This window comes from Ambystoma mexicanum, chromosome 3p, assembly GCF_040938575.1.
Source record: "Ambystoma mexicanum isolate Mex_15411 chromosome 3p, UKY_AmexF1_1, whole genome shotgun sequence".
Classification (NCBI taxonomy): Eukaryota; Metazoa; Chordata; class Amphibia; order Caudata; family Ambystomatidae; genus Ambystoma; species Ambystoma mexicanum.
In genome coordinates, this window is record NC_090925.1 from 874,473,745 (window position 1) to 874,762,102 (window position 288,358).

A 288,358-nucleotide genomic window follows, 5' to 3' on the forward strand; every position below is an offset into this window, starting at 1 on the left:
AGCGAAGTGGGGAGTAGAAGAAGAGAAACTATGAACAGTAGGAAAAAAGGTCAAAGTAGGATACATGAGAGGTGAAGGAGAGCAGAAAGATATGTAGAGAGAGATACAGAAAGGGGATGAGGAGAAAATCGGGAGATTACGTGGAAAGTTGGCAGGAAAAGGAAAAACAGGAATGGGGTAAGAAACAAGGAACATCTGAGAAGGTTGTAATACATGGGGTTAAGTAGAAAGCAAGCAAGGAGAGATAACACTCAAGTGAAGGGATGAAATGAGAAAGAGAGAAGGGAAAAAAGGGCAGAAGACAACACATAATTTATGCACAAGCAACTTGAGAGGAGGAAGGAGGCTGAAAGAGAGGAAACAGGAAAAAGATGGCTGGAAGCCCAGAGGTGAGTTGAAGGTAGCCTGGTTGTCATGGGAGAAGGAGAAAGCATAAAAGTAGGAAAAGGATTTAGGAGATGTTTTGTCCTCATTATAACCCTGACAGTAAACCCGTCAGAGTACCCACAATAGGCTATTACCGTTTCCCGCACACGTCCGGTGGCACTGCTGCCGGATTACCAGTGCTGGTGTAAATACCCATTCATGGAGTCCCATATCAGTGCTGGTAATGACAGTGTTTTTTGTTGGTAGGGTGCCTGCCTTACACCTCTAGCTTTTAGCTGCAGGTAACTCAGGTATCCCACCGGCAAACCCATAGTCAGACAGCCCGTTAAAGTGCCAGTATTCAAGAATACCAGCACTTTAACACCAGACCGGCCAACTCAGAGTGAGGCCCAAAGACCAGGGAACAAAGAGGTGCCCAGATGTACCATGTGGACAGGTCACTTGTCAATCCAGTGCTGTTGGAGAATGTGGCAGCCACCAGCACCCAGCGCCTGTGCACTACCATATCTAGGCCTACAGAGGTCTGATGCTGCCTTAAACAGATGTGGAATTGTGATCAGCAATCCAGGGCCCCTCGAGAAACTGTCACATGGAAGAGGACCTTTGGGAGACCAACTTGCTTACCGGGAAATCACTGAGCGACCAGAGAATGAAGACAACAAAAACCTATTTGGGACAGTGAAACATCAGAGATTGACTAACGTTCATGTGCCCACCAAGAAGTGAAACCCAAGGACTGGAATGACAGACTATGCTCCTTAAGCAAACTTGGATTTCTCATCTTGAGTTTCGTTTATTATTCCCTATTCTTATATCCAGTCCTAGACCCTGGAATACTTTTGTTGTAAAATGAATCCTTCTGAAACTAAACTTTTAGATACTTCATTTGTTTATTTATCCCTCAGTTATGATGACAGAAAACATCTATCTATCCCTGTGATCATCTCATCAATTCATGGCATGGCATCGGCATCAAAGTGGGATATCTTATTCACTATCCCAAAGTCAACATAGAAACAATAAATGGCAGGTAGCATTAGGGTCAACAAAATGGCAGACACCTAATTACTATGTGAGGATTTGATGACCTCAAGGTCCAGCATCTTTTGAACATCTTCGTGAACTTCTCATCATCAGGACTCTGGAAAGTGATACAGTTAAAGTCAGATCACCTTTTCAGGTGGAGTGGCAATCTGGTGTAAGCAGTCCTTCACTCTTGATGGCTTGTTTGAGAAAACATCTCAGAAATAATCTCGAAACTCTAGGCACATGTGTTGACATGGTCTTAGTGCCTCCAGGATCATAATCTGCGAGGTGATTTGAAGAGAAACCTTAGGAGATTTACAGTTGGCAGTGGCCATAGCAACTAACTCACCCAGATCCTTCCAGGTCTTTAACCATTTCACCTTGCAGGAAACTTGTTTTCAGAGGTCAAAAATTGCACCAAAGCCTATCGCCCAACTTTGAAGTTGAGTTGACACACCTGTCAATAATATACACACTTCTGATCATCCTGAACATGACAAAAAGTGTGGCTTACCAGATTGTACACCAGTGTCAACCATTGCATTGTCATTTGGGTGAACTGGGCAGCAGGGCTTACGGCTGTGTCTTCTTTGTTCGACCAGGTTTCTTTGAGCATGCACTGAATGCCTTGTGTCTCTATTCCATAGACAAACTCAAAGGGGGAGAATTTGGTAGAAGTCTTCGAAGTCTTCTACACCATGAAAAAGGCCCATACGATTGGGGCATTCCAGTGTTTTCCATCTTCATCAGCTAGCTCCCCTAGTACGCTTTTTAGGTTTTCCTTAAAGCATTCGAATAAATCATCCATTTGGGTTGGTAGATAGAGGTGCAGAGTGCTTGAATATTGAAAAGGGACGTGGTATGCTCCCTGAGGCAAGAAATTAAGGTTGAGTTAGGATCTTCTTCAGAACTGCTACTTGGGGAAAAGAGCAGTACCAAGTGTGTTGGGTGGTGCTCTTTATAGAGGAAAGGCCCCAGGCTAGTGTGTTGGGTAGTATACAACCACCAGTTCCCTGCTTTAAATGTTACGAGGAGACTCATGAATTCCATCCCCAACTGGGAAAATACAACCTCAATAATCGGTGGTGGCTGAAGATGGATCTCGCCTATATCGCCCTTTAGGTCTTCAGGCAGCTCTCATAGTATTATTTAATATGGAGGAAGATCCCCAACCCAAAGAACCTGTTTCCTATATGGCCATAATTTTTATCAATGCCTTGGTGGTCCTTATGGGGGTGACACCTGTACCTCCCTTAATGCCTCGAAGCTCCCTCCCTATTCACCCACCTCTTAAACCCATCAACCCAATTAACTAACCCTGATCTCTACACCCAATTCCCTAACATCCTCAGCTCCTTTTCCTTCTCAGCTCTTGGCAGCAGGACTCTCTTGTTCCCTCTGGACAGGGATCTTCTCCTACAAACTTTCGAGTCAGCATTAATGCTGCCATGGGTAACAACCCACAGTGCCATATTCCGCTGTGCCCAGTTGGTGAGGGATTCAGTCAGGTCACTGCTATGCAATAGGCACAATTCAGGAATATTTTATTGCAAGGCTTTGGGGAAAGTCTGCCTGCAATCCCGGATTCCTTAAAAAATTGTTAGTTTTGAAACACCATCCTACCTGTCCTACCTAGAAGAGTCAAATCAGGGGCAGTGGGATCTGATCTATATAGTCACGATGAAAGCACTGTTGGAAGAGTTGGATGGAGAACCTGATTGCGCTCCGCCTAAGATCATCCGGCCTAAAGAACGGCCAATAAGTAATTGTGATAGTGGCCGGGTAATTGCTTCTAGTAGTGCACCCTCCGTAGGTTTCACTAGTTGCTCCTTAGCCCAAAAAGATGGTGTGGTAAGATTAGGTGAGATTAATAGACCTGCACAGGTGTCTGGTGGAAGCTGCCATAATCGTGAGTGTGGGAAACAATGGTTCATTGAAAATAAACACCACTCTCCCTTCCTGATCCAGGAATATGTTTTGGACCCTAACAACTCCATTGTACTGACATGGAAGCATTGAAGCACTCACGCACATTAGAAACTAATTTTCCTCAGTCCTACCCTGTCTCTCTGATCTTTGCTTAAATTCACTTTGACAGTAAACAATCACTCACAGACACTGGATTGTTGAGTGTTCTTGTACTTCTTTCTTTTTCTTGGGACCTTTTCAAGTCTTTTGTGGCTTATATAGTCCTTCAGCTGATGCAAAAGGTATTTCCCCCACTGGATGATACTATATGTAATCAAGTCTCTGACCCTATCCTACCCAATGTTCACTTTCTTCCTGCTTCACTTTACTTCTACCCTTACTCCTATCACTGCCTTCTCAGGCAATGTCCTCCCAGCAACTACCTCCATTGACTCCTTGCTCCTGCACCATTTAGCTTGTCCTCCACAATACAGTTAATTCAACCACCTCGCCTCTCCTCATCCCTGCTCTTTGTATCCTCTGCTTGCTCCATTTCTCTCTCTCTGAATCTGTTTCTCTTTCTCTGCCCAAGTCTTACGTTCACCTCTGCTTCACATGCTTCTACCAGCTATTTTCTACTCTCCTCTGTTCTGAGTTCCTCCTCTGCTCCCATTGTTAGCATACACACTCTTCTTTCTGCCTCCTTTCACCATGCTCCCTTTCTGTCTCCCTGTTTGCCTCCATTCTCCACACTTCCCAATCATACTCCTCCATCCTCCTCCTTTCTCCACTCTCCCCTCGATGTCTTCTACTCTGCCACACACCCTTAGTCCAAACACCTCCTCTATAATCTTAACTCCCTCACTGTTCTGCCTCACCTGTCTGCATTTATTTACCCTTAGCGCAGGCTACAAAATGCCACAAAATGTCTAATTTTGTATGGGCCTTCCAGTGTGATTAAATATGCCCGGACATTGAGAGTAAGGCATGCAGACCGCATTTTTGACAGCTGAACATAATGGGGCAACCGTCTGCCTAGTGGCTCGACCACCCAATTCTTTTTCATCTTCATCCCTCATTTTCGACACAGGCCACAGACTGAGGCCAGTGTTACCAGCCAATGGAATGGGATGCTCTCTTTCCCAACAAGTTTTGGTATGGTTTTGATTTCTATGTCACATGGTATCGTGAAGTTTAGAAAGCGAGGCAATGCTCACATACTTGAATCGCCAAGCAAAGCAACTTCCTTCGGCCAAGATTTGCAGTGAGAAGACTGCGGTTTACAGTCTGCCGTCCGCCTGAGATTGTCCACTGCATCGTTTTACTCTTGTTCTTTCAGATTTCAGAACTGTTCTTATCTTGCTAAGGTTGTTCCTGTGAAGCATTGTGGTGCAGGCAGACATGGATAGGGATGGAGTAGGGTTCCAGGGGGTTTCAGCACTCCCTCTGGGAGCGTTCTACATGGAAGGGGTGGTGCTCGCTAGCATTTATGGTCACCTCAGCACCATCCCCTAGCGTTGGACACAGGACTTCCTCACAGGGTGCCCATTGAGGACCAAGGGATTCTGAATCCCCTCATCAGGTTTGGTGCTATCATATGATGTCATGTGGTTCAATCAGGGCCTGGTTAGGCCCTGGGCAAGGAAGGCTCAATCTGGCTGAGCAAGGCCAGTAGAGAGGTGACTCTTCCTGCATGCCACCAGATGGAAAGGTCAGTGCCCTGCTCAGGCTAATGATGTGGAAAGAGAAGAAGGACCCTCATTGGAGATCTAGGAATTTTTCATTCCTTCACAGCACAGTGCCCTTACATGGTCTTATGCATCTCAAAAAGTGCGTAACCAATGACCATGCTACCGGCAGGATATACCAAAGCCGGTATGGTAAGGGCTCCTTTGGGTTACATCGGTGTTAGCATGCCCTAAGAAGCAAACACCAATCCATATTCCCAGACAGCCAGTCCACATTCAATGAGAGCCTTAATAAAGCACTTGTGGCAGGTGGAATTCTTAAGGTGGTCAAGGGGAGACTTTATGATCAGTCAGAGGTCCCAAAAAGGAATTGCAGACATTATTAGAGCCGATATTCAAAGAGGTTCTGCTGAATAACCCATGGCGCTGCGTAGCAAGTATTGCTGGGCTAGAGCAGGAGAGAGACATGTTGAGAATCTGTGTGGCTTTGGTAGCTGACAGCCAACAGCAAACACATCATTTTCACTTGTTTTTCTCATTGGGCTAATATTCCATTATCCAAACACATTCACACATTTTCTGTGAACAATATGCAGTTTATTTACCAGAGGGGGAAAGACAGATGACTAGAGGGCAGGAAAGTGGGTAAGCTGCTCTGCTAGAGAGTAGGCTCGAAGGTGGGAAAGATTTTGGGCTAGATGCGACTGTTGCATTCTGGTTGAAACAGCAGTGACCTAAGCTGTGGTGAGACTGATATTGTGAATTTTCTTAACTCTTATGACATACCCCAACTATCACTTGATCAATTGGCGAGGCTTGAAGAAGAAATTACTGTGACACTAAGACATACATTTGCCTATTTCAAAACTTACTGGGGTTAAGTCGCCGGGTATGGATGGCCTTCTAGCCGAATTTTACAAGTTCCTTCCAGAGTCGGCTATACAACTCTTGTGTGATGTTTACAAGGAGGCCTTTGATTCAGGTTTCTTACCTGGGACGATGCATAATGCGTTAATAACTGTCCTAAAGAAAAAAGACAAATGTCCGACCAAGTGTGAAAACTACAGGCCGAACAGCTTGCTTAATTGTGATTGTAAAAGACTTAAGAAAATACTGGCAATGAGGCTGGAGCAGGTGATTGCAGCTCTGATTCACAAAAACCAAGTCGGATGTGTTGCAGGTACGGCTGTGGCTATATGCGCCGTCTGCTGCTGTCTATTGAACATGTCTATTGAACATGGTCATAGGCAGAGAGTAGCCACTGCTGCAATTTCCTTAGATGCCGAGAAGACGTTTGATCGGTTGGAGTGGGCCTTCTTGTTCTCTTGCCTGAAGAGGATGCGCTTTGGTGATAAGTACAAGCAGTGGGTACATCTTCTGTACAATTGCCCAGCAGCTAGTGTGCTCACGAATGGTCTAATTTCTGATGCATTTACACTCCACAGTGGCATGAGACAGGGTTGTCCCCTCTCTCTGCTATTGTTTATCCTGTCTATGGAACCATCGGCACTCAGCCTGAGAGCGGATGTGAACCTTAGGCCGATAATTGGTAGCGACCGTGACAATTTGATTTGGTTGTACGCTGACGATCTCTTGATCGCACTCCAAGATCCAGTTAGTGGCATTCCCCACTGACATTCAAGAATTCTCAACTGTATCTGGCTATAAAATCAATTGGAGCAAGACGGAGATTCTGCCACTTAATAATCTATGTCTACATGGTGCATGTGCACGTTTTCAATTCAGGTGATGCTGTGATCGTATCAAGTATTTGGGTATCTGGATTGGTGCAGATGTGGTGAGATTGCCTGCATTGAACTTTGGGATGCTCATCCAAAAATTACAGTCTGACATAGACAGGTGGGGCCTCTTACATTTGTCCATGTGGGTAAAAAGTAATTGCATTAAAATGAACTTGGCTCCCGGGTGAACTATCTTCTGTCTATGTTGCCTATCAAGGTTCCTGGTCATGTTTCCAAAACACTAGACAAACTTATGCAACAGTTTATTTGGAGCGGGAAGCCATCCAGATTGGCTATATGGAAATTACAACTCCCGTTGAAAAAAGGTGGGATGAATTTACCCAAGGTCCGTGAATACCATCTCTCATTTTCGACCCGTCATCTTTGTAAACTTCTTGTTCCAAATGAGGAATGCCCACAGTGTGTGAAATGGGAATGTGGCGCGATATCCCAGTTGGAACCCAGAGCTCTGCTGACTTCAAAGAAGGTTAACTAGAAGGGAGCGAATCCTTTGACTGGATTTCTGCAAGAATGTTGGTGTGACATCTCAAAGCGCATGGAGGCCCACCCCTACCTGCGTATAGATGCCTCCATTTGGCTGAATCCAGCCCTAAAAAGCCAAGGGAACGTTTTTTTCTGGCCGGAGTGGTTCCTGGCAGGAATAAAGTACCTACGTGATCTCATTGATGGAGGAAGTTGGATCCCGTACGCACAGCTGTGCCGGACTTATCATATGGCTGGTTGTTCATTCTTTGAGTACAGCAAATTGAAAGGTATTGTCACTGCTAGTCTTATTGGTGATAATTTATTGGAACCAAATTCTGCCTGGTCTATGTTGCAGTTATGTGGAAGTGCAGCTCATCCTGCTGCCACGATGTACGGATTCCTGAAATCTTTCAGGAAGGAAGATTTGATGCTGCCAGTTATCTGGGGAGAGGAGTTAGGAGTTGTTGGCGGTGCTGTTGTGAAAATACCCGATTGGTAAGTCTAGATTGGGGTCTTAGAGCATTGCAAACGAAATTGCTATTTAGGTCCTATTGGACACCAGTTCGGTTGTTTAAGAGACATCTCATGGACAATGAACTCTGTTGGAAGTGTAGGGGTGCTAGAGGTTCCCTTAGTCATCTGATATGGTTTTGTCCTAAAACAAAGAAGTTCTGGGAGTGCATATGTGAGAGGTTGGGCCTGGTTTTGAGTTGTACGATTCCCCTCTCTGCTTCCTTACTGATTCTTGGGGATATTTCAAAGGTTGATGATACCTCCTTTGGGCAGGTGACTTGGATACTCCGTGCCAGTATGATCGCCAAGAGGATGATATTGAAATTATGGAAATCAAGCAGCTCCCTTAACATTGATGAATGGGTGGATGAACTATTGACTGTTTCATCTTATGAAAAGGCAATTTACAAGAATGCGGATGATGTTGAGAAATTCAGGGACATTTGGAACGGGTTCCTGAAGGTCTACAGTTGAATTTCAGTCTCTGTAACTGGAACATGCTCTTGCTGTGTTCATTAATGCATGTACCTTTTTTTTTGATTCTACATTGCTGGATTCATTTGCTAACAAATTGTTTCCTGGTTTTCTGTCCTTTCTGGGTTTCTGACTTCCTTTCTTAACTTTTTTCTACTCTACCTGGCTTGTCTATTTTTCTCATTTGCTGATTTGGTTTTATATTTATTGTTCATTATTTGCTTAGGAACTGTGTTGATCGCTTATGACGTTTGTATTCTGTAATGTTGGAATAAAAATGTTAAATCCGAAATAGCAGTAGGATGTCCCTCTCCCTAGAAAAGAAGGATATCACAAAATGGGTAGGAATGAAAATTCAAAAATTCAAAAACCAACTAAGGGTAAGGAACATTTTTTTACAGCAAAGCATGGAGAGGAAGGAGTGCGGCGACTGGTGCCTCATAGCTCTGTCCGGAAGCGTAATGGGCACCCTGCCATCTGCCTCTCATAGTCTTCATCAAAGCTCTCGTTCTGGGCTACAGTGAAGTGTTTCTTCCAGTCCCCAGCAATCCCTGTGAAGAGAGAAATAAATTAATATGATTCAGAATCATGGAATTTCACCAGAAATGGGCAATGCATATTTCTCCCAGTCCCAGTTCTGAAGGGACCTATGGCCATGTAATTGCGACGCTAGTTTGGGGACCTCTAGTCTCAGCACAGGCCCCGGCAGGCACAGTTGTAGTCTGCCCAACCGGAATGGGTGCCTGTACGTTGCTACCGGCACCCTTCATTTCGGACCGGCAGAATTGTAATGAAGTCTCATTAAAAAAAAATGTCACAATATGTTTTTAAGTTCAATTTCAAGAATGGCTCTATTTTCAGCAAAAAGCCATAAAAGCATACAAAAAAATACAACAGATAGCTTTCACAGTTTAGGTTAAAAAAAAGCATGACATGATTTAAGAGTGCAGTAATTTCAGGGAAACCCTGCCTTTAAAACGTCAGAAAACAATTTGACATACTTTGTGCAAAAATTCAGTTCCAACAAAGTAATAAATACATAAACAGTAATTATTTCATATATACTAAACCCCCCCAATAAATACCCTATAAAAATCGCTATTTTAGGGAAGTTTTCCAAAAACAAACACCAAGATTGGGAGAGTACAGTAGTAACCCATTTTAATATGGCGGGAATAGACTCGCAGCCCCAGATCACAAACGTTTCAAGCACCATGGTGACTTTATAAGGAGGGGTCAAGCATCAAATCCAATGACAGTACAAATTTTAAATCTACATAGTCATGCCCGATAATTTGCGATATTCCTTAAGAAGCCCTCTGCCGATAACTTCCTCCCTGGCAAACTACCGGCCAATCTCTATCACTCCTTTCCTGGGCAAACTCCACACTGAATCTGTTGGTTGTCTCCATGACCACCAGTCTGGCTTCAGAGCAGCCATTTGTATGGAAACTGCTCCCTTGAACACCTGTGAAGACTTGCTCTCTAATCTCAAATCTAACCTTTCTTTTTTCCTCATTCTTCTTTATCAATCCTCTGCCTTCGATACGGTCAACCACGCCATCCTGATAAATTGTCTCCGTGACAAGCTGGGCATCACGGGTTAGGCCCTAGCCTGGTTGACCTCCTTTATTTCCCTCAAGCCCTTCCTCTTTTCTTCTGCGTTCGCTCCCCCTCTCCCCTGCTGATCTGTTCTCTCTTGGCACTGTGCACCTGGCCACCCTCTGTCCTTCGGGCCCAGGTACCTGCTCACCCTGCCACTCTCCCGCACTGCCTCCAGGCCACCCCTTGCACTGGGGTCTGTATCTGTACCCATACAGCCCCCCCTTTTTCTTCCTGCACTTATCAGACCTACCCTGCCTGCTGCCTTAAACCTAGCACTTGCAAATTGCTGGCTGCATTACCACTGTTTGTTGCCTTTATTATTTATTATTGTTATTTATCTGTTTCTCCTCTGCTTCGCACTTTTCACTTCTCCCTCCTTCCATGAACTTTTCCCCTCCCCCTCTTCCATGCACGTGCGCGTTCTCAATGTCACTGGGCCTAGTAAGATCGCTGTTTTGTTCTGCCCTGTTCCCCTCCCTTGCCTTGTCGCGCTCTGAAACACTTGTGTACGAGCGCAATAGAAATAAAATATCAATCAATCAATCAATTCTCTCTGATCAACCCTCCCAGGTCCAACTTGAGTCTTTCTCTCCACCAGCTCTGTCTCTACATGTGATGTTCCAACCTCTCACCCGGGCTCTTCATCTATTGTTTGGCTCCTCTGGCCCACCTCATCTCTACTTTCTCTTCTACTTTCAATGTTATGCAGATGACACTCAGCTCTCCATTCAGGGTCCCCTCAGCCTCCTCTGCTCTCTCGCTCATTCCTGATTGTCTATTCACGGTTCAGGAATGGTGTACCTACAACGATCTCCGCCTTAATGCCAGTAAGACTGAGATCCTTATCATTGGGACCCCTGCTCCACACTTCCCTTTTTCACTATGGCCGCCCACCCTGGGCCCTCTACCCGCACCTTACTGCTGGGCAAAAAAACCTTGGTGTCATCTTCGACTACACCCTCTCCTTCTCTCCCCACATCTGACATCTCTGAGAAGTCCCACTACCAGCTGCACCTCCTCAGAGGTATTCTCCCTTTTCTTAGTTTCCCCCAGAAGCTCACTGACTCCAGAGCCCTGGTTCCCTCTAGTTTGGACTACTGCAACAGCCTCTTTCTAAATATTCCTGCCTCTACTCTTCTCCCTTTGCATCTAATCCAGAACAGGACTGCAGGACTTGTGCTTGGCCTCAAGTCCAGGGAGCGTATCTCTCCAGCTCTGAAATCTCTCCACTGGCTCCCAGAGGATGCAATGATCAAGTTCAAGACCCTCTGCATTGTCCACAAGGCTTTCCCCAGCCAGGAACCACACTAAATCCAACTCTCTCTTCCTAAGCATCTTACATCTCGAGCCTTCTGCTCATCCACCTCCAACTCTCTAAGGGTCAGACGCTTCTCCAGGCAGAGAGTGGGGGGTAGATCTCTGTCTTTGGCTGGGGCCTCCCTCTGGAACAGCCTCCCTCACACTTGAGCAGGACCACCTTACGTTACGGAAGCAACTCAAGACCTTCCTCTTTGCTTCTGATTTCTCTCTCTCTCCCCCCTGTTGCTGCTCCTGTCTGCTGTGCTAACTGGTTACCTGGCCATCCTCTGAACCTCACAGGCACCAGGCTCCTGCATGACCAATAGCCCCTTGCACTACCTCTGGGGCTTCCAGGCACTTAGGGACTGTATATGCAACGCTAGAGTTCAATGCCTCTCTGAACTTACTTGAGCCTCCACCCTTACTGCACTTACCACACTTTTTGCCACTGCACTCCCCCCGCTGAAACTTCTCCTCTTCCTTCTCCCTCGCACTTGCATGATCTGAATGACACAAGGCCTTGTAAAATCGTTTGTTTGTCCTCCCTTTGTCTCCCCTTCCGTGTCTTGTCACACCTAGAAATACTTGTGTATAGGCGGGTTATAAATTACTTATCATATCATATCACACAATAGGGATTAGCGGTGCCTTAGCAAAACTTTACAGCATCCGCCACTGAACGTACACCCTCACTTTGTAATAGTGGTTTCAAGCACCGTAATCTCATCTGTTTCAATGGTTCACACAAGAATAAAAAGTGTACAATTGTCTCTTCTCCCCCTTACACAAGGAACAGAGACCATCCCCACCATGTTTCCACGATTTGGTGAAAGCAGCAATATTTAATGTCTGCATCCTAAAGCTAATGAACAATGCACACACATATGATATCTTCAAATAATCCAAGTAATGTTCCTGGCCAAATTCTGATTTCTATGCTAGATAATTCGATCCCAATTTTAGCATATCAGTCGCGTCCACCATTTTACTCCTGAATAGGGCAATTTCGTTATCCTTTAACCTGGATTTATCAGCCTTCCCAATGGATTTTGGGTCCAACCATAATGCTGCTTCATTGAGGCTAAAGAACACCCATTTCACATGGACAAACAAGGGGATGCTATTGCCTCCTACTAAACCCGTGCATGTATCATTGCGTCACAATATTTCTCTGGGCAATCTGTACTCCATAGCCTTAGCCAATAAAGTACAGGGTGAAATGCCATCTAGTCTTCAATCGGGGACACATCCATTTCCAAATGCAACAGTGCATTGGGGGTGCCTACAGGTAGCTGAAGGATTTGCTATAGGTGTTTATTTACCATGGCAGTTAAAGTTGTTGAGTTGGCATGTACACAGAGTTCCGCACCGTAAAAGACATCCAGGGATCGCTTGTTTGCGGTACAATTCTACTGCTGCAGCAATTGCCCCCCTGACATGCCTTGTATGGAACATTCTATAGGCCCTAGCATATTTCCCCAAAGTGGAGTCCATTTGTATGAAATTTGATTCCCAAGTAATCAATAAACTCGACCTGTTTCAGTCTTTCCCCTCCACTCTACTCATTAGCCTACACAGGGTTTTGCAAACCTGGGGCCTGAAAACAAGAGTCTTTGGGCCTCATTACACGGAAGGCGGTAAGGGTTAACGGTCACCGGTAATGATACCGGTGACCGTTAACCCTTACCGCCTTACTACGAGGTCCCTTTGCGGGTTGTTACTTTAATGCCTGCTTTTTAGCAGGCGTTAAAAACCAACCCGCAAAGGGACCAGGGTGCTAATTGCGGTACCGTAATTGGCACCTTCCCCATTATGCCCTATGGGGAAAAAATGGGAATGGGGAAGGGAAATGGGGGAAGGGGGAATTACTGCCCCGCCAACCTTGGAATAGGGCGGGAATTCCCCTTTCCTCCAAGGCAGTGCCGGTATTTTACCGGCATGGACCAAGGTGCTAATAGCACCTTGGTCCACCGCCTACCGTGTAATGAGACCCTTTGTTTTATTAATATTCAGACTCACATTTTCAGGAAAAGAAATATCCAAGATTAGTTTCAGTATTCCAGGGTGTAGTTGCTAGCAGCACAGGGCCATCTGCATACAGGAGTGCAGGGTAATTGTCTGCCCCCATTCTAGGACAGTCCATGCACTCCTGCATCAACGACACAATAATCTCCTCCATATAAAAGGAAAACAACAATGGGGCTAATAAGCCGCGTTGTCTCACCCTCTGCAGTACTGGAAAAGAATCAGTAACCTCCCCAGCCAGACCATATTATACGGCTGCTCTTCATTATTACTATACAATGGGCCTCATTACAAGTATCTCGGTAAGGCAACAATGGCGCCGGTATCGCTACCGGCAGCATTGCTACCGTACCGTCATACTAAGAGTTCCGCTCGTGGGTGCCCTTGAAGCCACCAGGTCTGACCTGGTCGCCGTAGCGGCACCAGCGAGCAGAACATGATGGTAGCACCGGTACTGTTATTAACGGTACCGGTGCTACCACCCTCCCTATTCCCATTGAGCCCTATGGGGCTCAAATGGAAAATGGGATGTACCGGGCCCGGCACCCGCGAAAAGGGAAATTACCGGGTGCAAGTTTGGAGGTAGCCTTGCCGGTTATTATCCATTAAATGACAATTCATTTCCAGTTTAAGTTTATGGATAAAAGTCAGTGATCACTGGACTGTATATTCAATACGTCAAAGCCATCTACCTTTCACGAGTCCTTAGCCATTATCAGTATGTCATCTATTCTATTACTGAGCTGCCATTTACCCCCGAAAATGTATGATGAGCAGGCTGATCTGATCTTTTTTTCCAATTATATTGATTGTACATGTTGTTTACTTTCATGTTGGAACGCTAAAATAGTTATTGTTACTACAATGGTGCACTGTAAGGAAAAATGGACTGCACTTATTTCAACAATGCCATTGATTTCAACAGAGATGATGTGCACCAGTTTTAAATGTGGTAGTATAGTACTAATTTCAACAGTGACACTAATTTCAACAATGTCACCAGTCTTAAATGATGCTAACATGAAGCATGTGCTATACTAGTACTGATGTGTGGCATTGAGGGTAACCCAAAGGGAGTTCGCTTTAGGGGCTTCGGGCATGAACATATTCATATTTCAGCATGTGCATAGCTTGCCTGGACAGCTTTGCCTGTAAGGGTTTGATTCAGTAAAAGCAGAAAAACTGAGAATTAAAGGGTCAGCAGCCGGCTTTGCGCACTAAGTAGATGACAGGCCTTGGGAGTGAACATAGCATTGTCCAGAAGTGGAGGAAGAAAGGATGGCATTTTCTTCCGACCACAGGAAGATATGGGTGCAGCTTGCCAAAAGTCAGAAGAGGTGAGATGGTGCTACAAGACTCTTGAATATTCCCAAAGGGTCTGTCACATGTTTAATGACACACAAAGGCTAGGGAAGGAAATGACATCGCCTGGGAGGTGGATAGAAATGCCCAGCATCTATAGGTCCTGGGCTGGGTTTTGAAAGAAGAGGTATAAGCAACTGCAAGCCAGGGGGCAGGGCTCTTTGACCTACTGCTGAATCCATGATGGGCTGCTGCCTGTTGACGATTCCACAAAGCTTGTGGGCCGATGAAATTTACAAGGGTTACTTTTGACCTAGGCTTTCCGCATACGTCTGTGGCCTGGTTTTCCTGCCCTGTCCATCGCATTTAAACGAACAAGGTTCAGATTCCACAAGATCTGATTGAGAAAAATAGAAACTGGGGCTGCGTCTTTCGAATTTTGAAAGGCGTTCTTTGCTTGTGAGGGCCAAGCTGTAACTGTGTCATGGGAGCCTAAGGCATGTTGTCATGCCTTGCTGGGCTTTGAAGGTTGCTGTGAGAGGGACTGTTATCTTTGTGCCCATACCGCAGAATGATCTGGGATCTCAAGCCAGAAGGTGGGGCTGCTGTCGACTAGTGCTAAGACAGATGCTGAGATTACAGGCAGGCCGTCGGAGCTGGGGTCGGAAAGGGTCTCAAGTAAAGTTGCAAGTGAGTATTAATTGGGATTGGAAAATATTAGGAATTTCTTGAAAATGGTGATTCTGGCAAGGCCAGACTGACCTAAAAGGCAATTCCCTTTTTCTTCATGGTACCTGGAGAGCAAAGGAGCTGCCTGGGTCTAAATTGACTATGGGAATAATTCAGCTATGAAGAAAATCCATTATCTCTAATCTCAGAATAACCTGACTCTTAGTTAGATGGGTAGATATGGCAAATGAAGGGGTGTCTCAATTTCATCCCCAAACTACTAATAGTATACAAGGGAGAATTGGTAAGGTATGATTTCTGTAGTAGATACACTATTAATGAATACTAAATAGCTTTTAGAACCCAAAGAAAACCGTCAGTGTGAAATTGCATGTTCTGTTTTTTTCTCACCACAAAATGCATGTTTGAAGTGATGTCCTGCTGATGATTTTGAAATATGTTATACATGTAAATGTCTCATTTGGCCTCATTACAACCACGCCGGTCCGGTAACAACCGGCACCGTTGTTAGCGGACCGACATAGTACGACTCTGCGGGCAGGCACCTTCCAGCCCGCCAGGGTCAGAACTGGCGGGCGGAACGGCGCCAGCCCGCAGAGTTTCACGGAAGCACCAGCACTGTTATTAACGTTGCCTGTACTTCCGTGGTCCCCATTCCCATTGAGTTCAGTGGGAATATGGATTAACATTTACCAGCGCCTGACTTCCCGGAGCGCCGGGGTCGTAATCCCCCTGTGTTTCTGCCAAGCCAGGTGCTGGTAAATATTGAAAGTCCGACAGCAACCCGCCAGTAGCACCAGCAGGGTTACCGCCGGACTTGTAATGAGACCCGTTGGGCCTCATTACGACCGAGGCGGAACTGGTTAACGGGCTCTGCTAAAGGAGGCGGACCCGTTAAACCCGTTCCACCTCATTACAAGCTCCCCTCGCGGGACCCGGTGAGTAACGCCTGGTCAAACCAGGCGTCCTTACCGGGTCCCGCGAGGGGAAGAGGGAGCAAACAACGGGCTGCTCGTAATCGGCCCGTTCTTTGCACCCTCTCCCATTCCCATTGAGCCCTATGGGGGCTCAGATGGGAATGGGGAAGGTCCGGGCCCGGGTTCCTGGAGGGAGGAATTACCGGGCCCTCCGAACTCAGAATGTCCCGGTAATTCCCCATTCTGGGAACCCGGACCCAATTTCGGCGGCAGCCATGCCGCCAATAGCGGTATGGCTACTGCCGAAGTCGTATTGAGGCCCATTGTGTTGAAGATGTGCATATATAGATGAGAAATTATAAGTATGTGTAGCAGTCTGTTATTGTGTGGCCTGGTCAATTTGTAAAATATAGTGTGGTATGATATGGTAGGATCTAATAATACCCAAAGTCAACTGTATAGCAGACCCTTGCAGGCATTGGGGCATAGAGTAGATTTAACCCTGCTACAATGATATATGGCAATCAGGGCCAAGATATGTAGATAGGTTCATTGAAAATGGAAATCAGCAAAGGAAGCAGTATTAATAAAATGGGAAACATAATGTAACATATAGCCCTCACTCCTATGTTCAAGCCTCCCCACAGGGAGATCCTACACAGAGGGCACCATTCCACGCTCCCCACCTCATCCTGTAATCGGAGTTCAGGGGAGACACTAAGAGGAATCAGTTTCCTGAAAGAAACCAAAATAGGTCCGGCCAATATAAATCCAACCAGTACCGGCCTACAATTCAGAGGGATGATTTTAGGGATCTGGATAGATTCCAGTTCTTAGAACCACAAATGAAAATATTAGCTAAGCAGATAGCAAAGTGAAAATGTTATCTTAGCAGATAGAAAGACTGTGCAGAGGGCCACAACAGCAACTGAGTGAGAATGCAGAGCATAAGAGTGACATTGCACAAGGCAGTAACAAATGAATAATCAGCCCGGCTTCCCACACTGAAGGCACCAATGAAACAGAATTGGCTGAACAAATTGAACTGCTTAGTGATTAAAAATTAAGAAAACAACCAAATGATGATAACATAGGAAATAAAAACACAGACAAGAAAGGAGTGTGGTTTAATCTAGAACCAAGCCAAACTATTCAGGTGTGTAAAAATAAGGAAGAGGAACGGAGAAATGCACAGGAGGATCCTAAAGAGCAAAGGATCAAAAGACGATCTAAAAAGAACATACCACATGAAAAAGAAGGGGCACCTATTTCTGAGCAATTTAAAGCCAGTGACAAAGTGGGCCATTATGGGGTTAACGGTGCACTGAATGCATTAGCATAGATGAAAGAGAAGTGAATGAAATGATAGGTGAAAACAAAAAAACAGGTGATAGGTTTTCATTGCCAGATAATTCTAATAGTAGACATATTTCCACAGAAATGAAAATTCCCAAAAGGGCATTTGCAGGTGATTTCCCAGAGGAGTATTTCAAGCCACAGATGTTCCAAGAGGTGGGATTGACAGGCATGGTACTAGAGTCAGGTGAGTTTCAAACACAAAATAGTTGTGCACCAGAGTGGAGGTAAGTGAAAGAGATCAAAATGATGTGGAGAGAGCAAAGAAGGGTTGGGATGAGAACTCAAGAGGCCCCACTATTCAAGGGGGCCAATCATTGGCAAAGCTGTGAATGCATTTTCAGGACAGAAAAATAAACAGAGAAATTGAAAAAGAGATGGTCAAAAAGGGGGGTAAAATGTCATTCCAAATGCCCCTTTGTTTGGCAAAAAGCCGGACAGGCCAAGAGAAAATAAGCCCTAAGATTAGCAACAACTCACATTTCCTATGTATACTTGAGGAATGTGAAGACAGATATTATGCCCCTGCTACAATTGAAGAACAATGCAATGTGTTTGCAATGGTGGATACAGGCGCACAGGCAATTGTGATGTCAAGCAAACTGTTGGAGAGCATAAATGGAGACTCCCACAAGACATGTTGAAATTGAGACAGATTGAAGGCCCTGTGCACAATTTCAATGGGGAAGAAATACCAGTGGTAGGTGCTACTGAAGTTGACATCAAGGTAGGGAACCATAGACTGAGGCCAGAGGTGGTGGACACGCACATTGAGGAGGCCCCATTCCTATTAGGGACAAATTGTCTAATTGATGAGCTAAATGGATTACTGTGGTCTTTGGCCAAGGAGCCGCAGAAACCTCAAAAGGTGGTTAGCCAGGTTAGCAATACAAAATAATGTCACACCGTTGACAGGTTAGAGAGAGCAGTGGAGGTACATCTTCAAAATGGCTGTGATATCACAAGGGCGGTGGTAACAGCAAATCCCCTTTTCCATGGAGTCCCATAGGACTCAGTGGAAATGGGGACTTGGAAGCACTGTTGCTAACAGTGCCGGTGCTTCCGTGACGACCATGCCCGTAGCAGCCTGAAAACACGGCAGGTCAGGCCTGCTGGGGGATTTGATGCCCCTACCAGCATTGTTGTAGTATGGCGGTCCATAAAGGGTGCCTTGTTTCCTGACCGCCATATTCGGAATGAAGGCCATTATACACACAATGAGTATGGTTTTAGATTTCTTGAATCAGAATGTTTGGTCTAGACTGGGTGGGACAGCATCTGAATTTCAGGATAGAAGACAAGCCTGCCATTGTGCGAAAATAATGCCATATTTAGTTGAGCTTCAAGTGAAGAAGGATGTTACCATTCCCTCATTCACAAGGTAATTCACAATGGCATTGAAGTACAGGAAGGGACACAAATTGAAGGAGCCCTTTGCATTTGTGTGGCTCAATGAATCCAAGAGACAGCAGGTGCTAGAATGTGTATATACACCCTTAGTGAAAGTTGGGGAGGGTCCCATCTGAATACTGGTGAATATCAAAGTAGGTCAGGACATTTACTTGGAAGAGGGTACACCATACTACACTGCAGATGTAAACAACTCAGTGATTGGGAATATTCCTGAAAGCTATGTTACCTTAGAGGGAGAACTTTAGATTCTAAACCAAAGGGGATTTTAAGAATTCAGTCAGTTTATCCTTATGAGCCCATTGGAGTCATATTTGACTCCTCTCTTTCCTTCCTCCTCCACATTCAGGACATTGCCAAGAAGTCCAACTTTCAAATCTCCCTTCTTAAAGGAATTCTCCCTTTTGTCACTTTCTCCCAGAAGCTCAATGTTACCAGAGCTCTGGCTCTCTCTAGGCTAGACTATTGCATTAGCCTTCTCTTGAATCTACCTTCTTCCTCTCTACGACTCCTCCAGATAATCCAGAATAGGGCTGCAAGACTTATCCTTGGCCTCAGGCCCAGGGACTGATCCCTCCTGCCCTAAAATCTCTCCAATGGCAACCCGGTTGCTGCAAGGATCAAGTTCAAATCCCTCTGCATCATCCCCAAGGCTGTCTGTGGCCAGAGAGCACACTATCTGCAACTTGCTCTTACTAAATACTCTCCGTCTAGACCTCTACGTTCCTCTGGTACTAACTCTATGTGTGTCAGGCATTTTGCTGAACAGAGGGCCGGAGGCCAATCTCTTTCCTCAGCTGGCTCCCTCTTACGGAACAGCCTCCCCCTTCCTCTTCATCTTGAGCTGGACATCCTTAAATTTCCGGAAGCTCCTCAAGACTGTGATTGGTGGCCAGGGCCCTTATGTGTCCTTTGGGGCCCTGGCTTCCCACACCCAATCGCCATCAGCCTCCATCTACACACAGCACTTAATGGCCTGAGCCACTGTAGGCCTGCACCTACCCATGTATTTAATATTTATTTTTATGTTCTACAGATGATAGCTACCTAGCACTTACTACTCTGGGCACTTGCACCTGCTGCTCACTCACGAGCACGGGCACCCCAGCACTTACCCTCCCTCCTCATTCCCCCTCCTGTCTCTGCACTTGCACGCTCTGAATGCTCACAAGGCCTAGTAAGTTCATCTATATCTTCCAGTGTATACATTGGGCCTCATTCCGAGTGGGGCGGTAAGGGATAACGGGAACCGGTAAGGAGACCGGTGCCAGTAAGCCCTTACCGCCCTAATACGAGTTCCCTTAGTGGGTCCCTCCTTTAACGCCTGGTCTGACCAGGCGTTATGGACGGGACCTGTTAAGGGAAATCAGAGCCAATAACGGTACCGCAAATTGCTGTACCGTTATAAGCTACTTCCCCCTTCCCATTGAGCCCTATGGGGGCTCAAATGGGAATGGGGAATGTTTTTTTCAATGGGGACTTACCAGTCCTGCAAAGGTCGGACTACACCGGTAAGTCCCCATTGAACGAGACCGGTGCCAGTACTGTTATTGGAGGCAGTCATTGCGCAAATAGCGCCATGACTACCTCCAATCTCGGAATGAGGCCCATTGTTTCCTAGCCTATGTTCCATCCCTGTTGCCTTGTGGATGCTTTGAAACACAATTTATTTGTTGTATAAGCTGCTAACAAATGCCCTATAAATAAATGAATAAATAAAGGATGTGATTTGTTGTTATCAGGATGATTGCATGGTATTTCAGGTGGATGAAAATGAGATAGAGGAAAAGCAGAAAATTGAGGTGGAGACTGACTTGCCAAGGTACTTGAGGGTGGCATCTTTCCAAAGTGATACTGCATGCATTTAGAAGAAAGCAAAGCAATTCCTCCTTTGGAGGATTAACCAGTTTTTTGTAAAATGGTAGAGGAGAAAATCTGGGCCACAGATATCTGCACCAATGAAGAAGAGAAAGACTAATTGGCAAAAATATTCATTGAGTTCAAGAAGGTATTTATTAAGGATGCCTGTGATTGTGGGCATACTGATATCCATGTTGCCACACTGCCAGAAGCCTATAGTAGGGAACCTGTATTTGTGGTACATATAAGCTACCCTTGGCCTGTTTAGAGTCTTTGGCGGAATAAGTTAAAATCTGGAGTCCAGAGGAATCATTAGACCCATCCATAGTACCTCCAACACACCCATATTAGGTGTGTTGAAGCCTAATGGTCAATGGTGGTTGTGTGCAGATTTGAGAGCACTGAATAGGAGATTGCCTGTGTCAAGGTGGCTCTCCCATTTATTGACCAAGGCCTTGCACAAATCCAAGGGACACATGTTTGTACTACCTTAGATCTAACAGAGTATTGGTGTGTGGGGACTCAATATGCTTGGAATCATACTCCCTTTGGCTTTATCAATAGTGAATGTGAGTTCAGGAGATTTCTGAATAAAGCACTCCAAGATGCAGCAGAGAGGGGAACTGTGTTCTATGTGGATGATGTCCTGCTCAAAAATAAGGATATACAAAGCAATTTCAGTAGGTTAGACATGTGCTCAGTCAGTTGAAAAAGGAAGAGACAAAAGTATCATAGCAGAAGGTGAAGTGGTGTAGAAAAAGGGTGAATTTCTTGGGACATGAAGTTACAGAGCAAGGGTTAAACCCACAAAAGATAAAGGTTGAAGCCATCCAGAAGTTAAAAGATCTCACGAATCTGAAGAGCTTAAAGAGTTTGTTAGTGAAGACAAATTACAATAGGAAATTCATTGAATAATGCACAGAAATCACACAACCATTGACTAAATTACTGAAGCACAGGGTGCCCTGGAAATGGGGACAGGAACAATGTGAAGCCGTAGGTAAATTGAAAGATTGTATAATAAACGCCCCATATTTGGCTTATCCAAAGAAGGACCAAGATTTCTTTCTGGAGATAGGGTTCACAAATCAGTGTATGTCAGTGGTCTTGTATCAAAAGAATGATTAAAATAACAAAAACATTGCATATGCTAGCAAAGCATTGTCACAGATGGAAACAAAGTTTATTGAATGTGAAAAGGCAATGATGACTTCAGTATGGGCACTACACCATTTCTGCCCAATTATTCAAGGAGAACGGGGGATTGTTGAAACTAATCATCAGCCCCTGCAATTCTTGCAGCATAAAAAGATCAGATATGGGAACCTAGCCCAGTCAAGAATTACATCATGGACATTGGCCTTAGCTCAGGGGCTGGCAAACGTACGTATCTGTGTTGCTGTAGATGCAACAGATGCTACAGAATTATACACAAATGTGTCTGAATTTGAACAATCACCACACAAGGCCTTCGAGGAAAAAGGGTGCATGAATCTCCCAACTGTGTACGTGGATGGGTGTGCATTACATGCGGGGGCCATCCTGAAACAGAATTGCTGGCAGGAATAGGGAATGTGTGGGTCAAATGTGAAGGTATCCCATGAGTATGCATGAGAATTGGTCTCAAAAGTAGAGAAGTGGCAGGATTGGCTGCAATTTACAAAGCGATATCCACAGAGGTAGAAAACAAATTGAAAGATTATGCCAAAAATTGATCTGATTATGCCCGGAATAGTTTTGTAGAACACATACTGGGGTGGAAGCTGAGAGGAATGGTCACATGTAACAAAAAAACACTGAAACATGGGAAACTAATTCAGGCCATCGACTTACCCTTGGCCTCAGGCCCAGGGACTGATCCCTCCTGCCCTAAAATCTCTCCAATGGCAACCCGGTTGCTGCAAGGATCAAGTTCAAATCCCTCTGCATCATCCCCAAGGCTGTCTGTGGCCAGAGACCACACTATCTGCAACTTGCGCTTACTAAATACACTCCCTCTAGACCTCTACATTCCTCTGTTACTAACTCTATGTGTGTCAGGCATTTTGCTGAACAGAGGGCCGGAGGCCGATCTCTTTCCTCAGCTGGCTCCCTCTTACGGAACAGTCTCCCCCTTCCTCTTCATCTTGAGCTGGACATCCTTAAATGCATGGGAAACTAATTCAGGCCATCGACAATTTTTTTTCAGTGAATGAGATAAAAATACACTGGAGGAAGATACAAGGGCACTCCAGAATACTAGGGGATGGTAGGGAAGGGGATAAAAAAAGCAGATCAATTAGCCAATATTGGAGCAGTGATGGGGGAAATTATTTCTGAGTACTTGCTTAGTGAGATCCAAGTGGATGTAATAACACATTCCAAAGCTCAGGGAGCAAATTATCAACAAGTGGTGTTGTAGAGTTTTGACACGCCTGATCAGGATTTGGTCAAGGCACAAAAAAAGATGCAATCATAGGTTTATTGTGCAGTCATCTCTTAGGTTTGGATAGAAATCCTTTAACAGAGGAGGACTGCAAAGGAAGAGAAGCTGCTTGAGGCTGCTAAGGAATAAACAGAGATTTCAAATATGAGATGGGCTGTTGGTCTGAGAATCCATTTCAGGTCATACCGGTGGTCCCTACGCCATTTCAAGGTTTAATGTTACATCATGCCCTTGATGCAATAACAGCGGGACTTAGAAGTTTGCAGAAGACATTGGAAATATTGAAAGAATATGCCTATTGAGCACATATGTCCCAAGATGTGGAGTTTTATATGCAGGGGTGTTTGTTGTGTGCACAGTTTCAGCCTTCCTCTCCAGCACATACCATTAATGAAAAGAGGTCTGACAGTTCCCTGGTCAGATGTGCAAATAGATTTCATTGGCCCAGTCCAAAGGTCATCAATTGGAAACAAATATATGCTAACAATTACCTGTTTAATATCTAAATGGTTGGAATGCATACCAGCACCTGACTGTAGTGCACAAATGACTGCTATTTTGTTAGCAAATCACATATTTTCTAGGTTTGGTTAACCTCAGAGAATAGAATCAGAACATGGATGCTATTTTAGCAGTACTGATGGCCATTACGGCAACACCATTGAGGTTTACAAATCTCAGTCCACATGAAATCATAACAGGCAGGAAAGTAGTACTTCCCCAAAAATGTTTGTACAGAACCAATGAGTAAGTCCTAGTAAATGCACACACAATTGATGAATATGTGGAAGAATTGAGAAAGCATTTGCAGCATACATTTGCACAGCAAAATTAATTTGGAAAGTGCAGCTGATGGTGTGAAATCATATTATGTCATCTGTTCATCTGTTTGGGAATATGAAGTAGGTGATTCGGTGTACTAATTTAATTTAATTTTGTAAAAGGCAAAAATAAAAATGCAAAATGAATGGCATCCTGGCGTGCCCCATTCAAAACGGTGTACAAGGTTTCGCCTGTTGTGTACAGAATAATGACCAATAAAGGTGATCTGGCTGTGGAACAATTTGTTGATGTGAACCAGATCAAGCTATTGCACCCATAACACAAGGTTGAGAGGATAGAGCAATCTGGAGAACCCATTAAGGAGTGAGAGGTGTAACCATTACATTGAAATCAGGGTAAGTCAGTAAATGGCAGTAAGGTAAGTAACTCACACAAGGAATGAAAGTATTCATTGGAGCAGGTAAGTAGGTGTGTTGTATGTGGTGCGCCTGAGGTGTGAATGGGAAGTGAAAATGGGTACTAAAATAAAAATATTCCCATCTAAACTGTATGGCAGACAGCTGGAAAGCAGGGGTTGTCCTAAAGGAAAAAAAAAAATTATCACTTGGTACTTAACCTGTCCGTCTCTATCCTTTGGTTTAAATTCTCTAACACATTTCCTTCATCAGCATTCCATGGAGCCAGATGTCCATGGAGGAGGCCTCAGCACAGAGAAAGGTGGAGTCCATGGGACCAGAAGGGGGGGGGAGGAAAGAGACCTGTGGGTGAATGAGGAAATACAAATGACAACACGGCAGCCCATGCGATGTGGGAGGAAACATCGCACCATTTTATTTGAAAGAAATGTGCTTACGATATGCATCTTAACCTTGACATGTGCTACGCTAGCAAGTAGACAAGTTTTGATAGAGCCAGGGCCAGCGTCAGGAATTGTTGTGGACGAGGCCTCTGGTTTCATTTTGAAAAACAGGAGATTGTTGTATCAGAACATTTATACCAGTGTAAATCCGGAATTAATCCTAGATTTTTGTTTAATGTCTCTGAGGTTTAATCTGCCCAAGTGAAAGAGTGGGTGCAAATGGAGAAGGGTTTCAAAGAGCGGTAAGAGAGATCCTGTTACAGTTGGAAAAGACTTTTATGAATTTGTCCCATTCTAAAAAGAAGACAGGACGAAGAATGGCTAGTTATCTGATTGCAGCAATTGTTGTGATAATAATCGGGGCCATTGTTGGGATAACTGTGTCAAGGGCCAATGCAGTGTCAGTGAAAATATTGAATGACAAAGTCTGAGAGTTAGGGCAAGAGTTGAAAATAATTCAACAGAGGCTGGACAAAATGAAGTTTGAACAGAAAGAGGTGGTACAGTCCATTAAGCAAACCATCCTGACCATTAATGAGCAATCAGCAGTGCTTGATCATAGTATTAATATCATGGTTAAACATGATAGGGTAATGGAAGACATATTGAATGTGGTGAATGCAGTGGAAAGTGTTTTAACATAGTTCCTGCGGGAGGTTCAGAGTGTGGTATCTCAGCTGGTACAGGGTCACATTCCTTTGTATTTCGTGTCATCTGATATCATCCATCAAATCATGGCTCGGATTACACAAAGAGAGGTAGACACAATTGAAGAGAAAATTGCATTTGAAATGAGATTGCAATTCTCCTGTATATAGATGTGGAGTGGATTGAGATAGCTTTTCTGTTGAGTATTCCGTATATATCACTCCAGAATTAATTTATCAGACTAAGTTGGTGCATAATGTGTGCTTCTGGCAGAGTGACAAGTATTTCAAAATTGTAAATCCTGAAATGGTGGCTATTGAAACCTGGGAGTTCGATTTTTATAGCTCACCCCAAAAGTAGATACCTGTGTGAAATTCAAAGATCAAAACTACATACGTCCTGGGAAACCATTTGTACCTGATGCAGCAATTGCAATTTGTGGGTTGCAGGCATATCATGACTTTGCTGAAGGGTGTGTATAAATGATCCAAAGCCTGAGGAGTTAGCATATGCCAAATTGATTAAGCATAGGTGGCTGAGCACTACTTACGCGACAAATGTTACCATTACCCATCTTATCATAGTTCATTTACAATACAACGCTTTTAATATGTTGGTTCCCAAAGATACTGTGGTGACAGTCGCAGGATTAATTTTGTTTCATGTTGATGGGGACTTGTGGGAAGGCAGAGTGGAAAATATTGAACTGTTCCGAAGAAATAGGTTTCCCATAGATCCTGAAATTGAGTATTTACTGAAGCACAAAAATGTGCAAACAATCAAACTGAATATCTGTAAAAAAAAATCACAATTTTTAGGGGAGTTCTCTTAAGGTCCACTTGAGGTAAGACTTCATAAAAGGATCCCAATGGTATACAGGTCCCCAACTCTTAGTATCAGTCTGCACTACTCATGGAACCTTGGTAGAGTGGCAGAGCAATCACGCTTATCATAAGAGAAAGGTGTGAACTGTAGGTAAGTACACTGAACCCAGTTAGTAAAGCAGATCAAAGAAACACTTATAAATGTACATTAAAATATAGATTTATTATATTTACACAAGGAATGTTCTTAAAATGCATAGATAATTAAACTAACACACATAGAAATACTTTTGGATACTTTGCAAAGGCCACTGCTCAGTTGTTTATTTCTCGGGGCTACAATTGTTACTGAGTTTGACACTAATGACAGTTCTACCGTATTATCGGTAATAACACACACTCGCGCACACACAAAGATGTACAATAATTGTATTTAGTTATCAAAGCCACATAAGATAACGTTTTTTTGGAAGGAAAACAGTTGGTTAGTCAAATAGTAGCAGAGCTTAAGGTTCTACAGGTGGTTTCTTCACCCGCTAAGGCGTTTAAAGTCCAAATCTCGATCCTACCTAAAAGGCAGTACGGAGAGGGCTCAAAGTCTTACGTAGTAGCAGAATAGCAAATGTTCCTGTGGATACTTTCAGTCTCTAGGTAAGGATGCTAGAAGAATAACTCAAAGGTGGAGACCGTGTTAACGCGCTCACAAAACAGACACTAACAGCAGCTTGGGTTAGATGTAAGAGTAGACACCCCAGACACCTCTATGTGCACTCCAATGCTCTGGAGTGACTTCTTGGATTAAAGTAAGCAATACCCTTTCTCCCCACAGTACCTTAGGTTAGAAGAAATGTTTGTGGCTGGATTCTCCTCGATGTGGCAGCGCTGGGTGTCCGGTTAAAGTACCGAAATCAAAAGGATCGAATGCCAAAGGTGAGAGTCAATTTGACCTAAAACAAAAGGGTCAATTTTTTTTTTTTTGGGTTTCCGTTTTGGAAAAGTGGTCATTCAATCCTTTGCATTCGAAACTTTGACCTAGAACCGCAGCGCTGAACCTGAACTCCGGATTCTTTGGTCTGGGGTTGCAAGGCAGAAAAATGGATGGGATCTCTCAGCAGCAGCCTCGAGGGAGGACCTCTGGTACAGATTGTTTCAGCTTCTCTGGTCAGTGTACGGTTTTGGCACCTTTTCTGCAGCACCAGCAAAGGGCACAATTCGCCCCGGTCAATCTTCGTTGATTCCTGGAGTCCGGCACTGTGGTGTGGGAGCGTAGATGAGTTAGATTGCGTCTCTGGAGGTTCACCTGGATCTCAGCAAAGACTTGGATGGATTTAGCCTTGGCAAGATGATGCACTGCGATGGGGTCGGAGGTCTCCTGGTATTTGCAGTCTGCATCTCTGGAAAGTCACAGGACCTCAGAAGATGGCTCAGATTGTAGTTTGTTTTAGGACTGAGTGTTACCACTAGTCAAAGAGGAGTCGTTGTCCCCTTCTGAGTTCCTCTGTTACATAGAAAATGGGTTCAGGACAGCAGTGGGCACTTCACGGTGTTGCAAAGGGTCTACAGGCGTTTCCGGGCATCTTTTTCTTTGGTTACTTCAGTTTTCAGTAGTTGACTTGCTTTTCACCTCAGGAACCACACCTTTTATTCAGTTTCAGTGCACACACTCCCCTAAACTCTCTCTCAGCAGTTTACGGAAAGGGGCAGCTGGCTGTCCAATCAGGGCAGCCAGCCCCCCAGTGAGAGCTGGTTCCATTCTGGCACTCACGCAGACAAAGACCAGGGGAGTGAAAACTCCTCCCCCACTTCCTGCCTGCCTAGAGACACTGGAGCCTAGGCAGGGACACCCAAGGGTTCCTGCCAAAGGCAAAACACACACACAGACCTCCTCCTCCTCCTGGAATGGTAGAAGAAGGGATAACAAAGAACAACCACAATAGAAATGGCAAAAAAAGAAAGAAGCCACCAAGTTACTACTGTCACGCTCATCTGATTCCCACAGAGGCGCAGGTCTGGCTTCGAGTGCTGATGCTTCTTCAGTGGTGAAGCGCAGGACTCTGAAGATGGACTGCAAGGGCCCCTCTACTCTGGTCTTTTCTGGCTCGCAGGAATATTCCCCTGTGCGTGAAAAGGGAGTATTACCTAACGATGGAATAATGCTCAAGCCTCCCACTCCCTTCCAGCCCTCTACGATACCCTTCCACGATTCCCCGTGAAGTCTCACCTTAGGGTCTGGAAGGATGAGTTCTCCATCCTGCTTCTGATGCAGGGGCGCTTTGAAACCCAGTTACTTCACTGGATTGAGGTTTGATGGGAGTTCAAAATAAGCTTGACTATTCAGGTGAGGCGCTGTAAGAGTTCTGTTGCAAGTTCAAAAGTTCAAGCTTAATAATAATGTTCATTGTCTTATTGCAGCAAGCGCTAATGCTTATGTCTTTTTTCCCCTTAGGGGCCGGGGTTCGGAATGCCGGAGATATGGCGCCGACCCGAAGTGAAACGTGCAGTTCCAGTAAATGACAGGTAAGTTCTGGATGAGCGTTCAGGTAATGTCTTTGCATTCGCTCATTCAATGTCCTTGTCTTTTTTCCCCATAGGGGCCGGGGTCCGGAATGCCAGGAAGCGGCAGGACCCGAAATGAAATGGGAATAACCCAACAGGTAAGTCTTAGAAGGAAACTGAGCCTTTCCTATTCCCTTCCTTCTCTCACCTTGTTTCTTGTCTTTTTCTCTCTAGGCTCTGAGAAGTGGGTGCGGATCCGGATGATCGCTGCTGAAGATGGAGGCACCCAGGAAAGGTGAGTGAAATGCAGCGCTGCAGCGATCGAAGCGAAATGCTTTTAAAATGATGTTTTCCCTTTCAGGATCGTCGGTGTGATGTCTCCGTGATGCAACTTTAGCTGGTAAGGTCTTCTTTCTCCCCAATTCTCTCTTATCTCCCTTTGCAGGTGACCCAGGATGCTGACAGGCGTGGCTGAAGTCCAGGTGCAGGAGCTGACACGGTGAGCGTCCAGCTGCGAGGAGCAGAACAACGCGAAGCGTGAGTTGCTGATCGGGCGTGGTTTAAATAGCTTTGGAAGAAGTTCCAGGTATGTATCCTTCCACCGATCAGGTATGTATCCTTCCCCGACCACACCCAGGTGGAAAGTAGTCCCACAGGTAAAGTAGTTCCATTCAGGCCTCAAGAGGGCCTGGATGTAGCAGCATGGTCTGCATCAGGTAAGTGCACATTAAAACACTTGAACACATGTCGAGCTTTATGAGCCTGGCGCCTAAGGCGCCAGGACAGGGGTCTAACATGAGCCTGGCGCCTAAGGCGCCAGGACTGTGTCCAAAGGGCCCCAGCTTGGGCCCGCTGTCACTTCCGTGGGGGGAATGATGCCTGCCTCTGGGGTTGCTGGGTCGGACCTGGCTCCTTGGAGGTAGGCATCATGACAGTACCCCCCCTCAAGGCCCCTCCCAAGGTTGTTCCCTCCGGGGGTTTTGGCTTGTTCGGAAATCTCCGGTGGAACCTTTGTATTAATCGAGGTGCGTGAACATGGTTACTAGGCTCCCACGATCTCTCCTGAGGTCCATATCCCTTCCAGTCAACAAGATAGAAGAGTTTTGACTTTAACACCTTGGAGTCTAAAATGTCTTTAACTTCGAATTCTAATTCCCCTTCAATTTGAACTGGGTCTGGAGGCTTGGACAGTCGGGTCCCAGGTTGTACTGGCTTCAAAAGTGATGCATGAAAAACTGGATGAATACGCATGTTAGACGGTAAATCCAGTTTAAAGGCCACGGGATTGATTAAAGCCTTGATGGGATAAGGTCCTATGAATCTGGGATTGAAGGTTCGCGAGCCCTTGAGGGGTAAATGTTTCGTTGCTAGCCATACCTGGTCTCCTACTTGGTAAGGAGGAGTTTTACTTCGGTGCAAATCAGCGTTTTCTTTATACTTTTTCTTGGCTTGCTGTAAATGAGTTGCAGCTTCTTTGAAGGCTCGGGTTATTGTGGAATGCAGATGATTTACTGCGGGCATTTCCAGGGTCAGAGGTGGGTCTAGGTCAGAGGTCCGAGGATGGTGACCATACAAAGTATAAAAAGGAGTTTGTCCGGTTCCAGAATGCACTGAATTGTTGTATGCATATTCTGCGATCCAAAGGATGTCTTTCCAATTTGACTCGGATTGGTGTAACATGCACCGAAGATATTGCTCGTGAGTCTGATTGGTTCTCTCGGTTTGTCCGTCGGTCTGGGGGTGGTGGCTGGTGGATAACCGCACATCTATTTGTGCTAGTTGGCAACACTTCTTCCAAAAATGGGAGATAAATTGACTTCCACGATCCGAGACTAATATGGAAGGGAAACCATGTATGCGAAATATATTCTCCAGAAATTCCTTGGCCAAGGTGGAAGCTGAAGGCAAGCCATTTAAAGGGATAATGTGGGCCAGTTTGGAGAATAGATCCACAATTACAAGGATAGTGTTGTAACCAGCACAAGGAGGCAGGTCAGTTATAAAGTCCATTGACAAGGTGTGCCATGGTGCCGGTGGAATATCCAAGGGTTGAAGTAGGCCGGCTGGCCTTTTCTTTTGACCCTTGTTTTGGGCGCAAATTCCGCAAGACAATACAAAAGACTTTATGTCTTTTCTCCAAGAAGGCCACCAGAAGTGGCGTTTGATTTTTTCCTCCGTTTTAGCGATACCAGGGTGTCCTTCCATTAATGATTCATGATGATGGGCAATAACAAGTTCTTGCAATTCTTTACTTGGCAGAAACAACCGCTCCTGGAAGTAGGGTAAATCATCCTTAACGGTGTAAAGAGGACCCTTTTGACTCCATTCCAGTAAGGCTGAAGAGTCTAGAAGTTGTTTTACTTGCGTTTGGATGTCCTCAATAGTTTGCAATGAAGTTAGGCCTAATATTCTTTGTTCAGGTATGATTGGCACAGGTTCTAAACTCGAATTGGGTTCTTCCATGCCAATCCGGGATAAGGCGTCCGCTTTACCATTCTTGCAGCCAGGGCGATAGGTAATTACCAAATCAAATTCCGCAAAGAATAGAGCCCATCGGAGTTGTCGTGAAGATTGAGTTTTGGCCGTCTTTAAATACTGTAAATTTCTGTGGTCCGTAATTACGGTGATGGTGTGTCTTGCCCCGAGAAGGTAGTGACGCCAAGCCTTGAAAGCAGATTTAATAGCCAGTAACTCTTTGTCGGTAATTGCGTAGTTGATTTCAGGAGGAGAAAACTTCCTGGACCAAAAGGCCACAGGGTGTAGTTGGTTAGTTTCTGGGTCTCTTTGCGACAGGACAGCTCCCTGGGCCGAACTGGATGCGTCGGTTTCCACAATGTAAGGGAGATCTGGGTGCGAGTGCTTCAATACAGGTGCAGAGGTGAATTTGGTTTTCAGGTCCTGAAAGGTTTGTTCGGCCTCAAGAGTCCATTCAAAGCGTTTGTTTTTCTTTAGGAGAGCTGTGATGGGTTGGACTGTTCGGGAAAATTCCGGGATGAATCTTCGATAGAAATTGGCGAAGCCGAGCATGCTCTGAACTCCCTTCACCGAGCTAGGAGATGGCCATTTGAGGATGGCGTCCACCTTTCGCGAGTCCATTCGGACTCCTTGAGGTGTCAGGATGAATCCGAGAAACTCAACTTCTGTGGTATGAAAAACGCATTTTTCGAGCTTTGCAAATAGTCTGTGCTGGCGCAATTTCTCAAGAACTGCCCTAACATGTTTTCTGTGATCGGATTCTGAAGAAGAGTACACCAAGATGTCATCAATATAAACAATGACACAGACATCGATAAGTTCCCGAAGAACATCATTCATAAAGTACTGAAAGGCGGCAGGTGCATTGCACAAACCGAAGGGCATCACCTGATATTCGAAGAGCCCAAATTTGGTGCGGAATGCAGTCTTCCATTCGTCGCCTTCTTTTATACGCACCAGGTGATAAGCTCCTCGGAGATCTAACTTGGTGTACACACAAGCGTCTTTCACCTGGTCGATAAGCTCAGGGATCAGGGGCAGAGGATAACGATTTTTAATCGTTATTTGATTTAGGGCGCGATAGTCTATACATGTTCTAAAGTCGCCCTCTTTTTTCGGCACGAAGAACAGAGCTGAGGAGACAGGAGACTTGGACGGGCGAATAAAACCATTGGCTAGGTACTGATCTAAATACTGACGCAGATGCAGGTTCTCAGGTTCCGTAAGAGCATAAATCCTACTAAGAGGTAGTTGAGCATTGGGTACCAGATTGATTTGACAATCATAAGACCGATGGGGAGGTAACGTGTTAGCCTGTTCCTTCTGAAAAATGTCTTGGAATTCTTGGTATTCTGACGGTAGCTGTACAGGGGTGGAAGTTGCTTAGGCTAGACCCATAACTGGATTTCTTGGATAACAAGTTGGTTCACAATCAGGAAAACTTATCTTCTTTGCTCGCCAGTCAATTCTGGGATTATGTGTTTCTAACCAAGGAATTCCAAGGATTACTTGAAATTGTGGGGCCTTGATCACATCAAACACAATTGCTTCCCGATGTCCATCCTGACCCACCAGTGTCACTTCAACAGTGGAATGCGTTACAGGCCCTGAGGCTATTTCGGTTCCATCTACTGTAGTAATGACATCTTGGGTTACTTTCGGGCGGAGAGGGAGCTTAATCCTAGAAACCAATTCACGGTCTATGTAATTTCCAATAGCTCCACTGTCGATGTACGCATTTATGGCATGCAACTGCTGAGGCTGTTTTGGGTCCACGAGCACCATTGGCATGACAAAATGCGAGGTCAAAGAGTTTGTTTTCAAGCTCGGCAAGCGGACCCCACCGCTTGTCGGGGTAGGTCGTTTCCCGAATCAGGTGTCAATAAATCGTTATCAGTGGCTCCAACCACCTTCTTAGGTGGTTTAACCGGACAATATCGAAGAAAGTGACCGGAAGTCCCGCAATACAGACAAAGTTGCATTTGCCGCCTTCTCTCTCATTCCTTCTGCATTAATGGTCCTTTAACACCGCCGATTTGCATACGTTCGGATACGTCGGGACTCTTTGAGTTAGCGTGGGTTTTGATCGGTACTCGGGTTTCGTACTTGAACCGATCTGCTTTTCTATTTTGAAGTCTGTGATCAAGTTGAACCACCAAGTCTACGTAGTCTGCGCAGACCTGGGGTAGATTTACAATCTGAGCTAGAACATCCTTAAGCTCTCCGCGCAGGCCTCGATGAAACAATGTGATCCTTTTGTTTTCTGGCCATCCAGTTTCCACAACCAGTCTATTAAAGGTGGCAATGTAGGACAGGAGATCCTGATTACCTTGTCGTAAGGATAGCAGTTCGTTATCAAGGGCCTGTCCTTGAGAGTGTCGAGCAAACAATCTTTCCATGCTGGCCTGGAAGCCCTGAAAATTCTGGAGAATGGGATCATCCTGATTGACCAATGGAATAGACCAATCGGCAGCACTGCCACTGAGGTAAGATAGGATAAAGGCTACCTTGGTCTGGTCGTTGGGGAAGGCCCCGGGTCTGCATAGAAAGTGTAAACGACATTGGTTCATAAAGACGGCATATTTCTTGGGATCCCCCGCAAAACGTTCAGGCGGGGCCAAAGGCATGTGTCCAGGTAGATTGATTTGAACCGGGTTATTCAAACCCATTGATGTGGAAGTACCTCCGGAATTAGGTAAAGGAGTGTGCCCTGCCTGGGCCTGCAATAACCTTTTGGCCAGGTCATCTGTTCTTTCCTTTGATAGGATCAGTTCCCTTTTGAGAGCGTTAGTCTCCTGGCGGGCTGAGTGCACTTCTGCCCGTAATTCCCCCAAAAGCTAGGCCAGCTGATCTGTCTCGGAAGTCTCCATAGCGCCCGGGTGGGAAATTGTGGGTAGGCTTCGCGTTCTGTCACGCTCACCTGATTCCCACAGAGGCGCAGGTCTGGCTTCGAGTGCTGATGCTTCTTCAGTGGTGAAGCGCAGGACTCTGAAGATGGACTGGAATGGCCCCTCTACTCTGGTCTTTTCTAGCTCGCAGGAATATTCCCCGGTGCGTGAAAAGGGAGTATTACCTACTGATGGAATAATGCTCAAGCCTCCCACTTCCTTCCAGCCCTCCACGATACCCTTCCACGATTCCCCGTGATGTCTCACCTTAGGGTCTGGAAGGATGAGTTCTCCATCCTGCTTCTGATGCAGGGGCGCGTTGAAACCCAGTTACTTCACTGGATTGAGGTTTGATGGGAGTTCAAAATAAGCTTGACTATTCAGGTGAGGCGCTGTAAGAGTTCTGTTGCAAGTTCAAAAGTTCAAGCTTAATAATAATGTTCATTGTCTTATTGCAGCAAGCGCTAATGCTTATGTCTTTTTTCCCCTTAGGGGCCGGGGTTCGGAATGCCGGAGATATGGCGCCGACCCGAAGTGAAACGTGCAGTTCCAGTAAATGACAGGTAAGTTCTGGATGAGCGTTCAGGTAATGTCTTTGCATTCGCTCATTCAATGTCCTTGTCTTTTTTCCCCATAGGGGCCGGGGTCCGGAATGCCAGTAAGCGGCAGGACCCGAAATGAAATGGCAATAACCCAACAGGTAAGTCTTAGAAGGAAACTGAGCCTTTCCTATTCCCTTCCTTCTCTCACCTTGTTTTCTTGTCTTTTTCTCTCTAGGCTCTGAGAAGTGGGTGCGGATCCGGATGATCGCTGCTGAAGATGGAGGCGCCCAGGAAAGGTGAGTGAAATGCAGCGCTGCAGCGATCAAAGCGAAATGCTTTTAAAATGATGTCTTCCCTTTCAGGATCGTCGGTGTGATGTCTCCGTGATGCAGCTTTAGCTGGTAAGGTCTTCTTTCTCTCCAATTCTCTCTTATCTCCCTTTGCAGGCGACCCAGGATGCTGACAGGCGTGGCTGAAGTCCAGATGCAGGAGCTGACACGGTGAGCGTCCAGCTGCGAGGAGCAGAACAACGCGAAGCGTGAGTTGCTGATCGGGCGTGGTTTAAATAGCTTTGGAAGAAGTTCCAGGTATGTATCCTTCCACCGATCAGGTATGTATCCTTCCCCGACCACACCCAGGTGGAAAGTAGTCCCACAGGTAAAGTAGTTCCATTCAGGCCTCAAGAGGGCCTGGATGTAGCAGCATGGTCTGCATCAGGTAAGTGCACCTTAAAACACTTGAACACATGTCTAGCTTTATGAGCCTGGCGCCTAAGGCGCCAGGACAGGGGTCTAACATGAGCCTGGCGCCTAAGGCGCCAGGTCTGTGTCCAAAGGGCCCCAGCTTGGGCCCGCTGTCACTTCCGTGGGGGGAATGATGCCTGCCTCTGGGGTTGCTGGGTCGGACCTGGCTCCTTGGAGGTAGGCATCATGACAACTACATAGGTGACCCTATTGTGCACAACCCGAACTGTGAATACAGTCTGCAGTAAAACAAAATAGCACAATAGTTGGTAGAACACATCTGCCCCACCAGCCATAACCAGAAGGTTGTCTAAGTGACTAAAACGTCACAGCAGCAGATGGAATGCGGATACTAAGTATCCCCTTGGCACTCCACATAAGGTGGTGTGTGCCAATCTCTCAAAATATAAAGTTGTAGGAGAGATATAAAATATCTCTCTATGCTTATAAACAGTAGAAAGTGAGGATAAAGAAAGACTCTCAAAGGAGAACACAAAGGGTTCCCAGCAACACTTCCCATAAGGAGCTGTGTGCTGCAAAAGTAAAATACCGATGCCTTAAAAGAGATATGGGGGAAAGTAGACTCCATAGAAAAAGTAAAAAACAGACAGAGTTCAAAAAGGTAGAGCCCATAAGATTGAATGAGTGTAGAAAGGCTCCCCTCATTCAGGAGATAAAGAAAAGTCCAGAAGTCCAGCAAAAAGTGTGGGAGTCACACTAGGAGAGGGGACGAAGCAACCAATGATAAATCTCCCTACAGTGGCTTGACAGACAGAGATGTTTACACAGGGGGAACTTGGAGGGATAAGGGTTTGGTGATCATAGGTGTCTCTATAGCATCCATCTTTTTGTGATTGATAGTGTTTACAATCAGGATGCACCTCATTTATTTTTCCTTGTTGGCTGTTGAAAGAGGAAAGATTCAATTGAGTGGAGTACATGTTTTTTAAGCATGAAGATTTGTTTTCGGCGGAGTGCCCATGTTTGTTCAGTGCTCTCTGGAGAAAAAGGAGATATTCTAAATACATTCTAAAGAGTTTATAATGTTTCTCTTTCTTTTCTTTCACTATAATTCTTTCTGTCCTGCCTTTAACCAATGGACAATCGTTGCTAACTGACTTTAACCTGTATAAAAAAGAAAAAGAGTAATTTGCTGACACTTCAATGTTATGCAAAATACATACTCACATTGGTGCATGAAGATCACATGGTTTGATAATGTTTAGCTAGGATTCGTGCTTCTGCAAAGGCCTTCGTTTAATCGGGCCTCTACAGGAGAAGGGGGAGATTGAAGAGAAAAATGGAGTGCACTGTTTTCAATATTGACACTGATTTCAACAGAGATGGCGTGCAGCAGTTTTAACTGTGGTGGTTTATTACTAATTTCAACAATGGCACACATTTCAACAATGCCACCAGTGTCAAATGATGCTGACACTGCAGCACGTGCTATACTAGTACTGATGTGTGGCATTGAGAGTAAACCAAAGGGGGTTCACTTTGGGGGCTTTAGGCATTATGTATTAATATTTCAGCATGTGCATGGCCATTTCCCATCATCTCCACAATTTACTTTTTGCCCATAATTCACAAATAATTTACAGATTTGCCTTCCTGTCGACCCATCATAAACAGCATTGGATCCTTCACAGAACGCATACCAGAATATATTGATCAACAACTTCAACCATTAGCAGTTTCATTATCCTCCTACATCAGAGACACCAAACACATCATTCAACAATTAGACACCATTCATTGGGAATCTGACTACTGGCTTGTCACTATGGATGTTTCGGCACTATATACTAGCATTCTCCACACTAAAGGATTACAAACAACGGATTATTTTTTGAAAACGAGATCCATCTCTTATTATGAACAGAACAATATGATCCTGGAGATGCTTTATTTCACTCTGAGCAATAATATATTTGTCTTCAATAAACAATTGTACAAGCAGACCCAAAGAACCACCATGGGTGCCAAGTTCGCCCCATCATATACCAACCTTTACATGGGGCAATACGAACTTGAGCACGCATGGCGGTATCCATCATTCACAGAACATAATAATGTCATTTTCTGGGCACGATACATTGACGATATTGTCATGATTTGGAAAGGTAGCACAACACAACTTCAAAACTATTTCTACTACCTAAATGACAATACTTAAAATCTGAAACTACTCAATTCAGCCAAACATCTATGAATATTCTGGACATCAAACTTTATATACAAGACAATTGGACGACCATCCCACCATTACCTGACAAACTCAGCCCATCACATTTTCAATACAGCAAACTACAATCTACAATACCAGAATCTATGTGGCTGAAACCACCATTACGAGGCAATTACTAGTGTGGCCACTGCCAGGTCTGAAAATATTCTGATAATGCTAAAAAGACTATCTGTTGCCCAATGGTAAGAATGTCAACATAAAGCAATTGATCAATTTTAATAGCACACATGTAGGGCCTCATTACGAGGTTGGAGGTAGCCATGGTGCTATTAGCATCATGGCCCCCTTTACCGCATTCCGGGTCCAGGTTGTCGGAATAGGGACTTACCGGGTCATTCCAACCTTGGAGGACCCAGTAAGTCCCCATTCTGAAAACCATTCCCCATTGCCATTTGAGCCCCCATAGGGCTCAATGGGAATGGGGAAGGAGCTAATAACGGGCCCACAAATAGCGGGCCCGTTATTACCTCCATGGTCCCTTAGCGGCTCCCGGTATGGGCAGCTGGTAAAACCAGCCAGCCTTAGTGGAACCCGCTAAGGGACATCAGAATACAGAGGTAAGGGGTTACCGGCGCCGGCATCCTTACCAGTGCCGGTAACCCCTTTCCTCCAACCTCATAATGAGGCCCATAGTCTACGGAATCAAATGCGCATGCAACCTATTATATACAGGCAGCACCATAAGACAACTCAAAATAAGGATTGGAGAACATATCAGAGCGATCAACAACCAAGACACAAGATCACCATTAGCTGTCCACTTCCAGGCCAATCACCAAGCGCAACATCTTAATTAATTCAAATTCTTTGGAATTCAAAAAATCAGCCCCCCATGTGACGGGGTAATTTGCAACAAATCCTGCGCAAACAGGAAGCCAAATGGATCTGTACCATGGACACGTGCCATTCTGGCCTCAATTCTGACCAAGAACTACATAATTTCCTATAAAAGTCACAGTATTTACCATTTCTTTTTGTTATCTCATTAATGTTCTCCAATCTGACTGTACGCTCCACCTTCTCTCTATAGTAGTGTGATTTAATGTTACGATACCTATCTCATAGGAGTTACTGCATTAATTGAAGTTCAGCATTCCTCATTATTGCAGGTACGTGTTTTGGCAAATACAAACATTTCTTTTAACCATCATATTTCATTAGATGCTTGTATTCACCAAGACAAACCAAGTTCAAGGGGCACATACACAGCAATATATCATCCTATACTCATTTGGGTAATGCTCAAACCGATAAAAGCTTTACCGCCAAGTATGCCATCCTATTCCAAAATGGCGTCTGTACGCACACGCGTGACGCCATCGCGCACATTCACTCGATGACATCATCGCATAGTATATATGACGGCCATTCGTCATCATTCTATCATCGAAATCGTACCATCCAGAACTACGTTTCGAGTTCCACATCCTTAATCCTAAGGTAAGCGCACCATGGAGGTCTATTTCTTACTAATATGATCCTTATTAGGATATCCTTTGACTTAACACACAGTGATTTTGACCCCACATAGACTCCATTCTTTATGAGACTTGTTATATGGTTTATTGCAGGACATTTACATTGAATGCTTCCACATATCTTCAGTTCCATTTCCTCCAAGCGATATTTTGTAAGTATTACTGCCCACATGAATATTTGCTTTATAACATGTATGTAGAAACTGTGGCCCTACAACATTGTTTTGTCTTGGCTTTTAGGTTTTCAATAGATTAATCTAATGTGAACTTTACCAACACTGAGTTGAATGAGCAATGAACTAACCATGTCACTGTAAGAACTGCACCTCCTGAAGAACCGCTTGACATTAGAAGCGGGGAAACACGTGTCAAGGTCCAGAGCTCCAATCATTCTAACCTACTCAGGGTACTTTTCGCAAGGAGAACATCATGCTTGGTATTTTTGAATTCAAGGCAATCCAACAATATCAGCGAATTTAACTGAATACAATTTTCCTTTTCGACTCTCACTTTTAAGTGGTCTAGACATTCATACCTTATTTAGGAGAACACCACCCTTGATACAATTGAGCTCAATGCACTTTAAAAATATCAGTGATTCCAACTGAATGACTTTTCCTTTCTCAACTTTTATTTTTATTCACAACTTGATATGACAAACACTTTTTTTTCATGCAATAAACAATTAAGCTGTGCTTACAACTAAGACAATCATTGTATTAATCAGGTTTTAGCGTCACTTTGGACTTCCATTTCTTTCAAGTTTGTTCACAGTCCTGACCAGTCTCAAGTCATTGTCCCAGTTAGCAGCTTACCTGTAGCAAAAACATTTTAAAAATTGGATAGCGCCGGTGCTGCTTAAGACTGGATATCTTATATTTGCATGGCTTGCATGAACATCTTTGCTTGTGAGGGTTTGATTCAGAGAAAGCAGAACAACTGGAAATTAAGGGGTGAACAGCTTGCTTTGAGCAGTGACTAGGTGACGGGCCTTGGGAATGAATATGGGTATTGTTCAGAAGTTCAGGAAGAAAAGATGGCATGTAACATTTTCTTCCGAATGCAGGAAGAGGTGGATGCAGCTTGCCAAATGTCAGAGGGGTGAGATGGTGCTACAAGACTGAAGGGTGTGCCATGTGTTTAGTGACACAAGAAGGCTGGGGAAGGAAATGACATCGTCTGGGAGGTGGGTTTTGAAAAATTATAAGGAACTGCGAGTTAGGGTGCATATCTTTTTGACCTACTGCTGATTCCGTGAAGGGCTGTTGCCTGTTGCTGATTCCACAAGGCTTGTGGGATGGTGAATTTTACATGGGGAGTTTTTTGACACAGGCTTTCCACATAAGTCTGTGGCCTGGGTTTTGACAGATCCTGCCCTGCCCATCGCATTGCTGAGATTTTTAAAGGAACAAGGTTTAGATTCCACAAGCTCTGATTGAGAAAAAGAAAAGTTGAGGCTGCATTTTTTATAATTTGAAAGGCTTTCCTCGTGTGTGAGAGTCAAGCTGAACTGTGTCATCGGAGTCTAAGGCATGTTTGCAAGCCTTGCTGGGCTTTGAAGGTTGCTGTGAGCGGGACTGTTATCTTTGTGCCAGAACGGCAGACAGGACAGCAATAGCTGGGATTCCGAGCCAGAAGGTATCAACTAGTGCCGAAACGGTCTCATTTAAAGTTGCAAGTGAGTATTAATAGGGTTGAAAAAGATATGGAATTTCTTGCAAGGGCTGATTTTGGTCAGGTCAGACTGACCTAAAAGGCAATTCCCTTTTTTCTTCATGATACTTGAAGACAAAAAGAGCTGCCTGGATGTAAACTGATTATGGGAATAATTCAGCTATGCAAGGAAATCCATTATCTCTAACCTCAGACTAAACTGACTCTTAGCTAGGGGGTAGATAGGGTATATGAGGGCTGGTTCCTGAAGTTCAACTGTTTTCATGACCAATGGAAGTGCATGCTAAGGAATGTCCCAATTTCATCCTCAAATCTACTCATAGTATACAAGGGGAAATGTCAAGGGATGTTAAATTTCATCCTCAAATCTACTAATAGTATACAAGGGGAAATGTCAAGGGATGTTAATCTATAGTATATAAACTATTAATGAATACTAAATAGCTTTTAGAACTGAAAGAAAATTGTCAGTGTGCAATTGCATGTTCTGTTTTTTTTTTCTCATAACAAAAGGCATGGTTGAAGTGATGCCCTGCTGATGATGTTGAGGTATGTTGTGCATTTAAATGTCTAATTGTGTTGAAGTTGTGCATATAAAGATGTTAAATTCTAAGTCTGTATAGTAGTCTGTTATTGTTTGGCCTGGTCAATTTTTAATACATAGTGTGGCAATTTGGTGAGTGCCTAGTGTAGTAAAAAGGCATTCTGATGCATAAGGCCTTTTAGATAACTGCATTCCTCTGGCACCGACTCGTTGCGTGTGAAGCGCTTTGCTAAAGAGAGATCAGATGGTTGATCGCTTTCCTCAGCAGGCTCCCTTCATTGGAACAGCCTCCTCTTCATCTTGAGCAGGACCTCCTTAAGTTCCGTAAAAGCAGGACCTCCTTAAGTTCCCTAAAAGCCTCAAGACCTTCCTCTTTACCTCTTCCGCCCCCCCCTGCTAATTGCACAGTGGCTTGACTGGTGTGCAGGGCCCTTCTGCATTCCCAGGGCCCTGACCTCCCACATCCTATCATCCAGCTGCTTTCGATCCTCTGCACTTGCCTCGGCTCACCCTCCAACACTGATGGTTGCACTTACCTTTCTTCATAGCACTTCACCTGCTGCTCTCCATGAGCTCCTCATACCCCTCTCCCCTCAGCACTTTCACGTTCTGAACACTCACCAGGCATAGTAGGTTTGTCTTCCCCTCCCCATTGTCTCTTTGTTGTATTTAATTATTTAACATTGCTGTAATTACATTGTCTATCATCCCATGTCCCCTCCCTGTTGCCCTGTGGGTGCTTTGAAACAGTATTTGCTTCCTGTATAAGTGCCTAACAAGTGAACAAAAAATAAATAAATAAATAGCCACGAACCCGTAATAAAAGTGTGGTCACAAAGAGGTGGCTATAAACATTTTCTTACAGTACCCAGCATCAGGGGAAGGTAGCAAGGGAGAAATGTACAATAGATATTTACCTGGAACTTCATAGGAACTGAAGCTACTCACCCTTCCTCATGAATGGGGACACTGAATGGTCCATGATAGTGGTTGGAATGGTTCTATAATTAGCCATTTTGTTCTGCTTCATCTCATTGAACGATGTTTTGTGTACAATCTTGTCCAAAACCTCTTCTGACAGGTCCTTCTCCATGAATTTAAGAATCTTCTGGATTTCACGCTTCGGGTCCTGCAGGCAGGGTAAACAGAGAGAGAGAGAGAGAGGGAGGTGTAGATGTAAAATTGTCAGATGACACCAAAGTTTAGGGATAGAAACACAATGGTGGTGTTCCCCAAAGTAGATACTCCAGCATCATTTCGGGTTCCTTCAAGCTCTCACCTCCTTCATGTCCTCATAGAACAGGTACAAGATGCGCTGCTCCTTAGTCTTCTCCCACCAGCCCTTCACATGGTCATACCAGGACCCGAAACTGACTGATAGAAAAGCAAACACGAGAAGTTACCCAAGCCCAAACAGCAGCTTGTTCGAAGTGCATCTATGGCACTGTCTGCTTTACTTGATTTCATTGCCACTTCTGTACACCTCCTATTGCCCTACTCTTTTGCACTCCGCTGTGCAAAGTCAGTAAACACTGCTTGCCATGCGTGCATGCTAAGCAGCGTTCACAATTCAAATTAAATGCTGCCTGACATGCGAGCAGGTTGGGCAGCATTTCATTGTAAACAATTCTTACCACGTGTGCATTGTAAGCAGCATACATAATGGATCCCTTGGCGGTCCGCAGGCTTTATGCAGGAGCTGGAGCATTTGCATGGCAGAGATGATGGAAGGTGGTGGAAACACAAGTTGCGTTGTACCCCTTCTCTTCACCATACAAATGATTGAAAATGTGACATGGTGTGAATGAAAGGCCTAAAACCCTTACTGAAGGCTTTTACACCTTTTATTCACGCAAGACCACAATTGAAAATGAGCTCACATGTGCTTATTTCATTAGATCTGGGTCTCACTTTACTGCAGAAAAAAGTGAAGACCCTAATAACCCTAATATAACTCACTTGATTGGCTTTTTGTGTTTTAGTGCATACATGGGATTAACAGTTTGGAATAATCCAATTGTACGGTTTGTTTAGGTATTTAACTTAGAAGCCCACCACTTCACATTGAGTGAGACATGTGAAATGCTTGCACATAGTGAAATCATGTATAGGTTGTGGTTTCTTGTGTGTCGGCGCATTGTTGGAAGTTTTCCTTAAAATTCTCTGGTGCTCATTTTTCCTTTTTTGCTCTGTAAGCTTTACTTTATATTTTAAATGTTATGCAAGCAAAGCAGCCCATGTATTAAAGCTGAGTGCAACTTTTTACAAATCATTGTCTGTAAATATGTTTAGTGCCCGCCACGTCCCCATTAGATCACATGTAACCTCTATGGGTGTAGCTGAAATGTCTAGTATTGGATTTTGTTATTTACCTTTCTGGTTGTAAAATACTTTTTACACTTTGCTGGTACAGTTATTAGAAAATCTCCTTTCTCAGATTATTTTTTGCTTATTGATGATTTATTTTCTGAAAGTAAAGGGCTCATTACACCACTACATTGTCATCCATTAGAAAAGGGAAAATGTACTAAATGTGCACATTTTCTTTTAGATATGTTTTCTTCCTGGGATATCACGCTGGGACATGGCAATGAGTCCCTCCAGTTTTTATTTTAGGATCTGTGCCCTACCTACACACCAACCAATCTGGACACCTCTTGTTGCTTCCAGTTCCACAGCCTGACTTGAACGAGTAATACGTGCATAATGAGTGTAAGTTAATTTGTAGTGCACACCATTCTTTTTGGGATTTCCCTGAAATCAGAAAGCGTTTCCGCCTCTCCTGCAATGATCCCACAAGCTGCTCCTTTTGGTTGTTTGGTGAGATGTTTGTCATGTTTGCACAAACACGGCTGTGCCCGCCCTGCCCCCATCGCCCCTACATCTTGTTTCAGCTAATGGTCCCCTATGACCTTGTGCTGATTGGTGCTGGTTGGACCACTCCTCTACCCCTTTCTGATTCCTGTTAACTAAACAAGGGTGTTTGATGGCTCACCTCTCCTCTCCCTTTGCAAGGTTTGTCAACTGGATAGACAAGGCGGCTTTGCGTAGCTAAAGGACAAACCTTGCCAAGGCCCCCAAGTGCCCCTAATTTAGGTGAGCCATCTCTCCTCTTGCATTTCTTTATCTCTTAGCCCTAGTATTCACCTCACAGAGCTCCACATAGAGATAGTCTTCATCTCACAGCGACACACATGGCCTCCCCACATGATGATAAACACATGTTTTCCCCAGGTAAGTGTTGAAGCTCAAGAGCAAATACATTCAGAAGGACCATGGAAAAACATGGAATGTGGACGGGGTTGCCTGGTGGAAGACACAGCAGGGGTACGCTGAAGGAACAAGGGAAACCCGTTGTGAAATCCTTTTGAAGATTTTCCACAAGGAAGGGGACAGGGTGTGAGCATTAAAGGACCCCCTGGAGTCTGAAAGCTTTCTTCAGCCAGAGAGCCATAGAACAATAGTATTAAACTCTCAAAAGGTGAAGTAAACCAGAGGGAACAGTAGTAAAGACATCCAGCAGGTTTGGGGACTTATGGACCGAGCCCACATCTCTAGTGCATCTACTTGACACTAAGGGAAGCAGTTGATGTGACATTTTGTCTATCTTCTCTGTTCTGGCCCTCTTGCACTGCATCATTCCACAACATGACACACTCAAAGGGGGAACTTAAAAGGATAACACTATGCCTGAAGGGGAATGTGTAGGCTTTCAGAGTGAGAGATGCAAGAAGCTCAGTGTAGTATGAGAAAGAACCAGCAGATGCTACAAAGATGAATAAAGATATAGGATTTCTTGCCACTGGATTTACATCTCCAGAGCGAATCACTGTAAACTCCCTTGGAGGCTATGCACTCACCATTTCCAGCCATATACTTTTCCAGAAAGTCGTCCCAAGTACCAGGTTTTGGGTGCACTTTGGCCATCTGATAGAAGAAGTAAAAAGAGACTGCCACGTCCTTGGCATTCCGTGCCACGTAGATAACCTGCAGGAGGCGGGGACAGAATGGATGTCAGAGGTCATTTTGATTCTAAACCTGATATTATGTCGTCAATACCTGGACTCCAATTGAGAACCTGAAACATCATCAGTGACAGAAACACAGGGGAACCCAACCTGTGGCTTAGTTCAGAGTAAAATTTCCTTTAAAATAAATGGGAAGCCATTAAACTTGTCCTGGGACTTAAAGAGGCAACAGGCTCTGTCTTCCAAGTGTGGCAATCCCACAAGCATCTGTATCCCTGTACCAACTCCCTTCCCCTACAGGTGAAAGGTTTTCATCTCTGTGCCACTCCTCGGCCCTCCCATCCATCCCGATGACAGGCTCTGCCCCTTCATGCCAGCCTCGGAGTCCACCTGGTTCTACTGATGAAAATCCTTGTCTCCTTGTGTCAATTCCCGGCGCTGCAAGTGACAGGTTCTCTATCAATGTACTAATCTGTTGCCCAGCAGGACATGCAGATAGTGATCACAGAGATCCGGGAGGACTGAATGGGTGAATAGATTATAATAGATAGGCACGCCAAGTCTGCAACCTCTGGGGAAATATGGGTGCAGGAGATAAACACAGGGGATCAGAGCCTACTACCCCTAGGACTGCATGAGATCAGGGGACTTGGCCAGAGAGCCAGAGCCTGTCACCTGGCTGTCCTGCTGGGCAACAGATTAGAGATCTATGCGATCACTGCAAAATTAAAATCCCGAAAACGAAAAAGTCTATTTTCTTTTTTTGAAAATGTATTTCACTGAATATATATGCAGTGAAGACCCCTGCCACCACTGCCCCTTACTTACCCCATATTTCAAAACACCACACCCACATGCATATGCCGGAAAATGCTGCATTTAAAATTCAGAATTCTCATCCTCGAGATTTTCTGATTCAGTACTTTGGTACAATACCGTTCTCCCCACTCCGTCAGCACCATGCCTGGTACCTTGCAGTTGTTCTCCCAGAAGGTCTTTGGCATCAGCTGCACAGGTAGGTGGGTCTTGATGAACCTGGGAGATGGGGCATCCACCAAGAGCTCGATCCCTGAGAAATGAAAGGCACAGAGTATAAAACAGTTCAATTTATTAATGCACCTTGAGTAGATATTTGTGATTAATTTGCATGTTTCAGGTTCTCCTCCTAGTAAGACAGTTCAAGGGATTATTTTGTCCACTTCAGGCATCTGTGTGCAGGCTGCAGATTTAAGGTCCCATTTACAGTGATATACTTGAGCGGCTCAATGCAGACACTGCAGAGATCCGTGGGCCCCCTGAACCGAATCTTGTTGGGAAAACGAAGCAGCCTTTTTTTGCACTTTATTTTGTTAACAGAAAAGTCATCTAATAGGGTGCTTGCTAGATTTGGAGCAAGCCCAATTTCCTGTATTGCCGGCACAGCGGCTGAAACAAGAATCAGCAAATCAGTTTCACCAGTTTGCGTTATCCCATCTTACACAAGAAGTAAAACTGATGTGCTCGGTTATACATATTACACGGCCTGCGGTAGCGGCCGTGTACTTGTGGTTAAGTTGCTAAAGCTATAGGAAGAGCACTTTTTGGATGGCTTATAACTTCGCTCTCCCTGGATGAAACCTCACCAAACATTGCAAAAAAGTATATGGCGCGCTTTGAATTTTTATGGCAAGTTTGGTGAGATTTCATCAAGGGTGGGGCAAAGCTATAGGGAGTAGGCCCTAAATCTTTTTTTTCCCCATACACTGAATGGAAAAAACTTTGCTCGTGCCTACAGCCCAAACCGCTGAATGGATTTTCACCAAATTTGCGACAGGAGTGGCAGCTTTGTCCCGAAAGAGTGCTTTTGTAAATTTGGTGAAGATCCGTCCAGTATTTTTTTTTTAAACAGGCAAAATGTAGGTCAAAATAATTAGTGATACCTGGCTCCGCTGCGCGGACCCATTTCACTGTTCGGTCCGCGGACAGGCATATGATTGGTCTAGAGGGTGACGTGATGTCCACGGACATCGGATGTGCCCACTGATTGGATGGTGAAAGCGTGAAGTGTGTCAGATTTTTGGAAACGCCTGCCATGTTGGATTCGTAGACTTCAGCTGATGTCTACGGACATCAAAAACATATAAAAAAACACACTACACTTGTCAAACTTATCAAACAATCTCTCGGGAGGTGAGGGGTGATGTGGATGGGATGGGATATGGCTATATGAAGCCAAAACATTAGTGTTTTTCACCATAAAAGTCTGCAAATGGTCCGGATGTTCGCGAATAGGCCTGTGAAGTTCGGGGACACTTCAGATGTTTGGGAGCAGTTCTTGGATGGCTTATAACTTAAGCACCACTCAACGAAACTGCATGAAATTATGGAGTTTGGTGGGATTCTGTCAAGAGGGGGCAAAATTAGAGGGGGGTCCCACAATATTGTAAAGGCTTATAAATGTGGTGCCATTTGACGAATCTGAACAAAGGGGCTACATTATGGGGGGTCTCAATATTTTTAGATGGCTTATAACTTTTTTGCTGTTTGACGAATGTGGGCACATGTTTTCAGAAAGATTATAGACCTAACCTTGAATGTTTGTGTAAAGTCTGAATGGATTCTGTCAAGTTGGGGGCTAAGTTATATGACTATTGTATTTACATACATTTTGACACTTTTGAAAAAATCAAAAACATGGGTGGATTTCAAGCAAACTTGTGTAAGGAGCATTGGCAAGGACCTGAAAACATGGTTTTGCAAATGTGCCTGTGTTTTATTTTTGACAAGTGACATAATGGTGTTAAAGTGGCCATGTCCACCTGGGACCGGCTATGTGATAAAGTTATTCGAAAGTAGGATAGGTTTGAAAGGGAAAAGAAATATTCTCGTGGTAATATGGTCATAGGGTTTTAACTTCGCCTTCTGCAGGCTGCCATGGAAAGGGAAGAAGGGATCTGTACTGAGCACTGCCTTCTTTTTCCATGGTGCCCATCTTGGAGAAGGATTTTCCTTCCTACAGCGGGACGATAACTTGGGCTGCTGGACCATTATCCAGTCAATGGAACGGGGGATGAACGCCACATTATTCCCATAAGAATAACACAAAATGCAAATGGAAATGTTGGAAAAACGTATTGCGTCTAAGTATGGTCACGTGGCACTGTCCGGAAGGTCCACAGCGACGTCAGACGTTCGCTAACGTCGATGGAAGCAAAAACAGTGGAAAAAGTATAGAAGTGTTGAAAATTATGCTAGAAGGTGGGAAATGGCAGAATTTGTAAGGTGAAACGTTATAAATTGGACACAAACGTTGCTATATTGGGGTTAACTATGATTTTGATTTGATTTTGATTTGATTTGATTTAAAAAGCGCAAAAAACCAGGCCCAGGGGCAACCGGGCGCATACTCTTAAACATGTTACAAAAAGCAGTAGTTACAGAAGTTACAAAATATACAGCATGTATACATGTACATACTCTTAAACATGTTACAAAAAGCAGTAGTTACAGTAAGTTACAAAAATATACAGCATATATACATGTACGGAAGGGTACCATTAACAGCGTATAATACAGGGACAGAGCAGAGAGAAAATGTATATTCAGTCCTGTACCCCACATGGAGTCTGGACTGTGTCAAGGTCTCATGAGTCTTGGGAGAGCAGCCATGTTTTAGCATTGTTCTTGAAGGAGTGGAATGATGGTTCAATTCTGATAGGTGTGGGCAAGGTGTTCCAGAGTTTGGAGGCCAGGACGGGGAAGCTCACCCCATCAGCTTTTTGGAGTTTGCATCTAGGCACGATGAGGCTGTGAGTTTGGGCTGCTCTGGTAGGTCGAGTGGAGGTGTGGCGTGAGAAGCGAGCGGACAGGTAAGGTGGGGTGTTGTTGCTCAGACATTTGTGAGTCAAAGCTAGGGTTTTCAGGGCAATTCTCTGTTTTACCGGGAGCCAGTGTCAGTCCGATCTGACGGAGGAGATATGAGAGCGTCTCGGGATGTTTAAGGCTGCCCTTAAGGCATTATTTTGTACAGTTTGCAATTTATTAAGGTTAGACTAACTGGTTCCTAGGTAGAGAGCACTACAGTAGTCGATTTTGACCATAACAAGAGTTCTGGCGAGTGTGATACAGTTGGTGGAGTTTAGGAAGGGTCTACAGGCAGTGATAAGTTTGCAGGTATAGGCCGAAGCTGACCTAACTGCATTTATTTGTCTGTTCAGAGAAAGCGAGGAGTCAAGGTAGACCCCTAGCGTCTTAGTATCTTTGGAGACTTTAATGTCATTGCCGTCAATAATGAAGGACTTGTAGGTTTGGTCTAGTTTGTTGAGCCGATGATTTGATCCTAAAAGTAAGAGCTCAGTCTTATCATCGTTAAGGGAAAGTTTGTGCTGTGCCATCCAGGCCTGGATGACCGAGTAAACATTGTTAAGGGCTTTGGTGTCAGCTGTGTAGTCTCCTGTGATAGGGATGAGTATCTGGGTGTCGTCCGCGTAGTTAGTGTAGGAGACACCCAGATAGTCAAGCAAATCGAAGAGGGGCTTGGTGAATACGTTATACAACGTAGGGGATACACATGAGCCTTGAGGAATGCCACAGTGAATAGGGGAGGGATCCGCTGATGCCAGAGGTGAGAAGACCCTCATGGATCTATTGCTCAGGAATGATTGGATCCAGGCATTGGCAGATTCGGAGAAGTGGGCTGCGGATTTGAGATGCTGGCAGAGTATTTGGTGGTTGACCAGATCAAAAGCGGCGGAGAGATTGAGGAGAAGGAGAAGAGCTAGCTTCCCATTGTCCTTTAGTGACTCCATCTGAGTTTTCAAGTCGATCAGAGCTGACTCCGTGCCATGTTTAGGGCGGAACCCTGATTGTCTTAAGCCCAGGAGATTGTTTAGTTCGAGGTAATCCTGAATCGGCAGGTAGGCTGTGCGGTCCAGGATCTTGAGCAGGAATGGGGCTGTAGTGATAGGTCTGAAGTTAGTTGGGATATTAGGGTCAAGGGAGGGTTTTTTGAGGAGTGGGATAACCCATGCATCCTTTAGGTTGTCGGGGACAATACCTGTCTTGAAAGAAGCATTTATGAATGCTGTAATGAACGGGGTAGCTCATGAGATGCTTCCTTGATAATAGGTGCTGGGCAGGGATCGCCTTTGCAATTGGAAGGTTTTTAATTGTTTATGATGTTTCCTACTTCGAGAGTAGTGAGTGGGGAGAAGGAGAAAGGTTTATGCGGATAGGTTAAATGTGTATTAAGTGTAGGTGTGGTCGGTGGTTGGTCAAGCTGTAGGGATTTCTGTTTGTCTCTGATTTTAGATTGGAGGGTAGCAATTCTACCCAGGAGTGCTGACTGAATATTGGTGCACCAAGTGTTGTCTTTGGAGCAAGAGTCAGGGGGGCTGCAGGTTCCTTAAGGATATTAAAGAGTTCCTTAGTATTGGACTGGGCTGACATAATGCAGTTATTATAGGAATCTTTTTTTGCCTGGAGTACAGCTTCTTTATAGTTAAGGGTGGCTATCAGAAGACTGTCCTTGTGGGCGTCGGAGTGGTGACTTCTCCAGCGTGACTCTGCTGTGCGTTTCTCTTTGCGTAACACTCTAAACTGGGGAGTAAACCACGAGTTAAGGTTTGCTTGTTGTTTGGGTTTCCTCAGTTTGAGCGGGGCGATAGAGTTGATGGCTTCAAGCAGTGACTGGTTATACATGTCGGTTAGGTTGGTGGGGTCTGAGCAAGTGTCAGGAGCGTTATTTAGTGTGGGAAGGATAAGGGGGAGTAGTTTTTCTGTCATAATGTTCTTTTTATTTCTAGTGAGGGTGGCTGGGGTGACCCAAGGCTTGGGTGGTGGGGCTGCTTTGATGCTGAAAGTGATGACATGGTGGTCAGACCACAAGCAAGGGGCATTGGAGATTACGCTAATATTGCAATTGGTGTCACTAAGCCAGTGAAACGACCGCCCTTTAATGTGGGTGGGTTCCTGTATGTGGTGAGTGAAACCTAAATCTGTTAAGGTATTAGCTAGGTCGAGGGCTGCAGGATCATTAGGGTCTTGGTGTCCTAGATTGAGGTTGCCAACAATGATGGTTTGGGAGTTGGATTTAGCATTGTTGAGTACTAATGTAGAGATATCATCCACAAAGGATGTGGGTGGACCAGGGGGTCTGTATATTAGGTGGATGGTAGCCGTTTGGTTAGCTGAGAGTCCGAGCTTGACAGAAAGTAACTCTGCAGTTTCCACCTTAGTTCTTGGGATGGTTCTAAGTCCTAATGAGTTTCTAGCGATGAAAGCAATTCCTCCACCTCTCGAGGTGCGATCACATCTGATGATGGAGTAATCAGTGGGGATGGCCAATGAGAGTGCCGGGCCGGAAGCCGCGTGCAGCCAGGTCTCGGAGATGGCGATGAAGTCGAGTTCCTGAGTTTTGATAAGATCAGCAATGTCCAGAGCGTGCGCAGCTAGGGATATTGCGTTAATCAGGGCAGCTTTAATTAAACCAACGTTGCTTGATGAAGCTGTGATGGTTTGAGGGTGATGGGGCGTGGGTGAGGTGGCCGTTTGTGGAGGCGGGCTGTGCGTATGAGTTTTGAGGTATGGGCTCAGGTACATGGGGTGTCCCTTCTTACCCATAAGTCTAGATCCTAATCTTAGGTTTCTAAGAGTGATAGGACATGGTTGATTGGGTGAGGGTTTTTTGGCGAAATGGTCGAGCCATAGGGCTGGATCGTTGAGGTAGATGTTGTGGTATTGAGATGCAGTACTTTGGTAGGTATCAGGAGATCTGTGAGAGGTGGCCATGGATGAGGTGTGCAAGGAGCTAGGTGCAGCTAAATTGGGAGGTGGTAGATGTGAGGACCTGGTAATTGACGACACTGAGAGTAGTACTTGTAATGAGGAGAGCAGTGACCTTAGGGAGGACCAACGTGGTAGCATGTTACCGAGATTAGAGAGGAAGGGCCACCGGGTCTGTGAGGCAGTTATAGGTAAGCGTTACAGGCACTATTTGGCTAGGCAGTGCGTGCTCTTTACGAGCAATGCAGGCTAATGAGTTTAAGACAGGTTAAGTCTACTTATTCAGAGTCAAGCAATGGGGGTGCATCAGATCAGGGAACACAGGCAAAGCAAATACCAAAGCTTGCATATACATTAGCATGTTAGGCAGGGAACAATGCAGAATGCAAGAAGTGTGATCTAATTGTAACGGTGCAACAATTTAGGCAGAGAAGACATTCTAGTGTTGGCAGATCAGGTAAATGTCAAGTTGAAAGGCACGGCAGAGTAAGGCAGGTACCCTGGAGTTAGCTTAGATCATGTGGACATGTCTTCTGCGGAGCGGTGCAACATATGCAGGCATAGATCAAGGTGTGGCGCAGCAAATTAGGGAATACACAATGAGCGTATCAGGCAGGCAGAGTAGCAGATATCATGGAGCTAACAAGTGGGTCCACGTTGCGGTTCTGAGCAAGAGCTCAATCATTTCAGAAGCGAGCATGGGGTTGGCAGCATAGTAATTTCAAGGCAAGCACAGGCGAACAAAGCCGCAAATGAAAGTGGTGCCATGGTCATGCAATGGGAAGGTATGGGCTGGGCGGCAATGAGAACAGACATAGGCAATGCAAGAAAATAAGGCACTGAAATGGGGCGATCACTTGGTGGTAAGCAACCGCGAATAGGTAGCAACTAGGGGCTCAAATATGCAGTCGGCTCAGTTGATTAAAGTCAGGACGCTCGTAATAGATGTGCAGACTTAGTACAGAGGTGTGCATGGAGCACGTTGCTATGTTGCTACAGCTCGTCAAGTGGCGTATGTGATTATATTAGCATAGTAAAGGCGGCATTATCAACATCAGGATAGATAGTATGTCAGCTAGTTCAACAGGCAAGATAAATGCTTGTAGGGCAGTAGGCAAAGAGCAGACAACTTATATAGTTATACTAGGTATATTACATATATCTAGTATAGTTATATATGATATATGAATATATGATATTAGTAAGTTGTAGGAAAATGACATGCACTGGTAAAACCTATGGAACTCTCTGAAAAAAATGTTGCTAAAGAGACGTTATGGTTAGGTTGCACAAATAAAAACCTATGAAATTCAATGAAAAAACGTTTTTAAAGGGACATTATGATTAAGTTGCACTAGTAAAACATATGAAATTCATGGGAATGGGGATTAACAAAATTCCACCTCCGGAATTACCGGGTCACTGGGGTTGTAATGCCCCAGTGATTCCAACAATCATGCAGGCAGTAATTCACTACGGGTCCGGCAGCAGCTTGCCGGTTATTCCAGCACGGCTACCGCCAGACGCGTAATGAGGCCTATTTTTCTCTGACAAAGGGATAGTGTGTTCCACTCCAGGCATAGACTACATAAATGTAAGAGAATTCATATTAGTATTTACTGGGCCAAAATGCATTACAGGGGTTTCCTTTAGACCCAGAAGTATTTTTGGATGTAGTAAATAATATGTTGACATGGCTTCCTAGACTGGTAGGTAAATTATTGAGAATACCTCACAAATTCTTGTTTAGTCCAGAAATACCTATAGATGATGAAGGACAGGTTATTCCCCTATAGCTAGAAGCAGCATTGGTAAGAGAAGAAAGGGTGGTGGTTCATGGGACAGATGATGAGGGAAGAGGATGGAGAACAGTAATAGTGGTGAAGGAACAGACTAACCGACCTGACAGATGAAGAATTGTTCAGAGATAATTCATCAGATGATGAATTAGTATTTTTCATAAGTCTCAGATATTGGATTAAAGTTGAGGATAGGGAAATACCATAGAGAATGGCATTGGTGAAAAATAAACAGTAATCTTTCCAGGAAGATTTAGAAAAGGTGCCAAGCATCTTATGGACCAGAAGTCTATATGATGTGGGTGTATTGGGTGGAGCAGGAGCAGTTAAAATAAAACTGAAACCAGGAGCAATTTTTCCACAAGCAAAACAGTACCCCATGTTCAGAGAAGCAGATGAAGGCATATTTGAGACCAATTCTGCTTTAATGCAGCATGGAATTTTGGTGCCATCAGAATGCCCATGTAACACGGCTGTGTACCCAGTGAAGAAAGCAACAGGGGGGTCATGGAGAATTATTCGGGATCTACGCACTCTAAATAATATTGTTGAAGCAGAGTTTCTGCTAGTTCCGACTCCAGCTACAATATTACGTAACATCCCAGCTAAAGCCAAATATTTTACAGGCATAGATTTTAAGAATGCTTTCTTTTCAATTCCCCTTCATGAATATTCACAAAAGGTGACCTCATTTTCATATAGAAACCAGCGCTGGAAACATACAAGATTACCTCAGGTGTACTGTGAGTCCCCATCAATTTTTAATTCTGTTCTTCCGATGGACCTATGAAATGGCCAACTTGAGAGCACAATAATTCAGTACTTTGATGATATATCAATGTTCTGTGAGACAGAAGATAGGTGTAGAAAAGATTCAGTTCACCTAATGACAGTACTAGCAGAAAAACGATACGAGGTAGAAAAAGAGAAATTACAATATATTGCCAGGAAGAGGTCCTGTACATAGGACAGTTGATCCCTCAAGAAGGGAGAAAAGTGACACCCGAGAGAGCAGAAGCAATCATGAAAACTCCAACACGGGACAGTGAGGGAAATGCAACAATTTGTAGGCCTATGTAATTATTGCAGGGACTGGGTGTTTGGTTACAGTACATATATAATCAACCACTTTTAAAAGAACTCAAGGAGACAGAGATTTGTAAAAGTAAAATAATATGGACAGATGAGATGACTGAAGGATTTGAAGAATTATAAAGGGCAATTTGTACAGCCCCTATGTTAGGGATTCCAGACTAAATGAGGAGTTTTAGTTATTTTCACATTGAAATGGAGAAGTGATGACAGCAGTACTCACACAGAAAACAACATTTGGACATGAACATAAACCATTAGCTTACTATAGTGGGATTTTAGACTCAGTAATGAAAGGACATTATCCATGTGAACAAGCATTAGCTGTGGCTACTTTCGTGATTGAAAAACCTGCAAGTATTACAATGGGATGTTCAATGACGTTATTTGTCGAACATTCCTCATTCGCCATTTTGGAAAAAATTAAAAGCACATTAACTGCACAAAGAGCATCAGGGTACGAAATGATTATTTCAAACCCAGCAATCAAACATTTTAGATGTAGAATAGTGAATATAGCTACATTTATAGCAGAACCAGTAGAGAAGCAAGACTATATACATGACTGCACAAGGTATACTGAGTTCTATGATGACATGCCCCACGCTAGAGAATATGATCATGGAGGGGGGAAATTCTATTCATTGATGGTTCTTCATAAATTGACCAAACGACAGGAGAAAGACATACTGGATCAGCAGTATTGAAGTTAAACTCTGATGGTGAATTTGAATTTGAAGTAGTGACAAGTGCAAGATTGCCTTCACATTGCTCAGCCCAGGCTGCAGAATTAGTGGCACTTATCACTGCACTTCTGAGATTTGAGGATGAGGAAGTGACAGTGTATTCTGACTCCGCCTATGTGACATCAACCGGTCACACAGGTTTGTCAAGTTGGAAAAGGAGGGGCTTCCCCTGCGTAGACAGCACACCAGTGCAGCATGTGTATCTATTGGGCAAGCTTATTAAGGTACTAAAGCTTCCATTGGCTATCGCCGTGGTGAAGTGTGCAGCCCAAACTAAAAGGGCAGACACGATTTCTCATGGTAACGGAGCTGCAGACGTTGAAGCATAGTGAGCAGCATATTTTCCAAATATTTCTAATTTTGAAGTAGATTTTAAGCAAATGTCAGAACTATGCATATTGATGAAAGAAGGTTTCAATATGTTATCCGTTGTACAGTTCATTGAGTTACAAGGTTGAGCATCAAAGGAAGACCATGAATTATGGAAGACAAAGGGGTGTCCTTTATCACCCATTGAGGCTCTATGGAGTCAGGATACCACTGGAAAGCCAGTTATGCCTCTAGAATTATTCAAAGTTGTGCTGGATCAGCGTCACTATCCTGCGCATACAACCAGAGAGAATCTTGCTGCCATGATTGCAGAAGACTCATTTTCACCCAATTTATTAGAACATGTTGCACAGTTTAGTGTGAACTGCATTGTTTGCCAGAAGTTTCCAGCACGACACACCTTGCGAACAGTGAGAGGAACAATCCCCCAGACCAATGGTCCTTTTCAGCATCTACAAATAGATTATGTGGATATGTTGCAAGTATGCAATGTTTACAGATATATGTTATTGGTAGAATGCCCCTTGTCCACCTGTATTCTGCATGTGCTGCCAAGTTTCTCGTCCATGAGGTGTTTCCTAGATGAGGTGTGTGTGAAGTCCTGCGGTCTGTTAATGGGCCGCATTTTGTAAATTAATTGTTTGAACATATACCTCTCACATTAGACATAAATCAAAGGTTTTCATCTGCCCATCACCCACAGGCAAATGGTATTTGTGAGAGGCTAAACAGACTCCTTAAAGAAATGATAGGTAAGATTAAAATAACTTTGGAGAAGGGATGGCTGCACTGCCTACCCCTGCATTGTTTGCTCTGAGAAGTCAGCCTGGCTGAGATCACCATCGACTCCTCATGAGTTGGTGACTGATGCTGCATGAGAGTACACCTTGGTCCTCCCACTCGAGTAAGAACTGATGCCCGTAGTGTAGCAAAATCTTTAGGGTATGCGATGCATGATTATTTAACAAATATGACCCCTAGTATTTCTTTTATTTCTCAATAGATCAAAAATCTAAGGGAATGTCGAAGAAGATTGATGAAGACAATCAAACAGTTGATCCTATTGACTTGCTGAAACAACCTAGTTTGTACCCATGGGACGAAGTGCTTGTACGCAGTTGGAATAATCCCTGTTTTGAGGGACTGTACCTAGTAGCTACAACTGCTGTGAAACTTGAAGGAATATAGCCTGACTGCACTTGAATGACGTAAATCTTTACAAAGTAGAATTCTGACCCTTCCTGCCCCCGCTGAAAGTGAAACAAGAGAAGATGGTCCAAGGATGCAGACCAGATCGGCAACCAAGACCCAACAAAGAACAGATAAAGAAAAAACTATTTGAACTTTCTGTTTGTCCCAAGATTTTTGGGAAGTAGCTGAACCTTGCAGCATTTACAGACATTCTAGTTAGGTTAAAATAGACAGTTGATCAACAAAGAACACGAAGATTGCACACAACACTTTATGTAGCCTGAAATGTTACACAAATTTCAGTATGCTGTTTTCATATACATACTCCAATCTTATCCATGTTTAGTGAGACAACACGTTGATGTTGTCACATCTTTGGGAAATTCTAAAAACAGCCCTATTATTTTAAGAATCATCATTGCAATCATATTGCAATTCTTGTTCTAAATGGGTAGTTGAAAAAAGTGACAGAAATTACACGTTAAATTAAAGAAAATGGGAATCTTACATTATGTAAGATACACATTGCTAGCATGAAGACAAGTTACTATACAGGATATAGTTAAAAACATGAACATTCTTGCAAAACTTCTTGTAGTTACATTTTGGACAATGTGCTCTCTTTACTTTTCATAGATTTTGCAATGAGACATCTATTTCAATTCCTAGCAAAAGCACAAGTGATATTTTCCCTGAGATTTCCAAACAAATTATCTGACTTAAGAGGGATGCTGGGGAAGATCACGAGGGTATGAATTCATACCTTGATAATTCAGCCTATTTAAAGAATAACATTTAGTACCAGCACATGAAGGAAGTGGGGAGGAGATGTCAGATGAGAGCTGCTATGCATGTTCTCTCATCCCTTATGCCATGAGCGCCGTTAGAACATTAATTACAAGAGAAATACATATCCATGATGCAAAGTGTCCCAGCCATCTAGAAGCATGCACAAAAGGACAATTTGAAAGAAGATGGCCAACCCTACGATGGATGTGAAAAGAAATATTGCATATGAAAATGGTTACAGAAAAATGAAGAAACTGGAAAAAGAATTAGATTGCAAAATTAAAATGCTTCTATATTCATTCAGTGGTATGACTGGAGAACCTATAAGGACGGTTGAACAAAAGACACTGGCTTATGCAGATGTATGGGAAACACCAGGAATGCCAGAATGCTGGGAGAAGCATCAGCTATTGCTATATGGCCAGGTGGCCACCAGTACAGGATGAGAAGACGTAATGTTAGCACGCAGTACACACTTATTAATAGCAGCACCATTACATTTAGTGCAAATAGAGAATGATGAATGCCCAAAGGAATGGGCTAAGTATTCAAAATTATAAACATGGGTTGAAAATAAAGGAGGACCTCTGTCCATAACACCAATGAAGAATGCAATACTGTGTTTGAGAAACAGGGGACTGACAACAGATGGAGAAAATAAAGGATGTAAGCAAATAATTGATGTTCCAGGAATGAGTTGATGAACTGTCATGTTAATGGACCACTATTGGGCCTTTGGATCCAAAGCTTATATGCAGCTACCTAACAATTTCTAAACTGATCATACATTTTCCTGAGTTGGTGATCCTCATCTGACAGAAGAGTGAGCACTACTTTCGGCAAACTCAATAGAAGCATACCATGACATTCCAGATGAGCACAAATTGTTCAGTGGAACAACAGTGATATTTACAGTTATATTCATGCAAGGAATTCAAACTGCAGTGAACGCCAAATGTTTACAAATCACGAGGTGTGAACTGCTATAGACAATTAACATGACAATAACAGGTTTCAATGCAATCAGAGAAGAATTGAGGGCCATCAGGCTTATGACTCTCCAGAACATGTATGTCGTCGACTTGATTACAGCAATAGAAGGAGGCGTGTGTGCCAAGATCGGGCCTTCTTGCTGTGGTTACATCCTGCCCATGATGGAGAAAATGGAACCTTGATAGAAGCAATAACTATGCTGTTGACCCTGCATACGAAAAGGGTCAAAGAAGTAGATGAAACCGAAGATGAACATTGGTTTTCGTCTTTGTTCTCATGGGTTCCAACCAGGATGGCAAAGTGAAGACACCCATGAATCCTTCATCTGCTTGAATTGCTTCTGATTTAGCAGTATTAAAAGTAAGAACAAGTCTACACCTACAGGAAAACCCAAGGATCTAAAACAGAGGTCAATAATTGATCTATTATTTCCAAGAGGATCTAACACTGCAACAGACTCTGGTTCAAGCAAGCAAAAGAGGTCTTCTGATGATACCTCGAGTGGCAGTTGAAGCACAGCTGTACATGTTGTCCAGGTATCTGGTCAATCCATCGAACACCAAAGCATCTAATACCAAACCATCTAATTATAGGAAATGAAATGCCAATCCATCGAATAGCCATTTTGTTGTATATAATTCAATAGGTTCATTGAAATTAGTGGGGTGAGGGTTAGGGTTGGGGGTAGGGTTAGATTAGGAGTTAGATTAGGGTTAGGGGTTAGGGTTGGTGCTGGGGTTAGATTAAGGGTTACATTAGGGTTAGGGTTAGTGTTAGGGTTGGGGGTTAGGGTTAGATTAAGGGTCACATTAGAGTTAGGGTTAGGGCTGGGGCGAGGGTTAGATTAAGGGTTAAATTAGGGTTAGGGTTGGGGCTAGGGTTAGGGTTTGGGTTGGGGCTAGGGTTAGGGTTGGGGCTAGGGTTAGATTAAGGGTTACATTGGGTTAAGGGCATTGGGGTTGGGGGGCTGGGAGGGGGAACCCCCCAATATACAAAATAAAACATTAAAACGTTACACAGAGCTGGCCAGTGCCGGAATTCCAGCACTGGACTTCTCCATGTAACATTTTAACATTACAAACAATTCTATCTTTTAAATGTAAATGTGCATTTCCATTGAAACCAGTCCATTTATATTTTCGATGGACTGGTTTAGATGGAAATGCACTTTTCCATGTTAAAGATAGACTGTCGATGCTTTGGAGTACAATGCATTTTATTTGATGCTTTGGTATGTCGTTCCTTTTTTTACAACGGAATGACTATGAAACATTGTCCAACCATCGGCCAGCATATTAACTCTTGCTGGAAGCGGTTATGCTTTTTCAGGTGCAGACATTGCACCAACATCCACATATGCTGATATTGGTCCAAGATCTTCACATGTGGACACTTTGCCTTGAGTTCCTGCTTCATTGGCTGACATAGCTTCTCCTTCATTCGCACTGGACACTAAAGTCTTGTTCAGGTGCAGACATTGGTGTGATGGTTTCGGTCGATGCTGACCTAATCAATACTTTATCTTTCCTGGATAATGCTGAATGTTCTTTCAATCCTGATATTGAGGATTGTTCTTCCCTTGTTGGCATGTTTGAGGATCCCCCCTCTGTTGCTTGTTCTCCTGACATTTCATTCCACAGGGAGAGTACAGGCAGCTCTTGGTTGCAGAGTGATGAGAGTATGCAGATAATTCAAGCTGAGCAGGGCATTCAGAGAAGATCTCCATCTTAGATGACAATGTGGTGAATGATCTGTCACCAAATCAATACAGTGAACCTGTACAGTCAAAACCTCTTAGATACCCTATAACTGCTTCTCATAAATTTAATGGAGAATACAAAACATAGCCTTGGCTGGAGTATTCAGTTCTGAAAGATAAAGTATACTGCTTTGCATGCAGACATTTTGGTTCTACTTCCGGAGCAGGGGGGCATGTGCATGGAAATGTTCAATTTGTTGACATTGGCTTCAGTAAATGGAAAAAGATAGGTTGTGGTTTAAAGAAACATTGAGCATCTGGGCAGCATAAATCTTTGGTTGTAGCTTGGACAAACTTTAAGCGTGTACAACAGACTACAGACCCTCAACAGTCCATTGTTTCCATGCTAGAAAACGTCGGAGACCAAGAGATTGAAGAGAATCATCAATTTGTGCTGTAGTTCCTAAAGGTTGTATGTTTCTTGGGTCATCAAGGCCTTGCCTTCTGGGCCATAGAAGAATTACAACATTCCCACAGTAAGGGGAACTTCATAGAAATATTGTGTCTGCTGTTTGATAATAATGAACTTCAGAAAGTCAAAATGGCTATAAAATATGGGCACTACATATCTGCCGAGTATCAAACTGACATGATCTCACTTGTGGCAAATCTTGTTCGTGAGAATATTGTCAGGACAGTGACAAAAAACTTTGCAGTTTTGGTTGATGAAACCAAAGACATTTCACATAAAGAACATCTGAGGTTTGTGATCCGGTGTCTAGATAAAGATGGGAACATTCAGGAAAAAGCCATGGGATGTTACCACATGGAGAAGTTGAATACCTCCAGTTTAGCTGCATTCCATTGATGATTCTGTGCGCAAAGCTGGCCTTGACTGGAAGAACTGTGTGGCACAATGCTATTATGGGGCATCAGTTTTGAGTGGCTTTTTCCATGGAGTGCAGCCAAAATCAAACAAATTGCACAAATTGTCATGCACATCGCTGAAACCTTGCGTTACTGCAAACTATAACTAGCATACAAACAGTAAAAGATTTTTTCTCAACTTTGCAGGCTGTTTATGAGTTCCTTTCGCAAAGTTTTCTTCGACACAAACTCTTTGTAAAACCTCAAAAAGAAAGTGGTCTGATAGTATACGAATTAGAAAGACTTGCTGGCACTAGGTGGTTTTATTGGTACACTAGTGTTAAAAAGATAGATTCGATTTGAGACCATTGTTCTCAATGCAATAGAATCACAACAATGTGACAAGCAGTCTAGTTCAGACGCCAGAGGACTTCTCCGAAATATTCAGAGCTTTGAGTTTTTGCTAACTTTGCTAAGTATGGAAGCAATCCTGCAAAAGATGAATGTATTATCTGAAGAACTTCAAAGAAAGGATCTTGATTTGCCAAAGGCGATTGAACTAATTCTAGTGGCGAGAACTGACCTTGTCAGAATGCCATTGGATGCAAATCATCAATGATGCAAGGGGATTGGCAGATACATTTGCTATTGAAACAGTTGAAGCACACAACCGAAGAGCTTTGCCATTAAGGTAGCACCAACTGAGTAGCAAACTAGCAGAATACTTTGTTGGTTCTACTGTGGGGAAGAGGCCTGCCCATTATGAGCACTGTGAGGATAGAATGTCACTGACTGAACGGTTAAAGCAAGAAGTGTTTTACTCCACCTTAGATAGGTTTGGCAGTGAGTTGGATGTTCAAGTTACAGATAACATGCGACTTATCAAGGCTGCCGACATGTTCTATCTAAGTGCTACGAATTTCTTGGACTCCTCATTTGCAGATGTCCTTGCTGAGCACTACCTAGGGGCCCAAGCAAATTAGGTTAACTTGCATTCAGGGTTGCCACTGAAAGAAGCTTTTTATCTGACAAGACTATGGCAGGTATTCACGCTGTCATGTACTATCTCCATACATCATCAGAAGGATTTTCGGAGGTCCTAAACCTGTTGAATCTGGTCCTGGCGTTGCTGATTACAACTGCAACAAATGAGAGGTTCTTCTCCTGTTTGAAAACAGTTCAAAACTATTTGCGAAATAGATGTGGAGACAAGAGACTTAGTGATTTGCTAACTTGCGGCACAAGAGGTATCCTCTGAAAAGATGAACCATTATCTTCTTTGACACTGTGGAAGTGTATAGCAAACTTTCCAGTTACGCCCTTCTTTTCAAGTCACGCAGACCTAATCAGCACCACATTGGACCTCATTCCGAGGCTGGTGCAAAGGTATTACCGGCACCGGTAAGGACACCGGCGCCGGTAATCCCTTTGCGCCCTATTCCGAGGTCCCTTTGCGGGTCCCGCTAAGGTCGCCTGGTCTTAGCGGGAGCCGCAAAAGGTCCAGGGAGCAAATAACGCTACCGCAAATTCCGGTACTGTTATTTGCACCTTCCCCATTCCCATTGAGCCCTATGGGGGCTCAAATGGGAATGGGGAATGGTATTTTCAATGGGGATTTACCGGTCCTGCAAAGGTCCGAATAGACCGGTAAGTCCCCATTGAATGAGGGCGGACTCGGTACCGTTATTGGAGGCAGCCATGGCGCTATTAGCGCCATGGCTGCCTCCAATCTCGGAATGAGGCCCATACAGTCGTCAAAACCATCTGCTACCATCCTGGACAACCAGCCTCTTCTCACCATGAAGTCAGCCATGCTACATCGCTGATGCACTACAAGAGTTTCTGTGTATACCATCAAAACACTGTTGAGTTTTGTCAGCATCGTATTGTTTACCAGTGTGCTAAGCAACAATGGACCATTAAATCAGAAAAATCCCAAGTAAGAAAGGAACCATACAGACTTACAGCCAGCCATGTGTGGCCTCAAAATGGCAGCATCTGCCTCACTGCCAGCCTCCTACTGATTTTCAATCCAAGCAACAGCGAGACATCCAATCAGTGTGTTCCTGTGAAGGCAGACATGCACTACTAGCAGCACAGCCAAAAGCATCTTCCAAACTGCCAGTCTCTATATTTCCAGACACCCAGGAAATGAGTAGCCTCCATCAGCATCTTCTTGCCAAGTAAGCAACATACTGCACCAAAGTCACAGAGTTTTGTGTCATGAAAACATTTGCTATCCTGCCTGCCTCTTCAAGATATCTAGTCAATAAAGCAATGATGGCCCATCTAAGCAGCATCTCCCTTTTAAGCCAGTCACCAGCTGCTAGAGTTCTGTCATCAAAATAGCATCTGCCACGCTGTCAGCATCATCTTGATTCATAGTCAACCAAGCAATGATGAGACACACCCAGTCAGTGTCTTCGGTTAAAACCAGCCAGGCACCATCTGCATCACAGCAGGTGTTCTATGACATCAAAACAGCACCTGGCATACTGGCAGTCTGTACTCTGCCAAACACCTGCAGCTCCACTACCAGCGTTATGTGTCTTGATCTGTTGCCATTGAACACTCACAGCCCTCCTCTGTGGTTTACGGTCACCTAAGCAGCAAACTGCATTCCAGTCAGATTCTTTGCCTTCAATGAAGACAGGCAGGCACCATTTTATTCCACAGCCCAACTCTTTTGCCATTGAAACAGCAGCACTGGACAAGTCTGTCAAGCCATTGTTCTGGTCAATCTGGTAAGAAACGACATTTTAAGCCTTATGATCAGAATAGTGAAGGAAGAGCAACTGTTCGGCTTTACCCAAAAATCTTACAATAGTGCTAACTGTTGGAATGTGTATCTCTGTGAGAGGTACGGGGTGTAGAGGATAATGAACATGTAGGAACATAAACCTAGGCATATAAAGGGTGTTGGTGAATGTGGTATTGATGCAAAATGCAGCCAAGAATTCATTTTTCGTTATTTATGGGGACATGAGTCATGAGGCCTTTGGTACTGACGTTTGCATCACTCAGTAATACACTGTATGTCTAACACTTTTTGAACTATTCTGTTTTCAGCCAAAATCACACAAGAACAAGTGTTACACCAGAAAACTCACAAGAGTACAAGAAAGAAGATGGAGCCTTGATTTCCATTTTCTGGATGTGAGTTTAATACCTACCCATCCTTCAAATGTGTGCTGGGCATGGCAGATTTGCAGGCAGAGTACTGCAGGCACTATCCTTTTCAGATTTTGGGTAAGGATGCAGCACTAGAATGGCAATGCAGATGCCCTCCATAAGGGGAAACAGCAGGTTTTCAATGTTGGTAATCAGGTTTTGCAACACACTAAACTTCTGCAGACCTTGTATCTTAGGATGTGCACCTGCAACTAAAAAATGATACTTGTTTGAAAGTGTGAGAGCGCGATACTAGTAATGTATAGAAACAAGAACTTGAAATGTTTTGCTCCACTTGGATTATGCAGGCCCTTTGAAGAGATGCAGGAAGATGATCAAGTAGAAGTATTTTCCAATGCACTAATGAAAGCCATTTTAAACTTAGCTGCAGGGTTCTGAAGGAGATGAATATCAGAGACGTCTGCTGTTTTGTGTTGGAATAATGAAGTCCATGAAACAACGGCAAACAGTACAGCACAGCACTGAAGGTAACTTTTTGAATCAGAAGAAAAAGGAGTAAGTGCCAAAATCGTGCCAAAATCATTGAAGACGGTGGATGTCATTGACTATAAAAACAGATGTTCTGTGGTGAAATATTCTCACTCTCCCCGTCTATCCTGGCTTTTCTTTATCCCTATGCCCCCCTATCTGCCCCTGTCCCCCCAGAATTTGAATTTGCTCTGTAGTCATGTTGAAATAACAGGGCAGATCCACATAAAGAGGGGATTTGGGTGCATACACTTCGTGTGGTGATATCATACACTTTGCGTGGTAACATGGGCCTTGACACACTGCTATATATGAAGATCCATTCTTCTATGAAATGTATGTCACATTATAGTGACATTGTGACCATATTTATCTCAGTGTACTCAGAGATAATGCTTTATGATGCCACTTCCTGTGATGGCACGTGGGGCAGGGGCAAACAACATCACTTCCTGTGATGTCACATGGGGTGGGGTCAAATGACATCACTTGCTGTGATGTCACATGTGGGTGTGGCCAAATGACATGACTTCCTGTGAGATCACTTAAGGGTGGGGCTGTGTTATGTTACTTACGCTACCCCTGGCATTTTGGTGACATGACGTCCCTGCTAGCACAATTGGAACAAAGCCACAAGACCCTGCAAAAAAAGAGAAAACCTCAGACTCACAGGAAGGCAGTAGTAACTGTGAACTACAACAACACATTCAAGTACTGAACAGAAAACCCACGGAGCGGCAAAGGGAAAACCACAAATCAGAAAGTACCACCTTTGGCACAAAGCCCCAAGACACAATGCTACATCAAAATAGCAAACCCCAGATTCACAGTAAGGCATTCACAACTGTGAAATACAGCAACACATCCAAGTATTCAAAGGAAAACCACTAGTAGACATAGAAAGACAGAATATGCCATGTTACAGGAGACAATGATGTGCGAAAAAACACCAAAAAAGGACAAGTGAAATGGAATCACACCAGGCTACCATGCCAGGAAACACTAACAGCAATGGAACGCATACCCATGTGCCCGACTGAAATAAGAGCCACCATGAAAACCAGACAGTAATCACTCTACCTAACACCGTACCTGTCAACAGACCACCTACCAGAGCAGCAGCCAACAATCAGAAACATTAGAAACATCAACAGGATTTAGGGACTCCAAAGGGAAATGCAAGAAATACACAGAAGAAAAACAATAGGAAATGAGACCTGCACACCATATATCACAAAACACTAAGGGGACCTTCTGCATCATCAACCTGAAAGAGAAGAGGATCCACAAGAAGACGTGTACCCAAACCAAACCTAACTAAACTACTTAATTATGAACCTGTACCTGCACGCTGTGTTGGTGCATGAGTGACTCTACCTGTTCTATTGTTTGAGGTGTGTGCTCGGAGGCGTGGACCTGAGCCCTCCACCCTATTTCTTCCCAGTCTTCCGCGAAGCGGACTGCGAAGGGACTGACAAGGGCAGTCTGCAGTACCTGCACGCTGTGTTGGTGCATGAGTGACTCTACCTGTTCCATTGTTGGAGGCGTGTGCTCGGAGGCGTGGACCTGAGCCCTCCACCCTTTTTCTTCCCAGTCTTCCACAAAGCGGACCGCGAAGGGACTGACAAGGGCAGTCTGCAGTACCTGCACGCTGTGTTGGTGCATGAGTGACTCTACCTGTTCTATTGTTGAAGGCGTGTGCTCGGAGGCGTGGACCTGAGCCCTCCACCCTTTTTCTTCCCAGTCTTCCGCGAAGCGGACCGCGAAGGGACTGACAAGGGCAGTCTGCAGTACCTGCATGCTGTGTTGGTGCATGAGTGACTCTACCTGTTCTATTGTTGGAGGCGTGTGCTCGGAGGCGTGGACCTGAGCCCTCCACCCTTTTTCTTCCCAGTCTTCCGCAAAGCGGACCGCAAAGGGACTGACAAGGGCAGTCTGCGGTCCACGGGCCAGCGTGACTGCGTGACATTTTCAACAACTTTCAATAACTCTTAACAACGGAAACTCCGCTTTCCAACTCAATTCGATTCGGTAAACCTTGGACGGAGTTGGCGGGCCGGTGCATGGCAGCCCAGGACGAGTCCGCAATGCAGAAACTTGGTCTGGATGAGCAGGAAAAGCGTTCACTCAGAAGCACCAAATCCCGCCTGCCGAGCCGTACCAAGGACTGTGCGATCTCGCCGGAAGGTGTGGAGCAGCCAGGAACCCAGAGACTCCAGCGTAATACCCGCACTAAGCATGCGGGTAAACTGTCACAGGCAAACATCAAGCGACCAACCGAGCTCAACAAAGTAAGTGACTTCATGTTTCCCCCGATAGAATCTTTGGGCCTGGACTGTTCGCTGTCTCTCACAGCTGTTAATACGGGACAGGACTTAACTTTTTCTCAGCGAACTTCTCCAGTGGTCGCTTGTCCCGCCACTCCCCGTACTCCCCCCTTACCTTTAACTAACTCTAAGGTCCGAGGTCTGGATAGTGATCTGGGCCGCCCTTCATCTTGGGAGTCGATTCCACCGTCCAGTCAGGGGGCGCAGGAGATTGAGTCTGGACTGTCTAAGACCCCCTCACGGGTTTCCGAGGGGGAGGGGATGCTGCCCAGTCTATCTGGTCCTTTTTCGGACCTTGTCTTGAGTCTCGGCGACAGGGAAGTACCCCGGGCAGGCCCCGCTGCGCTAACACTCCCGGGGGTGCAGGTCATGATCATGATTCATAACACTGAGGGAGCGGAAGATCTAAAGACACCCCCGGGATCAGATGTTCCCCAACCCTCTCCCCAGTTGTTTGATCCTGCATGTGAAGAGGGAGGGGAGGAACATAGGGTGGTAGCGAGCGCGGGGCCTGCTTTGGAAGAAGGTGGTGGCCAGGCTATTTTGACTCCTTCCCGGTCTGAAAGTCCAAAGCGAAGCCCTAGCCCCTTGATAACCCTGCAAACTTCACTTAGTGTTCCCCCCATTGCCTCACATGATACTGTCGCTTTACCAGTAAGTGGTAACCGGAACCTTGGCAGCACGCCGAAAACTTCGGGAGGCAGTCAAAAGATGAATTCCCGTAGGACGGTGAGGGCTAAAGCCCCGTACAAAAGAGGGCAGACGGGATGTAAAAGATCAGCAAACCCTCACAGTGTGAAATCTATATCAACTCTGAAAGAGTTCTTTGGCAAAAAAATACGAATGGAAGGGGAAGGTTGTCAGGACGTATCAGATGCAGAGCTATTGGCCATAGTCGAAGATACCGCCACGCACCTCTCAATCTTGAACTTTCCTCTCAAGATGCCTTTTTTGACAGAGAAAACTGCCAGTAAGTCATTGCAACTGATCCCCCGGGGGAGCCGGTGCCCTAAAATAACAAAGATGGGATCGGATGCCCCGACGGGGAGGATCGTAATAGAGCCTATCCTTTGTGGTGGAAATAGCGGTCCGCAGAGCATGAGGCCTATCGCACTCCAGGCGGACTCTGATGTGGTTCACATGGGGAATGGGGTCCAGGGGAGGGTCACCCAGGTACCTGGACCCATACACTGTACGGACATGCAAGCAGGGGGATTGGGCCACTTGGGGACCCAGGGGGGGTGATATTTTTGCCCCCGGCCTTAGAGATCGGCTCCCCTGTGACACCTAAAGTAGCTGTACCCATCCCTCTCCGGCCTTTAAATGCCAGCCTGGAATCGCGTAAGGGGGGGCGGGTCTTCCTCATGACAAAAGTTTGGGGCACATCCAAAACTGTGGCTCCCTCTTGCCCCCAAGACGTTTAAGTAAAATTGCATCCAGACCAGTGTTCGAAACCCCCTCTAAAAAGTGGACCCTATGACCATTTTATCCACAGTTACTATCGCGTTGGCCCCGTTTGGGAAACTATATGAAGCAATTAATGACACCCTAAAAGATCAAACCACTATGATTGCATACATGCACACTAAACTGAACTATTTAGAGGGGTTCATCTCCGCTTCTCAACAGCATAGGGGCGAAGACACGGGGTGCTTGAGTGCTGGGAGTAGTGCAATTTCATTGGCCCGAGCAGCCACCCCCCACCCGGGTTCGGTAACTAGGCCTGCATGTGCCCAAGGTACACAAACGATCGAAATGGCCTCGCCGGAGGGAATCCTCCACGACGGACCCAGGTTCTAAGCTCTTCCTGGAAGAGGAGCTAGCCGGACGGCCCCCAGAACGGTCTCCCCCTCCTACAAAGCGCACAGTGCAGATGGAGCAGTGCATAAAGGGGGATCAACCTCAGAATGGCTCGACAAGTAAACCATCAAAGAAAAATGGATCGGTGGCCTTTGCCCTTCCAGAAAATGCAGCTATTCAACCTGCCTCAAAAGTAATAGACTTCTCTACAGTGAAAATTCCTTCTACTTTTGAAATCTTCCAACACAAAGGACAAAGTGAACCGGTCCATAAACGTAAGAAGGCCTTGAAACATAATTCCTCTAAACAACCCTCGCATACAGATAAGCCCGAGTTCAGAGGGTCAAGTAACCGAGAAAAAGATACTCCACCAATGCAAAACCGTCAAGTGTTTAAACTAAAGCCTCCGGACAAGATACGGTCAGCCCCTCTGAGTCCAGACAGATCGCGAGAGGTCTCATGTAATTCAATTGACCTAATGAACATGAGTATATATACGGTCGAGGAATCTGAATCAGAAATTCCGCTGGCTTCCCAGCAAAAAAGAAAAAAAACAGAAAGTCGTGATAATAAAGAAGTGGAAGAACCGAAATCAAAGGCCCTGCTCCTTGACTCTCCCTCGACCTCGCCGCGGGCCTCAGAAAAGGCGAATTTGCCTCAAAGAAGGCCAAGCAGGATGTTGGCCCCGGGGCAGGTTAAGGGGCAACAGGGGAGAAATCAAGGTGAAGGTCACCTCTGAGATTCACAGCAAAGATCCAGCCCTCCCGCGGCGAAAACACCTTGGGCAAAGCAAGATAGAAAAAAGGACATGAGTCCTTCTGTGGACAAAACTAGAACCCGTTATAGATCCAGGGTGCACGCTCCGAGGGGGCCTACAGGTAGGCCAGTCGACAGAGAAAACTGTTCAAATTGCTCCCCTCTGTCCACGCAAAGAAAAATGACGTCAAGAACATTCAAATTGCAAAGGACACAGGAAAAACAGGATAGTTGGACATTGAACCGTAAGGCTTTATTCAAACTGCTCCAGGAGAGTCGTCTGACCCAAATTGACATCACAAAAGATATAAACATCTTGGAACCTAATCCTAATGGAAGAAAAGACAGTTTGTTTCTACATATAGGGTCAAATCATATCCAAGAGCAAATCTGGAAAGCAAGAGGCAAACTGTACAACCTTGGTTTTGACCTCATAAATGCAGTAGGGGGTAAAACATTGCCCTTGTCTCCCCAGGAACGGGCTCTTCATTGCCCTTCAACATCCCGGTTTAGACGGCAGGAATTTGAACGAGGCTTTCCCCTTCATAGGAATACATCCAGGGATAAAGCTCACAGTCAAAACGTTGAAAACTGGACTTTTAGAAAAATTCACATCCCTAGTATTCGACGGGATGCGCACAGGAGAAGAAGCCCGCAGAGGTGTCACTCTCCGGTAGCACACTCTAACCCCAAGTCCACTCGTAGAATTTTTCAACGTGTGGAAAAATCGGATGAGGCAACGAAGCATGGTAGAAACCCCGCAAGAAAAACAGTCCCCTGCGATGAGGGAACTAGACACAACAGGGGCTCCCCGAACGAAATCTCATGTAAGAAGGCAGTAGCCACCAGATGGCCTTTTTTGCGACTCCTCCGGGAAGGAGTTGGTTTCCTTGGAAGCCTCCGAGGTGATTTTGAAATTGAGCTCGTGGAACACCTGGGGATTTGCTCACTTAACCACTACATCAGACGTCAATTTTGGGAGTTTCGACGCCCTATGTTTGCAAGAAACATGGCTAACCGAGTCACCTACGTTGGACGGATTTCAAATGGCTCATTCACCGGCACACAAAGGTGAGAGGGGTAGGCCTAGATCTGGCCTTATTACTGCCATAAGAGTGGGATCCAGTTTGTCACTGTCTAAGGTACTTATGGCATCAGAATTTATTTTGGCGACGATACTGGAGTGGGAAAGGCCGGAAAGCCCCTCAGAGCCTAATCAATGTGCAGAGCTGCTGCTGATTAACGCTTATTGGAACCCGAAGCGAGTGACAAACGACTACTTCCTCGCTCAAATTCCGTTACTAATAGATGTTTTCTTGATTTCATCCAGGTCCAGCTACGTTATCATTGCCGGAGACCTGAACATCGATCTATCTCAGTGTTCCAATGCGCCCCAAAGCAGAAACAGCTTGTGGAACAATTTACTGAATTCAAGAGAGATGCATACCCTCAAGCAGTGGGATGCTGTGGTGACTGAAGTCATCCCCACTTGGGAGAGAGAGGACCAAGTGGCAACAATCGATTACATCCAGGTTTCCCGGAGTCTACTGCCGGTGCTTACATCTTTTACAGTTAGCAGGACGCAGCATAGTGATCACAACTTGCTAACCTTCTCGTGGTACTCACGAAGAAGAGAGGTGGTTCACGGTACTCCGAGCCTTGTAGTGAATCAGAGCGGCATAAGGCTAAGATTGTCAGAAGCAGCCATTACCAACCTTACCAAGCAATACAGTGAACGAAGTACGGTTGACCTCTCTAACCCGGCAAATTTAGTCGACTACTCGCCTCTCCTGACAGTGTACCAACGGAAAAAAGGAGTGGTGAAACCGGGAAATAAGGCTCCACAACATGCATATAATGTACAGCTGGTGGCCCGAAGAAAGTGGGTCAGAAAATTACAACGGGAGGCTGCAAAATCAATCTCTATAAAAAAGAAGGAAGAAGCTATCACTGCAGCAAAATCCTACAAATGCTGGTTGAAATCATCAAAAGCACAGAGGACCCAGGTAGACGCGGAAAATATGCTGTGCGCTATCTGTGGTCACAAGGCATGAGATTTCTGGTCACTAATAAAGGGCAACTCTAAAATAGTGAACCAGGCATTGCAAAACTCAATTGGTGAGAAAAAGTGGCTAGCTCATTTCGAAAATCTCTATGGAGTCCTGGACAAGGAGAAAGAGAACTGGGTCCCAAGTCCAGGGGAAATGTGGGCAATCCCTCTGGATCTGAATACAATCAAATGGAAAATAACCCATCTTAACGGGTCTAGGGCGGCAGGCCCGGATGGAATAACCAACTTTGACATAAAAAACAACATGGAAATCTGGGCCCTATTCATCAAGGAGGTCTTCACAAATTGTGCCCAGTTCTCGACCATTCCAACGTCCTGGAAAAAAGTGATCATGGTACCCATTTTTAAAAAGGGAGCCAAAGACAATCCATCACACTACCGGCCGATCGCATTACTTGATTCCATAGGAAAACTTTTTGGTGCTTTAATCCTGGACAACTTCAGCAACTGGATCTCCGCGACTGGCCTGTCGGATCCTTTTCAGGCTGGATTTTTGAAAAACTTCGGAACCATGGTTAACATCCTGGCGTTGAGCACATTTAAAGCTAAAGTGTTCGAGGGCAGCCCGAAAATGTATATGGCCTTCATTGATCTGGTTCAGGCCTTCGACCGGGTAGACAGGCAACTACTTTGCTCAAAATTACAGCGCCATGCCTGTCCCCCAAGGATCCTGGAGCCTATAAAGGCCCTATATACCGAAACCACAATGTGTGTTCGGTTGAACAACCAAGGCCTTCTATCGTCCTGGATCAAGACGGGAAGAGGGGTAAAGCAGGGGTGCCCCTTAGCCCCCGCCTTATATAACGCATATACGGCAGATTATAAAGACTATGAAGCAAGAGTTCGTATGTTCCCCCCAACATTGGGAACCAGCAAAATTTCACGTCTATTATATGCGGATGATATAATACTTATGGATGTAACACCAATTGGTCTCCAGAGGCAGATAAATAACCTCGACTCCTATCTTAAAGAGAACCAGCTCCTGATGAACCTGGAAAAAACTAAGATCATGACTTTGGGTGGAAATGAAAGGAAGTTGGAGAAATTTTCTTGGTCGGTAAATAACACCCAAATCGAACGGGTGGATAACTTCAAAACCTGGGTGTTATCATTAACAAAAGCAGAAAGGAAAAGTTGATGCAGGAGAGTATCATGTCAAAAGCGAGATTGTTCATCTCACAATCTCAGGCTATGATAAACAAGTACGGCAAGTTCACTATGGCGTCAGTTCTGATCTTTTATAAGTCGAAAGTAATTCCAAGTTTCACTTATGGGGCAGAAGCCTTACCTAATCTTCCAGCATCCTTTTGGTTAAAACTAGAAGGTTTCTACTGGAGAAAGGTTCTCAATCTTCCTGACTCACTTCCAACTGTGTTAATAAGAAGGGAACTCTCACTACAATCTTTGGGCTCCATTGTGATTCGCAATGAAATAATGCTATTCCGAAAGATCCTACTCCCAGGACCCCCATTGATCTTGAAAGAAATCCAGCTGGAAATACAATCGGGGTCCTGTAAAATGTTAATGGAATGGGCAGTAAAGATCAATTCATTGTTAGATGGGGCTGGCAGCTCCAAAGAAGAATTAATCCATAACCCTTCTAAGGTCAACAACGCCTCCTAGAGAAAGATTGGATAGACACTTTGGAAAAAGCAGCAGCCTCAAAACTGATAAAAGATCTTCCACCGCAGCTGTCAAAAGTGAATGAATTAAAATCTTATTTGACAAAAGGCCCAGACTCAAAATTCCAGGAGAACTTTTTAAGAATCCATTTCAACATCCTTCACACAAGGGAAGTTCTGTCAAGAAGAAAATTGGTAGCGGATGCAGCCTGCAGATTTTGCAAAAAACCAGAGATGGTGGAAACTATAAGACACCTCCTGCTAAACTGCTTATTGGTCACGTGCCCCCGTTTGACACATCTGGGTCACTTGTTTGAAAATCTGCATTTCTATGATGAAGAGGAATGGTGGTGTCGGCTCCTGAGTGGGGAAAAGACCACTTGGGTTGTTGCAGTGGTGGGCTTCTTCCGAGACATCGGCCTACTCACATGAAGGTCGTGATTATCGGGCCCGGTCGAAAGAAAATGCTATCACCTTAACACCTCCTAGGGGGACTTTGATCTTGAATTTGAATTGAATAGGATTTTTCTTCTTTTCTTCTTCTCCTTCCTCTTCTCTGCTCTTTCTTTCTTCTTGCTTCTTCTTTTCTCCTCTCTTCTTTAATTGGCATTTGGTCTGGTCTGAATTTGGAGGCGAACTGGGAACGGGATGAGGAGAAAATGAGCGGGGGACCGAGAACAGTTAATGTGGGGATTTTTGTTTTGTAAAAATTGTTTTATACAATTAAATCAAATAAAAAAAAATGAAAAAAAAATTATGAAACAGACCCAATAGAACATAATCTGCAATGTGATGAAAATAATGAGTGTTGTCAACAAGACCACAAGAAGACAAAATCAGAGAAAATGCAGGCCACAATAAAGAAAAGAAATACACTGCAACCTAATCAATGCAGGATCTATGTCCAAACACACAGCAGAGATATATAATCTACTTTGAAACGAAGGATAGACATCCTATTCATCACGGAAACCTGGCTAACTCAAAACTACAAAGTCATACTACAAAGCTGTCTGCCTGATAACTTTAAGTCCATACAGGCAAACAGAAAAGGAAAAATATGAGGAGGGCTGACTGTGGAACATCTACAAATTAGAACAGTCGATCCGCTGAACATCCCAAACTGTGAATTCCTTGTCCTGCTGTGACTTCAGAACTGCAAACAAACTTCACAGTCAAACTCATCTATCAGCCCCTGGCCTACAACGCAACCTTGGTAGACACGTTTGTAGAAGCAGTCACTAACATGGTCATTAAACAAACCCCATCATTCTCTGCGACTTTGACATATGGTTCAAAGAAGAGAATGCAAACTCTCAGAAAACACAAACTAAACAGCTTGAGACCATACATCTAGGACAAATGGTGAAAGGAGCCATGCACACAGTGGGCCACACCCTAGATACAATCTTTGCCAATAGAAATCTGACCACAACAGCGCCCCAAATCCACATATCTTGCTGCTACCACCTCATTATACTGTTCTTTTGTCCAAATACCATCAAAACATCCAACAAGCCCCAAAGTAACCCCTCAATCTGGAAGTGAAACTGGTGAATCGTGAAATGCGGTGACCTGGACGAAAAATTAGGCTGCTCAAAGCCATCAATCACCACCCTGAACGCAACGGACATAGATAAAAGAACAGACATAATCCTGAACTGTGAAAGGCATTGCACTTAAATGAACTCTTGGGGTGGGAAATGTATCACATTTGGAGGGATTGCTGGGTGCAGGAAATGTATTGCCACTAACCAACCTTAGCAAAAACTCAACTTTCTGCATACACACCCTCAAACTCTGAATTAAACACAACCACTCCTCTACTGCACCACAAACTGCATGTAGTTCACAACACTGACATGTAAACAAGTCACACACAATCACACCTAAACACCAAATGATGGCTTCTGACCAAAAACACACTAACGCTCAGTGATCGGTTTCTCTGAACTGAAGCTGCCAACAGCACATCAAAGCTCTCTTGCTGTTCTCCCTCTCAATCCCACTAGCAAACCCTGCAATCCTCCTTCCTTTGCAGACCCACCAGAGCGTTACAAGACACATTAACTTTAACAATCTATAAAAAGTATCACATGTGTGTAAGGAATCTCTAGAAGGGCGTGTAGCATTTATCTGTAAAATAGTTTAAGAAAGAGTTAATAACTTAAGAAATGCATATTTAGTCAGAAATTTGTGAAGTTTTCTTTAGAAAAATGTACAGAATTCATTTAAAAAATGTGCTTAATTCCTTGAAAATTCTTTTCAGCAATCATTAGAAAAATTGAAATGCATTCTTTAGTAAATGTAGACAAAAATAGTGAAGAATTGTTCCAAATAAATGCATTCAACCCTTTAAAAAATTAGCTCACATGTCTAAAGAAAAAGGGTGCATGATGAACTCATTCTATGGCAGAATGCAAGTGGAAGACTTTAGACACATGAGTAGAAATAGATTAAATGATGGATACATTCATAAGAATTGCAGAGTTCTTTAGAAAGAGCAATCAACTATGTAGAATTTCATACTAAAGTATTTATAAAAAAAGATGCCGAATACATTAGAAAGTATGAAGAATTGTTAAGAAATTATTTGCAGTTTACTTCAGAATAGTATGTACAACAGTTTCCCAGATTTTTAAGCAAAGTTTTGAACAATTATTTAGATACTTTCTTGTAAAACTCTAAGTATCATCAGCAGAGAATGACGGGAGCTTCAACGAATGTTCAGGACCTACCTGTTGGCATCCCTGGGACCGCAAACTCCAGGAAAGGGACACGCATGTAGATGGCATCTCGATTGGCCTTTTCCAAATCACCATCATTAAGAATCAAATCCACTATTTCACTGGTCCAAGTGGTGCCTGGAAGGAAAACAAATACAGCTTAGATATCAGATCTGTAAATGTAGGGTCGAGACCTGAAAAGAACCATCTGGTCAAACATTGCAACAGATGCATTGGAGTAATCCCATGCTGAAAGGAAAGACAGAGCTAAAGACTATATAGTTGGAAAAGGCGATGGTGAATATCTGCAAATCTTTATTTTATTTAAAATGTATATTTCTGCAATATTATTCCCCATGTGATCAAGAGTGTCCTTTCAGTCCCCCCTATGGCTAAGCACTATGAATGTTCCACTGATCAAGATTCAAGTTTATTGAAAGAGATTGATATACAGTTTATGCTAACCATACAATCAATATCACACATTGTAATTACACTAAGAAGATAAATATGTTAACACACAATATACTCATATAGGCAATAATAAAAAAATATGAAGTGAGCAAAATGCATAGCATATAAAAACATGTATAGTACTATGCAGTACACACTGCAATGATCACTGAAATTATTGCACATGTTACACTGACTTCATTCATTTAAAACCAAAATACTATGTCACACAAACTACATTACCACCCCATGCCATTCACACATAGTAAACAAAATAACAATATTAGTTGTAACCCAAATTCAATCAGTTATAACCCAAATTATAAACAAGGTCGGCAAAGCAAACGTTTTGGTTTTTGTGTAAGCATTTGCCAGGCACTGCCCTTATAGTGCTACATGGTCATGAGATTACACATGATGTGAATGCCTGGCATACTTTATTTTATTTATTGGATATTTGTAAGGCACCTATACAACAAATGGTGTCCAAGTCGCCACAAGACAAACACGTGGGGTGGGGGGGACAAGGGAGAAAGATAACAACAACGTTCCTTCTAGGCCTTGTGACCTGATGGCAGTGCCTAGAAAATGTCAATGTTGTTGGCTTTGGTACAGCTTGTGTTAACAGGAATTCAGTGCAAGGAGCAGATATAATGTCACACGTATTATAGCACCCAAAGAATACCCCAATACATCAGAAAATCAGAGTATCGGCACATGTTGTTTTTCAACACAGATTGTAGTATTATGAAGCCCAATTGTGTGTGTGTGTGTGTGTCTGCGTGTGTGTGTCAATACTAGTCCACTATTTCAAATTAACTGTATCCACCTCCTGCAGGCATGAGACACAATGAAAGGTTTGATTTTCAGGTGTACACAGATGTCTACAGTAGGTGCATTAACCCCTAATAATAGGATTCAGCCTTAGGCTTTTTAAAGAGGCGTCTGAGGGGAGAGGGTACTGGAACTAGACAATGACAAGCATAAGAACCAGTAAGAAAAGGGGGGATTAAGTGATTGCATTTGATGGCACTCGAAAAAAAGGGGAAGATGAGACGTTGGAATTTGAGATGGTGATTGTTAGGCAAGATTATCAGTTAGTAATGATAAATCCTCCTGACCTGGGTCAACCCCATAACATTTTGCTTTGACTGGTGGATTATTTTTCCTTTTTTAATTTTTTTTTAATTGATTTAGGTGAATTATTCAACTTTTCAAATGGGCTACAACAACTTTAAAAATACATGAGAATAAAAATATACAAATTCTTGTCTTTGCATACTGTAAATATTTATAATCATATACCATTTGGTTTACAATTTACATTTATATAAAGAAAAAGAAAGGATAAAAAAAAGAAGAAAAAAGAAAATGTACATACAAAATTAGTCTGTTTGGTCAAGTTATTCTCTCAATGTGACTAAAACAAAAGATTAGTCATGTTTTAAAATTCAATTCATGTCTCACATTTCATAATGCAGAAAACAGCGAGAGTCCACAGTGCGCCATGTTTGATAATTGAAACTTTGCTCATATGATCGTTCATAACTTCAAGACACAATCATCCACGGCTCCATATTTAACTTATTGATGTTACTATTTCCAATTATACATCGTCTATCTTTTGTAGTTCAAGAGCAGACAAAAAATTCACAGTGGCTATATTGATGCCCTTAGACCGAGCGGCGACTATAATGTGCCACTTCAAATCTGGCATCCCATCACAAAGATATTGATAGTAATTGGCGAAATAGATCTTCCTAATGGACACCAAACTAGGACATCTATGATTAGATGGTATAACATTTATTGTGTGGATTGGTCGTGACAAAAACAACAAATGTTCTCGCTGACTTTTATGATTCTTCGATCAGCTAATACTGGTCGAGTGGACCATAAATTAAATCTTGCGCGCATGATTGCAGATCTAATAGCAGGCAATTAACTTTTGACCAGATATGGTGCCATTATTCGAAACCGTTTGTTAATAAAACAGGTGTAATTACAGTTTTTGTACTGTAGGCAAAGTCTTCTGGTCTCTATCCAATCTGTTAGATACAATGTTTGCTTTGCTCTATCTGGGTTTGAGACAAGATGATCTATAGTGATGTCTGCCATGGCTAAGAGACTGCAGATAGTTTTTGTCCAATCTTTAGGAAACATATGATTGGAAGTGAACATGTATACAGAGACTGTGTTTAAAAGAGTTCTAGTGTTATTTGACATGAGACACTTTCTGAATTGGGCGCAAAAGCACCAATGATATACTGCACTGAAAGATATCATTCTCAACTCAACGTACCCATGAAAATGGCACACACTGTGGGAGCTGGAGAACCTTTCGCCAATATTTCGCTTCCAGTTTGTCAAAAAACTATGTTTCATGGTTTCCATCCCATATAGCAAGACAGGGTGCATTTTTGCTGCGTGTAATAGGTGCAAGCGGGTGATATAGAGAATTTACCATATCTTTTGAGCATGATTTTTGTTTGGGATACAGCTGCCACTATTTTCTGTTGTAGCTGCTGCAAGTGACACTTATTCTGTAGTTCTATGTAAAAGCTCATGCACAAGTAAGTATATTCACATACTATCTCTATATTAGCATTCTTAATGGTCCAGTTCATTTTATTGCGACAATTGGTATTTGGGGAATACATTAATGTTTTTGTTTTCTTAGAAGTTATCCTCAATTGATGTTTTTCAATGTATTGTGTGAGTGTGTTGAGCAGAGCCTGGAGTCCAATTGGGGATTTAGAGATGAGGACTAGGTCATTGACATATAATAATGCCGCACCAGGTTGTCCATTCCATTTTGGAACGTCTCTGCATCTGCATTCAAACGCACTATTAATGTCATGAATGAAAAAGCTGAATAGAGCAGACGCAAGAATACACCCCTGCTTAAGACCTTTTGCTGTCTTGATTGTTGTAGATAAAAGTCCATGGAAGTTGAGTATAATTTGTATGGAGGTGTTAGAATGTAACACAAATATGATATCACTCATGGTTGCTGTGCAGCCTGCATTGGATAACTTGGCCATTAAGCGTTTTTGGGATACTGAATCAAATGCCGAGTTGAAATCTATAAACACAAAATAAATGGGCTTTTTATCTGCTTGCACTTCAGTTTTCATTGCACTTAAGGTCAAAAGGTTAATTGCTGTTCCCATGCCGGCTAGAAAGCCAGTCTAATTTGGATCACGTTTTTGGCACGATTCAGTCAATGCATTAAAGTCTCTTAAAACAATACGCGTGAAGATCTTTCCAGGAGCGTCTAATAACGCTATTGGCCTGTAATTATAAGGTATAGAACGATCGCCTTTTTCATAGATCGGTACTATTATCGATTTACACCATGAAGTTGGTATATTTTGATTTAATACGATCATTTTAAATATTAGTTCCAGGATCAGGGCCCAGTGTTTTGGGTGAGCCTTGAACATGCTGATGCTCAGGCCTTCTGGACCAACTGCTCTCGATCGACTTGATTTAATTATTAAATCTTGTCTAACAATCACCATCAAATTCAGAATCGGCATATAACTCAGTGAAATGTTTTAACCATTGCCATTCCATTACCCCATTAATTTGGCAGATGTTTTGTCTATTGTATTCTGTGTCATTAATCAGGGTCCAAGTTTATGCTGTGTTTTTGCTCTTTAATGGTTGTAGCGTATTCTTGCTATCTCTTTGATACATGAGAGCTAGTCTACCTCTGCTCCAATTTCTAAATCTACATTTGGCTTGTGCAAATGCTCTTTGTTGCTCGTTGCTTGGGAGCTTTGAAATGGCCTTTCTCGGACGCCTGTATTCTGTTTTATGATTTTGTAACACAGGTTCAAATTGATGTTTATGGTAAAAACATTGTGCATGCCCTTTCGTCATATTGTGTTTGTATCTGTTCAACACTATCAAGTAGGAAGAATTATCTTTATGCATTAATTGTTCATGCAGATCAGAACTAAAATTTTGTAGGTTTTGTTCTGACCAGGGAAATCGAGTTGCAGCATTGTTGACTATTAAGGACTCTAGAGTCCATTGTGGTAGATCGAAAGGGTTTTCTGTCTCCCGTAGACATGACATTGGCCCTCATTCTGAGTTTGGAGGTAAGTAACTTCCTTACCGGCATGGGGCAAATAGCGTGTCCGTGCTGGCACCAGTCCGCTAATAAAGGACTATTACAACTTCGCGGGCACAAGCTTTGCGCCATGCCGGATAGGTTCCTAGCGCCATGCCACAAAAGGCTTCCAAAAAACCCTTAGCGGCATGAAGTTAGGTGCAGATTACACTTCCGACATAGTGCAATGCGTCATTAATGGTGGCCATAAATAGCGGTGACCGTAATCAGCGGACACCGCTATTTACGGTCACCGCTAAATAGCGAACCGGAAATAGCGTCATCGCACAGGAACGGGAAGGAGCACGGTGGCCATCTTGAAAAACACAATCCATTGCGATCCTAGCACACAGGACCCGTGGGAGACTGCTGATCTACTGAAAAGTACCCCTTACAAGCCAAGAATGCCTAAAGCTCTGAAGAAGGGATCTGCCCGCCTCCGAAAGTAGATATTTTCCCAGGACGAACTGCGTAAAAGTGCTGCATAAAAAGGAGATCTGGGCACTTGTTGCCCAGAAGGTTAGTGCAGTGGGCAACACACCCGCACGGTTAAGGATTGCCGTAAGCGGTGGGATGATCTGCGCCTAAGGGTGCGCAACATATTATCAGTAAATCGCACCCAGGCCATGGAAACCGGAGGAGGACCAAGTTCTCCCATACAGCTCACCCCGTGGGAGGACACATGTGCAAGCATGATTGGCCCTGAGTCAAGAGAAGACGTAGAAGACATGGAGTGTGGCGTCACGACGTCTGCTGATGGAGGTGAGTGTCCAAAGTAAACACTGCTAAGCCAAATCTGATGAAAGTCAATGCCAATGTCTGTCCACTTACATTACTATTGTTACATTCAATACACCAGTTGTGTGAAAAAGAAGACCTGAGAGGACATTCATCATTGCGCTTGTGTCATTTAATCCTTCACAGTGAATACTGTACATGTACCCCCACACCCAATGCCCTATGTCCAAACATTATGTCACCCTCTGCTGACAAGTGTATCAGAAATATTGTGCGATCAATGACTGCCGCACAGCACGTCCCTCCTGTGCATCGGCACCATGATGAGGTCCTGCCACATCTTCCTCCTCCCCTTCATCATCATCAGGTGGTAGCAGTTCTATGTCAGGGGGCAGGGGCACGTGCCGGCGGATGCACATGTTGTGCAGCATTACACATGCCATGATGATCTTCGCCACCTTCTCATGCTTGTAGAAGAGTGCCCCACCCGACCAGCTGAGGCAGCGAAATCGTAACTTCAACAGGCCAAAGGTCTGCTCGATGATCACACATGTATGGGTATGGGAACGATTGTAGTCCTCCTCGTGCCTGTTCTGTGGGTTTCGGACTGGGGTGAGGAGCCACGGCTTCAAGGGATAGCCACTATCACCTGTATGAGAGAAAAATGAAGGTAAATGTCAGGGGAATCATGAAGGACAGCTGTACTAGTCACACATGCCTGCAGTTTATGGTTGCCCATATGCACATGTCCCTGGATGCATTGCCACCATTTACTGTCCCTCCATGTGTCCTGTGCCATGGTCTAATGTTGTGGGTTTCATCTTCATGATGATGGTGTGCACTGACGTCTAGTTGCACATGCATGGTGTATGCATACAGCTGTGTAAGTACCAAAATTGTGAAATGTTGTATCCTGTGAGATTTGTCAGTAGTCTGTGCAATAATGGGCAATCAGCATTGGCATTCCGATGGTGACATGCAGCACTCCTGTGATTGTGCCGGCCCTGTTCCGGACTGTGGATTCCCTAGTAGGTTCAGTATGATGCTCTGCCAGGGATGCTTGCCCTGGTGGTGATATGGTGGAGACATCAACATGGTGCATATGCACTGCATGGTGCTGGATGACGTTACGGAGGGTGAGGGTCGCTGATGGGTGTGCACGTGTTGTGGGATGTGGGGTGGTTTCCTGTTAGCCATGTCGTGATAGGTGTGGACCTTACTTCATTCATATTGGATTTTTGTGTCTTGTACGGTATGTGATGGTGCGGGCACAATTTGGTGATGTGCACATTGTGCAGTCTCTTCAACATTGGCAGCATGGTGGTGTGTGCATCTCTCCCCCCTTTTCAATGCCATGTGCCAGTCCTGCTACTTACCAAGCAGCCAAGCACGTCGTCCAGCATGCTGCTCCATGTAGCAGGGTAGCGTGGAGGTCCGCAGGACCATTGAGTCATGAGTTGATCCGGGATATCGGGCACAACAATGTGTGATGATCTTGCTGGCGTCGCATACCATATGCATATTGATGGAGTGGTATTGCTTGCGGTTACGGTACACCACCTCCATGGCATGCAGGACCACCAACTCCACGTGGGTGCAGTCGAGGGCACCTACACAATTTGGCATGCCTAACAGTGCATGGAAGGCAACTTTTGTATTAAATATCTCCTGGGGAGTCCGTGGTAGGGATATGTAGTCCCTTGTGTGCTTGAGGAGGGCATTCAGCACTTGGTTCAGGATCCGGGAAAATAAGGGTTGTGATATGCCATGCATGTGCCCCACTGTGTGCTGGTAGGTGCCTGTGGCAAGGAAGTGGAACGCAGACATTATCTTCAGTAGAGGGGGGGTGGCCGTGCATATTTCAATGAGGCTCACTATGTCGTCGTGTATCAGGTCCATTATGGTGGTGATGGTGTCCCGGTCCACACGGTACAGGGTGTGGATCTGCACAGGGGTTAGGTTGAAGGGAGTGGATCTGATGCAAGGGATTGGGGGCTGCCGGCGTGGTAACGGTGGCTGCACTGGTGGGACATTCTGGGCCTGTCTCACCCTCCTTCTCCTCCTGCGTCACCTCTGTGGTGGCGGCTGTTGTTGTTGTTGTTGATGTTGAGGCATTGCAAGCAGGTCCTCCAGCTCCAGTAATGCTACTACTATTGGTATCATCTTGGTGTGGGAAGGGGTGTGGTGTGTGGGTGTGTTCCTTTTGTACTGGGCCTGACTCCATTGCCTCCACCTGTGCTTACTGTGTGCACCAGTGGCAGTTGGGAATACTGCTTAGGGCTCTTTATGGCAGGTCGGCGATGACTGTATTTACGCCATGCCAGTAGGCACTTTTTCCACCTTGATGAGGCCGCTATTTGCATGTCCGCCTGACTTGTGATCTACTCTGGTTTACGGCATGGCGCTAATGCCGGCATGGTGGGTCGCGAGCGCGCGCCAAGTCCGCTATTAACTGCATCATACTTTATGGTGCCGTTAATAACGGTCTGGTTGGTCAGAATAGCCTGTAGCGGTAAGCGATGCCGGTATTCCTTTACCGGCATCGTTTTTCCCTTACCTCCAAACTCGGAATGTGGACCATAGTCAGCATATGATGATCGCTATGACTTTGTTTTATTATTTTCAAGCTGTCTACTTCGTTAAACAATTGGTTATCTACATATATATAGTCAAGAATATTGCTCGACTGTCCACGACACCAGGTGTACTAAGGGGGAACATCACCCAGTAGGGACCCATTGGCTAGTCCTAAATTCCTTTTGACCATGAACTCAATCCATCTATTGACGTCATGTGCTTTGGATCTCTGGGGTGTTTCTAAACAGTTTAAATGTATGTCGCCCAATAAAATAATGGAAGTAATATCAGGCGTGACCAATGCTAGATCCAAAAGTTGAGAAAGGGCTCAATAAAATGTATCATCATTGATACCAGCTGGGTTCCTGTAGATGTTTATCAGGGCTATGCTGTGTTCTTGAAATCTAATTTTAACCATTAGCAAGAACTTATTTGGAGCAGCCCAGTATTCAATTGACAGGCCCACACTTTTCTTGACTGTTACTAAGAGCCCTGAGGTAGTTCTACCTTTCTGGGCAATCTTAGCTGGTAATAAAATAATTTAGCTATTTTCTGTGTGAGATTGTAAATGAACATGCCCTCGAGTGTTCCAAGAGACCAAACTCATATGTTTTTGGATGTTAACGAGTGGATGTTATGTTTTAAACTTTTCCTGATTCTCTGATAATTGATGTTGTGTGTACATTGAGCACAATTCACTTTAACAGATGTGTGTTGCGACTGTTTTCCATTTGAGTATGGGTCTTGTGCAATGATAAAGCCAAGTCTGAATAGATCCATCTTGGATGTCCATGGTGCATTTAACATGACCCTGGAAGGGATCCAAGACGAACTATGGATAGGTCCTCATTGCTTCGAAATTCGACTTGATTTATATCGACCGCGGTCAGGTCTTCTAAAGTTGGTATTTCAGCAAATAAATTCAAAACACTTCCACGAGAGAAATCATACTGTGAATATGGTAATGATCGACATTTCATTATCAAAGAAAGTCTTTTAAAAAGTCTAGTTTTAGGTAAAGAGCCTTTATGAATGTGGTTACTTTCACTAGAGTTGATATTGTCATGTGTTTTTGCTGGCTCCATACTTGGAATAATCATGTGAGGACTCCTTCGAGGGGAAGCACACATGGTTCTATGCTCATTTGTCTGCATTTGGTCCTGTTTATATATCTTCTCTAAGCCATTTGATGGTTTTATGAGACACTCCAAATTTTGTGAAACTTGGTGAATGGTCGGACGTTTATTTTTGAATTGGGCGTCAAGATAGGCATCAACTGCTTTTCGGATGTCGCTACATCTGTGTTCATAATGTGGATCTTTGTCTACCTGCCTTACCTCCTTTTTCTTAGTGGTCTGAGATGGCTCTTTTGTCAAAGATTTCACTCTAGGGGTGTCGATTTTTGATGTATTGGTAGTGTTTTGGTTACTGTTGTTACAAGTATTAGATGATTCACGATTCTCCTCAATTACGGAGATTAATTCGTTCAGGGGAATGTACATTAAGGTTTGATATTTATTACCGAGACTCTGACTGTTACAAATATGCCTGAAGCTACTTTAACTTGAGATAGAACAATCAGTGGAGTTCACTAACCTGGGCAGCAGGCAGACTCTGTAAACAGCAACACCGCAGAATGTAAAGGCTTCCCGGGACACCCTGTTCCCTCCCAGCCGATTAGTAATCTCAGCCGCGGAAGAAACACAGTCCCCAGGGAAAACCCTCCGGGGAAGAAAAACCCTGCGTAGCGGTGAAAGCGGATCAGGTCAGCAGTCGGCTTCCGGGAGGAATCTGCCAGGCTTCCTTCAAGGAGTTAGGTGCGGGCGAGAATGGTCCTGGACGAGAGAAATAAGAGGTGAGTCTTCATCCATAGAAGGTAGTCTGAAGCTTAGATCGGGAAGTTATGACCCAACTTACTCCGGGTACGGAGTTAATTGCATTCAGTATGCTGAGTGGAGTCTTCCAAAAGGGAGTGAGCCCTAAAGGGATAGAAAAGACCGTTTCCGGAGACCAGAAGCGGAGATCAGTGTAACCATCAAGATTAGGGAAAAAATTAGATGAGGGTGGAGATAAATCCCCGGGAACTCACTTTTCGGGCCGGCATAGGGACCTAACGGATGGGACAGATGGGTGATGGGCAGACTGATGAAAGGAGAGGCTCTAAGGGGAGAAAGGACAGAAGGATCAGAAATTATTATAGGTTCAGAATGCAAAGAATAGTACAATGGGGATATGAGCAATATTCCCTATGAACGAACTTACGAAGCGCCGTGCTGGCGAGTAGCGACGCACTTGCTGAACTTCCTGGTCGAACTATATGGAGTCACATGATCGTTGCGGCACGAACGTATAGAACGTGCAACCTCTGCACCGTTGCCCGCACAGACGGATTCAGAGGCATCAGCCATCTTGGATGAGTAAGGTTGCAGCACATTATAAACACGATGTTGTCGCCAGAACGACCATCGGTGCAAGGGTGTAACAGTATGCCCCCTCTTACGGGGCGGTGAACCCGGTTTCCCAGGGTGAAGCCGGAAAAAGTGTTGGACCAAAGAGGGAGCATGCACTCCCGATGCCAACTCCCATGTCCGTTCGGCAGGAGAATAGCCCTTCCAGTCTACTAGGAATTGCAACCGACCCCGATGATATCTGGAGTCGCAAATCCCTGCCACTTCATATTCTGGTCCCGTATTGGTCATTATTGGTGGGGGACGTGTTACAGGGGTGCGTTGAAACCGATCTTTCAAGGATAATGTGATCTGAGAGATGTGAAAGACCGGATGAGGACGGACCCATGAGGGAGGCAATGCCAATCGGACTGCCACTGGACTGATCAATGCTATTACCTTAAACGGTCCAAAATATTTAGGTGACAACTTGGGCGGCACCAAATGTCTCGGGAGAAACCGAGCAGATAACCAGACAGCATCCCCAACTTGAATGGAGGGCAAATCTTGTTGATGACGGTCCGCTACTTTCTTGGCTCGATCTTGGGCAGCTTGTAGAGCTATTCGAGCGAGCTGTTGTCCCTTTTGAATACTGTCGAAAAGACTGTCTATTCCAGGACATCTGGAGGAGAACTTTGAGACAGAAGGTTCAAAGGATGGATGGTAGCCATATGAGCAGTAAAAAGGACTGGTCTTCAATGCCGAATGGCTGGCATTGTTATAAGCATATTCTGCCAAGGGCAGGAGATCTCCCCAATCGTCTTGTGCAGCCGAAACAAAACAACGTAAATAGGATTCTAATGTTTGATTAAGGCGCTCTGTCTGTCCGTTAGTTTGAGGATGATATCCTGAGCTGAGGGCTCTATTAATCCCCAATGCCTGACATATACCCTTCCAAAATTGCGAGAAATATTGGGGACCCCGGTCAGAAACAATAGTGTTAGGAAGACCATGTCTGGAAAAAAATTCTGATATAAAGATCTTCGACATCAGAGCAGCCCCAGGGAGTTTTTTCAAAGGGGTGAAATGGGCCATCTTTGTGAAATAGTCAATAGTCACCATAATGGTGGTGTAGCCTGAGGACAACGGAAGATCGACAATGAAGTCGGTGGAAATGACTTGCCATGGTTTGTCCGGAATAGGCATACAGGTAAGTCAACCAAAAGGTGGACACCTGGGTGTCTTAGATTGTAGACAAACAGTACATGTTGATACGTAATCTTGTATATCCTTGGTCAGACCTGGCCACCAAAAATGACGTGTAATTAACTCAAGGGTGTTTTGATACCCTCAATGCCCTGCTGCCTTTGAATCATGACACATGAACAGGACTTCTCTTTGAAGTGTTGGGGTTGGAATGAACACTTGATCATTGAAGAAATAATATCCTTTCTCCTTGGTAAGCGAATGAGTTTTTTGTAGATTCTTGCAGATCAGATCAAGACGTGCAGTTTCTTGTCTGACTGTTTGTAGAAAATCAGTAACTGTAGCCAGAAATTTAGCTTTAGGAAAGAAAGGCTCAGGGTGGAACTTCCTGATTGGAGGATCCTTTCGTGAAAGGGCGTCTGCTCGAAGATTTTGATTTCCCGCAAGGAAAGTAAATTCTATCCGAAATGGTAAAAAAAAGTGGGCCCATCGAGCCTGTCGACTGTTAGTGGTGTGGGCCTGTTGCAGCACTTTGAGGTTGCGGTGGTCGGTTCGAACTTCGACCGGGTTGACCGATCCCAGCAAAAGATGTCTCCACTCTTCAAATGCTCTCTTAACTGCCAGCAATTCTTTCTCGAGGACAGAATAATTTATTTCAGAGGAAGAGAAGGTTTTGGAGAGATAAGCAACTGGTCTTTCTTCTCCTGACTCATCTTTTTGCAGAAGGACTGCCCCTAGAGCATGGTGAGACGCATCAGTCTCAACGATGAATGGTCGTGACTGGTCCGGGTTGAGCAAGAAGGAAGCAGAAGTGAAAAGGGTCTGAAGTTCAGTGAATGCCTTCTGCGCAGGGTCATCCTAAACAAAAGTCTTCCCTTTCTTCAGAAGACTGGTGATGGGAAGAATGGTCTTAGAGAATCCTGGGATGAACTTTCGATAAAAATTTGTGAATCCCAAAAATCGTTGGATCTCTTTGACGTTTGAGGGGGAAGGCCAATCCAAAATAGCCGAGATTTTTCGAGGGTCCATCGAAATTCCCTGGGCTGACAACACAAACCCTAGGTAAGTCACTTGTTCCTTGTGAAACTCACATTTTGCCAGTTTGGAGTACAGCTGGTTGGCTTTAAGGCGGGCCAAGACTAAATTGACATGTCCGATGTGTTCCTCTATATTATGTGAGAAAACTATAATATCATCCAAGTAGACGATTACATAGTGAAGGAGGACGTCGGCGAATAGATGGTCCATAAAACGATGAAAAACAGCGGGAGCATTAGCTAACCCAAACGGCATTACCCTATATTCATAATGACCGAATGGGGTCCGGAATGCAGTCTTCCACTCATCGCCAGGGGCGATACGAATCAAGTGATATGCCTCACGTAAATCCAACTTGGTATAAAGAGAAGCCCCTTGGACGGCTTCAAGAATGTCAGGGATTAGCGGCATTGGATATTTATCAGGGATGGTAACTTTATTTAGCCCTCGATAGTCTATGCATGGCCGTAGTTCTTCCGTATCCCTCTTAGGGATAAAAAATAAAGAGGCTTCGGCTGGTGATTTGGACTCAGTTATAAGACCATTTTGAAGATTAGTCTGAAGATAGTTTTTGAGTGCCTTTTTTTCCGGCTGCGATAATATGTACATTCGACCGAAGGGTATAGGTTGATCCGGGAACAAATCCAGATGACAATCATCCCGACGATGAGGAGGTAACTTAGGGAAATATGGCTGAGAAAATACCGATTGGAATTGTCGGTGACACCTCAGGATCTCGCCGACCAACCCCATCGATGGACCTTCAGCGGGTTCAACCATCCTGGAAGGAGCTTGAATCCCAACAGAGGATTGAGAAAGACAATGGGAAACGCAGTATTCGGAACCCAAAAATAAAGTTCCCGCTGCCCAATTTATATAGGGATTATGGGTTTGCAACCACGGTAACCCCAATATAATGGGAAAATGAGCAGTCTTAATCAAGTCGAATACTAATGTCTCCTTGTGAGCAGCAATCTGGCATGTTAGAGGGGTTGTCTGTTCTCTAATAGGCCCGGAGCTGAGAGGGCAACCATCCACCCCCTGAATGGGAGTAATGCAGGTCTTGGCGGATCTGATGATCCCATGCTTAGCAGCCCACTGGTCGTCTATAAAGTTGCCAGCAGCTCCACTGTCGATCAATGCTGGGACTCCTTGTAACACCAAGTCTGGTAATTTTATGATCAGGGGAAGTACTAACATAGAGTGTTCCGTCATCTCATTTTTTAAAGAAGTACCAAGTCCCTTTGGGGAACTCCGTTCAGAACCTCCTGCCGTGGTTCCCCTTACGGCAGGGTCTTGGCGTTTCCCTGCATTGGATTCTTTGTCCGACGAGGAGGAACGATGGGACAATCCCTTAACACATGAGACGAAGCCCCACAGTACATGCATAGGCCCTGACTTATTCGTCTTTCTCTTTCACCAGCTGACAATGGGCCTCGGGCTATTCCTATTTGCATAGGTTTGTCTGTAGTCTGAGGTCTGGATAAAGGGGAAGGAGAACCGGAGAAGGGTTTGGTGGGTTTCCCTTTCTTCTTCTCATGAGAGCGCTCATGGAATCTATCTGCATAGTGAGCGCAATCATCTCAGCTAAATTGACTGGTCGAGGAACTTTTGAGACTTTGTCTTTCAGTTCCTCGGAAAGACCTCTGCAAAATAGCGTTAGGAAACCATCATCCGGCCACCCAGTTTCGGCCGATAGTTGTTTAAATTGAGTAACGTAACTCATGAGGTCCTTATTGCCCTGCCTTAAATCTAATAATTTTTCCTGAGTGGACACTGATATTTCCTGCCTACTAGACATAGATCGTAAACTATTAGTAAAGGCTGTGTAAGAGTCTAAAATGGCATTCCCCGAAGTTACTAGAGGAGTCGCCCAGGCCAATGCAGGACCCATCAAATGTGATATCAGATAACCTACCTTGTCCTTATCTGACGGGAAAAAATGGGCTTTAAAGGTAAACTGAACCGTACAACTATCAAGGAACTCCTTAAGTTTGTAAGGATCTCTGTCATATTTCTCGGTATGTAAAGCATAAGGGGGGGTTTCTGAAAAAGCTCGAGTGACCTGTTGTCGTAACTGAGCATTGTCTTGTTTCAGAGATTGCATCTCCAAAGACACAGACTGCATGGCAGCCATTAATTGCTGGATCTGTTGCTCCATCGGAAGTCTACCGTCTGCCCAGTGGCACCGAAGGTAAATTCCCTTTCTTAGGGCGTCGCTAACTGTTACAAATATGCCTGAAGCTACTTTAACTTGTGATAGAACAATCAGTGGAGTTCACTAACCTGGGCAGCGGGCAGACTCCGTAAACAGCAACACCGCAGAATGTAAAGGCTTCCCGGGACACCCTGTTCCCTCCCAGCCGATTAGTAATCTCAGGCGCGGAGGAAACACAGTCCCCAGGGAAAACCCTCCGGGGAAGAAAAACCCTGCATAGTGGTGAAAGCGGATCAGGTCAGCAGTCGGCTTCTGGGAGGAATCTGCCAGGCTTCCTTCAAGGAGTTAGGTGCGGGCGAAACTGGTCCTGGACGAGAGAAATAAGACGTGAGTCTTCCTCCATAGAAGGTAGTCTGAAGCTTAGATCCGGAAGTTATGACCCAACTTACTCCGGGTACGGAGTTAATTGCATTCAGTATGCTGAGTGGAGTCTTCCAAAAGGGAGAGAGCCCTAAAAGGATAGAAAAGACCGTTTCCGGAGACCAGAAGCGGAGATCAGTGTAACAGTCAAGATTAGGGAAAAAATTAGATGAGGGTGGAGATAAATCCCCGGGAACTCACTTTTCGGGGCGGCATAGGGACCTAACGGATGGGACAGATGGGTGATGGGCGAACTGATGAAAGGAGAGGCTCTAAGGGGAGAAAGGACAGAAGGATCAGAAATTATTATAGGTTCAGAATGCAAAGAATAGTAGAATGGGGATATGAGCAATATTCCCTAGGAACGAACTTACGAAGCGCCGTGCTGGAGAGCAGCGACTCACTTGCTGAACTTCCGGGTCGAACTATATGGAGTCACATGATCGTTGCGGCATGAACGTATAGAATGTGCAACCTCTGCACCGTTGCCCGCGCAGACGGATTCAGAGGCGTCAGCCATCTTGGATGAGTAAGGTTGCAGCACATTATAAACACGATGTTGTCGCCAGAACGACTATCGGTGCAAGGGTGTAACACTGACTGTCTTTGAATTTTCTAATTGTTTTGCATTTTGAGTTGACTGAAATTTGACTATCTTTGTTTGCTTAATAGAAGGGTTTTTTGACCTTGTATTCGGAACCTGAAATATATTTTTGATTAGTCTCTGTTTATGCTCTCCAGCAAGAGGCATTTTAGATTGCTAAGCAGGAGCCTTTTTTATTTGTGCATTTCTGTCTAGAAAAATGTTAAAAGGTTCCGGCGTAGAAGGAATTGTTACATTGTCTTGTATGTTCTTTTCAACACTTATCCAAGAATCACTCCTTTGCTTCTCTGACCCCCCTGCCCCTTTATCGCTTGAATCTTTGTCTAAGCAAATAACATGATCAATTAAGGGGACCACAGGAGTCATCATAAATGAAGATACAGGTACGCTGTTCATATGAGTTGGGTGAGGGTTAGAAATGGGGAGACAGAGTGTTACACCAACTTTGTTCTCTTTTGTCTTTATTCCATCAGCGATCGAGTCATGAATCTGCTGTATTTGTTACGTCTGTAATGTGATCTTAGCATCCAGAGATTCAAATAGTTTAAATAAACTGGATATGGTTAAGTTAACCGCTGCCAAGGTTATTTCGAGCATTGACGGTTCCACAGGATCTTTTGATGGTTCCTGTAACAGTGCTCACTTACGCGGCGTGGGCTGAACATAGGACATTAAAAGAGCTGTAATGTCCCTCGAACTATACGAACCTAGAGTGGAGGTAGATGTAATTTCCAGATTACCGAACAACTCACTATCACTCGCGTGGATTGAAATGTTTGGAATTAAATAACTAGTATTTGGACTCTCATCTACTACACCCTCTGTGGGAAATTCAGAGGGGGTTACTCGAGGAAGTGTCAAGGTGGTTCCTAGCAAGATTTCATCTGATACTGGTAGAGATAGGGACTTGGAGTCTGAACGAGACAGACTTGCCGGTTTACACATGGCGCTGGGCATATTAACTGCTTCAGGACATAGATTGCAGACGCCATGAGATTGCGTTACTTTGGTGATGTCTGCCAAATCTCAACCAGATTTGTCAGAATTTTTTTAACAAATGTGACCATTTAAATGCTGCGGACAATTAGAAGCAGCAGGGGTGAGTACAATTACCTTATGCGATGTACATCTCACGATGTCTCGATCACCCACGGCCGCGCACATATTCTACAGCATTATTACAGACACCGGCATGTTTGTTTTTAGTGTGTAGAAGCATGTCGGCATACAAAGTGAATCATCTATCGGTGTCTGAAGGAGCGAAAACCAAAGCAGACCAAGACACCAGAGTTAATCACTACTAGGCAGGAAGGGCAATGGGACTAACGGAAAGTCACAGGAGCACACAACGCTGTGGCGAAATGGCAAAGTGGTCCTTGTCTGTCCTTGCCTCAGTGCGCACGTGCTGGTGCGCGCACGTACTAAATTTGTAGCAAGGCTGAAAAGCCTTAGTGATAAGCTTGAAAAGGGTAGAGATGAAGTCCTCTGCAAGATAGCTACGTGGCAAAGTGGTCCTTGTCGTTTCTTGCCTCGGTTTTTCCTTATACCTCTGTGAGTGGGAACCTTTTTCTACACTCACAGAATCTTTTATTCTTTTTATGGGTGTAACTTTTAAGACTCTCCATAGTGCTTTTTTAGAAGTTATCCTCTCTGACTTCTTTTTTCCAAGAAGTGCCTATTGTCGCTGGATTGCCCTAGGGGCTCTCCTTTTAAACTTCCTCTGGCTAACCTTGTGAGAACTACAGATCCAAAGGGTAGAAAGGATCTTTGGATCCCTTTTACATGTTATTAGGTGAGACGCGCACCCCCACCTTATACTGAGTATCCGCTTTCTCATTAAATGTAACATGTATGTTGCAAGGACAAACTTACCTTTAATGTCTTGTGGCAGTGAACCTTTTTATTAATTCTGTGCACCTTTACTGCAGGCTATTTGCACAGCCCCGGTAAAGGCACCCATGGATGCTCATTTTACCAAAATGGCCCCTGTCTTCTTTATTTGGCATTTCAGTGTTCCATGGCCTTTCTTGTTCCTTCCCCGGACATTCAGTGTGGGAAATCCCCTTGTGTGATTTGTGCATATGAGTTGTCTCTATGCAGGGAAGAGGCAGAGTTTATTTAAACTTCCCATTCCACCAGTTTAGTTGACCAATGCAGGGTGAGTGTTAAAACCACCTGTGTGGTATTTGAAAGGTTGCTGTGACCCTTGAAAATTGACACTGACAAAAGAGCTGCAGAATAGAGACAAGAAAGAAAAGCATTTTCAAAGCAAACGTGTGGGTTTTTGTACATTGTGTTTCTTTTTTGTGATATCATGTATTGCCTTTGTATGTCTGTGTTTTCAGGTACACATATTCAGGTATTGACTTGGTTTGCAGATACTCTAATCAAATGCCATGTATTCCCCTCAACAGTTACATATTCACATCATGCTAGTGTAGAGGTGGAGCCAAGTACCCCCACTCCAAGCTCTGCCGCCATGCTGCCTATATGTTGGGAGCCAGAGTGTGAGACAAGAGCAGTACCAGTGAAAATACCTATATTGAAAAGAATCCTGGAAGCAAGGTACCTATTGAGAAAGACATATATGTATTCACAACAATATGATGGCCATTTGAATGAAATCCCGAAAGAATGATTAAAACTGAGCAAAAGAGTGGACTGGTGACGTCATGCGAAGCAGGACTGACACACCCAGAAGAGATGCAGAGACGAGAGAACATAAACATTCTATGAAGATCTAAGGAGGAGGTATTAAAGATGTAAAAAAGAGGGGGTGAGGCGCGCACTCCAATTCCTGGCCAATAAACTACCTGAAGAAAGAAAAAATATATAACTGAGTTAAATCCCAAAAGTGTCCAATTCACTGCGTTAGATCCCAATTGTTGTCAAAATGTTCACAGGGTTGGATCCCTTCTGCTGCATTTGTGCTGCTGTTCTCCTCCTCCTAGCGCTTTCGCGTCCCAACACTAGTCAGGGAGGCTGTGTTCCCTTGCTTTTCAGGTGAATCCAATTAAATTGCTAATGCAGTCTCTAAGGATTATGGGAGCTGTAGTGAAAACATTTTGTTCAGTTCAGGTGACCAAGGAAAGACTCCCCTCCAGGAGCACACATTTTACCCTTAGCAGGGGGAGGGGGGAAAACCATGACTATGGTTCTCCACTGTAGGGCAAATTATCCCCGGTGCTGCAGCCTCTGGAGTCCGGATCGCCACAAATTACTTGTAAAAAAGAGGGGTGAGGCGCGCACTCCAATTCCTGGCCAATATACTACCTGAAGAAAGAAAAAATATATAACTGGGTTAAATCCCAAAAGTGTCCAATTCACTGGGTTAGATCCCAATTGTTGCCAAAATGTTCACAGGGTTGGATCCCTTCTGCTGCATTTGTGCTGCTGTTCTCCTCCTCCTAGCGCTTTCGCGTCCCAACACTCGTCAGGGAGGCTGTGTTGCCTTGCTTTTCAGGTGAATCCAATTAAATTGCTAATGCAAAAATTAAAGATGAGCAACATTTTCGGGCTCGAGATGAAGATGCTCATGCTACAGAAACGATGAAGAAAACGTCAAGAATTTTACAACTGTACAGATGCATTAAAGCAAGTAGAAAATGTATTCTTAAAGGCTAGCTATGTAGTGACTAGATTGCGGCAATGCGCCAACATATATGCAGAGGAATGTAATGACTATGGATGATTCCACAACGCACTTTAGCAGTGCTCGACCCAGTAAATAAAAAGGCTTTTTCAATGTGTCACAGTTAGAAATCGAAACTTAATAATGGAGGTAAATTTGAGAAAGGCTTGGCTGGCCCAACACCAGGAAGTCAAGGCCACCGTGAGCTTGAATGTGAATGTTCATACACTAGCTACAAAACGAGTGAAAAGAACAAACTCCAGTCTAAGGTGAGGAACAGGAACATTAAAGATGCCAGAGGTTCATCATTTAATGGTATTTAAAATACAGAAAAGCTCAGAAACATGGTCTGCAGTCACATGGTCGGATGATGGGTTGAGCTGTATTGAAACCAAGAGACAAGTGTGCCTATACTCCTTCTTATTCTCAGGCACAGAGAACAGTTCCAGGGCCAGTGATCAAAGGGCTAATTGACAGGTATACTGCAAGAGTGATGATAGATGCCAGGCTAATTCGTGGGAAGCTATGGTTATGACCAGCCCACCAGCACCTGGATGCCAGCCTGCGTGCTGCTAGCGTGTGTGGAATCGTACAGAGGAGTGCCAATCAATTGCAGAGGGACACGTAATAAAGATCCCTATAGTTTGTACAACCAATGATGACGTTCATAGTGACTTGCACTAGAGGGGGGCTTAGTTGCTCCACTTGATGTTAGAGACCCAATCACTTTCCCAGACAAGTATGGAACGTAAACCTAGATGTTCCCTTTAAGCCAATCACTTTGCCAAGTAGGTTTTTGTAGTTTGTCACGTAGATTGACCTCTAAGATGATGAGTTTTTGCTATATAACCTGCTTTTTTAATGAAAGGCACTTACAAGATCTAGCAGATGTTCGTTGATGTTCATTGTACTCCCCGTTTGCAATAATTGATATTAAAACAGACTTACTTTGCCAACTTCTTGAGTCAGTTTGATTATTGATGTTTGAGTATATTCTGCATCTCCATCTATCTCAAAGTATTGTTGCCTCGTCTTAAAGGGCCTAGTGTGTTGGATTCACAGGCTCACGTGGTAGCAGAGGTGATGGTTCAGATCCATCGATCAAGTAGACTTTGAGGGTCTCGAAAATATCAAATGTCTTCCGCCATTTAGCTGGAGGAAAGTGAAGCTCCCTGAGAGATAGCAGCCATTAGTAAAACTTGCAAGTCACTAAAGAGATAGGTGGGACGGGTCCCTCTTTCACAAAATCCTTCCCTGTTTCTACAGGAAGCTGAGCAGACCGAAGGCTGAAGCGGCTGGTTGAGGAGGAAGCGGACGATCCAGAGGGTCGGAAGTCAAAAACACACGAATGGTGAGTAGACTGAGAGAGAGGGCAAATAATGAATGGGCACTGAGTAGGGAAAGTGATAAAGGGATAATATGGAAAGAATAACAGAGGGTTGGTTGGGATATGTTTAGTTTAACAATGAAGAACATCATAATTTATGGTTTATATACAAGTAGCGATCTATAAGTCCGGAATCCAATATCAAGGACGTCTAGAAGGCATTGTCCTAGAGTCCAAGTTGATGTATCTAGGCTATGAAAGATCAAGGATCATTAAAAAGGACAATTCATAATCCGATCTGAGTTGTTATTAGGGGCGAGAGTAAGTCACGAGGAGCATTGACAAAGATATATGTGGGCCGGCCAGTCTGTCAGTTTGTCTGTCTGTCTGTATATTGTATAAAGTATGTGTGGTAAAGAAGTGAAATATTGAAGAAACAAGGAAGAAATATATTTTGGTGGAAACATTGAGATTCAAAATGTAATTATTTATTCATTTAGTTGATTGATAATGTTCATTGAATAGGCAGATTGAAGTACAGTGAAACAGAGACATGGAGCTGCGACGATTGGTGCATGCTCATATTGTATTATTTTCCTGAAAAGTATTTATAAAGTGTAAAACAGCATTAAGTATTGACAGTCGATTGTGACTAGTCATGATGGAGGATATTACTCTGCTTATACACTTGTGCAGACAGTTGCCAAAACATGCACCCAAACTTAAGCAATACAGTGCAGAATGGGTTAAGGGCACAGAAGATAAAATGTTCATGCCATGGTCACAAGGGGGAATCACTGGCCAAAGCAGTTTTACAACATATCACAACATACCTGTAATTGATAGTACCCAATTACAAGCTCAAGTCAGGCATGGGTAGATCTTTTGTAGTGCTGGCAGCTCACCTGTGGAATACACTTCCGACGATTATGAGAATGGAAGGTAATCATTTAAAGTTTAGAAAACTCCTGTTCAGGTAACTAAGGAGTTCCCAGCTACTGTCTCAGTTACAGGAGGTCTTTCTGATAGCTTTGTGTTTGTCTTGTCAAAGCGCCCTGATTCCTGTGGGCGGCCGGAGCTATATAAGATGATATACATACATACATACTTGCACACAGCATACACAGGAAAGAAGCTAGAAAAGAGGTTAGCTAGCTTAGAGCTTTGGAAGATGTACTAGGAGGAATGGGCAGCCCACCCCCTGAAGACTGAATGCTTAACCAGTGTAAAGAAGGGGTGATGAGCCTTCTGCTCCCCCTACCACGCCTGTAAATGGCGATAGTATGAAAGATGATGGAGTGTATCCTTTGAGAGAGCTTAAGGCTGGGATAGGATATAGTAATCCGACATCTGAGCCAACTGCATGCTGCAGCGACGAGAGTCTACAGAAGACTCCAGAAAAAGATGTGATCTCTAAAGTCCCACGGGACAAGGAGAGAAGTGACCGACCAAGCATGTCCCGAGATATAGGGCGGGAGATAAAGAGATGGAAAGGAGAGAAAGATAAAGCTGACAAGGTGGCGCTCATACAGAATGAATGGATGGGTGGTGAGATATTGCTCATACTTGATGGAAAGAGCATAGAGGAAGTAAGACAAAAGGAAGATCAGGACGAGCAAGATAAAAAAGCCAGAGAACAAGAGAAACGATTGAAAGAAGATGAGGCTAAAAGAAAGAGTAGACAGAGACGGGAACAGCTGCATCAAGATGAACAGTTGAAAAAACAAGATAGGGCAGAGAAAGTATGACAACAGGCAGAACGCAATTGAAGAACAAGACAGGCTAGAAAATAAGAAAGAAGAGGAAGAGCAGAAATTAAGAGATAAAAGGATACAAAGATGAAGAGACAAAGAAGTGCATGGGGCCAATGAAAGAAGAGAAGTGAAAAGACAGGAAGAAGAAAGGGTTAGGGAGGAAGAAAAGAAACAGAGAGAGTTTGATAAAGAAATGGAACGAAAGAGAAGGCACAGAGACTGCAACATTGATCGCATGGCGAAAGAATTAATGGAACCAAATCCAGTAGTGGCATGGGAGGACATAGAAGAGCTCTTCCCAATGCAAGAACCAATGACAGGACCGTCTAGGATAGACTTAGAAGATCATTTTGATATAGGAGCTATTGGAGATAGGATCGAAAAAGTGTATCAGGAGATGAGGACAAAAAATGAATAAAAAAGAAAAGAAAAGATGATCGATCTGAGGGAACTCAGTCGCAAGGCAAGGAAAAAGACTTGTTTAGCCTCGAGCATAGAGCTTTGTCTTTGGTAAAACTAATGTTAAATAGAGACGAGAAAGAAGGCAGCCACACTAGTTGGGAACAAGATATGTCAGATTAAGAAAGAGAAACCTTCCGTGGGGAGGAGGGAGCTAGTGCATATGGTCTTGAGGGGTGTTCTCCGACATATAGGGAAGTAAGAGGGTCAGATATGGACCTACCTAAATCGATGACGCTAGAGCCCCTGGCGCAGCCAGATTGACCTAAAGAGTGATCCCATAGTGTGAGGGGGGCCTCACCAAGTTATGTGAGCAGACTAAGGTCACTACGAGGAAGAAGGTGGTGCGGAACCATTGTCCCTGCTATGGACAGGCAGACGATGTGGGATGAATGCGATTTTGGGGTTTTACAGTTTCCCTTGTTAGAGAACGGAGGGGCCAGACCACAGTATATACCTTGGCCACAGATGGATAAGGATCATTTGAGATGTCAACTCCCCAGTTTAACTTGCGGTGGTGGGAAATGGATACATGAATTAGAGAAAATGACAGGAGGAAACACGTTTGCCATAGGAGACATTAAAGGTCTTCTAGCCGCTATACTTGGAGAGAAGGCTGATGACATTTGGTCGAGAGCAGGATACGCAAGTCTCACTGCACAGAACACAGCGCAAGATGGAGACCCGTTTAATAATTGCAGAGTGGCAGTCTGGAAAGCGCTACGAGTACAGTATCCGGATACGTGAGATATGGGAGCTATAATGGCATGAAAGATGCAGGAAGGGGAGGATCCTCTTGCTTATATTCAGAATTTTCAAGAGGAATGGTCTTTGGAAATGAGGGAGCTGTGGGGGAAATCTATACCTGTATTCTATCATATATTATGTCAGGGTCTGTCAGACCAAGTGCAGAGACAGCTCAAGAAGCTGTTGGGTCTGGAGGCAAAACCGTGGCCAGAAATACAGCTGACCATTGTGCATCATTGCCGACTGTTGCAGGAGAAAAATCGAAAGGAAGATGATGCTAGGAAGATTGTGGAATCTAAGTTAGTGCAGAAGAAATTGGCAAAATATGCCATAGAAGGGGTGATGTTAACTAGTGGAGAAGGGCCAGGATAACAGCAAGTAGCAGGCATGCCACAGGTGAATGACCAACAGCAGTTTGATCAGGTAAATAATGGATTCATACCAAGAGGTAGGGGAGGCTTCCACGCAAGGGGCTTCCAGAATAATCAAAGAAACTTTCAGAATAACCAAGGTGGTTTTTAGCCTGTGCAGAATGATAATCAGGGCATACAAGGAGAACAAATTAGAATCATCCCTCCAGTATGTTGGACATGCAGAATGACAGAGCACATAGCGCAAACATGTGGGAGCAAGGGTATGTACAGAATGGGCAGTTCTCGTGATGGTGACCTGTTATCTGCCTGCAAATAGCTCACAAAGTAGGGACGGATTTGCCCAAGATCAGACAGTGCATCAAGCACAAGCACCAAGAATACAACAGGCTTTGCAACCACAGCAAGCACCATTGAATCTGGCACAAGGGCAGTCACAGCATGCACCCATGCAGATACAGCAGAGTGCAAAAACACAGGACAGTTACTGACTCCTAGGATAGGGGGTGTCACTATCAAGGGTGGGAATCCTTTCACGGACACAGGAATAAGTATGTATCCACAATAGGACAGCTCACTGGGTGACTTGATGTGTTCAGTAGTATCTGTGACTCCCAATCACCAAGAGGAACCAAGGGTTGACGCCATTTTAGGAGACAAATCTTTTTCTTTTTTATTAGACACGGGTGCTACACACTCATGTTTATGGGAGGGAACATTTTTATTATCAGGAAATGCCATGAATGCTCAAGTTTTCTCGGGAGCTACAAGTAGAGTTCCCTTTTATTGAGAAATTGCCAGTCTATATAGGAGAATGTGATATGTCTGTCCCATTGTTGTATTCAAGACAGACACCAGTTAATATACTGGGCCAAGAATTAATGACAAAACTAAACATGACGATTTCTTTTACCGATGAAGGCATAGTGTGTTCAACACCAGGAATACATTATTTAAATATGAGCAAATTTATCATGGCATTTACAGGACAAATAGCCATATGAGGAGTACCATTAGAACCAGACGTCTTTCACTATGGGGTATACATTTTGTTAACATGGCTACCTGGTTTAGTGGGAAAAACTGTGAGAATACCTGATTAATTTTTGTTCAGGTCGCAGATACCTATGGATGAAGAGGGGGGACAAGTATTTCCCTTGGAACTACAAGCACTATAGTGCGAGGCGATTTAGCTATGCTTACAGGAGTTGATGATAATGGCAGATCATGGAGCAAAGTGATTGCTATTGGGGAGGGTTTCAGATTGACTGACGTCACTGATGAGGAGCTGCTCAGAGACCAGCCATCAGATGACAAAATAGTGTTTAAAATAAGTATCACATATTGGGTTAAGGCAGAAAGACGCGAGGTTCCACAAAAAATGCTGATAGTACAACGCCCCACATTTTTTGATGAAGATATGGCGAAAGTGCCAGTTCCTTCATGGACCACAGGCCCCTATGACGTAGGCCTATTGAAGGGGGTTGCAGAAGTCAATTGAAGCTAGGAGCAATCTTACCTCGAGCAAGGGAGTATCCCACGTCTCCAGAGGCAGATGAAGGTATTTTTAAGACGATATCCGCCATGATGGATCAGGGCTTCTTAGTGACGTCAGAGAGTACCGGGGGGTCGTGGCATTTAGTGCAAGACATGTGCCCAATTAATAAGATTGTAGAGGCAGAGTTTCCTATAGTTCCTAATCCAGCGATGATCTTATGTAGTATCCTTGTTGAGGTATTTTACTGTGATTGACTTGAAAATTAATTTTTCTCAATCCCGTTGCATAAAGATTCTCAAGATCTGATGTCATTTACATTCTGTCAGACTAAGTTAAAAAGCTCAAGATTAACTCAGGGGTACTGTGAGTCTCCATCAATTTTCTACAGATGGACTTGAGCAATATTGATTTGCCAAGTGTTGTGCTGCAGTAAGTAGATGATATTTTAGTCTGCAGCACATCAGAAGAAAAGTGTAGATGTTACTCAGTTCAGCTAATGATTATTCTAGCAAAGAAGGAATATAAAGTAGACAAAGAGAAACTGCAGTATTGCCAGGATGAAGTGTTATACATAGAACAGTTAATCTCGCATGAAGGTAAGAAAGTTACACCAGAAAGGGCTGAGGCAATTTTGAAGACACCAAAACCATACACAATAAACCAAATGCAACAATTTTTAGGACTGTGCAATTATGTTAGAACATGGATATTTGATTATAGTTGTTATATGAGACCATTGTTGCAGGGTCTGATAAAGCGCAACAGAATCAAGAATAGATTGTATGGACTAAGGAAATGTAGGATGGGTTTGATGAGTTAAAAAGGCAATTTGCACAGCTCCAGTTTTAGGGATTCCTAAATATTCTGAGGAATTATTTTTATTCTCGCAGACGAATGATACAGTCATGACAGCAGTGCTCACACAGGGAACCATGTTGGGGTACACGCCTCTACCATATTACAGTGGGATTTTAGACCCAGTAATGCGGGGTCACTTCCCTTGCGAACAGTCTTTGGCAGCTGCTGCATTCGCTATTGAGAAGTCTGCCAGCATAGTAATGGGGTGTTCCATGATGTTATTTGTTGAACATGCGTTATTTGCTGTTTTGGAAAAACCTAAAGGTACGCTGACATCTCAAAGCGCTTCTGCCTATGAGGCAGTCATATAAAATCCAGTGATTCAAATAGTTAGATGTAAAACGGTGAATCTTGTCACGTTTTTAGCTGAACCACTGGCAGAGAATGAACAGGAACATGATTGCTCGGATTATGAAGATTTTTATGACGAGATCCCAAGGCTGAAGGAAAATGCTCTAGCAGCGGAGTAGATTCTCTCTATTGGTGGTTCTTCAAATATCTATGAAACTGATGGACAAAGATATTCAGGTGCCGCTGTGGTAAAACACAGGGCTAATGAGGAATTCGAAGTAATGATAAGTGTACGACTACCGTCTTACTTTTCAGCACAGGCTACAGAATTAGTGACGCTGATTGTCACGCTCGAGAGACACTCGAGAGACACAGTGTACAGTGACTCCGCCTACGTGATGTTAACAGTACACTTAGGGCTAGTACATTGGAAAAGGAGGGGCTACCTCAGAGCGGATGGTACTCCAGTGCAGCATGTCGCCTTATTGGACAGACTTATTGAATCACTACAACTCACAGTAGCCATTGTGGTAGATAAGTGCTCAGCGCACACTAAAAGAACAGACTTTGTTTCATGCGGAAACCAAGCCGCAGATGAAGAGGCAAAAAGAGTTGCATATTCACCTGACATAATGAGCTTTGATATGCCTGATGTGAAAGAAAGAATGGTGTTGATGATGATTGTGAATGAACGTTTTAATCATTTATCGAGAACACAATTGATGGAAGAACAAGGTGGAACACCACAGGATCAAAAAGACCTGTGGATGCAGAGGGGGTGTTCTTTATCCCCTTCCAAGGCATTGTGGCGACAGGAAAGCACTGGTAAACCAATGATGACTGTAGCCTTATTAAGGGTGGCATTGGAACAGCTACACTACCCTGCGCATGTCACTAGGGAAAGCCTTGCAGCAATTATTGTGGAGGATTGGTTTGTACCAAATTTGTTAGAACACGTTGCTTTTTATGTAGTAAATAGTATCGTATGTCAAAGGTTTACTGCTGGGCACATGCTGCGAACAGTCAGAGGAGTTATCCCTCTACCTAATGGTCCTTTTCAGCACTTACATATTGATTATGTTGATATGCTGCAGATCTGTAATGGATATAGGTATATGATAGTGGTGGTAAGTTTAATAATAAAACAATGGATGGGTTACCCCTTCTTCGCTGGCAGAGGGGAAGCAACAAACAGTATTTAAACAGAGGTCATGCCAGCGAAATATAGCTATGTTAAATCAAAAGGACATAGTCTGACAAGGAGAAGGAAGTAAAAGGCCCCCTAATCCACACCACGGATCAACCCTACAGAAAACAGGAAATCATTTCAAAATACTGTATTTTTTTTTTTTAAATGTAATATTAAAATACATATTAAACCGTCTTGAGCTCATATTTAATGTACACCTATACATAAATAGTAAAGTGGTGGTAAGTTTGTCACGTAGATTGACGTCAATGCTGATGTGTTTTTGCTATATAACCTGCTTTTTTTATGAAACTCGCTGAGTGAGAAGATCGAGCGGATGTTCGTTGATGTTCGTTGCACTTCCTGTTTTAGATAATTGATATTAAAACAGACTTACTTTGCCAACTTTCTGAGTCAGTCTGATTATTGATGTTTGAGTATATTCATCATCTCCATCTATCTCAAAGTATTGCTGCCTCATTTTAAAGGGCCTAGTGTGTTGGATACACAGGTTCACTAGGTATTGCCGTTCTATGCTAGGTACATCAGTTGCCAGATTTTGCAATCACATTCCAAGTAAGAACAAATCTCTGATGCCAGGTATTTACATGAAATACCTAATATTCCCATCAAATATCAGATGCTTCCATCATATTTACATACGTACAAGATTGCCTAAATAGGCTACCATTACTGATTGGTGCCACAGGGCATGAAGATTCACTCCACCTATCCGTAATCAGCAGAGGCCATTCTGCATGGCTGTTAGGACCAAGCCTTCTTTTGTATTGTTAGCCATCTTGTTTTTCATATCTGTATCACAGCTGAGTTTGTGCAAACCTTTGCTTTGAAAGACTCCTCGGCTGGAGTCACAAAGTGACCACTTTATGCGAAACCCAGTCGGTCCAGCCCTGTCTGTATATAGAGCTTCTGTAAAGGTTGCAGCTACTTTCACTGGCCCAGGTGGTTCGACTTTGACGGGGAACAGGGAGCCAACGCTAGGGGATGTATCCTTTGCATCCGATGCAAAGGGTCTAGAAACAGGTATGGGCAATTTTGGTGATACTGCCTTGCCACTACTCCAGGGAAAGATGAGGTGGTCCTCAGGAAAGTCCACATACTGCCTACGGGCCCTACAACACAATGCAGGTGGTGGCACCTGGCCCCCATGACCACCCCATTCACCGTACCCAAGCACAGGACTTTGTCACACTCTGATGGTTGATATTGCCAATTAATTTAAGGAAGAACCTCCAGTTTGTGAACATGGTTCTAAGGCATAAAGAGTGGCTCAGCGGGTTGGGACGTTGTAGTCCAAACTGAATGAAAATTAAGGAAAAACGAAATGTTTACTGATGATGCAATCAAGTGCCTCAGCGTAAGTGACCGGAATGAAGGTGGCCTGATCATGGAGGTTTGCATATCAGCCACTACTGTCAGAGTACAAGTCATGACCACATTTCCTGGTCTGCCCGTCCATGCACATGACTGTAAATGGCTTGCCCACAGATGTTCTTTGTGTGGTCTTTTGAGTGAAAGGATTGGCGTTTCTTTCCACCACAGTCTAAAAGTGTAAAGATGCTCATGCCTTTTCATGAAGTAAGCTCTTTCATGCCTGCTTTATTGCGTCATCTCTGTGCTATGGGACAATAGTCGCAGCAGCGCCAAATACATCTTCACCTTGCATACTAATCAGGGACCAGTTTATGATTCCCACAACTGGGTGAACAGGTATAGAAGGCCACACTTGCGTTTTTGCCAAGAATTGCAATAGATCATAACCACTACCTGCATGGCATGCGTCAAGAATATAGGCATCAATCTCCTTGTCCTTAATGTGACCAATGCATTTTTGGTGGGGAATGGGGCATACAGCAAGCCAGACAGGGCGACAAGTCTATCCCACAGCCTTTCATTTGGTTCACGAAAGTTTTTTGCTGTGCCCTCTGAACTAGCATCAAATGTTAAGGAGAATAAGTGGTTCCACGTAATAATGTCCCTGCAAAAAAGTCTCAAAACAAAAAAAAATGTTATTTTTTTGCAGAGAAATTATTACAAAAAAGTCATTGTTTTTTGCGGCGACATTATTATATTATTACATTGAACATGTGGGGGACACTGCCCCAAACACCACATTTCTTTTTTTGTTTACAAGGGGAGCAGGGGACCTCCCCGCAACCTGTCCCCATACATAATGTCACCATATATAATGTCGCCAATGGCTTTTCCCGATGACATGTATGGGGACATTATTACCTGATACTGAATAAGTGTGCACTGTCTAATAACGCTTTTTTCAGCAGTGCTGTCACGCACTGGGTTGATGTTCTCTGAAGTGTGGCGCTCTATTTTTGTTACATCCAATAATCCAATCAGAGAGACGGATTTTACAGTCGGACAAGAAGCAAATACCCACATGCTTTCCCTGCCTGCCTCTCTCACATCCACAACAAACAGCCATGGCTGCCCAAGGCCTCCCAGAGAGGTCTTATCTTTTTAACACTTCTCAGGAGTACACCATTTTCAATATAAAGTGATTAGAGATGGGAAAGAGTAACTGGCAGGGACCAACTAACTTGTTTCCCTGGTATGTAATATGACGTCATTCTTTTAATTTTTTTCTGAAAATATTTTTATGAATTGTTTGAATACTGTTTCAATATTTTGATGTTTATAAAATATATTGTAAAGTTGATTAAAATCAGCGCAATCAATAAATAAATAAATAAATCTGGCAGTTTTTTTCTTAGAATTATATTAGAGTTTTGATAAGCTATTTAAGATTCATTGTTAGGTGATTGTAAATTAGCTTTCTGAAACAATGACCTTGTCATGCATTTCATTTCCCCTTGTGTCTGTAGGTGATTATCGTAGGTTCTCATTAATTTGCATATTGGACCTTGTAGGCTTCCATTCAGGATGGGGAAAATCGTTCTTGCCCATTTGGTCGCGAGGCCCATTTGCTCGAGGGCCATTTGTTTGCAATTTTTAAATATATTTCCTTGCAAGTATATAGGGGAGGGGGTGGGTTTAGGTATTTATTTATAGTGAGGGGGATGTAGGGAAATCACAGGGGTATTCGTCTGTATTTTTCTTGCGAGAATATCTACACATTTCCATGAACAAACATCATAGAACAGGGTAAAATAAAGCTACAATATAGGGGGGGACAGTTTACAAGTCCTCCTGAGTGGAGAAAGTGGTGCTGAAAGCGTTGACCACCACTTTTGAGGTGCTGAAGGATTTTGTATGATTTGGCAGGTGAAGTTGCAGAGCAGACAGCCCGATGTGCCTGCTCTTGCAGGTGGCCCTGCAGAATATGCTTAGTTTTGCATCAGCACACATGTCTATGGTGGTGGAAAACCAATGGATTCTTGTGGAATCTGCCTGGCTTTCACACCTGATAAAAGCAAGCAGATTCCCAAGGGATCATTTGTAGATGGGTTCTGCAGTCATTAATTGCGCAAGGAATTGACATTTTTCCAGACACTCAGTGGAAAAGTGAAGGGTAAAGGTGATTTTGCCTGTGTTTTACTATTTCATTTTCCACTAGGGGATGGAAATGATTCAAATAGCATGGAGTGGTCCTTTTGTTCTGCAGTGTAATATGTATTGTTCATGCTGTGGCAATAGTTTTCCTTATGTGGATGTGGAGAGGGGATGAATGATGATGAGATTAATGGATTAGTGGAGATGAGGAATGGGGGACTGACAGTAAATGAAGAGAGTAGGGAATTCAAGGTGAATGAAGGGGGGGCTTATGGAAAGAAACAATGGAGTGGATGGAAGGGGAAGAAGATAGCAGAAGATTTTGGAAGGCGTACAGCTGTGCATGTGATTTTGGAAGGGTGGAGCGGTTTCGTATGTTTTTTATTTTTATTTTATTGGTTATTTGTAATGCGCCTATACAGCAAAATAGTGTCTCAAGGAGCATCAAGACAAGGGAGGGGAAGGTACATGGGAGGAAAAACAAAACAATAATGTTCCTACTAGGTCTTAAAGGTATTTGGATCATGCAAGTGCAGTGCAATAAAGCAAGGGAGGGGTTGGGGGAGGGAAATGTGGGAAGGGATGAGCAGGGCAAGAAGACAAACAATAGCATTCCTACTAGGTCGTGAGACAATTCGGAAGGTGCAAGTGCAGTAAATGGAGGGGGGAAGGGGAAGGAGGGGGAGTGCAGGACGGGGAGGAAAGAAGTAATGCACGGGGGAGTGGATTAAGTGCAAGTGAACAGGTTCCACACAGCACAAGTCTGGACTGAAGAAACACCATAGGAGTGGGAGCACAATTGTGAAAGCCTCGTCCTAAGGTGCAGGGGGCTATGTCACATGTGCAGGTACAATTGGTAAGGCGCAACATTGAATTGCCTCACCTCAAGGAGGGGGACTACATCAACTATACAAGACAAAATAGTTTAAATGCAACATTGGACTGTCTCACCTCAAGGAGGGGACTACATCAACTATGCAAGATAATAAGTAAAAGCAAAGTAGGACTCAATACATTTTGGCTAGAAGCGCCGACTGCACTCGCCACATTAACAGATAGATGGGGACAGAGAGGAGAAATGAGCGGCACACTTTGTTGTGGTATCGATGATAGAGACAGTGGGCCTCGTTACGGGTCTGGTGGTAGCCGTGCCTGTAACAAAGGCACGGCTGCCGCCAGACCCGTGATTTTGCCGGCACCCGCGAATGGGCAATTACCGGGTCATGACGAGGTCGGCAAATCCATTAATTGCCCATTCGCGGGTGCCAGCAATAAGGTACTCCCCATTCACATTTGGCCCGATAGGGGCGAATGGGAATGGCGCGCTTGGATGCACTGGCACCGTTTCTAATAGTGCCGGTAAATCCATGAGTTGAGCTCGCGGGTGCCGCGCTTTCCGCCAGGTCGGACCTGGCGGGCAGAGCGAGACCCGCAAGCACAACTCGTAGTATGGCGGTACGGTAGCAACGGTGCCGGTAGCGATACACAAGGAAAACAATGGTTATGGTTACCATGGAGCAACTGGGGTCATGCCATGAGGAAAGGTACAAGGTCCAAAAGGTACATTTACAGTCAAGCAGAGTCATTTGTCACCACACACAATTACAGGCGCAAGGAAGTGATGCAGAAAGGAAGGTGGCGATGCAAAAGGTAAGTGGCAATGTGGGTGCGTAAATGTGAATGGTGTGGGGCTATTCACCAAAGCACTCAGAACAGCGCTGAAGTAGATGGCGGCGGGTTCAGCGGAAAGTCGAGGCGCCATGTGCCCAGACCATAGAATCAATTAAATCTACACTGGCAGATGAGGCGGTTGCCTGAAAAGTCAGGCCGGCCCCTTCTAGTGGTGCAGGCGGCTGCATAGGGGAACTGCCAGTGCCAGTGCTTCTGGTTCCCCAAATAACCATACCGCCGCTGCTTCTGCTATCCCGATAGTACCAGGATGTCAGGTGGCGGTAACAGTGTTACGGGGTCGGCTGTAGCTCGCGGCCTACCAGTGCGTTTTACTGCCAACCACATAATGAGGGCATATCCTTGTCCAATATCCCTCTTCCGGAATGTGCTTTTTTAGGCCCCCTGGAGGCGGAGGTAAATGCCCCAGTTTGTACAGTTCAAACAGCGGTTACCTTACCTCTTCTGGTGCTGTGGGCTTTAGGGTGACCCAAACCCTCTTCTTGGTCTAAAGTACATGCATGCTTTCTGGGGTTCCATACCCCTCCTGGACCCACTCTGTTGCAAAGTCATATGAGCAGATGGACGACTGGATATAGTCGGCAGAGAGAGCTAGAAAGGGGTCCCCTGGATCTTGCCAGCTGGGCTTTCTCTTATCCTATCTCTTTGATCTCACTATAATCTCTCTGTACCTGTCGGGTTCCTCCTCCAACCATTTCTGTTGCTGTTTCATCCTCTTGGGATGATTCTCCCTGATGTGCTCTGGTAGCTCTGCCAATGTGTCTCGGAGGATGGCTCAGGGGCAACGTGCTCGCCATGGAAGCAAGACCACACGGAGCACCACAGGTCCGTGCTTAGAAACCTCTGGGTATTAAGCGCATTTTAAATAACCCATCATATAATATCATGTGTGTTCCCTCTAACCCACTTCCTGCCTGGGACATTAAACCCTCTGTGGTATTCTCTTCTACCCCGATGGTTCACCTTCACTACCACCTCGTATTATTCCTTCCTCTACTTTTGTATTGCTCTCTCATCCTGATGCTCCCTCCTCTAGTTCGCTTCTTCCCTCGGAGGTTACCTTGTCCTCGTTGGGGTTCACCACCTCCTCCTGCACCTTCACCCGTACCTCCTACGCTTGATTTCCACTCCTGTGGTCGGCAGCGAGAGCCAGAGAGGGGTCCCTTTGATCTGGCCAGCCTGGGCCAGATCCAAGTGACCCCACCCACCTTTCTTTGTGTTTACTGAAGTGTGCGGTGTCATATTGAGTGCTATGACATGCATAGAAAAGAGTACAGCAGACAGGCAATCCTGGAATGGTTCCATGTGTTAATATCCCTGCAAGAATATCGCCATATTTTTGCAGCGATATTGACCCATGGACCCTGCGGGGGACACCGCTGCAACCCCTGCATTATTTTAATAATATTGCCTATGGCCAGACAAACGGCCATATGTACGGTGATATTTTTGGTGGGGATATTTTGTAGGGATACTGCTGGAATGGGGTGAATTTAGACTATATTGAGGCTAACTGGGAGGATCAATGGGAATTCATCGAAAATATTACTGTGAATCGCATTTCATCGAATTGTTTTAAACACATTTCACTGCAAATAAATGCGGGGGGAGAAACCCCACATCCCCCACCTTGATTAATACCCAAACCCAACCCCCCATCTATATTTACGGGGAAATGTGTTTTAAAAAATGCAAAGAAATGGGATTTGCAGCAATGGTCTGCAATGGAATGGGTGTATACGAACTGGGAATGAGTATTTGTTTGTTGAGGAGGATAAGTAATGGGATACAGAAACCCGTGACTTGGACAAGGGAACAGACATAGCTAGTTCACCCAATACAGACCTAGTGCCATGATATAGCTTGTTACACATATTTACATATGAACATGGGAATGGAGCATCAGGGCTGCTGTGCACTGGAGTCAGTTGGGGCAACCGGAAGCCCCTTCACTGGACAGAAGGTGGAGCTTGAGTATGGTCATGAAGCACTCAATATCTGGGCTGAGTGCATCCCCCTGGAGTGGGTCAAGTAAGGACAATGTGTGGAAACAGAAGAAGGCTTGGGGACAGAAACAGAGCAGTTAAAGAGGGTGGGGGGGATTGTAGGATCCGTGAGGTAGAGTAAAGGGAGATGCAGTCAGCAGGGAAGTGTGGAAAGACCATGGATGGAAATGAAGACAGGAAGAAGGAATTTAAAGACAGAGTGGTTTTGCTTTGCAATGAGATCCAGCCAACATGGTGACAGCATGAAGGGGAGAGGAAGCGACTTGGTAGGATGCCGAAGGCGTGAGCAGCAAAGTGCAGGACTTTGATAAGGAAGAAATAGCAAATAGTAGGAGACCAAACAGTAATCATGAGCAGTAATCGAGATTACTGAGCACAAGAGCAGAGATTAGCCGAGAAGATTAAGGGCCTCATTACACGGATGCCGGAGAACCATGGCGCTATTAGCGCCATGGTTCATGCCGGTAAAATACCGGCACCGCCTTGGCGGAAAGGGGAATTACCGCCCCATTCCAAGGTTGGCGGGGCGGTAATTCCCCCTTCCACCATTGCCCTTCCCCATTCCCATTTTTGCCCCATAGGGCATAATGGGAATGGGGAAGGCGCTAATTACGGCACCGCAAATTGCGGTACCGTAATTAGCTCCCTGGGTCCCTTTGCGGGTTGGATTTTAACGCCTGCAAAAAGCAGGCGTTAAATTCCCAAACCCGCAAAGGGATCTCGTAGTAAGGCGGTAAGGATTTACCGGTACCGGTAAAATACCGGTACCAGTAAACCCTTACCGCCATCCGTGTAATGAGGCCCTAAGACTTAGAGCTATGGCAGTGGCAATAAAAAATGTTGGCATTTAGGCTTGCTGTAAAAGAGTACACCAAGGTTGTGAGCCTTGGTTGAAGAAGTGAGGATATCCAGTGGGAAGGAGATGGGAGAGTACAACCGTCTTTCTACTGATGTTATCACCTCCTTGAAAACGCACTCATCTTCTGCTCTCTCCTCTGCTGTCACAACCCATTTGTGGCACCCTCCGGCTCCTGTCTTCCCTGTCCCTTGGATATCATCACCTTCCTCTCGAGCCTCTCAGCTCTCACCACCTCCTCTTGCTCTCCACTGCTATCACCTCTTTGCTCTCCTCACCTCTCCAGCCTCTGCTACTTCCCCTACTCTCCAGTCTCCACCCTTCTTCAAATGGGAGACGTATACTCCTAAAAACGACTCTGAGCAACTGGGACCCTGGGCTTTCTTTCTGTTTTCTTTCCTACCCCTGGTGGATCTTCCAGTGTGGGTATGGTCATGGGGGATTCTAATTGGGTTAGGGCTGAGTAGTTGTTATCCTTGAGTGCACTTGAAGCTGCTTTGGTCTCAAGGGTTTGGAACAAGGCTATTATTGGCCTGTTGCAATTTTGGTTTGAATGTTTCTTCCCTGGTGCTCCTGTACTATTTTGAAATCTTCAACTTCAATGAGTTAGGGCCTCATTACGGCCCTGGCAGTACGGGGTTAACGGCGCCGTAAAAGGTGCCGGCGCTGTTTACCCCGTACCGCCTCATTACGAGGTCCCCTCGCGGGACCCAGGAAGTAACGCCTGGTCAAACCAGGCATGCTTACCGGGTCCCGCAAGGGGAAGAGGGAGCAAACAACGGGCCAACTCGTGATGGCCCGTTGTTTGCTCCCTCTCCCATTCCCATTCAGCCCTATGGGGGCTGAAATGGGAATGGGGAAGGACCGGGTCCGGGTCCTTGGAGGGAGGAATTACCGGGCCTTCCGAACTCGGAATTGCCCGGTAATTCCTCATTCTGTGGACCCGGACCCGGACGCGCCGATAGCGGCATGGCTACCGCCGAGGTCGTAATCAGGGCCCTAGTGTTTCATTGAGCATTGTGGAAATATAAACATGATATCCCCAGTGTGTGAATCTATTGCTGGGGAACAATGGGGGTCATGGCAAGTTTGGCGCTATACGGTAAAGGTGGTGGTAACCAGTATTACTTCCACATTCAGCATTCTGCCGAATCACGATTTGCTGGTAATACAGTTGCCAGTAATACCGTTGGCAGTAATGCAGTCAGCAGATTTCCTGCCGACTGTATCACTGTTGCCAGGATTACCAGCAACAGTATTACCAGTATCACAAGGTGGGATAATGGTGGTAATAACACTGAAATGTGTGGTAATATGGACAAAAACACAACGGAGATACCGCCACCTGAACTTTGGTGGTAAATGCATACATGGGATGAAATGACCCCACAGGTGCACCCAATGCACTCAGGAAGGGTAAATGCATACATGGGATGAAATGACCCCACAGGTGCTCCCAATGCACTCAGGAAGGGTAAATGCATACAGGGGATGAAATTACCCCACAGGTGCGCCCAATGCACTCAGGAAGGGAATGGTTCACACCTTCCCCAAACACACTTTCCAACCCCATCATGCTGCCACTGGCTTCTGTGTTTGTGGCTATGCAGCTGTTCCATCTGCAGGGGCTGGAAGAGCAACATAGGGTACAGGAGGCAGAGGAGAGGAGGAGACACCATGCAAGGTGAGCTCTTATACCCCAGGTCAGGCCCTCACTTTGGACGCTGACAGACAGACAGACAGCTACTCACCTTGTACCGGCTGAATGGGGAGACAATTGCTGAGCTTCTGACTCTTATCCAGGATGACATTGGAAGCAGAATCAACATACGAACAGCCATACCACTGCTGGTGAAGCTCGTGTCAGTCCTGCATGTCCTGGCAACTTGCACATTCCATCATACCGTAGGCGCACTGCATAGCATGTCCGAGCCCACATTTTCTCGTGTGCACTCCAGCACCATGTGCCATGATACATCTCCCTGCCCACCACCCTGGCATAGGTGAACGCCTTGAAGGCAAGTTGTTATGCCTTAGCCCACATGCCCAATGTCATTGCAGCTCTGGACTTCACCCCTGTGGAGTTGGTGGCACCCCAGGCATCGGAAGTGGTCTACCGCAACCCCCAATATCCAGGTCACCTGTGATCCAGACCCCATCATCATGCAATGCTGTGCCTACTCCCTGGTTCCATCCATGATGCCATGGTCCTGTGGAACAGCATGCTGCCGGCATACATGGAGAGGCACAGAGGGCGACTGACCTGTATATTGGGAGAGTATAAGTGTGATCACACTTTTCTCACAGCACAATTGACATGTTATTTGAGGGGGGCACCACAAATGTAGAATGCATGCCTTGCCAAGGCTTTGAACATGCAGGATCTGCACACCCCACACATGACAGACTACAACCCACAGGACTACAACATGAGTCATAATGCTGCAGGAAAGAGCCAATGCATATTTGACCAATAGACTACCTACACACACATATTGGACTAGAAGAACCACAATGCAACATTACACATTCCAATACATTTATGGTCTTCAAACCAGGAGGCTGCCCCCCAATGGTGTCCAAAGTATGTCATGGGAGGCCCCCAGAGTCAGCTACAAAAGTTGAAGATGACTGTCAGTCATATAACAAAGGATCAAGGTGATTGTGCTTTGAATGCAAAATGATGTAGTTGACTAATTATCATATACTATAGAAGCAGTACATTCTTTCCCATCAATCACAGACCTGCAAAGTGACGAATGCTGACTGCAAGCTGTGTGCATGATGTACCACGACAGTGCAAATATATCCCTTGAGTAGATGTCTCCATATGCCAGGACTGGAATGGGAAATCATGTTGTGTAAAAATACTTGTGAAATGCATACACAGACTGACTAACAACATGCTGTTCTACCAGGCAACACATACACAATGCCCTGTGACTGACACCTATGACCTTTGCCCTTGCAGGTGACACTGGGTACCCTTGGCTACCATGGCTCATGACACCACTGAGGAATCCAGAGACGCCACACGAGGTTTCCTACAACATGGCACAAGTCTGGACTAGGGTCTGTTTTGAGCGGTCGCTTGGCCTGTTGAAGGCTCGCTTTCAGTGCTTACACCGCTCTGGAGGGGCTCTCATGTACAGGCCCGATAAGGTGGGACACATTTTACTTGCCTGTGCAATGTTTCACAACATTTTCATCAGGAGGAATGTTCCTCTGCCCCCGGATGAAGACATGCCACAATCTGATGAAGACGACTCAGAACCTGTAGGTGCTGTGCTGGCACACACTGAGTGGGAAGAGGGTAGGGGCAGATGCCTGGCTCACCAAGAACTCGTTGATATGCATAGTCACATCAATAATTAAACACGTGCGCAAAACATGATATGCCCTAGCATTGCTTCAAGTGAAAAACAATACAATGTAGAAACGTGAAACAACCTTCCCCAAAACAACATCCCCCTCCCCATAAATCCCCCTCCCAAAAACCCTCTCAAAACACCTGCACCAAGGACACCATCCCCCAAAACACTCTCCCCAAAATCCCTCTCAAAACACCCTTCCTAAAAGCACCCTCCCCAAAAACACCCTTCCCATAACACCTTTTCAGTGTCCAACAGTCACTTTCTGTGCCAATTGGGCATGGGGGCATTGTCTGGCTCCTTGCCAGTGAGGAGGTGCTGTGAGTGGTGCCTTGTGGTGCTAAGTAGGGAGCCATATGTGGAGGTCACAGAGGTGGAGGGCTCAGACCCCTGGGCCTGGATGAACTGCAAGGTAAGCTGCATGCTTTGGTGCAGGGTCTCGGAAGAGGCTGAGGTTGCCTCTCCAGCACTCTATATCCCACTGAGGTCATGGCAGCGGTGGCATGGCTGAGAAACCGGGACATCCTGTGGCTGCACTTCTACAGGCAGTCACCCATGGCCTGGATTTCTTGAAGCTGCTGGCCCGCCAGAGCCTCAATGGATGTCTGACGCTCTTCTATTGCATCCAGCATCGCCGATACAGCTGACATGGTGGCCATTGGCAGAGGCAGTGTGCTGTGTGGAGGGCCAGGGCTGAAGCATGGTGAGTCAAATCCCATATCATGGTCCTCCTCATCCTCATTGGTGGTATCGACATTGGCCCTGCCATGATGGATTGGTGGCTGCACTGCCCAGGATGGGGATGTGGGTCTGCTGGAATCCTTACGAATTCCAGCCACACCAGGATCGGTATCAGTATGTAACATGACAGGCATCACCTGTGGCTTGGCAGTGGTGGTTTAGGTGACAGCTGTGTCAGCTGCCTGCCCGGTGGAGGGGCCACTGAGTGCTGCTTTATAGATGCTGACATCCTCCAGACTTCCTGGTGTATCCACTACAGTGGTAGGTGGAGGTCGTGGAGATGGTGGTGGCCTCACAGACCTGCTCTGCTGCTCGCTCCTGCTGGAAAGGGGTCTGGCGTGTGCATGGGTGGAGGCAGACGATGTGCCTGCAGTGAAGGGTCCTGTCTCATCGCTGTCCATGGACTGTGTAACTGTTGGGAATAGAATGACATGCTGTTAGCCATCTTGTAGACATGTCTCCAGGCTTGAAAGACACTCATGCGACATTGTGTGCCTTCCAGCGATGCATATTTCATCTGTTTGGCGTGGGTGGTATCTGACCAATGAGTGCTGCTACTACTAGGTAGTAGTATCGGCTGCTGAAGGTGTACAAGGTGCATGCATGTGCACATTACCGGTGCACCTGCCAAGGTGGCTTGTTGTTGTGGGTGTGGCGGGGCGTCACTTGCAGACATGGACTATCATGGCAAACATGGGTGCTTCTCATCTTTCCATATGTTGGCATGCAAGTTTCACCTACAGTGCATGTCCATTGCCTCATTTCACCGTCTCCCCTGGCACATGTGTGAGCTCACTGAGAATTTGCTGTGATTTCCATGTGTTGGCCCAATCCCTTTCCCATTTTGTACATCTCTGCTGGGGACGCATGCTTTTGGACACTGCATTGATATGTCCATGCTCCCAATACCCTCCATGTAGAGGATGAAGCTGGCCGTCTCCTCCCACGGCATGAGGTGGAGGGGTTCCACCATGCCACCTCCTGTGGCAGCACTCTCCATTCTAGCTGTGATGCTATTTCTTACACTGGTAATCACGTTACCAGTAATACCGGCGCTGAGTTACCAGCCGGTGTGGCGTTGGTAACCGTAATGCTTTCATAATATTGCCAGTAATTCATGCCCGATTGCCTTTGCCGGCGGTGATGCTGCTAGGCGGCATTACCATTTCACCAGGGGGTGGGAGGTGTGTGCGTGCCCGCCGTATCATAATGCAGCAGTAATTCCACTGGTCATCCCGGCGGCAATGTTAAAACCGCAGGATTACCGCCATATTAACAGCTAACTCATGATGACTCCAATGTCTCTGAAACCGCAGATCCTGCAAACATTCTGAAAGGAGTCCTTTGATGCGCCTGATGAAGCAGGACCAGTACCAAAAAAGAGAAAGCTTTATTTTCCTCTGTTGGAGTTTTTGGTCATCTCAGGGAGAGAATTGTGCACTCTCAGTTGGGGAGGGGGTGCACCATTATTGCCCTCCATGGTCTCACAAGGGGTTAGAGGAGGTTGACCTTCCCTACTGCGCTAGTGGGATAAGGTAATGTAGACCCCTAAGACCAGCCTGCAGTGCAGCACTGTGACTGACTCCTGCCATGTGACAGGCAGCATAATGGGGTGACTTGGGTGTCCTCACCATTCCGTCCTCGAGCCAAATATTCTCTGGCACGTGGTGGCACTTGGCAACCCGAGTCCCGACCTTGCTGGTCCTCAGAACCAGGCAGAAGGGCACGACATTTGTTTGCATGCTGTGGGATCTGCAGGCAAAGGTGAAGAAAATCTATGACTCAGCAGGATTATCTAGGGTACTGGTGCAGGATGGTGTGGCAAAAGCACACACTGCATGCAGTCGAGGGACACGTGCTGCCCTGTTGCCATTTCGTTTGCGAAGCCTGTAGATGATGCCGTCTCATGTGAGCCCACCGGGAACAGGTGCTAAAATTGGATATTTGATTCTCTAGAAAAATACAATTATTTGCATATATGAAAAGTGGTAAAATATGCTTGTTGCTTTTATGATGTTAAAAAAACGCCACACGCCCAATTAATTTTTATGGGTTGACGTCAGCCCTAACCTCTCCTTCTCGGAGTCGGCTCAGTAAACTTTGCACTTGGTGCGTTATGGCTGCTGTTGACTGAGCAGCCATAACCCCCTCTGTACCTGTTATTCGTGGACTTCTCATCTGCATTCGACATGGTTGATAGATCCAAATTATGGGTAAAGCTGGAAAGGATGGGCATGCCCGAACACCTCCTCTATGCGTGTAACATGATGTATGAGGACAAGGGTCTGGCTGAATAATCAAGGTCTGATGTCTGGTCTGATTTCAGTCAGAAAAGGTGTCAGGCAGGGGTGTGCTTTAGCGTCTATATTGTTCAATCTGTTTTTGGCTACTTTGGTTGCATCTTTATCGAAAAACTGAACGTATTCCCAAAGATTGGGAATAATAAATTGGGGTGGATCAGCTATGCCAATGATTTGATCATATTTGATAACACCTACATGGCCATTTGCCACAGTACTAAGGCTGTCTGTGCTTATGCTGAGTTAAATGGCCTGAAAATAAATCTTGGAAAGTGTATGGCTGTGGGGCGGAAGTGCTGTAAAAAGAACATAACATCATGTCCTTTGGGTAATATAAAAAGGGTTACTTGGTATAGGTATTTTGGCCATGAGGGTACCTCAGGAAAAATAAGAGCGAATGATACAGTATAGCCAAATAAGAGAGTAAAAGTACTATCAACCATGGCTACTGTCATGTCCTTCTCGAAGCGGACTGCTGGGTATAGCCTTCTCGGTATCCTTAATATATTCAAATAGAAATGATCTGCAGCCTTCCTATATGCTTTAGAGAAATACTACTCAGATTGGTCTTCTTGGTCTGATCGTATGAAAGGTCCTATCTGGAGAAGGATACTGGGAATAACTAACTATACACCTATCGAAGCAGTTCGACTTGAGATGGGGCTGATTTCTCTGTCTGCTCTTATTGAGTTTAGCAGAGGCAAGCTGTATATTAAGATTACATAAGCTGGATATACCTCTCTCTCTTGTTCATCCTTCAATACTCATTGGAGGGTGGGAACTGTACTACAATGTATACTATTGGTTAGTCACCCTGCTGGGAGCATGGAGAAAGTGCCATGTTTAAATCACTCAGAAACTGTGTGGAGAAATGGGATTGGGTGAGGAGCCAAAAACAAAAAAAACACCAGTATGAGGTCTCTGAAATCTTTCTCTAGGATGATCTTCATGTACAAACAGCCTCAAGTCTATCTAAAACTACTGCCTTCCTTGGCCACGCGTAGAATATTCCTGAATATAAGGTTAAACCGTTTGGATATTCTAGAGATCAAGTAGGCCTAGATGGATATTCCAGTAGAAGAAAGGATCTGTAGAATTTGCCTTGATATGCAAACAATTGAGTCTGCCAGACATGTTCTGACAAGCTGCCCGACCATGAGACTGGTATATGAATGCTACCTGATTAATTATGTGGAAAACCTGGAATGCATTACTAGGAAATTTTTTTGGCTCAGGTGTCTGTCGGGTTATAGCTGTGGCCTTACAATTGCCATTACACAGGTTTGGAAAAGTGTTAACAAGTTTCCACTGAAATTTGAAGAGGAAGTAAAACTGTTATCAGATCTGTAATTTCCCATTCTTTTGGTAGGTTGGATATGGCTACCTACCTGTTTCCGTGTGCAATGTCTATTTGACAGGCATATTTGAAAAAGTGGAAATCTATAAATGTGTGCCTAAGTTGGGTCGCACTATTATATTCTGAATTTAGAGGAATTCAATAAGTGTTTTATACCGTATATGATTGATTCGAATTTTTCAATTTCTTTTCTTCTCTATTTTTCTTTCTTTCTATGTATGTGTATTTGGATTTTTGTTAAATGAATTGACTCTCTAATTCTTTGATTTTTATGATAAATGTGTAAAGTCTGCGTTATATATTAGTGTTAAATATTTATAACTATATACACAATTAAATAAAAATCAAAAGAAAAATTGCCAGCCACATGCTTTGTTAGGTATACGTTTTTGGTAGACTGTACACTAGCACACAGGTAGTGTGTGACACGTCATGCCTATGCACAGTGCTTGCATTTTTGTATAAGATCATCAATGCTGAACCCACTTTTCGGTCTCATTGTCTTCCTCTCCTTGCTATCTGAGGGACCATCAAAAAAGAGCTGTCTGATTGTCATAATAATTGTCATGATATTTATTGTTCAAGCAATTTCCAAGCAATTCAGTGGTGATGACTCTTGAGGAATCCCCACTTTCTCATCATCAGTGGATTGGCATCTTTGTCACTGAGGTGATGGTATTTGTTCTCTTTCTTATGCCTCAGTTGGTGTTGGCTCATCCTCCTGCATCCTCCGTTACCGAACACAAGCGTGACCGTGGCACATGCACAATTACATTACGTCCCAGTGCACCAGTTTAGCTTGAGGAAGATGTCTGGGGAAGAGATCTGCAGCTCCTGGTGTTGTGTGTGTGGTTGTGGCCTAGCTTGGCTTCTTCAAGGGATGCTGTCACTTCTGTAGCAGATAAAAACATGCAACACATGTATTCCTCTGCTGGCCTCTACCATATCATGCTTGGGTACTGTAGCTGGATTAGAGATGTTAGTTGTATTCAACTGTGCAATACTGATTTGGTGCGTTCTGCTCCATACACAAAGCATGTGTGGGTCTTAGTGCGTTTGTGCATGTCCCTAAATATAATATTCACATCTGCCTAGACTGCATTGACATAAGGCCTCGCCTAAAACGTCTGATATGCTGAAGACTGCTTTGGTGTACTCCGCAGCCTGCAAAATTCATATGTGGCTAGGCTGCTTTGGCATACTTGCACGCCTACAAAGCTAATATGTGTCCAAACTTGCTTTGGTCTGTGCCCCGCTTACAAACTTCATCAGTACCTAAGACTGCTTTGGTGTACTCCTTCGACCTAAAAATAAATGTGTACCCAAGACTCATTTGGCGGATTCTCCACTTACAAAATTCACATGTGTCTAAGATTGCTTTGGCATACTCCCGCCAACAAAATTCACATGTGGTTAAGTCTGCTTTGTCGTATTCCTCCACCTACAAAATTCACATATGCTTAAGACTGCTTTAGCTCAGCCTACAAAATGTATAGGTGGGTAACACTACTACTTATGCATCTGCCTAAAAAAACAGGTGCACCCAAGACTGATTAGGCTGATCAACTACCAACACAATTACCATTTGCCCAAGACAGGTTTGACATTCTCTCCCACCTATACAATTCACATGTGCCTAAGATGGATTTACCCATCTCCCAACCTAAAAGTTCACCTGTGCCAAACAGTGCTTTGGTGCATTCTCCCGCATAATCTTTTCTTGTGTGCCTGAGACTGTTTTGGTATACTCCCCTGACTACAAATTGCATGTGTGCCTAAAACTGTCCTGGAGCAGACCCCACCTACAAAGATAGAACGACTTAAGAAAGATTTGGCCTAGCCTCCCAGCTTCAAAATTCATGTGTGCCTGAGAATTCTTGGGCCTAGTCTCCCAACTCCAGCATTCATGTGTGCGTGAACCTGCTTTGGCACACATCTCTGCCTACAAAGTTTACAAGTGCCTAAGGCTACTTTGATGTACTCCCTTGCCTGCAAAATTCACGTTGGCCCAAGACTGCTGTGGAGCACTACTCACCCTATAAAACCCAGGCATCTCAGAGACAGCTTTAACATGCTCCCCTGCCTACAAAGTTCCTATGTGCCTAAGAGTGCACTCCTCTGTCTATAATCTTCATATGTGCCTAAGAGTGCTTTGCTTTACTCCTAACACCTACACAATTCACTAATGCCTGTTTTGGCATACAACTCTTACATAATTCATATATGCCCAAACCTGTTGTGGCACACTCTGTTGCCTACAAATTTCACATGTGCCTAAGATAGCTTTGTCCCTCCCTGCCTACAACATTCACATGTGCCTGAAACTGCTTTGGGATACACCCCTGCCTACAAAGTGTACAATTGACTAAGACTACTTTGGTGTACTCCCCTGACTACAAAATATGGGTTCCATGTAATAATGTCGCCACAAAAATCTCAACATGCAAAAATATTGCCGGAAAATGGCCATTTTTTGTGGCGACATTATTGCATGGAATGTTTTTTTTTTGCCCCTGTCCCCATATAATAATGCCACGACCTTTTCCCGCCGATATTATTTACGGTGACCATATATACGGGGATAATATTACCTGATACCAAAATATGTTGCCATATGTCTGCTAAGATTTACTGCCCAATCTATAAATGCTAGGTGTTCCTAGGACAGCTTTGGCATACTCCACTATCTACAAAACATATGTGTTCCTAAGACTGCTTTGTCTTCACATTAGCCTAAAACTGCTCTCAAGTCTTTCCCAACCTACAAAATTCAAGTGGGCCTAAGACCAATTTGGTGCACTTCCCAACACATAAAAAATCGAAAACGTCCAAAAAGCCATTAAAAAAAAAGGCTGAATCGGAAATTTGGCAGAATTTCGGCTGTTCGCAAATTCCTAACGGCCGAAAAGTTTGACATAAATGATCTTTTCTCCCAGTCACGGGATTCTAACCCCTATCCTAAAAATCAGGTGTTTCTTAGACATCTTTAGAATGCTCCCCTGCCTACAAAGCTCATGTGTACATAGGACTGATTTAGCATACGTCCTTGTCTACAAGAGGCATATCCGCCTAAGAGTTCTTTGTTTTACTTCTAAAACATACACAATGCATATGTGAATGTTGGAATAATCAGAATCTCATTTCATTTTCAGTGATAGTGAAAGCAAAAGGTGATTCATTTGTTTGCTTGCAACACAACCAGAGAGCATTCTATTTGTTAACCAGTTATCTCCTAACTAACCCGACCCAGCCGCCAGACCCAATAGATTTATAGAGCAGTGAATACCCGACCGGGAAACTGTAGAGAAGATTTAGACTACGGCTTCCCCCATGCTCTTCCTGCCTCATGTCTCATACAACAGATGTATTCATAAGGACGTCAGTCTGTCCTCAATTCCATGTGTCCAGAAATATTGCATGAGTCTAGTACTTTTGGTTCACCATAGGCGATTATAAGGCACGTTTGGTCTCATCCCATCAGGCTGGGGGTGAATGACCTCCACCCCATGACAGCATGTGCTTATCTGAACAGCTCCTTGTCCAATCTGGCCTTTGCCGATGTGATCAACTGGTCTTCGTCCAACAGCCTTGCCGCACTCCGCTCGGACGGTGAACGGGCTCATAGCCAGCAGGCACATGCACAGTCCAATCCATATCAGGCATGACTTTCCCACAGCCTACAGGGAAAATGGTCGCCCTATAAAAGTCTCTTAAAAGAGAAGAAAAATGATATGACACCAAGGACAGGGGTATAGACTGATATCATAAGGGAAAAAGAGCAGAATAGTCCTTTGGGGAGATATTCCTGACAAGGAACCCCCATACTCATCCTCTAGCTGCCCCATTGGTTTTTTTTATGTACATACTTATTTATTAATTAGTTCATAATTGTTTTAATTGGTCCAGGGATTGTGCCTAAGGCTGCTTTGGTTGACTGCTCTGCTTTAAAAACTCCTGTTTTCCAGAGACTGTTTTGGCACACAACTCTGCCTGCAAAAGTCAGTTGTGCCTAAAATTGCTCTGAACTCCTCTCTACAAAATGTACCGCTTTGTCCCTCTCTTACCTACAAAGTCACATATGCATCGGACTGCTTTGTCGTGCTCTCACATCTACAGAGTTCATGAGTGTACAAAGCAGCTTAAGCATACTCCCTGCCTACAAAATTCCCATGTGCCTAAGACTGCTTTAGCAAACCTACAATATTCCCTCCGCTTAAGGCTACCTTGGCCTTCTTCACTGCCTACAAAATTCACTTAGGCCTAACAGTACTTTGGCATACTTCCGGCATACATAGTTCATATGTGCCCACGATTGCTTTGATGTATGCCCCCTAATAGAAAAACAACATGTGTGTCTAAGATGGCATTGGTGTTCTCCCCGCCTGAAAAATGCACATGTGCCTGATGTGGCTCTCTCAGCAGAGGCGTTGCTGGGGGGGGGGGGCAAGGGGGCTATAGCCCTGGATCATTTGGTTGTAGCCCCGGATAGAAGCTCAGGGGATACAACCAAAAGACTAGCTAGCCCCGAGTCCCGACAGGCCCGACAATAGCCTAGCCCCCGATCCGTTCCAGAGCTAGCAACACCCATGACTCTCAGCCAGCCTACAAAATGCACCTAGGTACACACTGCATTACCCTGATCTCCCTCACTGGGCAGGGGACAGTTGCATGCAGAATCAAAATACTATGGACTCTTCAAGGGTCTTCCTAACAGACTGCCTTATTCTGGGGACATCTAGTGGGCAAGGGGGCAGGAGAACTATGGTGCTAGTGGGAAATGGGTGTGCCGGATAGCCTGATCACCCTCACCGGGCAGTGGACAGTTACATGCAAAATCAAAATGCTATGGACTCTTGAAGGTCCTTGATAACATCTTGCATGAAACAGTACACTCCTTCCATGAGGCAAGCTCAGTGTGCTATAGTAGCCCGTCCTCACCACAGTTAGGATGAATATCAGTATTGAGAACTATAGGGCTTTCAGGAGGATAGCTCAGGGGCAACATGCTCACCTTGGAAGCAAGACGACATGGAGCAATACAGGTTCGATCCCTGGGTCCGCGCTTAGAAACCTCTGGGTATTAAGCGTGTTAAAAATAACATATCATATCATTCCACCCAGTTAAGTATGTACTAGGATCTGAAACTAGCTTTTGCCTATGAGGCGTTTCTGGATAATGTACGTCCTAAGTCTATGAGCTCCTTGTACGCAGGCATTTTACCTGTGACGTGTTTGCAACATACATGGAATTGCAATGCTCGGGAATGTGCCCTCTCTGTGTTGACCGAGTTGAAAGCATCGTCCATTTTATGTTGACATGTCCTCAATATCTAGACCTGAGAAAGAGCTATTGAAAACCCCTGTTCTGTGCTAGAGCCATGAGAACTACTACTGCACAAGCTATGACCCTGTGGTGTTCTTCAAAGGACAGCTTGGCATTTCACTCGGTGGTCAATTACTTCCACAGGGTTTGGAAAAGGAGATGGACCGAGGTTGTTTAATAGTTTGCAGATCTCTATATTTTTGCTGAGAATTGATCTTGACGTGTATTCTCACTGGAATAGTGTAGGAATGGTGTGTGTGCAACGCTGCCAATTTGTTGGCTACCCCAAATGGGCCTCAGTAAAATGTTTTGCTGTGATCCTGCATGTCCTTTCACTTTATATGCACATGCACTTAAATTCAAAAGTAATATCCCTGCTGCTTTTTACTGATATATATTTTTTAAACTCCTAAAAAATGGCGTGCAGATTTGTACGCTACGCACAAATTAGTCCTAGGAGTCCCTTCTGTGTATCCATAAAGTAATTTTTATTGGACAGTCCTTGTGTTATTCATTTTTAACCAATTTGTAGTCTTTGGTCTTTATTGTTTTATGTCCTGAGATGTTTCATATTTATGCCTATGTGTTATTGTTGCCATGTTATATGTACATGCTTATCCAATGAAATTCACTGCGATGTTACTTGCTTTAATGGCAGAATGCCGAAATAAAGCTATATTGTATTGAATTGAATATTATTATTCTCTTTCTCTTTGTCCATTTTGTAACTAACACCAGAAAACAGAATGATTGCATTATAATTATAAACAAAACTGATTGTGCAATAGTGTATGTAGTGATGCTGGAACCTTGCCTTGAAGAGAATTTAAGGAGATCCGTCTCGGGGTGGAGAGAGGCAGGGAGACTGTTCCAAAGGGTGGCCCCTGCAGAGGATAAGGATCTACCCCCAAGTCTCTGTTTGGAGAAACGGCTCACGCGCAGAGAGTTGGAGGAGGACGAGCAGAGTGCTCTAGAGAGAGTGCATTTGGGAAAAGTGTGTTGCAAGTAGTGAGTGCCCCAAAAAGCCTTGTGAACAATGCAGAGGGTCTTGTACTTGTTCCTTGCAGCCACAGGGAGACAGTTGAGGGATTTCAGTGCCAGAGAGATGCAGACCCTGGGCTTGAGGCCAAGGATAAGTCTTGCGGTTCTGTTCTGGATGAGTTGTAAAGGTCTGATTGTAGAAGTAGGGAGATTGAGAAAGAGACTGTTACAGTAGTGGAGTCTAGAGAAAACCAGAGCTCTGGAGACAATGAGTTTTTGGGGGAAAGTGAGAAAAGGTATCTAGGAACTAGTTACATTAGGTGAAAGAATACATACGAAAAGTACAATGGGGAGGGAAAAGAGGAGAGAGGTATTGAAGTGTCTTAGCTCTGGGGGCTTTACATACGAAAGTAAAATGCCGGGGGAGACAAATATCAACTTGTCTTAGTGTCTTAGCTCAGGGAGCTTTAGGTGAAGAGCCAGGTTTTATAGTATTTTTCTAAAGGTCCAGTAGGAAGGTTCCTTTTTCAGGGTGATGGAGAGATTGTCCCAGAGCTTTGCGGCAATGACAATGCTTGATCCTCCTGCAGTCTTACGAGTGAAGGTAGACAGTCAGAAGAAGTGGCTTTTTGTGGATGTTTGTGGGCGAGGTGCATTTCTCCACAGAGCATGATAGGTAGGCTGGGGCAGTGTTGGTGGTTAACCTGTGTGGGATGGAGAGGGTCTTGAATTTAATCCGCTCATGGATCAGGAGCCAGTGGATATCTTTCCTTTCTGTAACATGGTCGGGCTTGGACAACCCTAGGGCACCCTGGTGGTATTGTGTTGGATAGTTTGTAGCTTGTTAAAGTTTGGTGGTTACGTTCAGAAGTACCCGCAAAGAGGGCATTGCAATAGTCCAATTTGTCTCCGGTGATGGCTCTAGCTATGGTGAGGTGGTTGGTTGTGGCGAGGAAGGGCTTGCTGGCATTGAGAAGATTGGCAGTATAGGCAGCAGAGGAAGTGATTGTGTTGACCTGGCGTCAGGGATAAAGGGTAGCGTCTGGTTAGATTCCCAGGATCTTGGTTGTGGTTGAACTTTGGAACAATGACAAGAAAATGTGTGGAGTCACAAACAGAATACTTGTGCGCTATTTATCACTACTATATTCAGAAAAGGCGTCTCTAGCAGCAATTCCGTACCCACCAACCCATCCACAAAGGCTGGCAACAATTAACAATAGTATAATGAAAACGGGGGTAGGAATGCGCTTGACACTGTTAAACTAAAGTAAATCAACAGTCTTGCTGAATACAATGTTTTTAATAATAAAGCTTTCTTTGAAGAACAGCCGACACGTGTTTCGACACTTAGGTCGTTTTCAAGGCTGGTTAACACACATCGTAAATAAGAATAATATAGATGTTCAAAAAGATAACAAAGAAATAATCATTGAATACATAGCAGTAGAAAGATAATCGTTAAAATAAAGTACACATCGATATTCCAAAACGATAACGGAAATGCAAAAATCAAATAAAATGAATAAACATACCAGGAAAACATGCAGAGGGCGAGGTACAGCAGTTGTGGATCAGTAAAAACACAGTGAAATCAAAGATAACAAGAAAAGAAACGATTTAGAAAAAGATATAGACAATGTTCAGATGAGAAATCATCCATACGTATTACAGTTGGTACTCAAATATCATCTTAAAACTAACTGTAGCCAGCACCCCGTGGCACAACCACATGCGAGCCCAGACACCAGGAAAAAAAAAAAAAAAAACCAAAAAAACAAAGTGCTAATCACAGTCCAGAATAACCCAAAATTAAATGGAGGGATATTGTAAATACAGCATCAGCTAATATTACGTGATACTAAATAATTAAAAGATACCAATTATATAAAGTAGCATAAGGATAATGCAAAACTCCTTTCGATGATAATATGATACAGAAAAGTCACTTACCACACAAAACTAAAGATCATCAATTAGCTGGTTATATCCTATTCAAAGTAAAAATATATAAAACAAAAATAGAACTCAGTACAGGAGCTATGAAATCAATTGAACAAAATGATGAGGACTAAAATAAATCACTCACCGGATCAAAATATTGAAAAAGTTCCCATCACTTGGGAAATATGGCGAAATGCAAAAGAACAAGGTACTAGTTGCCGTATTGGCCGACTGAATTATATAGCCTGAAAGGAAACCGGATCTAATAAGAAAGCTGTCGATTTCAATCAGTTAAAGATTCAATATTCACCAAGAGGAAATTACTTACTCGATATATCGAGTGAGAAACATATATACCAGGATAAATTCAACCGTCAATGATCGAAAGCTTCCAAGATAAAGTGTGTCGCTAAAGACGTCACAGAAGTGACGGCGACGTAAGTGGAGGCGCGTTACGTCGCTCTGGTGACGTATTGTATCAACAAGGTGACGGTAGCCGTACGCAGTGCGCCCCGGTCGCAGGCTATGACGTCAGATATCAACATAGTTTCGAAAAGGTGACTTACAGTGCCCGATAATTGCCGGAAAATCCTCACAACCATTTAACGTGAACTCCATGAATATGGTATACAAACAGATTCCAAATTAGACTAAAGAGTAATATAAAAATTACTGGTGGTCGGACACGCATGAGAGGTGAGCCACGGTGATAACTGGCCCCAATCAGATAGATGTTCAAAACAGTGATGCACATGCATGAAAAAAACAACCTTTCTGCTCACAAAATTCAATATTGATAAGGTAAGCCTTATTTAGAGAAAAACATGCATCTCATGATCTGAATTCAACCCACGTGTTGTGCATCTCAAAAGACAAATTAATTTGGCTTCCATCTGTCGCAGTTTAAGCTGGAGATTGCCGCCTCTTTTCCCTTTATGTGCTTTCTGCAGACCAATAAAGCGCAAATCAGTGATTGAGTCCAATTGATGCTCTACTTGCCAATGAATTGCTAATGGTGATTTGGGTTCACACATCCTGAGGCTGGCCAAGTGTTCCCTGATGCGTATTCGAAGCTGACGGATGGTACTGCCCACATAGAGTTTGCCACATACACATACAATGGCATATACCACATGGGTAGATCTGCAATTAATGTAGTCCTTAATGGACACTCTAGTTCCAAATTTATCAGTGAAAATTTCACACTTGGGAAACGCCCAGGCACATTGATTGCAATTTCCACATTTACGAAAGCCCGTCAGTTGTTGTAACCAGGAAGTTTCTGTGGTTTTGTTATCAAAGAATGATGGACTCACCCGTGATTTAATAGTTGGTGATCTTAAATAAGTAAATTTCGGTTTAGGAGTCAGGTATGGCTCTAGATCCTTGTCAAGTCTCAGGATGTGCCAATGTTTGGCAACCAATTTGTACATCATGGAAGAATCAGACGTAAATGGGGTAACCAAAGAAATATGGGGTAAGGAGTCTTTAGATTTGGCTGCCTTGTTCAAGAGGTCTGGTTGAGTGACACCAATGAATTTAGCATGTGCTTCATTGATTACAGAGGCTTTGTATCCTCTGTTCAAAAAACGTTGACTAATAATATTAGATTCTTTGTCAAAGTCGATAGGGCGTGTACAGTTCCGTCTGGCCCTATGAAACTCACCCGTAGGGATATTATTAATAGTAGTTCGTCGATGGTTGCTCTGTGCTGCTAATACGGAATTCACCTCAGTAGGTTTCCTGTAAGTGCACGTGTAAATTTGTTGATTCTCGACAAATATATGTAAGTCCAAGAAGTCAATTTGTTTACAATCAGATTTGCCAGTGAAATTGATCCCAAAGGTATTAGTATTGGCATAAGTAAGGAAGTCATTGAAGGTATCCTCAGTGCCTTTCCAAATCAAAAAGATATCATCAATAAAACGTCGCCATGTAACAATGTTGGCATGATATTGATTTTGATTCAAAATATGGGTCTCCTCAAAGTATGCCATAAAGAGATTAGCCAGGGAGGGTGCAAACTTGGCTCCCATGGCTACTCCCTTCAGTTGAAGATAGAATTGGTCATTGAAAAGAAAAATATTATTGGCTAGAACAAATTTGAGAAATTGTTTAAGCATAGAGACATGTTCAATATAAGATGCCGAACAATCTTTAAAAACATAATCTAATGTAAGTGATGCCAGATGGTGATCAATATTGGTGTACAAAGCAACAACATCAATGGTAGCTAGCAAAAAGTCTGATTGCCAAGTAGTGGCAAAGAGGTCCTTAAGAATATGGGTACTATCTCTGATGTAAGAATTCATTCGTATTACATATGGTTTCAGCACTTCATCCAAATATTTAGACAAGCTCTCTGTAGCCCAATGAATACCGCTCATAATAGGTCTGACCTCAGGTAGAATCTCATAAGGTTTGTGAATTTTAGGTAAAAAATACATAGTTGGTATGGTAGGATCAGTAATTAACAAAAAATCTTTTTCATCATCAGTTAAGAATCCTTTAGAATGCCAATGAGAAATCAGATCAATTAAATTTGACACAACACGTTTAGTGGGATCAGATTTAAGAGTGAGATAGCAGCCAGGGGTTGAAAGATGTTTGAGACCCATGGAAATGTAATCAGAAGTATTCAGAATGACAATGTTGCCTCCCTTATCTGCCTCTTTAATTACAATACTACTGTCATCGGCTAATTCTTGAAGAGCAGTTTTTTGATTTTTGGTAAGATTGGATTTAAAATGGGGTTTGGAGTGCTTGTCCATATATTGATGGATATCTCGAGTCAAAGCTTGATTAAATGTCTCAATGACATTGTCTCCAATAAATTGAGGTGTAAACTTAGATTTCGGTTTAAATTCCATGATATCCAAGTGCAATGGATTGATATTCAAATCATGGATAACATTAGAGGTGTCACGACCGGCTTCCTGATCCAAGGAAACCAAAGTTTCAATGGTTTTAAGGTCTGAAATGCTGAAAGTACTCGGGGGATCAGGTTTGGGTTTAGGTTTGTACATAGTAACCTGTGTTGCAAAATATTTTTTGAGCTTAAGTTTTCTCAGAAATTTGTAAAGGTCAATCTGAAAATTGATGAAATTGGTACACACACTGGGTGAAAATGATAAACCTTTATTCAGGGCAGATATTTCATGATCAGTCAAGTTACGATTGGAAAGATTAGTAACTAAGTCAACATCAACTATTGTCCCAAACGTTTTCTGGAGCGAGTCAAGATGCCCGGTCGGGCTAGTTCCTCGTCTGAGCTGCCACTTCCGCTTCCGCTTGCCCCCCCTCCTGCCCCTGGTATGTTTAGAGGTATTGGAGTAAATACTGTTGGTGTTTTGGTGAAACGAACTTGTTTGGTATTTGCGAATCTTACATTCCCTTTTTTGTATCTCCGAATTTCCCCTAAAAAATGTTTACCCTTTAAATTAGGTTCATTAGTTGGAACGTCATCCGTTGGTAATTCACTGAAGTCTGTTTCAGAATCGAGATCCGAACTTGCAGGGGTAGTGTTAGCTGAGGTCGTTGCTGAGGCGGATTTACCGCCAATATTAATATTGTCATATTTGGTTTGAAATGTATAGACCCTATCTTGACGATAATCCTTATCGTCTCGGAAAAACTTTCTGCATTTACGTAGTTTAATTTCATCCTGATATTCAACCAAGATTTCATGCATTTTGTCAAAATTCTTACGTTTGGTTTCTTCAGCATTTGGCATTTTAGTAATCTCATCTTTGAGTGCTGTGATTTGGGTAAGAACCCTTTTGTGTTCTCTAGTGGCATGTAAAATTAATAATTCTATCATGTTCTTAGAGCTTTGATTAAGGTTATCTACCCACTGTTCCGCTAAGTCTGCATCCTCTTCATTATCAAAATTCGGAATTAAAGAGGCAGATAAGGGAGGCAACATTGTCATTCTGAATACTTCTGATTACATTTCCATGGGTCTCAAACATCTTTCAACCCCTGGCTGCTATCTCACTCTTAAATCTGATCCCACTAAACGTGTTGTGTCAAATTTAATTGATCTGATTTCTCATTGGCATTCTAAAGGATTCTTAACTGATGATGAAAAAGATTTTTTGTTAATTACTGATCCTACCATACCAACTATGTATTTTTTACCTAAAATTCACAAACCTTATGAGATTCTACCTGAGGTCAGACCTATTATGAGCGGTATTCATTGGGCTACAGAGAGCTTGTCTAAATATTTGGATGAAGTGCTGAAACCATATGTAATACGAATGAATTCTTACATCAGAGATAGTACCCATATTCTTAAGGACCTCTTTGCCACTACTTGGCAATCAGACTTTTTGCTAGCTACCATTGATGTTGTTGCTTTGTACACCAATATTGATCACCATCTGGCATCACTTACATTAGATTATGTTTTTAAAGATTGTTCGGCATCTTATATTGAACATGTCTCTATGCTTAAACAATTTCTCAAATTTGTTCTAGCCAATAATATTTTTCTTTTCAATGACCAATTCTATCTTCAACTGAAGGGAGTAGCCATGGGAGCCAAGTTTGCACCCTCCCTGGCTAATCTCTTTATGGCATACTTTGAGGAGACCCATATTTTGAATCAAAATCAATATCATGCCAACATTGTTACATGGCGACGTTTTATTGATGATATCTTTTTGATTTGGAAAGGCACTGAGGATACCTTCAATGACTTCCTTACTTATGCCAATACTAATACCTTTGGGATCAATTTCACTGGCAAATCTGATTGTAAACAAATTGACTTCTTGGACTTACATATATTTGTCGAGAATCAACAAATTTACACGTGCACTTACAGGAAACCTACTGAGGTGAATTCCGTATTAGCAGCACAGAGCAACCATCGACGAACTACTATTAATAATATCCCTACGGGTGAGTTTCATAGGGCCAGACGGAACTGTACACGCCCTATCGACTTTGACAAAGAATCTAATATTATTAGTCAACGTTTTTTGAACAGAGGATACAAAGCCTCTGTAATCAATGAAGCACATGCTAAATTCATTGGTGTCACTCAACCAGACCTCTTGAACAAGGCAGCCAAATCTAAAGACTCCTTACCCCATATTTCTTTGGTTACCCCATTTACGTCTGATTCTTCCATGATGTACAAATTGGTTGCCAAACATTGGCACATCCTGAGACTTGACAAGGATCTAGAGCCATACCTGACTCCTAAACCGAAATTTACTTATTTAAGATCACCAACTATTAAATCACGGGTGAGTCCATCATTCTTTGATAACAAAACCACAGAAACTTCCTGGTTACAACAACTGACGGGCTTTCGTAAATGTGGAAATTGCAATCAATGTGCCTGGGCGTTTCCCAAGTGTGAAATTTTCACTGATAAATTTGGAACTAGAGTGTCCATTAAGGACTACATTAATTGCAGATCTACCCATGTGGTATATGCCATTGTATGTGTATGTGGCAAACTCTATGTGGGCAGTACCATCCGTCAGCTTCGAATACGCATCAGGGAACACTTGGCCAGCCTCAGGATGTGTGAACCCAAATCACCATTAGCAATTCATTGGCAAGTAGAGCATCAATTGGACTCAATCACTGATTTGCGCTTTATTGGTCTGCAGAAAGCACATAAAGGGAAAAGAGGCGGCAATCTCCAGCTTAAACTGCGACAGATGGAAGCCAAATTAATTTGTCTTTTGAGATGCACAACACGTGGGTTGAATTCAGATCATGAGATGCATGTTTTTCTCTAAATAAGGCTTACCTTATCAATATTGAATTTTGTGAGCAGAAAGGTTGTTTTTTTCATGCATGTGCATCACTGTTTTGAACATCTATCTGATTGGGGCCAGTTATCACCGTGGCTCACCTCTCATGCGTGTCCGACCACCAGTAATTTTTATATTACTCTTTAGTCTAATTTGGAATCTGTTTGTATACCATATTCATGGAGTTCACGTTAAATGGTTGTGAGGATTTTCCGGCAATTATCGGGCACTGTAAGTCACCTTTTCGAAACTATGTTGATATCTGACGTCATAGCCTGCGACCGGGGCGCACTGCGTACGGCTACCGTCACCTTGTTGATACAATACGTCACCAGAGCGACGTAACGCGCCTCCACTTACGTCGCCGTCACTTCTGTGACGTCTTTAGCGACACACTTTATCTTGGAAGCTTTCGATCATTGACGGTTGAATTTATCCTGGTATATATGTTTCTCACTCGATATATCGAGTAAGTAATTTCCTCTTGGTGAATATTGAATCTTTAACTGATTGAAATCGACAGCTTTCTTATTAGATCCGGTTTCCTTTCAGGCTATATAATTCAGTCGGCCAATACGGCAACTAGTACCTTGTTCTTTTGCATTTCGCCATATTTCCCAAGTGATGGGAACTTTTTCAATATTTTGATCCGGTGAGTGATTTATTTTAGTCCTCATCATTTTGTTCAATTGATTTCATAGCTCCTGTACTGAGTTCTATTTTTGTTTTATATATTTTTACTTTGAATAGGATATAACCAGCTAATTGATGATCTTTAGTTTTGTGTGGTAAGTGACTTTTCTGTATCATATTATCATCGAAAGGAGTTTTGCATTATCCTTATGCTACTTTATATAATTGGTATCTTTTAATTATTTAGTATCACGTAATATTAGCTGATGCTGTATTTACAATATCCCTCCATTTAATTTTGGGTTATTCTGGACTGTGATTAGCACTTTGTTTTTTTGGTTTTTTTTTTTTTTTTTCCTGGTGTCTGGGCTCGCATGTGGTTGTGCCACGGGGTGCTGGCTACAGTTAGTTTTAAGATGATATTTGAGTACCAACTGTAATACGTATGGATGATTTCTCATCTGAACATTGTCTATATCTTTTTCTAAATCGTTTCTTTTCTTGTTATCTTTGATTTCACTGTGTTTTTACTGATCCACAACTGCTGTACCTCGCCCTCTGCATGTTTTCCTGGTATGTTTATTCATTTTATTTGATTTTTGCATTTCCGTTATCGTTTTGGAATATCGATGTGTACTTTATTTTAACGATTATCTTTCTACTGCTATGTATTCAATGATTATTTCTTTGTTATCTTTTTGAACATCTATATTATTCTTATTTACGATGTGTGTTAACCAGCCTTGAAAACGACCTAAGTGTCGAAACACGTGTCGGCTGTTCTTCAAAGAAAGCTTTATTATTAAAAACATTGTATTCAGCAAGACTGTTGATTTACTTTAGTTTAACAGTGTCAAGCGCATTCCTACCCCCGTTTTCATTATACTATTGTTAATTGTTGCCAGCCTTTGTGGATGGGTTGGTGGGTACGGAATTGCTGCTAGAGACGCCTTTTCTGAATATAGTAGTGACAAATAGCGCACAAGTATTCTGTTTGTGACTCCACACATTTTCTTGTCACTGTATTTTGTCACTTTTTACCTGTGCCAGCTGACCATCACTCTATTAATAATGGCTGACTATATGGCCAACAGGGACCAGGATAGAGCGGCCCTATTTGCCCCACGGGGCAGTACTGCTAATGCCTTTGCCAATAACACTAAAGTTTCTGAAACTCTTAAACAGAAATTTATCCGACTTGAAAGATTATCCAAGAAAGAAATCAATAAATACTGGGAGCAGGCTTCCCTCACTAATTATCTTGAAAACAATCTTATCCCGAGGGGCCTACGCAACTTAACATTTCCGAATTTTGATAATGAAGAGGATGCAGACTTAGCGGAACAGTGGGTAGATAACCTTAATCAAAGCTCTAAGAACATGATAGAATTATTAATTTTACATGCCACTAGAGAACACAAAAGGGTTCTTACCCAAATCACAGCACTCAAAGATGAGATTACTAAAATGCCAAATGCTGAAGAAACCAAACGTAAGAATTTTGACAAAATGCATGAAATCTTGGTTGAATATCAGGATGAAATTAAACTACGTAAATGCAGAAAGTTTTTCCGAGACGATAAGGATTATCGTCAAGATAGGGTCTATACATTTCAAACCAAATATGACAATATTAATATTGGCGGTAAATCCGCCTCAGCAACGACCTCAGCTAACACTACCCCTGCAAGTTCGGATCTCGATTCTGAAACAGACTTCAGTGAATTACCAACGGATGACGTTCCAACTAATGAACCTAATTTAAAGGGTAAACATTTTTTAGGGGAAATTCGGAGATACAAAAAAGGGAATGTAAGATTCGCAAATACCAAACAAGTTCGTTTCACCAAAACACCAACAGTATTTACTCCAATACCTCTAAACATACCAGGGGCAGGAGGGGGGGCAAGCGGAAGCGGAAGTGGCAGCTCAGACGAGGAACTAGCCCGACCGGGCATCTTGACTCGCTCCAGAAAACGTTTGGGACAATAGTTGATGTTGACTTAGTTACTAATCTTTCCAATCGTAACTTGACTGATCATGAAATATCTGCCCTGAATAAAGGTTTATCATTTTCACCCAGTGTGTGTACCAATTTCATCAATTTTCAGATTGACCTTTACAAATTTCTGAGAAAACTTAAGCTCAAAAAATATTTTGCAACACAGGTTACTATGTACAAACCTAAACCCAAACCTGATCCCCCGAGTACTTTCAGCATTTCAGACCTTAAAACCATTGAAACTTTGGTTTCCTTGGATCAGGAAGCCGGTCGTGACACCTCTAATGTTATCCATGATTTGAATATCAATCCATTGCACTTGGATATCATGGAATTTAAACCGAAATCTAAGTTTACACCTCAATTTATTGGAGACAATGTCATTGAGACATTTAATCAAGCTTTGACTCGAGATATCCATCAATATATGGACAAGCACTCCAAACCCCATTTTAAATCCAATCTTACCAAAAATCAAAAAACTGCTCTTCAAGAATTAGCCGATGACAGTAGTATTGTAATTAAAGAGGCAGATAAGGGAGGCAACATTGTCATTCTGAATACTTCTGATTACATTTCCATGGGTCTCAAACATCTTTCAACCCCTGGCTGCTATCTCACTCTTAAATCTGATCCCACTAAACGTGTTGTGTCAAATTTAATTGATCTGATTTCTCATTGGCATTCTAAAGGATTCTTAACTGATGATGAAAAAGATTTTTTGTTAATTACTGATCCTACCATACCAACTATGTATTTTTTACCTAAAATTCACAAACCTTATGAGATTCTACCTGAGGTCAGACCTATTATGAGCGGTATTCATTGGGCTACAGAGAGCTTGTCTAAATATTTGGATGAAGTGCTGAAACCATATGTAATACGAATGAATTCTTACATCAGAGATAGTACCCATATTCTTAAGGACCTCTTTGCCACTACTTGGCAATCAGACTTTTTGCTAGCTACCATTGATGTTGTTGCTTTGTACACCAATATTGATCACCATCTGGCATCACTTACATTAGATTATGTTTTTAAAGATTGTTCGGCATCTTATATTGAACATGTCTCTATGCTTAAACAATTTCTCAAATTTGTTCTAGCCAATAATATTTTTCTTTTCAATGACCAATTCTATCTTCAACTGAAGGGAGTAGCCATGGGAGCCAAGTTTGCACCCTCCCTGGCTAATCTCTTTATGGCATACTTTGAGGAGACCCATATTTTGAATCAAAATCAATATCATGCCAACATTGTTACATGGCGACGTTTTATTGATGATATCTTTTTGATTTGGAAAGGCACTGAGGATACCTTCAATGACTTCCTTACTTATGCCAATACTAATACCTTTGGGATCAATTTCACTGGCAAATCTGATTGTAAACAAATTGACTTCTTGGACTTACATATATTTGTCGAGAATCAACAAATTTACACGTGCACTTACAGGAAACCTACTGAGGTGAATTCCGTATTAGCAGCACAGAGCAACCATCGACGAACTACTATTAATAATATCCCTACGGGTGAGTTTCATAGGGCCAGACGGAACTGTACACGCCCTATCGACTTTGACAAAGAATCTAATATTATTAGTCAACGTTTTTTGAACAGAGGATACAAAGCCTCTGTAATCAATGAAGCACATGCTAAATTCATTGGTGTCACTCAACCAGACCTCTTGAACAAGGCAGCCAAATCTAAAGACTCCTTACCCCATATTTCTTTGGTTACCCCATTTACGTCTGATTCTTCCATGATGTACAAATTGGTTGCCAAACATTGGCACATCCTGAGACTTGACAAGGATCTAGAGCCATACCTGACTCCTAAACCGAAATTTACTTATTTAAGATCACCAACTATTAAATCACGGGTGAGTCCATCATTCTTTGATAACAAAACCACAGAAACTTCCTGGTTACAACAACTGACGGGCTTTCGTAAATGTGGAAATTGCAATCAATGTGCCTGGGCGTTTCCCAAGTGTGAAATTTTCACTGATAAATTTGGAACTAGAGTGTCCATTAAGGACTACATTAATTGCAGATCTACCCATGTGGTATATGCCATTGTATGTGTATGTGGCAAACTCTATGTGGGCAGTACCATCCGTCAGCTTCGAATACGCATCAGGGAACACTTGGCCAGCCTCAGGATGTGTGAACCCAAATCACCATTAGCAATTCATTGGCAAGTAGAGCATCAATTGGACTCAATCACTGATTTGCGCTTTATTGGTCTGCAGAAAGCACATAAAGGGAAAAGAGGCGGCAATCTCCAGCTTAAACTGCGACAGATGGAAGCCAAATTAATTTGTCTTTTGAGATGCACAACACGTGGGTTGAATTCAGATCATGAGATGCATGTTTTTCTCTAAATAAGGCTTACCTTATCAATATTGAATTTTGTGAGCAGAAAGGTTGTTTTTTTCATGCATGTGCATCACTGTTTTGAACATCTATCTGATTGGGGCCAGTTATCACCGTGGCTCACCTCTCATGCGTGTCCGACCACCAGTAATTTTTATATTACTCTTTAGTCTAATTTGGAATCTGTTTGTATACCATATTCATGGAGTTCACGTTAAATGGTTGTGAGGATTTTCCGGCAATTATCGGGCACTGTAAGTCACCTTTTCGAAACTATGTTGATATCTGACGTCATAGCCTGCGACCGGGGCGCACTGCGTACGGCTACCGTCACCTTGTTGATACAATACGTCACCAGAGCGACGTAACGCGCCTCCACTTACGTCGCCGTCACTTCTGTGACGTCTTTAGCGACACACTTTATCTTGGAAGCTTTCGATCATTGACGGTTGAATTTATCCTGGTATATATGTTTCTCACTCGATATATCGAGTAAGTAATTTCCTCTTGGTGAATATTGAATCTTTAACTGATTGAAATCGACAGCTTTCTTATTAGATCCGGTTTCCTTTCAGGCTATATAATTCAGTCGGCCAATACGGCAACTAGTACCTTGTTCTTTTGCATTTCGCCATATTTCCCAAGTGATGGGAACTTTTTCAATATTTTGATCCGGTGAGTGATTTATTTTAGTCCTCATCATTTTGTTCAATTGATTTCATAGCTCCTGTACTGAGTTCTATTTTTGTTTTATATATTTTTACTTTGAATAGGATATAACCAGCTAATTGATGATCTTTAGTTTTGTGTGGTAAGTGACTTTTCTGTATCATATTATCATCGAAAGGAGTTTTGCATTATCCTTATGCTACTTTATATAATTGGTATCTTTTAATTATTTAGTATCACGTAATATTAGCTGATGCTGTATTTACAATATCCCTCCATTTAATTTTGGGTTATTCTGGACTGTGATTAGCACTTTGTTTTTTTGGTTTTTTTTTTTTTTTTCCTGGTGTCTGGGCTCGCATGTGGTTGTGCCACGGGGTGCTGGCTACAGTTAGTTTTAAGATGATATTTGAGTACCAACTGTAATACGTATGGATGATTTCTCATCTGAACATTGTCTATATCTTTTTCTAAATCGTTTCTTTTCTTGTTATCTTTGATTTCACTGTGTTTTTACTGATCCACAACTGCTGTACCTCGCCCTCTGCATGTTTTCCTGGTATGTTTATTCATTTTATTTGATTTTTGCATTTCCGTTATCGTTTTGGAATATCGATGTGTACTTTATTTTAACGATTATCTTTCTACTGCTATGTATTCTATGATTATTTCTTTGTTATCTTTTTGAACATCTATATTATTCTTATTTACGATGTGTGTTAACCAGCCTTGAAAACGACCTAAGTGTCGAAACACGTGTCGGCTGTTCTTCAAAGAAAGCTTTATTATTAAAAACATTGTATTCAGCAAGACTGTTGATTTACTTTAGTTTAACAGTGTCAAGCGCATTCCTACCCCCGTTTTCATTGAACTTTGGAACAAGTTGCCATCAATGACAAATGATTTGTAAGCTGGATCCATGTTGCACAGAGTGGTGTGCAAGCCTACAATGAGGATCTCAGTTTTGTCATTTAGACATAACTGGTGGGTTGCCGTCCAGTTCTGGACAATGTCATAGACTGAGTTGATGGATGCAACGTCAAGGTGGAAGGTGCCTGAGATAGGGAAGAGGATTTGGGTGTCATCGGCATAATTTTTGTGTGATATGCCGAGGGCATACAGGTGATCAAAAAGGGATTTAGTATAAATATTATACAAGGTGGGGGAGATACAAGACCCTTGTGGGACTCCACAAGTCACTGGTGTCGGAGGGGCAACATGATCGTCCATAAAGACACTGGAGGATCTGTCTGGCAAAAAGGATCTGATCCAGTCTGCCACTGCTGGGCAGAGTTTGCTGTTGTGGATGCAGAGAGTCTAATGGTCAACAAGTTCAAACGCTGCTGATAAGTCCAACATGAGGAGCAGGGGGAGTTTACCTGTGTATTTGATATCAACCAATTGGTTTTTCAGGCCCAACAAGACGGTTTTGGTTCAATAATTTGGTTGGAAGCCCTGACTGGAGGATGTCCAGAATGTGGTAGTCCTTGAGGTGTTGTACCGGGATGATGTATGCTGCGCAGTTGAGGATTTTAAGGATGAAGGGTACGGTAGTAATGGGGAAGTAATTAGTGGGGATGGTGTGATCAAGGCATGGTTCCTTTAGCAGCAGAAGGATCCAGGCTTCTTTCAAGGAAGTTTGGACCGTTTTTGTATCAAAGAATGAGTTGTTAATTGCTGTGATAGTGGGTGTGAGAGTCTTGGCACAGTCTTTCATGATGGGAGGCCGGTCAGATACCCCCTTTGCAGTGGGAGGGCTTGAGACCTTTGATTATGTTGGCCACTTCAAGTTCTGATACCGGGCGGAAGCCGAATTGGGTGGTAGGTAGGCTGATGGAAGTCATGAGGGGCGTGTAGGCGGATGATGGTGGTTTTGTGTCAATAGCCAGTTGCCTGGCACAGATTTTCTCCTGGAGGGATGAGATTTTTTCCCACGAGGGCTTCATGCATCTTGGTACGCCAGGTATCATCTGCGATGAAGTCTGTGGGGGGGGGGGGGGGTGACTGGCGACTCAAGTTTGCACAGGATCATGAAGAGTTTGCGGGTGTTGGACTGTGCATTATGTATTCTTGCGTTGTGTCTACTGACTTTGGCGGTATGAATCTCTCCTTTGTAGTCTGTCTTTGGCAAGGGAGGTGAACTGAGTTTTGGAGGTTGGGGAGTATTCTTTTCTCCAAGCTGCTTCAGCGGTGCGTTTCTTAACGCGGGAAGCAAGGAGTTGGGAGTTAAACACGTGTTCGTTTTTAGAGCGTGCTTGGATTTGCTGTCTTGATGATTTAGACTAAATATGGGCATATATATATATAAAATCACTGCAAATATATGAAAAGATTGCTAAAGACATATTTGTAAAACAAATTTGAGGTATGTGAAACTCACTTTTTGAATCATGTGTCTACTGTTTGACATGTACAATGGGATGATCACTTTGAAGTCTTTATAGTTCCTAGGACTTGTCTGCCAAGAGCACGGAAGAATAAAGTCGTAAAGGCTCACTAGCACGCAGGGGTGTTGCTAGGTCTGGAAAAGACCCGGGGCTATGCTAGTGTCGGGACTGTTGGAACTCAGGGCTAGCTAGCCTTTTGGCTGTAGCTCCTGAGATTCTATCTCGGGCTACATCCAAAAGACCAGGGGCTACAGCCCCCTTAGCACCCCCCCTAGCAACGCCTCTGCTGGCTCGGCCTGCTGGATCATGCAGAATTATATTATTGTGCTCATTTTATATTTTACTGATGGTCTGTAAATGTCCACATTACAGAAGAAAATCTACTCTGAGTTAAAACAAAAAAGAAGGGGGGAAGTGGCCGGGAAGAGAAGAGATGATGGACAGAAGAACTCACAGTAAGTAGTACTGTAAACATGGCAATAAACCCATAGGCAGGTGTACTACTGATTTTCTCCTAGAAAGTGCAACACTGCCATAACACATTTGCCTCACGTGGAGGTAGACCAACATTGTATTGAAGCGTTTGACCTCGGAAGTTGCTGTATAAGGGACATGGAAGCGATCACATGCCGCATTTTAGCTACGAAAGAAGGGTTGAGGCGAAAGGGTTTGAGTTGAGATGGAACCATTTGACACTTCATCCCTTTTCTGAGCTTGTTCCAGAGGGTGGACCACGGGGCAGCAAATCGTTCACCCAGTGCTTAAGGGTTTTCTTTAAATCTGGAGGTGATGAACCAACTTCTGGAGACCAATCTCAGGGATCCGGTGGATTGCGCTTCTGGAAGATAAGAAACCTGCAGACAGCAGAGAAATAGTGGGCCCTGAGTGTGACATTGGGGGGCGGGGGCATGTCCGGGACTTCAGACCCATGCTGTGGCAGAAATGGGCCCTGAGAGACACAGGAAAGGCAGAAATGGGGCTTGCGAAGGACATGATGGGCAAACATGGACACTGAGAATGACATAGGGCAATACTGGGCACTCAGGGAAACATGGGGCAGGGTTGTGCCTTGAGGGTGATAAAGGGGCGGAACTGGGAGACAAGTATCCAGACAATGAGAGTGATAAGGGCGAGGAACTGGGAAACAAGCATCCAGACAATTAGAGTGATAAAGGTGAAGAACTGGGAGACAAATATCCAGACAATGAGAGCGATAAGGGTGAGGAACTGGGACACAAGCATCCAGACAATGAGAGTGATAAGGGTGAAGAACTGGGAGACAAGTATCCAGGCAATGAGAGTGATAAGGGTGAGGAACTGGGAGACCATAATCCAAACAATGAGTGTGAAAAGGGTGACGAATTGGCAAATAAGCATCCAGACGATGGCAGTGATAAGGGTGAAGAACTGGGAGACAATTGGCCCTCATTAGGACTCCGGCGCTAAACCATGGTGCTATTAGCACCATGGTCCATGCCGGAGTCCGCCATGGAGAAAGGGGGAATTACCACCCCATTCCAAGGTTGGCAGGGCGGTAATTCCCCCTTTCTCCATGGCCCTTCCCCATTCCCATTTCTGCCCCATAGGGCTCAATGGGAATGGGGAAGGCGGCAATTACGGTACCGCAAATTGCGGTACTGTAATTGCCATCAAGGTTCCTTTGCGGGTCCCTACTTTACCGGCTGGTCCAGACCAGCCGTTCAGTTCGGGTCCCGCAAAGGGACCTCGTAGTAAGGCGCTAAGGGGTTAACGGCGCCGCAGCCTTCTACGGCGCCGTAAACCCCTTAGCGCCAGGGTCGTAATGACCCCCAATGAGAGTGATATGGAGGAGGAACTGGGAGACAAGTATCCAGACAATGAGAGTGATAAGGGTGAGGAACTGGGAAACAAGCAACCAGACAATTAGTTTTACAGTGGACATACTGGCATACATTATTGAGACAGGATTCCGATGTTCCTTTGGGCATTGGAATTGTGAAAGGGTAGCAACACAGTTGTATACTTTTTGGGACAGGCCTTATGATGTTCTTGGTACACTAGCATTGTAAAGGGGGGCGGTACTGACATGCATCAAGATACACCTAAAGAATTGTGTTGCACACAGGAAGTATACAACTTGTTTTAAAATAATGGCTCTGTGTTGTTGGCAGCCAGTCAGTATTTTATCTGTTCTCACACAGAACCAATTGTAATTTATTGCCACCTTACTTAATTTCTCAAACATCTGTTTAGCCAAATAAACCATTTTGAATTAATATTCAATTCCATGATTTAGATAGAAATCTGCTCCCTCGGCTCCTTAAATTGCCTCGATTGTGTTTGCTACTCTTCCTCTCTGCCCAATTCGGAGACATTATGGCCACTCGCCATTTTAAAAATTAACAAGTCGCCCATGCCATATGGTCTGTGCCTGGGAAATGCGTCGTTGTGTAGGTATGATAACTAAATGGCCTTACGTGCTCTAGAGTGAGCGGGGCTTCAATGTATTAGTCCCAACATGACTGCAGTGTCCTGTTTCTGCTCTCCCCAATGCCCTCTCATCCAGGTAGCTTCCTTTTGGGGTTCAATTTGCGTTTTGAAGGCACAGCTCCTTAGGCTCATCACAATCTGCTGCTTATATCAATACTTCCCAAATATTCCCATCCTGTGCTCCAGTTACCGCCTTGCCTTAAAAGGGGCGGCAGCTGGAAGTGCAGGAATATGTAGCTACCTTGGGGTCATGATCCTACGGGAGTGGGGGGGGTGAACTGAGAAACATTTCTGCCCCCAGGGATACACATATAGCATGGGAGGGCGAGGGAAGACATGCGAGGGAGAATGCAGTAACTCATCAATATACATCAGAGAAAGGAGAGGAGGATATGATGAGAGTCATTGAAATATCTACATCTTATAAAGACAGTGGCCCTCATTATAAGCTACCGGCACCATTGTTACCGGACCGGATGACTCAGAGTTCTGCGAGCGGGTGCCTTTCAGCCCACGGGCGGAACAGCACCCGTTTGCAGACCTTGACGGTAGCACCGGCACCATTCATGAATGGTGCCGGTGCTACCGTCCTACCCATTCCCGTTGAGACCAATGGGACTCGAATGGGAATGGGGAGTAATTTTTTCCAGCGCCCGGCAATAGGGAATTACCGGGAGCGCCGGGGCAGTGATGCCCCGGTAAGTCCCCATTGCCGGGTGCCGGAAAAAAAATGACTCAGGCGGCAGCCGTGTTGTTTTTTACCGCCACGGCTACCGCCAGGATCATAATGAGGTCCAGTGTATTCTATTCTCTTCTAGAGGGCGTCATTAGATAAGGAGTGGCAGAGGACCTGCCTTATTCACAAAAGTAACCTTTCCACAGAAAGGGAGGAGGAACCATGGTGAGGCTCCCGGCTCTCTTTAAGAGGGAGCCATGAGGTGCAGCCAGGGAAGGGGTAGGAATCAAGAAAATAGCTCAACAATACTGAGAAGTAAGATAGTGGAGATTACTCTTAGTGTCAGCGCAGGGACAGAGTTGGAGACCATGCATGTGGTGCCACGGCAACACAGGACACTGAGGAACCTCGCCATTCTCATCTGACATCAATAACCAAGTCATTCATTAACTGGCATTTCTCGTCAGTGCTCCCGGTACCAGGGCAGGCATGTATTTACTCTGGCAACTGAGCCAACTGTCATAGGGCGTGTTAGCTGGATAAAAGTATGCTTTGTCACTGTGTACTCTATGTACCCTTTTGTGCGGTGGGACGCCGGCCTTCGACCCCTTGCCGAGTATATACATCTTCTTTTTAAAGACATGTGTCCTGAAGGGGCCGCCCCATGATCATGACACGCTACGGTGAACAGCAATGGGACTGCAAGGGCTCCCTCTCATCCTCCCAAATGAGTGAGTGAGTGAGTGAGTGAGTGAGTGAGTGAGTGAGTGAGTGAGTAAGTGAGTGAGTGAGAGAGTGAGTGAGTGATCATTTGTGAGAAAGTAAACATGTATCGGAGACTGTGTGCTCAAGTGCGTGAAGTCTCTTTGAATACGAGCTCCTGGTGTTGCTGCTCTGGCAGGTGTGGCGCGGCACTAAGGGCTGGATTTCGATTTGGGTGGCACAGGTGGATCCGGTAGCATTTGCTAAATACTGATGCATTTACCATCGGCCCAAGTCCCAGTTCTTGAAATACCACCAGTGGCGTTCCATACACTAGCAGGTGCTCCCCTTCAATAAAGTAAAAACATTTTGAGAATGTGCCACTTTTAGGGTATGAAAAGGTGGGCATGAAAAGGTGGGCATCCCTGATGCCCACTTGCCACTGCCATTCACATGTAATGCATTAGCAAAAAATCTACATTGAAGGTACGAGCCATTACTGCACATTATCCCTTTCCAATTTCACAGTGAACTTGGAAATGACCAGATGCAATATTTTTTAAAGTACATTTTATGATTAACATTGGTTGCGGTGGCATGTATTTTGTGCGATGCCTCTTGAGGTATTCCAGAAACACAGCTTCAGCCAGTCGAAGACTCAACATTGGATGGATTATCAAAAATACCACTTGGCGAGGTGGTTGCTTTGCTGGCAATATTTAATGAATATATCCTCCCAACCTGTACTCAGGCCCTTCATCTTTCAATGGTCAGTGAGCGAGCATATGACAGCAATCCGGGTAAGAGTAGCGCCTGGATTCCTCAGAATGGAGACACGGCCAGCAATGTTTACCTAGATCACCATTCGGTGCTGAGCCAAACAATATCCCTGTCATCACTGCCCCTGTCCCACGATCACGTTACTGTAGCAGGAGAGACACTGAACAATGTGCGAGACACTGAGCAATGTGCAGGAGAGACAGTGAGCAATGTGCATGAGAGACACTAAGCAATGCGTAGGAGAGAGACTAAGCAATGCGCAAGAGAGACACCGAGCCATGTGCAGGAGAGACACTGAGCAATGCGCAGGAGAGACAGTGAGCATTGCACAGGAGAGACACTAAGCAATGCGTAGGAGAGACACTAAGCAATGTGCAGGAGAGACACTGAGCCATGCACAGGAGAGACACTGCACAATGTGCAGGAGAGACACTGAGCAATGCGCAGGAGAGACACTAAGCAATGCGTAGGAGAGACACTGAGCAATGTGCAGGAGAGACACTGAGCCATGTGCAGGAGAGACACTGAGCAATGTGCAGGAGAGACAGTGAGCAATGTGCAGGAGAGACAGTGATCAATGCGCATGAGAGACACTAAGCAATGCGTAGGAGAGACACTAAGCAATGCGCAGGAGAGACACTGAGCCATGTACAGGAGAGACACTGAGCAATGTGCAGGAGAGACACTCAGCAATGCGCAGGAGAGACACTAAGCAATGCGTAGGAAGGACATTGAGCAATGTGCAGGAGAGACACTGAGCCATGTGCAGGAGAGACAGTGAGCCATGTGCAGGAGAGACACTGAACAATGTGCAGGAGAGACACTAAGCAATTCACAGGAGAGACACTGAGCAATGTGCAGGAGAGGGACTGAGCCATGTGCAGGAGAGACACTGAGCAATGGACAGGAGAGACACTGAGCCATGTGCAGGAGAGACACTGAGCCGTGTGCAGGTGAGACACTGAGAAATGTGCAGGAGAGACAGTGAGCAATGTGCAGGAAAGACACTGAGTCATGTGCAGGAGAGACACTGGAGGTAATGTACAGGGGGCCTACCACTGCTGTACCAAACACTAAGAGACATAGAGCAATCTGCAAGAGAGACACTGAGCAATGGGCAAGAGAGACACTGGCAATGGACAGGAGACATAGCACTGTTTCACCAAACAATGAGGGGCATAGGGTAATGTGCAGGAGGCATACCACTGCTGTACCAGACACTGACAGACATAGAGCAATGTGCAAGAGATACACTAGCAATGGACAGGAGACATAACACTGTTTCATCAAACACTGAGGGACCTAGGGTAATGTGGAGACATACCACTGCTGTACCAAACACTGAAAGACATAGAGCAACTTTGCAGAAGACATATCACTGCTGTGCCAAATACTGAGAGTCCTAGAGCAGTGTGCAAGAGAGACACTGGCAATATACAGGAGACATAAAACTGCTATACCAAACACTGAAAGGCGAAGGACAATGTGCAGAAGACATCCACTGCTGTACCAAACACAGGGAGTCATAGAGCAATGTGCAAGAGAGACACTGGCAATGGACAGGACACATAACACTGCTATACCAAACACTGAAAGGCGTAGGGAAATATGCAGGAGATAGATCACTGCTGTACCAAACACTGAAACACTGAAAGATGTAGGACAATGTGCAGGCGACAGAGCACTGCTGTACCAAACACTGAGAGACATGGGACAATGTGCAGGAGACAGAGCACTGCTTTACTAAACACTGTAGCACATAGGGCAATGCGCAGGAGATGTACCAATGCTGTAACAAACACTGAGCGACATAGACAAATGTGCAGTAGACATAGCACTGCCGTACCAAACACTGAGATTTGCAGGAGAGATACCACTACTATACCACACACTACAAAACATGAGGGAATGTGCAGGAGACAGAGCACTGCTGTACCAAACACTGAAACATATAGGGCAATGTACGGGAGATAGAGCACTGCTGTACCACACACTGAGACATATAGGTCAATGTGTAGGAGAGATATCTCTCCTGTACCAAACACTGAAAGACATAGGGCAATGTGCAGGACGCATAGCACTGCTTTACTAAACACTGTAGCACACAGGGCAATGCGCAGGAGATGTAACAACGCTGTACTAAACCTAAACACTGAGACATATAGTGCAATGTGCAGGAGACATAGCACTGCTTTACTTAACACTGCAATGTATAGGTCAACGAGCAGTAGAGATATCACGCTGTACCAAATACTGAAAGACACAGGGCAATGTGCAGGAGACAGAGCACTGCTGTAACAAACACTGCGAGACCTAGAGCATTGTGCAGGGGCCATAGCACTGCTGTAACAAAACACTGTGGGACATAGATCAATGAGCTATGGTGTACCAAACACTAGAGGCGTACAGCAACCTGCAGGAGACATAGCACTGTAGTACCCAACACAGAAAGACATATGGGAATGTGCAGGAGACATAGCACTGCTATACCAAACTCTGAGAGACATAGACCAATAAGCAGAAGACATAGCACTGCTGGACCAAACACTTAGAGACATGAGGCCTCATAATGAGTATGGAGGCAGCCATGCCCTTAACAAGGCTTCCAGCTCCGGGATCTGTGTATGAGGAATTACTGGGTCCTTCCAACCTTGGAGGACCCGGTAATTCCTCATTCACAAAACCAATCCCCATTCCCATTTGAGCCCCCATAGGGCTCAATGGGAATGGTTGATGGAGCTAATAACGGGCCCTTTAATAACGGGCCCTTTATTAGCTCCTTGATCCCCTTGCGGGACCCGCTAAGGACGTCTGGTCTGACCAGACGTTCTGTGCGGGTCCCGCTAGGGGACCTCGTAATCAGGCATCCCGTAATGAACGGTGCCGTTCCGTACCGGCACCCTTCATTACGGGAGCGCCAGGGTCATAATGAAGCCCATAGACCTTTGTGCAGTACGCATAGCACTGCTGTACCCAACAATGCGATATATAGGGCAATGAGGAGGAGAGATATGGTTAAAGAGTAGAGTTTTGGCCGTGGCGACTGTGCAGATTCTTGGGGGTATGGTCTTATGAATCTGGCCTCTTGCCATGGTCATCGTAATATGTGCACAGTGATTAGAGTTGCATGGGCGCATTCCAAGTTGCAATGGTGAACATCTGTACGCGGACATCATTTGGACTGGGAGGCATTCTGTGTCTTGGTACATTTATACATAGTTCATGAAAGTAGTGAGTGTGAGTAATATACATGCGTTTCAGAACCCCGAAGAAAACAAGGGAAGGGGGTGAGAAAAAGAAAAAACAAAACAAGGAACAAATTGAAGAAACAGAACGTTAGTTTCAATAATCGTAGTCCAGCGCGATCAAAGACATTTTTGCCAAGTGACAGTAATTCGAAAGAGGGTATAGGTAAAATAGTACCTTGTATTTGAAGTTAATTGCCTAACTGCCATTCATTTAGTTGAAGATGCCTGTGAATGGTTCAACTAAAGTCGAGAGATAGGCAAGTAGTTAGTTAACCAAGAAATTAAACCACCCATAGGTGCGTAGTGGAAAAAATGTATCACGCCTTACCTCTAATGCTTCACAGATGCGGCAAAGGTCTAAAGTCAGAGAGTAAAGTATAAATAATAATGTCAGCAGACAAAATATACATCATGCGTAGACAAGTTGTTGAGAATTATATAATGGGATAATTGTATGCATAACATGCGGCTAACAACGGAAAAGGCATGTGTTACTGATCTGAAAAGCTCAGAAGAATGATGTGTTGCCACATACGGCAACGCAGGAGAAAGGGTATTGTTGTGCAGCCGCAGCATGCCGACGTCATATAGCGGCAGCTGGCAGCTCCACCATAGGAAAAGACCAAGGGGTCATGTACAAAGGATCTTAACTACTTGCAGAAAGAGTAGCTGCAAAATTATGCTCGAGCGCGAGGTGCGAGCGAAGGGGGACATTTAAAAACAAAGACTCCGGGTCAGGGCACGGATAGACAGTTGAGCTACAAAGTGAGTGATGGCTCAGAAACAGATGCCATCTTAGGTGAAGTGGACTAATAATGAATGAAGCAAAGGAATGTACAAAGATCGCGCTGTCTAATAATATCTAGAATTGCAATTGCAATGCAGCAATAAGGTCTGGTACATTTAATATGAGTGAAGCAAGAGATCAAATGAGAAAACATTGGCAACCAATTTGCACACAGACAGAAAAGTTTAAATTGTGCCGTTAGCACATATTTATAGAAACACTGCAAATTCATGATCCGAATTGACGCCATTGTACACTGTGCAGTATTTGCAGATTTACAAGATTTTATTGTGGAAAGCAATCTGATTAAATCTCGATTCCTAGAGAGAGGGTATGAAATTATTAGCCTCAATAAAACTGCAGAGGCAGTACGCCAGCTGAAGAGACCTGAGTTGCTAGTTCCCAAATCACGCATCGTGACACCAGCCGCTCATAAAATTCGGCTGATCACCAGATTTAACACAGATACACAATATAGTGAGCAAACATTGGAACCTATTGCATCTAGACCCTGATATCTCAAATTGGCTTGATGCTAGACCTATTATCACCTTCAGTAAAAGCAAGACTTTGAAAAACAAACTTTGCCCTTCATTCATGGGCCGCTTAGTCTGATAACTACATGGCTCCGTTCAGCCAGGCTCCAAGGTTTCCACAAATGTGGCTGTTGCAATATGTGCAAATACGCATTTGAAACCAAAGTTATCTCTTTTGGAACTTTGGGTGAGCACAGTGTGGATTCCTTTACAAACTGTAACTCCAAATTTGTGGTCTATTGCATCATTTACATTTGCGGGCTTAAATATATAGGCAGCACAATCAGACCATTGGAAATTCGTATTAGAGAACATATGGCGACCATCGGTAGCCAGGAAGCCAAATATCCACTGGCAGCCCATTGGCAAGTGCAGCACCAACTAGATAGTAAAGATTCTATCCGCTTTGTGGGTCTGGCGAAAGTCACATTGCCCCAAAGAGGAGGAAATCTACAATTGAAACTTCGCCAACTAGAGGCTCGACTCATCTGCAAATACTGCACAGTGTACAATGGCCTCAATTCGGATCATGAATTTGCAGTGTTTCTATAAATATGTGCTAACGGCACAATTTAAACTATTCTGTCTGTGTGCAAATTGGTTGCCAATGTTTTCTCATTTGATCTCTTGCTTCACTCATATTGAATGTACTAGACCTTATTGCTGCATTGCAATTGCAAATCTAGATATTATTAGACAGCACAATCTTTGTACATTCCTTTGCCAAGGACATGCTTATTTAATTAATTAGGCTCTATAACAACTTGTTATTTAGAATGTTTCCTCCGGGTGTCCATGGTTAATACTTGATTTAAATCTGGAACTATGCTCATGCCAATGCAGACCTATTGTTAGCACTCTTAATAATTTAGGCTACGATTCGTTGCAGCATGTGGTACTTCTCTTAGCATAATTCAGCGCACTTGAACTTTGCGGCATTATAATCAATGCTTGTTTTACTCTTGGAATTGTGTTCATGCCAATGCGGACTCTTTTGTTGCATTTTCGACAATTAGACGACGAACCATTGCACCCTAAGGTACTCCTCCTAACGTAAATTAGCGTGATCGAATTTTCCCTTTATTTTCCGTTGCGACATTGCCGCCCTTTTATGTATAATGTATACAATCTGTTTTTTCTAAATTCCGCTTCTGCTAACTTCCCATAAATCTTTTGAATGAGTCATGTCCCTCAATGCATAAATGGTAGGGTCAAGCTGCCCTTTGGCTTCATTCATTATTAGTCCACTTCACCTAAGATGGCGTCTGTTTCTGATCCATCACTCACTTTGTAGCTCAACTCTCTAGCCATGCCCTGACCCGGAGTCTTTGTTTTTAAATGTCCCCCTTTGCTCGCGCCTCGCACTCGCGCATCATTTTGCAGCTACTCTTTCTGCAACTAGGTAAGACCCTTTGTACATGACCCCTTGGTCTTTTCCTACAGTAGAGCTGTCAGCTGCCACCATCTGACATCGGCATGCTGCGGCTGCACAACAAAACCCTTTCTCCTTGGTTGCCATATGTGGCAACACATTAAGCATTCTTGTGAGCTTTTCAGACCAGTAACACATGCCTTTTCTGTTATCAGCCGCATGTTATGCATACAATTATCCCATTATATAATTCTCAACAACTTGTCTACGCATGATGTATATTATGTCAGCTGACATTATTATTTATACTTTCCTCTCTGACTTTAGACCTTTGCCGCATCTGCGAAGCATTAGAGGTATGGCCTGATACATTTTTTCCACTTCGCACCTATGGGTGGTTTAATTTCTTGGTAAGCTAACTACTTGCCTATCTCTCGACTTTAGTTGAACCATTCACAGGCATCTTCATGACGTCTTTGCAATTGAGTAATTAACTTCAAATACAAGGTACTATTTTACCTATACCATCTTTCGAATTACCGTCACTTGGCAAAAATGTCTTTGATCGCGCTGGACACTGAAAGCCTGCTACAAAAATTACTATCGGACCACATGATTGAAATTGCGGGCTAGCAAAGAAATCCAACTCGAGGCGGCAAAAGAAATATTAAAATGGGAAAAAGACGTGGCAAAACCCCATGGTCGTCATAACAGATGCTTGCCTGTCCACACTTCAGTCAGCATCACAAACGATCCCAAACATTTTCAAGGGTTAAGTGGAAGGATTAACATCAATGCTTGAGCCTCAAATTCAAGATCTTACCTTTTGTATGAGTCCACAGCCTCTCCCTGATCCATCTGCTTCAACAACAAAAAGTATTGCGATTCTTTACTTGTAGAGTCAGTCTGATAATGAGATATTCCCAGAAACGAGCAATGCAGCAAGTGGAGTAACTACTCCGTCTGCTCAGCCCTCGAGTACCCCTGAAGAGAACGGGGTGCTCGAGTCCACTGACCTTACAATTGAGGAACCCTCTCACGGTAAATCCGCAAGTAATACTACAAAATGTTCTATTCCAGGAAAAAGATAAAACAACACTCACGACCGAATAAACATATTCACAGGCAACAACAATAAAAAAAAAACATATTTTCAAACAATAAATTCAAAACTAATAGCTCTAGAAGCTTCATCCGCAACCTAAAAGACCATTCTTGTAACCCTGTGACACGCAAACCTGCACTAAAACCCAAAATAAATAAAATAATAAAGTTCCTATGTCTGAGGAGATCATATTATAAGACTCATCAGTGGAAAATTCAGTACAGGACCCACCAGTAACAACGAACGTGGAGGGTCAATCCTTGTGCAACCTCGAAGATATTTCTGTTTATGAAGAAGAGGCTGGAGAAATAACTCGAGTAATAGTACCCTTGAGTTTTTCAAATGTTAGACCGGTGACCCAAGCTGCCCCGATAGAGGAAGCCAAATTGGTCTAGAATTGTAACCAATTCTTCCTTAGTCACTCACTCGGCGCACACTTTTCAGACTCTTGAAGAAAGAAGATGGAAGACTTTATTGGCTCTCTCCAAAGAAGCCACCACCAATGGCAAAACTGAATCTAATAGACGTGAGAGCTCAGTGCTGTCGAACCCTTGGGCTATTACGTCTTTATTAGAACCCCAATATTACAAATACCGTAACTGTTCCTAACACCTTATCACCTAGTAGACATCAGCAATACAGATTAGAGCGTTCTACTCGACCCACAAAAGATTATGTTTCTACTTCCCAAACATCTAAAACCACAGATAAATGGTCGGCCAACACCCTATGCATACATCTTGAAAGGAAACTCTCAGTAGATGATGGCCTTAAGATGAGTCACTCCAATATTTTTCGTTTATTTCACCACATACCAAAATTATGAGACTTGGAATCCACAGACATCTTAGCTATCGACTTCCCAGTGCCCAACCGGTTCGACTGTATATATATATTAATTCTTAAATAGTCCATTCTTTACTATTGGAGTCAGCTGAGCTTCTGTGGCCCATGGGATTTGATCTAAAATCATACCGTAGTGTGAGCTCGGACAATCCATGAAATAGTATAATAACATGTCCTAAAACCCTAGATCACTAAGTGAATCTGCGAGGAACAGACCCTCCCACATTTCTGAAATTACTAACTTGCAAAGACACAACATGACACAACAAACTCCACTAAGACCTCAAATAGGCAATGACAAAAATGCCCTATTTCAAATTAAGTTCAATTGTCAGAATGACGCCGAGAGAGAAATCACACTAACATCTATCAGCAGCATCTACCCAGAGATGATTCAGACTGGGCTTGGTTAGCTGAGACATTGAATACATCCAGGCCACAATAACAGCCACTTAACAAATGTGAAAAGATGACCACCCCCAGGTTAGAACCCTGGGGAACACTGCAGGTTGAGAGGGTCATAGTTGAGATAAAAAGTTTGACCTGGGATGGGCGGTCAGAGAGAAAAGAGGTTAACCAAGCCAGAGCCTGACCTGTGATTACCAAGGTGTCACAAAGCCATGAGATCAGGATGTTGTGGTTAACCATGTCAAAGGCAGAGGAGAGATCAAGGAGAATGAGGACAGAGGGAGTGTTAGTGTCAAGATTTGAGAACAGGTCTTCACGGGTGTTCAGAAGAGAAGTTTCTGTGCCTCTGGCTGCTCTAAATCCAGATTGATGGCAGTGGAAACAACTGATTGATTCTGTGTGGAGGTTTAGCTGAGAGATAGCCAGCTTCTCCAGGAGTTTGCCCAGGAAAGGAATGATGGAGAAGGGGTGGTTGTTTGATGGAATGGAAGGGTCAGCAGGGGGTTTCTTGAGAAGAGGGTGCACAAGGGAGTGCCTGAGAGCAGTTGGGAAAACATCAGTGGAAAAGGAGAGGTTGCAAAGGTCAGCCTAGGCTGCTACGAGGGAGTCAGTGTTGTCCTTGATGGTTTTGGAGGGGCAGGGGTCCACTTGCTTGGATGAGGCCTGATAGAGCAGACTTGTCTGGCGACCTCATCAGGTGGGACAGGAGAGAGAGTATAGTGGAAGTGGAGGTGGGGCCAAGGGAGGCACAGGTGTTGGTGTATGCTGTTGTATGGGGTGAAGGGAGGAGAGGATGTCTTGGGTTTTTGTGGTGAAGTGTGCTGCCAGGGTCAAGCAGAGGTCCTTGTTGGAAGTGACAGAGGAGGAGGCTGCTGCAGGATTGGTCAGTTCTTTGCAGACTTTGAAAAGTTTGGCCATGTTGTTTGATGCTGTGGAGATGCAGGCTTAGATAAAGACTCTTTTCTTGGAGCGGATGCAGAGTCGATATTGCCTTTGAATGAGGATGCAGGCCAGTTTGACAGATGGTCCACCAGACAATTCCCATTTCTGCTCAGCTGCCCTACGCTTGCGCTTAAGGGCAGCTAGCTCGGAGTCGTACCAAGAGTTGCAGTTTTTGGAAGGCTTCAGTCGGACCCTCATGACAGGGGCAAAAATATCAAGAGTGTTGGAGACAGAGAGAATAAGGGCAGTGAGGGCTGTGTTAGGGTGGGAGTCAGCCACAGGAAATGGAGGAGGAGAGTAGGTGGAGGCAAAGGCAGCCACTGCCACATTTTTCATGGGTCTGGTGATCTTGAAGCCCAGTGGCTGTGCCAGGTGAGTTTCTGTCAGAGGAGAGGAGAGCTTCAGGTGAGTTGATAGAAGAGAGTGGTCAGTCAAAGAGAGAGAGAGGGGTAGTTGGAGGGATAGAGAGTGGGATGTCAGTGGAGATGAGAGCATCCAACGTGTGACCTGCGGTATGAATGGAGCCAGAGGGTAGAACAGAGAGGGAGAGAGAGTCACATAGGTTGCGGAAAGGTCCAGACAAGTCAGAAGAGTCAAGGTGGATATTGAGGTCACCCAAGAGGCGTTGATAGGAGAGGAGCAGAGTAGATAAGAGGCTAGGTCGGCCCATTCTGAGAGGAAGAGAGTGAGCTGTCCAGGAGGCCAATAGAAGGTGGCCATGAGGAGAGAAAATTTAGAAGAGAGTGAGAGCCTGCAGACTAGGCACTCGAAAGAGGAGTAGGTCTGAATAGGGATAATAGACACAGGTCCCATTCTGGGAAGATCAGTGCTATTCCACCACCTGCCTTCTTCAGCCTGGGCGCAGAAAGGATTTTGTAGCCTTCTGAGAGGAGAGTGTCAAAGCTTGTGACAGAGGTGTTCTTGAACTATTTTTCAGTGATGGTGAGCACATCAAGATCCATGAGTTCAAGGAGGTTGCAGATATCAGTAGAGTGTTTAACAGCAGAGCGAGTGTTAAGGTGGCAATGTGGGGTAGCTTGCCATCCTTTAAGGTCTTCTGCGGGGGGGGCACATGGGACAGTGGGCCCCCTGAGGGTGGCAAGAGGGCCAGAGAGATAGTAGTGGATGAAGGAGGGGGCAAGGCTGACAAGGGTGATGGGACAGAAGCGCAAGGCCCAGGCATCTGAACAGAGGAGGTGGAAGGTGTAGTGGGCAAGGGGGCCTGCGTAGAGGAGGAGGAAGGCACTGTGGGCAAGTGAGCCTGGCTGGAAGGGGAGGTAAGATTAGAGAGGTGAGGGAGGAGCCTATCAAAGAGGAGAAGGTTGGGTTGAGGACCCTGAAACCATGATGATTCTGTTGAAGTAGACATTAATGATGACTCTGGAAATGGTGAAGAGGTCAAGGAGAACCTCCCAGCGAGTGCCAACATTAATGGGAGAAGAGGCGACAGGAGAGAGAAGACCGACTATGTAGGGAGTCCATAGGTCAGGTGAGTTTACGTTGTCAGTGACAGTCTCTCTGGCGGAAGCCTTGACATAGGTGTCTGCAATAGGAAGGCCTGGGTTGGAGCTCAGTGTGTCCATCTTAAGTTTCTTCTGGCCAGATTTAGTGATAGGAGAAGGATAGATGATTGTGAAACAGTTGGAGATGATAGGAGAGATAGATAGCGACATGGTTACCAGAAGAGAGGGGGGGAGACACTTGCCAGGCTGAGGCCTAATGCACTTGGAGGAGGGGTGGGGGGAGAGGACAGAGGGAGGTGCGCCTTGTTGGAGCACAGACAGCGGAAGCACAAACAAATCTGTTATCTAGCAGGGAAGGTGAAATGCATCACACTAGACAGGCTAAATGTGACTTTAAGACAGGGCAGGTGAAATGCAGCACACTAGACAGGCTAAATGTGACTTTAAGACAGGGCAGGTGGAATGCAGCACACTAGACATGCTGCATTTGACGTAAAAGACAGAGCAGATGAAATGCAGCACATTAGACAGGCTAAATTTGACTTTAAGACAGGGCAGGTGAAATGCAACACACTAGACAAGCGGAATTTGACTTTAAGACAGGGCAGGTGAGATGCAGTACACTAGACAGACTAAAATTGACTTTAAGACAGGGCAGGTTAAATGCAGCAAACTAGACAGGCTACATTTGACTTTAGACTTAGAACAGGGCAGATGAAATGCAGCACACTAGACAGGCTAAATTTAACTTTAAGACAGGGCAGGTGAAATGCAGCACACTAGACAGGCTAAATTTGACTTTAAGACAGGGTGGGTGAAATGCAGTACCCTAGACAGGTTAAATTTGACTTTAAGACAGTGCAGGTGAAATGCAGGTCGAACTTGGCGCCTTTCACTCAACTTTCATCCTGCGGCGTTCCCCAGGGTTATAAACTATCCCCCTGGTTCTTCGATATCTACATGGCTTCTCTGGCACGTGTGATTGCCACTCTCACCTCTAATTTCCAGTGTTAATGCGGATGACACACAGCTATCCTTCAGACTACCCTCAGCCGCCTCCTCCTCCTCACTCATACCCGACTGTCTGTCCACAATTCAGTCATGGTGTGCTGTAAACAGCCTTTGTCTCAATGCCAGTAAAACTGAGATTATTCGCATTGGGGCACCTGCTCCCGCTTTCCCCCTCTCACACTGGCTGGCCTCCATTGGCCATGCGCCTACCCCCAACTGTGAGGCCAAAAACCTTAGGGTAATTTTAGACTCCACTCTCTCCTTCTCCTCTCACATTTCTGACATTTCAAAAAAGTCTAACTATCAACTACACCTCCTTAGAGGCACTCTATCTTTTCTCATTTTCCCTCAGCGGCTCCCTGTCTCCAGAGACCTAGTGATCTCTGGCTGGACTACTGCAACAGCCTCTTCCTCAACCTCCCTGCTTCCACCCTGCGCCCTCTGCAACTCATCCAGAACAGAACCGTGAGACTTATCCTTGGCCTCAAACCCAGGGACTGCATATCTCTGGTGCTGACATCCCTCCACTGGCTGCCCGTGGCTTCAAGGATCAAATTCAAGACACTCTGCATTGTCCACAAGGCTTTCTGGGGACTGGGATTTACTTACCTTCAACCATGCCTTCCTAAATACTATCCCTCTCGAGCCCTCCGCTCATCGACCTCCAACCTTCTGTGGGTGAGCCGGTTCTCCAAGCAGAGATTTGGAGGGAGATCCCTTTACTCAGCAGGTGCCTCCCTCTGGAACAGCCTGCCTGCCACCTACCGTCTTCTACCTGAAATTCTCAAGTTCCGGAAACTCCTCAAGACCTTCCTCTTCTTCTCTTCCATCTCTCTCACCCTACCCTGCTAACCTAGGTCTCTGCTCTTCCTTCTCTCCCTCCTTCCACACAGCTTATTGAATGGCCTTCTGGTGTACCTCAGAGTCTCACAGGTCCCAGGCACCCCCTGCCAGTCCTTCTGTACTTGCCGCAAGACCCTACACCCCACTGAACTTGTAATAAAACTTTGAGAGCTTCTCTCTCTGTACTTCACCATTCTCTACTGACTGGGCACACTTGGTCCCCTGCCCCTCACTTGCCATCCCGCACTTGCACAATCTGTGTACAGCCCTGCCTAAATATTGTTCTGTCTGTTCTCCCTTGTCTTCCTCCCTTAATGTGCACTTAGAAAAAAATGCAGAATCGCTGGCAGGCCTATTTGCTGTATCTAAACTGTTAAATGTATAATATTCACTTAATCTGCATGTGCAGACTGTTATCAGCTCAGAAATTCAAGGTCTCAGAACGACTGTTGTTTTTCCCTGTGTTCCTTCCCTCCTTGAGCGCTTTGAAACCCTTGCCTGTGTATAGGCGCTATATAAATAAACATTACCATACCTTACCATCGCCAGCTTGAACACCAGAGGCTAAAAGCATCTTTTTTGAAACGGCAAATTTGTATTAAATAAATTTGATATTCTCTGCCTTCAAGAGACATGGCTTTCTACCCCACAGTTGTAGATGGCTATTTTGTCTTTTTAAATCCAGCAAACAAAAGCCCTAAAGGACGTCCATATTCTGGCATATTGACTCTAATAAAAACTAGTATAGGTTTAAAAATAGCAAAGAAAAAGAATCTCAACAAATTCATATAAATTACAACTCTATAGCTAACAAAAGAAACAACTCACAAGACTAATAAATCTATACTGGAACCCAGCCGCCTGGACAAAAACATGCTTCGTAGAATGCGTGATGGCAGCAATTGACGATAGCATCCTTGAATCTGATAACCCCAGGATAATTATATGCGATGACCTTAATATAAACTGCATCAGCGATTCATTGTTTAACATACAAACACAGAGTGGAGTCAAAACCACCAAATAGAATAACAGCGCAAAATTGTAGCAAAGAGAAATTGATGATCAGAATTTTCCTTTTTTGAATGGACAGATCGATGGTGATATACCAGCTGCTCCGACCTGGGAAAGGGGTGAGCAAGCCTCAATTCTAGACAACTTCTTTGTATCATCTAACTTACTGACACTCGTAAAATCCTTGATAGTAATTAAAATGCCACAAGGCGATCACAATCTGGTCGAAATCTTTCTCGCCTTATCTGTTAAAGAAAGCAATACATGGTGGTCGAATAGGATAATATTAAATCCTGGTAGAAACAGACTCCAACTCCTGCCGCATGACATCAGGCAATTAACTTCCAATTACAAGCGAGTGATACTTGATCATACCATTGATGCAAATCATGTACCGCTTTTTAGTGATTTTGTGATAACAACACCATTTCATTAAAGGACACATTTCAAGGCAAAACATATGTATGATGCTGAAGTTGTTAAGGAAAAACGGCTACTACATCAGGATATCAGATTAACAAGGTCATGCCAAGAAATGAATAGGAGTAAATATATAAAAAGGTGGCAACAACAGTTTAAGAAATGGTAATCTAGTCATAAAAACGTAACGCTCCAAAGAGATGCAGAGAAAATGTTAGTGACTCTAGGGTCAAACAACTCAAGGTCTTTTTGGACACTATTGAATGATCTCGATGGAAAACAGATCCCGCAATTAAGCTATGCTGTACTGGAAGATCAATGGGTTGATTTTTTTGGTGTCTTGTATCGCCAATCCAAATGCGAAAAGACGTCAACCAAAAGTAACTCTCCCTCCAGTTGGTGACAACCTTTCAGGTAGATGAAATTGAAGAACTGATTCGTAAAAAGAGCAGCTCTTGTGCCCCTGGTCCGGATGGCCTTTCAAACGCGATGTTAAACCAAGCGCCTGAAGAATGGGCACTCTTCTGCATGACCCTGTTCAATCTAATAGTAAAAGCAAAGCAAATCCAGGACTCTTGGAAGATGGCCGTGATTATACCAATCTTCAAAAACGGGAATAGATCAGAACCTAAAAACTATTGGCCAATTGCCCTTCTAGATGTTCTTGGAAAATTGTTTGCAATGATGATCTTGCGAAAAACTAAAAGAGAAGATGAATTCATTTGGCCACTTCAATGACAGACAAACAAGTTTTGTGAAAGGAGTGGGATGCTGTTTAAATCTATTTACACTCAATATTTTCAAATTAAGAGTCCTGAAAGAATGTAAAAAAATCTACGTAGCAGCAATTTATTTGGCACATGCCTTTGACTGTATTAACCGGGAGCTGTTATAGCAAAAAATTGACAATTGGGACTGCACCCTGGATATACTGGAACCAATAAAGGCATTATATACAAAGACTTCAATACGGATAAGATTGAACTCAGCTAATGTATACCAACTCACAAGGTTTAAAACAAGGCTGCCCTCTTGCTGCCAAGTTATTCAGTCTTTTAATCTCTGATTTAACAGACTCAATGCACACCGTCAACTCATTTTCACCTAAGCTGAACAACAGCCCAGTTGGCTGTATGCTGTATGCGGATCTGTTAATTCTGGATCAAACGCCAGTTGGGTTGCAGAGAAAACTGAACACATTCCACTCGTTTATTGACAGAAACAGGCTTAAGATAAATACTGCTAAATCTGTAGTCTTAACACTGCAGAGACCTAAAGGGAGGATGAAGAATCAAAGCTTTCAATGGCAGATTGGACGTAAAACACTAACCCAGGTCCAGAGTATGAGGTACCTTGGCTCCAGTGCAAACAATGCTTTGCGTGTAGGCACACTGAAATCCAAAGCAAACAATCTAGCGACCATTATCCACAAAAAATGTGCAAAATCTTTGCTGGTGCCAATACTGAAATTTTACAAGCAAGAAGTAATACCCATACTGACATACGGCGCTGACATCTTGCTGTGTTTCCCCTGGGAAACTTGGAGTAGCCTAGAAAGTGTCTGTTGGAAGAAAGTTCTCAAGCTACCGAGTTCTCCATTATAAGACATGAACTGGGTCTAACTTCAATTTATGTGATATCTGCCTGGAAAACTCTGAGTTTGTTGAGAAAGCCGATGCTGGACAACCAACCACTGCAATTCAACATACTCCATTTAGACAACTCCGGGAACCAGGACTGGATACTTTCTCAGTGGTCTAATAATTGCTTAGCAAATTTGGCTGATGCCGACATTGATCTAAATATCCTTCTAAACAACCCGGAAGTAGCAAAAAAGAAATGATGGGACTGGATAACAGAGGAAGACAAAGTCAAATACAAGCTATTTGCCTCTTTAATAGAGGACACCAAAGCTAGGAATGTTCTCCCAAAATATTTGACTACATTTCCAAGTCCCCGTAGTAGCAATTTGCTATTACGGATTAGATTAAATCTCATACCAACAAAAGAAGTGCTTTTTGCAAGACATATGAGCTCTGATGACACAGATGCATGTTGATAATGCCACCTCCAGGGAGAAACATTAATGCACCTGGTTCTATGCTGCCCTGAATTGAGAGAACGCAGAACTAAACATCTCTGCGCCTTAGTAAATGCTTCACGAATTAAAGACGCAAAAACTTGGTGGTCCGTGTTATGTGGGAGTGAGAATTTTAAATTAACTTTTGCTTTAAGAAATTCTGTAGAAGACTTGCTGAATATAATCTGCTAAGAACTTTCATAGTCATATAGCAAAGTCTTGTTAACAAATTTTGCTTAAACTGGATTTAAAATATATCTGTACATTTTGTAAGGAATTGATGAAGGTTTGAAATCAACCATATATCAAATAAAAAATGAAATAATATTCTGTAGGTGTTGATACAGAAGCAAAGCTAATCAAGAGAGCAGCACAATATCACATGGCTTGATCACAACTGAAGGTGGAATCTTGCCTGTTGCAACTGCTCTTCCTCTTCTTCGATAAGCCTATTCCTTCAGCCTACTTCATGGTCCCATTTTATTGCAGGGAAAGTTTAGCAGAAGTACAAGCATATAAACCTTTAAACTCAGAGGAAGTTGGCAAAATAATGAAGGGGGTTGCCTGTGGGTTGCAAACCCTCCACAAGACGAACATTGTACATGGATCAGTGCACCAAAGCAATGAATTCACAGTGGACCGCAAGAAAGGAATTCTTGCCGACTTAGATTTCACAAAAACTCAGGGACAATACAATTTGTTAAACTCAGTCGGCTGCCTGGCGTTAAGAGCCCCGGAGATGAAAGATGGCCGCCCAGCTTCCCCATCATCAGATATGTATTCGTATTGATGTCTTCTTTTGTGGCTGTCCCATGGAGAATCTTGGAAACTTAAGTCAGACAGAACACCTGACTTAGGGCCTCATCACGACTTTGGCGGTAACCCTTAAATCCGGCGGTCACGCTAGCACCGCCGGATTTAAGGATCCGCCAAATCAGGACTTTGGCGGATTTCGCCCCAGCTCTGAGCTGGGGGGAAATCCGCTGAACATTCGCGCTATTACCGCCAGCGGGAAATCCGCTGGCGGTAAGAGCGTGAAAATTCCCCATTGAGCCCAGTGGGGAATGGGGCATTCCCGAATGGGCTCAATGGGGAATGGGGAATAACATTACTGCCAAACTCGTGATCTGGCGCTATTAGCGCCGGGGAGTTCGGCAGTAGGGCTAATACCGCTGGCGGTAATACTGCCAGCGTTACCGCCAAAGTCGTGATCAGGCCCTTAGACAGGTTTCGAATGGCAGGCAATCTTAAATCTCTGCTGTCAAGGCTTCTCTCCTCTGCTGACTGCATAACAGCTACGCAAGTGAATGCAGATGAATATTTTCATATTACATCTGTCCATGGACACCATTTGGACAGGGAGGTTTTCTGTGTCTGGGTATATTTATACATATTTCATGAAAGTAGTGAGTGTGAGTAATAAATATGTGTTTGGAATAAAAAATGCATATGTCAGTTGTTACTGAAGTTTTGAATGTGATTATACCATGGCTAAAGAGTACAGTTTTGGCAATGGCCACAATAATATGTGTACAGTGATTTTGTAATGAATGTGAACATTGCACATTGGATAATGTGGTTATTGGGCTCACAAATTGCAATAACTATCATATTAGGTATGGACACTTACGGGCCGATTCATAGAATTCAGCGCACAAGTGGCGCACGCGGCTGGCGCACAGTGTGCGCGTGCGAATCCCTGCGCCAGCCGCGTGCGCTAAAATCCATTTCCGCGCACAGCGTATTCATGGATTCCAGCCACCAAAACCAGCCGTGGCGCACAGTTGCGCAGCGACCCTGCAGCAGCGCCAGTTACGCCTCCAAGAACGCCTCTCGCGCAGGGAAAAGCCATCAAAATCCCCAACCCAGCGCAAAGGGCAGCAGCAAACGCAGAGCTGGGAGCGTGTATTCCAGGGGTGTGCGGGTGTTTCCATACGCGGCTGGGCTGGGTACGTGTATTTCAGGGGTGCGCGAGAAAGTCTACACGCGATTGGCCTGGGTACGTGGATTTCAGGGGTGCGCGAGAAAGTCTACACGCGATTGGCCTGGGTACGTGGATTTCAGGGGTGCGCGAGAAAGTCTACACGCGATTGGCCTGGGTACGTGGATTTCAGGGGTGCGCGAGAAAGACTACACGCGATTGGCCTGGGTACGTGGATTTCAGGGGTGCGCGAGAAAGTCTACACACGATTGGCCTGGGTACGTGGATTTCAGGGGTGCGCGAGAAAGACTACACGCGATTGGCCATGGGTACGTGGATTTCAGGGTTGCGCGAGAAAGTCTACACGCGATTGGCCTGGGTACGTGGATTTCAGGGGTGCGCGAGAAAGTCTACACACGATTGGCCTGGGTACGTGGATTTCAGGGGTGCGCGAGAAAGACTACACGCGATTGGCCTGGGTACGTGGATTTCAGGGGTGCGCGAGAAAGACTACACGCGATTGGCCTGGGTACGTGGATTTCAGGGGTGCGCGAGAAAGTCTACACGCGATTGGCCTGGGTACGTGGATTTCAGGGGTGCGCGAGAAAGTCTACACACGATTGGCCTGGGTACGTGGATTTCAGGGGTGCGCGAGAAAGACTACACGCGATTGGCCTGGGTACGTGGATTTCAGGGGTGCGCGAGAAAGACTACACGCGATTGGCCTGGGTACGTGTGTTTCGGGGTGCGCGGGTAGTTCCACACGCGATTGGCCTGGGTACGTGTGTTTCGGGGTGCGCGGGAAGTTCCACACGCGATTGGCCTGGGTACGTGTGTTTCGGGGTGCGCGGGAAGTTCCACACGCGATTGGCCTGGGTACGTGTGTTTCGGGGTGCGCGGGAAGTTCCACACGCGATTGGCCTGGGTACGTGTGTTTCGGGGTGCGCGGGAAGTTCCACACGCGATTGGCCTGGGTACGTGTGTTTCGGGGTGCGCGGGTAGTTCCACACGCGATTGGCCTGGGTACGTGTGTTTCGGGGTGCGCGGGAAGTTCCACACGCGATTGGCCTGGGTACGTGTGTTTCGGGGTGCGCGGGTAGTTCCACACGCGATTGGCCTGGGTACGTGTGTTTCGGGGTGCGCGGGTAGTTCCACACGCGATTGGCCAGGGTACGTGTGTTTCGGGGTCCCGTGAACTTTCACACGCGATTGGTTGGGATCCACGTGTGTACTGTCATCACGTGCAATGAGGGATACTCCCTCGCACGTCACGTCACAGACGCGCTCACGCGCTGAGGGCCTTTGGTCCAATGAAAATGCGTATGCGTGCAGACGCGCTTACGCGCTAAGGGCCTTTCCTCGAATTACACGCTGACGTGCAGAATTTTCACGTGCCAAATCACTCCGTATCAAGCTGGCCACGCGTAAGCACACGGAAGACCACGCTCCTGCCCAGAAGGCCGAACTACTGCCCCCCAGAGCCCCGAGCACGCTCCCACCTGCCATCTGCTGCTGCCTGACTGCCTGCTGCCCACGTGCCCTGCCATTTGCTGCCTGCACATCAGCCAGGGGTGCTGTTGGTGTGACCACCCCTGCTGGAACCAGAGACTCCCGACTGGGATTCCATCGCTCCACAGCCCAGCCCCAGGACCCAGTTGCCCACCCACTCCTGCCTCTGGGGTTGTCATGTCGGGGCAAACTCCATCTGTGACCACTGACAACCCCCGGCCAGAGAGGCAGAGGGGCACCAGCTTCAGTGCCACCGAAGTTGGTGTCCTGGTGGAGCAAGTCCTGGGGCAGTATGATGCCCTCTTCGGAAGTTGCCGCGCCGACAAGGAAGGACGGACTCGGATCTGGACTGACATCGTGACTGCCATCAACGCGGAGGGGGTGGCAGTCCGCGACTTCCAACATGTCAAGAAGCGCTGGGAGGACTTCAGGTCCAGGACCCTGAACAAGGCCCGGCGCCTCTTGAAGGCAGCGGATGCCAAGGGGCGCCGGGGCCACTTGTCGGAAGAACAGATGAGGGTCCTGGAACACATATCCCCAGCGCTCCACGTCCAGGTCCTTGAGAGGCAGACCCGTCTGGAGTCGAGCGGTGAGTGTACATGCATCCTGATTGTGAGCAGTGCATGTGGTGATTGTTCAGTAGTGTGCAGGTTGCACATCTGTTTGTATGGGGTCGAGTATGGGTGCGGGTGTACAGGGCCGTGGGGCTGACACATGCGAGGGCTGTAATGTGTGAGACATGGATGGTGCCTGTGTGTGTGGGCTTGCATGCCAAATGCAGTTGTGTGGGCACACAAGTTTGTATGAATGTGTATGTGAGTAGACATGTCCGTGATGTCACGCATGTATGTTGTTTTCAGCTGATTGTATCAGCGCTGTGTACATGTGCATGTGTGTGTATTTGACAAGGGTGCAACAGTGATGCAACATGGATGCATGTGACAGCGGTATGTGGAAGCCTGATGGGCAGATGTGACATGGATGCCCGTCTGAACACTGCGACACTTAGCAGAGGTGTACACATGCATGCAAGTGTGGTGGTGTGTGTACATGTGTGGTGCACTTCCTGTGTTGCATGTGATGTCTGGCTCACCTTTGGCTGCTGATGCTGTTGTATGTGTATGGATGGTGTTGGCAGTTGCAACATGGCTGTGGTATGGCTCGTGTGTGCAAGTTGTAATGACATGTGTGTTGGGGATTGTGATGACATGTCAGAGGTTTGCCAATGCCACTCATGTACAACTGTCATGTGTGTATGTGTACATTGTACAGTGCCCTGATGCCTGTGTTTTGTTTCTCCCTGTCTGCAGCGTCAACTGATGAAGAGGGCGGAGAAGGTGCTGTGGAGCACAGCGGCGGGGATCCCACCGCCAGCCGGAGACGCAAGGCCCGGCTCCCCTCCCAGGTTGTCATCTCGTCGGGGAGTGAGGAGTCCGGTGCCGCGTCCCAGGCCGCAGCTGCCGGGGGGAGGTCCAAGAGGCGGAGGTTGCAGTTGGACTCCTCGGCAGCAGAAGGGGCAGCTGGGACCCCACAGGGCCCAACGGGGGAAGATGGCACAGAGTCATCCAGGTTGGTGGGGGGTTTGGTGGAGGAGGAGGCTGTGCAAGCACCGGAGACGGGGTCTGGGGGTGGGGATCCCACTGGTGCTAGTGGTGCAGTGCAGGACCAGGGACAGGAGGCAGCACAGGCCGCCGCGGAGGTGCCTGTGTGCAATCCTGTCCCTGATCCTGTCCCTGCATCATCTTGCACCAGCAGGGATGCCCATGTCCAGACCAGTTTTCAGGCAGGGGATGAGCTGACGTCAACTGGCCTTCCTCTGCCTGCGGACGTGGCTATCCAGGCCCGGGTTGAGCCTGTCCTGGCTGGAGTGGCGTTGCGTCAACGGGCCATGCGAGGTGACCTGCAGTCTTTTCATGAGGAGACTGCAGGTCATCTCGAATGGCTCGTTGACCACGTCAGCCTGCTGGGACAGGTCACCCAGGCCGGATTCCTCCGTCTGATGGGGCTTGCCACGACCCCCTCCTCAGCTGGACCCCCTACGCGCCAGTCGTCCTCTGTGCCATCTTCCCACCCATCAGTCACCTGGGTGCCCTGTGGAGCTGCCTCTGACGGTGCGGCCAGGCTGGTGGAGGAGGCATCCCTGCCACAGTCGGGAGTCGGACGTCCAGCAGGGGTGGCCACGTCAACGACTGCACCCCAGCCGGCGGAGGATGTGCAGGCAGCAGGAGGCAGTGCAGGGGCAGAGGCACAGCAGCAGCAGCACCATGGTGGGAGCCATGAAGGCTCGGGGCCTTCGACATTGGAGGGGCAGGCATCGGCCGGAGGGCAGGAGGACCCAGGACAAAAAGTGTCTTCCGTGTGGCAGCGGTTGGGCCACGCCATAGATGCGGAGCGGCAGCGGGCGGAAGAGGCACGGCTCTCAATGGTCAGGGCGGAGAACTCCATGCAGAGGGCCCTGAGGCGGGTCGAGTGCCTCGAGGCAATCCGCAGGGCTTTGGAGGTGGACACGTCGACGGCCCTGCGGACCCTCGGGGCCATGGAGGAGGACCGCCTCCGGGACATTGAGGAGGAGTTCGATGATGCCCTGGCCCGGCACATCCAGAAGTGAGCCGTGGAACTAGCCCGCTGCCCTTGTACATAGTTATGTAGGTAGTGTTAAGTTTCATTTTTGTTTTTATTTCATTTGGACCTTTTGGACATTGGCCACATTTTTGTATATAGTTTTTTTTATTAGTTAGTGTAGTTAGTTAGGTTTCCTTTATTTTGTTGGGATGATGGACCCTGGCTTCTTGGATTGTACATAGTTGTGGACTTGTACATACTTTCTTTTTTAACATTATCCATGGATCAATGGCTTATAATTTTTTTTTCACATTGGATTTTGTTTGGTGGACTTTGACTTTGTACTACATTACTTTGGATTTCTATATTCTTTAATTGTTTTTTTATTTTGAACGGACATGCTTCTTTTCATTTTTTTCCATTCACATTTCTGTTTATTCATTTTTGTTTCTATTCATCTTTCCTTTAATACATTATTTATTTGTTGCACTTCAATGTGTGGTGTCTCATTGTTTTCATGCATTTCATGTTATGTGTTTTGAGAATCACTGACACCCATTGGGTGTATGTGAGGGACATGTGTTTGTTTTGGAACTTGCAATTGGTGTTCTGTGATGTAATTGCAGAATATGAGTGGGTGGATGCAATACTCGGGTGGGTGTTTTGCATTTGGGGGCTGACCATAGAGACCAGGGATCTGGACTGTGATGACATGTTGGGTGGGGAACATGAGTTGGACATGGGTGGGGGCCTGCTGGGGGGTGCCCCTGGATGCTGGGGGGTGAGGGTGCAGGGGGACATGTGTGGGGGCCTGTTTGAGGCTGCCCCTGCACTGCTGGGGGGTGGGGGTGGGGGGAGACATGAGTGGGGGCCTGTTTGAGGCTGCCCCTGCACTGCTGGGGGGTGGGGGTGGGGGGAGACATGGGTGGGGGCCTGCTGGAGGCTGCCCCTGGTGGCTGGGGGTGCAGGGGGACATGCGTTGGTGGGCAGTAGTGCTAGTTGATATGTGGGTTGGCTGGTGGGCATGGCCATGGTGGATGGGGTGCCTGCAGGACATGTGCTGGGTAGGCCCCTGTGGTGTGAGCCACCTGCAGGGGCCGTGGAGGGTGTAGAGGGTACACCTGGGAGGACCCACACGTGCAATTCACGTGTGCTGCTCCCCGCGCACCCCTGGAATCCACGTACCCGGCCAAATCGCGTGTGGAACTTCCCGCGCACCCCTGGAATCCACGTGCCCGGCCAAATCGCGTGTGGAACTTCCCGCGCACCCCTGGAATACACGTACCCCGCTCAATCGCGTGTGGAACTTCCCGCGCACCCCTGAAATCCACGTACCCGGCCAAATCGCGTGTGGAACTTCCCGCGCACCCCCGGAATACACGTACCCCGCTCTATCGCGTGTGTCACTTCCCGCGCACCCCTGAAATCCACGTACCCGGCCAAATCGCGTGTGGAACTTCCCGCGCACCCCCGAAATACACGTACCCCGCTCAATCGCGTGTGGAACTTCCCGCGCACCCCTGGAATCCACGTGCCCGGCCAAATCGCGTGTGGAACTTCCCGCGCACCCCCGAAATACACGTACCCCGCTCAATCGCGTGTGGAACTTCCCGCGCACCCCTGGAATCCACGTACACAGCCAAATCGCGTGTGGAACTTCCCGCGCACCCCTGGAATCCACGTACCCGGCCAAATCGCGTGTGGGACTTCCCGCGCACCCCTGGAATCCACGTGCCCGGCCAAATCGCGTGTGGAACTTCCCGCGCACCCCCGAAATACACGTACCCCGCTCAATCGCGTGTGGAACTTCCCGCGCACCCCTAGAATCCACGTACACGGCCAAATCGCGTGTGGAACTTCCCGCGCACCCCTGGAATCCACGTACCCGGCCAAATCGCGTGTGGGACTTCCCGCGCACCCCTGGAATCCACGTGCCCGGCCAAATCGCGTGTGGAACTTCCCGCGCACCCCCGAAATACACGTACCCCGCTCAATCGCGTGTGTCACTTCCCGCGCACCCCTGGAATCCACGTACCCGGCCAAATCGCGTGTGGAACTTCCCGCGCACCCCCGTAATACACGTACCCCGCTCATTCGCGTGTGTCACTTCCCGCGCACCCCCGAAATACACGTACCCCGCTCAATCGCGTGTGGAACTTCCCGCGCACACCCGGAATACACGTACCCCGCTCAATCGCGTATTTTACTTCCCGCGGCGCCACTTTTTTGATGCGCTGGGACTCTACCGCCTGCCTTCGTGTGGCGGACGTGTTTCAGCTTGTGCGCGGCTTTGGCTGTGCGTGGGTTTGCCCTATTCCATTCCATGAATACGTGTGGTTCGTGTGCGTGTGGGCGTTACCTCTGCTTCCGTGCAGTGCATCCCCAGTTACGCCCTTATTTTCGCGTGTTGTTCCCCATTCCGCGCGTTACGCCCCATGTCCCGCCCACTTTCTGCTGTGTGCGCTGAGGTTGTGCGCTTTCACTGTGCGCGTCGCGCACCGTCGCGCACGCCTTTCGCGATGTTGCAGTGACTTGTGCGCCATGCACGGGTTTGGCGCACATCCCGCGGTGAACACGCGCAGGGACTTCCATGAATCGCACTGTTTTTTTCCGCTTGCGCCTGCTTGCGCCTACTTGCGCGTAGATTTTCGGCGCACGTTTGTTCCATGAATCGGCCCCTTAGTTGGATATGGCCAGAAGGGTATAATTTTCACTTTTTTGTCTGTAAAGAAAATAAATCATAATTAGTTATAGAACATACTTTATGTAATAGATTTAGTTACTGTTGTACACATATGTTTTATTTTTTTGACCCTCATAAGTAGTACATCGCATGCACTATGTTTGGTACAACATTTGTGTGTGGTACAATGTTGTTATCTTCACAATTAGTACATGGACATGATTATAGAACGTGGACAGCAAAATGTCATTTAAAAAAATGTAATTGTCACATGTATTGCTACATAATATTTACTTATTTACATTATATGTTTAGAAAAATGTGTGGAACCTTTATATATACATTACATTTATAATTATTCATTTTGAGAAATGTATGGGTAATCAGAGTGCAAAACAAAAATAGGGGAATTTGGGGTTGTACGTTTTCATGATTGGGAGAATTGGGTATAGAAATTGAATCAAAATGCTTATTATAATGTTCTGGGAAGGATTGGGGTGATTGTTGAGGAAAAGAGTCACAGGTACAAGTAGGACAATGGAAATCAATATTACGGATCACATTCTTCTTTACATACATAGTTCTGCAACTTGATTTTTTAATTCAGACATTTCAGTGCATAATTTAGTAATTTTAGTTTCAACACTTTCCACTTGTCCATCGTTGGTATCTACAATTGGTTCCTCAAGATTACTGTCCTGAATTTCTTCTTCTTGGACTTTGTGCAATATAAGATAGATGAAACACATGTAACGGAGAAGCCCAAGACCTGCAGGGCATCCTGCGCTTTAAGGGAAGACAGCGCGAGGGAGAATGCAATGAAGTGGGCAGAACAAAAGGAAAACAAGGAAAAGGAGGAGGACGAAAAGAAGAAAGGAGGAGCATGTATGCATAATCAGGCCACAAGGGCCACTTGGCCTGGATACAGCCTATCTGGATTTACACTAAGCAGTAAGCACAAAGCAGGTAGAACATATAAAGGGTTGCCAACCCCAAGAGAAGGCAGGTGCAGGGACGTCATTTCACCAAAATACCAGGGGTAGCGGAAGTGACATCACACGACCCTTGACCCATGATGACATCACAGGAAGTGATGTCATTTGACCCCAACCCAAAGTGATATCACGGGAAGCAATTGAACACAACATTTCAACCATTGACAAAACAGGAAGTGGAATCACATAGCATTGTACATTATGTGTAAAAAAAAGGTGGGTGAGGTGCGCACTCCAATTCCTGGCCAATATACTACCTGAAGAAAGAAAACAAATATAACTGGGTTAAATCCCAAAAGTGTCCAATTCACTGGGTTAGATCCCAACTGCTGCCAAAATCTTCAGAGGGTTGGATCCCTTCTGCTGCATTTCTGCTGCTGTTCTCCTCCCCCTAGCGCTTTCGTGTCCCAACACTCTTCAGGGAGTCTGTGGTGCCTTGCTTTTCAGGTGAATCCAATTAAATTGCTAATGCAGTCTCTAAGGATTATGGGAGCTGTAGTGAAAAAATGTTTTGTTCAGTTCAGGTGACCAAGGAAAGACTCCCCTCCAGGAGCACACATCTTACCCTTATCAGGGGGAGGGGGGAAAAACATACCTATGGTTCTCCACTGTAGGGCAAAATATCCCCGGTGCTGCAGCCTCTGGAGTCCGGATCTCCACAGATAACAAGTAAAAAAGGTGGGTGAGGTGTGCACTCCAATTCCTGGCCAATATACTACCTGAAGAAAGAAAAATATATAACTGAAGAGTGTATATTCCATGTCCACTCCCTTCATGTACTGAAGAGGGACATGAAGGGAGTGGACATGGAACTCTTGCAGGGGACACATTTGGTGAAAGCAGAGGCAGAAGAACTGTTGAAGGGGTGGGCGGGGAAGGTGTATCATAGCTGTCGGGAGAAGGGGAAGAGGTGTGGAGTAGCCATCCTTATACGGAAGGTGCTGCCGGCCAGGGATGGCAAAATATGGGCAGTGGGGAGGGCAGAAGGGTCACAATCAGGAAGCAAGTAGAGAGCAACACCATGATGGTAGGATCCAAACGCCCCCACAGTCGACAAACAGGCATTCTTCTAATTTCTATCTAGGACGCTGGATGCAACACGTAGTAGTAGCATAGTGTTGGGAGGGGATTGGAACATCACCATAGACCCCATCCTGGATAAGTCGAGCAGGCACACCAACGGGATGACGAGGGAAAGGGAGACATTAAAGCAAATCATGGAAGATCATGGTCTGGTAGATGGATGGTGGCTGTTGAACCCGACGGCCATGGAGCGCACCTTTACCTTGTGTTTCCATGGCATGAAGTCAAGAAGAGAATTATTTTTCATGTCAAGAATGATGGTACCCCAGCTGGAGAGTGTAGAGATCATTCCGGGGAGGTTTTCAGATTATGACCAAGTTCTAATAGCCTTAGACGTGACAACACAGGGCCGTGGCTTGAGAGGGTAGAGGCTGAATGTCAGCTTGTTGAAGAACCCAAGTGACGAAAAAGATGTAGCGGACATGATTGATCTACGACCTTAACCAGGGTTCGGTGGGCAGGCAAGCCCTTTATGCGCGGCAGGAAAGGTGTATTTCCAGGGGGTGCTCCTGCAGAAAGGGGCTCAATGGAAGGGGGAGGAAAAGGATAGATTGGCGACCCTAGAGGAAAAGGTGAAAAGGTTAGGGCAGCAGTATGTGAAAGACCCCACGGCTGAGGTGCTGGGGGCACTTGGGCAGGTAAATATGAGGTGAATAAGTAACATACGCAGAAAGCAGAATATTCCCTCTCCCGGTTGTGGGCCTCCCATTATGGACAATGGGAAAAGGCCAGGCGCCTGCTGGCAGCCCAGCTTAAAAAAAAAGGCAGGAGCAAGGGGGAATAGGTGCGATATACAGCAGGGACAGTGGGAGGTAGATGGCACAGGTGGGGGACATTCTGAGGGAGTTCCACATCTTTTATGAAACTTTGTATACAGTGGAACCCGCTGAGGATTTGGCAGGAGAGAAGTGATTCCTTGACGCATTGTCCATCGCACACTTGGACCTGATGGACCAATCAATGCTGGGAGGCCCAGTTACAGACAAATATGTATGGGAGAGAATTGCTAGTATGAACAGTGGAAGGTCGCCAGGGATAGACAGCTGGCTGATAGTAATCTACAAGGTGGGGGGATCAAGCTAGCGTTTAAGCTAGCGCAGGTCTTCAATGAGGCAATAACAATGGGAGAACTTCGAGCGGAGTTCAAAGAGGCATTGATCTCGGTGACCAAAGGGATGGTGGATGCGTTATTTTCCACGATTACAGACTCGCTTTACTCAAATAGTATTATGGAGGGAGTGGTGAATCGGTGGCAGAAATTACTGGGGGAACAGTTCTCAGAAGACTTGGTTCACAGTATCTTTCATAGCTTTGAGTGGGGGTTTCAGAGGCGAGACTGCGATTAATGCAGTACAAGATACTGCACGGGTGGTATTGGACTTCTGCCGGGCTTGTGTCAGCCCAGCTCGCGCAAGATGATAGGTGCTGGAGGTGTGGTAATAGTGGAGGAGATCTAGGACTATCCTGTGGCACTGTCCGAAGGTGAGGGACTTTTGGGCAAGAGTCTGGGAAGAGATACAGAAAGTATTAGAATGTAGTCCCTGCGGAAACCCGAGACTTTGCATATTACATGATATGTCGCAACTGCAACATCTTGCCGAGGAGGATGAGAGGTGGCTGGGTACATCGCTGGTGGTAGCAAAGCCGGTGATTTTGAGAGTGTGGAGGTCAGACTCAGCTCCAGTGTTAAGTGCTTGGCGGCAGGAAATGACCCCAAGTAGCGTTGTATGAGCGGCTTATATTCAGGGTGTGTGACAAAGAAGCGCTTTTCCAGGTGATTTGGGGGAAGTTCCTGCCGGCCATGTAAGAAAAACGGAAGGGCCATCGATGGGCATGGGGGGATCAAGGGAGGAAGAGGGGGTAAAAGGACAGACAGAAGCCATGTTGAACTGCTGGCACAGGGAATAATTTATCGCGCTGAAGTTTGTTTTTGGTTGATTTTGTGGGTTTGGGGGGCGGGTTGGGAGAATCTTTCAGGAGATTGACAGCATGATGATCGGCGGCTGAGGTTACAGCTCGCACGGTAAAGGGCAGTGTAGCTTCGGGGGAGGCCCCCTCTTAAAGTGCACACAGCAAACCTTTACAAGAAGATGGGGGCATGGGGAGGCTATGAAGCAGGGTGGTGGGAGGTTGAAGTCCTGGCCACAGAGCATGGGCGTGAGCAATGAGGAAGAATAGCAGGACACAGGATAGTCCATGGCAAGTGGATGTGTTTATAATGATAATGATAAGTTATTTATATAGCTCCTTAATCCAAAGCGCTTTACAGAGCACCTATTTACATACAATATCACCCAACCGAAAATGGTACTCATTTATCGACCTCAGAAGGATGAAAGGCTGAGTTGGCTTTGCTGGGATTCGAACCTGTGACCTGCAGATCACACCTAGATCGCAGCGATCGCTCAACTCGCTGAGCTATCTTACCGGCTATCAGCCAATGGTGGGGAAGGGGTGGGAAGGCAGGCTAAAGAACTGTAACCAAAGGATCTGGCGCAGCCAGATCCTAGCTGGCTGACGAACTGAATGGTTTAATGATTTAATGACTCAGAATGAGCTGGTGGACAGTGGCAAACAATAATGCTTATTTTGGGTGGCTACGGAACAGCTGAGCCAACGGCGGGTGGGGGTGGGGGGAATAAGGACACGTATGGACAGATCCTCAGAGAAACGAGAGAGACGGTCCTGGAAGGCAGATGAGAGGGATGCTAAGGCATGGAGGAGAGGGCGGTAACTATTCTTCTTCTTCTAGTGATTGTCCAGGACTCGACTGGCTGCTTGATTGACTGACTGATGGATTATTTAACGGTGATGCTTTGTCATGATTTTGCTGCAATGAAATATTGTTTTGAATAAGTTTTATCTCAATAAAAACTATAATGACAAAAGATTAAATCACAAACCGAATCATTGATGACATCACATATCCACAGTGGTTGTTTTTGTTCAGTGACAGTGACTTAATCTGGTCATACTGCATTGAAAACATGATAGACATACTTTAAAGGTGCTGTGTATGTTGACCTTAACCTTGTGCTATGTTCTTAAGGTACTTCCCTTAGGGTTTGGTCTGAGCTCATGGTGCACATACATGAGACAATTAGCAGACCCCGGACAGACCATTCATTTTTTATACATGATGATGAACTCTAATCTTAGTGTAATTTTCTGGTCATGGGGTTTCCTACCTCCTTACTAATGTTTCTCTGTATGTGCCTTAGATTTTTATGCATTGATGCTCCCCATGTGTCCTTTTTGTAGTAAAACATGTGTGTAGTATTTCTTGTATTATTAGCTGTCAATTCCAAGTTTAACATTAGCAACATTCTGATAGGCTTCGATTTATGATTCTACTGATAATTTTACAAGATTAAAAATACTCTACTTCAATTGTGTATGATGCAGTCATTGACTATCTGTTTGTATTATTCGATTTCTGAATTAACAACACTTCAATAGAATGTTTCTGTTTCAATAAGTACATTTTGTGATACATCGAGAAGTTCATGAGAGGTCTCCCGATCACCCTTCATAAGTTGCTAGCAACATTATAAAAAGAACCCTTTGAAGGGACTTTTCATCAGAATTGATGCCATTGTTTATGCCATCAGTGATGTCATCAATGCCACCATTTGTAATGTCATATGTCCTGGGTGTTAGTCTTGGCAGTGCATGATGGTGGCGTGATTCATGGTTGCATAGCTTAGCATAACTGGTGAATTTCTTCGGGTTTTTGATTTTACTGAATGTCATACTATATATGAATACTAGCTCAAGAACTCGGCTTCACCCGGGATGTCCATTCTCAGATATTTTTCATATTCCACCGAAAAAGATGAACAAATATTGCTGTTTTCCACAAAGGAAAAACGTGACTCATGTTAATTTCGCTAATTAATTGAACACCACATTTTCATTTATCTCCGACTTAAATTCTCACACGAATATTATATTTGTAAGCTTACTCTGATTATTTGCAGTATTGTTAGCAGTGCTGGCCATTTTCGCTGCTAAACACACAGAGCAAAAGATCAGAGTAGGCATACAAATACAATATTCATGTGAGAATTTAAATCGGAGGTAAATACAAATTTGGTGTTCAATTAATTAGTGTAATTAACATGTATCCAGTTTATTGCAAAACAAAACAATGAAAAGAAAGACACACTCAATCTCTGCTAAAAACATAACAAAACAAGACAAAAAAACGCAAGACCAGTTCAGCACAGACAGCGCCATGATGAACACTTTCTACAAATGACCTGTAGATGGCGCGCGGAGCACCACAAAATGTAATGCTGAAAACCCCCAAAAAAAAATTATCTCGGGATCAGGATAACCTATTGAGCTAGAAATAGTTGCATTCATTTGGCAATGAACTAAAGAATATTCCTTGCAAAATTCATGACGCCAGACCTCACCGTTCGTGAGGAGTCACGTCCCCAAGATCAACGCCACATAAAAAACCCACAAACACAACTTTATAGATATATACATGGTTTCCCATGTATTGGAATGTTTGCGCTCCCAAACAAACCAACACCAGGGACAACTTCCAACCCATTGACACAAATACCTTCACCGTCACCACCCTTACTTGCAAAACAAACCCTGAACACTTTTGAGATGATAGATGCCCACCTGAAGCCGCATCCAATTGCATCACCACCCTCGTTCCCCACTGGCTCAACATCTTCACACCCTTTATCTCACATGGCACTATCCCCTCTGCACTCAAAACTGGACAAATCTCACCCCTCCTCAAAAATAGATAGCTTGACCCCACTGTCCCTGAAAATTACTGCCCAATCACTAGCCTATTATACCTCAGCAGAATCGTGGAATTCTTTGCCACTACCCAAGTGCAACAACCCATCACGACAAACAACCTACTCAACCCATTCCAATCTGGCTTTCAACCTGGACACTTCACAGAGACCTCTGCATTCCATAACCTCAATGACCTCCACATCATCAGTAACAAATGCCACACAGCACTACTTACTCCTCGACCTCCCTGCAGCCTTCAACACCATCGACCACACCATTCTACTAGACATACTAGCCCACAGGATGAAACTCTCACGCACTGCGCTTGACTGGTTCATCTCCTTTCTTACTGACAGGAGTCACTTTGTCTCCATGCCCCCTTTTTGAACGGACCCACCCCAGTCAAGTATGGCATATCGTAAGGCTCCACCCTATCGCCACTCCTCTCAACCTATTTGTTGAATGCCTCAGATAGACCCTTAACAAAAACAACATCAATTTCTGCCAATACACAGACGACATGCAAATATACTTCCAAATCTCATCCAACTCACAACTACACAATCTCAAAGGCTGTATATCCACTATCACCACCTTGATGGCTCCCAAATTGCTCAAGTTCAGCCGTTCCAAAACAGAATACCTCCTCATCTGCCCGCTAGATGCAAACACAAATTCACCCCCTGATCACAGGACTCACCACTGACAACCCACATATAACCCTCTCCAAACCTGTCAAATCCCTTGGCTTCACCATCGACCCCCATCTTGCTTTCACACAACTCATAGCTGCTTTCACCAAAAGATGCAACCGACAGCTACGCTACACCTCCTATGAAAGAAAGATCAGGCACACCTTTCCTCCTGAAGACTTCTGCACTTCAGTCCAAGTACTGTTAATCTCCAAGCTGGACTAGGGCAATGCTCTCCTCGCTGGACTCTGCAGCAACACCCTTACCCCCCTGCAAGCCAAACAAATGGGAGCAGCCAGATTCATCCTCCACCTACCCATACATTTACACATTACTTCAGCTCTTTCCCAACTCCACTGACACCGGTAAACTAGAGAATTGCCTTCGAAGGATTCTGCATTGTTTTCAAAGCCATCCACGACAAAACCCCATCTAGCCTTTGAGATAAACTGAAACCCATCACCCACACAACACCAGACAAGCACTCCTAGACATTCCACTCGGCAAACTGACATGCATATCTAAACAAGCATTTACCCAGGGGGCACCCAGTGCACTCTACCTCTTCACATCTGCACTTCACCCTCAATCACCACTTTCAGAAAGAGCCTCAAAGCACACCTGTTTACCCACACATAACCCTGCCCCTCCACCTCCCCTGCTACTACTTGACTAGCCTAATAATCCTATCCTAATGTCAGTTTCACGTCCCACCTTTTTAACGTTTAAGTCTTGTAAGTTGCTCCAAGATCCTCTGGGTAGAGCCAGCACTGAACAAAAATTCAAATCCTCCATACTAGAAATGGTCAAAATAGGCTTCTGCTTGCACTCCTTAGGGCCTGAGGGGACACCTGACGCAATATCCTGGCCCCGCTCCCACTCCAAGTTAGGATCGGTGGGCTGATCTGCCGGCTATTGGCCATGTTGCTTGGCGAACTGGCCGCCAGACCCGGTAGTTGCTCCTGACCTGACGGTAGAAGGCAAAGTTCGAGACCTGATCACCACCAAGTATTGCCAAGGCTGGTGCAGTGAGTGGAGGAACAGGTGGTCTGAAGCCCCAATAATATACCATCTAGATGTCGCAGGCTGGGCCACCACCATTGGTGAGAACCACATTTCTCTCCACCAAGGGAAGTCTTGTGAGCGGGCTTTGATGAGCGCCTCCCCTATGAAGGGTTGCATGTGAGCGGGATAGGCGGGTTGTGACGTCACTTTACAGACCAGAGCCAAATGCACAGCTTGCCACTCAACAGATAGTGGTTGGAGACCCAGCCCCTCCACGTCCATGTAACCACGCTCGACAGTGAGACCACTGATTCTGCTGACCTCACAGCGCGCCTCATCCTACAAATAAGAGGCAACTGCTAGGTAAGACAAAATGTATCTTTCAACTGATCTACTGATTCTAGCATTAGGGTTCGGCTGTTGGCTGCCCTGCTGTGTGGACGCAGATGTGTGGCTGTGCTACATGTGAGTGCTCCATGAGGTCATTCCTAGTGGTGCCACATCCTGTGGATTAATGCCTGATTCAGGTGCATACACTGGTCTGCACTGGTGGGCCAACACTGGGCCTGCTGAGCAATGGTCCGTCTCTCCACCGAACTGGACCTTCCTTCTGACCATGACCAGATGTTCATATAAAAAGCATAGCTCCATTAACTCTTACACAAACATGCCCTTCACTCTACCTCCCCAGCCAGCCTCAACACTGATGGCCAGGTCCAGATACACCACTTAGAAGCGCCCATTGGATCTGATAGCCAAAGCGATGCAAAGTGGATTTGCCACAGTAAAGAGGAAACTAGATGACCTGTCGGCAAACATTAGCTCGCTGCGAGTTAAGGTTGAGAAGGAAAGCAGACAAATTACCCATGCTCAAACTATAATTTGCGACACAGAAGAAAGGGTGACTCCGATGGATATGGACCTTACAATCCCCTCAAGAAAGAATTGTCACTAACCAGATATAAATGTGAGGACCTCAAATCCCGATCCAGATGTATCAATATACGAATTCTGGGGTGCCAGAGATGTCTGTCAAAGGTCCCATTGAGTTGCTTGTGGAGCACATCCTGAATGTGATCCTAAATAAACCGCACTTAACCTACCAGTTCATGGTAGAAAGGGGCCAAAGGGCCCTGCAACCTCTGCCCAAACCTGTTGCCCCACTGAGAACAAACATAGAGCTGCTGCTTAGCTACACAGACAGAGATTTGATCCCTAAATTGTCCAGGGAACACAGTGAACTACGCAATGAGCCCAGCAAAGTATATATTTATTCAGACTTTGCACCAGCGGTCATGGCAGCACGCAGATAATTCGACAAGGCTAAACAACTCTTCAGGAACAGGCAAGTGCTGAATGCAGTGATGTGTCCATCCAATCTCAGGGTTCAATTGGGAGCCTGTGCATAATTCTTTACACTGCCTGAGGATGCTAATTCATTCATTGAATCTACAATACCCCTGGCATCACTGAGACAGGTGGACATACTGAAATAATGTACAGAATTGAGAGCCCCTGTGATGGAAGAGGATTAATAACATTGCTACAAGCCACTTCTCATATGATGCCGTAGTATGTATTTATTTATTTATTTGCATTTATGAAACGTGCACACAGCCGAGGGGCATTGAGGCACTGTTATAAGATGATGGCTTAGTTACAGTACATAGTGTCAAATGGACTGAGTGACACACTACACAATAGTTGTTTTATCTCCATTCTGCTACAGCCACTATCCTGAGACTGTAATGGATCCGGGTTGGGTCTGATTGATGCATTGAGCATGAATCATAGGGTCCAAAACTCATTTGTAATAAACTGGAGTAATTGGGGTAATGGCCATGAGAGACAATCTGATGGACAGCGTGAACCTTTACATGCCACTGCCATATCACACAAGGTGCATAAATTACAGCTTTGAGGTTTGATTATCCGATCAAATGAAGTGCTTGATATCTACACATTGTTGGGTGCCTCTCTCGTGTGATTAAGTGTTAGCGTGCGGCTCGGAATGCCCCCCCCACATTACATTTTCAATTTACAAATATTTGATTGTGGGTGATTTGGGTTTCACTGTCAAGTTGGGGTGGGAAGCGTGAGAGGGGCAGCATTGTTGTTGAAGATAGTTATATTGTTGCATCAATGTGGCTCTACACTGCTCAAGATGTTATGTTCCAATGTACAGAAATTATGATTGGTAACCACTGCATTGATAATACACCACTCTGCATCTTTACCCTCACCATCAGTGACGCTCCTTAGCTGGAACATACGTGGTATCAATAATTCGGTGAAAGACAGGAAACTGGTGGTATATATCAAACGCCACTCACCCCAAGTAGTGATTTAGCTGGAAACAAACGTAATGGCCGCTATCCACAGTGGCTTTGCACCCAGCTGTGGGAAAGCTAAGTACTACACCTCATAGACCTCACAGGCAGGCAGGGTGCTTTCCTTAATCCATCATACGCTCCCCTTCCAGCTGGCACTATCTATAGTCAACCCTTGAGGCAGATATGTTGTACTGTGGGGGAAGTTGGGAGGAACTGACGTCGTATTGATTAATATCTATGGCCCCAAAATAGACAACCCTACAATTTACATACAGTTAGCTTCAACCATGGATGCCTGGGATGGTATCTGAACAATATTGGGGGTGACTTCAACACAATCCTGCATTAGGAGTTAGATCAATCCAACAGCACTCACAGCACTCCTACCGGCACTGCTAATGCTATTATGCAGATTATAGAATAGTTCCAGCTAACAGACGCCTGGAGAACACCCTCAAACCAGATATTACACCTGTTACTCCTCAAAACACTATAAAATGTTCATATTGACTACTGGCTGGTCTCCTCGTAACTTTACCTACTTTTTAGTTGTGATATATTACCACACACCCACTTGGATCATTCTACGATTGTACTGTCACTTAAAATAGGAGCCACTCTCCCTCCTTGCCCAGTGGCGTAACAGAAAATGTGGGGGCCCCCCTGCGAGCATGAGGATAGTGAGGTGGGAAAGTGTAGGCAGTTAGTTGAAGAGAGCAGTTTTAAGGTTTTTCCGGAAGGCATGGAGAGACGTTTCAGCTCTGAGTGCAGTTGGGAGCGTGTTCCATAGCTTAGGGGCAAGGTATGGGAAACCTATCCCTCCTGCCTTTGCACTGTTGATGCGCGGTGCAGTAAGTTGGTTGGAGTAGCATGATCTAGTGGGCCTGGTTGAATGTGACCTGGATAGTGTGTCTGAGAGGTATGAAGGTGCTATGTAGTTGATGCATTTGTGTGTGGTTGTAAGAATGTTGAACGTAATGTGGTCTTTGACTGGAAGCCAGTGTACAGTCTTTCTTGCTTGTGTGATGTGGTCTCTTTTAGGTATACTTAGGGCTGCTCTGAGTGAGTTATTTTGAGTAATTTGGAGTCTGGTAAGGTTTATTTTGGAGGTGCCGGATAGGAGTGCATTGCAGTAATCCAGCTTGGCCCCTATAGTAGCTCTAGCAATGGAGAGACAGTTGTCCTTGGGTAGGAACGGCTTTATAGCATTAATGAGTTTAGTGCTCAAGGTGGAGGCAGAGACAATAGTTCTGACTTGTTTGTCCATGGACAGTGTGGCATCAAGGTGGACCCCTAAAGTTTTAACAGAGGATAAGACTGGGATTACACAGTTGTCGATGTGGAAGTTAGAGTAGAGCGAGTCAAGATTAGCTAAAGTGGACTTTTGGCCAAGAATGAGAATTTCTGTCTTGTCCCCATTGAGGCAAAGGCCATTTGTGGCCATCCAGGTTTGGATGGTGGAGTAAATTTGCCGTAGGGTTGAAGTGTCTTGGTGATAAATTCCTGTAAGAGGAAGGAGCGCCTGAGTCAGACCAGGCAAGTTCCGTCCCCTCCAGATCAACGGCTTTGAATCTGAGACGCCTCTTCGGCATACTCTCACTAATCAATCATCAGGTGAACGCAGTGGTCCCGACTCTTGACACAGAGAAGACGTTCGACTCAGTATCTTGAGATTACTTTATTTGGTACTAGACTCTTATCGGGTAGGACCTTTCTTCATCAAGCACCCCTGGCTATTGTACTCCACTCCTCTAGCGAGAATACAAGTGAATGGGGTTCTGCCGTCTAAGATACTAGTGAGAAGGGTTATAATGCAGGGATGCTCTTTGTCGCCCCTTCTCTGCACATTATGCATGGAGCGACTTGTGGAGCTTATCCACACAAAACATGTGCATCAAGGACTACATATTTCAGGTCTAGCTGTCATAATATTTAATACCACTGTATGCAGACAATGTTCTACTCTCTGTCTGTGACCCAGATCTAAATCTCTGCTTCACCCTGGAATAAATGTAGAATTTCTCTCAGTACTCAGGGTACCGCATAAATTGGTCTAATTTAGAGCTGTTCTGGATATCACAAAACACAAACCCCTATGGTGATATGCTGGTATTCCTATGGGCTCCTGATACATTCACATATCTGGGGATTAAAGTGTTCAAATCCTCCAGGTCCCTGTATAATGATAACCATGCCACTTACCTCCCAATTCTTATTGGAAAAATTGATTTTTGGCCAAGAGTACCTCTCTCCTTATATAGTCACCTATCACTCCTGAAAATGGTTGTATTGCCGAAACTACTCTTTTTTTACTTTTTTTTTATTAAGCATATTTTAGTTTACAATTGTAAACTTTTTATGCTTATTGATTTCTTTATTAAAAACACAAAACTTTTCAATATGCAAAGTAAATGAATACATTGGATGAATAAGTCAGAGAGAGAGAATAGCTCAGGGAATGTTATAACAAAATACAAGGTCCTTGTCGGGTTTAAAGATAAAAGAAATATGTGATCCAGAGTTAAGCATTGTCTTATTGTTCACTTCAAGCAGATTTGTAGCACATTCTCTACTTCGCAAACCTATCAGAAATGTCCTTTAGAAAAGCGAGTAGTGCCAGAGTCACAGTCATTCTTTTCCCTTGAATCAGAAGATCCTCTTCTTCTTTGGGCGTCCTCATGATCGGATTATTTCAAAATTTGCCCAAGTGTTTCAAACTTAAGTCATTCAGTGCCGATCATTGTATTGTGAGATGAAACAAGTTCTCTAATGGCTCAGAACAGAGTCTACATGAATAGTTATGCTCGCTTTCAATCAACCTTCTCTCTATGACTTCCTTTATGGGGAACAAGTTAAAGCGGAGTCTCATGTCTAAGAGCAGGTGATGGAAATGTCTTTGTATAGCTGGGTGTCACACCTCTTTTTCTGGAATCTATACCTATTGCCCCTCTTATTTTAGAGGAAGTGTCCGGTCTTCTGTGGTAATCCATTCAAGATCAAATAGTTTTTTTTGGCATGCCCTGGGTTCCTTAGCAACATATCTTCTGAGAGTGCCAGGTTTTGTAGTATTGCGGTACATATGCTTCTCCACTCAAGCAACAGCCTTTCGTGATTTTTCTTCAGGGCATTATTCAGTACTTCAAAGCCTCCTTCCCCAGGTAGCTCAAACATTTTCTTAAGAAAGATAGTGTTTTCCACTCCATGACTGCATACAGCGACGTTAATCCCAGCTCTCTTCATATTATGTCAACAGGTAATGAGTTTGACATGTTGAAAACTCTCCTCCAGAAGATGCCCTTGGCTTGTTGCCGATCTGGTCTTGCTAATGAAAGTTGTGTTTCAGCGCCATATGTAAGACTAGGCATTACCTTGAGTTTATAAAACTCAATAATTGGAGATTGGGAGAATTTGCAGTACCTTCGCTTGATGATTCTGGCTTGGGTGGCCAAATTCCTAGCTTTAGATTTTAATGCTGACAGTCTGATGGAATCATTAATGATGTTGTTCAAGGATGATCCAAGATAAGTCATTTCTGCCACTTCTGGTACTTTCTCCCCTTTTAGGTACCAAGCTCTCTTACTATGTTGTTTCCCCCTCGCGTTGCCTACCGTTAATATCTTTGATTTTTTTGGATTTATTTTTAACGCATTTGAATCAACATAGGTTGCCAGTGCGTCTAACTGTCATTGCAGGCCTATCTCTGTTTGGTCTAATAACAAGAGGTCATCTGCATAGAGGAGTCTGCCCACTGCTGTTCCAGATATTCGTGGTGGAAAACATCTCACATTGGTGAACACCTCTTGAATGTCTGAGATGTAGAGGTTCAAGATTGCCAGGGCCAGTCGACAGCCTTGCTTCATGACCTTAGAATTTGGTTTTTCACTGGATAGAGCCCCTCACTTTTTAAGTCTGACTCTAATCATGGTTGAAGTGTAATTCCGGCATCCCGATTTTTGCAATTTCTGCCAAAGTATGGTCCTATCAATTTAATCAAATGCATGTTCCAAGTCTATTGATGCAATATAGGTTTTTCTGTTCTTAGCGACTTTTACACTGCATTTGAAATAGTTAATCAGGAATAGGTTTAGGGCAGTGCATGTGCCTTTTTTAAATTTCGATTGCCAAGGATCCCGATGTTTTGTGACCGCACTCCAGATATTCAGTTCTTTCAAAAGGATTGCTAAGAACAGTTTGCCCACTACATCGAGAAGGCGATAGGCCTATAGTTGGTAGGGTCTGACCTATCGCCCTTCTTGTACATATGCAACACAACTGATTGGTATTACGTAATAATATCCCCATATATATATGGTTGCTGTATATAATGTCGCTGGGAAAAGGTTGTGGCAACATTATATAGGTGACCATATATACAGGGACAGGGGCAGCTGGAGTTGTGGGGGTGTACCCCGGTCCTCATGAAAAATCAAAAAGGGTTTGGGAGTTGCGAGGGTGTCCCCCGCATGTTCCATGTAATAATGTCCCCACACAAAATTGCAATTTTTCATGATTTTTTTGCATGCCGTTATTTTTTAGGGGACATTATTACATGGAACCAATTGATTTTGTCCATGATTGAGGTATGATCTTTTCGGCTTTAACTTTCTCAAACAGTTTCACCATAAAATCTGCCCAAAAATCCAGATCTTTCTTGATGGCATTAGACAGGCCTTCTGGCCCTGCAGCCCTAGAGCTACTTGATTTTTTTTATCAAGTTAACTATTTCTTCCCTGTGGACCCCAAAAGACCATACACTGTTGCTTCTTATCACTGGCCTTGGAACGAGGATTCCCTCATTATTAAACAGTCTGCCATAGTGGTTCTCCCATGCCTTTGATGGTACTGAGTTACCAAGCAGGGCGTTCCGAGGAGCCGTTAGTGCATTAAAAGTCTTCCACATTCCAGCTATGTTTTTTGCAGCTAGTAGTTTTAACATGGATGCGGGTGTTGCACATTTTCTGTGAGTCCGGCATCATTTATTTTACACTTTCTTCCTATCTGCTATTTCTTGGTTAAATACGTGCTTTGCTCAATATTCTCTCCTATTTCCTGATCTTCTTTTGACTTCAAATGATTTTAGCACCAATAGGTATTCCAGAATTGACAGGAGATTTCCTGCTTCCTCTTTAATGTAGCCAGTTGTTGAAAAGTCTGTAAGGCGATCCAGCCCTTTGTTGTTGATCCTTAAGCGGTTCTGGCCTGATGTAACTTCCAAATTCGGGAGGGGTTGCAATTGATTCAAGTGGAGGTTTCCTTCAACCCATTGATTTCCCTTTATCTGTATAGGATTGTGATCACTTTGGGTGATTCTTGTTACCGCCATAGATCCCAGCTTTCCCAGATTTTCTGTGGCAAATGCATAATCCAAAATTTTGGCATGGTCTCCTCTTATCCATGTTGTGGTTGGAGGGATGTCCCCGTTTAAATGACCATTGATTATGTAGATTATGTAGATGTTTCTTTTTTTTAGTTCCTCCCTCCAAAGGAGACCTCTATTATTTCACAAATATACCTATTTTGTCTGGCCCAGCATTTTTCAACACAGTCCAGTCAATGGCATCAAAATTCCTCTGGGGCCCGGGAGGAGCCAGATGAGCTTGGGTGGGCATGGTAAGACGGTATGGCCAGGAAGGACTGATGTCCCCTGATTTTGAATTATACTATCTAGTAGGTCAAGTGCAATTTGCAGCACACTGGTATGCGACATCTCCTGTCCACCGACATGTAGCGATAGAACAGATCGGTGCTCAATCGCTGAATCTGCACTCCATTCTGTTTGGTGAAAAATACTACAATAATTACACATTTGACACCTTCGGCGCGACGGTTAGCACCTTGGCTAGATTATTTCCCTTGCTAGGGAAAGTTGACCCATATAGCAGATAGGCGTCGCTGGGGGGATTCCTGGACATCTTACCTACCCAGGATGGGATCACATATCCAGGGTGGTTCTTTATGTTTATTGATAGTGAGAAGTTAAAGCAGAGTACTTGATCTGGTCAAACTGCATTGAAAACACGATACACGTACTCTAAAGCTGCTACATATGTAGACCTTATCCTTGTGCTATGTTCTTAAAGTACTTTCCTTAGGGTTTGGCCTGAGCTCATGGTGCACATACATGAGACAATTAGCAGACCCCAGACAGACAATTCATTTTTTATACATGATGATGAACTCTAATCTTGGTGTCATTTTCTGTTAAAGTTATTTGTTTCCTCCCTACTAGAGTTTTCTTTATGTGCCTCTGATTTGTTTGCATTGATGCTCCCCATATGTTTTTTTTATAGTAGCACATAAGTGTAGTACATTGTGCATTCTTAGCTGTTAATTCCAAGTTTAACAATTAGTCAAGATTCTGAAATGCTTGGACTGACGCTTGAAGTTATGATTCTACTGGCCAAACAAATCAGATTAAAAGGGCTGTCCTTCATCTTTTCATGCTGCAGCTATTGCGTATGTATTTTAAATTGCTGTATGAGCAACAAAACTTCAGTAGAACTTTTCTGTTTCAAGTACATTTTGTGATACATGGAGTCGTTCATGAGAGGTCTCCCATCACCCGTCCTATGTTGCTACCAACACTCTAATCAGAACACCTTGTAGCGACTTCCCATCAGAATTGATTTCATATGTGATGTCATCAATGATTTATTTTGTGATTTCACCGTTGATGTTTGCACAGCTTACTATAAATGGGGAATTTCTTTGGTTTTTCAATTTTATCTTGCAACCTACCATCCCTTTAAAAATGTTGTCAGTGAGTTTCATAGATTTTTAACAGTGCAACTTAAACATAACACCCCTTTAACAATGTTTTTTCAGTGGATTTCATAGGTTTGTATTAGTGCAAATTAACAATAACGTCTGTTTAACAAATTGCTTCACTGAATTTCAATCGTTTTTATAAGTGAAAATGTTTCGGATGTTACAGCACAGTTGATAAGTTATTAATAATTCCTCTTTTAACATATATGAAAGGACTATAAACCTCCTTTAACAAAAATAATTTTTCTGCAGCGCATATTTTTGTACATACATTTTGACACTTTGGAAAAAATAATTAACAGGACAGATTTGCAAAAGCATGCTTCCATGAGCTGGCTGATGCTCCTCGTGCAAGTTTGCTGTAAACTTGTTATGCACTTTGAGCTGTAGCCGCGATCAGAATTTGTTTTCCTATTCAAGGTTATCCTGATTTCGAAAATGTTAAAAAATAGCTGGCCATACCCACTTTAACCCCACAGCCGATCCCTGGTGGCCACAGACACTATTTTTGGTACTTACATTTTGCAACTTTTGAAAAAATAAAGCACAGAACTGATTTGCAAAAGCATGCTTTCGGGTCCTTACAATGCTCCTGGCACACGTTTTCTGCAATTTGTCCAGCGCTTCGGGCTGTAGCCATGAGCAGATTTATTTTCCCATTCAAGCCTAGCCAGATTTCAAACATTTCGGGTTCCCCCTACAATTTAGCCTCCTCTTGACAAAATCGCTTCAAGCTTTGCACAAACATTCATGTTAGGGTCTATCATCTTTTTGCAAACATTTGTGCAGATTTGTCAAATGGCAACAAAGTTATAAGCCATCTAAAAATATGGGGGCCCTCCTCTAATGACGGCACCAAACTTTGAAACAACATTTGAATTTGGGTCTATATTTTTATTGCAACATTTCATGCACAGCGCCAAAGTTAAAAGCCATCTAATAACTGTTTTTCACCGACCCTCTAATGCACACATATGCATGTATGTCCTTGAACATTAGTCAAGTTTGCAAACATCACATGAATGTTCCTGAACAACCGAGAAGAAACCACATCTGATTTTTGGCTTTTTCTGGACATGTCCTATGCTCATCGCCCATCACCTCCTCAGAGATTGTTTTATTTGTGTAAGGTTGTGTTTTATAATATGTTAATATGCTCAGTTATTGGGTCGTGATGTCATAATGCTTCAAGAAACTTGGCTTACGACAATCCCCTCTTGGAATAATTATGACGTGCTATTAAATCCAGCAAAAAAGGGTTGTAGAGGGCGTCCTACATCTGGACTCCTTACTGCAGTAAAGCAATCGTCGATGTTAAAACTTGAATCATGGTATACACCGAATATTTTTCTACAAATGTCAAAAATGTCAACTTGTAATTTTTCTTGTGCTTTGATTAATGTATACTGGAATCCTTTTGGAATCTCCGAAAATGACTTTCTCATCTCTGTCACTAAGGCTTTAGACATAGTTTTGCTTGAAGGTATGATTGATTGTGTTTTATTGGCTGGTGATTTAAATTTGCATTGTTTAGGACCTCAATGTAACTCTGAAAGTTATCGCTTACAAAAATGGAAGAGCTTGACTCAATCTCGAAATTTCTTTATGTTAAATGGTTCTTTCTTACAAGATATACCTCCCAAATCAACTTGGCATCGTGGTCAAAGTAATGGCATAATTGACTACATTTATGTAAATGCATGCCTTTTAAACAAGATAACAGCTTTTGAAATAATTGACTCGGAAGCCAGTGATCATAACATTTTAAGTATGATCTGTACGTTAAATACCTTCAAAAAAAACTCACAACCTTCAAACCCAATAGGTGCTCTAAATGTTAATTCAGCCAGAAATAGACTGAAATGGTCACAAAAATCCCTCATAGCCTTTAAAGATCATCTTCAGGCTAAATTGGAAAGACAAAAAGGGAAACCTTTGAAGGATGATGTAGCTTATCATGACTTAATGCAAGTGTTTCAACAAAACTCAGTTTCACATACTCAGAAAGAAAAACCCCATCTTCATTTGCCTGACCTTGAAATTAGAGCCAAAAAGGCCTCCATGCGGGCAGAAAAAAGAGCTGCCAATAAATTACCATTAGCTGTGCGCACCTCAATTTCTAAACAAATCAGAACTAAGTATAGAAATTGGATTAGGGGTGCAAAGGCGAAACTATATCAATTTGATGGCTACTCAATGTTAAAAGCTCTAGCTGGCAAAAATTTAGCTCAATCTTGGAACATCATAAATCATGTGACAGCGGGGCAACAGGTGGCTGTGCAAGCAAATGATGTAACAGAAACCATCTGGATTAATCATTATTCAACGTTATTTACTGATACCTCCTCTGTCTTAAGATCAAATCATTTAAAAATTCTACCGAAATTTCATTTAGTCTTTGACAGAGAGGACATACTACATCATATCAAACAAGCAAGTAATTCTAGAGCCCCTGGCCCTGATGGCCTAGCTAACATGCATCTCAAACAGCATCCGGAAATCTGGACGGACATTTTATTTCTCTTGTTTGAGCATATTAATGTCTCCCAGATTATCCCGTCTTCATGGAAGCAAGCAATCATCATTCCAATCTATAAAAAGGGAAGTCGAGCAAATCCCTCTAGCTATCGGCCCATTTCACTTTTAGATGTTCCAGGTAAAATTTATTCACGCTTAATTTTGCGAGACCTGAAAACATGGTCCTTAACCTGTGCTAAAATGGACCCTTTTCAATCAGGCTTTGTTTCAGGTCTGGGTACCTTGCCAAACATGATTTCGTTGAACATGTTGAAGGCACAATATGCAGCTCGCAACCAATGCTTATATTTTGCTTTTATTGATTTTCGGCATGCTTTTGATTCAATTAATCGTAATTTATTATTTAACAAGTTACATGCACTTGGTTGTCCTTCAACATTATTGTCCTTAATTATTCTTTTACACTCTGAAACCACTATGCGAGTGAGACTTTCGTTTGAAGGGTCTTTGTCTGCATCTTTTGCTACATCATTGGGATTGAAACAAGGCTGTATTTTGGCCTCCTTCTTGTTTAACTTTTTTATTCTTGACTTGGGTAATGCCTTTCTCCAAACAATGTCAGATGCCCCGGAATTAGGCCATCAGCGTATACCATGGTTATTATACGCCGACGACCTGGTCCTAATATCGCAAACTCCGATAGGTCTCCAAAACATGTTATCGGCTCTTGCAGATTATGCCGCAAAAAACATCTTAGCGATAAATTTAGAAAAATCGCAAGTCATGATATGCACTCCGAAGGGAAAAGTCCCGGTTCGGAATTTTGTCTGGAAACTGCATCATGAATCGTTGCATATAGTTTCCGAGTACAAATATTTGGGTTTGTTTATTCAAAACACCATTGGAGACCCCAAGTATATGGAAATGTTACAGACAAAAGTAATGTCTCTACTATCACAAGCAAAAATCCTTGTCTATAGATATGGTAAATTTACCTTAAAGCACATATTTATGTTCTATGAACAGAAAGTGATTCCGAGTCTATTATATGCTACTGAATCAAAACTCTATTTGAATGATCTAGTATGGGACAAGTTAGAAGCTGTTTTTTGGAAAAGGGTATTACACCTACCAAACTGTGTACCTATGCCAATCTTACGTTATGAACTGGGTTTCAATTCTTTGGCAAGCAGAGTGAAATGGAAAATGTGTGCCTTTTTCCGCAAATGTCTCTTAGGTCTTACAAATAATAACATCTTGAATACAGTAGCCCATTATTTGATCTTGGCTGAGCAAACTTTCCCGAATTCATGGCGTAGTTTTGTTTTTAAAATTCTTGAAGAGGCTAGCATCTCTCTACAGATGCTATTGAACAATCCAATGAGTGCTAAAAAGAAATTTTATCAATGGACTTGGATTCAAAACTATGAAGTATGTACAAATTACAAAGACTTTGATATTAGAATTCATTGTATTAAGAAATTGGGTCAAGTTGCAAATTATCTAGTAAAATGCCCATCAGCAAAAATTAGACAACAATTTTTACGTATAAGGCTAAACTTATGGCCCACTAGAGATCAGTTATTCAGGCGACAAGATTTTTCTTGTAAAACATATAATTGTCGTCTTTGTGAAAATGATATGATTAGAGAAACTTTACAGCATGTAGTGGTAACATGTCCAAATTTGAAAAATGTTAGAAACAAGTATTTTTCCAATTTATTAAATTTGTATACAGAAAGAAATGAAATTGAAACGTGGAATATCCTATTAAATAGTCCCAGGTTTGCCGTCATAAAAGCAATAGTACAATATCTAGAAAAAATGTTGCCACCTGAAATAGTGTGACCAGTAGTGTGAGGCGCTTTGGGTCTTTTATCATTTTGTCTTGATCATTATTTTTCATGCTCTTTTATGCTGACAAAGTTCATTTTAAATTTTATTGTTTACTGTTTTATTGTGATTATGAAGTTTTTATTTTTTTTTGAAAAGTTGATTGATTTCAGCTATATCAAAATAAAAAAAAAAAAAAATAAAAAAAAAATATATATGTTTTTGCAGCGATGTTCTCGGACTATGGGGGCAGTTCGCAAATCCAACATGGTGTCCGTCAAAAGTTTTCACGGACTTCAATTTCTTTAGTTGACCAATCAGCGGCCATGTATAATGTCCATGAATGGTATGTGACTCCCTGATTGATCCAAAGGGGTCTGCAGACACTGAAACAGGAAGTAAGCCAGCAGATCAGATGGAGATATCACTAATTTATTTGGACTTCATTTTGGCAAATCTACTGGACGGATTACCACCAAATTTACAAAAGCATGCGTTTGGGACCAGGCCTCTAGAGGTGCAGCCAGAATTGTCTAGCAAATGGGGCCTGATGCTAATGTAGTTGGGCCCACTGCACTGACAAAAATATCTGTAAATATCCACACAGCGCTGCTGAGTGGGCATTTACAGATTTTGGCCGGGCCTTGCCCCTCAGGCCCTACCCTGCCTACGCTTCTGCAGGCCTCTGCTCCTCACGCAAGTTTGGTGCAAATCCGTCCAGCAGTTTGAGCTGTAGCCACAAGCACACATTTTTCCCATTCATATGTATCTGGATTTCAAAGGTTTTGGGACCCACCCTATAACTTTGCCCCCACTTGATGAAACCGCACAAAACTTTTCCAACTAATTCAGAGTTGGCTGTATACTTTTATGAAAAGTTTCATGAGAATTCAAAGATATAAGCCACCCAAAAACTACTCTTCCTATGGGTTGAGCAACTTCACTATAACTACAGGGTCGCTACTGCATACCCTGCAATATGTCTATATCTTTGGAGAGGGCACTAGCATTGGGTGTGCAGCTTGGGTTGCTCAAAGAGAGGATGATGTCTCATTTCCCTAAATGCATTCCTTTGATAACTTTTAATTGGATTACTGGATGCTGGTCCCTGCAATTCTCTAGCAGGAGTCACCGCACAGGCAAAACATCCTCGGGTGCTTGTTATTGGAAGACAGAAGGTTTTTGGAGACTGCTGAGAAAACTTTGAGTATGATGCTTCTGTACTTCCGCAGCTACACAATGAAAGTGGCTGTTGCAGCAAGGATATCAGCGTTGAGAGGTACATACAGTAACCATCTGCTTCACCCCTCAGCAATCACTGCTAACTGGGTTCTGCCCAGATATGGATTGTTCACTGACTACTAACCATCATCTTGTTGAAATAAGCACCACACAATATTTATAAATAGGCACAGTAAAAATAGACCGGTCTTAGTTTTGCAGAGTTACAGATAGCAGATCATAGGCTGCATGCAGCCCCAGGGATGGCCATGACTGGCTACATGCAGCCTTGTATGCCACACTCTATGCTTCATAAACTTCACTGGTAAGAGCTCTCAGTTTAGGCAGTGTGCTTTGTTTGAGTATGTTTGTTTTCGGGACCTTCTTAGCATCGTCATGCTCCATAAACTTCACTGACATAACTTTCAGTTAAGGAAGCAGCTCAGTACACTCTGCTGAGTGGAAGCACACCCACTCCTCTATCGTCCTTTATCCTCCATGCAGTTGCTGCTGCAGGGAGCTGTAGACAAGGCTGCATTGTGACAGAGGGTAGTCTTGATTTTGCTTTCATTAATATCTGGCAAAAGCAAAATGATTAATATGAAACCTTACTGATAATTTTGGAGACAACACAAATAACAACTACAATGTAATACAGGACAACATTGAAAACCCATTGTAAGGCAAGCAGCTGGGAAACAAAACAATCCCATTAAAGCAACATTCAGCAAATCGCTCACCAACTTAAATAGCTCCACAGGCCTTTACAAAATGGCCACTGGTGTAACAAAGCTTTGGTCAGATGTACCGAACAAGTGACTGTCAGCAAAGCCTCTTTCTTGTGTATATTTTCATTAGCTCTCCCTGGCCAGGAGCAAATCTCACTACAGCCAGACCTAAAAAGGGGCAGAGGTGCGGCGGCTTGTCCCTATTTATAAAATATAAAGAAATTGATGCAAATGCTCTGATGGAGTTACACCATTATAAAGACATGGGCCTCATTACGAGTTTGGAGGGCCCGGTATTTCCCCATTCAGGGAACCCAGACCATCCCCATTCCCATTTGAGCCCCCATACGGCTCAATGGGAATGGGGAGCATGCTAACAACGGGCCCGTTAATGATGGGCCCGTTGTTAGCATGCTGGGCCCCTCTCGGGACCCGCAAAGGACGTCTGGTCTGGCCAGACGTCCTGAACGGGTCCCGCGAGGGGACCTCGTAATGCGGCGGTATGGGTTTAACAGCGCCGGCAGCTCTACCGGCGCTGTTTAACTCATACCGCCAGGGTCATAATGAGGCCCATAATACAGAAGTATATGCACAGATGTAAAGACATGGGGGTCATTACAAGGTTGGAGGTAGCCATGGTGCTATTTGCGCCATGGCTACCCCCTTACCCCATACCGGGTTCAGGTTCCCTGAATGGGGAATTACCGGGCCATTCCAACCTTGGAGGACCCGGTATTTCACGATTCAGGGAACCCATTCCCATTCCAGCCCCCATAGGGCTCAATAAAAATGGGGACCATGCTAACAACAGGCCTGTTAGTAGCGGGCCCGTTGTTAGCATGCTGGTCCTTTAGCGGCTCCCACTAACGGTGCCTGGTAAAACCAGCCGCCCTCAGCGGGACCCGCTAAAGGACCTCGTAATGTGGCGGTAAGGGGTTAACGGCACTGCACCTTTACCGGCGCAGTTAACCCCTTACCGCCGTCCTTGTAATGACCCCCATGGAACTGACTCCTAAGCCTGTGTGTCTAATTCATGGTGGTCCAATTTAAAACATTTCAGAAAGACTGAGAGAAGATGCCAGTATGTGTCTGTTATGTCTGGTTGGACAGGTTGAAACTACAGTGGAGCCCAATTGTGAATGTGTGTAACTATCTCCTCTGCATCGACTTGTTTTGTATTGTAGTAGTAGTCATTTATATAGTGCCTTTTCCCATTTGTATGGCCTCAAATCGCTTTCTGGTAGGAACGTCCTCGGTAACCGAAGTCCAGGTATGGAAAAGTTCTCAGAGGAGGCTTAAGATGTGTGTGTGCATTTGCCCAAGATTAGGACTTAGGAGGACTAGCTAGACTCCAGTAAGCAACCCAAAAGGTCAGGCAAGTGGATGTGGGTGCGGAGGGAGGTAACAACAGAACAGTAGTGCAGGAGACTCAATATGTACCCTGCTAGACCTAAATTTGTCTTAGATTGTCACTGTATTGTAATGGCAGAGGTGTTGAGGCAAGTCTGATTTTCAGTGTGAAGCGGTTATGTGACCAGCTAGACCAAATTTGTCATACTCCTAGCTGCATTCTAAAGTGTGTGGATGGATAGCCGAACCAGTGGCAGATGTCCACCGGAGAGTATACATACCTTAAGTTCAGATGGAGCTTATCTTTGATGTTGCTGTGTCATCTGATCTTTTCCAATCACAAGTTATAGTAAACAGGGAACTCTGAGAGGTTAGTCAAAACCCAATCAAGGTAGTGATGGAGAGCAGTCAGGGCCTATTATCAGGAGAGTCTGAGTGGGATCATGGGCCCCAATACGTCCGCAGAGTATAGCACACAATAATTCAATTTGTTAATAGGTCTTCTGCACACACTGAAAAAGGAAATCGCACAACACTATGATAAAAAGAGATAGGATCTCATTACGAGGTTGCCGTTAACTCGCTGTGCGACCGCAAGTTGCCACCAACCCGGTAACACCAAATCCGGCGCCTGACTTCCCAGTGCCATTGGGACATTAGAAGTCCTGGCCGCGCGGGAAGTTAGGCACCGGATTTCATAAATCCCCATTCCCGTAGAGTCCCATAGGACTTTATGAGAGTGGGGAGACAGAAGCACTGGCACCGCTGGTAACGGTGCCGGTGCTTCCATGATGATTCAGCATACCGGGGCAGTTGCACCCGGCAGGGTCAGACCTGTCAGGCGCAGCAGCTCTGGCAGGCAGACTTGTAGTGTGGCAGCCTGGAAACAAGGGTGCCGGTAAACTTACCACCACCCTTATTTTGAGACTGCCACACTTATTATGAGTCCCATAGTCACTATAGTTTCATAAATACATCAAATAACGTATTCAACAAAGCAGGTACGTATTTTAGATGCTGTCAATGATTAAAACCAGATCACAGGTGAATAACCTAGCTTACGCAAACCCTAAGAAGAATGTGGCCATGTGCCCAATAGTCACAGGTGCCACAATGTTTCTCATCAGTATTTTATCTCAATAGGTAGGTTGCAAATTGCGTGTGCTGATGATAGATCAAAAATGACTTAACAATTTTACAAACAATCAATGGCCCTCATTACGGGTCCGGCGGTAGCCGTGCCGGTAAAACAGGCAGGCTACCGCCGGACTCGTGGTGATTTACCAGCGCCGGACTTGCCGGAATTACTGGGCATTACAGCCCCAGTGGTCTGGTAATTCCGGCACCGGCATTCCGTTACTCCCCATAGGACTCGGGTTTGGGGGCTGCGGAAACACTGGCACCATGCGGTAATGGTGCTGGTGTTTCTCCGTCCGTCAGCAGCCGGTGGCGTTACACTCGCCAGGGCAGACCTGGCGGGTGTAACACCACACGGCCACAGAACTCAGAGTTAGCTGGTCTGGAAAACGGTGCTGGTACGGTTTTACCGGCACTGTTAAATCCGGACCGGCTAACTTGTAATGAGGCCCAATGTCTTGTATTTCAGGACACTCTACCGAGGTTCCATGACACAAAGGTGAGTGGAATGGATTTTAGGAGACAAAGGAACTTGTTCCAAATGTTATCCTATGGAGGACAGGGGAGTGAGAGGGGGCAGATCCACTGCGTTTATTTGTCCCCGACTCAGATTTTCTCAGAGGACTTTGTGGACCATCTGGGGGTTTGGTGAAGGTTTGATTTCCTGCTGTTGGCTCCAGTGAGACGGGCCCAGGAGTTATGGGTGCAAGGATTCTTCCAGTCGGTTCAAGGAGCAGAGTGCAACCCTTTGCAAAGAAGAAATGCAGAAAGCATTGATGCAGATCTCTTCAGGACACTTCTCCAGACGGGGAAGGCGTATCTTCCACGTAAGCAGATTTTGATTAGACTAGATGTGTCTGGATCTTTGGAATGGTCTAGGCTTGCCTCTGTCAAAGTGTGCCCACTATATTAGTACTGATTTTCAGTATTCCTTGCTGTTTCAGTGTGATCATTAGTTTGGGATACAACAAATAATTTAAAGAGATTGAGTTGAAAGAGGTGGCTAAGCATGTGAGAAGGTAGGGTGTGAACTATGTGGAAGTGAGGTAAGCTTTCCAAACTATAGACTGGTCCATGGGGTGGGACTGCAGAAGAGACTCACCGGCTTTGGGGTAGGTACAAACAAGCAGGTCATCCGGCCGAGCCTGGAAGGACTCCACATCTGCCCACCTATCAGCAAAGCAGCTGAGGAAGGGGATCCCTCGAATTGTCTGCAGCGGCAGAAACTGGAAGGGCTCGACTTTTTCCATTTTGGGGCAGAGATAGCTGAAAGAAAAATGAAAAACTGTAAAATATAATAGGTAGTTATATTTGCAGGTCCATCAGAAGGTGCTTACAGGTGTGTTAATAGTGTGTGACCTGTCCAGAAAATGATGTGATGGCTGAAGATAGATGGTGCTGTTCAATGAATAACTGTTAGTAAGGTGCAATGAGGTCTGTTCTTTAATAGTATTTTACTATTTTTTAGAGTTACATATGGAGCAATAAAATCAAACAACATCAACAGATACATCAGGGATTCAGATACATATGTCAGATATTGGTAAACAAATATTATTGCATCAATCTCCAAAGTTTGTAGGTGCACAATAGCACAAGAAAATGTGAACAACAAAAAAACTGTATATGACATATTTATTTATTTATTACATTTGTTGTACGCCCAGACCGGGAGGTATCACGGCGTAGTTACAGAAAATGGATAAATGCAATCTTAACATTAAAAGAAACAGTAAAAACAGACACATATAAGGACATACATATATGTACATATGTATACAGCAGATTAGGGCATCTGTTCTGAGTGGGTAGGGATCTTAGTTCGCATTAGAATAGACATAGAGCAAAGTTCAGACTAGGAATGGCTCTGGCATGTCATGCCCCCTACTCATTATCCTAACATAAAGCAACGTTTCATCAATCTTTAAAACAAAGACAAATATCATTTCTGAATCCATCAGCGATTTGGAATTGTTATACCAATCCTCATGGAAGTGAGTTGTGATCCTTTAAATGTATCATAAAATCCTTCAAGAAATGGATAAAGCCCATGCAGGACTATCTCATTCTGCAGAAATTCAACTCCACCCCATATCCTACTGGTCAGGGGGTTGTTGATGATCTTTTGAGAGGGATATAGAGCTCGAGCATTATGCAACCTTCCATTAGAGGTTCTGGAAAATGGGGATAATGGGCCAGTGAGAAGAGCCAACAAAGAGCACAGAACATTCATACATTCATAATCATCCAAGAACCCTTTGGAGAAAGAGTCTGCAGGGAAAGGTGGAACGAAAGTATGTAGAGGGAAGGTTCTAAGATTCATTGATCATTGTGTTGAACATTGTATGATGTGTTGGATCAATAAAAGAAAATTTGACCACACGAGAGCACAGTCAGTGACACTCTGTAGATGAAAACATTCAAGAGTGCACCTGAACATCAAAGGATTATTTCAAAAGCAATCAACAAAAGTGGACCAAACAAGTTCATGTGTATTATGACTCCATACGTCCCTGACAATGCATCTTTCCATTATTTGCAGATCACACACTGCATTCCACCTCATCCTCCTTCAACTTTTTCCATGGTTGTGTGATAATCTGGAAAGCAGGAGTGATGAGCAGCAAGAGGTTGTAAAGAGACTGTGGTGGGTCAGAAGAAGGAGACAGACCAAGTGGAGGCATTCTTATTGATTTTTATTCAAATAATTTGTGTAAAGGACTCAATGGGCCTCATTACGAGTCCGGCGTTAACCGAGGCGGTAAAACCGCCTGGTTAACGCCGGACTCGTATTACCATTCCGCCTCCGTGATTCCCGGAATTACCGGGGCATTACAACCCCGGTTTTCCGGGAATCACGGAGGCGGAATGGTGTAAATCCCCATTCCCATTGAGTCCTATGGGACTCGATGGGAATGGGGATCATGGAAACACCGGCAGCATCTCGTAATGCTGCCGGTGTTTCCTCGTCCGCCTGCATGCGGGAGGTGTTAAACCCGCCAGGTCAGACCTGGTGGGAACATCACCTCCCGCCTGCAGGGGTCGGACTCAGGGGGTCCGGAAACAACGGTGGCGGCGGGTTTACCGCCACCGTTATCCGGACCGCCTGGGTCATAATGAGGCCCAATGTCTCTAATTTATGGATTTCTCTACCTAACATAACTAACTAGGGTGGTCATTGTCTGTTGTGAAGCCCAAAGCAAAATGTCCGTCCTCCGTCCAAAGCCAAGGTATACTGACCCTACCAATAATACAAAACAACAAAAGACCAGGAGAATGACTCCCTTCTCTTGTCTCATATCACTGAGTCAAATAGAATTAATGTTGCACTGTATCTCACTCTCTTACTTCTTTCTTGTATCACTGGGATGAGTATGCTCGTTCCAGTGACATATTTCACTCTCTTGACTCTTTCGCATATCACTGGCACGAGTATACTGAGTCCCATGATGTATGTCACTCTCTTGAATCTTTTCCGTACCACTGGGATGAGTAGGATGATTCCCTTGACATGTTTCACTCTTTTGGTTCTTCCTAAATTACCGGGATGAGTAAGGAAGATCCCGATATTTATTTCTCTCTTTTGGTTCTGTTTCGTATTACTGGGATGAGTAGGATGAGTCATGTGATATATGTACTTTATGTAATATGTGTCCATCTGCTGGGACAAGTATGATGCAGGTACTCGTTAGTCCTGTCTTCTGGGTTTCCCACTAGGCCCATTACCTTCTTTCCGATAGGTTGGCATCACTATGCCTGTCACCAGGAAAGTGATCTAAACTCCTGGGCTTCACTTCTCAGTGATAGAAGTCCTTATTTTCTTTTTATGGTCTATTGCTGAGTCCTCCCCAGCGGAGAACTACAGTCCTTCTTCTCTTCTAGTCGAGCATTCTTTTTTACTCGCTGCTTCCACCTCGTCTCAGTATTTCTGGTTTGCAACCACTGCAAATCACAAGAGGTGATGGCTCGAAGGTTTAGAATTAATCTTCACCTCTGGCATTGCTCTGGACAACCCTCCATAACATTGTTCTTCACCTGCCAAGCCATTGCAGACGGGGAAAGACCATATGCAAATGATGCTTGGCCCCACCCCGAAAGAGGCAGTCCAAACCTTCTGCACAAGACAAAAAGCATCCCCAGGCATGCTTTGACCTTGATGGGCCTCATCAGTGAGGAGTAGCTTGGGTCTCTAGGCCTAGCAGGCACAGGACCCACATCTGGGCATACCCATCCCACTCGGGGTGACTATAGCAAAAGACAAGAGGTGATGGCCGGAAGCTTTAGAATTAATCTTAACCTCTGGCATTGCTCTGTGCAACCCTCTTTCCAACCAGTGGGAAATCGTTATTCCTTGCCATTCTTCTTCTTATTCTAAGTGTTTTAGCATACATTTCTTCAAGTTGGATGTTGGACTTTACGGCACACTGACAACAGTGGCTTCATCTACTGAGTCTTTCTTGTTCCTTAATGTTACTGTTTGTCAAACAGAAAGGGCCTTGGGGAGTTCCTTTGCAGAATGGGAGTCCTTCTCCCCAAGAGGGGAGTCTCTCCTTGTGAGGTCCAGCTCACCGCCACCCGTAGGGCAGATGTTGTGTAGCAGGCTCACCTCCCTAGTCTCACAAGGAAAGACTCCCAGCTAGGAAGAAGTGATTTCAGGGGGGTTATCACCCATTTAATAGCTAAAACCTCTAACTCGATTATAGCATAGTTCTACTCCCTAAGTAAGAGTTTCCTGCTGATATAAAGGACAGGATCTTCTATACCCTCATATTCCTGAGAGAGGAAAGCTCCAATACCCACTTTAGAGGGGTAGGTTTGAAGTATTAATTCCTTTTTAAAGTTAGGAACTTTGATAATGGCTTCACTACACAGAATGATTTTTAATGCGTCAGAGGTGTCTGGGTCTTGTTTTTCCCATCTCAACTTTTGAGGTGACACATTTTTAAGTTTTTTAGTCAGACATGAAGTGATGGTAGAATAACTTGGGATGAACCTACATTAGTACTCATTAAGTCCTAAAAGGTGCAGAGCTCCCTTTTGGTATTCAGAGGAGGGGTAAGCTTCAAAGATTTGGCTTTGTATGTTCTGTGGATGTGCTAACCCATTACCTACAAAGAATCCTAAGTATTTAACAGCTGACTGTGCCAGGTGACATTTCTTTGGGTTTGCAGTCAGTCCAGCCTTTCTCAGCAGCCTAATTAACTCATATAGATGAAAGAGATATTCCTACCATGTTTCACTATGAATTAAGATGTCATTGAGGTATGCACCACAAAACTAGTTAAAGGGTCGCAATACTTGGTCAATCAGGTGCCAAAAATAAATCGAAGGGAAGCACCTTAAATTGAAATAATACCAGACGAGTGGAAAAAGCAGTTTTCTTCCTTTCAGGAGGGGTTAAAGGGACTTGCCAATAGTCTTTATTGAGATCATTCACTCTAACATACTTTCCACTTCTCACGGTATTATTTCTTCTCATGAGTCAGGAATCCTGTAGGGTTTTAAGTTTACCACTGTAACTTGGGAGGTCTGATAGTATGTACAACATATTTAACCCTCCCAAGTTAGTCGTTGAAGACATCACAGAATTGATTTAAATCATCCTTAATGTGTTACTGTTGATTGAGGGATGATTCTGAAAAAATATGATTGCTTTCTTGAACCATCCCTGTAAGCAATGTGTCATGGTTATTGCAGATTATCCAGTAGGAGATATCTTCCACATTTTCAACAATTTAATGTAGTATATCTGAGTTTTCTGTCTCTTATCTGGTTGAGACACCACCTAATTACAGGGTCCCTTTTTTCTATGACTTCATAGGGTCCAAACCATTTTGACAGCATCTTCTTGTCTGAACTGGGTAATAGAATTGATACTTTCTGATCCACTGAGAGGTAGCAGTGGCTGATCTTTTTGTCACACTTGGATTGTTGGGCTTCTTGGGACTGTTCTAAATGTTTGATCACTCCTTCCCTTACTATGGCTATGTGTTCCTTCAGGTGTTGGGCTGTTTGGCAAATGGGAAATGGGGCTTCTTTCCTCTCTTGCCACTTTTCCCTGAGTATATCAAGTATGTCTCTTGGTTACCTACCATGAAGGATTTCGAAGGGGGGAAAATCATAAAGAGGCTTGAGGTGATTGTCTCACTGCAAAAAGTGCACAAGGGATCATCATTTTCCAATTTGTGCCATCCACTTCTATCAGTGTCTTTAAGCTCTTGTTCAGGGTCTGATTGAAGCGTTTGACAAGTCCATCAGTTTGAGGATGGTAGACGGATGTACTAAGTGTCTTAATTTGCAGTATTTCCTTCACCTCTGACATATTGTGAGACATAAAAGTGGTCCCTTTATCTGTCAAGATCTCTTTAGGGATTCCGACTCGAGATAGGAATGGGATCAGGTGTTGTGAAATCTGTTGACTCATATTGTTTCAGAGCGCAAAAGCTTCAGGGTATCTCATGCTTTTATCCACTATGACCAGGATGAATGTGTTCCCTAATTTACAAGGATGAAGAGGCCCAATAATATCCATGCCAATACGAAAAAGGGGAACTTCCATAATGGGAATGGTGGAAGGGGGACTGGTGGTACCAGTTGGGTTGCAGTTTTCTGGCAAAGGGAACAGGTTAACACAACATTCTTGATATCTGAGTACAGTGCAGACCAATACAATCTTGAAATAGCCTGACTATGTGCCCTAGTCACCCCTGTTGGCCAGCCATTAAGTGAGAATGTGCAAGTTCTAACACCACCCTGATGTGACTCCAGGGAATCACTAGCTGTGTCCTTGTGGGTGTCCTCTGGGGTTATAACCCTGCGGTAGGGAAGACCTATTTTTAAATAAAGAAGGGACCACCCTGAGTCTGACCTTCGACCTCAAGAATAACCTTGGAAAAGGCCTCTGTCAGGATAGGGTCATTATGTTGTGGAAAGGAAAAATTGGGAATGAGTTCTGCTTCTTCTATCTGTGGAACCGGTTTGCACTTTTGCTGCTTATCTGCCTCTCTGAAACCGTGGGTGCCCCTTTCAGTGCCCCCCTGTTCTTGAACTTTGGGGACAGGGAATATAGCATTTTCTAGGATTTCTTGTGCTATCTTCTCCCCTTCTTTGACTGTATAGGGTTGCTTCCCATTGTTGTGTATTAAGATCTTTACATCCCCTCTATAGTCAGGGTCAATCAATCCAGCATTAACATCTAGGCTGTATCTCCAGCCTAGTATTGGCTTGGAAGTGAGCCTGGGGAGAAGTGACTGACTTCCATGATTCATCACAAGATATAGCTGAATTTGCAGACCATGGTTGCCAGAGTATTAGACCAAATCAAGGTCAAGAGGGAAGAGAAACCAAAGATTTTCCAAAAGATCTGCCAGATGTTGACCTTGTTTTCTTGCACATATGCACAGTCAAAGATCATGTGTTTCAGGTCAGCTTGTTCGATATGCTACAGAAAAAAACATATATTGCATTATGTTTGCAGGGGTAGCTTTTGGGTGTACATTTGACCAAACCTCCATTGACGCCTCATTTAAAAGTGAGTCTCGCCACTCAGCCTCCCAATCGTGCATGCCGCTCCTTTTGCAAAACATCTCTGCATTCCCCTGAATAGCCTGTATAGCTTTGCAGCCTTAAGTTTCATACCGCCCCCACCAAAGTTGTGAGCGTTGCAAAGGGGGAATGCCTTATAAGAATCTTAGCTATTGGAAAAGGGACCTGCAAATACCTTAAAAGGTGCTGAAGCAACAGGCCAAAGTGTGCGGCTATGGCCGAAAATGGGACCATCTTAACCTGATATCTAATCTAACCAGTTGATCAGATAACGAAATTGAACAACCTCCACCAGAATATGGATTGCTTGTCAATGTGCACATGTCTGTTATGTCATGAAGCAGAGTACATAGGATCGAAGGATATCAATAGCAGGCAGATAGGTCACCTGACATCTCTTTGGAAAAATAAAAGGTCAGAAGATCTGTTACTGAGAAGTTATTCCAGCACAAAGCTCAAAGGATTAGGATCGCCCCTACCATGCTCTCTCTTTGGCATTCACCCAATGAGTTTTCCCCTCTTGGTTGCTTGATGATCACTAACCTAGGGCCTCCTTGTGGACAAAAGCTGTGTGGTATCATTTAATGTTTGGGAAGCTTACCTTACAACTCCTTTGTGTTTAAGTAATTTACGGGTCCACAGGACGATTCTTGGGAACTTGTTTTGCCGGAGAACCTTAGTCAGCTAATAGCTGGAGGTAAAGCTGTCGACTTTCCACCCATCTCATAGTTGGGCGGAGTGGTAAAGTGGCGGTAATAGCGTTAACACCGATTTATTACATCTCTGCCCAACTAGTGGATACCCCCTTTCTGATCAAGGATAGAAGATTGGTCACAATATGTATCCTTCCTGTTGTGGTTATGAGGCCTGATTTAACATACTGAATACTATGGGACCACAAGTTATTTAATACTTTGCACAAATTCCTTTCATGATGTTTTGCCATGCTTCCGCTCGTGGAGGTTTACGGTTCAGGGACTACGGTATTCCGGGGATATTGGTCACTCACTGTTTGCAAAAAGTGCGGTGCAATGTCATTTTTTTTAGATTTGATGTTAGGGCGGAGGAAGCACTGGCTAGGTAGAGTCAGGAGCCATTGGTCTAGGCATCCTCTCTGATGAGGCTTGGTATATTCCCTTTGATTTACTGAACATGGAAAGAGCCAGCAGCTAGAAGCAACCGCATGTTTCGCCCCTACGGAGGTCATTAACGTTTCCTGCTCCTCCACATCCCTCTATCCTGCTTAACATTAGAGCGATGCACAGGGTCTTTTGATACCATTAAGCTGCTCTCCATGTATTTGGCACACGTGTACCCCTGAGCATCCCCAATGATAGAAATATAGACTTCTTCCTAAGTACCACCTGCCTCTTGCCCCACATTTCAAGACTCCTCCTGGGAGGGCCCCATTGGCGGGAGAGCTAATTCTGAATCCAGCTCACAGATTCATGTAAAGCCAGGTCAGAATGAGACAGAATGATCATCTAATACCCTTCTAGGCCTAGCTACTGCAGCACTTACACACCCTAGTCTCTGCTTTTATCCTCCGGGTTAACCTCGATGTTGCGCTGTTGTTTGAGAGCCATGGACGTGTTTCTTTCCCAGTGGTACACTCAGATATAATTGTGAATATTAGCCTGCATCACTTCTAGACAAGATTGGGAATGTTAGCCAGTGCCACATTTAGATATAACTGTGAATATTAGCTTGCGACACATCCACACAGGACTGTGAATACTAGCCAGTGGCGCATCTAGATAGAAACGTGAAGATATTCACGCACCATATCTAGAATCAACTTGGAAATCAGCATGTATCACCTCTAGATAGCTATGATACATAAACCCCTAACCCAATGTTCAAATCTCTGCATACCTAATTCACACAAAAATCCACACTACCATTTTCTCACCCAGCAAACTGCACTCGCTTCACCAAACCGCAACAACAAACAAGCAACACTTAAACCGCACCAACAGCACACAAGGTCTGACACTGATACGATATTCACACCAAAGCTCAGCGCACAGTGAAAACCGAACTGAAGCTGCCAACAACACACCACTTTTCTCACTTTCCTTTTCCCTCTTCACCTGACTAACCCACCCCAACTTATTGTTTGCAGATCCGCCTGGGAAACAACTCTGTTGGTGACGGTGCGCGGTACAAATACCTTTAACAGTAACATTTGCTGCTATCCATGTGTGCATATGTGGTGGTGATTCTCATTCAGAATCTGGAGTTTGCCTTTTGGTTCAATTGAAAGCAGGAGTTGGCACCATTAGCGATTCACAGATAGAAAATGCGGATCCGGTCCATCCCAGCTGAGCCCTGCCTTATTTGTGCTTGTACCACCTGTTTTAGCTTATACCGCTTGCGAGTTCCCAGAGAGATTCTGAAAGTACCTCCCTTTTCTGGAGCAGCTAAAAGTTCAGAAGCTGTTAATTGTGTGCAAAAAAAAAATGAATCCCCATTACCTCATTTACTCAATTTGTCAAAATCATATACACAGCACCACAAGATACCAGAATCCATCACCTTGTGTTGGGTGCTCAAGGTTGCACCGGGTTTCTGAGGTTCCTCTGGGGGGCACCTGCCACAGAGTAAGCAATCACTCACTCTTTCACTCATGCCCAGCCTACCTAGGTACGCAGTTCACATTTATTCACACACTCACTCACTCCTTCACAGAGAGAGCTTGTGAGACTATGATGAACCGTATGCAAGAAGACACCAGCTCCCACCTCCTTTTATTGGGTATTTGGTAGCATAGGCCAACCTTTCCAAGAGGATGATGAGGGAACGTGACACAGAGCAGGGGGCAGGGGATGCCTCGTAACACACCCAATCAGTAGTCAACTCAGAGTGCTTATTGATCTCAGATCAACATTCACCCAAAGACACCTGCACCTACCTGCGGCGATTCAAGCCACACTAGAGCACAGTTCCAAGGTGCTGCTGATGAAGGAGAGAACCAGTAAGAGGTGAGCACAGAGCATGTGCTCTGGCCGTTACCAGGCACATACAGATCTGCTTGCATACAGGCAGGGCTACTGGCCCTTCCCACGGGCAGGGCCAGTAAGCGCTGGCCTATGGTGTCATTAAATAGACAGAGGGACTCATTACGAGTTTGGAGGCAGCCATGCCCTTGATAAGGGCATGGCTGCCTCCAAACACGGGTCCGGGTTCCCTGAATGGGGGAATACCGGGCCATTCCGACTTTGGAGGGCCCGGTATTTCCTCCTTCAGGGAACCCGGACCCAGAGCTTCCCCATTCCTATTCGAGCCACCATAGGAAAGGAGTTTGTTCTGCCTCCGGCAGAATGGGTAGCATAGAGGCATAAACCAATCAAGATGGGTTTGGGTGGTTTGTCCCCCTGAGAACATGTTTTAAATATTGGGTTAAAATTGTGTATTTTACATTACACTTTCTGTGACAAATTAGGGAAAAAAAACACATAGTTTTGTGGGGTAACACATAGGGAAAAGATTCAGTAGTACTAAGTTACCAACAATGCACAGAAGCATTTTCCAACAAATTGTTATAATGCCTTCTCCCAATATGTGTCAGTACTCTGCAAGTGTAGAAAACCTTTCATACTAATTGTACCCATACATGCCCATGCTGGTGCTCATATTTATATACCAGTATTCCCAAATATGAACATACTCATGTTTGCTTTGCTCAAAGTGCCAGTAATGACACTATAACACAATATGTTCATGCTGGCTCAGCCAATATTTGCCAGTATCTTCACATAAGAACATACTCCTTTTAGCTTAGCCTTAATGCCATTAAAAAAAAGCATTGGCAATACCAACTGTTTGGTCATTGGTGTAGGCATGGGAAAGGCAATTGTCAGGCATAGCCGTAGTGGTATTAACTGGCATATATAGTAGCAGGTGCAAAATGGTATGAGTACACAGACATCTAATAGTAGTGCCTGGCAAATTCCTAATACTTAGGCAGAAGCCAAAACTGTTGGCTTTGCTAATTCTTGTTTTAACAGGACATCAGTGAAAGACACACATAGCGCTTAGAAATCGATTTGCTGATTTCAGACTATTAAGACATTTTTATTACACCAGTAGCGGGAACTCCACTCTCAGAAGACTGCTTTGAGAAAACACTGGCAGGCATTTTGAGAGCAAGGTTTGATGGTAAAGCTTCATTAAAGCGAGCTCAACGAGTTTCCACGAGGAGGTGTTTTGTCCGGGGAGGAGGGGCAAGAACTGGGTGGGAATGGCCATAGAGATTAGCATGACCATAGAAAGTCAATGGGTGGGCAAATAGCCGAACACCACGTACACGCTGTGTGTCCCTCCTCATATCCTATGTCTCCCTATCTGTACTCTAATGCAGTAGTTTTGGCTAGCCCAAACTAGGAAAAGCCATGCCGTAGTAAGAAAACATGTCCTTGCTGGCTACGCAAATCCCCCCTTGCCCTCAAATCTCATGTTGTATTTACCCCCCAATGGCAGTAAACATTTTTATGCCACAGTAAGAAAACATTGCCTTGAGGGCTGACCAAATGCTCCCCCCATGTAAGAACACTCACCATCTTGCCTTTGATCTTGACACCAATACAAAAAATGACATCTCACAATAAGGAAACATGTCCTCACCTCTTCTGTGTAAGAGCGCTCAACATGTTGCCTCTGAACTTGACACCAGTACAAAAATGCCATGCCACTGTAAGGAATCATTTCTCCCCAAATAGGAGCACTCACATGTTGCCTTTGCCCTTAATGAGAGTGCAACATTCCATGCCACAGTAGCACCCAGCCAGCCCTATTGTGGCACCATCTACCACCGCAACTCCTCCTTCACGTAATAAGACTCAAGTTGGCCCGGGCCAATTGGCATCAGAGTTACACTGACTGTGTGGCACCCGCTGGCTGCCAATAGAAGGGGGCACCCAGACTGAGTGGAAAAGGCTTTTATACATCTTTACTTTGAATGCTCTCTACACCCTTGCACTCCACTCCACCTTTACTTGAATCTCATGCCCTTTCACTGTGTGTGTGTGTTGTGCCAGTAATGCTGGGAGGGCAGGGTTTGGGCTGTACATGCTGTTCCCAGCAGAAGTCATATTTTTATTGATATATTTATTGGAATTTTTGTTCAGTGCTGGCCCTACCCAGTGGGTCTTGGAGCACCTTACAAGGCTCAAAGGTTGAAACAGTGTTAGGTGAAAGGCAAATGACAAACTTTTTTCAGGATAATATAGGAAGATTAGAATAGACAAGTGGTTGCAGGGAGGTGGAAGGGCAAGGTTATATGTGGGGAAACATGCATGTTTTGGGGCTCTTTCTGAAAGTGGGGATGGAGGCAGGGACGTCATTAGGGGTCGCCAGAGGTCGCAACTACGACCTCTGGGGTCCCCCTTGCTACCCCTGAGGTCTCCCTTGCTACCCCTAAAAAAAAGTGTCTTTTATTTTTTTTATTTTTTGTAATGCAAGCTCCTGGGCTGTGGCCAGCACCATGTGGCCCTTTACTTTAGGAGTGGCGGGCTTTCTTTTTCAGGCCTCTTAAAAAAAAAGAACAGGGGTGCCACAAGTCTAACACTTTCAGCAATGACCCTAAATAAGAAGGAATAGGAATACCAAATAATGTGTCAGTCTGGAATTCTATAGAATCATTTCTAGACTCATTAAAGGTTTATTTCAGGCCCACTTCAGGGGGTGAGTCACTGATTTAATCTGTTCTTAAACACCTCAACTCAGCCTTTCATCCTTCTGAGGTCAATAAATGAGTACAAACACAGGTTGGTTGATATTGGATGTATATTTATTCTATATAAAGCGCTTAAGTGCAAGTGCTATATAATAACACATCAGTATCATTTTGTTATAGGCGTCTGCTTGCATTCACAGTAATTGGGTAACATGGGCCTATACACACTGAACTTCATGATACATATGGCGATCCATTCTTGTATAAAATGTACATCACATTATAGTGATATCATAACCATATTTTTTGCAGTGTACTTAGGAACAATGCTATGTGATGCCACTTCCTGTTTTGTCAAGCGGTGAAAGGTGTGTTCCATCGCTTCCCGCAATATCACTTTGGGGTGGGGTCAAATGACATCACTTCCTGTGATGTCTTCAGAGGTCAAGGGTCATGTGATGTCACTTCCGCTACCCCTGCCATTTTGGTGAAATGATGTCCCTCGATGGAGGGTGCAGTGCAGATGTGAAGAGGTGGGGTGTTCCAAGCTCTGGGTGCCTCCTGGGAAAATACTTGTCTTTGTGTGCATATTAGTTTGCAGAGTGGAATGTGTAGGAGATGCTGGCTTGCTTGTCTGGTGTGTCTGTGTGGGTGATGGGTTTGGATTTGTCTTGAAGGTAAGATGGGGTTTTGTGATTGATAGTTTTGACAACAATGCAGTCCTTTGTAGGCAATTCTCTGGAGTATGGGGAGAAAGTGGAGATGTGCGAGAGTTGAGGTGATATGTGAATGTGTGGGCAGGTGGACAATGAGTTTGGCTGCTGTGTTTTGCATGACTTGTTGGGGGGAAAAGAGGCGTTTGGCGAGTCCAATGAGGAGAGCATTGCAGGAGTCCTGCTTGAAGAGTACCAGTGCTTCAGGAGGAAGGCTGTGTCTGATCTTTCATAGGAGGTGTAATTGTAGGTTGCCAGTTTTGCTGACAGCATCTATGTGGTGTGTGAAGGAGAGGTGGGGGTCGATGTGACAGGGGTGGAGAGGGATATGTGTGGTTTGTCCATGGCAAGTTCTTTGATCCTGGGTCGGGGGGGGTAAGTTTGGGTTTGGGTCTATGGGGGCAGATGAGCAGGATTTCTGTTTTGGAAGGGTTGAGCTTGAGGAAGTGTGTGTCCTTGAAGATGGTGATGATGGAGAGACAGCTCGAAGGTACGGGGTTGTGAGGGGGAACAGGGATTTGGAAGCATATTATTGTGTTCTCTGCGTTTTTGGTGGAAATAGTTGTTTTGTTTCCCTTAAGGTCTGTCTAAGGGATTCCACATAGAGGATGAAGAGGAGTAGAGATAGGAAGGAGCCTTGCAGGATTCCATATTGGAGCAAACTTGTCCAGGGTGGGATCTGACTAAAAAGGAGGTATGCAGGCAAAGTGTGTCCAGTCAGTAATGAAGAAGAGGAATCAGTCGAGGACGGTGCCTGAGTGTTTCATTCTGTGGGCTAGGATGTTGAGTAGACGTATGTGGTCAATAGTGTCAAAGGCTGCAGAGGGGTCGAGGAGTACGAGTAGTGCTGTGTGCCCTTTGTCAGTGATGTTGTGGAGGTCATTGCGGATATGAAGTGTAGCAGTCTCTGTGCTGTGTGCAGGTTGAAAGCCAGATTGCAAGGGGTTGTGTAGGTTCTTTGTGGTGATGTGCTGTTGCAGTTGGGTAGTAAAAACGTGTTTCATTATTCTGGCGAAGTATGGCAGGATAGTGATGGGGTAGGTGGTCATTCTTGGGAAGCATGGGGTTGCGAGATATATATATTTTTTTGTAACACATTTTATTGTTTTTTATGATATACATTACAACAGTGGACTCCTATGGAGTCAAACTATAACAATCATACAAAAGGTCATTGGATCCACTCACCCTGCTCAGTACACACAATATATTGTTTGCAGAAATAACATAATTTTACTTTGTTTTATGCATTAATCAGGTTTGGCATATTAGGCAAATCACTGAGCATCCTCCCATTTTTGCCATACCTTCCCAGCTTTCTCCGGACAGCCTCTGGCCCTATATACCCTCTGTTTCATTGATATACACAAGAATTGCACTGTGATAATGTGGTGCAGGTTTGACTCAGTCTGGAGGGGTACCTGAGTGAGGAAATAACTACAAACACTGGATTAAAGCAAGGTTGTCCTCTTGCGCCCACATTGTACAATATATATGTGTCAGATTTGAGTAACAACCTCAGCCGAGCCCATAACTTTCCACCCAAAGTGAGTGATACCCTCATAAGATGGTTAGCCTATGCGGACGACAGCATTCTGCTAGATCAAACTCTGATTGGGTTTCAGCGAAACATGAACAAACTTTTGCGAATTCTCCAAAAACAACAAACTAAGCATCATCCATAATAAAACCAAAATTATGAGGATCTGCTCACACAAAAAAGGCCAAAAAATATAATTGGAATACAGATAATGTGAATATTGAGGTGGTGCACAGTTATATATATTTGGGAATGTTTATCTCAGACAGAATGAATGATACTATGTTGGAGAATTGTATATGCCAGAACATTTCAAAAAAAGTACCGGGCAATTACAAATTTTATCAAACATAAAAATAATCTATCTATTGAAGGTTTGGTGAAAATGTATAAACCCTGCTTAATACCATGCCTACCATATGGATTGGAGGTATTTACCATAAAGGAAATTAGGTGGGTCAGTAAATTGGAGGGGAAAGTATGGTGCAGAGTGCTGGAACTTCATAAAAATCCCCCCCCCCCCGCCCCGTGGAGGCGATAGACTGCGAATTAGGCTTGACATTGTTGGCTACACAAATGAAAATAAGGATGGCCATTTTCTATACCCTCATGCTGCTAAAGACAAACAACAAGGAATCTTTGTTTTCGGTCTTCGGCAGCAAGCTGGAGGAGAATGACCCGGGAGGTAGCTTGAAAGAATGTAAAAATTATGTCATGGAGTTCTTTGACGAGCTTGGCTTTAGGCTTGAGAAAGAAACCCTGGTAATGGTAATGGAAAGGAAAATGAAAAAAACTGGCAATGGTCAGGGATCGTGATACAAATATTACGAAACTGGGTAAAATGAAAAAGTATGGGTTAAATGTCAAACAGAGCTTCCTGGCCGATGCACCATGTACTTACCTCACAAACTACTATGACATAAAAGTTAGAGGATTTAGTTAAATTATGGTTTGTTGTAAAAGTTCATTTTTTGAACTATAAACAACAATAAATAAATAAATAAAAGTTAGAGGATTTATGATGATGCTCAGACTGGAGCTGCTTTCAACCTATTCAAGAAATGTGTCATGGAATGGCATCCCATACGCAAAAAGGCAGTGTCGATTTTGTAACATAGAAATTGAGACTTTAAGACATGTATTAACAAACTGTAACAAGCTGGGAGATTTACATAAAAAGGCCTATCTTAAACTTAACCTGAGATATGAACTGGCTAAATATACCCCCGAACAATCATGTGCACTAATACTATCAGGGAATGCAGCGGTTTTGATTTTCACAGCATACCATTTTTGGCAAAGAATACAAGCTCTATTGGAAACTGCTAAATGAAAATAATGTTTTTTAAAGTTTAGGATGAATTATATACAAGGAGCACCCTAGCTCTTGTTCAGGATTATAATTGTATTATTATGCAACAGAGTTGTATGGAAAGTATTGTATATTGATCATAGAGATGGAATTGAAGAAAATAGTTTTTTTATAATTGTATTTTTAATTAATATTTTGTTCAATTAATGTATTTTTATATTTTTTTCTGTAATGTGTTAAAAGGTTTATTTAACCAATAAAATAACAAAAAACAAAAAAAAATGTAAGAACATGCAATGGTGCTTCTTGGAGTGCCATATGAACAGAGATAATATAGGCAAACTCTGCTGATGTAAATCCACCCACCCGCAAAGTAGGTGTTGAGCAATCATCAGATTGACCAGTTTACTCTCCCATCACTCTGTGAGTGGCAGGCCGATTAAAACATCAACTTGATCACGAATTGACTACTTATTTCTTTCCAGAATCTAGACACAAATTGGAATCCTGGATCAGTGAGGCAGCCCCTGCAGTCAGTAAACATTTAGCATGAATTATTTGGCAAATCTCAAAGTTAAGACCACATCTGTAAAATCTTCGTCTATGAACAGGCAACCCAGTCACAGGTGAGGGGCCTGAAGGGCACCTATTCTGTAACATATATGCTAAATTGCCTTGCTCAAATTTCACAAGTCACAGGATCAGATACGGTACTTCTGTGTACTAAACTCCCTACTTCTACCAAAGTATTTGTGTACTGCCAAATGTGCTGTGAGGACGACACAGATGACAACTTAAACGCCCTGATACATAGAGATAAGTTATGCAGGCCCGAGAAACAGAGGGAAGCCAAGCAATGATAATGACCAATCACTAGCTAGACTTAATCCCTCAAGAATGGTTGGTGCTGAGAACAGAGTTGAAAGAAAACAAAGGAAATTCCAATACATTAAAAAAGAAAAGCAAACATATTAAGTTCATCAAAATACAGGTATTAAATAGCACCGTGGGAAATTGCTCAATCTGAAAAGCAGCAAAAAGGAGTCAGCAATACTGCAGAAATAATGAAAGAGGATATCAGAAGCAGAATTAGGAGCAGACCGATAATGGAAAAGAATAGACTAAGCCTAATGACAGGTTTGCCAACAGAACACAATGCTTGCGCTAACAGCAGATTATGACACAAAACCCAAATAAACAGGGATGGTTTGCTCTTGAAAAAACAGCAGAATGCCCTGAAATTATAAACATCCAAAAGGAATGTTAAAATTATGTAATAGTGACAGCCCCCACCTAAATTACACCAATCCCCCTGGAGTTTACACATTGAGCACCTTGCATTTTACCTCCAATAGGAGCTTATATCTAGCTTCTGGGCATATGTTCGGCCTAATGTACTATACCTTTCCGCAGCATACCCCCTTCATTTGACCATTCGATGGCACTGATTCAGTAGGTGGGCTCTTGTGCTGAAGCCAGGCCTCCTTGGCCGCCGCTGTATTCCCCTTGTTTACAGAGGTATTGCAGAATATGAACCTATTTCGTTAACTCTATAGAAAAGGTACATGCTCCTTTTCACCCATGCTTTGAAGTAGATTATTTTTTAAATCCTGTCTCCTCACTAACAAATCTAATGTCATGTTGCCCTTACCGGCAAAGAGGAATTTTTACAGAACATAATCATTTCTAAATAAATCCTCTAAATACCCATACATATTTTTATAAAATGGTTCCAATGGCTCAACCATTGGCATTCAAATACTAATACAGCTGATTTAACTAGATCCCGTTGCAACATATAGAATTTAAACATGGAATTAAACTATGAATGAAAATCACCCCTAGATAATTCTTGATGGCAATATAGGAGATGTAAAAACACAAATCTGTGGCCATCTACAGCCAACAGAAATCTTTTATAAATAGTCAACAGAAAAGCATATCAGGACACTCTGCCTTCTCATTACAGCAAGAGTGGGATATCCCAGTTGGCTTCCAATGGATCCCATTGCTAACATGCATTTTATTTGACAATCGGGCAACATATACAAATGGCATAAGGCACCCTTTTGATGCAGCATCACAAATGAATGTAACATTCGAGCCTCGGTAATTAAATACAAGCACACATATGTAAAATCCTTAAACTCGCTTCCACAATAAAAGTCATTACTGTTTCTGTACTTATAATTCCTAAGTACTCTTTCCATGTCCATGCACGTTCAAACTAATGCCTTTTTGGAAGTCATAACAATCAATCGATTCAGAAATAGTTACTTCATTTCGGAAACCAGCATGCGTTCCATAACACTTTCGACAATTACATCACTGTACATATCTTAACAATGAACATACAAATCACATTGAAACATTACAACTGCACATGCAACTTGTAAATCGACTGAAACAGAAACTGAAATGGTAACCATTATGTCAAAAAATAAAATAAACCAGGAAGGAACCATCATATTTTAACTATTTGTTCTTTGTGAACATATTTGGAGTTTTTGGTACCATTTTTACAAATATTGCTTACTTGCTTTCTTTAAATTGAGACTTGCAGTTGGTTTTTTGTATAAGATGCAAAATAGAGAGACAGAGATAGAGAAACCACGGTTTGACATGTTGTAATAAAGTCATGCATATAGATGTGCACGGGTGCAGGATTATGTTTCCTGTGGGGTAAGCACAAAATAACATTTTGTCCAGGGCACTGCCTGGGCAAAGGCCCGCCATCGCATAATGGCTGGAAATGTGATTTGAACGCTCCACAGTATCCTGGTTGCATTAGTAAATGTCAAATGTCAAGCACACATGCTCTGCATGCAAGAGCAGAGTTCAAGTCATGCAGACATAGTGTGTGCATACAGACACAATTATGTGTCTTCTGCATTCTGTTTGAGACCGGGGGGCCTCATTCCGAGAGTGGAGGTTGCCATGGCGCTAACAGCGCCATGGCTGCCTCCAATAACGGTACCGAGTCCTCCCTCATTCAATGGGGACTTACCGGTCTAGTCGGATATTTGCGGGACCGGATAAGTCCCCATTGAAAATACCATTCGCCATTCCTATTTGAGCCCCTGTAGGGTTCAATGGGAATGGGGAAGGTGCAAATAACGGTATCACAATTTGCGGTACCGTTATTTGTTCCCGGGACCCGCAAAGGGACCTCGGAATAGGGCGCAAAGGGATTACCGGCACCGGTTTCCTTACCGGCGCCCGTAATCCCTTTGCCCCAGCCTTGGAATGAGGCCCAGTGCCTCTTAGTCTCTAGGGGTGTAGAGTCAGTAGGTTGTTTTTGGGTCAGGGCAGGTGCTTACATTTTATTCTTGACAGTGCAGTCCATTAGTGGCAGCTGGCATTATCAATATACGGTCCAGACAGTGGGGGTAGTTAGTGCACAAGCTTTCGAATTGGATTCAGAAGTTCTACACTCCAATCCAAGCTTCTCCACTTGGCAACACAGGGCATAATTCTGATCCCAAAGATCTCCTGTTGTAAACAGTAAGACGGCTAGCACTTCTGCAGTTCATGCTGTCCCTGACAGATCCTAAAGAAGTGGTTTCAAGCATGGGAAACCAGGTGGACCCCGTGTGCCTGTGCCTGAAGCCACTGCATGCAGTCAGTCCTATTCGAGACTCTACTTCAGTTCATAAGCACACATCAGCAATCACAAATGGCTGTCCCCATGGACAAACCTGGCAGCCCTCATTGTTGCAAATACCTAAGCACTGTGTCTGCTTTTCGTACATGAAAATCAGGCAAAGTATGTATGCATTCCTTGCTTCTGCCCACACCAAAATTCTAAAGCAGGTTGAGACAGATTTCCTGCGTGGATCGGGGAAAATCACAGAATGGATTTACAGAAAGATTGTTTCCAGTGTCAAGTTTGGGGACCAATGAACAACAACATAGCCAAGTAATATGGCTCACGGTGTGTTTCCCCAACCCGAAAGTAAGGGATTAGGCGTAACCTAGGTCACGGTGGTCCAGGCAATAAAACATAATATGTATTTAAACTTCTTCTTAGGAATGTGGTCCTCTGCCCTTCCCTCTCTCCCTGTGCACTGGCCCTATAGCAGGAAAAGGCCGCCTTGATAAAATGTTCTCCTTGTCAAGAGGTTGTCCATCTTCTTTCTTCCTGTACACCTTGCTCCCTGAAACCACCCCCATGCCCCAGAACGAGCCTTTGGTCATCTAAAAGGTCATCAGGTGTCACACTCTTGCTCACATTGGACAATAGGATTTGTAGGCTTAACACCTTCTGCATGTTGTCAGGAAATATCTGCTTGTTCAGCAAGCAGATAGAATCTCCAAGAATGTAGGCCTTGACCAACCCCTTCTCATCTTGCACCTCTCTGGCTCCTGTCTTTATTCCTTGTCTTTACTGCTGTCCTCCTTGAGTGCTCTAAGTTCTTCTCCCTCAAACTTTCTCCTTCTTTCTCCAAGTCATCCTTCTCCTTTCTTTCCTCTTAGTCTTGGTGTTCTCTCCCCCTGCACCTTCTATTCTACTTCATACTCCCTTCTTCCCCCTTCTTCTGAATTCCTTGTCACTTCCTGCTAACTCCTCTTTCTATTCTGTACCCTCTGCTCCTGGTCTCTTCTTTTTTCCTCCTCTACTTCCTCTTTCAACTCTCTCTGCCACTCCTCCTGGCCACACCTCTGCACCTCCTCTTTCAAGTCTATCCCTCCTTTTCCTGATGACTTCTCTCCAGACCTGTCTTCTCCTCTCTCAACTCTCTAACCTCCTCCATCTGATGACTCCTTGTCACCGCCTCACCCAACAACGCTTTCAAATGTCTATGCTCTCCTCCTCCCTCTCGTGGACACTTTATTGCTCTTTCTCACTGTGGTACTCTCTCCTCCAGGTCTGTACTTCTATTTCTCACACTCCACTTCCTGTCCCCTTAAATCCTCTCCCGGAACCACCCACGCAATGATTAATTGAGCAAGCATTGCAAGCTCTTTGAATTTTGTGAGTATATTTTGTGATTGGTGCTCACACCTGGGAGATACATATCTGTCATGTGTTAGCATGTTGTGAGTGCCTCAGTATGTTTGATTTAGATAGTTCACCACGACGTTTTCCAGGGCTTGGCATTCTCGAGTCCTTTGTACTCTATGGTTTTGGTATGCTCTGCCTGGTAGGTCTTGTGAATGTGTGCAAGAACAGCACTTAATGACTGCTCACAAGCCACCTTCTACCATGATGTTGCTCCCGCAGGAAGTAAGATCATTCAAGGAAGTGGTAATCCGGGAAACTGTGGCTAAATGCATGAATGTAGCATTGGTGTCATAAGCGGACAGTTTTCACCAGCTCATAAGTGGGCGCCAACTCTACAGCCGTACCTTGTCTGGGCCAGGAAAAAACATCAAAGTTGGCTCATCCCAAGGGCACGATTTGACTGCTTATGTTTGAGAGGCAACACAGTGAACTGGGTGGGCTACCCAGATGATCAAGTTGTCCTGTGTGTGGTGCCCCGAACGAAAATTGGAGCCACTTTATCCTGTTTTGCCCAGGCTATTGGAATACAAGAAAATGGACCATCCTGCAAGTTTTAAAACGCACAGGTTTGCGCCAATATAGGCCAGCCATGTCTTATTTATTGCGGGATGAAATGAAATTGAAGGCTTGGGCCTTGTTGTATTTGAAGGCTGCCATGTTTCACAGAAGGGGGCTTTTAAGAGGACAAGATGCTGCATTTTAAAATTATGAAAATTTTTGTTTTTATTGTTATTTTATTTAATGTGCACCAATGGATTATGTTCTATTTTTGATATGTTATGTGTATTTGCTTGATGAATATTTGTATTCGAATAATCATTTACAACTAATAAAGAGTAAAATGTGCCCTAGATCACGTGTCATCTAGTCTTACAAGTCCAAATACTTTCGCCATACCTTTTCAAATGCATTAACAGTCCCCCTTGCTTGATATAGGAGCATTTCCATGATTGGAGGGAAGTCATCCCTCCTATCCTTTCCCCCACCCTAAGCATCCCGTCAGATACACAGTTCCAAAGGATGTTCTTTTTGTCTACAATCATAGAATTAATTAATAATGTAATGCATGAATGTCATAGCACGTTTGGTTCTTTGGAGCCTTCTAGGTGAACACATATTAAAAATGAAAATGATGGCACTTAGATTGAAATTGCTGTGTCATTGTAGACATTCTCATCCCAATAAAATTTTGATTTATGGACAAAGGGAGGAGTCATTATCGCGGGATAAGTCAGTCCCGAGATATTGTCCAAGACAAAGCCAAGGGCAATTAGTTGGGGCACGGCATTATCCCAAGCAGTAATAAGCCCTCCAGCGGTCAATTTAGTTATTTTCAATTTGTGGTAAAGCAAATAAAAGCATGGTGTATGCAATGTCCGCTGTAAGGCTGCTGCTGAAGTCAGAATATTTGCAACTAGGTCAATAACCACAAAGATTATTGACTGGAGTCCAAGCATTTCAATTGGTTTAGTGGATGTCAATGAAGACTTCCATATGTTAACTGAGCATTATATCAAGGAGCTTATGACAATACAGTGGGCTTCATTGTGACTCCAGAGGTAGCCTTGCTGGTAAAAACGGCAAGGCTGCCGCCGGAGTCATTTTTTTTCCAGCGCTGGGCATTGGGGTGTTACCGGGGCATTAAAGCCCCGGCGGTCGCAGTAATTCCCAATTGCCGGGCGCTGGAAAAATTTTCTGCATTCCCATTCGAGTCCCATTGGACTCAGTTGGAATGGGGAGGACTGATGCACCGGCACCATTCATGAATCGTGCGGTGCATCCATCAGGGTCTGCGAGCGGGTGCCGTTCCGCTCCACCAGGTCATACCTGGCGGGCTGAAAGGCACCCGCTCGCAGAACTCAGAATATGCCGGTCCAGTAACAACGGTGCAGTAGCTTACAATGAGGCCCAGTCAGTTTTGTGCCTGGCAGTCCATGGTATGGGCCATGGCGAAGGAAGAGCAGATAAGAAGGGTTGTGGGCACATAAATGACCATATAGCCCTGCAGCTCCATGTGATTAAGCTATTAGAAACACGTTTTGCGACCTGTTTCTATGAGATGACCCGCATTTGAGTAAAAAAAAAAAGAACATTCCAACCTGGCCACTGAGTCACGGATGCTAAATGGTCATCGAGCTGTAGTCCTTTTTAGTTTGGGCTATTAGATGGCACTGAAAGCGCGAATTTGAAGCCGAAACTATTGGCATTAAAATAAGAGTTTTCACATAAGAGCTTCAAATATATGCTTTGAATGAGGGTCTGTAATGCTTTTGCAATGGGGATGATATTTGAGGAGGGATACACAGTTGTTAGGTTTTTGAATCCCTCCAATTCCCTCCCCCTAGCCACGCTTTCCCTAAGGCTAATCCAACCCACTCCTGTCCATCGCTGAATTCTTTGAGCTCTTTCAGCTCTTCCACGGAGGCGGCCATCTTGGATGACTGTCTCTAAGGAAGTTCTCTGGAAACAAGCCAAAACCAGTGGCTAGCTTGGAATAGGAAACATACTATGCATCTTCCAAATAAAATTATATATTGAATCATGTGAGTATAATCTTTTTCAAGGTAGCTAAAGTAATTTACAATACTTTCGACAGCTGTAATTATTTCTGTCTTTCTGCATTTCATTTACTTGTTTTTTTTTAAATAGCTATGGCTGCTGCTCGTCCTTTTTAAATCAGTTCTAACATGTATCAATGTCTTACAACACAAAATTGGCAATGTAGTGATACATGTCATGTAGTGCTCGAACCCTTATTGGCTCAATGATTGCCTCGGTTAGCTGAGAAAGGTCATGGTCCAGCAATCCGACTAGTTGTGCTCTGTTTCAAACATAAATTATCTGGCTCACCCCACGTCTATTTTTGACCTTCGATGCATTCCCTTTCTGTTGTTTTCCTTCCCTGTCGCTTTTGACCAACTGTAAAGTGTTCAAATAAGAAACTTGTAATAAGACCATGTGTATAAAGTACTAGGCCTTTTGCAGGCACTGCTATTAGATGCCCACAAAAGCCCAAAGTGTTGGCATTGCCAATACTTGTTTGAGTTGAGGCCCAGCTCTGGCAGCGCAGAAGAGGCCTGTGGATGAAGACAACGGTGGCCGGAGAGCATAAGGAAAGCATGAGGCAGGTGGTAACAGCTGACTAAATAAGAGCTCGAAAGGTAAGGGGAAGCGGGTGGGACAGTGGATGGCAGCAGGGTTGGTTGATGAAATCCTATGAGTTATCAATATCTATAGCCACAACAGAGAACACGCCTGGATGGAACCTAATTGGCTTTCTGGATTTTAAGGTTCAACTCTGGGCTTCAAAATGTACCACTTTCAGGTTGAGAAATTGCTATGGTCCTGGATATTCACTCACTCACATTTCTACACACATTCTCCAGGCTATTGATAAATACAAGATCCTAGGAGTCGAATTGGTCCCTGATGTTTAATGGATAGACCTACTTCTGAGGTCCAAATTGAAATGAACAAGCCTATCATAATTTGATATGTGATACCAGCGTAAATTAACTTGAATGGTAGATTGTCTGCCTGGAAGCGCATTTTGAAGATCGCGCATGGCTTCACATTTCTGTAATCGCAGACCCGAGTTCTCCCTTTAAATGGAGTTCGGGGGGCGTGGCCTGGAGCTCATGGCGAGTAGAGGCTGAGGCGCCGTGCTCCGGCCGAGACGCTGCATCTTGATCCTTTTTTCCCAACCCAAATCACACCTGCGACGAAGAAAAGAGGACCGAGTGTAGTGTGACCGGCTCCCGACACGATCCCGCAACTTTCGTTTGGATCGGATTCTCCAGACCAGCAGGATCGCCATTGTAACGATCCCCCCACCCTACCTTCGGCGGGACCTAAGATGGCGGCTACCCACTGAAAATGGCGCCGACAGAAACAGCGGCCACCTCTACAGCGGCCCCAATCCACAAACTGGTGGGCGCTTCTGAGGCGGGTCGCGATCAAGGAGGAGCCCGTCCCCCCGCCCGGGCTCATTCCAGCACGACACTGCGCTCGTCGTCGGCGGACCACAACACACCGCAACGACAAGGGAGCTACAGCCCTGCCTCGCGGGGGGAACAACCCGCCGGGGGGGACAAGAAGAAGAAGCTATCGCACGGGGAAGCTGGGTCCGGATCCCCGACTCCGACCCCTGAAATAGCTGGGGAGGCCCCCTGGCCCATGGCCTGCAGGAGAGCAATAGAGCCGAAACACCCGGGAGCAATACCAACGACAACGGAGCTCCAGCCCTGCTACGCGGGGAAGTACAACCAGCCGGGGGGACAAGAAGTAGCTGGCCCACGACCTACAGGAGAGCAATAAAGCCGGAACACCAGGGAGCGACGCCGTGAGGGGACGCACGGACCCCACCTCCCAAGCAACCCCAGTGCTCGCCCGCCTCTGCAACAGAGAGCCCGAAGAACTTGAGGTGAGGAGAACTGCAGGAGGGGGCTCGTAATTAACAAGGCCACTGAACACTCCCATTATAGGGTATCATATCCACGCACCACTGGCACAATCACGAACGCTCCCCCAAGAATAGACCAGGAAACTAATTTCACCAGGCCAGAGCGGTCTTTCCAGGAGAGTCCTCATGCTACTCATCACCACCTAGCCGAACCCTGGGAACAACCCGCACAAAGCACAGTGTATAGTCCCCGCACACTGAGGACCAAGCCTAGTCCACCCACCCAATCCTACGACTGCCCCTCCAGGTCAACACTGTGTACAGACACTCCCATCTCTGGAACACAAAGGCCAGAGTTCTTGCACACCCCTCATCATGTCTACCAGAAACAAGGGGAAAACAGCTACCATGGACACATACATATCCACCAAAACAAAGTCCCCTCCGCAACCAAGTCCTTCCACCCCCGAACCTGTACAAGCAAAAGTAGCTGAATCCTCCGAAAATCAAGCCCAGGTGCTGGAAGCCATTGCATCCCTACGGACATTCATAGACTCCAGAATTGGTGAGTTCAAAACCGAAATACAGCTCATGCGCCAGGATGCCCGCAACCTAACCGAGATAGTGACGAGTACTGAGACAACCATAAAAGAAACGTCTGACGACGCTACGGAATTGAAAGCTAAGGTTGTCAACCTGGAAAGGAAGGTGGCCGTGCTTGAGGCCAGAGCTGAGGAGGCCGAGGGCCGGGCTAGATGTAGTAAAGTCAAAATACTTGGGGTCCCAGAAGGAAGCGAAGGCTCGAACCCGACGGCCTACATAGAGTCCCTGATACAACAAGGGATAGGTGCTGAAAGGCTAACACAAGGTTTCTCGGTCGAAAGGGCGCATAGATCCCTACAAAAAAAACCTCCACCGGGCTCGCATCCTCGCCCTTTAATAGCCAAAATACTCAATTTCCAAGACAGAGAAATCATCCTGCGGCACTCCAGAGAAGCGGGACCCATCGAACGTGGAGACTTCAAATTATCCATCTACCCCGATTACACCCAGAAAGTCCAGAGGGAGAGAAACTCATTTGTGCCGATTAAAGCGCGGCTCAGACACCTGAATCTGAAATACATGCTGTTATCCCCCTCAAGACTGAAGGTGATTTACAAGGGCCGTGCGATTTTCCTAGAGACCCCCGAAGCCGCCAATATGTGGCTGGAAGACAACAACCTAGCAGAGGGTAAAGACACACAACCTATGGAAGACTAAGGAACCCCCTTCGTAAGCGATCAAAACATGGAATGGTTCATGGCTCACAAAGCCAACACAGGCAAAAGGCAAATAAAAACCAAGAAGGTAAACCACACAACAGTTAGCTACATAGATGCGGCCCTCGCTCAGCCCCACGCCAGGCACAGGGCCCTACCCCCACAAACAGTTCAGGACAGGCCAGTTGCCTGACCGACCTTACTCGTGCCCGACACCCGGATGGGTCCAGACGGCACAGGGGCGCCTGAGCACCGAAAGGAACATTTAGTTGCAGGGCGCACCAGTTCAAGTTATGTTAATCGTTTTGTTAGTTATGCAGTCTTCAAAACACCAAGGAGGGAATGGCATGGGACCAGTCAGCCTCGGAGATCAGAGATGAGTGATCACCGAAACCCAGACAAGGAACCTCACACCAGGGGCAACAGCCGCCCCGGGAAATCTGGGGTGACCGGATTGAAGAGACCAAAATATCAACGCAATGGCATCCCAACTCAGGGTGATGACTTGGAATGTGAGGGCAATGGGCACATACCTGAGAAGAAACCGGATTCATTCCTACCTGCGCAGAAAAAAGATCTTGATTGCAATACTTCAAGAGACCCATCTTACAGATGAATCCACATCCAAACTATCCGAACGGTGGGGAGGGACCAGTAGAGGGGCACCTTATTCCAAGTTCGCTAGAGGAGTATTCACGTGGATAAACCCAACAGTGCCATTCCAGCTACTGGACTACGAAGCCGATAAAGAGGGTATATACCTAATAATGTGGGTAACTATCGAATACACGACTGTATGCCTGGTAAACTCATACCTACCACAACACGGAATACCTTCACACCGCAAAATGTTAAGTGCTAAAATGATACTCCGTATAGAAGGAGCTTTCATATGTGGAGGCGATTTAAATTGCATCAGGAACGGAACTATGGACAGATCGGACCCCCCCACCACCTAAACAACGCCGCAACCAATGCACTAAACAGCACAATAGAACTCCTCGACCTAGTGGACATCTGGAGGGAACAACATTGCACCGAGAGAAGGTACTCCTACTACTCGGCCCCACACAAGATCCACACGAGGATTGATTATCTGCTAATAGACAGAGAGCTGGCACAACAGGTAAAATCCACAGTGTACCTAGGCAGATCCATCTCAGATCACTCTCCGCTGGTTATGCAATGGACACTCAGAGGACCCAGACCACCAATCCCGCTATGGAGAATGCCAGTGGCAGCACTCACAGACCACGCATTCAAGGAGGAACTTGGAACCAAACTTGAAGACTACCTAGACATTAACAAAGGCTCAGTGACAAGTTGGGGCACACTATGGGAATCCATGAAAGTAGTAACAAGGGGAGAGGTGATATCTGGAGCGGGAGGCATCCGCAAACACCTGAAAACAGTACTAGAAGACCTAGAAACTAAGATTACGCATCTGGAATCCAAAATTGATGCCTCACCGGACACTGAAACAAAACTAAAAGAAACCCGGGAGGAATGCCTTTCTGCCTGGAACAGATTGTCTAAATTCGACTACATGACTTTTACAGCTAAGGTACATAAAGAAGCGGACAAGCCTGGTAGAATGTTGGCCTGGCTTTGCAAACGTGAGTTCCCAAGACACCTCCCAACCGAGATTATAGATGAAAGGGGGGCAACCCACAGGACGCAGCAAGATATCATCCGTGCATTTGCAGATTTCTACTCTAAATTGTACGCACATGACACAATAACACCTGTGGAGGACATAAGAGCTACCCTAGAGGAAATAGCGCTCCCAAGATTGTTGGAAGAACAAAGAGAACTATTAGACGCGGAAATCACTGTAGAAGACGTGACAGAGGGGATTAGATCGCTAGCTACATGCAAGGCCCCCGGGAGTGATGGACTTCTGCCAGAATTCTACAAAGCGTATGAAGCACCCTCACCCCGATCCTACACGAGGTGTATATGGAGGCATACGAAAATGGAATCCTACCCAACTCCATGAAAGAAACAATAATCATTCCCATACTTAAGCCCAACAAACCTAACAACAAGTGCGATTCATACCGCCCAATTGCAATGCTAACTATGATAGTAAGATTCTGACTACAATCCTGGCCAAGAGGCTGGCGAGGGTGGTGGGAACCCTGATCCATGAATGGCTTAGTTCCAGGATGCAACACCACAGCAAACCTGAGGAGACTCCAGCACATTATGGCAGAGACCTACGACAGGGACGAAGACCTAGCGCTGCTATCGCTCGCTGCCATAAAAGCCTTCGATTCCATCTACTGGGAATGGCTGATCGAGGTGTTAAGGGAGTTCGGCTTTGGCGAAGGCTTTGTGCGATGGGTCGAGGTGCTATACAACTCACCGGTAGCGAGAGTAAAGACTGGAGGAACGGTCTCCAAATCCTGGGTGATACAGTGGGGCACTAGGCAAGGATGCCTGCTATCTCCGATGTTATACATTCTAGGCCTGGAGCCAGTAGCCATTTACTTCAGAAAACAGCACTTTGATGTGGGTATCAGGCTAGGCAACGATCACTCCATAATATCCTTGTACGCGGACGAAGTTCTCCTATACCTGAAGGACCCACAGCTCAATGCACAAGTTGTGCTAGACATTCTAGACAATTATGCTCGATACTCCTGGATCCAATTCAGCAGGCTAAAATCCTGTGCGTTCCCACTAGCTATACTCAGGAGCTTGGACAATTCCGATTTACCAGACATCGGGATAAAATGGCAACTGGAGATATTTAGTTACCTAGGAGTCGATGTGAGCCACACCCCTGAGCTCACACACGAACATAATACGGAAAAAGCAATAAAAGGCCTCTGCAAATCCATGAAATCTTGGTCGAAGCTACCGCTTGCAATGATGGGCAGAGCAGCAATTGTCAAAATGATAATTCTCCCTCGACTCTTATACTACTTCGTGAATGTTTGCCACTACATCAGACCTCTTTTCTTCAAAAAACTGGAATCTTTAATCAAGGACTTCATATGGGGGTCATCCAGACATAAACTCTCCTTAGCAACACTCACGCTCCCGTACAAATAAGGAGGGATACAACTACCAGACCTCCAAAGGTACTATCTTGCTGCACAACTCAGCCATGTGACAAAATGGCTCTCCGATGATCCATCTGTCGAATCTGGACTACTGCGGCAATCATCCTCCAATCTATTCCCCAAGGAAATACTTTGGAACCTGATGAAACAACCATCTGACGTCCCATGATAGTAACCCTAGGCAGGCAGATATGGGCTAGAACTTGCCTCCTCCGACAAATGAAACACCCCTACACTCCCAATAATCCCATCCTGGTTGATGCCTGCAAAACCCAGACGGACCTCGCGACAGCCAGAAACTGGGAAAGAGCCGGAATTTACACAAGGGGCGACATGTTTGAAGAAGGCACATTCAGAGAACTAGAATCGCTACAAGCAAACGAAGGAATCACGAGTGGCCAATTTCTGTGGTACCATCGCCTCAAGACAACTGCCAAAAAGCAATGGACAATGTGGCCAGAGGAACCCGCTCCAGATCCCCTCCTCCAGGAAATGTACGACCTAGCTGATGGCTGGAAACCGGTGTCCCGCCTATGCAATAAACTAATCGACAGACCGAACCCGAAAAGCACATCACTGAGACAAAAATGGGAAACCGAATTGGAAATCAAACTATCTGATAATGAATGGGAGCGAATATTACTATACCCCAAAGAGGTGTCAAGAAACACCAGATTCAAACAGATCCAAATAAACGTCTTATATAGAACGTACATGACCCCACTGAGAGTGGCTACCTTCAACAAACAGGCATCTCCAGAATGCCCCTGGTGCGGAAACGACAAAGCTGATATGATCCACATGTTCTGGACTTGCATCAAAACGGCGAAATTCTGGTCCATGGTGAAAAACACCCACACAAACGCTGGGCTAACCAGATACGAGTGGAACCCAAAAGAATGCTTATTAGGGGCTCATCCCAGACTGAGCAAATACAAGCACCTAGTCAAACTAATGGATTTAGCCTGCATTCTCACAAAGAGATCCATAGCAATGGCATGGAAGTCACCAGGGGGTCCGAGGCATGAACGATGGCTTAAAGACCTAGAAAGATGGACGGAAGCTGAGACCAGAGCTTGGCAAGAAGGAACCAACTCAGGCGGCGATAATGCTAACGACACCTTAGAATCATGGAAAGCTCTGCTGTGTGACATACAGTATGCCGCGGACCATAAACCCCCCTGAGAGCACACCCCGAACAGCAATTTGACTAAGAACCACCCGAGAGATGGAAACCCCTTGAACTCAACCCCTTCTGGCGTCTGAATCGTTGGACACCTGCCCCCTCCTCACTCACATTGACAAGAACAATATACTACACCATGAAGATTGTATTGGTTAACTGTTTGTTTGTTACGTTAATATCTGTTAACTATTAATGTATATGTATTTGCACAAATGCTAATAAAATACTTAAATGGAGTTCATGGATTTGGGTTGTGGAATGTATTTTTGTCTGTCTCCTTGTTATATTTGACTTCTGATACCCCTGGGGAAGGTCCCCATCCATGGAATTATGGACTGAAACATGTAGGGTTAGGTTGATGCGACCAGGGCGTTATATGTATATGTATGGTTTATGTGTTGAGGTCATTAAGTGTGGTCATTAGGGCCTTCTATATTTGAGAATTGTTCTTAGGATCTATATGTAATGTGTATGTCATTGTGATTGGGCTTGTTTTGAAATATTGATATATTTTTTTTTAAATTGACACTTAACATGACACTAAATAGGATTTGTTATTGTACTTGAATTTTGTGTTTTGCATCTTCTGTCCTCCCTCCTCTGTCGAAAATACGTGTGCTCACCCGCATGTGGTTTAATTTCTACCTTTTGGGTGTATGATGTTATGAATTGCCCCCAGGCAGGGATTTTGCTGAGATTCCTCCCTCTCAGATTGCTGGGGCTGTGCTCGTGTGAAGTATATAGTGTTTAAGAGGAACCACAAAGAAATTGTTCAAGGTGGGGGGCAAAAGGCCCATTTTTAAGAACTGAAGGTGCTCAGAAGAAGTGACGTGTTTCCTTCTTGAAATACAGTTTACTGAGCACTCCAATTGTGACATGTCTTGAGATGGCTATAAGGCAAATCCATTTTCTACCTTGGCTGGCAGGCAGAGCATAAAATGGCACCTCACTGCTCCGAAGATGCTCTGGTTGGCGTGGCAATCAAATAAGGTGGGATTCTAGCTTTCGTCCAGCGAGGAAATATACAAAATCGCAGGTGCTCGCACAATCCTATAGGAACGATTCTTCACATGGGAAAGCGGGTTTCCTTGGCACATGAAAATAAGCCCCTGTTTGGCAGAGGTCTGTGAAGGGCAAGACAAAAGTTTGCTATTGCTTCAATGAACGAGAAGGACTATTAGGACCCACAGTGGAAAGAGGGAATTCATAGCTCTCACCTGACAGATAGAGTTTAACATTTTACATGGGATTAAGGTCTGCTCAGACATTTCCGACCTTGAACTTGCAAAAAGCCAAGTATCTGAGAATCACTGTGTGACAAAATGGCGCCCCATCTGCCTGGGGAATCCTTGTCCTATTTCATCATTCATTCTGCACTTGTTCTGAAACGTGATCACCCTCACAAATATTTATTGTGTGTAAATTTCGCATTCAACATCCTAGTACCCACATGTTTTCATGTTTCCTGTGTGGTTTTTATGTTGTTTTAGATAACTAAAGAATAGAATGGTTCTGGTAAATTTTAATCTAAAAGCATAGATAATGTTATATTAGTGGCATCATAAAGATATCAGTGCAAGACTGCCAATATATCTTTACAACAACAGATTGAATAAGGTGGAAAGGGGTATGAAAACATTTAAATAAAGAAGGCTGTTATGGAAGGGCTTCCCTCTATTAAAATAAACTAAAAAATAGTTGCATCACCACAAATTCAAAGAGCACCGGTAGAAACAGCATTGATATTATGACATTTCTGGTAAACTGCTGGTGAACAAATCCTATCACACCAAGGTGTAGATTGATCAATATGTAGTATAGAAACACAGTGGGCCTCATACTGACCCTGCCGGTCCGGAAACAAGGGTGCCGGTAAATTTACTGGCACCGTTGTTTCCAGACCGACATATTACAGCTCAGTCTGCCGGAGCTGCCATGCTAGACAGGTCTGACCCTACCAAGCACAGCGGCCACTGTAGGCAGACCCGTCACGGAAGCACGGACACCGTTAACAACGGTGCAGTGCTTCTGTGTACGCATTCCAATAGAGTTTTTTCTTTAGGACTCTATGGGAATGGAACAACATTTTACCGGCTCCTGACGTTCCGGGCCGCCAGGGTTGTAATCTCCCGGTGGCATCGGGAAGTCAGGAGCCGGTAAATATTTAAGGGTCAGGCGGCAACCCGCCGATAGCACCGGCACGGTTACCGCCGGACCCGTAATGAGGCCTAGTGTCTCGGATCTGGGACACCCAAATACGTATAATTGTTTTTTTTTAAATAAAACGCCTAAAACGGGATCAGAATTCAAACCTGTGTTGCCTTGCTTTCAACACAAACCAGTTGCCCCTGAGCTACACTTCCTCACCAGATCAAGTGCAGGTTGTTGGTCAGCCGAGTACTGCCATGTCAAGCAAGGCACTGAGAACCAATTCCCTTGATCAAAATACGTGCACCCTAAGAAACCAAAAATCAGCTGGCCAGCACTATCAGACACCCAGTGTTACTACACATCAACTACATCAGACAACCAAAGATCAACCGTTGTAGAAAGTCAAATCAAATGAAACTTTCAGATAAAGATCACCACACCCGACTAAGACCCAAAGAGCAATGAATACTATCACGCCCCTAAAAGACCATGGCTACCACCAGCCACCAAAGGAAATGACAGACAGCAACAGATGCTTAAAGATCAATGGATGCTATCAGACAGGCAGCTAGACACTCAAAATATACAGCCTCTATCTACCTCAGACACCCAGCCAATGACATGACATGATTGGTTATTTATAATGCGCTTAATACCCAGACCCGGGAGTCAAACCTGTGTTGCTCTGTGGCGTCTTACTTTCAAGGCGAGCATGTTGCCTCTGAGCTATCTTCCCGGGATGGCTAGACATGCTCGGACACCCAGAAACCAATGGAAACAGACAATTAAAGATGAATATATACTTATGTTAAAAATAAGGACGAGCAGATAGAGCAGCGACTCTCCAGTCAGGACATCTTCTGCCACTTGAAATGCTTGTTAAAATGACGACAAAGTCGGTTTGAAACGATTGAGGGACACAAATAAATCCATCGTTTGTCTTCTCCACAGCTTTGTGATATAAAGCAATACTTACTGGCTCTATTATTCCACAAAAGCTGGGAATGCGTGTGGGTTGTTATAGCTGTAAAACGACAGGTCTTTCTGGAACTTTCCCTCCAGCTCTCAATCCTCAGGGCTGCTCAGGGCTGGTGGGTCCTAGCTGGAAGAGCTGCGCGTCCAGGTTGGCGTTTTAACACACTGCTGGCTGGCACACCTGCCAAGGGAGTGTCTAGGTCGCAGCTATTCACACTGGCCCTGTTTCAGAGTTCACGCCCCCTAACTCAATAGCTGTGTCCACACTGTGATGGATTATTTCCAGTGTTCTGCCAACCGATCCCCAGTGTGATTTCTTTATCATAAAAGGCAGCACACCGAGCACTTTAGAGTGTAACTCAGTCAGAGGGAGGAGGTTGTTACGCACAAATGTCTTCCGAGTGTAAAGGGTAGCAATGTGTCTCAAACCAAGGTCTGTGAAGTCAAGGCAATGGCAAGGCAACGTTTAGTGAGTGTTCCAGGAGGCTGTGACGTGACGCATTCTGTTAAAAAAGGGGCCTTCATATTCGACCATACGAAAAAGGCAGTACACTTAGTTATATTTATGTACAGTGAAGACCAATGCTCTTTGATGGCAAAAGAATGTACAATAAATTAAATATCAGATTTGACTGGAATAAATACGCTAATTACAATGGTGTGTTTTAGAGTGATATTCTTACCAGGTTGTGGTAGGGAGAAAAAGCAACAGTCTCCGGTGGCAGTACATGGGTGAACTTACATAGATTAAGCACAATCAAAATTAGACATTTTTAAGAGCAGGTAGGTGGTACAGACATCTATGTTGGGGATGTGACAGTGTTGTAAGAAGGGTTGGAGTGGGGACAGAGAAAGGGACAGAGACAGGTTAGTGGTGAGGGAAAAATGGTAGCTCAAAGGCAGATGAGAGGTACGTTAAGAGGATAACTCAGAGGCAAGGAGTTAGGCTTTACATTTGGCTTGCAACAAATCGATGTGGACAGTTTCTTAGACATCCGGGGGAAGAGAATTTCATGCAACTGGAGCAAGAAGAGGGAAAGAGCGGAAGCGAGTAAGGAAGGGCGAGGCGCCACAAAGGTAGTCGAGGATTACGAGTAGGCTCGTAGAGTTGGATAGAGGTGAATAGATATGGTGGTGCCTTCCCATGGATACACTTTTGAACGAGGAGAAGAAATGTAAATCTGTCCCTGTTTTGCATCATCAGTCATCCAGCCAGGTGACGGAACGAGGCAGTAGGTGTGAAGTGAGGGAGTTCAAAGCGAGAAGAGGTAGAAAAGCTGCTAATCTTGTAGAGAGGACAGAAAACATAGTTGGGGAGATCAAAGAGTAGTCCAGTTTGGAGAAGACAAGATCTAGTAACTCCATACACCTGGTAGGCCCAAAGAATAAACGGATGAAAGGCCTTGGCAGGTCTTTCCAGTCACATGCAGCACGAGTATGGAATAAACTCCCAAAAGACCGGCGTGCGGATAGTAATCATGGTACGTTTAGGACATTTTTGAAAACAGTACTATTTGAATGAACTCCTGACTTGATCTGCCCTATACTTGATCTCATCTTCTCTCCTCGTCCTGCACCCTGATGCTAATACAAATGCATAAATAAATGGTTAAGAGGTGCTTGGTGGTGTTGAACTAAAGGAGGTGCCTGAATCGCCTAATTGAGGTTTCTAACTGAAGACGAGCAATGGAGGGTGTCAGGTGGGGACTGTATAGGCGGGGGAGGAGATGAGAGAGAGTATTTGGCAGGGAGGAAGAGCACCTCTGCTTTTGAGTTTTTACATGAAGGAGGGGGAAGCCACCCCAATATTTAATAACATAGAGACAGTTAAAAATGCTGAAAAGATCAGAGGAGAGTTCAGGAACAGAGAAAAAGATGTGCATGTCTCACCTGAAGAGTTGGTGCAAGAACGCAAAGGAGGAGATTAGTGCCTTAGTGCCCGCCAAAGAGCAGACGTATAGAGCTTTTCCCTGCCTCCATCTGCACCGTGCAGGTCGCTGAATCCTCCTTGCTCCCCCACTTCAACCTTCAAACCAGTGGAGCCTCCTGCATCAAAGAACAGCTCGAGGGCTGTGTGGCGATTTCCTACTGGGGAAGGGACTGTGCGTGCAAACCGCACTTGTTGCCTGCTTTTATTATAAATATCGTGAACAGCTGAAGGAGTCGTTTCGGTTGCGCACCTCAACCCCAGTTACATATTTTCGGATATTTCACTGGCCTTCTCGTGCGGGTCTGCATTGCCTCATTGTCCACTTTGCAAACGGTCACCATCATCCTCGGCGCACTGATCCTCGGTGCCTCTGAGGGTTGCCATGGAGCTTTTCAAACAACTCTCCTGATTGGCCCATCAGTGCTTTAACTAGACTCGGCAGGTGAAAAATCTGTCCCCCAGCACAAGGACCTGCAATAATGCTGCTGCCTGGCCCTGTCCAGGCCTGGGAGAGCTCGGAGGGCCCTCCCCCCCATCTCCTCCCACAGCATCCCACGCTCCACCACCTCACACCTCATGTATCATCCCCTAGCATGCAGCCGGCCTCTCTGAGAACTTGGGACTCTCCTGGAGCCTTGTACTCCCATTGCAGAACACTTGTGAGTTATGTTCTATTACCTGATGACTTATCACTAACTGGCCAATGTTGAATTGAGCTGTGCCATAAGCCACATTTCTGCTTTTTCGCCTATGCCTTCCATACCTCCTTTATTTTACTTAATTTGTGTGCTGTTTGGGAAATTTAGAACCTCGGTGTGTTTAACATCTGTATACCCCCTACCCTCCCATTTTTGCATTGCATTTGTGTGCTGTTTGGGAAATTTCGAATCTCAGTGTGTTTAACAACTGTAAATTTGACTGCTTTGCACTGTGTAAATTCGATTTTAGCTGTGCCCAGTGTCTGCCTCGTGTTTCATCTTGCACTGTGTAAATTCGATCTTAGCTGTGCCCAGTGGCTGCCTTGTGTTTCATCTTGCACTGTGTAAATTCTATCTTAGCTGTGCCCAGTGGCTGCCTTGTGTTTCATCTTGCACTGTGTAAATTCGATTTTAGCTGTGCCCAGTGGCTGCCTTGTGTTTCATCTTGCACTGTGTAAATTCTATCTTAGCTGTGCCCAGTGGCTGCCTTGTGTTTCATCTTGCACTATGTAAATTCGATTTTAGCTGTGCCCAGTGGCTGCCTTGTGTTTCATCTTGCACTGTGTAAATTCTATCTTAGCTGTGCCCAGTGGCTGCCTTGTGTTTCATCTTGCACTGTGTAAATTCGATTTTAGCTGTGCCCAGTGGCTGCCTTGTGTTTCATCTTGCACTGTGTAAATTCGATCTTAGCTGTGCCCAGTGGCTGCCTTGTGTTTCATCTTGCACTGTGTAAATTCGATCTTAGCGGTGCCCAGTGGCTGCCTAGTGTTTCATCCTGTATTGTTAATTTTTTGAACTTTTTTGTGCCAAGTGACTGCATTCTGTCTCATTCTGTCCTACTGTACCTGTTGTTTCTCTTCTGCTTGCACCCCCCTTTGTTCTCCCCCAGTGTTTCCACCACCACCCATCCACTCCTCTGACTCCCACCCGCCCTCCCCTCACTCTCGCCCACCCTCCCCTCACTCTCACCCACCCTCCCCTCACTCTCCTCTTACCCTTCTCCACATCAACCATGGCTCTCTCTGTTTCTCCTATCTTCTCCAACTGTTTCACTATCGACTATCCCACCCTTCTCACTAAGTCTGGTGGGAAGAAATTCGAAAAGGAAATCCTGGTCTCCAACCCTGGCCTCCCTATCGCTGATGCCTACACCAGCGCTTCCTCTAGACCAGGGGTGCACAACTGATTTTCACAGAGGGCCGAAAGTACCTTACATGAGGGCTATAGTGGGCCGAAAAGTAAAAGTGGGCGGGGCGGTAGGCGGGACATGTCAGGAGGCTTTTTCAACCCCCAATTTGTATTAAACACATGGAAAAAGATTTTTTGAGGGGTAACGATTTTTATTGCATTTCAAACTTACATTTTGTACTACACATTTTCCATTGCTATCATTTATTTCGATTTAGTTATTGTATATCGTCTGTTTAATTAAATTATATATATTTTATTGACCCTTGATTGGACATTCCGTTATTTTGGACTGCTATAGTTTGCTGTTTGGGTTACCCAAGAGGAGTATGGCCTTCCTTGAGTCAGGTTTCCTCAAAAAAGCAAAGGATGTACATCTCCTAACTGTGCCTGTTTTAGCTTTATTATTGAGTTCACTCTTGGAGTGCAACACTATGCCCCATGGCTCCCATCCCCAACCAAACACTATGCCCCATGGTCCCCTCACCCCCAACCAAACACTATGCCCCATGGCTCCCATCCCCAACCAAACACTATGCCCCATGGCCCCCTCACCCCCAACCAAACACTATGCCCCATGGGCCCCCTCACCCCCAACCAAACACTATGCCCCATGGGCCCCCTCACCCCCAACCAAACACTATGCCCCATGGGCCCCTCACCCCCAACCAAACACTATGCCCCATGGCCCCCACCCAAACCAAACACTATGCCCCATGGCCCCCACCCCCAAGCAAACACTATGCCCCCTGTCCCTCACCCCCCAAGCAAACACTATGCCCCCTGTCCCTCACCCCCAACCAAACACTATGCCCCATGGCCCCCTCACCCCCTAACCCCCAACCAAACACTATGCTCCATGGGCCCCTCACCCCCAACCAAACACTATGCCCCATGGCCCCCACCCCAACCAAACACTATGCCCCATGGCCTCCACCCCCAACCAAACACTATGCCCCCTGTCCCTCACCCCCCAAGCAAACACTATGCCCCCTGTCCCTCACCTCCAACCAAACACTATGCCCCATGGCCCCCTCACCCCCCTAACCCCCAACCAAACACTATGCCTCATGGCTCCCACCTCCAACCAAACACTATGCCCCCTGTCCCTCACCCCCCAAGCAAACACTATGCCCTCTGTCTCTCACCGCCAACCAAACACTATGCCCCATGGCCCCCTCACCCCCAACCAAACACTATGCCCCATGGGCCCCCTCACCCCCAACCAAACACTATGCCCCATGGCCCCCACCCCCAACCAAACACTATGCCCCATGGCCCCCTCACCCCCCTAACCCCCAACCAAACACTATGCCCCATGGGCCCCTCACCCCCAACCAAACACTATGCCCCATTACCCCCACCCCAACCAAACACTATGCCCCATGGCCCCCACCCCCAAGCAAACACTATGCCCCATGGCCCCCTCACCCCCCTAACCCCCAACCAAACACTATGCCCCATGGCTCCCAACCCCAACCAAACACTATGCCCCCTGTCCCTCACCCCCCAAGCAAACACTATGCCCCCTGTCCCTCACACTCAACCAAACACTATGCCCCATGGCCCCCTCACCCCCAACCAAACACTATGCCCCATGGGCCCCCTCACTCCCAACCAAACACTATGCCCCATGGCCCCCACCCCCAACCAAACACTATGCCCCATGGCCCCCTCACCCCCCTAACCCCCAACCAAACACTATGCCCCATGGGCCCCTCACCCCCAACCAAACACTATGCCCCATGGCCCCCACCCCAACCAAACACTATGCCCCATGGCCCCCACCCCCAACCAAACACTATTTTATTTATTTGCATTTATAAAGCGCACAGAACTGCCCTGGGGCATCGTGGCGCTGTTACAGCAGACTTAGTCATGAACACAAGCATAGGAATGTGTTTACAGATGTAAACCGAGTTACAGAGTACATTTCACATTGGTAATAAACATTGAGCTTAAAGGTTATGCTATGCTGTGGTTACAATGCAAGCATGAGAGTGCATGTGGTAGACTTTAGCGGAATAGGAGGGTTTTGAGGTTTTTACGGAAGGTATGGTATGATTTTTCGTTCCTTAGTGAGGTAGGTAAGGAGTTCCAGTTTTTAGGTGCGAGGTGTTGGAAGCTGGTTCCTCCCGCCCTGGATCTTTGAAACGTGGGGACATCAATCATGTTGGTGCGGTGAGCTCTGGTGGGTCTGATGGAGGCTTTCGGTGTGATTCTTTCTGCGAGATAGGGAGGGGCATCCAGGGATAGGCATCTATGTGTGATGGTCATGGCTTTGAAGAGTATGCGTTCCTTCACGGGTAGCCAGTGAGCATCTTTCCTTGCTTGCGAGATGTGTTCTCTTTTTGGAATGGACAGTGCTGCCCGGAGCGCATTGTTTTGCGTGATTTGGAGTTTTTTTAGGTTGTGGGCGGAGGTGCCTAGGAACAGGGCATTACAGTAGTCTAGTTTTGTCCCTATAGTGGCTCTGGCGATGGACAGGCAGTTTTTAGCGGAGAGAAAAGGCTTGACAGCATTTATCATCTTGGTGGTAAGTGCCGAGGAAGAGGCTATGGCGTTGACCTGGCGAGACATAGATAGTGAGGCATCTAGGTGAACGCCTAAGGTTTTAACAGTCTTGGAGACTGTGATGGTGGAGTTGTCGATGTTGAAGGATTTGTATTGGGGGGGGAGTTTGTTGAGAATTTCATTGGTCCCTACTATGAGGATTTCGGTTTTGTCCCCGTTTAGGCAGAGGCCGTTGGCCGCCATCCAGGTTTGGATGGCTGTGTAGATTTTGGTTAATGCTGTCGCATCTTCTTCGTAGGTACCAGTTAGAGGGAGTAGTACCTGCGTATCGTCTGCGTAGTTGGTGTACGCTATGTTACGACAGTCGAGGTCATTGAAGAGAGGAAGGGTGAATATATTGTAGAGAGTGGGGGCGGTGCAGGAGCCTTGTGGGACGCCGCAGTGGATGGTGGTAGGGGTTGCCGAGGCAGTGTCTGAGAAGTCTTTCATGCGTCTGCCATTTAGGAAAGAGGCCACCCATGCAATGGCTTCCGGGGAGAAGTGTGCTTCATTTTTTAGGTGCATGCCTAGGATATCGTGGTTGACAAGGTCAAAGGCGGCAGATAGATCCAGTAGGAGAAGGAGTGCAGGTTTGCCTTTATCCATAGTGTCTGCAAGCTGTATTTTCAGATCAAGTAGGGCTGACTCTGTTCCGTGACCTGGTCGGAAGCCTGACTGTCTTTTTCCTAGGATATGGTTGGTTTCGAGATAATCCTGGATTTGTGTGTAGGCCATTTTATCCAGAATCTTGAGCAGGAAAGGCACAGTGGTGATGGGCCTGTAGTTGGTAGCTACTTCAGGGTCGAGGGTGGTTTTTTTTAGAAGCGGGCGCACCCAGGCTTCTTTTAGACTGTCAGGGACAGTATTGGCTTTGAAAGAGGCATTAATGAATGATTTAAGGAAAGGTGCGAGTGTTTCAGTGCAGTCTTTGATCAGGCTGGCGGGGCAGGGATCTCCTTTACAATTGGATGGTTTAATCTTGTTCATTATCTCAATAACTTCGTGTTCTGTGACTTCCCTGAATTTGAACGGGGTAGTGGGGGCTTTGGTGGATGTGGTTCCCGAGCTAGGGGTGGGCATGTGGCTCGTGGTGGTGGGAGATTTGAGGTGCAGTGATAGGTTTTTGTGGTGCTCGTTAATTTTTGTTTGTAGGAGTTCAATTTTATTTAACAAGGCAGATTGTATGGAGTTGCACCAGATTTGGTCTTTAACAATGTCTTGTGATTTGGTGGCCGGTGTGGTGAGTTCGTTGAAAATGGCGAAGAGTTCTTTGGATTCGGAGCTTGCATTAGCAATTCTGTCATTATAAGAGACTGATTTAGCTGTGATTATGGCTTTTTTGTATTGGGCAGTGATTTTTTTGTAGGAGGATAGGGTGGCTGGGGAAGGCGATTTCTGCCAGGAGTTTAGTGCTTTTCTTTTCTGTGAGCGGAGTTCTTTGAGTTCAGTGGAGAACCAGGTATTTGAGTGTTTGATAGTTTTGGCTTTTTTGGTCTGCAAGGGGGCAATGGCGTCAATGGCGGTGCTTATGGTGCTCTTGTAGATATCTGCTAATTCTGACGGGTCAGATGACTTGAGGTCTGTGGAGAGGATGTGAAGGTGGGGTGTAATTTTATCTTTCGTGAGATTTTTTACACATCTTGCCAGTGCTGGGGGGATGGGGTTAGGTTTGTTTGTGTTAGATACGGCGGGAATAAAGAAGTGAATGAGGTGGTGATCTGACCAAGGAGTCGGGGTGATGGAGCTAATGTCGACGTGACAATTGTGGTCAGCTATCCAGTCCAGGATACGGCCTTTGTTGTGTGTGGGTGAGGTTATTTTTTGGTCGAAGCCTAGTTCTTTTAAGGCTAGTGCAAGAGATTTAGCTGGCTTGTCCTTTTTGTCGTTATACCCCAGGTTAAGGTCACCTAGAAGGATGCTTTTGGAGGTGAGTTTTAGGTTTTCTGTTAGGCGGTGTACAAGGTTCTCATGGAACTCAGTTAGTGGGCCGGGCGGGCGGTAGACTAGGTTGAAGGTGATGGTGGAGTTAGGGGAGAGGGCAATTTTATAGCTAGAGAGTCTATGGTGTCACCTAGATTGGAGGTGATTTGTCTGGCCTCGAGGTGATCTTTCAGGATGAATGCTACCCCACCACCTACTGAGGAGAGGCGGTCTTGCCGGATAATGGCGTACCCCTGTGGGATAGTAAGGTTGAGGGCTGGCCCTGCAGCGCTGTGCAGCCAAGTCTCGGTGATGGCTAAGATGTCAAGGTCCAAGCTAATTAGGAGTTCGTGAATTTCAATGGCATGGGCAGGGATGGATCTGGCGTTTATGAGGGCACACTGTAGGTTGTGTGTGTGTTGGGCCGAGGTAGGGGTGGTGTTGAGTGGTGTCGCCGGGATGGGGTGCGGCATGGTGGGTTTAGGTAAGGGTGTTTTGACTGTAAGGGATGGCGTGTTAGGCGTGTTGAGAGTGGTGGGAGGTGCTTGGTGGGTGAGTCTAGGGTATCTAGAACGGAGACCTAGGAGTTGGTTCCTGGTGTGGATGGGTCTAGTGTAGGAAGTTATGCTGGGTGGAGGGTGACGTGCTGTGGGGATACTTTCAGTGAAGAATGATGGTAGGAAGTAGGTAGGAGGAATGTTGGAGGGGAATGCCAGTGGGGCAGCTGGTGAGCTAGTGGATTGTTGAGGCATGGCGAGGGTATCGTTCAACATGGCACAACTAGAATCAGAATGCTATGTGGGCAGCAAAATCAGGGCACAGTATGCGACCATAAGGCACAACACAATAGTGAGGTCACTATGCGACCATAGGGCACAACACAGTAGTGTGGTCACTATGCGACCGTAAGGCACAACACAGTAGTGTGGTCTAAATACGACCATAAGGCACAACACAGTAGTGAGGTCACTATGCGACCATAGGGCACAACACAGTAGTGTGGTCTAGATACGACCATAAGGCACAACACAGTAGTGTGGTCACTATGCGACCGTAAGGCACAACACAGTAGTGAGGTCACTATGCGACCATAAGGCACAACACAGTAGTGAGGTCTAGATACGACCATAAGGCACAACACAGTAGTGAGGTCACTATGCGACCATAAGGCACAACACAGTAGTGAGGTCACTATGCGACCATAGGGCACAACACAGTAGTGTGGTCTAGATACGACCATAAGGCACAACACAATAGTGTGGTCTAAATACGACCATAAGGCACAACACAGTAGTGTGGTCACTATGCGACCGTAAGGCACAACACAGTAGTGTGGTCTAGATATGACCATAAGGCACAACACAGTAGTGTGGTCACTATGCGACCGTAAGGCACAACACAGTAGTGTGGTCTAGATACGACCATAAGGCACAACACAGTATATGACCAGAGGGTGTGTGACTGGTAGTAGTGACCTTAGACCATCTGGGTAGAGGTGGCTAAAAGTACATGCGTGCAGTAATGTCCCGGTACTTGCAGGTACTTACAGTACGTTCTCCTTATGCGAGAGGGTTCTGGTGGAGGGTGGGGTGTAGGTTGAGCCGAGTTGATGGCCACTCCGCGCTGCCATGCGCGTAACAGGCGCAGAACAGGCCTTTGTATGGCCTTAGGATTGGCCGCCGGCGATTCCGCCTGCCGGCGGTTCTTTCAGATCAAATCGAGGTTCAGCCTCGATATCGTGCCGCGATGCGCCCGGCATGGGCGAGTCAGGCACTTCTTCCGGACAGGGTCAGGCAGGCCCTGCACAGTGGCACGCTCCGTGCCTGGGTCCTGCTGTGGATCCTCTGCTGGGCTGTAGGGCTGGGGGGGCTCCTGCTCCTGCCCTCACCCCTCTGGGTGTATGCCCCCTGTCCCTCACCCCCAACCAAACACTATGCCCCATGGCCCCCTCACCCCCAACCAAACACTATGCCCCATGGCCCCCTCACCCCCAACCAAACACTATGCCCCATGGCCCCCTCACCCCCAACCAAACACTATGCCCCATGGCTCCCACCCCAACTTAACACTATGCCCCCTGTCCCTCACCCACCAAGCAAACACTATGCCCCCTGCCCCTCACCCACCAAGCAAACACTATGCCCCCTGTCCCTCACCCACCAAGCAAACACTATGCCCCCTGTCCCTCACCCCCAACCAAACACTATGCCCCCTGCCCCTCACCCCCCAACCAAACACTATGCCCCCTATCCCTCACCCCCAACCAAACACTATGCCCCATGGCCCCCTCACCCAAACCAAACACTATGCCCCATGGCCCCCTCACCCCCAACCAAACACTATACCCCAAACACACTCTCAAGTATGCACCCATACAGACCCGAACCCCCGCCCCCAACGCAGCACACACATTCTCAAGCATGAACCCATACAGACCCGAACCCCCCGCCCCCAACGCAGCAAACACATTCTCAAGCATGCACCCATACAGACCCGAACCCCCCACCCCCCAACTCAGCACACACACATGCACCCTTACAGACCCGAACCCCCCACCCCCCAACTCAGCACACACACATGCACCCTTACAGACCCGAACCCCCCACCCCCCAACTCAGCACACACACATGCACCCATACAGACCCGAACCCCCCACCCCCCAACTCAGCACACACACATGCACCCTTACAGACCCGAACCCCCCACCCCCCAACTCAGCACACACACATGCACCCATACAGACCCGAACCCCCCACCCCCCAACTCAGCACACACACATGCACCCATACAGACCTGAACCCCCACCCCCCAAATCAGCACACACACAGACCCGAACCCCCCCAACCCCAACTCAGCACACACACAAACATGCACCCATACAGACCCGAACCCCCACCCCCCCAACTCAGCACACAAAAAACATTCAAATCAAAACATTCATACACATCCGACACCCACCCCCACCCCCGCATCTCAACATACAGACAAAATACATTCAAATCAAAACATTCATACACATCTGACACCCCCCCACCCCCGCATCTCAACATACACATAAAATGCATTCAAATTCCAACATTCATACACATCCGACACCCCCCCACCCCCGCATCTCAACATACACACAAGATACATTCAAATACAAACATTCATACACATCCGACACACCCCCCACCCCCGCATCTCAACACACACACAAAATACATTCAAATCAAAACATTCATACACATCCGACACCCCCCACCCCCGCATCTCAACATACACACAAAATACATTCAAATACAAACATTCATACACATCCGACACCCCCCCACCCCCGCATCTCAACATACACACAAAATACATTCAAATACAAACATTCATACACATCCGACACCCCCCCACCCCCGCATCTCAACATACACATAAAATGCATTCAAATTCCAACATTCATACACATCCGACACCCCCCCACCCCCGCATCTCAACACACACACAAAATACATTCAAATTCCAACATTCATACACATCCGACACCCACCCCCGCATCTCAACACACACACAAAATACATTCAAATTCCAACATTCATACACATCCGACACCCATCCCCGCATCTCAACACACACACAAAATACATTCAAATTCCAACATTCATACACATCCGACACCCCCCACCCCCCCATCGCAACATACACACACAAACATAAAGTAAAACAGACCCGACACACAAACGCAAACAGACCACTTACCGGAGACGTGCTGGAACTGGAAGGCAGGTAAGCGGCAGGTAAGCAGGAACGCTGGAATCGTACTACGGCTGGCGTGGTCCAAGGCTGAAATGCCTTCCGGCATCAAGCCTTATGGACCACGCCAGCCGTAGTGCTGGCCCTCCATTGGGTCAGCACACACACACTACGTGGCTCGTAGGAGCAACGTGGTGCATGTGTGCTGAGCCAATGACGACCAGTGTTTTGTCCGGCCCGGAAGACAACAAAGACTTTCCTAATGGAGGGCGGGCCGCCCTCCATTAGGAAAGTCTTTGTGCCTCGCGGGCCGGACAAAATAGCATGGCGGGCCGCAACTGGCCCGCGGGCCGTATGTTGTGCACCCATGCTCTAGACAGACCCTCACCGACATCCTTTTTGTTGTTCCTTTGCCAGACCTATGAACTCTTCATATGGTCTCTGTACTCTCTCCTTTCTCCTCTTCTCCAATTAATGATGGCACCCGCTGGGAGGTCCTCCTGGCTTACTTCCACTCCTCCAAGATCATCATTAATTTTTACCTTAATGGCACCGTCTTGGTCCAAGGCCCTCAGGCCAACCCCTTCCTCTTTGACCGACATTTCCCGCTACTTATCAATTTCCTTTCCGATCCTGCTGTGACCTCTCTCCCTTCTTCGCCTTCATTGTCTCCAACCTCTGCCACCTCCCTGGCACCCTCTTCCTCCTCTTCGGCTACCTTTCCCTCTCCTTCTACCTCCTCCCCCCTCCTCAGGTGCCTTCCTCACCTCTGCAGGGAGTACCTCTGATTTATACCCCTCCCTGGAAATCTTTCAAGGATGGCAACCTTCTCCACCTCGCCACTCTTAACTCTCTTTCAGCTGTCAAACATTCCTCTGACATCTGGCGTCTCCTGGAAGAACAGGACCTTGATGTCCTTGGTCTCACAGAGACACAGTTCACTGGCTTTGACACTCGCCTCCCTGATGGCTACAAGAGCCTCTTCGTGCCCAGATCCAAACATCCCGTTGGTGGTGTAGCCTTGATCTTTCCAGAGTGGAAGCCTGCCTCCATAATTACTATGCAGGCTTACTCCTCAGTTGAATGCCTTGTCTGTCGGCTTTCTCTCTCTCCTGGCCACTCCCTTAATGTGGCTACCATCTATCGGGCACCTGGTCAGATCTCCGCCTTCTGCTCTGAGTGGGCGGACCTCTCCTCTTCCCTCCTGGTCTCGACCACTCAACTCCTCCTTATTGGAGACGTTAACATCCACCTGGATGCTTCCTGTCCTTCCTCTGGACTCTTTCGCAACCTCTGCAACTCTCTCTCACTCTCAATCCTCCCCTCTGGCCCGACTCACTCTGCAGGGCACACTCTGGATGCCCTGACCTCTACAGACCTTCCCCTTTCTATCCCTTTCACCACTCCTCTCTCCTGGAGTGATCACTTTCTCCTTTCGCCCAGCTCTCTCTCTCCACCCCTCAGGCCAAGCCACTCCAGCACTGCCACCTACCTTCTCGGTCATCCGACCCATGAAGCGCATGTCCGTTGAGGCTTTTGCTGCCACTTTCTCACCCCCCCCAAGCCTCCTCGGCTGACTCACACCCTGATACAGCCCTATCTATGCTCCACTCAGCTATATCTGATACTCTTGATGTTTTTGCCCCTGTCATGAGGATCCGCTTGAAGTCCAAAGCCAAGTGCAACTCCTGGTGCGACTCAGATCTCGTCAACCTTAAACGCAAATGCAGGGTGATTGAGAGCAAATGGCATGCTTCCTGTACATCCTCTGACAAACTGGCCTGCTACCTGCTCCACAGGCAATACCAGCTCTCTGTTCACTCCGAGAAGAGAGCCCTCATTCAAGACGTCGTCTCTGCAGCATCCAACAATTCGGCTGAACACTTTAATATCTGGAAGGAGCTAGCCAATCCTGCTGCAGTTTTTACCTCTCCTGTCACCTCCCAGGCCCTCTGCATGGCCCTGGTTTCTCATTTTATCTCAAAAACCCAGGACATCCTGTCCGCTCTCTCTTCCTCTCTTCGTCCTCACTCTATTCCCCATTCTTCCTCTGGCCCCTCTTTCGCCACCTCTCATGCCTCCTTCTCTGCCTTTCCCTGTTCTCCCCTGAAGATACTGATAGACAAGTCTGATCTACGAAAGTCTCGTCAAAACAGGTTCACCCCTGTTCCTCTAAAACCATCAAGGAACACATTGACACGCTGGATCTTGCTTTGGATGACTTCTGCAACCACTCCTTCGCCACTGGAGTCTTCCCTTCCCCCTGAAACACTCCCTTGTGCACCTTCTTCTTAAGAAACCCTCAACCGACCCCTCATGCCCAGCTAACTACCGCCCAATCTCCAACACTTCTTTCCTGGGCAGACTCCTGAATAAACTGGACATCTTCCAGCTTAATCTTCACACTGAATCTGTTGGTTGTCTCCATGACCATCAGCCTGGCTTCAGAGCTGCCAGAAGCACGGAAACTGCTCTCCTGATCATCCTTGAAGACCTACCCTCCAACCTTGATTGTAATACCCTCTGGGTCCTCATCTTACTTGATCTCTCTTCTGCCTTTGACATGGTCAACCACGCCATCCTGCTCAACCATCTCTGTGATAACCTGGGTATCACCAATCAGGCCCTGGCTTGGCTGACCTCTTTCCTCTCTGATCAACCCTCCCAGGTCCAACTTGGATCCTTCCTCTCCTCTATCTCTATCTATACCTGTGGTGTTTCCCAGGGGTCTTACTTCTCTCCCTGGCTGTTCAACCAATACCTGGCACTCCTTTCCCACTGAATTGCCACTCTCTGCCCCAACTTTCAGTGCTATGTGGTTGACACTCAGATCATTTTCAGACTCCCTTCCGCCACCTCATCTCCTTCTCTCATCTCTGACTGTCTGTCCGCTATCGAGGAGTTGGGTGCCGCCAATGATCTCTCCTTAATGCCAGTAAGACTGAGATTCTCCTCAGCAGCACACCTGCTCCCTCCTTTCCTGTTGCTCTCTGGGTGGCCTGTCTTGGCCCTATTCCTTCTCCCACCTGTGAGGCTAAAAACCTCGGGGACATCTTTGACTCCACACTCTCCTTCTCTCCTCACATCTTGGATGTCTCTAAGAAGTCACACTATCAGGTGCACCTCCTCAGAGGTATTCTTTCTTTCCTTTCCTTCCCCCCACAAGCTCACTGTCTCCAGAGCTCTGGTTCTCTGTAGGCTGGACTACTGCAATAGCCTCTTTCTAAATCTGCCTGCTTCTACTCTGCACTCTGTGCAACTCATCCAGAACAGAACTGCGAGACTTGTCCTTGGCCTCAAGCACAAGGATCGTATCTCTCCAGGACTGAAATCTCTGCAATGGCTCCCAGTGGCTGCAAGGATTAAGTTCAAAACCCCCTGCATTGTCCACAAGGCCTTCTGGGGCCTGGGGCCTCAATACCTTCAACACTCTCTTCCTAATATCTTCCTTCTCCAGCTCTTCACTCATCCTCCTCCAACTCCCTCAGGGTCAGTCGCTTCTCCAAGCAACAAGTTGGTGGTAGATCTCTATCTTCATCTTGGGCCTCCCACTGGAACATCCTCCCTGCCTCCCTGAAACCTGAGGAGAACCATCTCCAGTTCCAGAAGCACCTCAATACCTTCCTCTTTGCTACTGCTTTCTCTCCTCCTCTCCCCTGCTGAACTCCTGACTGAAACTACACTGGTTCACCTGACTGCCCTCTGATCTCTGGCTAAGGTTGCCTCCCCCGCCAGTTGCATACCTGCACTGCCTCCTGGGCAACCCCTGCACTTAGGGGCTGTTTCTGTATCTCTACAGTCCCCTACCAGCTCTTGAAACTTGATGTCTGCACCTACCCCTGCTCTTGCCACTAGCGGCCGCACTTGTACCTACTGTTTAATTTTTTTTTAAATATTATTTAGTGTCAATCCTATGTTTTGCACTGCAGCCTCCCCTCCTTCCTCCTGCACTTTTCCCTTTCCCCCTCTCCTGCACTTGCGCAATCTCAATGTCACCTGGCCTAGTAAGATTTTTGCCTTTGTCGTCCCTCTGTTCCCCCTCCCTTGCCTCGTCGTGCCTTGAAACACTTGTGTATAGGTGCGTTATAAATGCCATATCATATCATATCCTTAGAGATTCTTTGTAAATCAGTATTACTAATTCATCAGTACTATCAATAGCTCAGTATTATACTAGGATGTTGATCGATATTATCAGTGTTTCATTGTCTCCAATGGCTGAGTATCATCAGTGCATCATTAACCCGGGGCAATGTCCCCATAGAGGCAATCCAATGAGACAGCCTCTAGTGGCGCCAGAGCAAAAGCATCGGCAGGAAGCATGAACAGTGGGAGCAGATTGGATGTCCGGTTTCTATTAAACATTAAGGCCCTGATTCATGGAATTATTTGTGCTGAAAATAAGGAACTTGCGCGACAAACTCCGTGCTCATCCGCGTTTGTCGATTCATGGAATGGAATGTGCAGGATTTTTCCAGGACCTCTGTGGAGTTCATGCAAGCTTGACTCGTCTCTGCGAGTCGCCGAGCATCTTGACTGAGACAACATGCAGAGCGAGGGAGTGGCTTGTGCAGAGAACTGGAGAACTGGGGAGGGGGTGGAAAACAGAAAATGTGGAAGAATATGCGGCAAAAATTGGCGTTCTGAGGGACAGTGCACAGGCAGTCCCTTGCACGCCCGCTATTGTGCCAATACCCAGGACATCCTGTCCGCTCTCTCTTCCTCTCTTCGTCCTCACTCTATTCCCCATTCTTCCTCTGGCCCTTCTTTCGCCACCTCTCATGCCTCCTTCTCTGCCTTTCCCTGTTCTCCCCTGAAGAGGCTGATAGACAAGTCTGATCTACGAAAGTCTCGTCAAAACAGGTTCACCCCTGTTCCTCTAAAACCATCAAGGAACACATTGACACGCTGGATCTTGCTTTGGATGACTTCTGCAACCACTCCTTCGCCACTGGAGTCTTCCCTTCCCCCTGAAACACTCCCTTGTGCACCTTCTTCTTAAGAAATCCTCAACCGACCCCTCATGCCCAGCTAACTACCGCCCAATCTCCAGCACTTCTTTCCTGGGCAGACTCCTGAATAAACTGGACATCTTCCAGCTTAATCTTCACACTGAATCTGTTGGTTGTCTCCATGACCATCAGCCTGGCTTCAGAGCTGCCAGAAGCACGGAAACTGCTCTCCTGAACATCCTTGAAGACCTACTCTCCAACCTTGATTGTAATACCCTCTGGGTCCTCATCCTACTTGATCTCTCTTCTGCCTTTGACATGGTCAACCACACCATCCTGCTCAACCATCTCTGTGATAACCTGGGTATCACCAATCAGGCCCTGGCTTGGCTGACCTCTTTCCTCTCCGATCAACCCTCCCAGGTCCAACTTGGATCCTTCCTCTCCTCTATCTCTATCTATACCTGTGGTGTTTCCCAGGGGTCTTACTTCTCTCCCTGGCTGTTCAACCAATACCTGGCACTCCTTTCCCACTGAATTGCCACTCTCTGCCCCAACTTTCAGTGCTATGTGGTTGACACTCAGATCATTTTCAGACTCCCTTCTGCCACCTCATCTCCTTCTCTCATCTATGACTGTCTGTCCGCTATCGAGGAGTTGGGTGTCGCCAATGATCTCTCCTTAATGCCAGTAAGACTGAGATTCTCCTCAGCAGCACACCTGCTCCCTCCTTTCCTGTTGCTCTCTGGGTGGCCTGTCTTGGCCCTATTCCTTCTCCCACCTGTGAGGCTAAAAACCTCGGGGACATCTTTGACTCTACACTCTCCTTCTCTCCTCACATCTTGGATGTCTCTAAGAAGTCACACTATCAGGTGCACCTCCTCAGAGGTATTCTTTATTTCCTCTCCTTCCCCCCACAAGCTCACTGTCTCCAGAGCTCTGGTTCTCTGTAGGCTGGACTACTGCAATAGCCTCTTTCTAAATCTGCCTGCTTCTACTCTGCACTCTGTGCAACTCATCCAGAACAGAACTGCGAGACTTGTCCTTGGCCTCAAGCACAGGGATCGTATCTCTCCAGGACTGAAATCTCTGCAATGGCTCCCAGTGGCTGCAAGGATTAAGTTCAAAACCCCCTGCATTGTCCACAAGGCCTTCTGGGGCCTGGGGCCTCAATACCTTCAACACTCTCTTCCTAATATCTTCCTTCTCCAGCTCTTCACTCATCCTCCTCCAACTCCCTCAGGGTCAGTCGCTTCTCCAAGCAACAAGTTGGTGGTAGATCTCTATCTTCATCTTGGGCCTCCCACTGGAACATCCTCCCTGCCTCCCTGAAACCTGAGGAGAACCATCTCCAGTTCCAGAAGCACCTCAATACCTTCCTCTTTGCTACTGCTTTCTCTCCTCCTCTCCCCTGCTGAACTCCTGACTGAAACTACACTGGTTCACCTGACTGCCCTCTGATCTCTGGCTAAGGTTGCCATCCTCCGCCAGTTGCATACCTGCACTGCCTCCTGGGCAACCCCTGCACTTAGGGGCTGTTTCTGTATCTCTACAGTCCCCTACCAGCTCTTGAAACTTGATGTCTGCACCTACCCCTGCTCTTGCCACTAGCGGCCGCACTTGTACCTACTGTTTTATTTGTTTTAAAAATATTTTTTAGTGTCAATCCTATGTTTTGCACTACAGCCTCCCCTCCTTCCTCCTGCACTTTTCCCTTTCCCCCTCTCCTGCACTTGGGCAATCTCAATGTCACCTGGCCTGAACTCCTGACTGAAACTACACTGGTTCACCTGACTGCCCTCTGATCTCTGGCTAAGGTTGCCTCCCCCGCCGGTTGCATACCTGCACTGCCTCCTGGGCAACCCCTGCATTTAGGGGCTGTTTCTGTATCTCTACAGTCCCCTACCAGCTCTTGAAACTTGATGTCTGCACCTACCCCTGCTCTTGCCACTAGCGGCCGCACTTGTACCTACTGTTTTATTTGTTTTAAAAATATTTTTTAGTGTCAATCCTATGTTTTGCACTGCAGCCTCCCCTCCTTCCTCCTGCACTTTTCCCTTTCCCCCTCTCCTGCACTTGCGCAATCTCAATGTCACCTGGACTAGTAAGATTTTTGCCTTTGTCGTCCCTCTGTTCCCCCTCCCTTGCCTCGTCGTGCCTTGAAACACTTGTGTATAGGTGCGTTATAAATGCCATATCATATCATATCCTTAGAGATTCTTAGAGATATTATCAGTGTTTCATTGTCTCCAATGGCTGAGTATCATCAGTGCATCATTACCCCGGGGCAATGTCCCCATAGAGGCAAGCCAATGAGACAGCCTCTAGTGGCGCCAGAGCAAAAGCATCGGCAGGAAGCATGAACAGTGGGAGCAGATTGGATGTCCGGTTTCTATTAAACATTAAGGCCCTGATTCATGGAATTATTTGTGCTGAAAATAAGGAACTTGCGCGACAAACTCCATGCTCATCCGCGTTTGTCGATTCATGGAATGGAATGTGCAGGATTTTTCCAGGACCTCTGTGGAGTTCATGCAAGCTTGACTCGTCTCTGCGAGTCGCCGAGCATCTTGACTGAGACAACATGCAGAGCGAGGGAGTGGCTTGTGCAGAGAACTGTTGAGGGGGTGGAACACAGAAAATGTGGAAGAATATGCAGCAAAAATTGGCGTTCTGAGGGACAGTGCACAGGCAGTCCCTTGCACGCCCGCTATTGTGCCAAACCATACGTATTAATGGAACAACCCACGCTGCCTCTCGGCATAGAAATAGCCATGCAAATCCCTCGATCTCTATGCCACCCAAAAGCAGGCCTAAAGACACGCGCATAGGAATCGCAGCGCAGAGGTGGGTTTACATGTCAGATATAGGGGTGCGTGTACACAACCAGGGTTCCGATCTAACTTAGGGGTGTGCATACGCAGTGCAGGGGGGTGTCGAAATCGTTTACGTTGGTTTGCATGCAGATTTTTCAAGTTGAACACAAATTAAACATTTTCATATGCATGTTGTCGGGCAACAGTTACGGGGGACCCTGCGCAGGGTTCCTGAGATGCAGGCCTGCTTGCGGTGGACCCCACACTCTTTTTAAAGGGTGTGTCTATACGCGCCCGGGGGAACACGATAACATAATTGTTCTGGCTTTCCATGCTTTGACTGGGGTGTGTGTCAGGGGCGTCGCATATGCGACTTTGCAAATATGGTTACTTTGCACAGTACATTCCATGATTACATGTGGGGCACATTTTTTATTCTGCGTCCAGGCTCGGCAGTGCCGTTCTTAGCACGTGGCAATTGCGGGAGAAATGCACACTTTTCCATGAATCGGGCCCTACATATATTAAATAGAAGCACCATTATTTCTAGGATTCCTGAATTAGTGCCACAGGCTTAAAAATTGCAATTACTGGCAGTTAACAACCCTGACTCGTATTCAATAAAGCATTACTTGCATAAATCATAGACATTTAAAAATGCAGCCTTAGATAGCACTTCAGATAAGGACTTGCAGACAAAATTGGAGCAGCAGAAAAAGAAGAGGTAGAAGAGAGAGAGAGAGAGAGAGAGAGAGTTGAAGAGCCATTGCTCATGCCAGCCACATATCTTTCAGATGCAGAGGAAAAATGCTTGTGGATGCTGTGAGAGAGCCTGAAATATGATACTATGTTACCAGAACTCCCTGACAACCATATACCTTTATGAGCAATGCATATTTAAACAAGCATTGGCAATGCTGATAGTTTTGGCGTTTACTTTTTGTTCTTTGCATTTTGCATTTATAGGCACCAGGGTGCAAGGAGGAGAGCGCAAAGATTTAAAGGAGGATGCGAGAAGGGGTGCGAGTGTGCAATCAAATGAGAAGGGGAATAGAGCAACGGAGGATCGATGATGAGCAAGAGGAAATATGAGTGAGAAAGGGTGAGAGAGACAGAGAAAAAGTGAGTCTGAGAGGAAGGATGAGAGAAAAAGAAAGGGCTAAGCGCAAAGGTGAGAGATGCAGAAGACGGAATAAGATTTCTTCAAGAGTACCAGAGAGAGTGGCAGCACTTGAGGGGACAGAGAGGGCAGCGTGCGTTGAGAGGGGGGGCCCCGGGGGGAACGCAAAGCGTTTCCCCCCGGGGAGTTATTTGGCGCTGAACACGGCCAGCGAGTGGCCGTGGGGGGCAGAGCGCCTCCCTAGGGGTATTTAAGGGCTCAGGGAAGGTTCGGGAGGCAGGCGACAGTTAGGACTTGGTAATTGCATCAGTCCTGTCGCCCACTCCCGAGCCTTCCCTGAAGCTAGCTGGGCCTGTGGTGCTTCGGTGTAGAGTAGGTGAAGAGGGTTAGTTAGTTCCTCGGGGTGGGCAGGCAGTTAGGATTTATTTAGAAATAAAAAAAATAAAAAAAAAAAACAACTTTAGGTTGGCGGTTTTCGCCCAGTGGGAGTAGCGTAAATAAGCTACCCCCCCTCTCCCTCTCTCCTTACCTGAGCTGCCGTTTGGCGTTCCTTACGCGGTGGGGCGGCGGGATCGTGGGGGCGGGTTTTGTCTTCGGGCAGTTTTCGGGCCTCTGGGGAGAGGGGGTCGTTGCGAGGGAGAGGGATTTTCTGCTCGTCGGCACCTTCTTGGGCTTCTTCCTACGTCGAGCGGGAGGGGGAGGGAGTGCAGGCCTGGTTGGGCGGCACATTAGGCTTCCGCTGGGAGCCCCGGACATTTTCCTTTTTCTCCCCCCACGGCGCCGGGCCTTCCCTGCCCGTTTCCTCTGGTTCGCGGGGGTGTGGATCAGCAGAGCCCAGGCGGCCCTGTCTGTTTGGAGTTGCACAGGCGCGGTGACAGCCTCCTGTCAGAGGGGGCAGGGAAGGCGCCTTAAGGGGGCAGCGCTGTTTTTACTGAGCTGCTAATAGTGGGTGCAGCTTGTGGGCCACCAGGGGGCAGGGCGGGCGGTTCTAGAGTTTAGGGGAAGTAGAGGTGATCATCAGCAGCATTAGTGGGGGCTCCTGGGGGTGTGCAGTTAGCAGGGGTAGAAGTATAGGCAGGAGAGGGTTTTTTTTCTTTGGGGGAGGGGTATTTTTAGGTGGGGGGGCAAATAAAAAAAAAAAATTCTTGAATAAAAAAGAAAAGAGAAGTGCTATTTTGGGGTTATTTAACCCTTTGTGTCATTAGGGTTATAGCGCAATTTCTGTTGGTTTTTCCCTCGGCTAGGAGTAATTTTCCACGGGTAGGTGCCGGCTCGGGGGCATATTTAGCTAGTGAGCGTCAGGGCGTGGTTTAGTGCGCTCTCAGATTAGTAGTGCACGATGGTGGGCCAAGGGGATAGCAAGGGGGGGCTGGTTGATGCTAGGGCTCTTAGGGAGGCCCTGGAAATCATCAGCAGAGCATCGAAGGCCCAGTTGGAGGGGGCGGTGGGGGAGGTCACGGGTGAGGGGGAGATAAGGGGCGGTAGACCGCAGCGTAGAGCGGCAGCTGATGGGGCGCTTGCGGCAGTGTTGGCTTGCACCCCTACGGCGGGGAGGGGGGAGGTTTGGGAATCCAGGGGCAGGAAAATGAGGAGGGAGATAGACAGGAGGGCGGATGAGGGAGTAAGGATGTCGGGGGGGGCAGCCAGGGAGGGAGGGAATGATAGCCCTAGGGAAGATGGGAATGGTCAAGAGGGTGGGGCTCGAGGGAACAACAGTGGGGGCAGGGATGGGGCACAGAAAGGGGTGTCAGGGCAGAGGGGAAGAGGGGGTAAATACCTTCAGAAGAGTGCAGGTGGGAGAAGGAGGGAGAGGTCCCCTTCAATGGAGGAGGGTAGGGTGGGGCGCGGAACGCCCCCCCCGGGTAGGAGGAGTGAGGGTGGAGGGCGCTGCGCAGCCCCCGCTGTTCAGGTGGAGGTTGAGGGTTTCAGTACGGCCCCTCCTCGGTCAACGCAAGGAGAGCCTAGAGGGCGCAGCACTGCCCCTAGCAATGAGGATTCCAGGGTGGAGGTCGGAACGCCTCGCCCGAGAGAAGAGGACCAGGCAGGGGTTTCCACAACCCCGCCGAGAAGACGTCAAAGGAGTGGCGGGGCGGACGCCCCGGGCTCGCAAGAAGATCATCAACTCATCTCGGGCATGAGCTTGCATCCACAATGGTATTTAAGGGGTGATGAAGTTGGTCGGGAGGAATATGTGGGGCAATGGGAATGGGAAGATTACAGGGCGGAAAGGGAAAAGGGGGAGGAAAGAAGAAGTTCAAGGTGGGATAGGGAAAGGGAAGTGCATGGTGGACGGGGTGAAAGGGGTCAAGGGAACTATTGGCTGGGTGAGTGTGCTGACATGTTTTGTCCCCGCAGTAGGAGCCCTCTAAGAATGGAGAGGAGGAGCACCGGTGTGGACGCCAGACCGCAGGTGGCAGGTGTGGAAAGAGGTGAGCGGGAAAGGGAATGGTCATCTGCATGGCAGAGAGGGGTTACAAATAGGTGGTTAGGGGATGAACGGGCGGGTTTTCAAGGTGTAACGAAGGAAGTTGGCGTGCAGGCCATTGGAGCCGAGGGGTTTGAAAAGAGCATTTGCTCAGTGGAGGTCCAAACGGACAAAGTGGTGGAGCCATTGGGGCTCGAAGTGCAAGCTGGTAAAGATAAAGAGGTGGAAGTGAAAGGAAAGGAGAAAAAATTGCCATACATGGGGATAAGAAAACCATTGGGGGCGCACTTGATGGCAGCGACCAGGGAGAAGATCCAGGCAGGGGAATTTGTGGATGTCTTCAAATTGCTCCATAGGGAAGTGAGAGCGAAGGAGGGGACTAAGGAGGAAGAGAGGGAACTGGCTTCACGCCCGAGGGTCCCGGTGAACATTGAGAATTGGACGTCAGCGTTTATCATTTACGCCAGTGGGTATTGCGAAAAATTCCCGGAGCGTTGCGTGCCCTGCTGAAATATATGGATGTAATAAGGAAGGCTTTTACGAGCTTTGGGGGCTTTGCCTGGGTAAGGTATGATGAGGAATTTAGAGCGAGAATGGCAGATGATAGTCAGGCGGTCTGGGGGGAGATAGATATGGATCTGTGGCTGCAATGGATGGCCCCAACGAGGCCGGCCCCGACATTACATACAGCGAGTGGGCTGCCTGTGCCTTTCCGGCCCTTTCTTGGTCGCCCCGCCCATGAGGGGGCGGGGGAAGGAGGCAGGGGCCAGTCCTCAGCAGCGTGCTGGGGGTACAATAAGGATAGCTGCGCAAGGACCCTGTGTAGGTTCAGGCACGAGTGTAGCAAGTGCGGTGGAAAACACCCTCTCACGCAGTGTTTCCAACAAGGAAACAGGGGGAGGGGGAGAGGTGCAGAAAAAGGGGTTGGGGGGAAAAGCTTTTACTCCAATTAAAGTGGGTGTGTTGGAAAAATGGTTGCAATTTTATCCCGATAGGGAAGGGGCTAAGATTTTGAGTGAGGGGTTTTGTCAGGGGTTCAGGTTAGGTTACCAGGGTCCAAGGGTGCGGCGGTGGGTGGAAAATTTGAAGTCGGCAAGAGAAAATGTTGAGGTGGTAAGACAAAAATTGAGCAAGGAAATAGCGGCAGGAAGGATAGTGGGCCCATTTGATGACGTACCGGGTGACTTAGTGATATCCCTATTGGGGTGGTGCCCAAGAAAGCTCCGGGGGAGTTCAGACTGATTCATCATTTGTCATGGCCGGAGGGTATGTCAGTTAATGATTTCATTGCCCCGGAGGAATGTGGGGTTGTGTATGCAAGTGTTGACCAAGCGGTTGAGCTGATAAGGAAGGAAGGGCGAGGGGCCTTCATGGCCAAGTGCGATATCAAGGCGGCGTTTAGGTTATTGCCGGTGCACCCGGAGGACTTTTGGTTGTTAGGTTTGCAGTTTGAGGACAGCATATACATAGACAAAGCATTGCCAATGGAGTGCGCAATTTCCTGTGCTTTGTTTGAACGTTCAGCTCTTTTCTACAGTGGGTTTTCTCATTCAGCTCGGGGTGGGAGAGTGTGCTGCACTATCTGGATGATTTTCTGTTCATTAGCGGGGCAAAAAGAGAGGAGGATTGCAGAGAAATGCTAAAGTTGTTTCAGGAATTGATGGAGGAGCTGGGTGTACCATTAGCCGAAGACAAAACAGAAGGGCCGGCAGTGGTGTTAACATTTCTAGGAATTGAACTGGATTCAGTGGCCATGACCTCACGCTTGCCGCATGACAACGTGAGCAAATTGGTGGGACTGTTGGAGAAAGCGGTGGGGGCCCAAAAAATGATGCTGGTGGAGATGCAAAGACTAGTGGGGCATCTGAATTTTGCATGTAAGGTGGTGGCCCCAGGGCGGACGTTTTGCAGGAACATGGCAAGGGCCATGGCAGGAGAAAAGTGCCCACATCATCGGATAAGAGTATCGGGGGCAGTGAGGGAGGATTGCAGAATTTGGCTGCGCTTCTTGGAGAGTTTCAATGGAATGTCAATGTGGTTGCAGGGAGACCCGGTGACATGGGAATTTCAGATACTCTCGGATGCAGCGGGGGCCGGTGGTTTTGGGGTGTTTTGGGGGGGGGAAATGGTGTGCGGAAAAGTGGCCAGAGAGATGGTTGAAGGAAGGGAGGAGTATAGCATTCCTTGAATTTTTTCCATTACTAGTAGCATTGGAGTTGTGGGGGAAGGAGTTGCAAAACAAGAAGGTGAACTTCAATGTCGACAACAAATGCGTGGTCCATGTGGTGAACAGACAGTCAGCTACGGATCAGAGGGTGGCAAGGCTGATGAGAGAATTTGTCCTGCGTTGTATGGAATGGAATGTGGTGTTTAAGGCAACACATGTGCCAGGGAAGGATAATGGCATCACTGATGCATTATCTCGTTTTCAATGGCAGAGATTCCGTGGATTGGCTCCAGATGCAGATCAGGAGGGGCAGCAGATTCCGGAGGAGCTGTGGAAGATAGGAAGCTGAGAGCGCTTGCTCTGGAGGAGGGTTCATTGGCCGCGGCATCTAAGAAGTCATACAGGAGGGCCTGGGAGGATTTTATTATTACTGCAATGGGAAGATGTGCGAATAACAGAAGAAGGTTTAGACATCAAGATTAGAAGGTCCAAGACGGATCAGAAGGGAAGGGGCGCTTGGGTCCTGCTGGGTCGAGGGAGCGAGGTTTTATGCCCAGTTCAGGCAGGTAAGGTGTGGAAGGAGCGCTGTGGGGGTAAGTCAGGTTTGGTTTTCCGGCATGCGGACGGATCGCCGGTTACAGCGGCACAGGTGCTGGGGGTATTGCGGAAGGCGCTGGCCACGGTGGGAGAAAAGGCTGAGGAGTTCGGGACTCATTCTTTTAGGATGGGCGCAGCATCTGAGGGTAACAGGCTGGGTTTTTCGGAAGATAAAGTGAAAAGTTTGGGGCGTTGGAGGTCGGGGAAATACAAGGGTTACGTCAGGGATTTTGGGAAAGGGGATTGTTGAAGAAAGATGGTGGAGGACTTTGGGGGCAAGATGTTGTTGTTGGAATAATTTGACTTGTCAGTAATTTTGTGATTTCTGTTTCAGAAGCTGCGCAAAAGAAAGGGGAGTTGGCGCAAGTTTGGATTGTTGGCCATTCAATTGTGAAGTGGGCTGGTAAAGAGGCGGAGAAGAGGGTGTTTGGAAGGCAGTTGGGGTGCAGTTACAAGGAAGTGGTGGTGAGATGGCACGGTTTGGGGGGCCTGCGGTGGGATCAGCTGCTGCCCATATTGGCAGGGATGAGGGAACGCTATGGGGTTCCACGGGTGGTGTTGCTGCATGCTGGGGAGAATGACCTGGTGAGAGATACGGGGGTGGCTCTGCTAAGGAAAATGAAGAGGGACTTAGTGTGGATTAGGGATATGTGGCCTCAAGCGGTGGTGGTGTGGACTAAGTTGTTGCCGCGAAGAGTGTGGAGGGGAGCAAGAAGTGAGGGAGCAATAGAGCGGGCCAGGAAGGGGATAAACAGGGAAATGGAAAAATGTTGTGCCTCAGTGGCGGTGATGGTCATGGACCATAAGGAAATAACATATGAGGGTTTTCTTATCTTTAGGGAGGATGGGGTACACTTGTCCGTGTATGGGAATAATCACTACCTGGCGGACTTGGGTTCTTGGCTGGGAGACTGGGTAAAGAGTTTGAGGTAGGAAAGTAGGGGGAGGGGGGGTTGGGGCAGAAAGAACTCCTCGGGGGAGGGTTTTTCTGGTGCCGGGGGCATGGCCCCTTTTGATGTGGGGGGAGGGAAGCACAATGGGGGAATGACACGGGAAAGGAGGGGGTGGCGCTGTTTGCACAAGCAGGTCACCCCGGGGGAACAGGTATTGAGCCTGGAGGGGCATGGCCCCTGGGAGAAAGCGGGATGCCTGGAAAAGGGGCAAGGAGACGGTAGGATCCAAGGGATCATTAGGGAGGAAATTGGTTATTTAATTATTTAATTGTTGGGGGGAAATGAAAATGAAAATGTTTAAGTTATTTAATTCATTGTTCAAACATCTCTTTAGCTTGTTAGGCCATGGAGCCAGTTAAGCGTTTTGATTGTAAGCTTTGGCCTGTCACATTAAAGCGACCTTTTTCCACTTTTAAATGAGTCTGGGTTTTTGTGCAGTAAGCCAAAAAGAGAGCGTGACAGCGTGCACGGAGAGAGGACGACAGCGTGTGCAGAGAGAGTGAGAGAACAATGTGCTCCTTAATGTGTATGTGGCAATGTAATTTGGATATGTGTGTACTTGTAAAGCACCAACGAATAACTATGCTTTCTATCGTGTCTGGCCGTGAAGCAAAGCTGGACGGTGGAGTAAGAGCGATTAACACGCATCCGACCCATATGCACTTAAATCATTAAAAAGATCACAATTAAGGAAGGACACAATGAAAGAAAGGAAAGGGAGGGTGGACACAAGTAGGCAAGCAAAAAAGGAATAAATGAATAAAAGCAAGGGGATAGTGAAATATGGGATTGTATTTCTTCTTGTATGCAATTCCTGACAAGAAACATTTAACAGAATTCTTACCTACTATCTAGACCATTCGAATTTCTGTGAACTTGATTACACATTTTAAGAGCCCTCCCTTTCAGGTTTCGAAAACTCTACTAAATGCTTTCTAAAAGCGGGCATGATTTATTCGCATTTGTTTTAACGCTCACAGAAACTCTAGCTGGTTGATAGCACAGCAAGTAGAGTGCTCCCTTTGACATCTGTGCGGATTCGAATCCCGGCAGGGCCAAACTCAGCTTTTCATCCTTCCAAGGTAGATAAATGCGCACCACACACCGTGGGTAATAATAATGTCTGAGGGTTCGAAGTACTATAAATAAAATGCTAAATTATTATTATTAGTAGGAAGAATACCTCTCTCTACTAGGCCCAATAGACCCCAACACTTTCTGCATAATTTGTTATTCAATTTCTGTCATCAAAACTATAACAAATTATATTTCCCAGATAACAACCACACGAAAGCTTTTCAAAAGGTCCAGCATATGGCTGAGGGTCTTAAACACTTCCTGAAACATCGTAACATTGCTAATGTTTGTACATGTCATCAATATCCTGCAAAATGGCTATGAATAAGTTATCTTCCAAAAATCTTGTGGTAGTTCAATGTGCGTTTATGTGGAACACTGACAGTCATACGGTACCATACCCTTGGTACAGACTCGGCAAACACAAAGAAATTGAGTCTTTGACAAAAGCCGCATTACCCATATGGCATAACATATAATAATGATGGAGATTAATGGCTTACCAAACAAAGCATCATCCAGTGTGAAAGTGTTTTGCTCACTGTGATGTAGATGCCAGACCTGGTAACTCAATGGGTTTATCCGTGTGAGGAAGACATGGGAGAGTTGAGTTGACGCGCGTGCGTACCTAAGCAGTGTGTGATACTGACACCTTCCTCTAAAACAACTAGTACGTTAAGTGACAGCTATTACTACTGGCACCTACTAGTACAAAAAAGCAGACGGGCAGCAAATCACCAAATCATACACTCAAGAGCAATAAGCTTAAAGGCATATTTAGTTCAAATACACCAAGTATGGCGATATGTGCAATCTAGATTAAACACATTGAGGTTCCCTTATAAAAGAACACATTCCGAACTGAATCAGTCACACACATACATTTTACGAGTAAAAATCTAAATAGTGATAGGATTATGGATCACTCTGAACGATCACTTATAATGAACACGTCGCTCGCAGCGATAAGGCTGCATGGTATGATAACTAAGTCAGTCAGTGCTGGAAGTGTATGATGACACACATGTATTTCCGCCTGTCCTACTGACAGATTAAACAGACAAATATGACTTCTATGTACACATACTAATACGGAAACAATCTAATGTACCCCAAACGTACTAATATGTCTTAACCTAGAGTATGTACATTTAAGTGATCAATTCACAGAGGAGACCTAAACATAGCATGTGGCACACACCAATCTCGCTGTGTAATGCCCATAGATCTAGGCATGTAAATCAATCAAATGCTCAGTGGTAATCACATTAAGACATTCAATTCCATTTGGTTATTCAGACCAACCATATGCGTATGCAAGTTGTAAATCCAGATTTGTTCCTGGAGTGCCTAGCCTCTGCTCAAAGGAATCCCCCCTCTGGCGTCCAAACAAACCTTTTCTACGACCAACCATTTTAAATCTTCATGACTATGATGGGCTTCATTGAAGTGTGGAACCAAAGGCACTAAAGCCACATTGTTTCGAGTCCTAGACAATGTTCACATTTACCTATTAGAACAGGTTTTTTTGTTTTGCTAATATAGCACTCCTGGCGTGGCCCGGGAATGACATAGACTTGATTTGCAGTTAGTATGTTCTTTCAATAGCCAAACCTTACTGACATGATGGAATTCAGCAGTCTTAATTTAAAATTGTTGCACAGAACAATTTCCACATGGAAAGGGACCACCATTCAGTACTAGTCCTAGCTGATTGATTGTGAATATCCTGTTGTGTCCTATCATTCTTACTCATTGCGTGGACCAGTGACAGTCGCCCCTTTTTAAGTCAAACAGAGGCTTCGATAACTGCCGGTCATAAATGTGTAATATATGCCATAGGTAGTAACACAAACTAGCTGGGCTGGGAGGATAGCCCAAGGGCAATTGCAGATCCCCCGCTTAGAGCCTAGTCTCTGGTTTGAAGTGCGTAATTAAAGATGAATTAATTCATTAGCTTGTGTGTATTTGATCTATCCTTTTCGTTGGAGCAAACTTTGTCCTTTAGCCCTCTTCGAGGAGCCTTGAAAGTTGTTTAGAATAACCTCTCTAAAACAGACGTCTAAGGATGATGCCTGCTTGAATATAAAAATCATCTAATGAGGTACAGTTCCTTCTTGCCCTTAAGAATTGATTGACAGTTATGTTCTTATGGAGGCTGACTGGATGTTGGCCCTTATAGTGAAGAATGGTATTCCTGTCCGTTGGTTTACGGCACCACGTGACCTAATGTTTCCCCTCAATCTCTATTATCAACATTCCAGAAAGGTGATCTGTGTCTTACTATAGGTGACTGTACATTTAAGATTTTCTTTACACGTATTATCCCAAGCTAGAAATGCTCTCAACAGATCCAGATCACCCCACCACATGATCAAAATGTCATCAACATACCAATGGTATAAATAAATAAATAAAAAAATAAATGGCAAATCAATTTTGGCAACCTTCCAAACATGGCTGCAGTGCCCCAGAAACCTTATGTCGTTCCATATGTTTGTTCGGTTTTGAACAACAAGACTGTATCTAAACGGTTGCATGTACAAAAAGTTCTTTTTTTTTATTTATTTATTTTTTTTTATTTTGATATAGCTGATTACATCAACTTTTCAAAATCAACAGTTATTATATATCATAACAAAATCAATACATAAGTTCAAGGAGGATACAAAAGGAGAAGAATTACAACTTTAAACATATAGATCAGAATGATAAAAGTGACATATGGAGCAGTTGAGTGTCTGCTTACATTAAAACAAGTATGAATAACTAAAATAGCCAGCATTTAAGAGAGAAGACCAATTGTTACTTACACAATTCTAGATTTGGAGACATTTATCTTAATACAGTGTCCTTTCAACATGCTTATAACAATATCTCATCAGATAGAATATTTTCTAGAAAATGAACAATGGCCTTCATAACTGAAAATCTGGTGCTCTTAAATAAAATACTCCAAATCTCATTTTCGTCCTTCTCCATGTACAAACTCAAAAGGTTTTTACAATGTTTCTCACGAATAGTATTCAGGTATGGACATGACACAATTAAGTGTTGGAGGGTTTCCTTTGTGCGTCGATTTTTACAAAAACGACAAAACCTTTCAACCCACTCTGAACCTATCCACTCCTGCCCACCTCAGGCTAGGTCCACCCTATCTGACTGTGCCCTCCTCCTCACACAGCTCCGCCCAGCGCACAATCATGCCCATAGCGTCCTGCAAGCTCAACGTGGCCACCACCACGCTGCTCACTCTCCTCGCAACATTCACTGCTCTCAAACTCTATACTCCCATCCATCCCCTCATACCCACACCACCAAGCCCACTCCCCTACCACAAGCATCTCGCTACCCCGGATACCACACTAACCATGCCACATCGCACACAATGTGTCGTAATTATGCATAGACTAGAAAGACTTAGAGCTCGCACACAGACCACAGAATTTAGCACACTACCCCTTCCCACAGAATACAGAAACTATAGACTGAGTTCGCGCACCACTTCCAAACGCTGCCCCCGCACGGGATACCCACTCTCCCACCCACTAACCCCGCCACACACCACAATACCACCTCACATAACATATCAGATACGACCACCACTCGCACTTCCACAAACAAACCTCTCACACATCACATCAAGTGTGCCCTCCTCAATGTCAGATCTCTCCCAGCTCATGCACCTGATATTCATGACCTCATAACCAACAATAACATTGACCTATTAGCCATCACTGAAACATGGTTACATGAAGCATCAGGCCCCGCCGTTGCACTTGCACTACCACCTGGCTTCACCATACTCAGACAAGATAGGCCAGATCGTATAGGAGGCGGAGTAGCCCTCATCTACAAGGAGAACCTCCAGTTCCGACCTGTCAGTCACGCCTCGACGAACAACTCTGACCTCCTTTCGGCCAAACTCACACTGTCACCCAACAGCACCATCAACATTCACCTACTATACCGTCCCCCAGGCACCACCACAGACTCCCAGGAAAACATCATTCACATCCTCAGCAATAATATCAAAAGCTCCACCAAAACCCTTCTACTAGGAGACCTCAATCTTGGATTCAACGACTCAAAGGACAAATTTGCAGCCACTCTCACCAAGGAACTCAATGACCTGGGCTTCACCCAAAAAGTAGAAAGTCCTACTCACATCAAAGGCCGCATTCTTGACTGGATTGCAGACCATAACTGCCTCACCACTATCACCTCTAACTCCTCACTGCCCTGGACTGACCACAACTGCATCGAGTTCTCTATTCCCATCACTAAAAACCACAAAACTCTGACCCCTGCCAGCGCTGCACAAGTCAGAAGCTCTAAAAAACTCATAGAGGAGAACCTGCGCCCATACCTCAATACCCCTGAGTTAGCTCCCCCATTCGCTAATGACCCCAATATCCTAGCAGACATCTACAAAGATGTCATCACCAAAGCTATCAATGAAATAGCACCACTCGATTGGAAAAAAGAGAAGAAATCCCTACACACCAACTCATGGTTTACTGAAGAACTGCACTCAATGCGATCCCACAAAAGAGCAGCACTAAAAAACTGGCAATCTGACCCCTGCACCAATACCAAAAACAAATTCAATTTAATCTCCCACCAATACAAGATAGCTATCACCGATGCCAAAGCCAATGCTTTCAACACACGTATATCCAATGCCAAATCACACTCCAAAGAGATCTTCGCCATTTTTAATGAGCTCATCTCCCCCCCTAATCCACCGGACGAAATAATCAAAGATGAAGCCTGGTGTACCAGCATTCAAGCTGCCATGCTACACAAAATTGACCTTCTCCAAAAGAAAATCAAAGACCACTGCAAAGCACCTCCGCAACAGACAGAAACTAAACCTACCAGCACCCCACCCACCTTGCCCAAGCCCACCATACCTGACTTCTCCTTCAGAGACGTCACTGAATCAGAAGTTATTAACCTACTAAAAAATCTCAAACCCTCCCCCTGTAAAGGCGACATTTGCCCACCAAAACTCGTCAAAGACTGCGCAGACTGCTTTGCGCCGCTCTTCACGGCATTCATCAACACGTCTTTTAAAACAGGCATCATCCCAGCTAACCTCAAAGAGGCCTGGGTCCGGCCTCTCTTAAAAAAACCTACTCTCGACCCCCTACAACCAAACAACTACAGACCAATAACCACGGTGCCATTTCTGCTGAAATTACTGGACAAAGCTGCTCACTGCCAAATCCAACACTTTCTGGAAACCCACTCCATCCTCGGGACCAGGCAATCAGGATTCCGGAAAGGACATGGCACAGAAACAGCTTTGGTAGATCTGAAGAATCAGATCACCCAAATCATGGACAAAGGCAAGCCTGCTCTTCTGCTCCTTTTAGATCTCTCAGCCGCTTTTGATCTGGTTGATCACAAGACTCTCACTTCACACCTCACACACTCAGCCAACTTCTCCAAAGAAGCAGCCCTCTGGATCACTTCCTTCCTAGAGGGAAGAGCCATGAAAGTCTTCTCGGACATCGCCAACGCCACTCCCACGACAATCCACTGCGGGGTCCCTCAAGGATCTTGCACTGCACCCACACTCTATAACTTGTTCACCAAGCCCCTCTTTGACAAACTTGACTCATACGGCATCACATACACTAATTACGCGGACGACACACAAGTACTTCTACCCCTCTCAGGATCATACAACGAAGACGCCAAGGCACTCCACACAATCTACTCCGTCATCAAGGAATGGATGGCAGTTAATGGCCTCTGCCTCAATGGTGACAAGACTGAAATCATGATATTAGGTCAACAGAACACCCTAGACAAACTTGACAAACTGTACGCCAACTTCTCCATTGACAACTCCATCATCCCTGTATCCACAGCCGTAAAGACACTGGGAGTATACCTTGACTCTTCACTATCTATGACTAGACAAGTCAGTGCAATCACTTCCGCATCCGCACACACCACCAAACTCATAAACGCCATTAAGCCCTACCTCTCTAAACCCAACTGCCTCTCTATAGCAAGGGCAACCATTGGAGCCAAACTGGACTACTGCAATGCACTCCTAGCAGGCACATCAGCCAAAAACATAAACAGACTACAAGTCACGCAGAACAATGCTCTCCGGGCCGCTCTTAGTATCCCAAGAAGAGAGCATATCACCCAGGCCAGGCACTCGGCCCAATGGCTCCCGGTCAAAGAACGGATCACTCTCAAAATCCTCACCCTCACTCACAAATGCCTCTCTCTCTCCGCCCCATCCTATCTATCAGAAACCATCCTCAAACCTTCCTCCTCCCGTCCCACCAGGACGCAATACTCCAACCTAATCTGCACCCCACGCATCAAAAAAGCCAAAGCCGGAGGTCTAAGTTTCCCCTACATTGCAGCCAAGACCTGGAACGCTCTCCCTGCAGATATTAGAGCGGAAAACGCACTCCCCATTTTCCGCAGGAAACTGAAAACCTCATTCCTTGCAAAACAATTGGGAAACTCTCAGGAATCCATGTAAATATACTGCATTGCTAATGTATGCATGTCCACTGTAAATCCTGTATTGTATGTAATTACTGTATCCTATGTAACTAAGATATTGTCTGTAACAAGCGCCACGATGCCCACGGGCTGATGTGCGCTCTACAAATCTGAATAAAATAAAAAAAATAAAATAAAAAGTTAAGATCTGCATGAATAATTTTGCGCCTGACCAAGACCTCCCTCGTCAACCACAGGTTCAACCTCATTCGTAATAGTTTATTACGAATGTTTGCCGATGGGCATTTCAGGAGGTAGCCAGCCGCTTGTCCTAGGCGTTTAGACCCAAATAGGTTAGGATCGAAGTCTTTATATTTTGCGCACAACTCGTAATTTGTGATCCAATCCCAATATAGGAATTTTTTCTTTGCACAAATCGGGTTATCAATAAGGAATTGTAAGGAGATGCTGGCTCCGACTAATGTGTTTAATACAGATTTTCGCCATTTCATAGGAAAAGGCGCAGAGGACCCAGATAACTGTCGAGCTACTGTACTCAAGATGTTATTATTGGTGATTCCAAGCAGGCTTTTCCGAAAGAAGGCGCACATTCTCCATTTCACTCTGCTATGCAGAGAGTTCAAACCCAGTTCAAATCTTAATATGGGCAGGGGTACACAGTTTGGGAGTCGCAACACCCTCTTCCAGAAAGTAGCCTCAAGTCTGTCCCATGAGTTATCATTAGCGTATAATTTTGATTCAGCGCCATAGAGCAGAATTGGAACCACCTTTTGTTCATAGAACATCATAATATGTTTCAGCGTGAATTTCCCGTATTTGTATACAAGAATTTTGGCTTGCGATATCAGACTCAACAATTTTGTGTCCAGGATGTGTGTAGATGCGTCATCAGTGGCAGTGTTTTTAATAACAACACCCAAATACTTATATTCTGCAACAATTTCCATGATTTGATGTTGCAAGGACCACGACCCCTTATAAATTTTGGATCTTCCATGAGGCCTACAGACCATAATTTGAGATTTGGCCAGATTAATTGTAAGATGGTTTGACTCTGCATAGTGTGAAAGGGCAGTCAGCAAATTTTGCAAACCCTTCGGAGTCTGGGAGACCAGGACCAGATCGTCTGCATATAGCATCCACGGGATGCGTTGGCCACCCAACTCCGGAGCGTCGGCGATAATGCCAAGAAAGGATAGGCCCAAATCAGAAATGAAGAGATTAAACAACGTGGATGCCAATATACATCCCTGCTTAAGCCCTACAGACGTTGGAAAAGGTGCAGATAATAGGCCTTCACGTGTAAGTCGGACTCGCATGGAAGTGTTCGTATGAAGTTGTATAATTAGGGCCACAAGAGAACTAGGGCAGCCAAACGCTTTTAATTTATTAAAAAGGAGATTCCGATCAATAGAGTCAAAAGCTGACCGGAAATCTATGAATGCAAAATATAGATTTTGTTTCCTGGTTACATATTGGGATTTCAGCATGTTGATGGTAATGATATTGGGGATTGTCCCCAAACCACTGATAAAGCCCGATTGAAGAGGGTCCCGTCTAAAATCATTCTCTGTCCACTCATTTAGTTCTCGTAAAATGAGTCGACAAAAAATCTTTCCTGAAACATCCAATAATGAGATGGGTCTGTAGCTTGCCGGACATGCACGATCACCCGTTTTATAGATCGGAATGAGAATTGATTGCCTCCAGGACATGGGAATTTTTTGGGAGTTATTAACCGCTTCAAACATAAAAAATAATATGTCAGCCCAGATATCCGGGAATTGCTTTAGATGCATATTAGTTAGGCCATCCGGGCCAGGAGCCCTGGAATTACTGGCTCGTTTAATTAAATGCACAATGTCTTCTTTAGTAAAGCATAGATTGAATGCAGTGTCAAACTTTGTAAACGAAGCAGATAAGACTACTTGAGAGCTAGCAAATAAGTCAGAGTAATAACATACCCACGCATCCTCTGAGACATCATTTGTCTGAATGGCGACCTGGTGGCCAGATGTTGTTTGATTTATAATCTGCCACGATCGAGACAAATTTTTAGATGCCAAGGATAATAACATATTTTCCCCATCACTTTGATACAGTTTGGCTTTCATACCTCTTGTCCAATTTCTATAGGTCGTTTGTATCCGCAAGAGAGCAGCCTGACGTAATTCAGGAGACAGTTTGCAAGCCTTCCTTTTCTCAGCCCGAGCTATGGATTTTTTGAGTCTAATCTCATGATTGGGAATGTGCAAGTGCGGTGTTTGTTTTTGTTTATGCATGGTAGAACATGGTTGAAAGAGCTGCATTAAGTCATAATAGACACCATCAGACAAATAGTCACTCACAACACTACTTGTTAGTTGGGCATGATAACATGATCTGAAAGCTTTTAAGGAGTGTTCCGACCACATTAGACGATTTCTTGCCGGATTCACATCATAGGTCCCTTTAAGATAGATCGATTGCGACTTAGTGACTGTTTTATTAGTGCAACAAGTTGTGTGCAGAATATTGTGATCACTTGTGTTTGATTCTATTACACGAAAATCTAGGACCATATTTAACATTTGCGCATTGACATAGGTAAAATCGATAATCCCGGAACTACATGCCCGATGCCATGTAGGTCTTGGTGGGATATCTTGAGAAAAGGCCCCGTTTAGCATGTAGAGATTATGTGATTTAGTAAACATTAGCCACATGTCAAGGCGTTTTTGTTCGGATTTAGAGGAAGGCCCCAGACAATGTAGATTTAAATCACCTGCTAAGTAGATCATGTCAACAAGCCCATCCAACATGATTAAATCAAAAGCATGTGTCAGTGACTCAATGAAACTATCATCAGAAATACCCGCAGGATTCCAATATATGTTAATAACGGCGTATGCAAAGCCCTCTCCCTTCATTCTGGACATTTGTATAAACTCATTCGGACAAAACCACGGGGTTATTTTCAGACCAGAGGATTGTTTGACAGCGGTTAGCAAACCAGAAGTTGGGCGCCCCACACAATGTTTTACTGCAGGCGCCAAACAGACGTCATAGTTGTTCCAGGACGGGACGCTAGTCAGCCAAGATTCTTGAAGCAGAATCACATCATAATTCAGCACATGATGCGTATGATTATTGATTAGATGTCGATTCCCTCTCGAATTCCAACTGACAAAGGAAAGATTAGATGGCGCGAGAATTGAATGCTAACATTGATTGATCTGGCATTGACAGCTACATGATTGTACTGACCGATCTTGTGGTCTACTTCTTTGGTGGCTTAGAAGTGGCTCAACACGCATAGTAGAACTATGAAGTCCGTCTGGGGTTGGAAGCAGATTGAAACCAAGATCATTCATTTGGGATTTCACAGCCCAAATGGCATTGACCACCACCCTTGAGTTAATCCACAGATTTACCGAAGATTGATTGGAGGGGTCTGTAAATTCAACAAGTTCGATATCTATGGTTCCTATGTCATCAAGGTCTGGGATTTCACGAAAGATCGAGAGTACAGACGCCCGATTTAAGTTATACTGTTTAGCAGGTAGAGGCTGACAGCTAAGAGTCAAGGCATGGATCGCCGGACGTTTAAAACGGGCAGCAGATGGTTTTTGTTTGACTGATGGTGGAGGTTGATTAGACCTTTTACACGCTCCATTGTCTGTGTTTGAACTAGAGACCATTTGGGGGGTAATGGAGACCTCCAAGAACTTAGTGAAGGTTGCCTGTAAAAGGCGTTCCATATCACCAGAGAAAACTGGATTAGGACCAGACAGCTCTGTGCTGGCAGCATTTGCGGGATTCGCCTTCCCTAAGGTTTGCAGAGAATTAGTGGCGATAGCCTCCGACACTGTAGGCAAACTTGTTTTTTTTAATATCGAGACTACTGCTGGCACAGACACCTGCTCGACTGCAGGTGCAGCCTGCGGAAACATTAGATTTTTTGTGACAGTTTTCGAAGCCAAATATTCGTCAACGGCCCTACGTATTTCTTTACGACGCTGTTCGTCAACCCCTAAGTTCTGAGTCAAGGGGAGTTTAGAGGTAGAGCCAGTTGCTATTGGGCTAGGCCTGCCAAGATCATCACTAGTCAACGTGCTCATGCTTGGTTTGGTAGATATGTTTTGCGAGAGCTGATCTGCCACAATAATCAGTTCATTTAGGGGACTGTATGCCAGGGCTGGATCAGAAGGAGCCGGCTGTATTTTTGCTTTTTTCATCTGATTTTGTACAGCATATTTTCTTACAATAGCTTTAGATGCCGATATTGTGGGAGTAGCTGGAACTGACATCTTGCTAATGAAGGCTTTGACTTGCGAGGATTGGCGAGTGCCCGCTTTGATATTTTTCGTTTTCTTTGTCTGGTTTTGCAAAGATGAATTTTTAGGGATGGGATTCCTCCCAAATAAAGCATACGTGGGAGTCTTCTGTGGATCAATTTTTGGCTCATGTTCAATTTCCACAGTATCCACTATAGGCTCAAGTATAAAAGGTATGGGCTGAAACTCCTGAACAGTAGGTTCAAATAACAATGAGGTTTGTGTACACACAGAATGTTTAACAATTGATGGTGCATTTAACTTACTCAAGTTTTCCAACCTATTGGAAATTACATGTTGGTTCGCGAATAACTGGTTAAACTGATTCGAATGAGCCTCCACCTTTAGAACCAGGACTTCGAACAGTTTGGCCAGGGCTAAAATAGCATTGTTCATAGATGTAAGTGCAATGCTTGTATTTACAGTTCGAGAGTCATTGTCACCCATGTCAGGTGGGGCTTTTCCAACTACCTTTCTAGGAGTGGGGATAGTAAAAGAAGGATTTGCAACTGAGTCAGCAGCACTCACGTTTGTAAAAAGTGCAGGAGACTTGGACAGATTTTTTGAATTCGTGTGAGGGAATAAAACAGAGGAGTTAGTAACCGAGTCAATAACAGGAATATCCTGAGACACAGAATTCAGAGATGAAATAGAAATTGATGTATCACTTACAGCTATACCAGACGCATTACAAGCCTCGAGAGGAGGCGCCACAACACCCGTTAATACATTTGTGAGTATAACACTATCAGTAAGCGAAACATTTTCTTTGGCAAAAGTAACAGATGGACCAGACAATGCCATTGATTTGCAGGTCTCGCCAGTTCGACCTTCCCCCACATGATCCACAGACATTTCTTTGTCAGTTAGTTTTTTTTCACAAGTGTTGGTACTCACAAGGAGGCCGTGCGAAAAGATTTTTGGATCCATATGCTCTATAACAGGCTGTTGCAAAGGAATCACTACAGGATTTCCAAATGGTAGTATTGTGTGTCCAACACGACTTGTGTCCTTGCAAAAAGGGCGAATGTCCATTCCAAGAAGAAGCTCAGCACCACTCTGTATCGCGCCTCTGGCGCTTGTCCGCGGAGTGGAGCTGAGACGAGGTCTTTTTGTGTTGGAAAAAGAAGGAGATTTGGAACAACTGGGGCCATTAGTACTATGGAGTGCAGTTACCATTGGCATACCAGTCTTTAAGGAGTTTAAATTTCGTTTCATGGTTGGAAAAATGTGAGTTTAAAGAGTAAGTAACACAAAACGAAGAAAAAAAATAAAATAAAAAAAGAATCAAAATTGAGGATTGGCAGTAATTAAAAACAATATTCACCGCTTACCGCGGTGAACGCGGCGAAGCGGCAAAACGGGACTTAGACCGGGACTTCGCCGGTGCGCGAGCGCGGTGCGCGCGCGATTCTCGTTATATAGGTCCGCCCACCAAAGTAAGCGAAGCAGTGCCTACAAGAAAAAGGCGTATTAAATAATAGTCCAGCAAATCCAGCAATAAGTCCAGCAAAGAGTATAGCGCTGTATGTAGTCACCTTCTGGTTGCCGTAGTGCTGAATCCAAATAAAGCACCGAGCACAGAAGCAATAGCAGCAGTTGCAGCAGTAGCAGCGTCCACCAGCGGCAAAGCGGGACTTAGACCGGGACTTCGCCGGTGCGCGCGCGATTCTCGTTATATAGGTCCGCCCACCAAAGTAAGCGAAGCAGTGCCTTCTGGTTGCCGTAGTGCTGAATCCAAATAAAGCACCGAGCACAGAAGCAATAGCAGCAGTTGCAGCAGTACAAATGCTAGCACCAAAGGTTCGAACACTAAAAGTTCGAACTTTTGGTGCTAGCATTGCAGGTACGTTTTAAAAAAAAAATGCGGGGGCTGCAGGGGTATCCCCTGCAACACCCTGCTCACTATACTGTGTGGTATAGTGAGCGGGGTGTTGCCGGGGACACCCCAGCAGCACACCCGTGAAAAAAAAAGAAACATGGGCTGCGGGGGTGACCCCCACAACACCCCGCTCACTATACTTAACAGTATAGTGAGCAGGGTTGTGGGGGAAACCCCTGCAGCCCACCGTAAAAGGAAAAAAAAAGAAAAGGACCCTGCCTGCAGCGCTGGTTCCCGATCACAGAAGTGAAAGAGAACTCTCGCCGTAGGAAACCAGAGTAAAGAAGAAGGTAACTAGGGTTTATTTTTGTTGGGGGTGCGGGTGGCGGTGTGTGGAGGGTGTGGGTGGGGGGGTGTGTCATGGGTGTGTTGTGGGTGTGGGTGGGAGTGTGGGTATGTACGTATGTGCGCGTGAGAAAGATGCAAACTTTTGGTAGTTCGCACCTTTCTCATGCGAACATTCCGGCCGCAGTAAATTCATCTGCGGTGGGATCACGTGGATTCGTTTGTTCACCTGGCCTGCTCTTCCCCAGTGTGTTGGGACCTGCCACCAGCACCCGCATGCATTAAAGGGTAAGCACTTGCCAACGCTCTACCCTTCGGCGTCCTCGGCTCTGCATTCTCCCTCCTCTGAGCCATTGCGCTCCCTCCCTGTCATATGCACATATGGTGAAGCTCATCCCTAAACCGTGCTGCAGCAGTCCACAGCTACTTCTCGTGCGCACTTGGCCTGCCTCCCTCTGTCTGCACACTGGCCTGTCGTGAGCTGCATCTTTATCAGGAAACCGTCTCTCTCCTCCTGCGCATTTCCATCGACTGACTTGGCCTGCTGAATCCTTCCCCCTGCTCCATAATGCTGCCTTTTCCCATGTATGTCTCAATCAACAGTTGGGCGCTCTAATCTATGCTGCCCTGTCCAAAAACAGGCCTTTTTTCATTTCTGGTGAAATTCAAATCTTGGTGATTCTTATGTTCTGTTACCTTCTTGAACTTTTCATCTCTACTGCCCTTAGGATCCCCAAATCTGGGTGCTTTTAAAGATCTGCTACCCTGCTATTCTCCACTTCAAATCTAGGTGTTTTAATTTGGCTGCCTCTGTCTGGGACGTCATTTACTGGTCGCCAGAGGTCGAAACTGCGACCTCGGGCGTCTCCCTTGCGACCTCTGTAGTCTCCCTTGCGACCTCTGAAAAAAAAATTACAAAAAAAACCTTTTTTTTTATTGTAATGCAATCTCCTGGGCTGTGGCCAACACCATGTGGCTCTTTACTTCTGGAGTGGCTGGTTTTCTTTTTCAGGCCCCTTAAATAAAAGAAGAAAAATAAGAACAGGAGTGCCACAAGTCTAACACTTTAGCACTGACCCTAAATAAGAAAGAATAGGAATACCAAATAATGTGTCTTTCTGGAATTCTAGACCATAATTGCTAGACTCATTAAGGGTTTATTTCAGGCACACTTCAGGGGGTGACTCACTGATTTAGTCTGTTCTTAAACGCCTCCACTCAGCCTTTCATCCTTCTGGGGTCGATAAATGAGTACCAACACAGGTTGGTTGGATATTGGATGTATAGTTATTCTATATAAAGCGCTTAAGCGTAAGTGCTATATAATAACACATAATTATCTTTTGGTCATGGACGTCTGCTTGCATTCACAGTAATTTGGTAATATGGGCCTATACACACTGATCTTAACGATACATATGGCGATCCATTCTTGTATGAAATGAATACATCACATTATAGTGATATAATAACCATAGTTTTCGTAGTGTATAATGCTATGTGATGCCTCATCCTGTTTTGTCAACGGGTGAAAGGTCGTGTTCCATCGCTTCCCGCGATATCACTTCGGGGTGGGTCAAATGACATCACTTCCTGTGATGTCATGAAGGGGCAAGGGTTGTGGGATGTCGCTTCCGCTACCCCTGGCATTTTGGTGAAATGACGTCCCTGGCCTCTGTTGAAGTGCTGCTTTCCTCATGTATGTGTTAACCTCACTTCCAGCTGACTCTAAATGTGGATGCCTCTGTTGTATTGCTGCACTCCCCATGGATGCCTGACCCTCTAAACTAGGTGTTTCTAAATACTGCTTCCTTGATGAATTGCTCCATCTTCAGATATCCGTATATTGAAATTTGAATCTATGTTCTTCTAACTCTGCAGGATTTACTTAAAAATGGTTTGCTGTCAGTATTCCTGAACATCGAATCCTGCTGCTCAAATCCTCTGCTTGTGCCAATTGCTACACTGGTTTAAAACCTGTTGCTCTGCTTAAATGCTGACATTTTTCAGGCATGTGCGAATTTCAAATCTGGGTGTATCGAACTGTCTGTTGCCTGCATTTTCCCTGCGTTTTTTTAAACTCCAATCCTGTGGGTATTTAAAACCTGTTGCCCTGTTTAAATGCTAGCATTTCTCATGTATGTTTGAACTTCAAAAATGAGAATTTTTAAATCTGCTGCCTTTGTTAGAATCTTGCTTAAATCACCTGCTTCATCAGTGTCTGCCTGGCTGCTAGCCTGCCTGGTGTGTTCTTTCGTGCACTGTGCTGCTCTCCATCTGTCTCCCACCCTATGCATCCCTCTGCTCCCCCCCCCCCCTATGGCTCCCTCCATCTCCCCAATCTATTCTAACTGCTATCCTCCCTCTCTTTCAAAGCGTGGAAAGAGAAAGTTTAAGAAGTGTCTCCTGGTCTCAAACAACTGTAAACCCCCAATGTTTGCATTGCATGTGTGTGCTGTTCGGGGAATTTCTAATCTTGGTGTGTTTAACAACTGTAGAACATAAAACGTTCTTCACATATTGGCAGCGCCACCATAGAAAGAAAAAGTTCTGGAGCAGTTGTTATAAATAAATGTTAGTGGTTTTAATATAACATGGTAGGCCTTGTTTGAGACACGTGTTTCGGCAATTGTCATGCCTTTTTCAATCAGGGCTGTTACACAATTCATTAGTGGTTTTGTAGTTACAACCATTAACACATGTACAAAGTCACAAATAACATGTTAAAAAGAAAGTCATTCACAAAAAAAAACAATAATTCCAAATTAGCAAAATCATTGGTTGCCACAGAGAATGGGAGGGGAGTGGGGTGGATGTTTAGGAAATGAAAAAGAAAAAAAAAAAAAAGAGACGAAATAAGAAACCGGTAATGGGGAAAGAAATATACCAAAGGGTACACGTTAGTGTATTCTTAAACTGCTTCAAAAATTGTATCTCATAATATCACTTAATTGCAAGTAAAACGTTTTTGTTACCAATGTCAGCTTGTATTTCTGGTAAGATTATCTGTGGTCATGCAGGTATGTTGCACAGTTGTTAAGGGTTAAAGACCTCCTATGGAACAATATAGTATCATTCAGAACCTTGGCTTGAGGAGCTTTTTGTGATATCACTGGGAAACCCCTGCAACCATTATTTTAATTTAGATTTATAGGTGTAGCATTGGTGTGTGAAAGACGGAGACTAAGAGATCCCCCACTCCGTTTGTTTGTAAGGAGATGTGTATTTTCCACACACTTTCTTGCTGCGCCACACTTATGTATGAAGAAAGTTCCAAAATCACATGTGTTGGTAGTCCAATTAGTTTTGTTTATTAGCCCTTACTGATTACACATTTAACCCTTAACAGCCGTGCAACCTAACTGCATGACCACATATAATCTTACCAGAAATACAAGCAGACAGTGTTAAGAAACCCGTTTTACTTGCAATTAAGTGATACTATGAGATAAACTTTTTGAAGCAGTTTAAGAATACAAACTGTACCCTTTGGTATATTTTTTTCCCCATTTCCGGTTTCTTATTTCTTCTTTTCTCTTTTTTTCTTTTTCATTTCCTAAACATCCACCCCACTCCCCATCCCATTCTCTGTGGCAACCAATGATTTTGCTAATTTGGATTTTTTTTTTTTTGTGAATGACTTTCTTTTTAACATGTTATTTGTGACTTTGTACATGTGTTAATGGTTGTAACTAAAAAACCACTAATGAATTGTGTAACAGCCCTGATTGAAAAAGGCATAGCGATTGCTGAAACACGTGTCTCAAACAAGGGCTACCATGTTATATTAAAACCACTAACATTTATTTATAACAACTGCTCCAGAACTTTTTCTTTCTATTGTGGCGCTGCCAATATGTGAAGAAAGTTTTCTGTTCTATATATTATAACGGAGCAAGGGGAAAAAATTCAGTGGCCCTCATTACAAGTCAGGCGTTAAGGGTTTAACGGCGCCGTCGGCGCCTTTAACCCTTAACGCCTGATTCACACTTTAACGCCTGCTTTTTGCACGCGTTAAAGTCCAAGGCGCTAAGCGACCTTGGTGCTAATTACGGCACCGTAATTTACGGTGCCGTAATTAGCGCCTTCCCCATCCCCATTATGCCCTATGGGGCAAAAATGGGAATGGGGAAGGGCAAATGGTGAATGGGGAATTACCGCCCCACTCACCTTGGAATGGGGCGGTAATTCCGCCATCCACCATGGCGGAATCCGGCATGGACCATGGTGCTAAGAGCACCATGGTCCAACGCCCGACTTGTAATGAGGGCCAGTATCTTCACGGGCAGGCGACGCACTTTCATAATTGGGGACAGGGAACTCTAAGTTTATATCTCAAGACCCCACTTTCGGAAAAACTGTGTTTAACAACTGTACAACCCCCCATTTGTGCATCACACCTGTGGGCTGTTTGGGGAATTTTTGATATGGGTGTATTTAACAACTGTACACCCATCATTTTTGCATTGCCTTTGTGTGTTGTTTGGGCAATTTCTAATCTACGTGTGAAACACTTGTGGATGAGCGCGATATAAATAAAACCTCAATTCAATTAACAACTGTACATCACCCCATTTTTGCATTGCACCTGTGTGTTCTTCGGGCAATTTCAAATCTTTTTTTTTATATTGAATTTAGATGAATTTAATCAACTTTTTTCAATGATAAAAAACCTATTTATACACAATATACAACACGTAAAAAACAATTAAAAAATAAAACCATAGAAAGAGATAAAACAATTGACAAATAATATTTGCTTCCTATTACAATTAACTAGACAGGGAGCTCAAATTATACATTAACATATGCAAATTAGAGTTCCATTCTGGAGCACAATAAGATTCAACTCCAAAGATGACAACAACATAAGAGCTAGTTGCTTAGGCTAGCTCATAGAGTTTTGAGGAGCAAAATTGCACTTAACAATACAGTAATACATGGAAGCGAGTTTGATTCAATGAATTCAAAGATTAAGCAGTAATTTTCAAAATGTACCCAGACTTAATTTGGTATTTCCCATTGGTCTAAATTTAATGCATGCAAAAAATTGATTGTTGCCATTCTTATACTCATGCTATTTGTTGCAAAAATAGCAATCCATCTATGTTCATGTCTCATCTGACTGAAATAAGTCAGGTGTTTAATGAAATGAATTTGCCTTAAATACATGAGATCTGGGCAGTCAACTAGAATATGTTGTAAGGTTTCAACAATTGCCAGATTCTTACAGAAGCGACAACCTTTAACTTCAGGATCAATCAGCTTCTTTCGTGCTTGAACTTCTCGGGTCGCACATAAATTAAAGCGGAAGCGTAAGATTGCATTCCTGATAGAGGGAGAAGGAGCTTTGAGGAGATAAGAAGCCATTTGTCTGTATCCCTTAGGGGCAGACACAGATGAGTCAAAGGGCCTCATAACACGGTAGGCGGTAAACCATGGCGCTATTAGCGCCATGGTTCAGGCCGGTAATTTACCGGTACCGCCTTGGAGGAAGGGAATTACCACCCTATTCCAAGGTTGGGAAGGCGGTAATTCCTCCTTCCTCCATTGCCCTTCCCCATTCCCACTTTTGCCCCATAGGGCATAATGGGAATGGGGAAGGCGCTAATTACGGTACCGCAGATTGCGGTACCGTAATTAGCTCCCTGGTCCCTTTGCGGGTTGGATTTTTAACGACTGCAAAAAGCAGGCGTTAAATTCCCCAACCCGCAAAGGGACCTCGTAGTAAGGCGGTGAGGATTTACCGGTACCGGTAAAATACCGGTACCGGTAAACCCTTACCGCCTACCATGTAATGAGGCCCAAAGTCTTTATACTTCAGACATAATGATCTAGTGTCAATCCAATCCATCATATTAAGCTTTTTCTTTGCTCTGTCTGGGTTAGAAACAAGGGTCTCAATAGAGATTTCAGCATTTGACAATATGGACAAAATGTTTTTGAGCCAAGTTTTGGGGAACTCGTGGGCAGAAGTTAGCAAATAACTGGATACTGTGGCTAAGGTGGAATCATTTAAAATAGAGAGAAGACATTTCCTAAACAAGCTACACAAACGCCAGTTGTGCATAGCCATTAGTGATGTTAAACCTAATTCATAACGAATCAGAACCCCAGGAGTTGAAGAATCGCACGCCAAAACCTTGCTTCCATTACATTCAAAAAGGCTGGGCGCATAACATTGTAAGTTTCTATGCCATATAATATAGTAGGGGTGACATTCTGAATCCAAAAAATAAGCGCTGATTTAATTGAAAATGTACCATATTTATACATGATAAGTTTGTTTGACATATGGCAGCAGATAGTTTGGATTCAATTTTAATTAATTGAGAGTGAAGGGATGCCTGACCATCAATGGTAAGGCCCAAATAAACATAATTTGGAACCACCTCCAGGCTTATATGTTCAATTTCCCACTTCATTCTTCATCTGTGCATGCCTTTTGGTGCGCACACAACAACTTGCATTTTCGTGCTGTCTATCACCAACTCATTATCTCTGAAGTATGTACACAATGCTGTCAAGAGGTTTTGAAGCCCAATGGGCGTTTTTGAAATCAACACTAAGTCATCTGCATACCAAAGTGCTTTCACCTCAATGTTATTCAACTTGGGAGCATCCGCACAAACTTCATCAAAGATACTTCTGACATCGTTGATGAAGAAGTTGAATAAAACCGAGGCCAGGATGCATCCTTGCTTTAAGCCACGTTCCGTGGGCACTGCTGTTGACAATAGCCCTTCTGAATTCAATCTTATAAATACCGGGGTATTTGAATGTAAAGCAAAGATGATGTCACTTAAAGTCGAAGGGCAGTCTGCCCTTTGCAATTTATCCATGAGTAACGGTCTTGAGACTGAATCAAAGGCAGAATGCAGATCCACAAACACGAGATATATAGGTTGTTTGGTGCTTTGTGCATGATGTTTAATGGCATGCAGAGTGACTAAGTTGACCACAGTCCCCAAACCAGCTACAAATCTGGTTTGGGAGGGATCACGTTGATTTGCCTTAACTGTCCATTGAGTGAACTCTTCCAACACTAACCGATTGAAGATCTTACTAGGTGCGTCCAAAAGGGCAATTGGACGATAGCATTTAGGATCTTTACAATCTCCTTTTTTATATATGGGTACTATTAATGATGTACACCATGATTTGGGTATTGTTTTTGTTAGTAAAATATGATGAAAGGTGTTATTTAATATAGTCGCCCTCTCTTTTGGATTTTGTTAGAACATATAGCTCGTGAGACCATCTGGTCCAGCAGCCCTAGAAGAAGACGATTTACTTATAAAGTCACGCACTCTGTCAGGGGAACAGTTCAAAAACCAACTTGCAGCTGTTCTATAGGGGTATTCAAAATCAATCATTTTGTTGTCTGTATATAATTTTGAGAAATGCGATACCCATTCAGCTTCTGACACCCCGTTTACTAAGACCTCCACTTGCGAAGTAGAATTACATCTATTCAAAAGTTGCCACACTTGTGCAGAATTTTTATTGTTACAAGCAGATAGGAATTTTTCACTGTCGATTTGGAAAAATTGGGCTTTTCGGGAACGCGTCCAATTTCTATAGACACATCTTGCTGTTTTAATGGCTTTGAATTGGTTAAGCAGAGGCAGTTTACGTAATCTGCGTATTTCTTGTCTTCAGGTAGTTTTACGTTTTTGTAACATAAGATCAAAGCCATGACTATGAGTGCGTGATGGCCCATTTTTTGATGGTAAGATGTTTCTAAATGTGTCCAGCACATCGACATATGATACAAGATCATGTGTTGTTTGCTGTTTCAAAATAGCATCATTTAAAGATGACAGGCTGTCGGGTGACCAACGAAAGCGATGTTTGCCATTATTAATTGACACAATTTGTTTAGACCACTTTTGGAGTGCAGTGCTGGTGGGATTTGAATTGGACCAATGCAAAGAGAGAAGATGGTGATCACTACAGCTTTGGGTGAGAATCTCAAATTTGCTAGCATTCACAAATATGCTGTCACACACATAGATATAATCGATTATGGAACCGGAATCACCCCTCTCCCATGTCTGTTTGGGTGGGATGTCACCCGTAATAGCCCCATTTACCATTTTTAAATTTAAATCTTCAGCGAACATATTCCATCTCTGACTTGCATTGCACACACCCTTATTACTCGTCGGCAGGCATCTAAGATTCAAATCACCAACCAACATCGTGCCCGAAATCTTATGCTGGGCAATTGTTTCAAAGACCAGAGATAGAGCACGATAAAAAGCATCATCAGTAATGCCAGGTGGGTTATGATAAAGATTGATGAGCGCATATATCCGCGATCCATGAGTGATCTTGACCAATTGAATGAATCTGTTCGGTGAGAGCCAATCACCAATTTGGAAGTCCCTACTGGACTTTACTGCCACTAAAAGTCCTGCTGTGGGTCTGCCTTTACCTGTCGTAACTGCAGGCAGCAGGATGAGGGCATGATCATCCCACGTAGGTGCTTGTAGCATCCACGTTTCCTGCAGAACTACAATGTCAAAACTGTTCAGTTGATCATTAGAGGCACATTGAAGATGCGAGAAGCCTCTTGTGTTCCAACTTGCCAGTGATACTGTCTCGGTTTTGTTATTTATTAGTGGTTATGATTGATCTTTTGAAATCACCATTCTCTGCGAATTGCTATCAACCGAGCAGAAAGGACAAGTGCACTCTATAACTGGCAGTGAAACCGAATTTGAAACCTGGTCACTGAACTCCTGAGTGCGCTGCCGGGCTGGGTCCAAGGCAAGCAGAAAGCCCATGTTGAAGAGCTCCATTTTCGCTTTCCATAATATGTTTGGAACCAGGCCTGATTTGATCCATAACCTTACTATTGTTAAGTTTTTATCACAGAGGAATTCAATTTGGTCAAAATCACTCGACGAGAGTTCTTCCAATGACTGTACATCAGCAAAAATATTCAAAACGTTCTCGACCGATACAAATCATATTTTGAAAAAGGTCCATCACGACACTTTAAAATCAATGTGTGAAAAGAGTTGAATCGTTGTATTTTAGGATCTATTTGACTACTCACATGTTTTTTAGCATTTAGTGTAGCAGTACCGTTGGGATTCGCCTTATTTTGACAAGAAAGATGGTGATTAGTAGTCATTTTGTCTGTAAGTGTATTTTTTGAGCAGACCATAGAATGTTCTCTAAAGGTGTGATCACCCTGCAACTTCGAGGCACTAATTATTTCATCAGACAAGGACTGAATTGGAGCTCGAGGAGCCACCGGGATGTCCTCCGACATTCTTTTTTTTTAGAAGATACACATCTATCTCTGATTTCAAAGAGGACAAGCGATCTTCAAGGCCCAGAGCAGCTACGGGAGCATGAAGTCTTGCACAGCTCCCACCCGCGGCTTGAGTTGGGAGGGACGAAAGACTTTCAACAGAGGCAAAATGATGCTGAGACAACCCCCGACTAGAGTCATGTTCAAGGAGCTCAACAAGTTCATTTAACGGTGTATAGCCGCTGGAATGGGGTTGGGCCACGCTTGCAGCCAGTGGAACAATGGAAAGCATAACACTAGACTCTTTAGCTACCACAGAGTTTTGTGATGAAGCAACTGATGGTGCAGTTAAAGGCACAACATTAGCTTCTTCTGGTGTCATAAGGTTTTGTGACAGAGCACTTTCTGTCAAGACTCCTGAGTGGTAGGAAGGAGGACCTGACAGATTGCTATTCAAGGTGGGGGTCGCTCCAAACAGATTTTTAGGTTGTGTAACTTTAATGTTTGGTTTACTAGTTTTAAATGTCGATGTTTTCGTTCTTTTTGCAGCCTTGGATTTTAGACCATTTTTTTGGGTTAATACAGTGTTCCCTTCACAAATAGTAACCTTCTTTGGAGCACTAAGTTCAGGTCTTTGAGGAGAATCAACGCTAATCCATGATTCATTTTTCTTCTGGTTTAGAACATTTGCACACTCCACAGGACGAATAATATTCAAAAATGTGGGTAAAGATGTCGTGGAGGAACCAAAACTCTGTGGGCAGACAACATGGTTTTGTTCTAATCCTGTCAATCTCTGTGCAATGTTAAAATGTTGCTGTGCTGCAGAGAGGGGACCAGAAGAGTTTATACTTTCTAGGGCAGTGAGTCTCAACATTATATTTTTGAGTGTTTCAGGGGAAAGCAGTTCATGGGATTCGCGTTTCATCCATTCACCAATCTCATCGATTTTTGATGATTGGAGAGCTATTTTACGGTCCAGTGCTTCAAAAAGTTTAAAAGACACTTTATAGTGGTGTTAACGGCCCCCAAGGTAATTTCTAGGAGCGGAAGATTCACAGGTGTCTCACCAGAGGTTTTTCAAGACAAGCAACGCTGCGGCGTCGGTTGCATAAAGGATTCAACGATTACATGTCTCGTAGAATCCATTGAGCATGGGAGATTGTAATCAGTAATGACCGACAGTCTGGAACTCTCCAGATCGATCTGGCTCGAGTGCGGCTGGGTATCAACCATTAGGGTCTCTTTAGCAGTTACATCAACAATTTCAATCACATCCTTGCATGCAACATTTTCCTCAGTGACGTTAATGCTTTGGTGTTCGGGGGCCAGAGCTAGTTCTCCAACACATGCAGCTTCAGGAGCAACATGCACTTCTGCCACTGAGGAGTTCAAAATTTCTTCCTCTACTACCGAGACCAATTTTATACGCTGTATGATTTTATTAGCTGATTGTGAAATCGTGAGTAAGGTTTGATCAGAGATAATTACCAAAGGATTTAGAACACTAGAGTCCGAATAAGTTGAAATTGTAGACTCAAGTAATGGCTTATTTACAAGGTTGCTGATCTTTTCTATCAGAGCTGAGGTTTGAGTTACTGCTGAAGCGGCATTTACTTTTTCATAAAAGTTTCTGATGTGTCGATTCTGTGGAGTCGTTTTAATAACCGGAGTAAGCGTAATAGATTTTTAGTAATGTGAGACAAACGCTTTTTTTCCTCACTCAATCTAGATGTTTGCTCAATAATTGGAGTTTTACCTAAATCATTTGCTGAAATACAATGAGGCATGGTATTTCTGATTGGTGTAGCATTCATATTATTTTCAGAGTCGGTTTGGGCCGGTATTCCTGGCATATCCGACTTCAGTGTATACATAACTCGGGACATAGGGGCCCGGTTGTCAGACCTCTTATACTTGGGTCGGGGCCTGATTGGCAGATGTCACAGTGATTAATAACAATTCAACCAAGATAAAAGAGAGGCAATAAAGAAAAAAAAAAGAAAAATCAAAAACCTGTAAGTGAACACCAAGAATCTGGGTAAATAACACGCGGAGTAACCACGACCCGATCCAGGGTGCCGCGGCGAAGAGGCAAAGCGGGACTCTGCGTGGACTCCACGTGTGCGCGCACGCTGTGCGCACGGGCTCCTGCTTATATAGCACGTCCCCTTGTAGGAGCTGTAAAGTGATAGAGCCTAAAGTGAAACAAAGTAGATATAAGTAAATGATCTACTATAATATAGTCCAATATAGTCCAATATAAAACAGAGCAAGTCTGCAACTTGTGGGGCACGTAGTTTGATCCAGCAACGAACGTCGAGCAGCTGATCATCCAGCGAAGCAGGGAAACAGCAGTCCTGGCAAAGACAAAGCGGGACTCTGCGTGGACTCCATGTGTGCGCGCGTGCTGTGCGCGCGGGTTCCTGCTTATATAGCATGCCCCCTTGTAGGAGCTGTAAAGTGATAGAGCCTAAAGTAAAACAAAGTAGATATAAGTAAATGATCTACTATAATATAGTCCAATATAGTCCAATATAAAACAGAGCAAGTCTGCACCTTGTGGGGCACGTAGTTTGATCCAATAACGAACGTCGAGCAGCTGATCATCCAGCAAAGCGGGGAAACAGCAGTCCTGGCAAAGGCAAAGCGGGACTCTGCGTGGACTCCACGTGTGCGCGCGCGGGCTCCTGCTTATATAGCACTCCCCCTTGTAGAAACTGTAAAGTGATAGAGCTTTGTGGGGCACGTAGTTTGATCCAGTAACGAACGTCGAGCAGCTGATCATCCAGCGAAGCGGGGAAACAGCAGTCCTGGCAAAGGTAAAGTGGGACTCTGCATGGACTCCACGTGTGATTTCGAATCTAGGTGTGTTTAACAACAGTACAACCCCATTTTTGCATTGCATTTGTGTGCTGTTTGGGGAATTTCTAATTTCGGTGTGTTTAACAACTGTGCACCCCCCATTTTTGGATTGCCTTTGTGCGCTATTTCAGCAATTTCTAATCCAGGTGTGTTTAACAGCTGAACACCACCCCATTTGTGCACTGCACCTGTGTGCTATTTGAGCAATTTCGAATCTAGGTGTGTTTAACAATTGTACAACCCCCAACTTCATTTTTGCATTGCATTTGTGTGCTGTTTGGGGAATTTCTAATCTAGGTGTGTTTATCAACTGTACACCCCAGCCCCATTTTTGCATTGCATCTGTGTGCTGTTTGGGCAATTTCGAATCTAGGTGTGTTTAACAACTGTACACCCCCCATGTTTGCATTGCATTTGTGTGTTGATTGGGCAATTCTGAATCTAGGTGTGTTTAACAACTATACACTCCCCATGTTTGCAATGCATTTGTGTGCGGTTTGGGTAATTTCGAATCTAGGTGTGTAACAACTGTACACTCCCAATGTTGTAACCAAGAGTTTCTACTGTTTCTGTTTGCTCTCATTTTCAGCTACTAGGCCACCTGGTAAGTTTATGCTTGTGGCTTGCTGTCTCTCCTTCTATCCTCCATCCTTATCACTTCACCCCCCCTATGGTACTCACTATCTCACCGATCTATTCTAACTGCTTTACTATCACCTATCCTCCTTCTCTCAAGAAGACTGGAAGGAACAAGTTTAAAAAAGAGTTTCTGGCCACCAACCCTGGTCTAGCCATGGCAGACACGTACATCAGCGCAGTTTTCACACAGAATTTCACTGATATCCTCTTTTCTGTCCCCTCTCCAGATTTCTGGACCCCTCATCTTATCTCTACTCTCTCTCCCTTCCTATCCCGGTAACCAATCAGTTGCATCCCGTGGCATTTTGGTCCCGCAAATTCTCCCCTCCTGAAATCAATTACACGATTACTGACAAGGAACTTCTGGCTATCAAGTCTGCCTTTAAGGCTTGGCGGCATTATCTGCTGGGGGCCCGACACACCGTTACTGTGATTACGGATCACCGAAACCTGCAATATTTGAAAACCGCAAAAGCCCAATCCTCTAGACAACTCCGTTGGGCATTATTCTTTGCCGAGTTTGACTTCATAATTACCTATCGACATGGTACAAAGAACGGTAAAGCTGATGCCCTTTCTCGGATGGGAGTGGAAGAACACTTGATCAACCCTAAACCTGTACCAATCATTCCCGAACAAAGAATTCTGGGTGTAATCGCCACAGAATCCATAGAGGAAATTAAGGATAAGGCCAGGCAACTTGTAACTCCAGCAGACATACAGAATTGGCATCTGCAGGGAAAGGACTTTGCAGTAAAGGACAACTTATTGTATTTCCAAGAACGATTATACCTACCCAGCACAGATTTACAGAAAAAAGTAATCTCTTGTTATCACGATTCTTTAATGGAAGGACATCCCGGTATGGCCAAGACCTCAGAAAAGATCAAGCGCTACTTCTGGTGGCCGTCTTGGAAAAAAGATATCAGAGACTTTATAATGTCCTGTGGAGTATGCGCCCAAAACAAGAGTCAAAAGGAAAGACCAGCAGGCCTCTTACGCCCTATTGACATCCCACCTCGCCCTTGGCATACGCTTTCTATGGACTTCATCACCGATCTACCTCCATGCTCCGGATACAATACGATTCTAGTAATCGTGGACTTATTCTCCAAGATGGCGCATTTCATTCCGCTCAAAGGCTTGCCAACAGCAGCAACTCTGGCCCGAGAATTTCTCGAAAACATCGTCCGACTGCACGGTTTTCCTTCGGTTCTAATTTCGGATCGAGGTAGTCAATTTATTTCTCATTTTTGGCGAAGTTGCTGTCGGTCGGCTCAAATTGATGTGAGACTATCGACCAGTCACCACCCTCAGACCGACGGACAAACCGAGAGGACCAATCAAACTCTGGAACAGTATTTACGCTGCATGCTGCAACAAACTGAAAAAACTTGGAAAGACATCCTTTGGATAGCCGAATATGCCTACAATAACTCTGTCCATTCGGGAACTGGGAAAACCCCGTTTTTTCTTTTGTACGGCAGTCACCCTCGAACCTCGGAGTTGGATCCCCTCCAAGATCTTGAAACACCAGCAGTAGACTACCTGCATTCTACAATCACCCAAGCCTTTAAGGAAGCTGTTTCTCACCTTCAAAGGGCTAAAGAACAATACAAGAAAGGAGCA

At 44.9% G+C, this 288,358-nt stretch overlaps 1 protein-coding gene across 1 annotated transcript; it reads right to left on the bottom strand.

The window, feature by feature from the left end:
• Window positions 1-1,255: 1,255 nt before the first annotated feature.
• On the bottom strand, window positions 1,256-233,018 carry LOC138581042 (sulfotransferase 1 family member D1-like). The gene is made up of 8 exons (XM_069652070.1): window positions 232,856-233,018; window positions 199,121-199,284; window positions 76,532-76,657; window positions 46,258-46,355; window positions 45,179-45,305; window positions 42,598-42,692; window positions 42,267-42,447; window positions 1,256-8,775 (listed from the first exon to the last, which is right to left on the bottom strand). Exons 2-8 carry the CDS (start codon window positions 199,266-199,268, stop codon window positions 8,663-8,665), a joined length of 888 nt encoding a protein of 295 aa, XP_069508171.1. The 5' UTR covers window positions 199,269-199,284; window positions 232,856-233,018; the 3' UTR covers window positions 1,256-8,662.
• Between the last annotated feature and the right edge of the window lie 55,340 nt (window positions 233,019-288,358).

Coding starts and splice junctions, on each gene's coding strand:
- LOC138581042 (XM_069652070.1), bottom strand. CDS start 199,268: ATGGAAAAAGTCGAGCCCTTCCAGTTTCTGCCGCTGCAGACAATTCGA. Junction 42,693..45,178: donor AAAGTATATGGCTGGAAATG/GTGAGTGCATAG, acceptor CTTTTCTATCAG/TCAGTTTCGGGTCCTGGTAT. Junction 8,776..42,266: donor GTCCCCATTCATGAGGAAGG/GTGAGTAGCTTC, acceptor CTCTCTTCACAG/GGATTGCTGGGGACTGGAAG.